This window comes from Pygocentrus nattereri, chromosome 15 (genome assembly GCF_015220715.1).
Source record: "Pygocentrus nattereri isolate fPygNat1 chromosome 15, fPygNat1.pri, whole genome shotgun sequence".
Lineage (NCBI taxonomy): Eukaryota > Metazoa > Chordata > Actinopteri > Characiformes > Serrasalmidae > Pygocentrus > Pygocentrus nattereri.
Window position 1 is genome coordinate 26,794,077 of NC_051225.1, and position 261,681 is coordinate 27,055,757.

Sequence of the window (261,681 nt, forward strand, 5' to 3'; positions counted from 1 at the left end):
CAGATGGCTTTTGAAATCCATCCATTTTCTAAGCCGCTTCTCCGTCAGGGTTGCGGGGGGATGCTGGAGCCTATCCCAGCAGTCTTCGGGCGGAAGGCAGGATACACCCTGGACAGGTCACCAGTCCATCGCAGGGCAGACAGACAGACACAGACAGTCACTCACACACTCACACCCAGGGGCAATTTAGCATGTCCAATTGGCCTGACTTCATGTCTTTGGACTGTGGGAGGAAACCGACACAGGCACGGGGAGAACATGCAAACTCCACACAGAGAGGACCCCGGTCGCCCGGCCAGGGAATCGAACCCAGGCCCTCCTTGCTGTGAGGCGACAGCGCTACCCACCACGACACCATGCCGTGGCTTTTGAAATATGTGATTAATTTAGGAGTTTTATCTATTAATTCATTGCTCCAATCTTGTTTTTCTTGCTGTTGTTTTCACTTATGGGCCTTTCAAATTACCTATACAGTCTTATTATTTAATACATTGCTCTGGCTAATCTGATGAAATGCTATTTAAGAAATCTAGCTTAATACTAAACAAACTTGTTTTGATAGCGCACCACTTCTACATCTCGCAAGATGACATGAACACAGGTCACACGATTGGCCATGTAGCTATGTAAATTGTTGTCATACTAAAAACTCTGCCCTAAGCTGAAGCCTGCACAGCTCATTTGTTTAATCGGGCCAGGAGAGTGACATGCCTTGAAATGACTAGTTCTACCGTGTAATGTGCAGAAAAATAGCCAACTAACCTCAGGCTCACTTTGGAGAATTCTATGTTGCCCTTTTTCCCCTGCCATAAACAGCTATAAACTCACTATCCTCAGGAAAAATATGACGATATTATGTTAAGGGCTTTATTTTTAGATGAATGACCCCACATTCTGGTAAAAGAAGAACAGAAGGGTCATGTGGAATGCCAACATTTTCTTGCATCTTAGACTTTGAAAATCTTTAATGTATAATTTGACAGATAACTGCTGTTGCACAGGCAGCCACAGGTTTTGGACAAGATCCCAGTTGCAGCCTTTTGTGCAGTGCAACATTCAATAATTGTAGGGGAAGGTTTTACGAAAGGTTTTACATAGACTCAGCACTTGGAACTGACTTGGTTTACAGATCTGATAAAAAGATCTGGTGCAAAGAAATGCGCTTGACTTAGGTACTTTCCTGTGATTTCGAATGGAAAAATGATTGACGAAAAGCTGCAAATTCACCTCTCAAAGCATCCGGCAAAATTGGAGCAAGCAATCAATGTTGACCTGCGGTCGTCTGCCCACTCAGATATCGAGTTTGGCTAGAATGCCGCGGCTTCGGCGCATCTGTATAAGAGGTGAAGAGCACTCTAACCGCCCGACATCAGGCCGAAAACAAATGAGCTCCCCCGCCTCACACCCAAGAGGCATCATTACCAAACCATTTAGACAAATGAACCCACCATCATTTCCTGTCTGGGAACTTTATAATTCAATTAGCCTCACTTATCGATCACAGACGAGCATTTAATGCCTCTCAGAGAGGGCATGGAGAAATATTTATACACAGGAGTTCAGCAGGGCCATTAATCTTAAAAGAATATAGTTAATGACAGATGCAGAGGTAAATGATGGAACAAATCATAAAGCAGAGTCTCTCTCTGAGTAGGACATGCTCTAAAACACTGTCCCAGCACAGAAACAGCTAAATGCTATTAGCTGATGAAACCCATTTGAGGGCCCTCGAATGGAAACTCGAGCATCAGGGCCATTATTTTGGGTCAAAATCAGTACCGCATCCGCTGGAGCACTAGTGGGTGATTGGAGCAGGAAACTAAATCAATCCCTGCCTGGTCCTTGTAGAGAACGCTTTGGGAGAAAAAAAAAGAGAGGTGGGGAATCTGTATGGAGGGCATGTAGTCAAATGATTACTCCAAATTGTAGGCATTTTTAATGCCAGTGGAATGAAGAGCAGGATTATAAATGGGTTTCAAAGAGCTTGTTTCCTGGACTTGCATTAGACCCAGTCTTGGACCAAATTGCATTTTCAGTGCTGGTTGAAATTTCCTTTTAGTGTAGGCTTTGGCTTAATCTAGGTCTGGGACTGTGTCCCAATGTGTTGTTCAAATTGAGAGCAATTACAATCCACAAAAAGGTCGTCTGCCCACTGGGTGCCAACTCAACCACCAAGAGCATGATTTTAAAGTTCAGTTTATGCCATAAACCTAATTTGGGTAGGCAAACCATTAATAGCACGTCACCGAATGAGGGCCATATTGACACGCGAAAACTGTCACATTTATGACAGTTTAGAGGGCCAAACATTTTTCTTCTATTTTATTTTCCCCCCTGAGGTTCCTTTATAACATTTGGGCAGTTTCATACAGTCAGTTCGGGCAACCTGGCCAAATGACTTGTTTTGTAATGTGTTGATTTTCTGAGTGAGAATATGCTCATATAACACATCCTCTACATGATTTTTATTAGCAGAAAAATGTCATATTTCTGTTGGTCTCCTATAGAGGATGTATAAACTGTTTTTCAGTTCACACATCCACTATTGGTCCAGTCATCATGAAAGTCACACAATGTTTAGAGTTTGGTGGCATGTCAGAGGAACACTGCCCAGACAAAAAGGGCATAACTTGAAAAATAACTTTTATTTTAGGTCAAAGTATTTTGCATTGAACTATTCTTTTAATATAATAGTTTAACTTTTTTTCAATAAAAATGCACGTTTGTTTTCTTGTGCTCCCTGGTTTTATGGGCAAATTCACAAATATAGGGTGTATAAATATATACTGAATGACATTTTATTAGCCATGCTGAATCTTAGACTTAGACATGGACACAGACAGACTTTACTGTCATTCAAATTTACACCGTACAGTGCGCATTACAATGAAATGATGTTGCATTGGCTCAGAGTAGATCGGGGAGAAAAGAAAAAAATAAATCTGGGGATATACTGTATAACACAATGGTTCAACCGCATGCAATGGTGGAAGTGCGTCAGTGTAGATCTTAAAGGGTTAAAGAAATTTTAAAACAGATAGACATGCAAGATACAACAAACAACAAAGCATATCACCAAAATGTCTAAAAATGTACATTAATACATGAATTCAAATCCATTGCTTTTTAATGAGTCTCTAATTTACTATACTATCATATATGACTGCAATGATGAGATCACAATTTCATGTAACACATCCATTATTATTAGATCTATTATTAGATATTATTAGATCTGTGAATCTGCAAATGTGATTATAACAACAAAAATCCCATTATACTTCTTTATAGTAGGATATTCATGTATTAATAAGTTCCATGCTAGAGCTGTAAAATATGAACTGCACATGTGAATAAGATTTAGGCAACCAAATAAAACCCAACCATTTTTGTTGATTATTTTTCTACATCATTTGAACTGCAGCTGCACTTTACGTTATATTCACATTTCATGCAAAGTAGACCAACAGAAATGCTTTTCCTCATCTTTGCACATCTCCGTTTTCTGACTTTAACTTAGTTTTGTCATCATAACTGTGCAGAAGTTGTGCCTGTGATGCATAAATTCTGATGAAGGTGCTGCGGTGTTGGTTGTGTTTATGTGAATCCAGCTTTCTGGCTGATTGCTATTGTCTTGTATCACCACAGCAGCTGTTAGGAATAGCCTATAGCCTGATATAATGACATTACTGGACATTAGTGCATTTTGAAATATCGCCTTTTGAAATTGTAATTTACAGAGGCCTACACACTGTGTGCGTAGAATTTGGGGTGGGTTGGTCTGCATCATGTAACTCCTGGTTTGAAAACAAGCCCCATTCTGGCTCTGGGTCTACTTCTGCTTGATTGGAAGGACCTGCAGCCAACACTGGCCCTTTGTGGACCAGAAAGGATTAAATTAGACCAGATTATACCCCTTGTCACAGTGTCTAGGCTTCAATGTTTAGATATGAAAACATAACAATACGTATAAAACAACATCCTGGTCATCGTGGTCATCTTCAGAATGAAATCAGCACTATAATAAGCCCCTGGCTGTAATTGGGACAAACTCATTTCCCTACTGATAGATTGCAGGCAGTGATGACCACAGGGGCCCATGGTAGCACTGTCATCCACATAATCATGCCATTCGGACCATGTAATAACAGCTTAGCCAGCGATGCGGGAACATTAAAGATTTATAGTGTGATAAATACACTGTGCAGACTGTGGTGTACACACACACACACACACACACACACACACACTTGTATATTCCTAACTGTCACTCGCAAATACCAGACAGGCCTTCCTATGTGAGTTGGTTGGCTTCCAAGCAGATGTCAGACATGTGGGCCAGAATAGGGCAAAATCCTGTACAACTACACATCAATGTTGTCGGAAGAAAACCTTTTATCTGTAAAATGTAATTTTACAGGAGAAGGAAAACTTTACTTTTAATGTAAGTCAATAGAACCAGACACTGTACCAAGTCATTCTGGGGCATTTCTTTTGGTCCATTCTTCATGAAACTTACACGCAATGCAAAGAGCAACAGTTATTTTCAAATTATGCCAAAAACTGAAAAACAACAAAAATGGAGATAAGACAACAGCGATATGGTTTTGCCTCATGTCTGTATTTGTGGACCAACAATGTAATTGAACCAGATTTGAGCAAGATCTGGTCCAAGGACCCAGCCACAAGTGGGCCAGACAGATTTAGATTTTACACCCAAACAAATGTAATCCAGTCTCTATGGGTATTTTCATTACCTTGCCTTACTATTGTTTAAGATATTTTTATTATTACCATTGTTGATAATAATAATAACATAAATAAACAGGGCACAAGTCCAACAGGACAAAATAACCTCTGAATTAGGTGCACTGTATAGCTAACCCTATGGAAAGAGTTAATAGTAATAATTTGATTCTTAGCTTTTAAAAACTTTTGTGATGCACAAACATGGATAACACATTCCCAACATTTAATAATAAAGCAATTGGTAAAACAATAATGCAGGATACATGTAGAAAAAGAAAAGTGAAATAAACCAACTGAAGCAAAGTTATATAAGAAATCTTAGAGACAGTGAAATGTTTCACTATAGGTCAAATCAGAGAGTATTATTAAACTGCCTGAAATGAAAAGATTAGTTTAGATTAGTAGGATTAGTTAATACCACATGAAAAGATGGCATATAACGGCAGTAAGCTAGAGTTTTCACTGAATTCGATTTTAGAGGGTTCACAGGGTCTCAAGACTTGCCACTATGCCATTTAATGGAAAAGGAAAGAGAGAAGAGCTTTTCATATTTATGCTTTGATGGTCTGTGGGTTGGGACTGGGAGACCTGGCCACTAGCATTTGTCACTGAATGTTTTTCCCTGGGAATCACAGATGAAAACCAGCACAACAGTTGAAGATCAAGAAATCTGCATGCATTGTATCTTCTTTTAAGAAGTTCTGGTTGAGTTCAGAGTGGGATCAATTAGAGAGTTTGAGCTAGAAGCAACAACTTGGAAGCTCCCACTGTGCTTGTCCTGTGATAGGAATTTTATATCATGTCCAAATCATACAACTAATGTGTCACAGAGCCTTGAAAATCATCCCACAGTTTCAGGCATGATTTTACATCTAATTTTATCTAATGAAACATGGTATTATGGAGAATTACATATCCATACAGCATGGTACCTTCACTTAAAAAAATATATGTCACATGATGTTATAATGTTCTGTGATATTCCCATTTTGTTGTTAATGAAAAATTCTTCTCGTGAAATTGGGACACTCACATTTCTGTCACTGATAGCTGCGTGTGGATTTGACATATTCCACTGTACATCTTACAATAGTCCGGGGGGGATGGTTCACACACTCTGGGAGGGTCTTTTGTAAGTGGTGGGGCAGAAACAAAGAAGATAGAGGTAAACAGAGCACTTTTAGAATGCTTTTAGCGAGAAGTCGGCACAGGATCATTACAGTAGTAAACCTTGCGGGGGGAAGCGCACTCTCTGAATATGATCTGAGTAAGCCCAGTCACTGTGGGTACCAGAGCCAGTGAGCTGTGCCCAGATATTTTATATCTGTCCTCCCTACAAGATGCTTTCTTTAAAATGGAAATTCATCAAAGCAGCATCAGAATGCAAGTTTTATTAGGTAAACAAGGCCAAAAGCGACTCTCTGGTCTTGTTTACTTTTCCTATTAAAAGCAATGATTTTTGGTAGAGAAAAATAAAAGTATCAGATGTCCCCATATCAAAATGGTTGTTTTCGCATCATTGTGGGGCCTTTCTGTCCCCAAAAAGAAGCATACAAACACACACACACACACACACACACACACACACACACACAAACACACACTTATTTTTGTTGTTTGTTTCTCAAATAAATGCACACACACCCACACTTGGGCTCAGAACATGCTCCAGCTATGGCACACAGCACTTGCCCAGATCAATTCCAGCCTACTGACAGAGCCTGGTGCTCCTTTTTATTTGTCAGACAGAGGATGTAAAATGTCATCCCTGCATATATTTGAATAATGCATTCAGAATTACTGAGGCACCTTCAACCTGCATTAACTTCTCACCGATGTTGCTTCCAGTGATGGGCCGCACAGACCCTTCTCACAGAATTACGCTGCAAAATGAGGCCGAATTTACTGACACAAACCCTGAGGTACCAGGTTCAAGATTACAGCAATGAAAATTGGGGAATAAATAATTACAGTTGTCATGGGAAATGAAATTTCTTTCCTTTATTCAAATCAAAAAGTTATACTATGTAAGTACTTCAATAGTAATTGCTGTGTATGGTGAATAGGTTGTGGCAGTAGGATAGCATAGTGGATAAATCACATTCGCTAGCCATTTAGGAACACCACACCAGTACCAAAAAGAGTCCTTGGTCATGACTTATAATACTACAATCACCTTCTGTTACAAGTGCCTCTGGATAAATGTCTGCTAAATATGTAAATGCATTTAAGGGCATTCATGGCAGCTACTGGTAACAGCAGGAGAAACATCTAATACAGACAGGAATAGTATGCAGACAGGGATTCTGACTGAAGGCGACACATATTACGAGCTTCAGCAAATAATTAAACAATATCTACTGTAAAAATATATAAACAATATTCAGCCTTTATTACCATTTATACTCACTATTCACCCATATACCCATTAAAATCTAATCACGTAAATATACAGCTGCATAGCTCTATACCAGTTTAGATCAGATCAACAGTTGGTCTGCAAAGACCCCCAGAAAACACAAGCAACTTCCAATGATATGAGTGGCTGAATCAGATCCAACTCCACCTCTCAGGTGTTGGGTATTCAGCCAGATGCAGTGTTAACCATGTTTGCCTGTAGCGCTAAGTTGGCAGATTGGAGCCTCCAGTGAGTCGAGTTTCCACACTATACCTGTCTTTGCCCAGATTTCCTCCAGGCATTCCAATTTCCACCCATGACATGAAAACAAGGATAAATGTATGGGTTAGAGGTTTGTATACTAAATTGTCCCAGCGTGCCACTAAACTAACTAGAATAAGCAACAGTGGAAAGCAATCCATGGAAACAAACCAATCAGATGCTTGAAAGGAAACGACTGCAGTCCATCAGTCAAAGGATTGGGACATTCAATAAGCCCTCAGATAGCAGGAAGGAAAATTCATCCAACCAATCAGACTACAGGATTCAACAAGTCAGTTAGATTGCAGGATGCTAGTAGTGAAGCACAGAATTTTGACCAGCCAATCAGAGTGTAGGACTCCAGTAGCCCATCAGATAGCAGGCTTCCAGTAGCCAAACAAAGCAGAGAATTCACTCAGCTAATCAGATTGCAGAATTCAACCAGCCAATCAGAGCTGAGAATGCAACAATTTCAGCCTACAGAGCAGCCAATCAGAACAGAGATCATTTACATTACAAGGAAGAAATACAGCCTGGGATAAAAAAGAGGTTGGGAAATTGAAAAAAACTCATGTAACAAAGAATTTTGGCCATTTCCATGCAAGTCACACAAAACACTTAAGTGCACAAAAATTATGAAATATATAGACGATGGCCCCTTTAATAAATAATTTGCCTTTAAAATAAAAATGAACTCTAGCTCTGTCTCCCTGTTGCTCATCCCACAAAGAGAAATATATATGATGAGAGGAAAACTGCAGCTCATCTAAGGTTAGCTCCAGCTGCGTGTTGAGTCAGGCTGGGAAGGAGCTGCCATGCGGGGGTGGGGGTGGCGCATGCACTCCTACTGAAGGGTCCCTCTGTTTGCTTCCCATGATTCATGTATGCTGCTGTGTGTTTTTCAAAGACACCCTGGGTTCAGTTATGCAACAGCTGAATCCCAGCTCGCTCACTCCTCCCTTTTCAAAGCTCCAGCTTTAAAAGTGCAGATTTAAAAATTCCCTTAGATCAGTTTCTTAGGCCTGCTCCTGGACTCTCTCTGGTTTAGTGTTTATCTGCTCAAACACACCTGATTAAACTCATCAGCTAATTATCCTTCCTTTCATGAGGTTAACATCTGTGTTACAGGTGAAACACTAAAATGTAAAGTACAAGATGAGTTCAGGACTACTGGCTAAAACTAGATATTAACCCATGAGCTCATATCTCGATTAATGTACGCTAAACCCAGCTGACACATGCATGCAACAACAGCTTACCAAGGTGTGAAAACTGTAGCTTGGGGTGAGAAAGTGCAAGAGATTTATTTCAGCCAGAAAGCAAGCTAGCAGCTAGAAGCAGGGCCTAAAGGACCCATAAAATCATAATTTAAATTAAAAAAGAATCCACGTTGAATAAAAGTATGTTAAATATTTTATGTATTATTGTTATTCCCAAGAAACTACTAAAAATGCCATAGGAGCATTCTCCAAACCTTCATTAAGAATGCAAAGATTTTAGAACGCTCACGTTTATGCAAATGACCCATTGCCTCTTCATTTCTACAGACTGAACAGATGAGATAAGAGCAAAAACAAAGCTTGCACTGTAACATGAATCATCAAAAAGAGTCTTTCTGACACTACTGATTCCACTAACTCAGATTTGAGTCTTTATCCTCTACACTTGCCTCAGTGCAGCCTCAGTGAGCTGGAATCAGTGGTGGTTTAGCCAGAGAACTAGTATAGAGGAGAATTTCCACTCTGCAATGTCTCACAATTTTCTGAAACACTAGAGGGCACTTCCAAACGAGTCCAAAATAAATGGGTTTATATGGAACATTTGAGCAACATCATAGTTTATAAATGCTTAAACATTTTTAATGTAAAAGAATGCAATAATTTCCTAAACAAAGAACAGCATAAAACATTTTAACACCGATGTCATATTTTTAACAGCTTTTAAACTCAAGCTGTAAGAGTTTAAAACAGTGCCTCACATATGTCCATGATGTCAGTGAGCGCGATCAGCCAATGAGCTGCTCCGCTCGCCAATCAATCATCACACTTCAGCAGTAATGCCCACCTTCTGCAGCCCAAAACCTGTAGTTTTGTTAAACCTGTTTCCTGTAGAAAGGAAATATATAGGTGTGTTTTCTTTGTTTTTTTAGTGAAATACATCCTTCTACTTTCTAAAGTTAAAGGAAATTTCTGGGCGAGCGATTAGAAACTATTTTAATAGGAAATGTACCTTCACAGTACCTTGAATTCTAACAGTGTATGAAGAATATAAATTTGACACTGTTGTCATTTAAAGTACTATTTACTAACAGCTTACCGCACAGTCCAAAACTTTCAAACTAGTAAGCTACGTTAGCGCAGGCACGTTCTGTAGCTGCGAGCAAGTTTCCTGACAGCACATCACACACACACACACACACACACACACACACACACACACACACACACACACACACACACACACACATTTTCACATTATAATAAATAGCATATTTCAGTATATCTGGGATGGAAATAGTTCAAGCTCATCCATGATTTACAAAACTCACAACGTGCTTTTTCTGGAAGTACTGAGTGCCAAGTGTCTCTAAATAGGTGTTAATTAAAACACACACACACACACACACACACACAATCACACACACACACACACACACTCTCAATGTAAGCCGTCTATCCTCCTGGGTCGCGGAGGATGCTGGAGCGTATCCCAGTGCTCACTGGGCATAAGGTAGGAAACACCCTGGACAGGCCACCAGTCCTTTACAGGGAAGACACACAGACATATATGTTCACACAGTAATTAAAATAATAAATATAAAATAATAAATAAAGTTCATAAAAAAGGAACGTCCAGTCTTACTGCAAATGTAGTCAATCAGTCTAGACATTTGGTGTGAAGTGATGGATACATGTACCACAGCTACCACTGTGCACAATGCAGTACACATTTGCCATAAACCACAACAAGTGATCTCAAAGACTGTATGACATACTGTTGTGTATTAAAATGTCTGAGTGTACAGAAGAAAAGTTGGGCTTAAAGCCTTTTGTTTTTAGCTACAGCTATATATGGACTATTCTGATGATTTAGTTCAAACTGCAGTCCCAGAGTAAGAAACTGTTTAAAAAAACAATTATATATTCAGACCTCAGATGTTTACAACGACTATGTTATAATTTATTTAAACTCAAGAAAATGAATAGGGATAGTAAAAATACTAAATTTATAGGGTTCTTCATAGGGTTCATCCTAGTGGGAGTTGTCTACCACAAACCCCAGCCCCTGATAAAAAAAAAAAAAAAAAAAAAAAAAAAAAAAAAAAATATATATATATATATATATATATATATATATATATATACACACCAAATTTGTTTTTTTTAATCTTTCTGATTTCTTTTAAAGTCCAAAAAAATTATAACATTTAATGTTTAAATTAATAACTGCATAAAAATACTGTCTTTGAGGCAGGAAGTGTGACGGCATCCCTGTCCATCTTGACCACAAGATGATCGGGTAGACCCCATTGATTTGAAGTGAAGGTGTCTCAAAGTGGCGGCACGGTCGCCTCACAGCAAGTAGGGTCTGGGTTCAATTCTCTCTGTGTGGAGTTTGCATGCTCTCCCCGTGTCTGCGTGGGTTTCCTCCCACAGATTGGACATGCTAAATTGTCCCTGGGTGTGAGTGTGTAAGTGACTGTCTGTCTGCCCTGAGATGGACTGGTGACCTGTCCAGGGTGTATCCTGGCTTCTGCCCAATGAGCGCTGGGATAGGCTCCAGCACCCCCTGCGACCCTGAGGGAGAAGCGGCTTAGAAAATGGATGGATGGTGTCTCAAAGTTTGAAAATATGTGTGTAAATTTCTGCAAATAATAAATTCTGTTGGGTTTGAATTCAATCAAAAAATATTATGATTTTAGGTTAATTCAGCTGTTCAAAGCTGTGTTTGTTAGTCACATTCTGGCTAGAATTTTTAAGTTATGCTCCAAATTTGCTAATATTGGCACTACTGAAACATTTGGTAAAGTTTCAGTGTTATGATTGTTTTGGTAGTGACCATGGAATGGAATGTTTCATCATTTAATAAAACAAACATATGCAAGGTGTCCCTCAAAGCAAAAGGATTTAGTCTAGTCCAAATCAGTTAAATGTCCAGTATGGGTTTTCAACTCAGGGTTTGAACCAGTTCAGTAGAATGATCCAAATATTGTCATGTCTAAAGAAAAGTATATATCTGAATTCTTTTTTTTTCCTTCTACACTATTTGAGCACTGCATCCGCCCTTTCATGATGATTGGACCAACAGAAATGGTCCAAAATTGACTAGAATAAAATCTCTTCACATTAATATAGCACAACAAAGTTATTGCCTCCAATAAAGTGCCATTTTAGAAATATTTATCTTTCTTCGGACAGTGATGATATGCTACATACCAAAAATATGCCATAACGTGTCTGAAAACTTAATTCAAATACATATAAAAGGTCTAATATTCACCAAGTGCCTGTGGTGGGATGTCATCCATATTCAATGCTGGCGCTAGCTAAAGGCAGAATAGGCAGTTGCCTAGGGCCACTGCCTTGCCGGGAGCCTCCACATCTCCACTAGGCTGCTCTACACTGGCCTAATAAGATGATGCAAGGCATATATGATTTAACATACCACCAGTCTACCTACAGATTTACAACTCACAAAGGTACTCTGTACTAATCTTACATTTATACATTATATTCTAAAAGTATTTCCAAATCATTGAATTCAGGTGTTCCAGTCACTTCCATGGCCACAGGTGAATAAAACCAAGCACCTAGGCCTGCAGACTGCTTCTACAACCATTAGTGAAAGAATGGGTCGCTCTCAGGAGCTCAGTGAATTCCAGCGTGGTACAATGATAGGACGCCACCTGTACAACAAGTCCAGTCGTGAAATTTCCTCGCTACTAAATATTCCACAGTCAACTGTCAGTGGCATTATAACAAAGTGGACACGATTAGGAACAACAGCAACTCAGCCACGAAGTGGTCGGCCACATAAAATGACAAAGTGGGGTCAGTGGATGCTGAGGCAGATGCGCAGATGGTGCAGTGCGCAGATGGCACCAACTTTCTGAAGAGTCAATTGCTACAGATCTCCAAACTTCACGTGGCCTTCAGATTAGCTCAAGAACAGCGTAGCGAGCTTCATGCAATGAGTTCCCAAGGCCAAACGGCTGCATCCAAGCCTTACATCACCAAGCAAAGCATTGAATGAAGTGGTGTAAAGCACCGCCACTGGACTCTAGAGCAGTGGAGATGTGTTCTCTGGAGAGGTGAATCATGCTTCTCCGTTTGGCAATCCGATGGACGAGTCTGGGTTTGGTGGTTGCCAGGAGAATGGTGCTTGTCTGACTGCATTGTGCCAAGTGTGAAGTTTGGTGGAGGGGGGATTATGGTGTGGGGTTGTTTTTCAGGAGTTGCGCTCAGCCCCTTAGTTCCAGTGAAAGGAACTCTTAATGCTTCAGCAGACCAAGAGATTTTGGACAATTTCATGGTCCCAACTTTGTGGGAACAGTTTGAGGACGGCCCCTTCTTGTTCCAACATGACTGCGCACCAGTGCACAAAGCAAGGTCCATAAAGACATGGATGAGCGAGTTTGGTGTGGAAGAACTTGACTGGCCTGCACAGAGTCCTGAACTCAACCCGACAGAACACCTTTGGGATGAATTAGAGCAGGAGAAGCCAGGCCTTCTTGTCCAGCATCAGCGTCTGACCTCACAAATGCCCTTCTGGAAGAATGGTTAAAATTTCCCATAAACACACTCCTAAACCCTGTGGAAAGCCTTCCCAGAAGAGTTGAAGATGTTATAGCTGCAAAGGGTGGGCCGACATCATATTAAACCCTATGGATTAAGAACGGGATGTCACTCAAATTTCATATGCGTGTGAAGGCAGACGACCAAATACTTTTGGCAATATAGTGTATTTTCATACACAGTTCTATGCAAAAGTTTGGACACCCATGACAAAACGACATTTTTCTGACATTGAAGTGAAAAGAAGTAAATAGCCAAATATTTAAAAACACATTTGCTGCGATTGTTAACGCACAATTATTTTCTGATTAGCCCAAAAATATTAAAAAAATAGTACTCATATATGTACAATGGTTTAGCAACCCCAGTTCTCAGACATCCTAATTAGTTCTTGGTAATAGCCCTCTGGCAGATAAGACAGCTTGCAAACTTGCAAACAGCTTGTTTGTAGCCAGCTAGGAATCGTTACACTCTTATTTTGGGAATTTTCACTCTTCTTTTTAAAACACAGCTAGTTCTGCGATATTCTTTGGGTGTCTTATATGAACAGCACAAACTTTAATGATGTTCAAGTCAGCCTTTTGCCTGATATGAGCATGCAGTTGCTTTAGGGCTGGGCAATATTTATAGTTCACATCACAATATGCTTTTCTGAGCGTATGGAGGATTTCATCAATACATAAAGAGCAGTGAACAACTGCATGTTTCATTACAAAGAGAGAATAAATCGTGTATGATTGTAACATATAATGCTTTGATTCTTTTCTGTATAACCATCTGTCTTTTTACACTGAACCCTCCTTGAGTGTTTGTTACCAGAGCTCTATTTTTTTCCTCATCTGACCATCCAATCTGGTTCCAGTTAAGTTCCAGTAGCGTCTAGCAAACTCGAACTCTTGGACTTTATCTTCCAGGCAGATTCTCTACAGGTCCAGTTGTTTTAAACTTCTTCACTGTTGCCTTGACATTGGAACAGTGCACTTAAAAAAGCAAAAATATAAATAGGAACATGCTTCAGTTAGATTTTCTTCCTAAGAATTTTTAGGCCGGCCAATTAATGAGAAATACAGTTTCATCATTTTTTTCATTCGTTTTTGTTTTCTTAGTCTAAATTTACTTCAATTCAAGTTTTTTTTATATATCATATTTCAATGTGCGACTGAGATTGTAGATATTTCTTCTTCAGGTTAGTTGATTTTCTAAGTGAACACATCCTCTACTGGGAACACAAATTACTTAAATATGTCATTTTTCTGCACAATTTCTACTTGTTGAATTTAACACATTCGGAAAAATATAAAATAAATAATATCAAATGCTCCAAAACTTTTACACAGGCCGCATTTTATGTATTATTTTTTCCCAATATGTGAAATTCAGCAAATAAACAGAAACTGTGCATTAAACTGTGCAGAGTTGTGTTCTCTGTATGATGTGGACTTCACATGGAAAGTTCACAGAACATGTCATTGGACAGAGGTGCTTAAGCATCTGCATATGATAGTTGCCTTCTAATATCTGATTAAGTAACCTTTCAGATGCTAAGATGAGTTGGTTCACATAAGGGCCTCTGAAAGTCTAGAACTGGCCTGACCGTATTGTTCATATCCAACAAAAGCTCAGCACAGACAAGCCGTTCCTTTATTTGGTCTACTGCAGCGGCCTGCACCAGCATAATACCTTCGCTCTAATATATTCCCCTCTCTTTTGACCTTCCAATTCTCTGCAGTAGCCCTCGGGGGCTGGCAGATGCCAGGGGAAGCTGCTGTGAGCTACAGCACCCGTGTAAATAGAGCTCACCCTGTGTGCACCCTGAACCCACAACCTACCACATCATTCACCGACTGTTCCATCTACAGCCCCCTGAAGATCCTGCTGCACCTGGAGCATTCAGTTCGGGTTTTCTTCGAGGTGATGGTTTAAAACGTCTGTGGAGGTGAAGATAATATAGCAGGTTTAGATTAATTTATATAGTAGTATTTTATTTACCACCCAGCAAAAGTTTGAGAACTCTAGGCTTTTTTTATTTCTTAAACATTTTAATACAACTGAATATGTTACCTCTGTCGGCTTAAAATTACACTTAAAATAACATGTTAGGGTTACAATTTATTTATATTTTAAAGTAAATCAACAAGTTACTTAAACAATTACACCTCCCTAATTCATCAATTTAGCAATATTGTTTTTTAAATTCAATCAAAGAACCACAGAGTTCTCGTCCTCACAGTCATGTGTAGAGGGTGAGGCCACACTTTGAAGGAAAAAAAAACACGTTTTTCTGCTATTTTAACTTCAATACTCCATACATGACTATGACATATATGAATACAATGACAAAGAAAAAAAATGCCAAACAAATATTATAAAATTTATAATGAAAGTTGTGGTCCACAGGAGTCATGTCACTGGTGTGACCTACTTTGTTCTCATTCAGAAAAAAAATTTCACTGTTGTTACTTTTCTTATGTGCAATACCAAAGAGGGTTGGAAACACCAGTGACACCTAGTAGATGTTTCTGTAGAATGATCCAAATATATATATATGTGTGTGTGTGTGTGTGTGTGTGTGTGTGTGTGCGGGTGTGTGCATATATATGTATATACACACACACACACACACGCACACACACACTAGTCACAGTAACAAAAAACAGCCTGTTGAAGAGATTTAAAGAGAGGTTATAAATGGTCATGCAAAAATGAATGAGTATTTTTACTATATAAATATGGGCAAATGGTGCAAATGAACTAAGTGAAAGAAATAAAATGTATGAAAAATTCAGTGAATTGATCTTTTTTTGTTACATATATTTACACAAATGTCATAAGTAGACCTGAGACAAAACAATAAAATTCAAGAAAAAAAAACATAATGGACCCATTTCATTAAGAAGTACAACATTTGAAGTTCAAAGAAAGCAAACAACCGCCGAACTTTCAGTAGGGCAGTATGTAATGGAGGACTGCTTAAAAAAGATGCTGTGCTGGACCCCAGCGGTTTTCATACTGTGAGCCTGACTGTCCATTCGTAACTGATTCAAAGTCTGTAATCACACTTGCATTAGCTCTGTGAACGAGCCTTCACAGCCCCGGCTGCTCTCATCAGTCAGATGACCAGAAAAACAGCCACTAGAACCAGTGAACCCACTAAATGACAGAATGACCCTGTGATGCACTAATAGGCCACCAAATAAACATTCCTCGTCACATCATCATTTCCACGCTATTGCGCCTGGGAAGGGCATTTCCTCCCCGCTGTTTCTCCATCAGAGCCACATCAGCTCTGATTCACGCTCAGCCCCTCGCAGGCTGCTACGAAGGTTGATCACATTAGGTGGCTGACATTTTGCCTGTAGCTAATGGGGCTATTAAAAGAACACAAGCCGTCTCGCTGGCTCGCCGTCAAACTGCAAAATGAGGATGAAAGAGAGGGGGGAAAAAGGAAGCAAAAAGATAAACAGCTGCATTGACACCCCCCTCCTCTGCCGGAGATGGGGAAGGGGAAGAAAAAAAAAAAAGACACAGTCTTCTTTCTCCTGTCTCTCTCTCTAAACAGATGTTCTGCCATAAGGCACAGTCTGGCAGACACTGCACTTGCTACTGCAGTTCAAACCCTATCAAGATCAAACACATAGCAATCACTCAACACTACACTCTGCTCTATTCTTAAAGACACCGTGTCCTACATTTTTCTTATATATGTTTTTTTCATGAAGCCCACTTACAATGTTTGTGCAACTTTCTATGGAAGAAATCGTCATAATTCATTTTTACATCGTCGTTTCCAACTTCTCTTTGTCCCTTAGAATTAAACAGACTGTTTCAGACACTGTGCCTTTAAGACTGTTATATGTACATGACCACTGCACGGACTGGCTGTTCTGTATTGTGCCTCACTCAAAGTAAGCCCAGGCGCAAACACTGCCTATAACTTCACTACGAAAGGGTGGAGCTGGTCTGCTCTAGATGGACATACACCGATCAGGCATAACATTACAACCACCTCCTTGTTTCTACGCTCATTGTCCATTTTATCAGCTCCACTTACTACATAGGTGCACTTTGTAGTTCTACAATTACAGACTGTAGTCCATCTGTTTCTCTGATACTTTCTTACCTTGTTCTTCAGTGGTTAGGACCCCACGGACCCTCACAGAGCAGGTACTATGTGGGTGATGGACCATTCTCAGCACTGCAGTAACACTGATGTGGTAGTGTGTGTTGTGCTTCTCTGAGTGGATCAGACACTGAGTGGATTTAAATACCTTAGTATCAGTGCTGGATTGAGAATAGTCCACCAACCAAAAATATCCAGCCAACAGCATCCATTGGGCAGCGTTCTGTGACAACCGGTGAAGGACTAGAGGATGAGCAACACATACTGTGCAGCAGCAGATGAGCCATCATCTCTGACTTTACATCTACAAGGTGGACTGACAAGGTAGGAGTGTCTAATAGAGTGGACAGTGAGTGGACACAGTATTTAAAATCTCCAGCAGCACTGCTGTGTCTGATCCACTCATACCAGCACAACACACACTAACACACCACCACCAAGTCAGTATTGCTGCAGCGCTGAGAATGATCCACCACCCAAATAGTACCTGCTCCATGGGGGTCCTGACCACTGAAGAACAGGGTGAAAGGGGGCTATCAAAGTATGCAGAGAAACAGACTACAGTCTGTATTTGTAGAACTACAAAGTGCACCTATGTAGTAAGTGGGGCTGATAAAATGGCCAATGAGCGTAGAAAGAAAGTGGTGGTCATAATGTAATGCCTGATCGGTGTATGTCATTGTGTTGATTTTTACTTCAAATCAGCGTCTTCAAGTAGAACATATGAACTGGAGAGTGAATGGTATGTTTTGAAACTTCATCTATACTTTATCTACACAATCATACTTAATTTTATGTGACAATTTTCCAACCTTTATTTCTTAATAAACAGGCTGTTTTTGTTACTGTGCCTTTACGACTGATATAACTTAACAATCTGTGTTCTGACTGGCCATGCTGTATTCTGCCTTATTCAAAAAGCAGTCCATCTTGAAACACTCCTTCAGTGAGAACCAGTGGGTCTGAACTGCTGTAGGCCAAATGGGTGATATAGGTGTTCATTTTTGTGACATCACAAAAACAGGGAATTCAAACCTGGTTGTTTTTTCAACATGTGCTTTCAATATGTGGATGGCACAGTACATTTCGAAACCTTCACAATGTTCAAATACTGCATCAACCTCATATTCCCAATTACTCAGATTTTACATGATATGGTCACTTTAAGAATGGTTAAGCTACATACTAGCTACATATCTGTGGTTTAAAAAATCGACATTTAAAATGTAGCTTTCCATCAAAATTATGCTACTAATTTTGATATTTTTAGTATCTGAAGGATACTGGAGATCTGGTTATCCGCAGGGAAGGCAAAAACAAAGACAAAAAGGAGAAAACAAGAGGGGAATGGACTCCAAATTTGAAGCTATAAAGCTGCAGCTGGGCTTTTGTGTGGGAATAGTTAGCTAACGTTAACGTTAGGAGCTAAAGCGCTAACACTACGGCTCACCGGTCACTGGATGTTGTATGATCACCCGTCATCTTCTACACGACGTATTTTGTCCTTCGTGTATGGTGAGCCAATATTTGTTTGTCAGAGTAACAGACTGTCACTGTTTCTGCACCCAGGTAAAGTAACTAGTTAGCCTGGCTAGCTAGCAAAAAACTGCGCTAGAGTCAGCCGAGTTTCTTAACGGTCAACTGAGCCAACGGTCAGCTCGTGCACACAACATTAAAATATCCATTAAAATTTGGATATTTTAATGTACTGGTACCGTGGACGTCGCTAGGCCAGGTTTAAGGGGGTTTTATCCTCCTCGTCCCAAATTAATACACAATACTAGTTCAAATCAACTACATGTCATTCTCACTCACAGTACAGTCTACTGTAAACTCTAGCTCTAGCTCGACCAATCATATCAGACCTCGATAGTTGTAAGCCAATCATATCAGACCTGGGGGCGGAGCTCTGGTTTTACTCTGCAAAGTAAACCTTATTCTAAATGCGTAATATACAGAGTGCAACAGTACAACAGTGAATATAACCACACACATATGTATTTGTTGCAAATTATGGCCAGTATAGCAGGCTGGTCTGGTTTTTACTGTTAGAAAGCTAACTTTGGGTTTACATGAGGCAAAGAAAATGGTTTAGGCTAATACTAAAATTAGTCAAGTGTCAAATAAGAGTTTAACCCACAGATTGTCTATGATTTAACCTCCAGTATTTGCCATATATTGTTATTTACAGCAGGTTAATGTCTGTGAAAAATAATGTGTTGCTCACAACGCTATTTTATATTCTCAGACCGATATGCATTTTAGCAGACGTTCTTATCCAGAGCAACTTACAGTTTGATCAGTTTACACAGGTAGGCAAAGGTCGTGTTAGGAGTCTTGCCCAAGGACACTTATGGGTATAGTGTAAGGTGTTTACCCAGGTGGAGATTGAACCGCAGTCTACAGCATAGAAGGCAGAGGTATTACCCACTACACTAATCAATCACCAACTCTATTCTCCAAATCCAAACTGTAGATGGTAATGAAGAGGCTGTGGCTCCGTCCACGAGCAGTCAGATAAGAACAATTTTACCAGTACAAAAAATTAGAATTGTTCAGTTCACACAGGAAAGAAAGAAGCTGAAGGAGCAGATCTGGTGCAGGTTGGTAATCAAGAGGGAAGCTAGGGAGAGTTAAGATTTCAGTTAAAATTAATACTAATTGAACTTACCAAAAAATATAATATTTGTAACAATTTGTAACTGTGTATTTGAATAATACATTTATGACCTTGCAGTCTAAGTGGGAGGAGATAGCATTGCTTGACTTGGGTACCCTTGCTTGATCTGTGTCTGTTAGTGGATGGATACAGTATTTAATCATACTACCTGTGCTCGATGACTACAGAGACAGTGTACTACTGTGTGCCATTGACCACACAGCCATTTTTTTCATACCTTTTCTTGCTGTTCCTGCTGTGAACGTTCATGAGGAACAGACATTTTGGGGGCATTAAAGAAAAATGTTCTGCTGGTGGACCATGCCCCCAGACCCTCGCCTCACTACCAGTGAATCTAGTGACGCCCCAGACTGGTGTTCAGGGCTGTTGTGCAAGACGAGTATCAAATGGACAAAGGCATCAACAAAACCTGGTGTATGTGAAAACACAGATTCAATAAACGTGCATGCATGTATTTAAGTAGGTGAAACACTGAAGGCAGTTGCAGTGACCTACTCTGACATCTTCACACAAGCACTTTCTGTTTCAAGTCATTTATAACGTCTTACTCGACACCACAGCTCCACCTTATGGCAGGAAAGTTTTTTCATTATTGAACTGAGCAACATTAACATGCAGCCATTGCTGACACAGTTGTCCAGTTGCATATTCTCTATATTTCCAAGGAAAGTATTGCCAAAAGAATGGAATGCTCTGGAGCAGCCGCATAAGGTCACCACATTTACTGCCAAGCATTGGCTATAGGAATATAAAGCCCCCCAGTACTAGGCGCTGCAGAGCAGAGGAACTGTGTTAATGTGATGGAGCTCCTGGAGCTCCTTCCCAGGAGTGCACAGCCTGTTACTACAGCAACAGGTGAACAAACTCCCGAACAATACCTCTGATTTCAGAATAAACAATGACAGAACAGGAGCCTTCAAACTTATGGACATGTCAATGCACATGTAAAAGGAGATGCAAGACAGAAAGAGACAAGTTTATGAAGTTTAAACTTAATTTAATATGCACATAAAAAAAATCAAAATAAATCATCCAAATATTTGTATCTCTGTATTGTACACAGCATCTACTGCACATCAACTCGGTGAGAAAATAACTGATAAAACTGTACCCCAAAAAACCCCTCACACAAAAGATTGTTTCTGAAACTCAACTATTTGAATTTAACACCACAATTAGTTTTTTTCCTTTTTTCCCCCCCTTTCTATTCTGCAGTAAACAGTGACCACGTAGGTCGTGTAAACAAACAAAGAAGAAAATAAAACAAAAACTCTTAATTTCTAAACTGAGGTGCTCCAAAAAAGGAAAGACAAGGAGAAGGATAAAAAGAAAGAAAGCCAGAAGCTCAGTCATCTCTTTCTGGGCTTTTACTCCCGCCACGACTTCGAGAAGGGGAGTGACTGAAATAGAGAGGGGGAAAAAGAAAAAAGTGAATCACTCTCCTAGCTGATCTCAGTTTTTACAATGCAGTAACTACACAAAACAATCCATCCCAACACAAGCAACCCATTTGAAAACCATTGCAACCTCAAGTGATGAAAAAACCTACCTTTGTTTTTGAGGAGAGGCTCTAGATTTGGAACGGCTAAGATTAAAACAAAAAGTTCCTTCAGTTTACTGAGACATAACTCATTAGTTTTCTTGTTTATTTATTCCTCCCCTCCCATAGCAAACATCAGGATGCTGTCACATGTAAGAAAGCATGTTGGGCATGCATTTCATGATGAAGAGGTGGTGTGAGATGTTATCAGATCCTGATCTAAAGTTGATAAGTAGCTGCTGATTAAGGAGAAAAGGAACACTACAGATACACTATATTTCCAAAAGTATTCACTCACCATCCAAATCACTGAATTCAGGTGTTCCAATCACTTCCATGGCCACAGGTGAATAAAACCAAACACCTAGGCCTGCAGACTGCTTCTACAAACATTTGTGAAAGAATGGGTTGCTCTCAGGAGCTCAGTGAATTCCAGCGTGGTATCGTGAAAGGACACCACCTGTGCAACAAGTCCAGTCGTGAAATTTCCTCGCTACTAAATATTCCACAGTCATCTGTCAGTGGTATTATAACAAAGTGGACACGATCATACAATGGCACATAGTGCACTGAGGTGGCCACCTTTCTGCAGTCAATCACTACAGACCTCCAAACTTCATGTGGTCTTCAGATTAGCTGAAGAACAGCGTACAGAGCTTCAAGGAATGGGTTTCCGTGGCCGAGCAGCTGCATTCAAGCCTTACATTGCCAAGCATAATGCAAAGTATTGAATGAAGTGGTGTAAAGCACCACCACTGGACTCTAGAGCAGTGGAGACGTGTTCTCTGGAGTGACGAATCACGGTTCTCCGTCTGACAATCCGATGGAGGAGTCTGGGATAGGCAGTTGCCAGGAGGACAGTACTTTTCTGAATGCACTGTGCCAAGTGTAAAGTTTGGTGGAGGGGGGATTATGGTGTGGGGTTGTTTTTCAGGATTTGGGCTTGGCCCCTTAGTTCCAGTGAAAGGAACCCTTAATGCTTCAGCAGACCAAGAGATTTTGGACAATTCTGTGCTTCCATCTTTGTCAAAAATTCCCATAAACATACTCCTAAACCTTGAGGAAAGCCTTCCCAGAAGAGTCGAAGCTGTTAGAGCTGCAAAGTGTGGGCCGACATCATTCATATTAAACCATATGGATTAAGAATGGGATCTCACTCAATTTCATATGAGTGTGAACGTAGATGAGCGAATACTTTTGGCAATATAGTGTATACTGCTGTTAACAGAACACTGGACTTGGCAAAACAACCTTTGGTTTTTAGATTTTATATTCTACTAATCCTGAAACCTCCTTTTATAATTTAACACTAAAATGTAAGCTGTATAGCCAATTACTGCATTTCAACTACAAAAAAAGGGAATAAACAGATCTTCACATATTTTACCAAGTAGGACATTTAAGGTCAAGATTTCTTCTAAAGCAAAAGAAAATGTCCCAGCAGCTTCCGTGATTTATTCCCCAGAGTGTAATTAGCTAAAAACAGACAGTCTTTTCACATTTTTCCAGTCACCCACAGTGAAGACTTTGTGTACATTGCATGCATGTGTTTTTTTTATAAAACAGTGATTACACACTCACACCCCATCCAGAAACAAAGGCTCACGACACCACTAATGAGGTGACAGTAAGACAGTGTATGTGTGTGCGTCTGTACCTCCGAGCTGCAGAACCAGACCTAGATCTCCCAACTGAGCCTGACCTAAAAACAAACAGAATTTCATAACTTGGATAACACAACTTAATGATACATATAAGTAAGTCATAATACCTTGTGTAAAAAGTAAAAGCAAAAAGACAATATTTTGATGGTATGATGGTATATTTTACCTGCTCCTTGGCCGTGAGGCAGAGCGAGAGTGTGACCTGGATCTAGACCTAGACCTTAAGATGCAAGAGGAGAAAACTACATTATTGGAGGAGATCAGCTTAAATTCACATTAATGCTCCAGTCAGAAACTTAGGTGCAAAAATCATTTTATTGAGTGTGGCCTTGGCTTGCAGAAATTTTTAGCCCCAACTCTGTTCTCTCTCTTTCACTGCTGATCTTAAAATACTGTGTTGTACAAAACTATACTACTAAAGAGGGAAAGCTAGAGTTGGGCAATATGGACAAAAATAACAGTGCAATATGCTTTTCCACATCCAAAACATACTGACATTGAATAATTTGGCCTATATGTTAAAATACGAGCACAATGTCTAGGGGAAGCTGGGCTACTGTGCCAAAATGTTACTGATTTTTAATAGATGTTGAGTCTTCATAAGGCTTCTGAGGCTAGCTAACTCTCCTAATTGCTGGTTTGCACTGCGAGTGAACGGTTAGACGTCTCTCTCCTTATTTGGAGAGTAAAAGGTGGTATTTTCATTTATCAAAAACACTTCAAACATGCTTTATCAATATTAGCAAATGTTTCATTTGAAAATTATTGTTATCAGTTGTTCAAGCCCAGAAAAAGAAACCACAATTCAAATACTTGAAAATCCTATGCTGGGACCCACCTAGACCTCCTAGGTGTACCAGACCTGGACCTCCAAGGAGAGCCGGAGCGAGAGCGCCGAGGAGAAAAGGACCTCGACCTGAAAGAGACAACCACATGCACTTAGTACAGCCTACTAAAATAGAACTATTGATTAAGCAGAAAACAGACATACAATTTGCATAAACTATGACAACGTCACAGCATGAGGACAGCATGTATTAGTTTTAAATGCACTCACCTCCTGCCCCTGCTTCGGCTGCGTGAGCGAGAATACCTCCTCCCGCGAGAGCGTGACCGAGAGCGAGACCTGCCAGAAGAGATGGAAGCATGGATGGAAGGAGGGGAAGGAAAGAAAAATGTCTTTAGTGCAAGATCTGCAGTCACTAGTAACTAAGACTTTAACATTGGTTCTGCATTATTTCTGAAACTGTCCCTGCACCTCCTAATAATTCAGCTTACAATTTGTTTCTCTGCCTCAGCAGTAAATGAACGACAAAAACAGTACAGTATTTCACTTTAGCATTACATTAGTTTCAACAATTAAATCTCTACAGGATCTCTCTGCATAAAGCAGGTATTTCTTAAGCTTAACCAAAACAAGAAGGCTAAAGACTATGCTACATTACTCCTTACGTTCTTTGACTGATTTTAGGTAAAGAAAATGAAAATAAAAAAGACACATTAATTGGTACTTAAAATAAACCTTGCAAGTTTGCAGGTCGACCCTCTTTGGAACCAAGGTCTAGCAGATCTAGGCGGTCTAGAAGTATCTATCATCAGCCGACCTCTGCATCTAGTCGTTTTCTTCACTTTCTAACGATGATCGCACTGACAGCCAAATCGCTTGATTGAGACTTGATAGAAGTGTGCTTTTTCTAGACGGAACCGTGGTCTGGACGAGGTCTCGATGCTCTCATTACCAAAAGCGTGGGCCCAAATTGATAGCCAAATTGACTCAGATAGGCAATCCCCCCTTTTTGGGTGGGGAAGGTGGACACACGCTTATATGCCCCTGTATGAAACATTTAGTTGCAGGTAGAAGTGGCAGGAGCCTTAGAGGGGTCTGGTTGCTCACGCCCTGGTCAAAGCAGGTGACCGTAAGTGTGGAATTTTGCTAGATGCCTCATGAAATCGTAAAGGGTCGTGACACTCTGAATCAAACGATGAAACCTGAAAGGTTTTGACCAGGTGAATCATTAAATAAAATCGCAAACAACATTTTAGCAATATATATATATATATATATATAAAAATATTGAAAATAAAAATAAAGGACATAGGAGTCAAACAGGGAGAGAAAAAACAGAGAGAGCAGCAATAAAGAAACATGTAGACAGTCCCGCTCCACTCAACAGAAATACTGTTCTGACAGGCTTTGAACAATACAATATCTAGTCTAATCAGATTCTCTGACATTGTACAAAGCATAAAACACTAACTACAGGCATAAATTACCGGTGCTGGTTCTTCTGGCTGCTCTTACCTGCTCCGTCGGCGTCGGCTGTAGCGGTGACAGTCATATGCATAGTGACCCTTCTCACCGCACTCATAGCAACGGTCGTTTGGGTCAAAGGGACGGCGGGTGGGAGGCCGGTCGTAACGGGAGCGGCGCGGCATTCCTGTAGATAATTCCACACGTACACGGGTTCCACAGATCACTCTGAAAGTAACAAAATACAGAGAAAGGAGACAAACAGTAAGGATAACTGCTGTGTAAGACTGCAGAAATGGAAAACAACTTGCTCAGGGTAGAACAAAACAATACCACTCAAAAACTCACTGCCACAAAAATTTGGAATCATTCATCTTCTTTGTCTTATTTTACCCAGTAATACTGAGTAAAATAAGTATAGGTATTCAATGAATAGGTATACAAATTAATAGGTATTATTGTGTTTTTCGGGGAAATATGCTGTATTATTTATGTGTAACAGTTTTTTCAAAATTTGGTCACTACTTGAGTTATTCATGAGATTAATAGTAGATTAATGATGGATTTATGATTGAATAGTTTTAGAGTAACATAAGTTTCTTACGCGTTTTAGAATAATCTATAGCTCTGCTCACCATTCTGGGTACATCTTACTACTTTTATACAGCTTCCTACTGTTTGAAACCTATGATGTTCCACTTATGTTGTATCTGCAACCAAACGATTTTTATATTAATAAAAACGGTAATTCCAAACTTTTGAGTAGTTTTGCGAAATCATCCACCCCAAACACATGCATGTAATATGAAACCTTGGCTTAAATCTGTGCTAAACATCTTGCTAATTTAGGGAAATTACAGATTTTTTTTTGTCTAATAAGCCCGACTGCTCTCACAACATAGTGAGCTCAGATCCAACCGTTTCAGTATTTCCAAAGAGCAAATTACCAACACTGATTGTTTGCAAACGTAAATGAGGAATCCTCTGACCACTTTCAGCTTTTGAATGATATGTGATGTAGAAGACTCCTCTGCCGTCATAGCAACAGTGGAGGAGATGGAATGATGGCGTGTCCACACACTTACTTGCCATCGAGGCCACGGACGGCATCCTCAGCGTCTCTGGGATCTTCAAACTCCACAAAGGCGAACCCTGGAGGGTTTCTAGCAATCCACACAGTTCTCAACGGCCCGTAATAACCAAATGCCCGCTCTAACTCGCCTTTCCCTGCACCAGTGCCCAGGTTACCCACATAAACTTTAGTCTCTGTAAAAAGAGAGGAACAAATATGGCACTGTGGTTCAGTTACTTCTATACTGACCGTTAATCACTAATCGCGATACTGGCTTTTGAAATACTGCAATATGTAAAAGAGAACTCTCAAACCACAGTTTCGTTTTTGTGGATGCTGAGATTATTTAACGCAATATAATTTGACAGAATTACTTTGGTAAAAATGATGCAGGCTGATCGTAAGCCCAATTACAGACTTCATCTAAGTGTACATCAATTAACAAGTTCCACGTTCACTTATAAACAGGACTGTAGGCTAAACTCAGCCCAAGACAATACCTGAATCTGCCTAGGCAACTGTCCCTTGTGTGTTCTCAGCTAACAAAGAGGACGTCTTTCGTGCTCCTAACTGTATAAGTAAAAACTGTCATAAGTAAAAATTATGCTCCAGGGCAGACACTAAGTTTTGTATTGCTGTTCTGGCTAAAAAGATGCCATGTTCAGACGTTTTCTAACAGCTCTGATCATTTGTGGTTCAACATGAACACATTCAGCACAGCACTACACTGGACTCTTTGTCAGTTATCAAATACCTTCTTTATTCCTCTTTCCTTTTTCCATGAAGAAAACTGGTTCCACTAGTGAAACTGGTTTAATACAACATTTGTATCGCCTACTTTGTTTACAAACGTACATTTTTCTTTACATCAACTAAGTTAGGCGGGAATAATGTGTTATTTTAATTTGAAGTGCAGCAAGCAGCACTTTACACTCCACACTCACTAAGCGGGTATTCAGCCTTATTACAAGTCACAAGCAGACATAAGATATAAAAACAAAACATGACTTTGAAGACAAAATAACATTAAAGATGTTTCTCTCCCAGAAGGACCACAAGAAACAACACTGCTGATGAGTCCAAGTGCATGAAATACAATGACATTCACTGATAAACGAAGGGTAGCTAATTTTAAAAGAATTGCTTTCATTGTCGTCAATGACACAAATTACAAGCTATTGTTTAGGGTGGAATAAATGCCCTCACCTGTTTGGCCAGTGTGCCTGTATGTAACCATGTAACAACATTACTACAGACACAAACACGACCTGGTATTGTGCTGTTATAGGTGCTCAGGTATGAGCCAAGTGTTACAGCTGAATGACCGTCTCCAAATATAAGTCTTAAAAAGAACCTGACAACATAAATACCTCAAACCATGAGTTAAATATCGCCGCTGTCGGAAGAAAACCTCGTATCTCCCAAACGAGAACTTTACAGGAGAAGGGAAAAACCTACTTTACTTTTCATGTAAGTCAATAGAACCAGACTTTCTTCCAAGTCATTTTAGGTCATTTGCTTTAGTCCACTTGTCATAAAATGTACATACCACGTAAAGGTCAACAGTTTTCAAATTCGGTCAAAAACTGAACAACGTCAAAAATGGAGATACGAGGTTTCCTTCCGAAAACAGCAATATTTTACATATTAAGCATCATGTTCAACGTATGATATTGACTAGGACGTTTCAAAAGGCTCAAAGGGTCTGTGCGTTTGCAGCAGGTGTAACTTTAAAAGAATCACACCAGTAATTTGCTCTTTGAATAATCCACATACTCTTGCTGCTTTCAAGTCCACCTCGGACGTTCCTACTCACATGAGAGCTTGTAAGCACGACTCCGCCATTGTTGTTTTTCTGCCATTAAAGTCCGTTTATTTTGCATTACTGCAACAAAGTGAAGAGCAGAGCATGCCTATATGTTGAGTAATGATTTTATAAAATTAGAAGCATCATGGAACTTATAACCTTAGCTATATTTGTATATAGCTGCTATGTAGCTGCCGTCACTGTTTTTGCTGACAATCCCCAGGACTCGGAAACTCAGTTCCCCACTAATCAGTAAATACGACCTTGTGGTGGCTCTAATCTCGTAAATATGATATATCCGACATGACTTGAAGGCAGCATGTGACCATCCTAAACTGAAGTGAACTGATTCTGCAGTTAAACCCAGCAACCAAACGCTGTCACTCCAGTTTACTAGCCAGCGCTTAATGCTCGTTAACCTAAGCTGGCTAGCTAACCTACCTGTCAGGTAAGTGTATCTCCGACAAAACGGCTGAAACGTAACTTAGTTAGCCTTTTTAATTTGTCGTCGTGATTTTATAAACCTAGACAATTACACTGGGACACATTTTTATAAGTTACTCCGTTCAGAAATGTAAGTTAACCTAGTTAAGCTAGCTAAGCTACCCAGCTAACGTCGACGTTACTTCAGCGTTAGCTAGCTAGCGTTAGCCAGGTTGCTCAGCTAACCGGTTCACACACTCGATAAACTATCTGCTTTCTACGCCATGTACTAATTCTTCATATTTCATTTTGTTTGTGTTTACTTTTTTATTACAAACACGTACACAAAACGCGCTCATTTTTTCACGCGAACCAAAACAAACGGAGCTCGCTTTAGCTTAGCGTATCTTAGCAACCCCAGAACAGATCCGCGCTGCTGCCGTCGCCATTGCATCGCCATTAGAGCAGGAGTCGCTTGTTCGGCAGTGAGACCGCAGCAAGATTAACCACCAAGTACAGGATTCCCCCCTTAAATACACTTAGACTTACAGTCTTCGGCTGTTTATGAGTGACTCACCTCCTCCGTGCCGACTGTATCTTGACATCGCACACTCGGCTGCGTTCACTAAGCCTAAACGAGACGTCACGGACTGGCTCGTCAAAGCGGAACCATAAGCGCTACGACTACCTGATGTGAACCGGAAACTACAGTACGGAGTTCTGGTTAAAGCACTTGTAGTTTTTGCATGCGGGACTACCGTTGGCCATAGAGCACTGTAAAACTACAAATCCCATGATACCTTTCGTGAGCGTTGGGATGTTCAAGCTTACAAAGCGGTGCTAGCGGAAAGGATTCGAAGTTTGGTGCTGTTCTCCAGCTTGGCTTTGGCGTAATTTCAAGTCGATTTCTGGTATTCTTAAAGGTTTATGTTATGGCCTGATACGGAAAACCTAGCTGCTTTGTTCATATAAGCCTGCTCTTTTTTTTGTGTGCGTCGACTATGAGTGACTGGTGGTGCAGCATGATGCCGCAGGAGTGGCGCAAGTTTGTAAACCACGAGGTGAAAGTGACAGCGCACGATAATCAGCAGCATGAAGGCTGGGTGTTCACTGTTGATCCTGTGTCTGCAAGGTATGCGCACTGAAATACACTGACCAACATCGCACAGCACACCCTTGTTAAGCAGCACTACACATGTTGTAGGAGTTGTACGAAGATGTATTGCTTCACAGTCATACAGGTCTGGCAGGCTGCAGCTTCCTTTGGGTTTGTGTTGGTTGCACAGCTGTGGCCACTCACGTGTCAGGAGCAACGTCTGATGGTATAAACAAACTCTATTAAAGTAACTGTTATCTGGGGCAGTCATGGGCTGGAGGTTAGGGAACCGGCCCTGTGACCGGAAGGTTGTTGGTTCGATCCCCAGTACCGACAGTCCATGACTGAAGCAAGACACCTAACCCCCAATTGCTCCCCAGGCGCCGTGGATAGGCCTGCCCACCAAGTGTGCTCACTGCCCCCTAGTGTGTGTGTGCTCACTATTGTGTATGTGGTGTTTCACTTCACAGATGGGTTCAGTGTGGAGGTGGAATTTCCCCAGTTGTGGGATTAAAAAAGTATCACAACTTATTTCAGTGAAATATTGACTCAAGTTGAAGTAAAAGAAGTTACTCAAACACCTTGAGTGAAAACAGAACCATCATAGAAACTGAAGTTTTATATTGTTTTGAATCATTTTGATACAACACAAAATGCTAAGACTCAAAGGTGACAGTCTGCGTGTTGAACCAACAGAACAGATTGAAATAAAACCCAAAAAAGAATTAGAATTACAGAATTTGCCAACATTGGCTGCCCTTACAATATGTTGACCTATTATGATGAATGGACCAACAGAAATGGTTCAGAAATGTAGTGAAAAGGATCATTTAGAGATGACGAGGCTCTATGATGAAAGCAATGAGCCTCAAAAAGGTTGTAAACGCTCTTTATAACTTCAGCATGAATGAGCAGCTTTACTGTTGACTGACAGATATGCAAACACTATTATTTGTGACCTCACAAAATAATTCAAAATGGATATTTTTACCGTTTAATTTGCATGTCTGACATATTGTAACACTATAACAATGTTTGCATCCTACATAAATAATTTTTTGTTAATTTTGTAAATTCCATTTTCCATTATATAGACCGTTTAAGTATTCTTGGGATAGAGCTGGGCGGTATGGCCAAAAATGTTATCACGATAAACAAAGTTCATATCGGTCGATATCAGTACATATTGCGATAAATGTCAGATCATTGTTTAAAGTTTGAAGGCTGATTTTTGCTCCTGGGTGGATAATCACTGTTTTAAACTGTCCTTTATGGTCGGAACACGACAAACACTCGACAAACAGTGGAACATTTCACAAATCTGTCACGAGAGAGCAGGAGAGTGTGTCTGGTGAGCTGTTATTTACAAGCTGGAATAGCATAGCCTCAGTTTTTGTAAGAGTCATAATTTAAGAAAGAAAACATTTTCAGCTGTCTGGTGACGAGCGCTTGGCTTTCCCGTTACAAATGCTAAACAATTGGCCAAAAACGGTGCTAAACGGTTGAGTTTCTCCACAACATCAACTTAGTACAAGCAGCAAACATTAACTGGCTCAGTACGTTAGTGATGGACCACACCACCTTACTGGGATCAGTCCCACCACGTCCATGTCAGAGCATATTACAGTACTCAAACACCAGCTAGCAGACATCTGGATTTCTCTATAGTAGTTTGAGGGCTGAACCGAAATATATGTAACACCAGACAAACAGAGTCCTCCTTTCAGGTGTGTTTAAACTGCTTTTGTGTCGTGTTTGATCTACAGTATCATCACTTCGCTGTGTTGTGCGAGTTATGGAGCACTGCTTCAAGTTAGCCAGCTGCTAAAATCTGCCAGCCTGCAAAGATAGCGTTCTCCCACTCTCCAATGCCTCACAGCTTCCTCAGTTAACTTTCGTTTAAATCAGGGCCGTAACTCACTGAACTCACTCCTTTCTTTCACTTTCATTGCTTGGGAATGCACTAATACTTAAATATGACTTTTTGAGTGCTGTAACAGCACTTTAGTTGTGAGGATTGTGATTTAACGCTGCTAAAGCTTGTTAGGATATACAGAAAGAGGTGAGTTCACCGTAGGTCAGCACAGCTATGCCATTTATCTCGTCACTCATACTTGGTTACAGAAGAACAGGTCGTCGGTCAATCCACTCAAACAGGGAATGTATAACTCCATGTTTCAGGCATTGCTAAAGTATATTTGGTAACCCTCTTTTACTCATCGCTCCCTCCGTCTCTAATCATGTCAGAAAAACTCTGAAGTGCACCCTCTCCTGGCACGAGCAGAGTAGTGTTGCTTTCCTTGCAGTAGAAAACACCACCAATGCATTTGCTGAACGTGGAAGTGGAAGAATTGTGTATTATATCGAACATTTATCAAACCTTTATGACTCTATCGAGGAAAGTTAAATCGCGATAATTATCGTTATAGTTTTATCATCCATCTATCTTGGGCCCGATCCCATTTCACCTCTCGCCCCTACCACTTAGCCCTTAGCCCTCTGTTTTGCGCGTTCACGTCTAGGGTGTCCCAATTCTTGTTGAGATAGAGTAGGGCAAAGTGTTAGGGATACATGGCCAAATGGAGGTTTTTCATACTTTTTTTTGACACTTGAAAACAAGGGGTAGGGGCAAAAAGAAGAAATGGGATTGCGCCGTGGACACTGGACCAGACAAGGTCCTGTTGAAGTCCTACAGAATGCAAGCTCTCAATTTTCATGCTTACTGACCATTCAATGATTTTCTTGTCCACAGTGTTGTCCTCGTGGCCTTCCAAGAGAAAGGAGGAGCCTGTGTGAAGGTGGTGTTGGGCCATGCTGTGAGGGAGGTGCAGGTCCTCAGGGAAGGAGATGAGGAAATGGAGAAAAAGCTGAAGTCTCTCTTCACACCCGCTGGCAGCCAGTCTTTTAGTGCAAAGGAGCTGAAAGAGCGCAAGGAGAGTCTGCGTTCATGGCTGGAGAAAAACCTCATTCCTGTTACAGATGAGGGAGATGTTCTGCGGGTGGCTAACGTACTGACCATCAGCGCCCCCTATGGAGCGGAGCAGTGCATCAGCAGCAATGAAATCATTCTGGCCAGAGTGCAGAGTCTCGTGGACAGCAACCCAGGACAAAAGGACCAAAAGTAGGACTTGGATTCCAAGCAAATCATATTGTTCCCTCTCTGTGAGAGCAGTTCAGAAGGAATGTAAGCCTCTAAAGGAGTGCTGGATCTAACATCTACTGGACTTTGCTTATTTCCATTTAGCAAACTTGCAGAAAGTTAGCCGCTGAAGTGTTTTGCTTCCGAACATTTAATATGCATCATCTTTCCCTAATATGCAAGAGTACAGTATAGCCTTTTCAGTAGATGACTGGATGCTGATACAGTACTGTACAAAAGAGCCCACGCTTCATTTCACTGCTGTCGGAACAAAACCTCATGTTTCAGTTTTTGACAAGTTTTTGAAAGTGCTTGTTGTCCTTTATATTGTGCATAAATTTCATGATGAATGGACCAGAAAGAAATGGCCCAAAATGACTTGAAAAAAAGTCTGGGTACTTTGACTTACATTAAAAATAAAGCATGTTTTTTCCTTCTCCTGTAAAGTTACCATTTTGGACATACAAGGTTTTGTTCCGACAACAGCGATTTCATTTTCAGTCCAAACAGCTTTAAAGAAAAAAAGATACATTTTTCAAGAGAAAGTCAAAGGAACAAATGTAAAAAAACAGGAGCTTCCACCACTGGAGATCAAGAGCCCAGATCTCAACATTATTGAATGAGTCTAGAATTACTTGTATTGGGAGAATCAGAAAATGCAACCAACCACTATGACTGAACTTTGTAGGTGTGGGGGAAAAATCCCTGCAGATTTCTTTGAAAGCAAGTATCTTTTAAAAGAATGTAAGCCAGAATAACGGCGGTGTTGGTATTGTATTTAGCTGTTGAGGGTCGTGTGTAATGTTCTCTAAATACAGGTTTTCTGCTTTTTTCCTGATGTTGAAAAATGAATAACTTGTACTTAATGGCCATTTTGACTTGAAGTTAAATAAATGAACGGTGGTCTATGACTTTGACAGCAGTGTAGGTTGTCTGATTGCACACATTGATCAGACAAATACAATCGTCTACCTACTTTACTCTGAATGTGACCTGTAATTGTCTTCCCAGAGGAACTGTCCACTGTTTTAGACACTCAGGACAAGAAAAATGATTGTTTTCAGCTTGTTCTGCTTGGCTGTTCACATGAGCAACAATAGCAGCTATACGATGTTGCCTTACAGTTAAAGTTCAACTATATTTTAAGTTGGAAGGTTAAAACTGATGTTAAACTTAAGTTTTCAAAATAAGTACTATTTATGTATGTTTGTTTCACCAATTTATAATAAATATTTGCACCACTATTAATGTTATTTGTCAGTTTGAGTATAATAGTAAATAGGTGTAGAAATAGTTCAGTGAAAGATGAAGTGAGATACAGGCTGGTTTGGACAGCGATAACCTTCCATTACTTGTAGGCCACAATTAGCTTCGTATCTCCAGAGTGAAACTTTGGACAGATTAATAAGTTGTACCATTTTGAATGAGGGGTGGCCTGTAACTTTGGCACCGTACTGTAGGTTGTCTGATGGTATACAGTGATCAGGCAAATAAATTTAAGATGATTTGAGCTTTACTACCTACTGTACGCAGAGAGCAGGTTTTGCATCCTTGACTGTTAAATAAAATCACATTTTCGTCTCCACTGCAAGCAAAGCTCAATCCCCAATTACAAGCCTCATCATATTACATTAGAATAAAATGAAAGGCAAAATATTGCATCCCCATTGGCCAGAAAGTTAGACCAATTATGTTTGTTCTTCTTACTTTTATATTTAGGATGACTTAACATTAAAATGCAATAATCAGTAAATAATTCAGAAGCGCTATCCAGATACTTTCAGCCCTGACTCTAAATTTAACCATAATGGAAATTTGTAAATAGAGGAATATTTTAGACATTTTAGACACATTAGACATTGAGGGCCTTGGGGGGCAGCGTGGCAGTGTGCTGTTATTCAGTACTACATTGCCTCTGTCCCTCCAATTTTAATTGCACTGTAGCTCACACACATTCTTTTCATTTCACACACATATTGAGTGTGTGGGGGGGGGGGTGGGCAGGTCCTCTCACACCGGTTTGGTGCACCCTGCCTGGTGGGGAGACCGGCCGGTCATTCGGGGCCGGGGTGGCTGCCTCCCTGGGTTACCGCTGACCCGTGCTGGTGTCCGCCCGCCGATACTGTGAGTCCATGTATGTTCCGTGTGTATGCATGAGTGGGTGACTGGTGTGTGCGAGTGTGGGTGTGGGTGTGTGTGGGTGCATGTGAACATGTGTGTGTGGACAGCTGGGCCTGGGTCTATGACTTGCTGAGCCTGGACATCTGTGGTACATGGTGGTGGGCAGGAGTTACCCCTCCCCACCGCTCCCCGCTGCTTGCCGACTCCGCCCCACACCCGGGGTATGGGTGCCCTGTGGGTCCCTGGGTGCATGACTGGACATCGTGGCGTGGTCCCTGCCCTGCTCCCTTGGCGGTTGTGTCCTGAGGGTGGTTTGGGCCTTTCTGGCATGGGGGGGGGGGGTCCTGCCGGGGGTCGGCCGGTCTCGGGCGCCTGGGCCCTCGGGGGCCGCATGCTCGGCTCATGCTGGGGATGTTGGCCTGCCGGGGGGGGTGGGCTGCTCATTGCCTCTGGCTCTCCGGTCACTTGCCCTTTGTCTGTGGGCGCTCTGTCTGGGGCCTCCATTCTTCGTCCTCTGGGGCGTGCACGCGGTGGCCGTCGGAGCGTGTGGCCTCAGGTCTCCTGAGTTCCTAATGGGCTGTGGATGGTCCGGGTCCCCCGGGTCCTTCCCTATCTGTCTCTGGACCACGGGGGCATGGTTGCGGCTTCTTGCCCTCATTGCTGAGCACATTCCATGACACATGACACGTGAACGCATATACACACATATACACATTGCTGCAAACAGTAGAATTGTGTGTGGTGGGTGGGTGTATATGTATAGAGGCATATGTATAGATATGTAAACATGTGTATGTATGTAGCAGCAAATAGTAGAATTATGTCTGGGTGTATATATGTATATGTATATGTGAATATGTATATGTATGTATATCTGTATAATTGTTTTTTTCCCCTCCCCTTTTTTTTTTTTTTTTTTTTTAAACTTACTTATTTATCTATTTATTTTTATTTAGTTGTCTGTTTATTTACTTATTTTATTTGTTTTTTCTCTCTTTTTTATTATTATTATTATTTTTTTTTTTCTATTTATTTATTTACTTACTTAATTATCATTATTATGATTTATTATTATTATTATTATTATTATTATTTTTTTTTTTTTCTCTCTCCTCCCTTCTTCTCTTTCTTTCCTGTCCTCTTTTTTATTGCCTGTCAGGCCTGGCCAAACAAATAAAATAAAAACTTTAACAAGAATAGGCTTTAGTAACCTATAGAGCTTTTTCTTGTGAAAACAAATATGTTTGGTACATCAGTACATTCGGATTACCATTCCGATTGCAAAAATGGCAGACATGACAGGTTAAAAAAAAAAAAAAAAAAAAAAAAAATAGAGGAATATTTGTATAAATTGTTCTCTACCATAAGGTCGGGTACAAACTATTAAAGAGGGGAATTCTACTGATTTTTCAAAACATTAATAGTGATGTAAACAAAGGCAGAGAGGTTTGTTGTGAAATACTCTTATAGAGAAACTTAGCAAGTAAGAATGGTTCACAGTGGTGATGGATGAAGAGTGAAAGTTGATAAAGTGATAAAGTCACAGATATGTTGCCTGATGCTGGAGACATCTTTTTACAATGGCTCTGAGAGGCTTTTAGACTAACATGTTCTTTCAATCCATTCATGACAGAGAGATATGCTGGGTGTTGTAATGCAAAACAGCCCCCCCCCCCTCAAAAAACAACAAAAAATTAATCACTAGTTTACCATTATTACATATAAAAACTTAAGTCTACACATGAACGTTCACTGGTCATTTTGGATCATAAATAAAATGGCTATATTTGTGCTGTAGATATCACAACCCCTTGAGCCTAATTATAAAAATTAATATATTTATGTGAAAATTCAACGGAGGCTGACTTTCACATCAAATTCCATCCATCCATCCATTATCTAAGTCGCTTCTCCGTCATGGTCGCGGGGGGTGCTGGAGCCTATCCCAGCAGTCTTCGGGCGGAAGGCAGGATACACCCTGGACAGGTCGCCAGTCCATCGCAGGGCAGACAGACAGACAGTCACACTCACACCTAGGGGTAATTTAGCATGTCCAATTGGCCTAACTGCATGTCTTTGGACTGTGGGAGGAAACCGGAGAACCCGGAGGAAACCCACGCAGACACAGGGAGAACATGCAAACTCCACACAGAGAGGACCGCCTGGCTGGGGAATCGAACCCAGGCCCTCCTTGCTGTGAGGCGACAGCGCTACCCACCACACCACCGTGCAGTCACATCAAATTCACTTTTTATAAATATATGCAGATGAATACCTGATGTACGAGCCGCTGTTTGTGTGCTTTCAGGGATTAGGATACACAATCTGTGAACTTTGTATATGACTAATTTATAAAAAAAACTCATTCTGAGAACTTCTTTGAAGAATAAATCAGGCCTAAAGTTCCCATCTCCACCACTGTAAACAAACCTGAGTCAGTATGTTTCACCAGAAAGCAGAATTTCACATCAAACTGTTCTGAAATTCTTTATATCTCAATGATTAAATTATACAGATGGTTTCAAAAATTCTCCTTTAACGTTTCACCCCAACAACACATGATCTATAGACTCATGAAACTGCATAGTTGACTGCAGTGCCAGTGCAGTTAAATATATCCCAGTTTCCAAAGTTTGCACACCATACAGTGGTATAAACACTTTTATTCCCTTGTTTTAAGAAGGCAATCGTTTTTCTTTTTTTCTTCTTTACATACTTATTGGCAAAACAGAAATGATTCAGAAAATAAACGTTCTAACACATAAAGGACAATCACTTTTTTGTGTTTCATGAATGCTTGAAAGTACCTCTTTGGTGTGGGAGGGTACCTTTGACTCGTGGTACTCTTGAGACTACTGGCACACAAACCACTCGCCTTCAGTTTAGCACGAAGCTAAAAACAAAAGCCCATAACACAGTTCATGTCTGCATCACTCTCAGTCCCTTTTTCTTTAAACATAATGAGGTGCGGTGAACCCAAAGGCTGACGAAGGAGTCCTATTGGTTGTCCAGCACTGTGCTGGACTCCATAGTCCACTCCCATTGGCAGGCACAGGAGTACAGTCTTTACAATCCCACTTAGCGCCGAATCACTTCTTCCTTGCAGAGAAGAACGTGCCGTGTTGTTTCTTTTTTCCCCCCACAGTTGTTTTCGGAGCTGGTTCAAACCGGTCGACAGTCTTTTCGTTATCCAGCATGTTTCTTTTTGTTACGTGATTTGTGAGTTTCTTTTTTTTTTTTTCTCTTTAAATCTGGTCCTGGCTTAAACTGTGCAGGAGGGGAGGGAAGGCCAAGTACTGCTCACAGACAAGTACTGCTGAAAAGAAGCGACATAAAAACAAACAACGAAACTAAATGAAAAACAAACATCAGACAATGACACAGCACACAGCAACAGCTACATGAAAGACAGGAAAAAAAATACAGACGCCCCCTGAAAGGGCTACGTAATCTCAACAGAGTTTGCACTTTATGAAAACACAATCATCTCTGAATGTTTTAAGGGCACATTTTGTTTTTTTGTTGTCGTTTTTTCTTCTTCTTTTTTTGTCTTTAAGATCCAACACTGGCATCTCTCACAACAGTCTTTCGTTATTTGTCATCATCTCACAGTCCTTCTGCAGTCTTTAGTGTTACCTCTCCCAGCCCCCTGCCCGTGCACCTTTAGGAAGGGTTTGCGTTCTCCAGAAGTGGTGGGCCATCCCGGTGCATGGAGGGGTGCGCCGGCTCCCTTTTGTAGGTTTTAGGGGGCAGTTTGGGGATGGCCGTTTGCGAGGTGCTCTGCCGGGGTGGTAGAGGGGGGCCTGCCGCCCCCTGCAGCAGCTCGCAGTCCAGGGGCAGCAGGGGTGGCGAGGGCAGGTGCTTGCGGGGCCCCAGCGGAGAGGGCGTTTGAGGGGGCAAAGGCGGGGGGAAAGGTGAGGTGGGGAAGAAGTGGCTCTGCTCGCTGCGGCGGCCCTGTGGTGGAGGCTGCAGCAGCAGTGGGGAGCTGGCAAAAACTTCAGGCGTTCGAACAGGTTCCCGTGGGGGCAGTGTGGGCGGGCTGTCCGGAGGCTCCGATACTGAAGTGCGGTCGGTGAGAGAATAGCGTGGAGAGTAGACCTTGCCAGTGGGCTGCCTGGGGGGGATGGCCGGAGGGCTGTCCAAGTGCTTTGACATCATCTAAAGACAGAACGATGAAAGAAACTCTTTAGAAAGAATGTGAAAATGGTATTTCATCTTCAGCGATTTGCAATGTCAGAAATCATTATGATCAGTTAGGCAAAAGTACAGTACTGTGCAAAAGTTTTAGACACCTGAGAAAATGACAAACACACTGTCAGTGTTTATTTGCTTAGAAAACCACAAATTTTATAATAAATATAGGCAACATCACAACAATAAGTAGTGATATACGATTGTATATGCCAATGTAAAAAACCTACCCTGTAAAGTGCTAAAGACAAAAAACAGAAATAAGAAAAGAAAAATTAATTCAGCACTCATTTAATTGCTAAAATATTTCTTAAAATCAAAGATTAAATCACAGATGCGTTTCAGCACACGGCCTTCCTCAGTGGGCTAATGGTATTCTAGCCAAAAACCCTTTAAATAATACTACCAATTATATGAACCACTCGCTAATGATGATCACAAGTACCAAACAAGACCAATCATCAACCAATTCCAGAATAAAGCAATAAAAAAAATCCCTCAACAAATCTGGATCAAACTATAAACGTTCATTCATGCCATTTTCCGTAACTCTATTTAGAGTGAAGACCCATTTGTTTCACGTATGTCAGTGCGCTTGTTTAACCATTTCCAAACCTCTTCTCTTCATAGAAGTCCAGTATTATTTGTAATTACCATTCAATACCTGGTTTGACTTAACAGTACTTAATTATGTTAAATCAAGTGCACTAATGATACAATTTGACTAATCCAGGACAGGGGAGATCTGTTTTATGTTCATTTGCATTTAAACTAATGATATATGGGTGATATTAGAAGGGAAAAAGAAACAACACCACATTTTCTAGATAAATGGTTTTAAACAAAGTGCTTAGGTTCCTAAAAATTTTGCACAGTGTTACTGTTTCTCTTCCAGTACTGTAAACACAGTTTCTCTAGTCACATTTATTTAACACACACAACGCTTGACTGCTTGGCTATCTGAAATGGATGGCCCAAGGGACTGCACTGTCAACTAATGTCCACTAGTCAGTTCCGCCCACAGCTGTTGACCAGGGGTGTACACCTTATTTTGAATATAAAATACAGCAGAAGCAATCAGTTTTCTTGCTAAATATGAGGCCATATGTACTGTATTTTGGAAGTTTGGAAATACTCCATAAAAATATAACCAGTGCCTGGGCCTAGTTTAGAAATATAAAATCATAAAATATTATTAAAATGTAGGATCAAACATCAAAAAATAGCTCAAAACACAACTAAGATAGACTGAAATACAACAAGCATTCTACTTTTGCTGCACTCAACTGATTAAAATGAAGCATCTGGTGCCAATTGTTAGTAAGAATACAAAACTTAGAAGTTAATCCTTTTATAAATTTAAAACCGATGCTAAACTTGACCATGTCACTGATGACCCAAGTATGTTGTTGTTATAATTTTTTTTTTTTTTTTTAAGCTCAAGATTTATTTAGGCTACAGTTTTACCTTTGAGGGTGAGGACTCAGCCGGGGCGGATTCAGGGCGGCGACGGGGCGGGACAGGGGGAGGAACAGGGGCGTCCTCTGTACTTCTGTGGAAACTCACCATTGAGGACACTGATGACGACCCTGACAGTGCAAAAAAGAAAGAAGAGAGGACACAGAGTTGTTACAATATGAAAACCATTTGATTACAACTGACCAACCATCAGAGCATGAAACACAAATGGACACACCACCTAACACGTGATCCTTAAATAAAGACCACCCACTCTGCCTTTCTTTAACACAATGCTACACTTGCACATCTGGTAACATTCATTCAGTGGATCCCAACAAGCTGCCGTCAGCAACTGTTCGACTAAGCAGCACAGTGGACAGAGGAGAAGAGTAAGAGTGGGAGAACGGCACGGACACACACACCAGCGTGCAGACTGGACATTGTGGCTTGGGCATGCACTGTGGGTGGAGGTCAGAGCCCTTAGCTTGCAAATAAATATAGGAAGCTAAAGACACTGTACCACTGAATGATGTTACTGACAGAAAATGTGTCCAACAGTTTGTCATACAGTGTCAGAAATCATATAAGCAAGTCTAACAAATGTCATTTACCAAAGCATTTTGCTAACTTCCAGTACTTGTTAGCTACATTAGCCTCTTGGCTCCAGCGCACAATTATAGAAGTAAACTTCAGACACCAAATGTTTTACCTGATCGACTACCTCAGTGATAAAGGGAAAACTGTGTATATTTGACTTATCCCCAAACAACCATCTTAACCGGATTACAATCTAAACTTTATGGCTCTGACGAGAGCGGGGACGTTAACCGATGATGATGGAAGTGAGAAAGAGGGTGAGAATGAAAGACAAAAAGAGGAGAAATAGGGCTTATACTAACGTGGGCCGTGAGGCAGAGAAACCGGGGCAAAAATGGTGTCGCTGTCTGGCAGTAAAAAGAGAAGAAAAGAGAGATACCCTGAGAGCGGGCCAAAGAAAACGAAGTCTTAGAAGCACCCATCTGAAGCAAAGCAACCCTGGGATACGACAACCTCAAAAGGAAAAGCGACTAAAACAAAAAAAGCAGACATATGCTTGCATATATATATATATATATATATATATATATATATATATATATATATATATATATATATATATATATATATATATATATAAAATATATACACACACACACACACACACACACACACTGCTTATTAATTCAACCATCCATCATTCCACCAATCAGAAGCTTGGTATACTGGTAGTTAATATGCTGGTTAAATGTTGGAGAACATGTAAAATGGGTTAGTTGATGTTAGTATAATTATACCATCATAGGAGCAGCATCCCATTCTGTTATCTCTCACAGGTAGGAAAGGTACAGATGATTCACAGCCAGACAAGAACGCCGTTTTAGGGCGTTTTCACACTTGTCGCAAATAGCTCCACACCTAGAACTGATTCTAGATTTGTTTTGGTGAAATGTTTTTTTTGTGGGTGAAAGTTCCTCTGAATTGTCCATCTATTGTTCCATACCATGCGTCAACTTTTTTCAAGATACTGCATAATTCAAATGTTGATATGTAAACAAATTCATTAATAGTAGTTTGTTATGTAATGGTTAATTCTAGGGAAAATTATAGACTTTGATTTCTTCAATTTTTTGTTTACTGGTGATGAGGGGAACCAAATATAGAATATATTTTGTATATACCAAAAATACAAATATAGCCATTTTATGGTATCTAAAATAAGGTAGATGCAATTCATTGGCAGGTACTATCAGCAATTTCACAGAAATATACTAAATGCTGTTAATTACCAGTTCATTCCAGCATTTTTTGGCACTTAACTCAAGCACTTAGTTACAATGCAAAGTGCTGTAAAACTGTGGAAATCCACCGCATTGTGAGCGAAAGAGGGTTCGGGTCAGGTGTCAAATTTAGTGTACTAGTGAGGCTTGCTTAAAGTCTTGGATACTGGTTGGGCTGAGGCTTCAACTTCATACCTACACAAACCTTCAGTCCTCATGCAGGAGTTTGAATGAGGGAGTAATGTGATCAACTGGACCAATCACATTACACAATGAACACAACTGGGACTGGATAGCTTTTACAGTGCAGACATCACCAAGACTTGTTCAAAGACCCCTGACCCCTATTTTATGAGGACCAGGGATTGGTTCCTTGTACTCTACCTGGGTTCCAAAATGTCTTTCACACTCGGCCAAACATACCAAACCTTTAGGGCAAATGACTCTGGGTCCAGAAAAAAGCTGTTAAACCCTTTACCAATTACCACACTGTGCCCACCAGTATCAGCATGTGGCCACTAAATGCTCTTAAAGATGCTGATAAAGGGAATGTAATCCTCATATTGTTCTATTTTTAATAGTGTTTAACATGTGCATGCATGTATCTATAGTGTGTGCTGATGCGCATATACGTACTAGAGTGGAAGGGGCTTGAAGGGCCTTGTGGAGAATCAAAGACGCTGCAGATATCAGTGGAGCTGGAGGCTGCGGATGCAGGTGGGGGCGTGAGGGGTGTGCGGGGTGAATTTGGGGCCGATGCTGCGCTGCTCTCGGTCTCGCTGTCGGGAATTCGACTATAGCTGATCTTCCGGGGTTCGTTCTGCAGCGGTGTTGGGTGGCGCATGGTGCCTGGGCGACTGGAGGATGGACGGACACCCGGAGACTTCAGCGGGCAGCTGTACTTCTTAGGCTAGGTGGGGGCAGATGTGAGAGAGAAGGCTTAAATAATGATGCTGCCAAAATTATGCAAGAAGAGTATTTTGGACATCAGACAATTTTTTCAGTAGTAGCTGCTACTAGAGAGCTGCAGATGCTTCACTTTGAGGTGGTGTTGTGTATTTTAGCTAATTTAATTTTAGCAAGAGATTACCATTATTACCATTTTTGAATTTTCATTTGGTTTTCTTTTAATTAGTTTAGTTTTATGTAAATTTTTGGAATGCACTAATAATTTTAGCTTCCTTAAAATAAAAGGTTTAGGTTTTTTTTTTTTTTTTTTTTTTTTACAGTTGTTATTTTAGCAATGCTAAATTAGCACAACAGTAGCCCACGCTATGCCTATACAAGCTTTACTCAAAGGCATTTCTGTATATTGGGTATTTTATGTTTAACATCGAAGGAATGCACTTCTAGGCTATTCTTAATGCATTGAAAACACAAATACTAAAGCATTTTAGTAACTATTGGGCAATACTGTTTTGATTGAAGTTTTATATTTTGGAAACTTGTCATTATTTTATTAGCGTTAAAAGTTTATCATCACCACATTGTAATTGATGAAATTTCCCATTTCATTACTGAAATTCATCATTCAGCACCAACTAGTGGAAATATTTTTCAATCAGACAGGTACTCTACACAGCCCCTCAACTGAAGAGAGCACATCTTGCCACAGCACTTACAAATCGAGGAAGCGAGCGTGCATTGCGAGGCTCGATCTCCAGAGACTTGTTGAAGAGATAGTCTGCAAACTCCTTCTCCATCATGTCCTCCATCGGGTTAAGGTTCTCAAAGAATTTCTGCATCATTACAATCATGGTGATGAAAAAAAGAGACAAGCAGACAGAAAAGAACTGATGTTAGTCGTGGCTTTGATTCCTATTTAAATCATTATCATTAATGAAGTAGTGCATTTACCAGTAACATTGAAATTGATCAAAAATATTTGTTAATAATAATTAATAAATATATAAATTAATTAAAAGGTCCCCAAAAAACAATGTCTGTGCATGAAACGATGCATGAGGCTATATTTTCATATCTGTATAGAAGAGCTACATTAAATAAGATTTTCATTAAATGCAACTGGAAACTGCGACTGACCCGTATGTCATTCTCCACCCGTAAGCAGTACGGCTGGTTCTGGTACTGCTGGATCTCTCCGGTGATCTCTGCTACTTTCCGCCGCTTACTGAAGTTGATCAGCTCTTTACCATGCCTCTTAAGGAAGTCTGGATTGCCTTCCTCCGTTTTCAGAATATTTGTTAAATATATTCCTACACACAAATAAATCATAAAATACATTCAGTGAAAACAAGAATGATAACTTTTCTAATCAGTTTCATAAATGAAACAATTCACATTTCTATGAAGTCACATGTTTGGCCAAGTGAAACTTAATTCAACTAAAATACAGAACTTACCAAAGAAGGGTACACATGGGGGGTTAATGGACCTGAGTTTGGCTAAATACTTCTTATAATGGTCCTCACTGAGTTCATGTGCCTCTTCTAAGATCTTCTTCTGTCTGCTTGGTATTTGCTGGAATAAAACAAATAAAGGGAGAAAAAAAAAAAAAAAAATCAATGCACACTAAAAGGCATTAAAAGGGCTTCAGTTCTTCAGTTCAGTCTCAAATCCTCAAAAGACACAGGGGAGAGGTTTAGATTTGAATTCTAACTGTGTCATTTGCCATCTACACAATGCTTACCTCAAATGTGTGGTCAAGTCGGTAGACAGGTGAAGAGTTCATGGCGCTGACCACCTCCAACACTCCATTAAAGTTATTAAGCTCCTGAAAGACCTGCAGGATCTCGATTATGCGTGATACCACGGCTACCCTTTCCTCCAGGTTCTCCGTCTCCACGATACACCTGAGAAGGACACAGTCATTCCATCATTAACTGCTGTAACTTCTTTATGCATAAGAGACCACAATGAACTTTTGCAAAGGACCAGTAGGCAAAAATATCAAAAGCATCTCTCATATAGCACATAAGCAGTTTACATGTTAGTTCTAGGGATGCTCATGTTTACTGAAATCTGTATATATCTGTAGTAAAGAGTATTCACTCATTTAATTGGATATTCGAATAAAGCATATGCAGTTTGTGTTACTTAAACACAATTTACACAATTTTAAATGTTCATTATACTGCCAAAAGTATTCACTTGTTTGCCTTCACACGCATATGAACATATGAGCATATGAGTGACATCCCATTCTTAATCCACAGGGTTCAAGATGATGTCAGCCCACCCTTTGCAGCTATAACAGCTTCAACTCAGCTGTGTAGCTTCACTTTTCACCTCCTCTACTATTGGTTTATACATTGCTAGCAGTTCATGTAGTCTAAACATTTGTAAAAGCCCTTTCTTTACACAAAAAAGGACTTCTATATCTATATCCCAACAAACATTGTCAGAGAGTAATGTTGTAAAAGTAGGTGGTTCTCTTTCTCTAGTCACAAAATCCAATCACTGGAGACATGTTCTAGACGCATGAAATGCCGCTGTCCACGTACGATTAGATCACTTGAGATGATGTTAATATTAAGTGTGAAAAAGGCTTTTTCACATACTAGCTGTATAAAAAACGTGGATATTCCAAAAGTAAACTGGCTCAAATATCCACCCCGCTCAACCACCCTGAAGTGAAGTTTGCCAGGTCTGACCCATGGTCATCAAAAACCAGCTGGTTTAAAACATGCTCAGTGTAGCAGTGTCTTACTTCTCGAACCACAGCGTGAGGTTGGTGGTGTGACGAATCATGCGCAGCAGGTTGGGAGAGTTCAATTCTTTGTCCTCCTTCGTCCACACGCTGCCCACCAGCTCTGACGGCTGAACTGCCCTGAAGGAGAAAGATTTTATTAAAAAAAAATAAATAATAAGGTTAAAGTTCAACAATGTGACCAGTTTCTTTAGGACAAGCAGAGTTTGAGGACTTTGACAACAACAACAACAACCTCCACACTCAGAGCTGGATGCCCCTTCTCTCGTCTTCCCCCCCTACTGGGAAGAAAAGTGACTTGAGCATAACAGTGAGAAACTTCAGTATTGGAAGCAATTTGAGGTCATTAGAGGCAGCAGAGAGAGTTTTAGAACCCGCTGTTTTAGAGTAGTGCTTTACAGTGTGATGAAAGGCTCTAAATGTGCCATAGTGTGGCATTAAAATGATTCATTTGGTAATTATTTTACTTCTTAATGATACCTGTCAAATGGTTTGTGTAAGCACTAAAAAACTAAGGCTGCCAAATACTGACCTTGTAAAAACCTATATCAGGGCTGCCCAAACTGTGGTTTGATTTGGCCTGCCAGAAAGATACCCCAACCCTTCCCCCTTAACGTCATGAGAGAAAACATATTTTTACACAATACATTTTACTTATTAATTTCTTCTTTTCCTTTTAAAGTGAAAATATTTTGGTTTAAAATATAGCATACAGTTATACAAAGGTCAGGTTTGTCTGTTCATATGTATACATGTATGTATGTATGCATGTAATAATGTCACATTAAGAGCTCACCAATATGTTTTTAGTACACTGCAATTGCAATACATATCTATATAGTTGCAGTGTGGTATTCTGTCCATGGTATGCAGCTCCAATAAATGCTAAAAACATCAGAGTTACAGCCTAATGCCATGACACACAGTGTACAGTGGCACTATTAGTTTAAACAATGCTTTAACATTGTGTTAAGTACAATGTTTAACTTTGGCTTTCATCTAGCAATCCTCTGAAGACATTGACTCCCAGCCTACAGAGCTTGGTGCTAGTGGCTGCTCCCATTCAAAGCCTGGGAGTATAATATGAGGCATGGTTATGGAGAGGGGCTACGGTCTCAAGGGAAAAGGAGTACCTTGGGTAAGACGGTCATAGAGTGTTCCCACAGGCCAACAGAGGTAAAGGGAAGTGTGTCCCTACAACCCTGTGTGTGTGTGTGTGTGTGTGTGGATACACAATGTGGATACACACTGTAGATACAATAAGTTGTACTCCCATGTCCTCCATTGTATTAAAGTGCCCCATTTTCTTGGCTGATAGTTGGCAGGTGATCAGAAAACAAAAATACAAACAGGAAGCGGCCATGCCTTTCCCTCATGTTCAATACACCGATTAAAACACTGCATGTAAATCATATCACTTTACCAAAGTCAACTTTGCCAAGGAACCTTTCAGAAAGAAGTGTGTGTGTGTGTGTGTGTGTGTGTGTGTGTGTGTTTACCTGTAGAAGTCTGACTCCAGGAGCGTGAGCTGGCGAGCGATTTCAATGGGGTGAAGGGTCATAAGGTCGAACTGCTCCATCTGGCCAGGTTTGCTGATGTGCCACTCAATAGGCGGAGGTAAACTCTCAAAGGTGATGTTGTGGCTTGGGCCGTTAGCCTGCGCTTGCTTTTTCCTCTGGATGATCTTGGTGATGGACTCGACCCATTTCCTCATGGCTTTACCTGCAGAGAGGAGCAGGACACAAAGCCCTTCAAAACCAATTCAGCACCTGCTCGACATCTCTTGAAACATACTGACTGATTTCTCTGAGTTTTCTTTATATCTGGTGTGTTTCAGATTTTTTTTTTATTTCAAAAACTAAACTGAAAAAATGTAAATAAGAAAAAGCCTGAAATAAGTCAGCAGCCCAAGGTCTGAAAGTTTAAAGCAGGGGTGTTATACGGTGGTCCTGGAGGGCAAGACTGCTGCATAATTTGGGGATTCTCCAGCTCTTAAATGGGTCATTCCAATGAAACGTAACCATCACGACATCATTTGTAAATAGGCTTCCTCGCCTTATACATCTGTGCTGCAGTCGTCTTCAGATTGGGTTTCTTCAAGACTAGGAAAATCCCCTTTTGATGATGTATCTCGAAGGTGGGAGGAGCTTTTTAAAACAACTGCTTTCAGGGGGAAATTTGTGGGTTGGCTGTTTGAACCCCCCCCCCCCCCCCCCCCCCCATTATCATTTTGGACAGAATTAATTATTTTAAGACCAAATAAAGATGGATAGGAAGAAGTTATATAAGGAATTAGAGGACAATTCACTGTACTGTCAAAACAGATATTAAAAGTATGTAGCATGTTTAACACAATCTGTGCTACAGTTAAGAACCCCACATTACGTTACTTGTAACATTACCATGTTCTCTTATTTAACACGGGAACTGGGCTCATTATTTTATTTATTTTTGTTTACAGAGAATTACACTTTTATCATTATTATTGCGCTCTGACGCTGACAATGTGTTAAAACAGTGATATAAAAAGTGTGATGTAAAATTAACACAACGTAAGTGAGAGAGTGAAGAGAAAGAGAAAGTACCTCGGACCATGCCGATGAACTCCTCTAGCCGGCGCAGCAGCTGGGCATCTCTCTCAAAATCATAGAAGTGGTGCTCTACCCAGTGCCGGCACACATTCAGCACCCTGCAGGGACACAAACATTTTCCAACATATTAACACTCAAAAGAGGAAAAATATTCCAACAATCATCCCAACTCCAATAATTTCCTATTAATTAATACTTCTGTGCTGCAACAATGCATTCAGAACTTTAGGGGAGCCACAACTTGTGTGTATATATATGTGCACCTGAGTTGAACAGGCTGGACGAACTCTTTACGGAAGCGTTTGAGCTCAGCACTGAGTGGCTGGTCTCCGTTCTCCATGGCCATCTGATCTGCCTCTGTGGGTTTGGGCTCCGGAATGTCAAACCTAGAGATCACATGTGGACACAAGCATACAACGTGAATGTTTTGTTTTCAAAGCTGCTGTATCAGTGCAATACTAGGATGAAATCAAGTAACTTGGGGACTATTTTGTCTCCCAAAGCCAAGCATGTAGCTCTCTGTCATGAATGGGTTTAAAAAAAATTTGAAACCCATTAAATATTAACTTCAAGACACTGCTAAAAAAGGATGATTTTTTAAAAACACGATTACTGTTAAAATACTGTTGTATTTTAATGTTACTCCAGTTCACTAGCTTATATATAGTATTATTCAGTTGTTTTGATCCAAATCCATTTCTACATCATTCACACACACCAATTTTTAAGCATAATTTCTCATTATATTTTCAACTAAATATCAAATAAAACTCTTTGTTGCAAATTATTATTTTGGCTCAATTGACCTAAATACATCTTACCAGATTACTGTGTGGAAGTATTAGAGACAGACCTGACACTTATAATAATCACATAACTTAAAAATATATTCATTCAAATGTACTCTCAATGTAGAATACAGCATCTGTCCAAATGATAAGACTCACAAAAGAAAATCATGCTTTACGTTATATGCTTTATAGTTATTGTTAATTGAGTTTAAAGGATTTGCTAAACAGTGGCCTGATTTTCCTGAGCTCACCCACACCTACAGGTAGGGATGAAATTGTAAACAAAGAAAAAAAAATATTTACATTAAGAATTTCCATTTTGGTGCATCACCAAACTTAACTACTTAAAAACAGGCTTAAAGTTTGCAAGAAAATCATTTCCAAGACTGTAACATTTGTGGTCCGTTTGACTGCAAACAGGTTTTGTTCATTTGATCATTTTTGTGAGTGACCATAATTAAGCTCTGTAAGTTGTTGCTGTTATGAATGTTAAAGCATTAAAATCCTTTTAAGAACTGTTTATATTTATATTTGGTTTAAAATTCAAGATTTTCATGCTTTCACTTAAAAAAAATATGAACAATATGTCTCTTAGACTCCAATTCTACTTGAGTCCAGGACTTCAGTGTCTGACTGTAATGCTCTTCTCACCTCTCCATGAGAAGGTCCAGCAGCTCCTGTGGTTTACAGAATGACCTGTAGGTGGTGAGGAACGTTCGCACAAAATTGGGATCTGCAAAGAGAAACCAAAGAGCCGTTAACGTTCATTCCTTTTTTAAAAACACTCCATTGTTCTCATTTGAATGTTGAGTCTGCAGTCTTTTGTTTTGTCCTGTTTTGCCTCATATTGTGTTGGTCAGTGGTTGGCCTCCTGCTGTGGCCTTGAGCTGCACCTGTTTGCATTGCTACTTGACGAAATGTATGAAAAAAATAAATAATAAGAACAAGTAAAAAGATTGCTCTTGAACAACTGACAGGGTCTACTTATCTGGACTGTTAAATGATGAACTGAGTGAATTATAAGTAAAGAAACAAAGCGTATGGTTGTTTTCCAGACGCTGAAACTGATTACGTATTCATTGAAATTTCCCTTCTTGTATTTGCAACACCTCGGTTAAGAAGGTGCCTAAGCCAGCACACTGAGGATGCAATAGTTGGCTGCACCAAACAAAACAACAGAACACTGAGTGAAATGGCGGGCAAAGCTCAAAGCCCAGCCAAAGAACCCTTCTAAGAACCCTGAGAAACAAGTCCTGGCAAACTCCTGCTACAGAAACTGCTGGGACAAGCACAGAGACACCACACAAGTTCAGTATAAACCTGTGCAGGGCTTCTATTAACAATTATTCATTAATTGAGTAATCAATTAAACAAAAAAGCTAAAGTAAAGCTATAATATAAAGTCCATATTGTTCTTTCCTTGACACCAATTATCTAACACATAGAGCCATGCTAAAGCCTTCCTGAGCTCCTTCTACACATGCAAGACCTGGTAGACACCAAAACCGTCACCAACAGATAAACAATCCTTTCAGACAGAGGACAAAAATCTTCATTTCATTCTCAGATCTGAAAACATCCACAGGTGTCTGTCCATCCTTCCACTGTGAGAAGGAGGGACAGAAACAGAACTCAGTGCTATGGGTCTGAAAGGATGTGTAGCAGTCAAGAAGCTGTTACTGGGAAAACCTGCTGACCAAATAGGGAAGCTGCTGGTGTTCTCAAAACAATGGACTGACCATGCCAGAGTCCAGATTTACTTGGATTGTGAGAACCTAAAACTGCAATCAACTTCTGAGATTGAACCTGAGGCATGGACAAATCTAACAAATCTATAAGCAAGTCTCCTGAAAGGAATGACAACTGCAATAAAGGCGAATGATGAACACGTTAAATGCTGAAGACTGTGTTGTGCCTCATTTTCTGTTAAATATGTTTTCTCCTTCTTTCCTGATGCTGAAAAATTAATAACTGAAGGATGGCTTCTGACATTTCACATTTTACCAAATCACGGCAAGAACATCGATGGCTTAAAAGGTTCTGACCAGAACCATGAACATGTTCATTTTCTCCAGATGGCTTTTTTGTTTTGATACAATATTTCCTGCCCTGCTGAAATGGATTAATGGACAAAGGTGCTGCAAATATCAATTGAGAAGACCCTTATTTTGAAGTTAGGGGTTTAGGAGCAGCATCCCAGTCAATATTCACAGCTCATTTGTCTATGCATGCTTGAAATCTCAAAAAAAGACAGTGCTGGTGGTGATATTCAAGTCAACTTATTTTTAAAAGTTACCATATATATGCAAAGTCTAGGGTTATGGTAATGATCATTCATAAAAATCCAAAAGCAGCATTCAGAAAGCATTATGGCTACATTAGGGTTTTGTAGGGTTTTTGTTGGGTTTCTTAGGCACAATCTCATTTCACCCCTCACCCCTACCACTTAGCCCTTAGCCCTCTGTTTTGTGTATTCACGTCTAGGAGTAGGGTGTCTCAACTGTTGTTGAGATGGAGCGGTAGTGCAAAGTGTTAGGGCTACATGGCCCTCCCAACAGAGGTTTTTCCAAATGGAGTATTATGAGAAAAAAAACAAAAAAAAACAAAAAAAAAACATCAAGATGGCTGCACGAGTGACCAAAGAAACCCAGACGTGAGAATTTTCACTGTTAACAATTACAATAACCACTCTTTTATCTTAGGTCAATGTATTATGGTCCTTTTCTTCATAACAAGCATAAAATTAGTATGCTAATAGTATGTTAATGTCTCGTTAGCTAGCTAGCTAACTTTCCCGTCCCACCTTAAATAGTCCAGCAGTTCTGATGCCTGAAGCACCACAATGTAACTGCTGTACCATTTAAGGTAGAACAGGAAAATTTGAAAGAAAAGCTGGTGAATAGTGATATGAAGCTGAAGTCAGCTAAAGAATTAGGGGTGGGAGATAATAAATAATTGTCCCTCCTCTTTAAAAGCATATGATGCCCTAAATGTAACTAAAGCCCAGCAGTGAGGAACTGAACTTTACCCTCCTCTGCCATCACTGCAGACTGGCAAGGTCGCCTACAGAGCAGCGCTAGTAGCTGTTAATAAAATAATGCCCTTTTTTAGTTGAGAGTCCCATTGGAGGAAAAGGTTTCGACCACTACTCTTTGTAAATCAGTTCCAAAGGGCAAGAAGACACTCAAAAACAAAGGACAGAGGTAAAAATAAGAAAGACAGACACAGGGCTCAAAAACAGCAGATGCAAAATGACTACAGACACCGTTAAGGCTACACAGGGACTGGAGATGGGTGATATGGCCAAAATTATTTAAAAAAAAAAAAGAAATATACCATTGTGGTCCACCACATTCATAAGGATACTGTGTTTTGCTGAGGGTTACAAACACGTTAGACCGACCACAACACACCACCAAAACAGCTGTGCCACATTTTAAAAAAGGAAATCATTGAAAAAGTATTGATGAGACCCGCAATGCAATTTGAAAAAGTTTAACCACCTCAACTGGGGACTTTACAGAGGCCACAGCTGTTGTAAAAGGGACTGTGAGAAAATTCATTAGCCTCAGAATAATGTATCAAGTTTGTGAACAAAACTAGACATGATAAACATTTATAAAATCTGACTGTGCCACAAAACGTCAATGCTGGGAAAAGTGCTATCTGGCTTTCATTTACAAAATCACACAGTCTGACAAAATCACACAGTCTGACAAAATCACACAGTCCGATATTTTTCATCATTTGTGGGGGATTCAGGAAAATGATTTTCAGAAGATAATCAGAAAAACCATTTACAACATTACTTTTTTTTTCTTCAATTCACTCAGAAAGACAGAAGTAAATAGCCTTCCCAGGGAAGCAAACCTTTTCATTGTTAAACAAATGAGCAACATAGTTACTTGATTAATCACACAGCCTCCCAGACTCCCGACAGCAGGCGCTTTAATCACTTCAGTACAGAGTCAACAAATGGTTCAGCTGCAAAGGTTTAAATGCATTAAATTACTGCAATTAAGCATTCGCGCTTTGGGGGTTTATGTTTGTCTTGCATTTATCTTGGGAGTTTTTAACATCCCTATTGTGAATGCATCAATGTGTATACATGCGCACACACACGCGTGTGTGTGTGTGTTTGTTCGTATGATGGATCTGCTGAGTTTCTGGGCTACTCTGAGAGGCCAGTGTGAAACAATAGCAGCCCCAGTATGCGTTTACAAACAATCGGCCTGGAATTATTCTGGCCAGGAAACAGACGCGGGTCTGACGCACAAGGTTGCCCCACAACACACACACACACACACACACGCGCACTTAAAATAGATGCAAACTCTGCACCATCAGATCTTGGAGTCTTGGTCACAAACTGACTGACCAAATGAACCCAGAAAAACAAACCAAAGAGTATGAAGTTACAGGGCTGGATATCGTTACATTTGTTAAGCTTTGACACAAACACAGACACTTTCATTCTGATCATGATTTCTAAATGGCATCTTTCAAATTCACACAATCTACACTCCTCGTCCATTTTCTCAAGTCCACTAACCATATAGGTGCCCTTCGTAGTTCAACAGTGACCTGTGGCCAGAAGCTGATCATCGATTAAGGACTAGAGGATGCACAGCAACAAATGAACTACCTTTTCTAACTTTACAGATACAAGGCGGACCACCATGCTAGGAGTGTTTAATTGCATGGACAGTAAGCGGACCGCTCTATTAAACAGCAGAACCGCTGTACATACAGAACGACAAGACAAAGATGTTTTGGTGCCCCTGGTCAAATTACATATTTAGTTGACTTTCTAAGTAAACAGAACTTAACATATCCTCTACAGAGAGCACAGCTCTGCACATGTTCATACACAATTACTGTTTATTGGCTGAATTTACCATCCTGTGAAAAAGAAACAAAACGTGACCTGAGCAAATGTTATTGGACTTTCCAATATGATAAATTCTGCACACAGAAATTGTGCATTTACATTCACAGAAAAATTCCATATTTAAGCTCCAAGTTTCACTAAACAGATCACAAAAGTCACAGTACTACAAGCTGATTTACAGACTGTTGCTAATGTAATTTGGGCAGCCAATTAGCAGTCCAGATTTTGAAACAAGTATGGCTTTATGGCTCACATACTATGAGTGAAAACTGAAATTTGGCACTGAATGATAGTCTGAATAATAATGACACTTCACATGAAAACACTGAATTTTGACCCCATGTCTGGTGCATGTGCTTTTTCCATACCTTTTTAGAACACAAACATCCTGAATTTGAAGAAATTGAAAAAATAAAACTACACCAAGTGCACTGTGGTGAAGTGCTTTTTCTGAAGTCTTCATTACATTTAATTTTTTTTTAAATGAAAGCGCAAAATCCTTTTATTTTTGGTTACTGAGGTTAAACTTAGGGCCAGGTTGAGAGTAAGACCTCTTATTACATGTAGGTATTTACATATTGCTGATGTTGGAACAAAACCTTGTATCTCTATTTTTGTTTTAATATAATATTTCTTTGTTTAAATATTTTGGAAGCATTTTGTGTAAATTTCATGAAAAACAGACCAAAAGAACCAGCCCAAAATGACGTGGAAAAATGTCTGGTTCCATTGTCTTACATTAAAAGTAAAGTAGGTTTTCATATTTCTCCTGTAAAGTTACCATTTTGGAGATACAAGGTTTTGATCCAACAGCAGCGATATGTTCAAAACACGATATGATACATATTTACCAATCCATGGGTCTGTGTGTGCGCGCGAGTGTGTGCGCATGAGGACCAGCTCATTGGAGTTTTATGAACATCAGGAAAATAGAATCCATCAATCATCCCACCCAACTGGGTGGAATAGTGGGGTCCAGCCATAAGGGGAATTGGACAGGAAGCACCTTTTTCCCCCTAACGAATGCCAACAGACCATCAAACAACACACACAAAACACATTATGTTCCTCAAAAGTCCTGTTTTCCTCAGCTTGTTAGAAATCACTAAGGATTACAAGCCAGTAAAGTCTCTGGAGGAACACTGGGACCTATACTTACCCCACACACTCTCAGACAGGAAGTTTATTTAGGGGTGTGAACAGCCTGGACCACCCATTATAGGAATCCTCTCTGACACACTGCAGCTCACACTCAGTCAATAGGGATCCACACACAATAGCCAGATGAGTTAACCCCTGCTCAAACAGTGCAGGTTGGGGAGGTTTACAAATAGGAAACTGTGAGGAGTATAAATGATCTTAGTTTTCACAAACTGATTTGATCATTTTTAATTAAAAATTATTGTAAAAAAGAATCAAATTAAATAAAACTGGAGAAACTATTTACACAGTAGGACACAAACAAGGACACAAAGTGTCACTGATGAGAAGCACCACCATGTGGCACCCCACAGTCACACACATCTTGTGTGTCGTGTGTATCCAGAAATTCTATTGTGGCACATGGATACTTAACTTAATATCTTAACCGTCAGATATCGATTGGAATCGATTCTAAAAATTCCAAAAATTGATGCAGTGGAATCCCTACGACACATCAAAACATCCTCTAGATCTCATAGAAATATTTCACAACCTAAAAAAACAACTGCAGCTAAAAATCCTGCGCCCGCACATAAAAGAGAGACTAATCATACTGTGAGTTGCATCATTCTTGTTTCTATTTACAAAGTGTAAGTACAAATGAAAGTTTTGTACTTTACTCATGTCTTGTTAGACCTATAAATAGATGTATGATTTATTGGGGCTTAATGGCCCCGTCACAAGCTTGTGTTTGATTAGGTAAAAGCCGCCCACAGAACTGTGAGGATTTGGGTCGAGTTATTTAGGCCCTTGTTCTAATGGATTTACCCTCAGCTGCTCAACACACACACACACACACACACACACACACACACACACACACACACACACACACACACACACCTTCACTACTTCAGAGAGGAAATTAAGCGAAGAAAAGGTCCAATAACGCTGACAGAAAGTGGGTTTGAACTTGTGCTGAATAATAGTCGTCAATGTCATTTTCTATTTTTCCCCTCTAGCCTCTTATCAGCTTTTAAAAACGCTATCAGTGCCACAATGACACTAAAACAAAGCAGGTCGGCACACTGTGTTTCTATGACGTACGAAGTGTCCAAATATTTAGTGAGTGTGAGAAAACAGCCTGAAATAGGAACAAGATGACGAATGGTGGAACTGAACAAGGAGACCTTTGAGCCTCTCGTTTTTCACACTTTAAGTTGGAGTCGTCAGGGCTGGGCATTGTGAAACTGGGGGGTAATGCGCTTTAATGCTGGATGGCAAACAGACAGTGGTGTTAGGTAAGTGGTGCACCAAGCCTTGGAAAACCCTACAAACACTGAACCAACCATAGAGAGCTTTCAGGGAAAAATAATTAAGCTTTCATGTTATCAAACTGCTGGTATAATGGCACTGCATGCATGGAAATACTTGCAATGCAATTACGACAAAATTATCAAGTAAATCATAAAAAACGATGGTCACTTTAAATGATGGTGGCAGCAGAAGAACTGATCTAATAACAGTTAGCCAATTAATCAATAATAAGTTGCCAGGATATTTACCATTAGTTGCAGCTCTAGTTGCCTGTTATGTTAAAAATCACCATATGCCACCCAGCCTTGTATACAGGCTTCAGTCTGGTATCAGTGCTGCTCAGCCACAGGCTCTTTCAAAGCTAATGGATCGGTCAGAGCTGATTCTCTACTGATTTCTACAACTAGTCTGCTACTTACTGTCCTTATTACTGCCATTACCAGAGGCATAGCCAATGAGTGGGCAGGGATGGACAGCGCTACCTTAACCACCCCGTTTACACAGAGCGAGAAACTCATCATTAGTGAGCCATCATTAATAAAGCATCAATTATGCTTTATGGTGAAAATCTGCCACCAGGACAGTTATGAGAGTCTGATGATGCAACAATTAATAATTAGCATGTCCCAGGCAAGTGAACATGAACTGCATCCCTTCAGCAATGTTGCTCTGTGAGCTACATTATGAAATAGCCTATTCAATAATAAGTCCTTCAGTTTACTTTTGGCAATAATTGCACCGATGGAATATTTTTTCATGGGGCAAGGGACAGATTTTGTTAAGTACAGAGATAAACCAACACAGTAGTGTATTTTAAAACAGCGACTTTACTTTTTCTTCACAGTGTGCCACCCCGATAAAAACTTACCTGGCCACCCCTTTTTAAAAGTTCTAGCTACGTCCCTGGTCATAACCACTGGAACATCAGAAGATGCTGACTGATCAGGCAGCAGAAGAAAGGGGTGCCGATTCTCATGCTTTAAAAAAAGGACATGCTTAGTAGCTGTCAAAATAAAATTTGACCTTTGATTATTCAAATTGAATATCCAATAAGAAAATGCACTTTTAAATGAAGAATGTGCTTTTGAAAGCTACCACTGCTGTGGCTCCTAGTATCAGACGGCTACCAAACGAGGGGAAGAACATGCCACTGTTTACTCTTAACAGAATAAACAGCTTTTTAGCGACTTAGTCATTCTGAACTAAGCAACATGTTCACAGCAGTCAGTTGTGGTGCACGCTGCAGTTTTAAAAGGCATCATCTGAATGACCCCTTAAGAAACAGCACCACAACATCGGACGATTTGGAAGAACCCCATGGTTCCCAATAGTCCTGAAGTACAGCTGTCCTGCACACTGCTGTAATACAATCACATTGCCCCCAGAAGGGATTTGTTATTTAGCACACTAACTGAATCAGATATAATATAGACCTAATAAGTGGCTGCAATTTAAGATCATTAGCCCAACAACAGCAAAACATTAAGACTACTAACTTACTGAACAAGAAGGTTTATTATGGATTATTGAAGGTTAAATGTTAGCAGCAGTATGTGTAGTAGCCAGCAGTAACTAACTGTAACAAATGTAAAATAAAAATAAATAAAAAAACTACAGCAAATTGTGGATAAATACATCCGACACAAGACATCTGGACTGTTATATACACTAACTGAAATTCTAAATATGTATAATTAAATGTGTGTAATTAAAAGTGAAAAATAGTCCTTCAGAGTAGTTTGATTTGAAACGCTTCATTCTAGCGAAGTGTTCACCGTCATGGTGATAGGAACCAGACGTCTCCCTCTAAAAGTGCGATAACAGAAGACTACCATATGAAATGATTAAGAATATGCTGCCTGATGGCAGACATTGTTTGCCATAATTTATTCAGCTTCTTACCTAAATACACTCATGGCGGAGGTACATGCAGGGCATTGTAAATTGGACAGTAAATAAAAACGGCTGCGTTTTCGTTGTAGATATTGTGACCGCTGGTTCTTATTGCCGTCACTGTAATAAAATCCGAGTCGGTTTCTCTACAATGAAACATTTCATATTTCAACCACTCTGAACGACTCCGTTCACATCTCAAAGACTGACTCATGAAGACATACTAATTAAAAAAAAAAAAAAAAAAAAAAAAAAAAAAAAAAAAAGGCCTTGGGGGAGAAAATATAAAAGACAAGACTTTAAGGCCTTAAATTAATTCTGATTAATTTAACAACCAAGACATTTTAGGAACCTGCAGTTACCCTGAAAACATGCAAGGCAGAGGTACTCAAGAAGGAGAACCATAAACCACTGCAGTAATCTATAAGCATGTAAATTGAGGGAGGAACACCGCTTGCCCTTACCTGCATACATGTGGAAGGTGAGCCTCTCGATGAGCTTAAGCACCGTGCCAGCCTTAATGATGGGGATACCAGACTTGGACTGTACATTCTCCTCAAACACCACATTCTCCTCTGAATCAGGCTCAGCAAAGCGGTAAATCTCAGCCCCCGGCAGCCTCATCTGCTCCTCCTTCTCCTCCTGCAACATGGCAGTGTCCAGCATGCGCTCCAGTGTGGAGCGGTACTGCAGCGAAATCAGCGCCGCCATCCAGCCGTTCTTCTCCTCCGCAGACTTTGCAGCAAACACCACGCTGTTGCCATCCTTCAGGATGATCTCGAAGGCGTGCCGATACTCACCCTCCTTGTCGTCTTTGTCGTTTATCTGGACCTGGTGGAAGGAGAGAAGGCTGGTCAGGGCTTTGTCTTTTGGGGTTTAATGTAAAGTGTCCAAAAGTTTAGAGGACACCTCCTGCTTCTGAAATAAAGGGAGTTGGCCCCATTTTTTGCTGCAGTAACAGCTTCTGCTCTTCAGGAAAGGCTTTACCCAAGATGTTGGAACATTGCCATTAGGTTTTGATTGCATCCTGCCACAAGTGCATTAGTGAGGTAAGGTACTGATGGATGATTAGGTCTGCATAGCAAACATATTAGATGATGCACAATCACTCCACAGAATAAAATGCCAAGCTTCATATCCCTCTAGCTGGGATAGGGTATGGTGATCTGGCTCATGTGTTACTTCTCCAGAGTATCCCAATTCTATTGGCAGTGCTTTTCTGCGGAGATTACATAAGCCACGTTTGTGCAACTGAGCCATTGTGTCAGCAATGGTGCACCTTAAAGTAGCTGAGTGATTAGTAACTAGAAGAAGTGTCTGGATAATCTTGAACATAACTTTTTTCCTTCTTTGGTAATAATGAATCCATTTATTCATCTACATCCAAATGACCCAAAGCTATAGGCATTAAAAGCAACTCGCAAATCTGTCTTACATCCCTACATTGACATTGATGTTAACACCAGTCTAAAATGAAGTGTTCAGCCAAAAGACCAAACAATCAATCGTCCCCTCTCAAAAAGTAGTCGATCAGCCAAGACATGTCTCCATGTCTATCCATCACATCTTCATTTATCTACCCATTCATTTTTTTTACCATCAACATGGTCTGTTAGGCCTAGGATATATCTAAAACTAATCAGCACAATATTTTCTTGGTAAAAATACATAAAAATATATAATAATATTAAAATAATGATATACATTCTCCTTTACATCTTAGGTCCGGGGCAGAGAAAAACACATTAACAAAGCCTAAAGGCTCATCAATACTCTCCTGTAATAATCCACTGTTGTAAAGAAAAATTAAATAATACATATGAACATTACATAATATTACTTCGCAATATTAATAAAATGAAATCAGCTCTCATGTTCTGTCAGTTCTCTTCCCCAAAATGCCAACCAGTATGGTCAGTGGCTTACTTGTCAATCCACTGGCAATATCCAATTACATCAGCCTACTGCCCAGACCTTCCATCCATGCAACCATTCATCTCTTCCATTCATCCACCCTTGCTCACCTTGCGCATGAAGAACTTTTCCTTCAGCCTGTATTCGGCGGCACTGGCTCCAGGCAGGCGCGGCTGCCCGTGGTTGGACTTGCAACAGATCATCAGCCCGTCGAAGAGGAAGATGTGGCGCTCGTGCTTGGCGCCCACCCGCGTCAGCGTGCCCTCCATGATGAACTCGTTGCAGCACTGGCCAATGTCTTTGCCCTCCCAGCCATCTATATTCCTCTGGATCTCGTTCATCTTCTTGATGGCCAGGTGCTTGCCCTTCATCTGCTGACTGTAGAAGCGGCAGGCCGACTCGCTAGAAGGTAGAAGGGGAGCAAGAGAGAGAAAGGGGGAAAAAAAATAAATAAATAAAAATTAGTGGTGGAAAGACAAAATGGAAGGAGGGCAAACAGAAGGAGGGGGTGCAATGCATTGGTTTTTGTCGTTCACACAATACCTCTACATACTAACATTGTTTTAAAGCACTGAAAATAGAATCCTTCTGAGATTGAAAGGAAAACCGGCTTTGTCTACAGTCACAGTGACTTCAGCCAAGTCCTGGAGGTTTCTCAGCAACTTAGGCCTGTGTTAAGTCTATCTAGTGTGAACTGAGCCAAAACAAACATATAAAGCAGCCCCTCCAGAACCTGAAAAACACATCCAAACAATCGATCAGTTCAACAGACCAAGCTTACTTAAAAGACTACTCAAGAAAACCAATTGACTCATAATACACTTGAGACTGAAGTTGGCATCCGCCCACTTGCTCCTATTCTAGTCGTGTTTTGAATCAATGGGTTTTCTTTTTTCCAAATACAGGTAAGTTCAATTCTATGACTATTTCTGCTAATCGGCTGCATGTTACAGATGTGGCAGGGAGAGATTAGGTTGACAAATTGCAGAGGATGTCAAACGGATTGAGTGAATCACCTATTTAGAGCTGAACTGCATTATTCCGCTTCAAGGTTTGATTACAAGTTTTTTTTTTCTTTCTTCTCTTTGAGGTTACGATTTTCTGGTATTATAAAAATCAAATCAGTGGAGGAAGGGAGGGAAGGAAAAAAAAAAAAAAAAAATCAGGAGGGGATTTACTGTAGCTAGTGGTAGAATGGCCGTCTGCATGGGACTAGCTATAAACAAGTAAGGGGGGAAAAAGCTTACTGTTGTGTTCTGGGATGCTCAAGCGCAGACGGCTGCCTCTCTCCTCATACCAGCACCTCAAAGTAGAGCGGCAGCCTCACTCGCCCTGCCACCTTCACACAGCGGCGCTGCAGGCAGGGCACAGCTACACTATAACCTCTCAATATTCAACACAAATAACGCAAAACATCGAGTGGCAAAAAAGCTACAGCTCGACAGTCACCTGCGGTACTAGCCTTGATAAGAGTTACTATCTACTGGCATATATTTCTAATAAAAATCTGTAAAAATAACAAAAATAAAGGAGTAAACTGCAAAACAAAGACCCCTTAACCTGTACTCTCATTCTTCTTACAAGTAAGTTTAACAGTAGATACTGAAAAAAAATAAATAAATAAAATCACAGCAGTGAGTCTTTAATAAACCTGCTTAGCTTACACTGTTAATGCCATAGTAGTAGTACAATTCTAAACTTTTAAACTTTTGTCTTTCGCTTAGTGGTGCGACAGAGCTTGCAACACAGGTTGGCTCTTTGTTCTAACTCACACACAAAGAAACCAAAGGGGACGGGAAGGCAACTACCAGCTACTGATCCACCAACATACAACATCATGTGCCATTCTGACCGTGTATGGAAATAATTTAAAAAGCACGTACCGTAAGGTAAGCCATCCTTTCCCCATAAAAAACACTAAAGTCACCAAAAAAAGACCAAAAAAAAAAAAAAAGTGGGAGCGGGAGATCTCAACGTTAAATCCCCATTGTTGATGCCACTACATTCCTCAACAGTAACGATCAAGATGCAGACGGCTTTGGAAAAGAAAAAACAGCGGCGAGAAGAACTGAACAAAAAGCAGTCTCCAGAAAAGAGATGCTGAGGTCTGCTTCACAAAGGTGGTCTGAATTTCTCTCTCTCTCTCTCTCTCTCTCTCTCTCTCTCTCTCTCTCTCTCTCGGTCTTTTTTCCCTCCCTAACCTGAGAACAATAACAGCCGGGCAGGACAGCCCAAACCCTGATGCAACATCCCTGGGACAACACCGTGCAGGCTGACCCCAGTGCTCCCCCCCGTGTGCTGCGGCTATTTTAGGGGCAGGGGGGAAACTCAGGACTGAGGCTGGGTGGAGTGTTGAGGATGGGAGGGGTACAGGAAAAGAGTTGTGTGTGCGCACGCTCTCGTGTGTGTGTGTGTGTGTGTGTGTGTGTGTGTGTGTGTGTGTGTGTGTGTGTGTATATATAATCTCACTTAAGTTACATGTCCAAACACTTTATAGGCTGAAAGGTGTTTGATGTGTGTCGCAGTTGAGAAACTGCTCCAGTCTTTGTAAGACTGAGACAGAACATAAATCTGAGCATGTATGTTTATGTATACACTGGAACATAGTCTCTCCATTGAAGTGCGATCTGCATATAATAACATCCATCTAATCTGTCTAATAAAATATTCTCCCGAAGTACTCAAACTTGAATGTAAATAAAATGCTGTGCCTACACGCACCCTTACTCTTTCACCAATGCACAAGAGACCTCCCTGGACTGCCTCTGTTTGAAGAGGCAGAGGTGCTTGCAATTTCAGTTATTGATAGTTCAAGTTTAATAGCCTACTGCACACAGAACCATATAGTCGTACTCTACACCATGCTTTGGAGCAATTCAGGTTTGCCATTTATTACGCACCAGTCCAGCTTAAAACTGGCTTCAGCACTGCTGGAGGAGATGGTTAAAGCTTGTATGCATCTTAAACTGCTGAGAATCTTTAGATAGATGCCTTTAAGTCGACACCGGCCACAAAACATCTTTTCACAATACGCTACAGGCATGTGATAATGTAAATGCTTCTGTACAGCATTAACATCCATACATTAACCTAACTTTACCCATTAGTATGGAATCAGTCTCATGACCCACACCAAAATGTCCTTGCAGTAATGTGTGTGCATCTGCATGCAAGTACCTGAGCCTCCTCTTGGCCAGGCTTTTGGAGCAGATCCTCTCCATGCTGCTCTGCAAGTTGAGGAGCGCAGTGATGGCCTGCTTCAGACACTCTTTATCCTCCTCATCCTCACTCTTCTCCTCCAGTTGCTGTAAGTCACAGAACAGAGGGTGTGAAATAAGGAAAGGAAACCAAAGAAAAATGAAAAGAAGGGAAAGAAATGGAAAAGAGAGAAAAAAGACACATTAAAGAAAAAAGAAAAGCAAGAAAGTCGGAAATAATTTTATTCAAGGAAAAAAATTTATTAATTTGTGAAAAAAGAGGGGTATAAATGAAATAGTGTGGTGTACTGGTGAGCTGGGTGTGTGTAGGTGGGGGAGGGGGTCACTACAGGATAAAGATGCTGTAAGGCCTTCCTCATGAGCCAGATTAGGCCAGAACAGAACAAGCTTACTCCTTCTCTCTCTTTCGCTCACATTCGTCCTCACTACCGTTGCCTTATTAGAGGCCCAAGCAAAGTACATCCAGATCAAACAATACAGCAGCAAAGGACCTAAAATATGCAGCACTGTCAACATTTCAAGGAAGGCAAAAAGAAAGAAAAAAAAATTCAAAACATTAAAAAAAAAAAAAAAAAAAAATCTCCAAGTGGACATTAAAGCTTTAACCAACATACCAGCTCCACCCCTAAGCCGCCAAAACCTTCTCTATTCAGCAGCGTAAGCTGGGTACAGCGCATCCCAGTAGAATCCACCCGTATACACTATTCTGAGGCCAGTGTTAGCATTTTGTACACAATGGTTAGGATTTTGGTTTGGGCAGGCGACACTGGTCCCAAATCAGCAGAGCGGGGACTTTAGAAGAAGGGATTCAGAGAGGCATTTCAGAGAGAGATTTACATTCCTCTATGCCCTCCTGAAAAGAGGCTTACTGCCGCCGATCGAGCGCAAGGAATACTTCGCCAAAACAACGCTCTTTAAGGCACGTGGTGTGGCCCTCGTGACTCCTAGCAGAACTACTGAACCATATAGAAGATATGTAAAGGAATGCAGCAGCGTGCGGGGCAGGCAGGGTTAAGCTGGGCTTCATTCCTGCAAACACAGATTTACCTTACAGAGACCTTCTACCTACTGATCCCATTCCTCCTATAACCACCCTGCTAGCAGACTGTGCTGTGCTTATGGCCAGCAGTGGTTGTATTGTACAGAATCATTCAAAAGAAGCCAGAGGATGGATAAAGTCCATCTTATTTAATACTGGAAAACAAATACTGAATGGTTTGTTTTAAAATTTAGTTTACATCATTTTTCACTTATCTGAGATGTAGCAAATCAGCAAAGACACGTCAGCTGTCCAAACTTTGCTTCTTTAGCTTTAAACTGAAGCTATGTGATATGAACAGACGCCAGACCCAAATCTTTTTCATAAAAATCCATTCCCCTTCTCTGCTGCTTAAAACCACATCCAGGTCTTCATTAAAAGTAATGCACACTTGTTGATGTGGATTAGAAGACAATATCACAAAAAATAAACAAAACTAAACCACATAGCTGAGCACTGTGGGCTGTAGGTTTGAGCGACTACTGTAGTCTAGTGTGGGTTTGGAATGCTAGTGTCTTAGTTCCGATGCTATATTACAGAAGCTAAATTTGGACATTAAACGCATCTTTGCTGACTCACTATATCTGAGGTGAGTAGAAAATGGATTTTTCACCCAACAATTCTTTTAAGAGTTGACTGCAAGACCAAAACCAGTATTACACACACACACACACACACACACACACACACACACACACACACACACACATCAGTGCAGATGCACTATATATTGTGACTATATATTATTACTCAATAAATGCAATTAGGGATGCACAGTGCTAAAAGAATCAAACCAGTATGGGCAGATAATTGCATTAAAAAAAAACAAAACAAAAAAAAAAAAAACTGGTCAATAAAATCAATATTGATGGTGGGCTACTCATCCAGGCAACAATGTCCTCACTACACCAATGAGAGCACTTAAGCAAGATCAACATCTTGTCTGATTTAGCTAAGTAAAATAAATCAGCAGTCAGTGTTCAGAGTTTTTTTTCTATTTCTTTTTTTTTTTTCCAAATTTCCCCCCCAATTTAGTTGTCTCCAATTCCCCGCGCTAGTTAGGACTCCCCCAATCACACGTTACTATCAACAGTACTACAAAGGCTAACACAGGCTTCCTCCGGGACCTGCGAAACCAGCTTCCTTTCGAACTGCCGCTCACACAGCATCATTGGACAGCTGAGTGCACTCAGAGGAAAGCGCCAATCGCCAGTTCTGTTACATCAGCTAACAAGACGCCTGCGTTGACTAGCATCGTGCTGAGTGATGGAGGGAGAAGGGGGGCCCATCCTACCCACCCAGAGAGAGCGAGGCTAATTGCGCCCTCTTGGACTCCAGGCTACAGATGACTGTAGCATTACCAGGGATCGAACTCGCGATCTCCTGGTGATAGGGCCAACGCTTAGACGGTTGCCCCACTCGGGAGCCCCGTGTTCAGAGTTTTAACTCATTTTCCGACCAATGCATGCTGAATTCTAGTTTTAAACGCAAAAAGTAAAATACATTATTTGTATCCATCAACCACAACATGACATTATTTACTGGTTACTGCTATCAGACTAAAAATTCTATTCCTATGCATCTGTACTTATACTGAGAAGAGAGAGACTCACCTTTAAGATTTCAAAGTGATGGAGGCAGTGGTAGACTGGGGTTAGGAGTAGCCGTGGTAACACATACTGCACTGCCTCTTTGAATCCTTCACATATAGACTAGACAGAGAAAGAAACAGAGAAAGGCAGTGAGAGGTTGTTTGAGTTTCTGTTTTTTGAGAGATGTGGGGATTTTAGTGTGCAGTCTGCAGTCAGTGTACTACTGTGTGCAGATAACCTGCACTGAAAACCTGAAACTTACTGTAACACCCAAAAAAAACAAGAACACACTGTTCTACACACACATCTCACATCTCAAGCCACTACATTTGTCTGAGGCAAATGCATGCTAATATAAGGCACACAGTTTACATGATGCTAATTTGTGGAGTATTCAAGCTTCCACTGCTCGTCAACTACAACTCCATTTCCAAAAAGGTTGGGATGCTGTGTGTAAATAAAAACAAAATCAATGATGTGCAAACCATTTAAGCCTTTGTACTAAAACAGTACAAAGATGTTGAAATATTGAAGCTGAAAAATGTAGTTTTTTTTTAAAATACATGCCCATTTTGAATTTAATGCCAACAATACGTTTCAAAAAAGTTGAGATGGGGAGCAACAAAAGGCTAGTGAAGTTGTGTAATTCTGTGTAATGGTTGTCTGAGAACAGGTCAGTAAGGTGACTAGGTAGAAAAAAAAAAAAAAGCATCCTTGTGAATCTGAGTCTTTCAGAAGTAAAGATGAGGAGGGGTTCACCACTCTGTGAAAGACTGCACCATCAAATAGTGCAACAATTCAAGAATAACCTTCCTAAACATAAAACATAAAAGAACGTTTGCTTTTCATCGTCTACAGTACATAATAACATTAAAAGATTCAGAGAATCTAGAAAAAATTTCTGTATGCAATGGACAAGGCCAAAATTCTATATTTGCTGGCCATGATTTTTGGGCCCTCAATAGGGACTGTATTAAAAACAGACATGATTCTGTAGTGGAAGTCACTGCACGGGCTCAGAAACACTTCTGTGAAAACAGTTCGTCTCTACATCCACAAATGCAAGTTAAAACTCAAAAACACAGAGAAAAAAAGTGTCCTGAGGTCCGACGATTCAACATTTGAAATTCTTTTTGTAAATTATGGACACGGTGTCCTCCGGGCCAAAGATACAGAGGTGCATTAGTGCACATGGTATGGGTGACTTGCACATCTGTGAAGGCACCATTAATGCTGAACAATAAATACATGTTTTGGCAACATATACTGCCATCCAGAGGAAGGCCTTGTTTATTTCAGCAAGACAATGTAAAACCACATTCTACACATACTACAACAGCATTGCTCTATATTAAAAGAATCCAGGTGTTAAACTGACCTGCCTGTAGTCCAGACCTGTCAGCCATCAAAACATTTGGCACACCATGAAATGACAAATATGGCAAAGGAGACCCTGAACTGTTAAACTGCTAAAATCCTTTATCATACAACACTGGGAAAACATTTCACTTTCAAAACTACATCTATTGGTCTCCTCAGTTCCCAAACGCTTAGATAGTGTTGTTAAAAGTTGATGCAGCACAGTGGTAAACATTGCCCATATGGAACATGTTGTTGGCATCAAATTCAATGGGCATATATTTTTCAAAAAGCAATAACATTTCTCAGTTTCAACATTTGATATGTTGTCTTTATACTACTTTCAACTTTTTTGGAAATAGGGTTGTGATATCAACCTCAGCTTCAACACAAAATCAAACGAAAAAGAATGTCTCAGCTCATCTGGGACAAAGGAAAATTGTGTTAATTTGCTTTTCACCAATCCTTTGCTTGAATTTACTTATATTCAGCTCCATACTGGATCGCACATTGTTAATTGGGAGTAAAATGCAGTGACTCCACTGTGATACGAACAACCATGAAAAGGAGGGCCCTAACACAAGGCAGTCCTTTGTAAATAAGTAGCTGCATGTTCATATGTACATGTTTGCGTGACTGTGTGTAAGACAACTCATGATCCCTGACCTGTAGATAGAAGGCTGCTCCAGGCTTGGACAGCTGACTGAGGAAGTGGTCATGGAAGCCTGTTCGCAGGATGTCCTGAGCGTACGTCTCGTAAGGGTCAAAGGCCAGCTCCTGAAAATGACCCCCCGACTTGAAAGTTAACAATGCACCCGCCTCACACCCTGCCATGACCCTGAGCTAATGACAGACCTAATAACTAATAACTCAAAGCAAAAACACGTTAATATCTCTTCCCCTGCACAATGCACTATAAGCAGCGTAGCTACACATATTTTCCTCAACTAAGTGTAATCAAGCACAAACGGACTCAAATTCAAATTGAATTCAAATCAGACCTCAGCCAAGTCCTCAAAGCAGCTGCCCACTAGCGGGTGAGGGCTCCCCTCATCTGTCATTTCCACTGTGTCCTCAATCAGCCCCAGGAGCTTCAGGGTCACTTCATGGATGTCTACTATACGACTGAAGATGTTCTCCACATCCTGTAGAGGGCAGCAAATGAAAGCAAGAGACAGAGACAAACATAGACAGAGAGACAGAGCAAGAGAGCGAGAGAGAGAGTGAGAGAGAAAGAAATTTTACCACAGAACTATAAGTGCACAGCACTGAACAAAAGTCCTTTACATTTCAGTCACTGAAGATTTTCACACAAAAAACAAAAGTTGCACTTTTGACCATTTACAGCCAAAATGTTAAAAAGAAAAACAGGCACACAAACAAGCTTTTACCCCCAAAAAACTCAATAGGTCTACAACAAAGAGTAAAAATCTAACAAAGACTGAACATTTCACAGACAATATTACCGTTAAACTTACAAAGAGTAAGTGAAAATACTGTTTCCTCTGCTCTCCTGCACTGCCCAGCGCAAACACATTTCGCAACTTGAGCAAAATTTTATTTACTGTTGGTTTGGTGGTATTGTACACTGTCATTTAATAGTAAGTGTGTGCTTTTCCCCAATAATTTGTGTTTTTTCAAGTTTCTTTTAAAAAATACAAATTAAAAACATAATTTTTTCCCATATGTGTTCTATATTTCTTGTCACCCATTGCCAAAAAGGTATATGAAATCAAGACACTGGTAGTATGATGGCTCATACTGAAGGGCTCATTGACTTTAAACATGCCACTGTCATAAGATGACACCTTTGCCACCATCCATCCATCCATCCATCCATCCATCCATCCATCCATTTTCTAAGCCGCTTCTCCGTCAGGGTCGCGGGTGCCACCAGCCAGTCTGTGAAATTTCTACCCTGCTAGATCTGCTCCAATCAACTACGAGGGCTATGAATGTGAAGTGGAAGTGTCTAGGAGCAGCAATTGCTCAGCCACAAAGCGGTAGACACAGAGAGGAGCCGCAGAGTGCTAAAACACTTAGCTTGTAAAAATCATCTGCTGCATCAGTCACTAAAAACTTCCAAAGTGCTTCTGAAAGCCAACATCAGCACAAAACTGGGCGAGTGGAGTTGAAACACACTCCAAGAATAAAGGAGGCTGTTGAGGCTGTTGAGGCTGTTATGGCCTAAGCGCTGGGGGGGATCAATTCCATATTAAAGCACTTGGTTTAAGAATGGGATGTCCAACATATATGTGTGCTGGTCAGGTGTCCACATGCTTTTGGACATATAGTGTATGCTAGTGTTTTTCCAATTGCTTGCACCCCCCAAATAAACAGCTTAAAATATAATTTCCTCAGGTGTTAAGACATCTGTACAATATGGTGTCTACGCACAAAATACTCATGTAGGCGAATGAATAACAGCATCCCGTTTGTGTGCTCACTCTCCTGACTATGACAAAGTGAGTGTGATGCGAAATGCCAGACTCACGTGGTGAGAGAACAGCATGGTGTTGGTGGCGAAGGGCTCGCGAAAAACTTTGATGATGAGATTGAGGTCTCTCAGGTACTGCCGCACCTCCGCCATGAAAGCCTTGACCAAGTCGTAGTAAGTCTGCTCTTCGGACGCTGAGGGCTCCTCGTCCATTAAGGGAAACCCACTGATGTCCTCCTCGTCCTGGTGGAACATGTCCATCAAGACCTGTAACCATAGAAACAAAGAAGAGTGATAAAACTGAGAGGCACAAAGGCATCTACAGCACTGAAAGCTGTATTTACTCAGAAAGGAGCGAGGTATTTACTCCAACAATCACACTACATGGTCCAAACGTAGCCAAAGCGATTTGTCCGTTACCTTATCGGCGCACATGGCCACGCTGATGTCCTGCTGCGAGATTTCATAGTGCCGTATGTTTCGTACATAATTTCCAGCCAACTTTAAGATGTCCGCTGAAATGTATTCTAACACTGCCACGATGTACACGGACACCTGATGGTCAATTTTATAGCCTAGTACCTCCTGTCACACAGAACAAAAACAACACAGAGGTCAGTGAGAGTGCAGGGTAAAAACAGATTCATTATCTCAAAAGAACGAGATGACGTGATTAGATGTGAAACCTCTCACACTGTATTTCATAAGTGATATTATGTTGAAAAACAACATGATCAAAAACAGATCAGCTGGGGCAAAAGCAATCCCCTCCACGCAGCCACATTCTTTCCCTGACGTGTACTTGGCAACAAGAAATGAAAAAGGTTTCAAAATACCAGCTTACAGGATTTGTGCTTAGTCACCAGGATATTACAGTTCAGACACAGCCCCCTCTTGTGGCAAACTAGTGTAGTGCTGGGAAAGTCCCAAACCAACAGTTAAAGGTCAGTTTTGTTACAGAGGTCAAGCACGAAGAATGTAGAGCTATCTCCTGTTAGCTGATAAAGAACTGAGTGGAAGGGAAGAGAAAAGCAAGTAACATGTAAGTAAAAGTTACTGTGAAATTTCCTCTTTAAATTCTATCACAAAATATATATATATATATATATATATATATATATATATATATATATATATATATATATATATATATATAAAAATACACACAAAATATAAAAATGGGATACTAGTATTGCTACATATCGAAAGTGTTTGATATGGCATAGTTAAGCACTAGCATGCATTATTTTTCAGTTATTTACATTCATCGTAATTGGCAGCATTCATTAAATCGTTTTTTGGAGCGATTAGAGGGCTCATTTGCATATTGCTATAGTACTGTGCAAACGTCACAGCAACCACCATTTCATGTCCAGTCAAAATGGCCTTTATGTACTTTTTTTTTTTAGCATTAGGGGGAAAAAAAAGCAGTAAACATCAACAGAACATTATGCAAAAGCCTCAACAACTGTCATATCAAATTCTTCAGTATTTTCTGTGTCTTATTTTCGAAGAAATATGCAGGGATGATCTATCCTGAAACTCTGGAACTTATGTGATGTGTACTGTTAACTATGCATTTCTTCCTGTAGTGTAGTAGAACGTTCACTGACAGTTGACTGCAATATTAATAATGTAATTAACGGTGTCTTTTTGTTCACTGCATGCAAATATTACAGTACTAAAGTGAACAAATTGGCTGACATTCTTGCTTCCTAGCTGTTGATGCTTACAATATCTTCACTGACACAGATCAAGCTCAGATAAATAAACATTACTCACTTCTGCCCTCTACAGCTACGTTCACATTACCAGGTTGAAGTGGCACAAATCCGATTTTTTGCCCTGACGTGATTCAGATCTGATGTTTTCAGGACTGTGTGCACACGCAAATCTGATCTTTTCAAATCCGACCTAAGCCACTTGCATACAGTATGTGGACCTAGATTGGATACGTATCTGATTTGTGGCCATGCAACCGTGATATGCTTCTCAGATCGGAATTTATGTGCTTTTTTACCCACTGCGCATGTGCCATCATTCAGCGTTGCCATGGCAACAGCACCGAACAGAAGTTAAAGCCTGTAACGGTGGAAGAAACATAATAATGAAGCTGAGAGTGTTCAGAGTTAATTATTTTCTCAGCAAAGCTCGTTCTGTGCATCAGTTTGTTTGTTGATGATGCAAGTGATTCTTTCATGTGACGTTACTGAGTAGGATGTGCACGTGCAGGTCATTTCAGGATGCTGGTTGGCTCACACCAATGACGGATTTGAACGAGAGTGAACCATCATGTCAGAGAGATTGGATTTGAGCGAAAAATCAGATTTGAGCAATGAGGCTTGTAATGTGAATGTAGCATAAAGGTATTAACAGAATCAAATAAACAAACATTAAGCACTGCCTCCCTCTAAAGGTGTTGTAGCACCAGTGAGACAACTTCTGTTCTCATAAGTCCCATGACATATATCTCTAACAACTGTGCAAAGTAACTGTGATCAGCTCAAATAGTGAGGCGATGACCTAACAATTGTGACAAGCGTACATCTGATTGGCATGATGATTCTTTCATTACTGCGTTTGACCAATTAGGGTTCTGCATTATTTCAGGCTCTAACCACACGTTAGAGTGTGGCTCAGCACGATTGGTACCCTAGCGAGAAGGGTAACCAAACTTAGCACAGGTACGCAGGAATAGTATGTTTTACTTGGCAGTGGATATATGGCAACAAAATGCATTATGAAGGGTTCACATCAGAACTGTGCAATAGTGCATTTCCCAGTGGAAAAACACCTCTACTCTAGCAAAGTAAAGGTGACAATGAATGTGGAGATCTAATGTTTTGAGTTTTAGTATGATGAATACAAAGCCATGAGTGGCAGCACCTTGAGAAGTGGGTGAATTTTATCCACAGGCAAAGCTAAAGGGTTCCGTCTCTTCCTCTTCTCAATGGCCGCCTGGGCGTCCGCAATGGCCCACTTATCGATGGGGTGAGGAAAACTCTTCTGTACGCGCTCCTGGGGAGACCAGAGAGAGAAAGTGAGGCAGGTGGAGAGAGGAAAAGAGAGATTTATTCATTTTCGCATCTTCTGAAATATTACAGTGGCTGAACAGTCATGCTGTATAACTGCAATCCTAACTGCTGTATAACTCTCAATTAAAAGTCACAAATTTACTTGAACCTTTATCTACACCTGAAGAAACCTACTGTGCAGACTCAAAAGCTTGAGTTAATCTTCCTTGGTTTGATTGTACCAATCCATCTACACAAAGAGGCATACTCATACGCATTCCAACTGATGTGCACAATAACAGATGAATGAAATTCACTATGAGAGAGAGATGTGAGAGAAAGAGAACAGGGAAGAGAAAAACTAGAGAGGTGAACAAGGGGGTGGATACAGGATACAAGTTGCTCGGGGCATATGGGAGGTGTAAATGAGCTATAAAATCAAAACACAGTTACAAAAAAAAAAATTGTGGCAGTGTTACCATGTGACATCACCACAAATAAAGCACCTTTCAATCTCACACGAGCCATCTGTGTGCAAAAAATGAAATCAGAAAACATACAAAAGCAAAAAGAGTTGAAAATGGGTTAGTGAGAAACAGTCGCATAAACAAACCAGTGCTGTGAACTGACAGGAGTCGTCGTGATAGAAAAAAAAAAAACAATCTGTATCGTAGGTATGGAACGGTGTATGAAACCTTAATAAAACTTGTAATCCACATAAAATAATTATCTATTACAACTTATTTATTTTCAACTGATTCCTATAAATAACCAAAGGAGAGCAGAATCCAAAGGAGACTGGCCAGCTAGAAAGCTACTTTCATCCAGTCTTATCTTAAGATGACCTGACCTGACCTGACATGACATTTCTAGCTCTCATGTCAGCAAATTATCTTCTGCTTTTTCCATTTTCTGGGGAAATCTGTAGTGACTTTGTGAGTACCTGACTCATTAGCCACAATGAAATTGGTAGGCCTAGGTGATAAAACTATCACTAATTATTAAATTAGTCTTTTAAAATAAAGATAACTAGAGTAAAGGAGCAGGAGAGAAAAGTCTAGCCATTCTAGCCATTTTTAAATTTGAACCTGTGGAAAGTAAAAAAAGACGATGAGTTTGAGGAAAAAAAGGCCAAATATCTACAATCACAGAAGCCAATTTACTTCCTGAAAGGGGAATATCACTGATTTTTAAAAATTCAAAACTTATTCAGATCATTTTAAATACAATTAACAGCTAAAATAAAATGATGAATGCTTGGATGCACGCAGTTGACATGATATCTGAGGTGGCATCATGGCTGTCAGATAGGCTACGAGCATTGCTGTGAAAATGTTATGGAAACAGAGTTTGGTTGTCACAGACTGTGTGTGTTGCTCAACAGTTGTCACGGAGACAGCGTGGGGATTGGGGAGTCAGTGCTTACCGCCACATCCTGCACAGTGCGGGGCTGGGCCTGGCAGAGCATGCTCAGTAGCAGCAGAATCAGCTCCTCAATGTACTGCAGAGCCTCCTCCTGAGACGCAAGGTTAGGGTGTACCTGGTTTAGCACCTGCAAAGACACACACACACACACACACACACACACACACACACACACACAGAGAGAGATAATTAAAACCACACAAGCACCACTACAATGCTCAAAAATATCACAGTAGTTCTTCTTTGCTACACTCTTTCACTCACTGAGGTTCAGAGGTTGACATGCATTGGGAACATCATACAAGTGTCTGGTCCTATGGCATATGACTGTGCTGGTTATACTGCCTGGACTAATTTGAATGCATGCACCTCAAGCAATTAACCAAGTACTAGAGTACCAGTTCACATCTTTTGTGTATAAGGAGAGCAAGAAAGAAAACAGCAGTTTTCCTTATCAATTTCCTGGCTGTTACCGAGTGCATTTTCAAGTACTCAATAATCCGATCATAATCAGATTTCTGCAGTCATCTGATTATTCAATGGTCATGGAAACACCACACTCTGATCTAGAAATTCGATATAGAGAGCTGGATTTTAGCTCAGTAATCAGATTTCTCAGAGCATATAAACTCTTACTCAGATTTCTTTCAGATTTCTCAGTCCGCACATGCTTGACAAATATTCAAATATTCCTTATTTTCTAGATGATGCATGTCCATATTTTCAGGTAAAGTGGCAGGATGTGTGTGTGTTTTTTTTAAAGCCACAGCATGTTTGATTTTGAGTTTACGTTATGTTTGTCACATCTTCTATGAGTTTATTGGCTGGCTGTAAAGCAGAAATCTGATTACTGTCTGAGTCATGTAGACGTGGAGTTTCTCCATTATCTTATTACTCAAGTGCATATAAACATGTTGCTCAGATAATTGCAGAAAATCTGACTTTTTCAGTAATCAGACTATTAAGTGCCTGTAAATGCACTCATTGATAATTATCAAAAACTCAGTGCCAGTCCTAACAAACCATTTAGCAAAACGCAGCAGGTAAACAATGAAGAACTCAATAATTAACTTTGTTAACTAATTAACAGGTTTACCCATTTGTATGTGGTGACAAGAACATAGAATAAACCTTTGCATGCAAAAGTTTGTGAAGTTCATGCAAACACATCTGGAGTCACCAGCTTTCTAAAGTGAGAAGTGTTTCTCCTGGGTCTGTTATTGCTTGAAAAGCTGTACCGAAAACCTCCTGCCCCTACAGGTCAAACAACGGGTGGATAGCATGTCAGTCAAATTGCCCTTTCCTATCAAAGTAGGCAATTCTACGCCACATTAAGGGATAAAACACACCAGACTCTCTAATTAGGCTTGAACCAACTGACAACAGTATCTGGAATCGGCCACAGACTGCAAAGCCTCTTAAGCTGGACATTTTAAATGCCAGAAAAATGCACCATCTGTGGCTTTAATCTGCACACAAAAGAAATCAAGTATGTTCTAATCCATTTCTTTTAACATGCAGTCCATGACATCGTCATATATTGGTCCTGATTCACTGCCTTGCTTTAGAACATTCTATAGCAGCGTGAGGCAGGCCTGCATGCTAAAGCCATGCTGCAACCTTCCACACACAATCTTTTTCCTCATGTTGGCTTAACCAACGGCATGGCTCCATCAAAGCTGCTAAACAGCAAAATACAATTATATTTATCCTAGCCCTATAACAGTAACAGTAGCCTACAGGGAAACAGTATTATTTAAGCAGTGATTTGAAGGCTTTTTATGTGTGATTTTACCAAACCAGATTAGAACAAAGTTAGCTTAGCAAGTTTCTACCAAGAAACACAAGCATATCTATACTCTCATTTAGGCAGGCCTCTCTGTGGCTGGAGAAAGGTGCTGCGAAAGGTGCTGCAGCACCTTTCTTCTAAGTACTCCGGAAACAAACAAACAAACAAATAAATAAATAACACACTGTCCTTTCCTTGTTTGGAAAGCAGCTCTTGCTTGCTTGCAACCATGTGCCCCCCACGTCACTATCCTCAACGTGCGATGGCTATGGGGCATGATCGGACGATGGTATTCTGCACATGATCTCACAAGCCCATCTCCAACAATATGCAGAAGTCTGGCTTGGGAGACTGAGATTATGCAGAAGTTGGTGTGATGTAATAATGTGTAGAGAGTCAGATGACACCACAGCTCATATGTATGTGGCATGATGAAATTTTAGTTTCACATCTTTAACTGCCCATGTTCTCAGGGTCAGATGAGAAGCTTTGAGAAGCACTCTTTGCTTTGGGAACTTGTGTTGAAAGCGTTGAACTCGTCTCCACCCCGACGCTGCTGCTGCCCTCAGCTCAGCCTTCATCACGCAAAGTAAAGCTTCATGTGCAGCATCTCACCACCTCTCTCTCTCTCTCTCAATTTGCCAAGGCCTCCTGTCACAGCATGACTAAGCAAGCTTCCAGTGTCTCTATCCTCCTTCTCTCTTTTCAACATATCACTCTTTCTCCGCTCACCTTGGCTTGCCTGCAGACAGTGCAACATTAAAGATGGAAGGAGTGTGAGAGATGGATCAAGAGAGAGAACGTGGACATAAATTAATGTTGATTTTCATTGCAATAGTTTTCCTTGATAATGACGATAAGCTCCAGACTAATGCCCTCCTATCGTCCCAGGGACAATAACAAAGAAATGTTTAAACCATTTTTGAACACTTCAGAAATCAACTTGTGTGCAAATACTAAATATTAAATGTCTGAAAAACCCATGCCCACCATAAATACAGTAAATGTTTAATCATAAAGTGTTTTATTTCGCTATTAAAGTGCCATTTTCCATCAAATTTCTTCTGCAAGCTAATGCCAATCTCCATTAGTCTGAAGATGTGAATTTCTATGTAATATTAGCTTCAAGCCGTTGACATTTTTAGGCATCCTCAATCATAAACAATCAAAGCACAAAAAAAGACATTTTAAGTAAAAAATTTCTTTTACAGTTACAGTTTTACAGTCTTATAATCTTTGAGTACAGTACTACAGACTAGTCAGGTGCTTGGTGTGTTCAGCGATGTTAGCCAATGTTGTCTGATCGAGCCTAATCGTTTAACCCTTTCAGATCCAAATTATTTTCCAGGAGACAACGATCCTGCTTATTTTATTCTAGAGGCTACAGCTAATTATGACAAATCAAATATTAATTATAATAGTTTATAATTACTGTTTACTACCTGTTTATGATGCCCATTGCAATGGGCACTGGTTCTGAAGAGCAGCGACACTCCAGTATTACTATATATTAATTTATAAGGGCATTAATTAGAGAGTATTAAAGAGTTATTATAGATTTGCTTTGCATTTCAAGAATGCTGTTCATTACAAGGAACAAAGTGATCCTTTACTATAAAACATCACATATTTAGTTACAGAGCTTTTGCTGAAGAAAATATGTAAACAAAGATCGCAATTTTCTTGGCTCTGGTCCTCTCTTTATTAATGCTGGACAGTAAACAAGCCAGACAGGAATAATAATAGGAAAACAACAGGAAATATGGATCCTTGGCCAAATCAAGCCTAACCCCTTTTTCTGGTGCAACCTGTTTAGATTTAATCATTCTTAAGCCTGAACTTAGTAAACACTTACGTTACAACTAGCCTTCGTCTGAACTTACGTCCAGCTGGGGCAACTGGACGCTGGCTTCAGGTAGACTAAACTGCTCGAGGTCTCGGCAATGGTCATGTCTCAGCTCAGCTTGCCTGCATCCATATACTGAAAAGCCAAGCTTTGTTCATGATGTGCACCTTTTCAACACTGTCAGCGACTCATAGTTCACATTAGTTTTATATAAACATCGCATAAATATACGTGTATAATTTTAAGTTTTTGAGCCCCTTTTCGTGAGCTCCATTTTTCAATGCCATTAACTATTAAACATCACTGAAAGTATTTATTTATGTTTAATCTGTTTACTATCTTAAAGACAACTAAAATGTGTAAGTTACTATTTTATAGCATATATTGTTTTATGTACATTGTGAGTACGAGTTGCATTCTTGTAAATGTTCACACTACAATTCCTAATTTTTATGGTAAATGAATATCAGCCCCAAATATCAGTTATCTTTATCTCTGAATACTAAAAATCACCATCAGCCCTGAAGAAAAAAAAAAAAAAAAAAAAAAAAAAACACACAACAACTCCTACTGGACATCAAATTGGTGCACATACCTGTAACACAAAACACGAATTGCCTGACCGACTATGTTTGGGTTAGCCTCTTGTTCTCCAGGGTATATTTTGGTTTGTATAAGGCAAATTATTCAGCATCTGCATGAAATAAATGTACATTTTTATTTTATTTATTTCTTATTTTAAAACCTCACCTCATATCAATAGACATTGTGTTTCATGATCTACACATATTGCTATATGCTTACAATTTACTGCTGAAAGCCAAAAATTTTACAGAGTTTATCACTGAAGAGACGCCATTTGTTTATAATTTGTAGCCCAGATTTGTGATATAATGGGTCGACTTTCAGTAGACAAAAAAAAATAATTTATATTATATATAAATAACTAATTATATATAATTTATTACTTTTATTACAAGGGTTTAAATTTACATTTGGGGCAGTCATGGGCTGGAGGTTAGGGAACCAGCCTCGTGACCGGAAGGTTGCCGGTTTGATCCAGAACCAACAGCACATGACTGAGGTGTCCTTGAGCAAGACACCTAACCCCCAACTGCTCCACAGGCGCTGCGGATTGGGCTGCCCACCACTCCGGGCAAGTGTGCTCACTACCCCCAAGTGTGTGTGCTCACTAGAGTGTATGTGGTGTTTCACTTCATGGATGGGTTAAATGTGGAGGTGAAATTTCCCCATTGTGGGACTAATAAGGGTCACTTAAGTTTAATGTTACATCACCCATCTATCTGACTAGAAAGAAGACAGTTACAGCTCTCATACCACACCCACCTTTTGAATGTAGCTTATGAAATATGAAAGTTATGAAGAATATGATGAAAAGCATTTTGGAACCACCGGTGGTCTCAAGGAGTTCAAGTGGGAAATCTAAACTATAACTTCAATTGGAGCAATAATACAGTCATCAGCGTTTCTACCCAAGCTTCAACGCACAGCCCGTCACAGTACGACTACAAGGCCACTACCGTGGGAGTTTCTCACACTGGAACACACTCAACAAATGGTTTTGTGTCTACGGTTTTCAGAGAAGGTCACCTATCGCCATCATCAGCCCACTTCTTCTATTCATCCTCCCATTGGGATTCAAGCCTGCTGCAACTGAGTGAGTTTGAGTTGGTGTGCATGAGAGACAGCTAGTGTGAAAGCAGTGGGGGTGTGCAGATGTGGGGGGGGGGGGGGGTGAGATGACATTAGCCTGCCTCTATTTAATAAGGCACAAAAACAGATATTTATATGAAGGGGGAAAAAAAAAAAAAAAAAAAAAAAAAAAAAAAAAAAAAAAAAAAAAAAAAAAAATCACTGCATGCAAGGCTACAGACACACAAGGAGGCATTTCAGCATCAGCTGCCTAACACACAGCCTGCAAGACACGTCACATGCTCTCAAAGTTCAAACTTAACTCTCAGTGCATGTTAAACCGCCATGACTACCGAAAAGACCCAGTTATTTGATTAAAGCAACTCTTCAATGAATCATGCAATGATTAGCTGGCAGTTTGCATGGTGATGTATATTTTAATTTCTTCAGCTACTGAGGGACACCCACTTACTCGCAGTATTTTTTTTTTTTTTTTTTTAAACACAATGCATTTTCCTAGTTTGACTCTTCAAGCTATTTGTAGTAACCCAGGGTGAAGCCCAGCTGCTTGCATGATAGGCCTGTATGGCAAATCATATTTTTTCATTATCAAATTACCTCATAACGCATGCACAGGTCAGGAAAATCACTCCATCCACTTAATTCCTAGCCTGTAAAAACGCATCGAACATTAGAATTGTTCTCAAATCCATTAGTGTTGTAAGTGTGCAAGGCAGTGATAAGATTGTTTGAATTCATTTTTGTGAATAATATATATTTCATTTGCATGGCCTTTACAGGAAAAGCTTAAGACTCTCAGCATTTCAGCACACACAAAAAAAGTTAGTACTTGTACAGTAGTTTTGCATTAAATTGTGCAAAAGTGCATTCACTTATACATAATTTGACCAGAGGCACCCAAACCTTTGCACACAACTCTATACATGGTACATGATATATACACTCAATGGGTGGAACATGCAGCCACTGCTGCTCTCGCTGCTTACATAGCTATAAAAAAAAAAAACACATTCCAAAAAGAAAATATATTTCTATTTTTCTTTTCTTTCTTTCAAATTTGAGCAAACAAGACTAATATGATTATAATTAACTACATAAAACAATGCGATTCATCCCACGTCATGGGAGGAAAAATAAAAAATAAATCACAATATCTCCATACAACAAGGTATAAATGCTTAATAACTTAAGGGTAGAAGGATAAAACAGAAAACAAAATGTTACTCTGATTGCTCAATTAATCCTTAAAACAGTTAAAGTTCCAGTGGACAGTGTTACTGTCAGTTGCCAGCTGTGTTTACCAGCATGTCCGTCACTCACTCTAAGTAAGAATTCCCGCTTACTTGGCCATTGGGTAACTGTTGCTGGGGAAGTCCCCCACAGAATCATCTGACAGAAAGCAATCAAGACAAATGTTATTTCACCTATGAGGCCACATAGTCTCACTTAACAAGCTGAATGAAGTAGGCCTACATAATCATGTAACAGCACACTGGCCCAGGGATTCTGGCTTCTGCAATTAGCCAACGGGAAAAAGGCAGGAATCCACGCAGCAATAAAAATAACACCTCAGAGTCGAGCGCTCTTCTGCAGCTTTTATTGAAGAGTACTACGACCAAACCTTAAATCTTTTCATATTATATTTTTTCTGATTTGATTCATTGCAGCCCCCCCAACACACTGGTACAGCAATATTATTTACAAAGAGTAAATGGTATTTCCCCTAATGGGGAATAGCATTTTTTCTATATTTCTGTATAATTTATTGAAGTGTCAGCAAAGTCACAAACTGCTTTAATATGAAAAGGATTTCCTTACAATGGTGGTAATAAGAATCTGAGATCACAATATCTCCAACACAAATACAAGCACTTCATATACTATACTATGCAAAAGAACCAGCGAACCTATAAACCCCAAGTCCAAAAAGGCTGGGACAGAAGGTAAAATTCAAATTTATTTTACACATATTTAAAGTAGTTAAAAACAGCACAAAGTAGAGATATTTACCATTTTACCTTATTAGCTTTACTGTTTTTTGTAAATATACACTCATTTCAAATGTAATGAATGCAACACATTCCAAAAAAGTTAGGATGGGGCAATGTAAGACTGGAAAATTTGTGAAATTATCAAAAACACTTGGTTTGGAGGGTTCATGAAAGGCTCATTTGCAACTTTGCCTATGTGAGCAAACAGACCAACAGTTTATAAACAATATTTCTGAACACATGATCGCCATAAACATAGAGATTTCACCGTCTATAGTCCATACCACTGGCAAAACATTCAGAGAATCCAGGGAGAAATCTGTGTGCATGAAGCGCTAGGCTGAAAAAACAATACCAAATGCCCATGATCTCTGGCCCCTCAGCATTAAAAACAGACATGCTTCTGTAATGAATAAAACCACATCAGCTCGGAAATACTTTGGACATCCCTTGTCAGTAAACACAGTTCATTGCTGCATCTACAAATGCAACTTAAAATTGTACTATGCATAGTGAAAGTCATATATCAACAACATCCATAAACACTGCTGACTTCTCTGGGCTAAAGCTCATCTGAGAATCATCTGACAGAAACTCAAAGTGGATATGTGTGCTGTGGTCTGACCTTTCAAATTCTTTTTGGAAATCATCAATGCTGTGTTCTTAATGCCAAACAAGAAAAGGACCAATTTGACTATCACTAATCATTTGTCATGGCATGGGGGTGTGTTGGTGCTAATGGCATAGGTAAATCTGTGAAGACACCATTAATGCTGAAGGGTACATATGCAATTTGGAGCAAGATATGCTGCCATCTAGATGACATCTTTTTCAGGGATATCCCTAATTGTTTAAGCAAGATCATGTCGAGGCACATTCTGCACTTTTTGTAAAAGCATGGCTTTGTAGCAAGAAACTACAGGTGCTAGACTGGCCTACCTACTGCCCAGGCCTGTCTGCCTTTGAAAATGTGTGGTATGTTATGTAGCACAACATACAACATTGAAGACTCTGGACTGTTGAGCAGCTGAAGTGCTATATTAAGCAAAAATAGCAATAAATTCCACTTTCACAACTACAGCAATTGTTTTCCTCAGTTCCCAAATGAATACTGAAAGAAAAGATGATAACACAGTGGTAAATATGTTCCTATCCAACTCTTGGAACATGTTAAATTTAGAAGAAAAGCACATATACATAAAACACTAAAGTTATTACTTATTAGTCACAACATTGTTTTTTTTAATATATATTTTTCATCTGTAATGTTGATAGTAAAGTAGTGGTGAGTCTGAAAAAATGCATTTTCTTTGGGGACTAACAACAACTAACACCCTGTGTGTACCTCTAAGTTATGAATGTACTTACATACATCCATTATAGGTTAAAATTTGCCTAAAACATTGTCATTAGGCAATATACATAACTTTCATGCAATAACTCTCTGTGAGGTAGCCTTGAGAAGCATTAAACACTGTGGACGTGTGGTTCCTATCACCACCACTGTAAACAACTCTGACTCAGCCAGTTCCTCTAGAACAGAGCATTTGACATCAAACCACTCTGAATGACCATCCACATCTTGATGATTTAAATATGGGGAAATTATAAAAAAATCAGAGGAATCCCCCTTTAATTAAACTAGTGTGCATGAACATGAGATGATTAAAAACAGGCTTACACCACATGTAAATGAGCTAAAGCAGTGATGCGTATCTATATATAGCACCTCTAGGACGGGTGGGGGGGAAACCAAGCAAAACTTGGTTTCTGAGGTCTGGTGTAGAACAACAATTCTCAACTCCTTGCACCTCAAATATGGCTCAAAATAGTTTGCGGCTTTCAATACTCTGTAAACAATTGCCACACTTGCAGAGTAACGCAGCTGTGAGTCAATAGTTACTAAAAAAAATATATTGCTGTTGTTGGACGAAACACTCGTATCTCCAAAATGACAACTTTAAAAGTAAAAATATGCCAAAAACTGAAAAATGTCAAAATTTGAGATAGAAGGTTTTCTTCCGACAACAGCAATATATTTATCAATTTCAGTTAGTGTTATTTTAATTTATGACAATTATACAGTATTAAGATGAAATATTTGGAAATCAAAACTCTGACAGTATGTTACGACTTTGACATGTAGATGCCACCTGGGGGGGGAGGGGGGGGGGGGGGGGGGGGGAGTATGAAATTGTTAGCTACATTAGCTTTGCAGCTCCAAATTTTATCTGTTTATTTACTTACTTAACTATACAACACTGCCCAATTTACAGTCAGGAAACATCTGTCAAAAGATAAGGGCATCCAGCAAAGTTTCCTCTATAATGTCAATGAGCTGGCTAAAGTTTGTCAATGTCAGAGGTCTTCAATCCTGGACCCTGAATCCAGTTTCCAGCCCTGGATTTTGTAATCACTGGTAGGTGTGGAACTAGGTGACAGCAGTTCAATTAACTACAAACAATTACAAAATCCAGGATTGGAGCTTTGATTGAGCGTCCAGTTCTGATGACATCTGCATGATGCTTAAAAACCTCTCTAGTCTGAGCGTGATACGAGGCCTGTCTTTCGTGGCAGTGGTGTCAGCCTCTCTAACCGCTGCAAGTGGGCGTGGTGGCAAGGCGCTGGGTTCCTGCATGCTAGGATAACCCGAAACTATGTGAGGAATTCCATTCTCAGGAACCACAGCCAACGTTGGCCTGCATGCAGCTACATGCTAGCACAACACAGCGCTGAAGGCAGCATGAGGCAGATAGCTTAGCATGACGCTGCTCTAATGCAGGCTACACCTACTGAAGTCATCAGCGCTGAGGCGAGTGAGAGTAGTGTAGGTTAGTAGGACAAGTGGCAGAAGGACAGATATGTAGTGGGTGCGACTGGAGTGGATTATAGAGGAGAAATACTGATTGCTCAATCATTTTGTGATCCTTTACAGCACTAAAGCAGGAAAGTTGCTGCACTGCTGGTTCAGTTAAGTGAAAATGTACATTATGGGCAAACAGAATGAAGGTTCTGCCCCCTGTTATGTATCCACAAGACTTCCACACACACACCATGAGACAGCAACTGTTACTAGATACTGAATTACTACATAATAATACCTAAATAAAGAGATAAAGATTCACAGACATTATGCACAACATTGATCTAGGCATTATTACAAGATACCCAAGAGACCACAACAGAAAAACGAGTAACTTGAACACAAACTTCTTAAAAGAAAAGAAAAAGCTAAATTAACTAACCACACAAAATGGGCAAAGTTTTGGCAGCATTCACAACGCCACAAAAAATCCCAAGTATTTCAACGGGTGTCTAAAGTAAACAAGACTGAAAGCCTGCTGTGGTTGTGCCGCATAGCAGGAGTAAAGGGAGGACTGCCAGGCGAGTGTTGCAACCCTGACAGCACGGTGCCTTTTAGAGCATGTGGGCTTTCTCCAGCTCCCCATGCCAGCACATTCCCAGCCAGTGGAGCAGTGTTTGAAACATGCAAGTCAACGCCAAAATCGACAGGCTGAAATGAGGGTGTATCCCTGAGTTTTGCTTATTTGGAGCACGGTGGGGTAAGAAAGAGACAGCGTCTCCATCTGAAGTCTTCCATAACCCGCGTGTGTTGACATGACCAAGGACATATTTCACAAAACAGGATTTCTCACTTAGCCAAATACTTAGCCCAGATAAAATGAGGTCTGCCTAAAAAGAGAGCAAAGAGAGGTTTCTGAATGTGACAATTCCAATACAGAAAAAAAAAATATTTATTTGGATTGCCCAAGAAAGAAGAAAAAAAATAAAATAAATAATGTGTTGCTGATACACTCCTCGGACTCTTCTGAGAGTCTCTCGTTCAGTACTTTTTTCCGCTTCCAGCACTGATACCCATACCTGATCATTAAGTATCGCCCAATACCAATACCTAAACTTACTGGCTTATAAGTCCTGATATTTATAGAATTCCACTTTTTTAATATTTCAGTTTTTCTTGGTCTTCCTACTGAGCCTCAGTTTCATGTGATTAACACAGTAAATAACTGGCATCACATCAAACCTGAAAAAGTGCACTGTTACACCCCCTAGACGTTCCTACTCAACAGTCCTAACCCTTGGAGTAATCCTGCTGTGAAAGACTCGACCGATCTAAGAAAGCTTCAGACATTCAAGCTCACTTGGGAGAGAGAAGGACTTTTCGAAAAGTGATTGTGAAGGTTGTTTCTTTCAGCTGTTATGTGAGAAACAGAAAAGAAAAAAAAAAAAAAAAAAAAAAACAGTCTGAAGAGCAAAATAAAAACAGCAAGATTGAGACTGACTTCTTCCAACTGCACCCAACATCTGGTTTTACCCCTTTTTCTTTGCCATTTCCCAGTTGCACCATTTCTGATCTCCATAAACTGGCCAGATGAGGTGGAGATGGCTTAGACCCCATGTCTACCACTTCATTCCTGGCATTCCTGTGGCACCTCAGTACTTGCAGGACTCCACAATAATGCAGAGCAGGAGCCTGACTGGGTGTGATTTCACACTCCACTACAACACCATCATTCCTCCAAGTCTTACAGACCGTTTCAAAATGATGGATTAACAGGGTCCATAGTCCTAAAGTAAACTACATGCACTGTGTGCTGTGTCTTCTGCCTGGTGTATAGAATACTTACTTAGCCCAATTTCAAAAGAGAAATTTGATTTTGATTAGGCCTCTTTTTCATAACAGGCAACAAACAATAAGGCAACATTCACATTACAAGCTTCAATACTCAATGCTGTTTGATTCCCTCCTTTAGACCTGATCTTTCTAGCTGAATGTTAAGTTAGTTAAGTGACTCTTATTAATCCCACAATGGGGAACTTTTGACCCATCCATGCAGTGAAACACCACATGCATACTATTGAATGCACACACTCGGGGGGGGGGGGGGGGGGGGGGGGGGAAGCAGTGGGCAGCCCTATCCATGGTACACAGGGTAGGTGCCTCGCTCAAGGGCACTTCAGTCATGTCGGCTCAGGGGATAGTCACAAAGCTGGTTCCCCAACTTCCAGCCCATGACTGACTCATTATTACAAGTGACTCAAGTCTGTCGTTAATGTAAATGAACCTGTGTCCAGAAATGACCCGCACATGATGATCTATAACAAACAAACTAACCAGCAGATCAAGCCTTTGGCACGAATACATTTGACTCTGATCAGCTTTCAGCTATTCATTGCTACAGGAAGATGGAGGTAAAAAAAAAAGGGCCATATGCTTTTGCATCATTTACTGGCACTAACTTCAGGTTAGGTCTAGCTAAACCATGGCACACATTCACAGAGAAAAATAACATGAATTCCTATCTGAACGTTCTCATGAAGGCTACACAGCCACGAATCAAATATGTATCAGATCTAGCATCTAGCTGAACAACAAGCTAGGAGGGCGAAGGCAAACAGGTTTAGTCCGAGACCTGTGAATCTCCACCACATCTTTTCGAACTGCCGCTCATGCAACGTCATTCAACAGCTGAAAGCGCCAATCGCCAGACCTGTTACGTCAGCTAACAGACGCCTGCACTGAGTGGCATCATGCTAAGTGATGGGGAAAGAAGGGGATGGGGGGGCCATCCTACCCACCCAGAGAGAGCGAGGCCAATTGTGCTCTCTTGGACTCCGGGCCACGGACAGCGGTAGCGTCACCAGGGGTCAAATGCCTGATCTCCCGATGAAGTAATTTATAAAAAAAAAAAAAAAAAAAAAAAAAACTTTAAAATAAAATTCATAGCCATAAAACGCAAAATTCTGAGGCCTAACTGAAACGCCTCCAAAACAGACTGAAATTGCGTTTTATGCCTACTGTGAAAAGAGGTTAAGCTAAATATTTCCTTAATCGTTCAGTGTAAAACTGAGCTTACATCAACATATACATCTTACAAGCTTAAAATACCAAAACTGTCATTAAGTGATGTTAAACATTATTTAATAACAGGGTCACATCTTCACGAGCTTGGCACAGAAATGGAACTCAATATGCTAATTATCATAGCAAACATTTCCATGAAACAGTACTGTTTAATAAAATGTTCATGGTCACGTGACAAAACATAAAACATGAATAAAAATCTCATTCTCAGGAACTAACTATAATATTCCAAGCTTTATGTTAGTACAAGTTCTGTTAGAAGGTTGTGGAAATGACCCCAAGCCAAAAAGCCCCATGGCTGCTATGGAAGACTGGTGCTTCACATGATATAATGCAGTTTCTCACAGTCACTGATGAATACTGACAGTTAAAAATAATAATAATAATAATAATAATAATAATAATAATAATAATAATCATAAATCATAAACTATTATAATATTTTATTATGCTGTAATGTAGTTAGTCATTAGTTTTTTTTTTGTCAACGGCAAAAAATAATTACAGCAGCCTTTTACTGTCTCATAAAATCACAGCACAGCTTGGCTGAAACAATCTAAATAAACTGGCCGATTGCCATGTTAGGAGCGAAAAGTGCATGATTCTGATTCTGGCTGATCACAACTGAGCATCCCAACAGAACAGTACACTGCAACTAGAACACATTACATTATTACACATGCAATTAAGACACAATGATATATTTTTTTCCTATAAAACAACAAAGAACAATTTTTTAAATTTAAATTACAATTGTTGGATCACCCAAATATCTTGATTCACCACCCACAGAACACTTATCTAGAACACCTGGAATTGTGGATTCTGACAGTACACCACACATTAGATCCATATTGAACGTTGCTACAGCGAGCAACAACCAATGAACCGTCCAGCCCCAGAAGGAACTCAATAAAAGTGCAGAGAAATTCAAAAGTTAGTGGACAGGTACCAGTCAAAAATTGGTCCACAGCCTCCTCATCCAAACACACACACCACAGCATAGAACAGCACAACCAGGCCTACGAGTTTATATAAGCAGCGTTTCTTTAACTGCACTTTGTGGCTGAAAGCGTGATCTTGGGCTTTCTCAGAATCACACCCTGTATTCATCTCTTACTGTGTGTACCTCGCTCACTTCTCTGAGCAGGGCCACGGCTTCCGAGCAAAGCCTTGTTTTGCAGCATCTTGCCTGATAGAGAGAGCCCGGCCTATACCACATGCCAACATTATGGTCTCACATAGCCAGTGGCGTAACCACAAACAGCCTCAGAGACGGCAGAAACAACAGGGCAGAGAGGGCCCTCCAGACAGCCAGGACGAAGCAACGCCCATCCCAATTGCTGTTGTTTTAATGTTTTAGTTCTAAGACTCTCAGCTCCACAGCAGCACATGTCTGCTGACAGAGTATCAAAGGCATCTGTTTTAAAAACCAGGGCTGCAACTGATCACTTGGTGGATTAATCTCTTCACTACTACTTGCTTAATCGACTAATTTAACCACTAACCTTTCGGCTGTTTCCCCTTTCTTTGCTCCCATCACTGTGCAGTCACTGTTAAACGTTTAAATAATTTCTTCGTGGTTCACTACAACAATAGAAGCCGTACTGCCCCCTATGCTTCCTGCGCTGTATTGCAGTATGATAAGATGACCGCATATAATATGAACATTTTAAAGCACTTTCATTTTAAACAAACCCGTTTTAATCAATCCTACACCTGCAATTTCGTCCACTGAGACGACCTCGCTCTGGACCGAGAACGAAACCTGTCAGCGCCATTTAACAAACAGCATCCAGAAGCTACTCAAAGAAGCATAATCGTGAATATTCGTGATTGTAGTTAGGCAAAATATTTTGAATGATAAAAATCAAACACTGCATGATTAACCTGACATTATAATTACGATGTTACTTGTGATGCAATGAAGAAAAAAAAAAAATCACTATTAAACATTTCATATACATGAAATAACTTCAGGCAAAAACTGGAAAAGAGCCAACACTTGTAATACATCAGACCCTTCAGAGGAGATTAATGTGAGCTGTGCACGCTCTCTGCGTAGACCAATATGAATGGGTATAAGAATAACTTGAATTATTAGAATAATAGAACAAGCCAATCTCATACTGCACAGACAAATATTATGATTATAGTTAGTGTACCTTGTCTTACAGTCCCCAGGCTTCAATGCTGTACAAGCTGGCACGACTTGACTTAAGTCAGAGCCAATCCACAGTTCAATGGCTGTATAACTCAGCCTAATTGTTTACAGTAGCCCAAACTTGTTTGACTATCATTCAAACTTGGGATTAATCTGTAATTTATTGTGTTACTATAAGGCACTTCATCACACCTGAAATGTACACCAACTTCAAGGGAACCACAAAGTAAATCAGCCCCATAGTTAGCAAGCAGAGACCAAAGACTGCTGATGGTTGGCTCCCTAGAAGATGCAACACTATAAGACAAGCAGCTACTACAAAGTTAGAACCGTCTCACAATATAAAAAGGAGTGCAGCATCAAGTTGATCACGGAATGGAGAGCAGTGTTTGTAAACTCCCTTCTACAGCGAATGTGACATTTACGAAAGCCACCCTGTGCGCAGCTGCAACAACACCGGTGCCAAAAGCACACAGGCTGGACATTTTCCACCCAAAGCCAACCCCATAAGCTAGGAAATGCTATGCAAGATGGTGATACATGTTATCAGTGACCAAAATTATTATGGGGTTTGATATAACTGCATTATTCAGTATTAAAACATAATGAATACTAGTCCTGTGCTGACAACAGGCCTCTGCATCATGTCACTGCATGGTTGGCATCATATTGGGAACTCCAGGTCTAAGCTGCTTTTCTCCATTATTTTATAACATTAACAACCTCAGAAGACTGCCAGTCTCACTAAAATAACACACATAAATCAGTATGGATGATCAAACATGACAAGTGAACTAGTTTAGTATTAGTATCCTAAAGTTTAAATGGATGCTGTTATACAATAGGGCTGAAGTACAGTGGTAGACGTACTTTCACGCAACGTCATTTCAATGCGAAAGATTCTCAGGCTGCTCTAGTAGCACGGAAGTAGCCCTATTTATGTTTCAATGCTTTAACAATCTCATAATTCAGAAGACCCAAAAACAACTGGGGTGAAATGTATATGGGACAAAATGTATCAGATTTGGAACATTTGTGTTTACGACAGGGTGTGTTCGTGGTAAATTCTTGAAAATTACATTCATTTTTTCCCCTACAGAGAAAATGGCTTACACTTTGAGTTCCTAATATGGGCATGACCTTGACCATGTGAAGGCACATGACTTCAGAGGACTATTAATATTATAGAACACCATGATAATTTAGCATCAATATCAGCAAAAATGTTTTTTAAAATTGTTGCATCACTTTTGTCCAAACTAAAAATACTTTTCAAAAAATCTATGTTTTCACACCCAGCCTAACTAGCTACCAAGCCCATATTGTATATTGTGTACTGACATGTGCTTTGCAGTAAACTATTTGATTACACTGTATTTTTTAAAGACAATAACATACATGGTTATCAATTTTTACAATATGAAACAGTATGACTATATGTGGGTTTTACTCAATGGTGTAATAACACCAGTTGCTGTCTGATCTGTATGACAAGCCTAACCAGAAGAAGAATTTGTGGAAGCACACAAATTAAGTAAAAGCAAGCTGTTATGCTGCTCTTCAGCTTAAGAGTGGCCGTTGTGAATCGTCTGGTCCTGCCGTTGCTATGGATTCAAAGTGACAGAAGATGGAGCAGAAAGAGCCAGTTTTTGGCCAAGAAACATTCTGTGAGTGTGACCGTGTCCTCCTCCACAGAGGACCAGAAGCTGCAGTCACACAGAAGATAACACCCCAGTGTCCCACAGTGCAGCTCCCGCTGCCATTTCAGCTCAACTACAAGAAAAAAAACAAGTGTGCACCTAACACTAGAGAAACTGGCAGATATCATGATTGAGCCCTTTTCTTATTGATATTCACAGATATTCTCAACTGCCCATCAGCTGCATATTATCTTCAAAACCACTAGAGATGCACTGATTGTCAGTGCCAACAATATGTTTCATGTACATATCTGCTTATCACGATACATGAATTGTTCAAACTGGGATAAAATTTGCATAATTAGAACAAAAAAAAACACTAATTATCTCAGTTGTATTGATAAGAACCATGATCTCTAGGCAAGTATAAGGCATCATTTCAGCTGGGAATTCAGTCGCCAGAGTTACACAAGAGCTTGATATTCCCCTCATTTCCACAAAGCAGCAAAGTTCAGGCATGTTTCATATTCCTCCTCACAGGTGCCACAACACTTGGAGCTTAGCAGTAGCTCCGTGCTCACTAGGCACCTGGCGCATGGAGAAAGCCACTAGCTTGCTCAGTTACATCTCACAGACTGATCACTGTAACCTGAAGCGATCTAGAAGAACAAGCTAGAGAGAGAAAAACATAATGCTCTGAAACCAAATTTAATCCAAAGCATGATTTATCCAAAGTGTGTTCACATTTCTATAAAAGGAGCAGTGCATGTTCAGAAAAAGGGAACTGCTATAATATATTTTTATACGAGCGTTCACGCTTTCCTTTCGCCCCATAAGCTCACCTTGTTCAGCGACGGTACCAGCAGACCCCTCCATTTCGGTGCGTTCTCCTCGCTGAAGAAATCGTACTGGAACTGGGCCGCTTGCATGACTTCGATGGAGCCGCCGCCGGCCCTCGTTCCGTCTTGCTAAAGCCCTCGCCCGGCGAGCCGTGTGTCACACCAAAAAGGCAGAAGCAGGGCCATACACAGGCCCGGGGCCGGGAAGGAGCCTGGGCGAGCGGACCGAGAGGGCAAAGCAGCGACCTAATGCGACCATCGCATCGCTGGCGGAGAGCTGAGAGGGAACGAACTCTCGCTGAGTGAGGACGTCAAAGCTTCTGCGGAGAGGAGACGAGGTGTGAGGTAAAAAAAACAAAAACAAGACGAAACTCGCCTTATTGGCTCCAAAAAATGGCCACAGACGTGTAGTCTGAAGCTGAAAAATCAACTGCAGCAAAAACAAACAGCAAGGTGTAACGTTACAGCTGTCTAAGCCTGCATCGACCCCACTTCCAGAACTCCAAAACGGGATGACGCTAGCTCGGCTAAGCTAACAATAATAATAATAAACGGTTCGGCTCGCTATGCTAAGCTAAGCGGCGATTTGGCTACACATGATATTATTTCAAAGTGAAATGCGGCACCACAGTGAAAGTCGGAATGTACTGTTCCTCTTCTACAGACCGACTGCTACCAGTTTAGGACAAAAGAGGCTCCAGCGCACATTCGTCCATTTTAGCCGGATCTTCTGGAGGGTGGCTAACCATGAATTTAGCCACGGTGCGTTAGCTTAGAGACAGCATTATTATCTCCTGACAGCGTTGGCAGACGCTGAAGAATGCGTTTAAATCCAGAGCACAGGGCGCAGTTACCAAATTGGAGTTTTTTGCTGCTTAGAAACGAGCAGGTTGGTTTATTTTGGGCGGTTGTTGTGGCTCGGCTGCAGCTGTAGTGGATCATGCGCAGTGGAGAGCAGAGCGGAGGCAGCACTGCCCGACACTCAGTCCGCTAGGCTGGGTGGATAAAAACTGAGCTGTTTTGCGCGCTGGACATCGCTCGTACCGATTGATACAGTGCCGAAAACCGTAAACGATTTCAGAACCGCCCCCGAACTTGTGAACGTAGTTCGCTCTCGCTGCTCTCCAGCTAATAAACCCAAAGAGATCGCTACGCCAAAGAGGTCGCAGGCGCAACCAATTGATAGTCGAAAAGGGAAGGCACTACGGAGCGTGATTGCCGAGAAAGAGAGCGAGTCAGCCGTCAGCAGGAGGCTGCAGGGCTTTTGTTTGTTTGTTTTAAAGCTGTAAGTACATTTAATGTATATTTACATGTACACATGAAATAGTGGAGCTTTCAGTCATGCATATTATAGAAAAGTTAGTGTCTGAGAAAGATGATACACAAGGCAGATGACCACTCGCAGATCTTTTTACCACGTGAATTGTTTTTATTCCTTTATTTTCAACTGTTTTCTCAATTCTTTTTAATTTCACAAACCATTTTAGTCTTAGCATATAAGTATATTGTCAAAGTACGATTTTTCTCCTAGTAAACCACACATCATAAGTATTGATTCACAAACAACAGGCATTTTACAATGGGGTTTTTACAAATTAATTTTTTTTTTTCAAAGCACATTTTTGTTTTCTATTTAACTTTACAATGTACCGTTTAACAACTTGTTTGCTTGAAACAAATAGTATTTAAACCATAGTTTCTGAACTTCTGTAGCAGTGCACCGATGACCAGCAGGTTCTCTCAACACTCAGACTCTGTTTACACTCAACAGCTCCATTTAGTCATGTTTCTGACTGGTAAACTCCCAAAAGCCTTGGATAAAAACTGCTTTTTTTTTTTTTTTTTTTTTTTACTTCTGCTTCTTCTTTTTTTTTACTTCTACTACTGCTTCTGGCAGCAATATTGATTTAGTATGTTTTAAAAATATATATTTTAAAATACTGACTTGGCATTTTTAAATAGTTACTCATTTTTTCAAAATACTGGTTTACTTCTCGAAACACGTGTAATACTGAAAAGCGCCGCGGGATTGGCAGCCTGCTGCATCAGCTCCGGCTCACTTTCAGCGTTTTTCTTATTTTCTAGAATTTTCTCCATTTATTTTTTCTTCTGAAGAATAGGGTTATATTTTTTATCTTATTTTTCATGTTTAGTTTTAGTATACATTGTAACATACTGTAAAAAACCTCGTTAAGTCATTAAAGTTAATTACTCGCTTTATTCTCCTCGTTTTTTCTGCTTTTCTTCCTGAGCGCCTAGCGGTCCCTTTGCTGCTGTGACGTGGTTTCCCCGCTGTGGGACTAATGAAGGATTATTTTATCTTATAATACGACGGCGTTTTAGGGCCGCTGTTAATAAAAATAAAGATAGCAGACTTCGAGAATGAAGTCGAAATATTTCGAGACTGTAGGGGGCTGCCATGACGCCTTGGGGTCTCGGTTGCTTTAGAACCGAGTCCCTCTGGTTCGCTGCGCGCCTCCAAATGAAATCGCCATAAACGCTTAAACCGTCAGAGAGACCCGTCGCCGCCGGTGACGTCGTCGTGTTGTCGTCATTCGCGCGCCTGGCGGGAAACTGGCGCTGTTTCGGAGTAAAACAGCTGTAAAGCTGCGGCTAACGGGTGAGAGCGGCTCATATTTCTGCAAGTGACGCTCGCTAAATGAGTTTTAGTTAAAAGTGCGGCTTGTACTGTCAACAGTTTTTACGGAAATGTTCAGTTAGACGCTGAACCTGACTGAGGTTCGTGTCGTTGCTGAGGAGCAGCGCTGGTTCGAGCGGCTAACAGTACGAACTCCCCTGTTTCAGAAAGTATCTCACACGCTTGTGTCACTAACGTACTGCTTGTCGTTTTAAAGCCGCTAGTCCTGTCGAGAGGGAATCATGCAGGCGTTTCTGAAAGGATCTACACAGAGCGTTAAGCCGCAGAGGGATAAGGCTGCAGCTGGCAGCGGTGGAGAGAAGCGACAGAAAGCCGTGCCGTGGGTGGAGAAGTAGTAAGTAACTCGCATGCATGTTTTGGATAATGTACCATAGCATACTGTAGACACTCAGAAGTGTACGGAAAATCGTAATTTCTGTGATGGGATATACCTCAGAAACCACGAAGAGAAGGCCTCACACTAAATTTCAGAAGTCAAATGCATCATGGAATTTAATAAGAAATAAAAAAAGGATGGTTAAAAATGAAGAAAAGTAGTTTTAACCTGTTCACGCAAACACACGTAACCTCACATGCAAAGGCTTAAATAAGAAAAGCAAGAGAGTCAGCAGACTAAAAGAGTGAGTGGTGAGAGCACCTGCCCATCTAATGCAGACTCGTCACAGCAATTAATTTATGCTAATTATATGTAAATTAGCCAAGCTACTTATTCAATTTCTGAGTCATCATTACAACTCAAAATTATTATAACGCACACTTGGATGGGCTTAGAAACAAAACTGAACGCAGTGTCATCAGAGACGTTCAGTCAACAAAGATCGTGTCACTCATGCCCATCTTAATAACCTCAGCGAGAGTCGTTCTCAGTCAGGCTTGAGGCCTTGAAGGTTCCCAAATGGTCACCTTTCACCCAGTTACACAAAAATCCAAATACCCAGTTCTAACTCCTGAACTGTCAGCCGTCGCCATGTCTGGTATGATAGGTTTTAGATGGGCATAAAACAGTCCTTATCTCCTGTCTCAGTGTCCTTTTCAAGGAACATGTCACAGGCCTCACGGAGACACAAAGAACTAATATACCTTGCTGGAAGAAAAATGTTCTTAAGCTAAATCTTTATAATATAAAAGGTTCAAATTTGATTACAGGAGATGATCTATATCCCTTCAGTGTATGGCTAGACGCTGATAGAATCAGAATCAATCCTTTATTGATCCCGTAGGGAAATTGCAGTTGTTACAGTTGCAACCATTTATGTAAAAGTGTAAACACTTTAATAATTTAAAACAAAGATATAGAGAAATTTGCAACATGTACACAAGCTTTAAGGTCTTATGAATACAGTAAAGTGGTGATGACTGTGATAATAAGTATTAAACATCTTGTATAAAGCAGTTCTAAATTATTGTACCTCTGAGTTATTGCACACACTTATTATTACACATATGAACAGTACTGTTAGGTATTGAGTTTTGCACAGATGAACCATACTATTACACACTGAGGGAGGAGTTACAGAGTTTGATGGCCACAGGTAAAGAGTGACTTCCTGTGGTGCATTTTGGTAGAATGAGTCTTGCACTGAAGGAGCTCCTGTGTCTCATCACCGTGTCGTATGATATATGATAACTTGATATGATGGAGGTTTTAGCAGCATTAGAGTCAACATAAATTAATTTCTTACTTTTTTCCTCTAGTGAGTTCATACCCCTGGCCATACTAAGCACAATTCATTTAAGCACAAACATCTTGTTTTTCTGTAGTCAATTTACAGTACTGTACAAAATTGTGTGCACTTGAGAAGATTATATTGTTATGATCTAGCCAGTAGGGTATTTCTCCTAAAGTAAAAACACATATTACATTAAATGCAAATAATACAGTACAGATTTTATGCATATTGTTTTGTTCATATAAGCATTTTCAAATCTCTCCTTGTGGCAGCCCAGTATTGCATACCTCTAAACCATCTTCAATTCTGACTCAGCGGTGTTCTCTACAGTGGCCTGTTTCATATCAAACCACTCTGAGGGACTTGGTTTAATGATTGTCTTGATGAAGTTATTCAGAGAAGTTGAATAATTAATTGAAGTTCCCTTAAATACTGTTATTCTAGACAGGAGCTTATGTGAACCAGACTTGTACACCTTTGCGATATTTGCAGTGTATTTTAATACTGAGAACTTACTGTTCTGTGTACATTTTAATGGAGTGTTATGCTGTGGTCTGGTCCGAGATCACTAGCCGAGAGTTAGACCAGTCGTGCCTGTGCTAACTCCCACATATTTATGGCATTACTACTTTTGAAACCAAGTCTTCAGCTTTGGTCTTCACTTTGAGGCTTTATGACAGATATTTCCTTTGCATGTCTGCAATAACTGACACATATCTTTTTTTTTTTCTTTAAACAGCAGACCGAAGTGTGTGGATGAAGTTGCTTTTCAAGAGGAAGTAGTAGCAGTGTTGAAGAAATCACTAGAGGGCGCTGATGTGAGTGTATTTGTAATTTATGGTCCGATTCACAACATGGTATTCTAGTATAATCTATTGTGCAAAAGGCGGAGAATACACATCATGTATTTAATTTCCAGTTAAAGTGGCAATAATCACAGGATGATGCATGGACTCTAGGGTGGTCAATCCATTGTTCTGAGAATACCAGCAGCTTCCTTGTTTGATTTGCAAATCATATTATTTCTTTAATATTTTACCACTGATTTATTAATGGTAAAACTTTGCTGAGGTGAAAATGAATGCCATGATGAATTCTACTAAATGCCAGGAGATATTAGCCAAAATCCATCTCCCTGGACCGGAAGGCCAAAGTTTGGTCATGGGTGGACCTTTCAGCAATATAGTGGTGTAATGGTTGCATAAACACAAAATCAGTCTTTTGCAATGGCCCTCTGAGTCTTTAGACTTTAAGTATATAAGATTTTTTGTATTGAAACAAAAGTCAAGAATATCAAGAACTGGAAATGTGGTCCAGAATCCCTCAACAAGTGTTCTCCACCCTTGTTAAGCATCACAGAAAGTGGCGCCAGCAGAGGCTTTACCACGTTTTCCCCAAAAAAAAAAGTTTCTTTAATTTTTTAAATATGTTCTAAAACACAGTATACAAATACAAATATGTAGCTTATGAATTTGTGTAAGCCTGAAGTATCGCTTTTTGCATGTGTGGTTAATGTAGTATATTGATTTTAGCTTGTTTTCATGAAAGTTAACTGTATGTATAAATGTAATTTGTGCAGACTCCCTTTCTTTTTCTGTAGCTTCCTAATCTGCTGTTTTATGGACCACCTGGAACAGGAAAGACCTCCACTATTCTTGCTGCAGCAAGAGAGCTTTATGGGTAAAAATACGAACCATTCTCTTTGTTATTCATCAAGCTAGAAGACTATGCTTCTGTCTATATATGAAGTTCTGCTGAAGTCTAGGTACTAGTTAATTGGGTATAGTTATAAACACTTGGGGCCAGTTGGCCAGGTTCCAGACCCAGAATACAATTAAACCTGGACTGAACATAATGTCCAATGGTGATTCACTATTGACATTTCAGTGTAGTCCAATACTAGGCTTAATTTATGTCTGGGAAATCGATTCTTATTGCTGACTATTGCATTTAGAGAAAGAGAACGCTGCATTCCACCTCTGAAAAAGTATTAAATTGTAAGTCAATCTAGATAAGAGGACATGCAGAACTGTAAATGTTGTGTTGAAATTGACCAAACCCTGCTTTGTCTGCAGCCCGGAGCTCTACCGGCAGAGAGTGTTGGAGCTGAATGCATCTGATGAGAGAGGGATTCAGGTGGTCCGGGAAAAGGTGAAGAATTTTGCTCAGTTGACAGTGGCTGGTACACGACCCGAGTAAGTTTTGGTGAAATGTCTGAACTGGTCTGTTTGATTTAATATTCTTCAGTATTATTTGCGTCATGTGTTTTTTGGTGTAATGTTTTCCTGTTATTACTCCAGTGGGAAGGCTTGCCCTCCATTTAAAATCATAATACTGGATGAGGCAGACTCAATGACCAGTGCTGCCCAGGCTGCTCTCAGGCGCACCATGGAGAAAGAGTCACGCACCACACGCTTCTGCCTTATCTGCAACTACGTCAGCAGGTCTGAAAAGCTTTACACCTCCCTTTACCTTATCTCTTTGCTTTTTATAAAGACGTAATTGATAACATGGGTTTTTCTTGTTCCAGAATCATTGAGCCTTTGACTTCCCGGTGCTCCAAGTTCCGCTTTAAACCTCTTGCCAATGACATCCAACAGGAGCGACTCATAGAAATCTGTGAGAAAGAGAGCCTCAAATACAGCAAAGAGGTACATGATGATCTGTGCATTTGTCATTATCAACAAAAATATCACTTTTTATTAGCAACTCTTTGGATTGCTGGGATTTAAACACACGGTCTCTTGAAGCACTTGGAAGCCCAGTGTGTCCCCTCTTCTTTAAATACATCATAGTGGCTGTGCCAGTAAATCTGAACACAAAACATGGTTAAAGAAAACCCAAAAAACTTTAGTGTGAGAATTATGTTATAATATAACAATATGTTATAACAAAAAAACAAAACCTTTTTTATTTTAGAGAACTTATGGAAAAACAAAAAAAAGGATGTTAAAAAATTAAAAGAAACCAAAGCGGCCTGCAAAAAGAAGCTCCAGTTTCAGTGCTAGATTATTTCTTACTTAATGTTTGAAATTTTGTTTTTTTGAAGAATGGAGAAAAGGCAGTTGTATCAGGTAGTAAAGCACCATTAAGTAAAACTTTTGGAGTCTAACATCTTAAATCTGAAATGTTACCTCCTTAAAATTGAAAACTGGCCACAAATGTTTAGTAGTTATTTAAGTGATATCCTCTTCTTGCTATGGGTCATTGATAATGAAAATAAGCAACAATCAAATAAGATCTGTCATAACAATAACACACCCTTTTCCCAGGAAAGTTCAGACATTTCATAAAATGCAGTGAAAACAAGAATCTGTTCTTGACCCTTTTAACTGACAAAAGCACAGAGAAATGATTTTCACTGTTTACCACTATTTGGCTGTACAACTTGATTGTATTGGGTAAATATTAATAAATTTTGAATTTGATGCATGCAATGCACACAAAAGTTGAAATGAGAAAAAAACTCAAAATGAGAGCTTACAATGTTTTGAAACATTCCATAACAAGCAGGTGAATTGGTCACAAGCGAGGGCTTCATGATTGGGTGAAAAAAAACAAGCGTCCAGCAAAGGCAGCCTTTGTAAGCAAAGATTGTCGCTCACCATTTTGTCTCAACAAGCTATGTGAGAGAATTGTCAAACTGTTTAAACATAACATTTCTTAACACAAGATTGCAAAGAATTTAGTTCTTTCTCCATCTACCATATATAATATTGTGAAAAAATCCAGAGAAATCTCTGTGTAGGGCAAAACCAGAAACTGCTGTTTAATGTGTGTGACCTTTGAGCCTTTAGATGACATTAAATGAGAAACGGTCATGGTACTGTATTTAAATATAGCCACATGGGCTCACATACTCTAGAAAACCATTGACAGATAGTTGGCCTCTGCATCAAGAAATGCAACTTGAATCAAATTGATATGATGGTATGAGTGGATCAGACACAGCAGTTGGAGTTTGTAAATGTTGTCCACTCACTGTCAACTCTATTAGACACACCTACCTTGTCAGTCTACCTTGTAGATATAAAGTCAGAAACGATAGCTCATCTGCTGCTGCACAGTTTGTGTTGATCATCCTCTAGTCCTTGATCAGTGGTCACAGGATGCTGTTGGCTGGACATTTTCGGCTGGTGGACTATTCTCTGTCCAGCAGTGACAATGAGGTGTTTAAAAACTCCAGCAGCACTGCTGTGTCTGATCCACTCAGACCAGTGCAACACACACCACCACCTCGTCAGTGTTACTGCAGTGCTGAGAATGATCCACCTGCTCTGTGAGGGTCCAGGAGGTCTTGACCACTGAAGAACAGGGTAAAAGGGGGCTAACAAAGTATTAGAGAAACAGATGGACTACAGTCTGTAACTGTAGAACTACAAGGTGCTCCTATAAAGTAACTGGAACTGCTGAAATGGACAACGAGCATAGAAACAAGGAGGTGGTCATAATGCAAGATATCTTGGACTGCATGTGAAGTAGGCCATGCTGTTTGATGAAAAACAGTTGTACTTAGTCGTTCTGTATATTCTTTTACAGGGAATTGAAGCGCTGGTGAAGGTGTCAGAGGGTGATCTGCGGAAAGCAATAACGCTTCTCCAGAGTGCAGCCAGGCTCAGTACAGAGAAAGAAATCACAGAAAGCGTCATCATAGAGATCGCAGGGGTGAGCCGTCATACGATAACATAGCAGCTTTATAATGCTGATTTAGCAGAATCTCAGAATTTGGAATTTCAGACTTGTTTGAACACGTGAATGTGTTCTGGTTTTAGGTGGTTCCGCCTAAAGTGATCGAAAATCTGCTTCAAACCTGTTACAAAGGCACCTTTGAAAAACTAGAGGTCGCTGTGAAGGTATGTGCTGGAGTACTATGTACAGTTCACTGATATGACTTATCTTTGTTTTTATGTTAAAATTCTGATTATGATTATGATTGAAACTTGGCTACATTCAGATAGCTGGTACACACTGCTTTTTATTTAGTTTAGCCGTTAGATTCTCTGCTTATAATATAACTCCTTTTTCATTGACAATGTAATTAACATCATAACTTTTTTTTGTTGAACATCGATCATCTATGCTTGTGCAAAATTTGTGGATACATTGACCAAATTAAGCCTTGTCTGAAAAAACTCTGCTTTGTTGTTCTTTGTCCACTGCTGACAGACTATGATAGATGAAGGCTATGCTGGAACACAGATCCTCAACCAGCTCCATGACATCATCATAGAGGAAAGCTTGAGTGACAAACAGAAGTCTGTTATCACAGAGAAGATGGCAGTAAGTGTTGGGGAAATAATGTAATTGTTTAATTTGTGTGTTCCATGTGTTAAGTGGATTCTGCCTTCTAATATGGTTGGAATTGGACTGTATGAAAAGTTTGACAAGAAATTACCTCGGTTTTCGGTATCATTGTGATGTGAAAACATACATTCTGATCGTTTCACTACAGTTATTGTATTGAAATACGTTATTTAACCTCTTTGGCACAAAAATCTACCAATTTAAGTAAACAAAATGATCACCAAAACCACTGTATACTGTTCAGATTTTAACTGTATAAATCTTGGTGCATGTTTTGCAGGGAGACAGCAGTAAGCTATTAACTTCCCAAATAACCTTCTTTACCTCAATACTTTAAAAAAAGTAATCCGTTCAGATTCCACTGTATCAATGGCCGCAGTCTAGAACCTGACATCATTCACCGCGTTAGGCTCCAGGACTCGTCATTCATAAGAAACCTCTAAAAGCGTTTTGGCTGTATAGTTGCCCAACTTTTAAAATCTGAAAGGAAGTGGAAACAGTTGCGGGACACCCTTTTCCGTATACTAGCAGAACGCCTCTCTGACATAATAGCAAACTCAATAAGCAAGCTATTTTTATTTGAAGTTTGGTCTAACCAAGTCTTACATACCCTGAATAATATTTTTAATAAACAGGGTCTGAAATCATTTCAGGATCTTGGAGAAAAGTTAATTTTGCCAGGGTTCCTTTTTTATATTTAATATTGAGCTCTGCTTTAAAATTTTAGTGTGCCATGGTCTAATCAAATAATTCTGTACCCTTTACAGAAACGCATAGACTCTACTGTTGTATCAAGAGGCATGATATCTACAGTGTACACATTACTCCTTAAACATATTTTAATTCTTTAGTGTCTTTTTTTTGGGAAAGGGAATTTGCTGTTAAACCTAGTTGGGTCACAGAGTGGAAGAATAATTTTATTACTTCAAAGAATCATCATACTTCAGTTCATCAAATGATTCATTCTGAGTTCATATTAAAGGCACATGCTACACCCACTTTACTGTACAGACTTAAAGTTAGGAAGCCCTTGTGGTCAATTCTGTAACTCAACAGCTGTTGGAATGTATATACATATATTTTAGGAGTGTTCTATTGTGGATATGTTCTGGTCCCATGTTCAAGATGGTCTCTCTCTAATATTTTGGGGAAATTTTACCCCAGATTTGTGGACTTTCCTTTGACTTGATGACTGCAGAGTTTTTTCAACTTACCAAGAAAGGCTTTTTGGCCGGCCTTACAGCAGCCAAAAAAGACAATCTTGAAAACCCTCCATTGTTGTGCATCTAATTTGGCTTACTTATTTTGGGGCCATTTCTCCTCTGAGAGGTATCGCAGCCAGGATAAATAAGGCCAAAACAAGAACAACTGTATCAAGGTCAAATACTGAGAAAGATCTGTTAAAAATAATGAGAGCTTAATGACTTTTATTAACTGATGTGAGTGTGGAAACTCTCACTGATCATCACTACTATCGCCATTAGCATTACTGGAATCAAATAGTAACTATTAACTCTATATCTATCATGAGGAATCCTGTGTGCATATCTTGGACTTTGTCAATACAGTTCTTGTGATTCATATGTTTGCTTATTCACCAGGGTATATTTTGGTTTTACCCTCTGAATTTACATGACCAAACCTTAAGGCAAATTATTAAGTAATTGCAAGAAATAAGTTGTTTTTATTTATTAAGTTCCCTCAAATTAACAAAAAATGTTTTATGATATATACATACACGTATTGAGATGCTTACAATTTACTGCTGAATGCCAAAAATCTTAGACACTCTTTGTATTATTTTATAGAAATAATTTTTCCAGAGCAGATCACTGAAGAGATGCCATCTGTTTATAGTTTATAGCCCAGATTTGTGGAAAAATGGATCGGCTTTCAGTAGACAAAAATATATAAATGATAAATGTTTTTTTTCATGTTTTGTCATTAGGTGGTTGATAAATGCTTGGTAGACGGTGCTGATGAATACTTGCAGCTGTTGGGCCTCTCCTCCGTCATCATGCAGCAGGCCACACAGAACAGCTGAGTGCACCATGGACTACAGTAGAGACCCTCCATTCATTTTGAATCTTTTGTACTTAAAAAAAAAAAAAAAAAGATGTAATTAAACTTTACTTTTCTCAAATCTTCATTGTCTGTACTGTTCTCATTGACCATTTGGTAGATGCATTGATTACATGAAATAAGTGGTGGTAACTAAAAGTATACTTATTTCAGAGCCCAAGGGAGGAGTAGTCACCAAACCGGCCTAGGCAAGACCAAAAAGGGCGCCTCCTGTAAAATCGCTGCATAATAGCAGAATTGTGTGTAATAGAAGCCACTACTGATTGTCTGTTTTCATTAGTAACTGAAAGCAGCTTAGTCTATGTCCAGTCTATTGGATGTACCTCCAAATTGAGCATCTCTGTTTAATAGCAGGTTGTCAAGCACTGGTTACTCTCTTCCATGTGTTCTGGACAGTGTTGTGCGGCTGGGGCGACTTGCCCTCAAGGAGACATGTTCTAACCATAGCCCTCTTAGGACTGTTTACGGTGCTGTAGAACTTCAGAGAGACTTGCTATAGTGTTTAAGTAAGACTCAGTTGAGATGAAACAAATATTAAATGTGGCTGTTTATTTTCCCTGCAGTCACCACAAGCAAACATTCTGACAGCATGAGACTCAGAATAGCTAACTTGCTGGTGGTGATTATTTTGGAAAGTTCAGCATGACTATTTTTGATGAACACCAAACTTGTTTTTAGCTTGTGAGCAAGCTAAAAAGCACTTTAAACATCCATTTAAATGTGCATTAAAAAGGGGGGTGTAACATTTGCAACAAGTCTTTTTACAGGTTATACTGTTTGTGCCGGAACTCACGACATATATACTTCCATACAGTAATGTACTGAATTAAACTTTGTATTGAAGAAAGCTTTCTGAGCATTTGCTTCCATGATAAGTGGGGATGGTGGAAGTAGAAGGTGAATCCTACTGGATGATGGAAACAAAGTGTAAATGTTTTCAAGGTTGGGAAAGGCCACTGCCTTTGGATCAAGGATTATAGAGGTTTTAAAAAGGGCCAATTTTAGTCAGGCTGGTCCAAAAAAAAAGTTTTCCTGTTTTGCTCCCTCCCTGATTTCAGATGTAAAGATACTGTGTCAATTATGTCAACCAGTTGGATCGCTGATGAGTCTGAAAAATCATAAATGTGTATATTTTAAAATTTATTTTCAAAACAGAAAAGTACTTTTCATGGTTTGTGCTATGTACAGTGTAGTGGCCCAGAGCAGTGTCTGATGTCAAGGTTATTTATGATTAAACAGCTTTAATACAAATATGAAATTAATTAAAAAGTGCTTACATAATTCAGAAAGGCCAGGAAATCTGACTGCTCTACAATAACTATGTTAGTTTCCCATAGTTGGCAGATTTGAAACAGCACTTATACTTGTTAGTCCAGAAGTAAATGGTTAAACAACAGAGAACATCTAACATGTATCTTTATTGGTCTAGGGAAAAAAAATTCTGAAAGAATAATTGTAACGAGCCCATGTGTCCCACAACAGCAGTCTACTTGTACTGCACCTACAACAATCCTCATTACAGCTAGCGATCAAAAGTCACTTCAGTTAGCAAAACCGGACTTTATAAATGTCCTTCAGCATTGAGACCAAAAGACTCAAATAGCGTTTTCAATAAAATAAGGACAATGCCGCTGTTTATAGTGCAACAGTGAGCACCACATCAAACGCAACCATCCAAGGATTTAAATCAGATCAGCCACATTCATAGGCTCCTCCTCAACAGTAGTGCACTTGTAAAATTACATAATAAACGTTATGCTCACTTAAACCATTTGCAATTTACTGCATTGTTCTGTAATGATTTACAAGTTAAATAAATCGTTTTGAAATCAGATAAATCTCACCTTCTTGGAAGATCCCTGAATTAGATTAAACGATTCGAGCTCAACTAGAGGAGCCAATACAAACTGAAGAGATCTTGGGTTCGATTGCTGAAATGCAAAGCAGCAAGACCCCGGGGCCTGACGGCTATCCAATTGGGTTCTATAAAAAATTTGCTTACAAGTTAGCCCCACTTCTTCTTCAAATGTAGAATTATGCCTTAAAATCTGGCTGTTTACCCAAGACTTTAACCGAAGCCTCCATTCCACTCCGTTTAAAACCAGGTAAAGATCCAGTGGAATGTAGCTCATATAGACCCATTTCATCACTGAATGTAGACGTCAAGATCTTGGCTAAACTTATTTCTGTTAAATTGGGAAAGGTTATACTTAGTTTAATTTCTCCTGATCAGACTGGATTTATGCAAGGACGTTCTTCATTTGTGAATATACGTAAACTGCTCAGTGTTGTATATAGCACCCCACATTCTGAATTACCGGAGGCTATCATTTTGCTCGATGCTGACAAAGCATTCGATAGAGTGGAGTGGGCATACGTTTGCTGTATTAAAATGCTTTGGATTTGGTCCAAAATTCATTTCCTGGATACAGTTGTTATATACCTCCCCTACAGTCTGTGTAACTACCAATGGATTCAATTCTGATTATTTCCCCCTTTCTAGAGCTACTAGGCAAGGGTGTCCCTTGAGCCCGAGTTTGTTTGCACTAGTTATTGAACACTTATCAATCTCTCTCAAGACAACAGCTAACTTTCAAGGCATATACAGAAGGGAAATAGAATACAAGGTATCTCTGTATGCAGACAATTTAATATTATACATATCAGACCCATCATTTCGTATACCCCAAATTATTAAAATGTTAGACCAGTTTGGTAGTTTCTCTGGTTATAAAGTAAATTATTCGAGGAGTATATGTTTCCCTTTAAACTGAACAAACATGTTTAACCCATACTCTGTCTTACTGCTTTGTACATCATTAACAGGATTCAAACACCTGGGAGTATATATATCACTCGCTCATTTAAAGAACTTCACTCCAAAAACTTTACACCTCTTCTGGATAAACTCAAACAAGATCTTCAGAAATGGGATGCTTTGCGTCTATCTTTAGTAGGCTGAATAAACTGTATTAAAATGATGACTTTTCCAAGGTTTATATATTTATTTCAAAGTCTTCCTGTTTTTTTAACAAAAGCCTTTTTCTATTCCCTAGATGAACAGTTATTATCACTTGTCTGGGAAGGTAAGACCCCTAGAATACATAGGATTCTTCTTCAGCAACAAAGAAGTATAGGAGGCCTTGCTTTACCTAATTTTTTACACTATTACTGGGCAGCCAATGCACAAAAGATAGTTCTATGGTATCAGTGCCCTCAGTTAGACTGGTGTATCTCAGAAGCAAATTCCTGTATTAATCCCTCACTGTTAGCTCCAGTTACTACTAATTTACCTTTACCCATCTCAAATTACACGTCATGTCCATTTGTTAGATCTACTTTATACAGTGGTATGCAAAAGTTTGGGCACCCCTAATAATTTTCATGATTTGCCTTTATAAATCATTGGTTGTTCGGATCAGCAATTTCAGTTAAATATATCATATAGCAGATGAACACAGTGATATTTGAGAAGTGAAAGTTAGTTTATAGGATTTACAGAAAGTGTGCAATAATTATTTAAACTAAATTAGACAGGTGCATAAGTTTGGGCACCCTTGTCGTTTTATTGATTTGAATATCTTTAGCACTAATTACTGGAACATAAAATTTGTTTTGTAATCTCAGTGACCTTTGACCTACATACACAGGTGAATCCAATTATGAGAAAGGGTTAAGGTGGCCAATTGCAAGTGTTTCTCCTCTTTGCATCTTCTCTGAAGAGTGGCAACGTGGGAGCCTCAAAACAACTCCCAAATGACCTGAAAACAAAGATTGTTCAACATCATGGTTTAGGGGAAGGATACAAAAAGCAATCTCAGAGATTTCAGCTGTCAGTTTCCACTGTGAGGAACATAGTGAGGAAATGGACGACCACAGGCACAGTTCTAGTTAAGGCCCGAAGTGGCAGGCCAAGAAAAATCTCAGATTGGCAGAGGCGAAGGATAGTGAGAACAGCCATAGTCAACTCTCAGTTAATAGCGATGCAATACAATTAGGTCTGCACCAGCATTTTTTACATTTTACTATGATTGATACAAGGTGGGACAACCCAGCTTCACCAAGATATAGTTACATACAGCTCTAGGTAACTGGGGCGTCTGCTCTAGGTGGCCAATGGTGGCTGCGAGAACCTGCTGGAAGGCAGGGCTCGAACACTGAGCATTGATGAACAAAGGTGAGGACAGTAGGAGGAGAGCCATGAATCGGTGGGTGATGGAGCGCAAAGCCCAAGCTCTGCCGATGAACGAGAGCTCGTTGCTCCACCTCCTCATCACCGCCTCATGCGACCGCAGCTCATTCAACTGGATCAAACGTGAGGTGGAGTGGAGTGGCCTCACTGCAGAGCTTGGGACTCGCTTCTTGTCTCCCACTGTCATTCACGTCACTCTCATCCACTTAAGAGCTGTGCAAAATGAGAAGAAACTTAAGGTTTTCTGACTATGCACCTACATGGCTATAAGAGAGCTGCTATGCTAGCCTGGTGCTGATTTTCCAAAGTCATCAGGGCACCAAGATCACCCTAAGGTAACTAATCTTAATGCTACACTGCTTCTGGAATTTGTACCTTGTATCGTAAAAAAGTAAAACAATAATACTTATTAAGGTAGTACTTACACAGAAACCTCCTGATTAACAAGTCAAAAACACATCCTGGGGTCCCAACCACTATGTGGTAAGCCTCAGCTTGGAGTTTCTGCATCTCATTTAGAACATTTGTGCCTTAGATGCAAGCATGGCAGGAGGCTCTTATGTAGTCGCCAAGTGCCAGGATAACTTTTTGGTTAAATCTGGTTAAAAACACAAATACATGTCAGTGTGAACATGTATTTACATGGCAGGTTACATGTGAATATTGTTTCAAAAACAGGTAAAAGACATTTATAACACCATTTCTGGTGCAGAAACTATAATATGGAGAAATGTTGAGTTTCACTATCTTACTGCAGGGTCTCAGAGACGGTGTACCTGTTTGGGCTAGCTCTCTTGTAGGACCCGGCACCAGAGCCTGGGCTTCTTTCTGCTCTACATCCAACTGCTGCAGGATGGAAATGGCAAATGTAGTCTTTCCAGTGCCTGACTGGGCTTGATCAATAACATCATAACTTTTTCAAAGTAGAAATCAACTATTATTTAATAAGTGTTTATACACAGTCAAGTGACATTATGATGACCACTTAATGTCCACAAGCTGGTGGTGGCAGTGTAATGGAATGTTTTCCTGGAAACTCTGGGCCCACTTATCCATGTGGAAGGCACTCTCAACCAACTTGGGTACGAATCTGTCCTTACACATCATGTACACCCATACATCCTGATTGTCTTGGGCGCATGGGATCTTCCAACAAGACAATTCGACGTCAAATGGCTAGAAATGTCCAACACTGGTTGGAAGAGCATGACCAAGACTTCCAAGTACTACCTTGGCCCCCTAACCCACTAGACTAGAACCCAATTGAGCATCTGTGGTACCACCTCGGATGTCTTGTTTACTCTATGGATCCTCTCCCACGCACCCTCAAGCAGCTGTGGGATGCATTGCAGTCAGCATGGCCCCAGATACCTGTCATAACCTACCAGAACCTTATTGAGTCACTCCCAGCCCATCTTGCTGCGCACAGAGGTCACTCTGGAAGTTAGCTGGTGGTCATAATAACGTGATTCGACTGTGTATAAGTGTGATCCACGAAACAACTACAGCAAATGTACTGAAACTAAAGTAAAAACTTTGAAAACCTGGCAAAAATAGTATGACAGTCAGTCCTTACCTTTAATGCAAGGAATGACTGCCCTCTGCTGAATGGCTGATGGTTTTTCAAAACCATAAGCATAGTTGCCTCGAAGGAGCATTCATATCATCAAAATGGTCTTTAATCTCGTTCCAGTTGCTCTGCAGAGAGGACAAAATGTCCAATTCAATTCAGTGTTGGGTTAAAGTCCACGCAACACTACATCACATTGCTGACTTATTGACTTACCTCAACGATACCATCAGGCTCCATTCCTTCAGGGCCCCATGGTCTCTGTCTTTAGAGCTGAGGTCAGTATCAACTAAATATCAGCATACAGTTACTTTGACATTGTCCTTCGTTAAGACATGATAACAAATGGCAACAGGGCGCAGCAGCCAAAGCAGAGTCACAAACAGCAAACCATATAACTATACTATAAATAGAATTCCTGGCATAAATTAAGGAATCACCACACTTGGGGGACAATCACCCATTTTTAGCAACATTTTTACTTTGTATGAAATAAAAAAAAAAGGTAAAAAACTTTTCTATTTTCAAGACATACTGCTTTGAGTTTTCTATCCTGACGCTATGAAGTCTTCTTTGGTCTAGCTGACTGTTTTTCCTTTTTCAACCTTCCCATTTTGTTTACGCCTGCATCCAATTTTACACACAGCTGACCGGGAACAACCGACATCTTGCCACACTCCACGTTGGATTTCCTTCTTGAAGTAGTTTAATAATCTTTCCCATTGTTTCTACTGACAAATCTCCTGCTGGACTGCTGGGTTTTCTTTGAATTTGCCAGGTGCAACAGCTTGTTAAGGTCTGAGCTCTCCCTTTTAACTGCACACTCAATTACATTTGTAGACTTTCGCCAGTATTTGTTTTAGAAATGCAACATACAAGGTAATTCCATATTTTGTCCTCAACATGCAGTGTTGATTTTTTATTTTTTTCATTTCTTTAGTGCCAGAATGTTCAGCTATTTAGCAAAGAAGTCAAAAAGCTGGATGAACATCCTCTAAATGTGGTGGTTCCATAATTGGTGTCAGGGATTGTACTTTATTAATGAATGTATTACTGTCAGGTATGTTCTGAACATATAGCCTTGCTCTCTGGCTCAGGAGTTGGCAATAAGTGGCTCTTTAACTGCCCTGCTGTGCCTCCATAGCATACTTGTACTTCAGTAATTAGGGATTTTCAGTATTCTTTACACCTTTGCAAACAAGTAACAGGGAGCTATCGGAGGCAAATCCTCTCAAAAAGGAAATGAAAATGAGAACAATAAAATGAAAATCCAAAATTAATAAATCAACAGCAAAGTTATCAGACCAAACGGCCTAAGAAAAGTTATCAGACCAAACGGCCTAAGAAAAGTTATCAGACCAAACGGCCTAAGAAAAGGTATCAGACCAAACAGCCTAAGAAAAGGTATCAGACCAAACGGCCTAAGAAAAGGTATCAGACCAAACGGCCTCAGAGAAAAGGTATCAGATCAAACGGCCTCTGAGAAAAGCGGCCTCAGAGAAAAGTTATGAGACCAAACGGCCTGAGAAAAGGTATCAGATCAAACAGCCTCAGAGAAAAGTTATCAGACCAAACGGCCTGAGAAAAGTTATCAGACCAAACAGCCTCAGAGAAAAGGTATCAGATCAAACAGCCTCAGAGAAAAGTTATCAGACCAAACGGCCTCAGAGAAAAGTTATCAGACCAAACGACCTCAGAGAAAAGTTATCAGACCAAACGGCCTCAGAGAAAAGGAATCAGAACGAACGTCTCAGAGAAAAGGTGTCAGACCAAACGGCCTCAGAGAAAAGGTATCAGACCAAACGACCTCAGAGAAAAGGTATCAGACCAAACAGCCTCAGAGAAAAGTTATCAGACCAAACGGCCTCAGAGAAAAGGAATCAGACCGAACATCTCAGAGAAAAGGAATCAGACCGAACATCTCAGAGAAAAGGTGTCAGACCAAACGACCTCAGAGAAAAGGAATCAGAACGAACGTCTCAGAGAAAAGGTATCAGATCAAATGGCCTCAGAGAAAAGGTATCAGACCAAACGGCCTCAGAGAAAAGTTATCAGACCAAACGGCCTCAGAGAAAAGTTATCAGACCAAACAGCCTCAGAGAAAAGTTATCAGACCAAACGGCCTCAGAGAAAAGGTATCAGACCAAACAGCCTCAGAGAAAAGTTATCAGACCAAACAGCCTCAGAGAAAAGTTATCAGACCAAACGGCCTCAGAGAAAAGGAATCAGACCGAACGTCTCAGAGAAAAGTTATCAGACCAAACAGCCTCAGAGAAAAGTTATCAGACCAAACGGCCTCAGAGAAAAGTCATCAGACCAAACAGCCTCAGAGAAAAGTTATCAGACCAAACAGCCTCAGAGAAAAGCTATCAGACCAAACGCCCTCAGAGAAAAGGAATCAGACCGAACAGCCTCAGAGAAAAGGTATCAGACCAAACGGCCTCAGAGAAAAGGAATCAGACCGAACGTCTCTGAGAAAAGGAATCGGACCGAACAGCCTCAGAGAAAAGGTGTCAGACCAAACGGCCGCAGAGAAAAGTTATCAGACCAAACACAAGCCTGGTCGAGCACAGACTGGTTTGTATGACTTAGAAAACTATTGTGTATCTCGATATAAATGCCAGTGTAACATTTTCAGTTTTTCTGAGGCCGTTTGGTATGATACCTTTTCTCAGGCCGTTTGGTCACCAGATCTGAGACATGACGTGTTTTGAAAAAATGTACCCCGTAGCGCCGCCTAGTGCTAATTAACATATATTTGCATGTTGGTCAGATAGAAAAAGAAAAGTGGAAAATGAAAAGTGAACCTCCAGCAGGTGGCGCTGATGTTCATTTTCATTTTCCTTTTCATTCTGACAGTTAAACGGAATCACGAACTGTCACTTTGCTGTTGATTTATTCATTTTGCATTTTCATTTTCATTTTGGCAGATTTGCAGCCGATCGCTATGAAAAAGAAATAAGAAAGTAAACTGCTTTGATTTTAGTTTTGACACGTATTTTGCGTTTCATGAAGAAAAGCCAAAGTGAAGTTTGTGTTTTCTTTTGTCTGCCAGCTTTTTGGCTGTGAAAAACCAGAATAACGACTAAAATGAAATGACAAATGGCGTTTTCAATTTTTTATTTTTGTCACAAATAAAGGCATTTCATTTTAAATTTTGGCAGGATATTTGCGCAGATGTTTGGAAAAAGAAATGGCAAAAAGAGGTTTGCATTTACATTTTATTATTCTCATTTTCATTTCCTTTTCGGCAGGATTTGCTTCCCATAGGGACCCAGCTATGGCTTTAATGAAAAATGGTTAGGGAGCCTTCCATCATGCTGGCAGTGCTGAAAATACAAGACTAGGTCCACAGACATCGCAAGAAAGTGCACTAAAAACTACAACTATACATTCAGATGCAACTGGTCCTTATATACCAGAGCATACAGCTCTATGACAACATGTGTCGTGTAATAACGCAGGTATTTCTTGCTGGCAAACTGAATAAACTCCTTGCAAACCACACGTCTCGCGTTAGCCGTTAACTGGCCTGGTCCTTAACTGGCCGTTAAGTCGTCTGATTAGCTGGTAACTGTCCTCATTACAGGGCACGTTAGATAACTGAATGCCATTCACGGCAAATGACTCAGCTCTCGTTTCAGGATTAAAGCGAACTTAAATATCAATATTTGTGTCATTTTCTTTGCCCAGCATAAACTATTTTATACCTGTCATAATCTGCAGAACCGCTGGGCACGACCCGACCGAAACTTCAGCGCTCCCTGCTTCAAGAGGCGTTGGAGCACCGCGTGCGTGTTGCGGCTCACTCGGCCAGGACGTGAGCATAAACAAAAGAAAAACTCCCCAGACCACAGAGAAGGTTTGTCACACTTTATTGTAAATATTCAACAGGGTTTGAACACGACCACAGGAGAAACCTTAAAGCGAGAGCGAGAGTGCTGTAAAATACCACACATGTATTTGCGGACTACTTCATGTGGCGGAAGGATTGTGCAGTAAAACCCATAAGCGGTCCAGGCGAGTACGGGGTTTCCCGAGGATGAACAAGGGACTTCGACGCAAAGCTTGCTGGGAATTGTAGTCATCAATCGTAGGGGAGGAAAGCGATTTTGTTCTCCAAAGTAGCATAAATATGCAATATAAATAAGTAAAGGTAAATATACTTATGTATGTGCAGATTCATAATTACATTTATGTCACTCCTCTGTTTTGATCACGTTTTTAAAAATGTAGTGTTGTCATCTCAGCATTTCCACTAGCTAATTGCACTTTTCAAAACCCACACATTTTTGCTTAAATGATGAGTGTTAAATTGTTTCAAGAAAGCAATAAAATAGATATGTTTAATATTACTACATAACCCATTTGTTTACATCTGAAGTGAAGAGCATGTGCCTAATACAGTGCCATAGCAAACAATCCATTTTACATTTTTGAACCTTTGGCTAATGGCTTAGTTTTACCAACCTGCATTCATTGTATAAGCCTGAAATCATTAGTAGAAGCTAACAGGCAGCACAAATGTAGTCATTCACCTCTCACAACAAACAAGAGTAAAGCCCTGTGTACTGGCCTGCATACATCTTTTAATGCTGTAAGATGTGTAAACTCTGAAGGTTAATCGAGGTCAGAAAGGCCTGTTCCTGGAGCGGGTGTTGATTAGTCCAAGCACAGAGAAGGCACTTGCTGCTGCAGTCACCAAACTTATTGCCCCAATAGCACGGCTTGCCTGAGAAGACAAAAGATGAGACGTGGTCAAAAACAGAATTGCTTTTTGAATACGCTCATGTTCACTTGTGTAATAAGGTGAAAACTAAAGAAGACTGAAAGACCTTGACTCTCTCTGTTTCTCCATAATAATAAATTATTTTCATTTTTCCTGTGATCTTGAATTATTTATGTAATTATCACAGTACAAAGCATTTGCTTTCTTTAGATCCCAGGATATTTATGCCATTATCACAACTCAATCAGTGTTATCTCAATATAACAATGTCCATTATGTTGCAGTACTGATAGAAGTAACTCAGGCTCTTGAGACAGTATCACAAGATCTTGAGAAAACAAATGAAAATGAAAAATAACATGCAGCTCCATGGCCCTTTAGGGCTTCCATAGAAGACCATTGCTTGTCTACATGAAATCAAAGACATCGATGCTAAAATGGACAGACCTGCTCGGATACGCCCTCCCCATATCTCAATAGGGTGACGAAGTGCTCGCAGTTACTGCCCAACAGGTCATACGACACCTCCTGACCAATCAGGAGTTGAGCTCGTTGAATGATCTCAGAGACAGGCAAAGGGGTGTGATTGTCGTCATATTTATTGTTGACACGAAACGTATCTCCCCCCACCACGTCCTTCAGGAGCTGCATCCGGACCACCGCCTTTCTGCTGAACACTGACTTCACACTGGACATAGCAGCAGCCTGACTCTCATCTGAGGGAAGACACAAATGAATCTGAATGTTGCATGATATACGTGTTGGATAAGTGAGTGAATACATTAAGTTGGCGCTTTATTAGGCATCCTGATAAACCCTGTGCCGTTTTTTATTATAAACACATTTACAGTCTTCTGTAAAAGTTTGCATATGATGAAATATGTTCTGACATTTTCTAAGTGAAAAAAAGTTAATACATACTCAGAGAGAACATGCTTGTGCACATTTTAATACACTATTACAGTTCGTTTTCTGAATTATCACACACACATTTTCTAAACCACTTATACTTCTGGGTCATGGGGGGAGCTGAAGCCTATCCCAGCTATCATTGGGTGGATACACCCAGGAAAGGTCGCCAGTTTATCACCGGATACACCTTATGCACATACTGTATACACAGATCAGGCATTACATTATGACCTTATGACCTTGTTTCTGCGCTCATTGTCCATTTTATCAGCTCCACTTACTATATAGGTGCACTTTGTACCACTCAGACCAGCGCAGCAGCACTGCTGTGTCTGATCCACCCATACCAGCACAACACACACCACCACACCACCACCACTGCAGTGCTGAGAATGATCCACCAACCAAACAGTATGTGTTCTGTGAGGGCCCATGGGGGTCCTGGCCACTGAAGAACAGGGTAAAAGGGGTTTAACAAAGTATGCAGAGAAACAGGTGGACTATAATCAGTAATTGTAGAACTACAAAGTGCACCTACTGTGGTATGAAAAAGTGTTTGCCCCCTTCCTGATCTCTTATTCTTTTGCATGTCTGTCACACTTAAATGTTCCAGATCACCAAACAAATGTAAATATTAGCCAAAGATAACACAAGTAAACACAAAATGCAGTTTATAAATGATGGTCTTTGTTATTAAGGGAAAAAGAAATCCAAACCCATAGGGCCCTATGTGAAAAAGTAATTGCCCCCCAACCCCCAAAACAATTTAAAACTGTGGTTTATCACATCTTTGGAATGCTGAGTTCAATTTCCCTAGCCACACCCAGGCCTGATTACTGCCACACCTGTTCTCAATCAAGAAATCACTTATATAGGACTTATATAAGAGAAGTAGACCAAAAGATCCTCAAAAGCAGCAGGATAACGATCCAAAACACACCAGCAAGTCCACTGAATGGCTTAAGAAAAACAAAATTAAGACTTTGGAGCGGCCTAGTCAAAGTCCTGAATCCGATTGAGATGCTGTGGCATGACCTTAAAAAGGCGGTTCGTGCCCTCCAATGTGGCTGAATTACAACAGTTCTGCAACGATGATTGGGCCGAATTCCTCCACAGAGCTGTAAAAGACTATTTTATTTACCAGTTATAGCAAACGCCTGTTGCTGCTAAGGGTGGCCCAACCAGTTGTTAGGTTTAGGGGGCAAACACTTTTTCACACAGGGCCCTGTAGGTTTGGATTTCTTTTTCCCTTAATAACAAAGACCTTCATTAATAAACTGCATTTTGTGTTTACTTGTGTTACCTTTGACTAATATTTAAATTTGTTAGGTGATCTGAAACATTTAAGTGTGACAAACATGCAAAAGAATAAGAGATCAGGAAGGGGGCAAACACTTTTTCACACCACTGTATATAGTAAGTGGAGCTGATAAAATGGACAACGAGCACAGAAACAAGGAGGTGGTCATAATGTTATGCCTGATCGGTGTATATGTTATGTTCAAAGTCCTCAAAAAAAGTTTTGCTATACAAAGTTTACATGGCTAGCTTATGAGCTTCCCCTTCTTTTGTGGGAGGCCGCGTCTGAGATGCACTTGTGTGATGCATCGAAGATGGCAAGGGCATGTTAACCTCTTAAATCCAAAGTTTTATTACACACTTCTATAACCTCAGAATAGCTCTGCTAGTTTGCACTGTAGTTTCTGAATTAATGAGCCTTAGTATGTAATAAGCCTAGGATTTTAGAGGGGTTAACAAAAACATTGAAATGAGGCAATAACTTTACATCTACAAGGTGGACCAACAAGTTAAAAGAGTGGACAATGAGTATACACAGTGCTTAAAAGGTCAAGCAATACCAGCGCAACACACACTTCTATGTTAGTATCACTGCTGTGCTGGGAATTTTTGGACAGCATTGGTCCTAAAGTGGTTCTTTTCTATTGATAGACAAGAGTAAAGGGGACTGATAAAAAGTACAGCAGCAGATGAACTCCGGTCAGCAATTGTTAACCTTTGCACCTGTATGGTAGGTGTTCCGACAAAATACCCAATGATTAGAGTTCCATAGCGGAAACAGCTAATAACTTGAACCAGCGTATATGTGAACAGGCCTGAAGCACTGACCAACTGGTGTAAGGTTGATGATGTAGCCATCCCCCAGATACAGAGCCCAGTGCTGATAAGCTGGTCTAAAGATCTCGATGAGGTCACCAGGTTGAGGTTCGTTATAAGGGTCAGGTTCACTAGTGGCCATCTGAAACGAGAAAAATATGCTGTTTATGAAACCTGAGGATAATCGCAAAGAGTACGCTGATTTAACCCTCAGTGCACTGATGAATACAGCATTAAGAGAAGGTCTGTCATAGACAATGTTTGTGAATCGCATTAGTAATAAACACAAATATTGAACATTGAACCTTTATGGTCAGTGAGCACAGAAACTGCACAACAACAACATTTTTAAATTATAGGTCAAGGTTATTTTGCAAGACATACATTCAAAAGGTTCTAGTGTAAAGTTTAACACACGAAAATGCAACACAAAGTCAAAGTCTTTTTCTCTTGAGAATCAGTCACACAATAAATCATGAAAGATTTCCTTTGTGTTTTCATAAAATAACACAAATAATTTAAAAAATGCTTTTCAAAATTACAGTATATTTTTGTGTAATACATGCATTTTCTTTTTATTAATAAACCACAAATACCAAAACGTATACCAGTCTGACAGACTGTGAAATGGAAATAATAAAAGAATGCAGCAATTTGTACATCTTGAACACGTTAACCTGCATTTAAATGAATATTTGTAGCACATTACAAAAAAAGTTGGCACAGGAGAAATTTAAGAAATCAGTGTTCAAAAACCATGAGTGATGCAATCATGTTGGGGTCTAAAGGGACCATCCAGGAAAGGCCTAGACCTTGGGTTGATGCTCACCACTTTGCCAAATAATGCATCAGCAAATAATCCAACGGTTTCAGAACAATATTCCTCAACAAGCCATTGTGAGAAATTTAGGTATTTCACCCTTTATACAGTGCATAATATCACCAAAAGGTTCAGGGAATCTAGAGAAACCTCTATGCATGAAGGAAAATACAACAAAGATGAACGCCTGTAATCTTGAGTTTCTCACACGGCACTGCATTGAAATTCAGCATGGTTTTATGATGAATATCTCTTCAAGGGCTCAGGAATACTTTAACAAATCATTGTCAATAAACATCGTTCACTGCAGCATCTCCAAATGAAATTTAAGATTGGACTATAAACCGTAGAAACACTGCTGACTTCTCTGGCCCGAACTCATTTGAAATACACTGATGCACAGCATCACACAACTGTACTGTGATCTGATTCCATATTGCTTATGGAAATATTTGATGTTGTGTTCTCTGGACCAAAGAATAAAATGACCCTCTTGATTGTTACCAACCTAAAGTTAGAAAGCCAGGGTCTGTCCTGGTATAGCGGTATCACCATGGCATGAGTTGCATGCACATCTGTGAAAGCACTAGTGCTGAAAGACATATACATATTTTGACTGGATGTCTTTTTCATGGACGTCTGCACAGATTACAACAATGTGGTTGTGTAATTAGAGAGTGTGGCCTGCCTGCAATCTGGACCGTCTCCTGAAAACATGCTAAATTTATAATAAGTGTTTATTTACAACAAAAACAAACAAAAACAACAATCAAGTTCATAAGGCAAAAGATAAAACATCATACTTTTGTACACAAGACATCATACGTAAAAATGGATATATTATCATACATTAATACATTTTGGACAAATGAAAATAAGTTGATTAGAATTGACTAATCAGTGCTTTCCGTTTTTATTATTTTTATATTGATTTTGCACATTTTGCAACTTTTTATTGCTTTTTTCAACAAAGAAAAGTGGGTAGGGGTCATGGCATTAACAATAAACAGTGTACGTGTGTAGACAAAACAAGCAGCGTAAAAATGAATATTACAAAATACAGGCAAAAACTGCACAGCACTCTCTGTAAGGAGTTCTTGGATGGAATAGTATAATTTCTCCCATTTATAATTGTTTACATTTATTAATTGGTGCTTTTGTGTCATGTTAATGTTCATATTTCCGCATTGGAAATGCTATGATGACGTTTTACGTGAGTTTATAAAACGTGTTTTTTTTCTGAGCCAAAGCTCAGTATGTGTAGTATATAATTAAAGCTCTATAGAATTAAGACATCTTAGAATCGAAAAATCGTACTGAACCTGAAACCAGGTGCATCATTACACTCCTAATCTTTTGTGTTTGTTCATTCAGTAAATTCATCCACTACAGCTCTAGCGCCACTTTGCATATATTGGCTTTACGATGCCAGATATTTAGTTCAGCATCTGTGATATATGACGCTCCCTGAAATTCACTGCACTTGACCTATAGTGAGGTTTGTAGTACATTCATTTAATTCATATTAATTTGTTAATTAGTTTAAAGGTTCTGTACTTACGTTATAGGTTGTCCTTGGTTGTTTATCCATCATCCCACAGCATATTCGCACTCATTCTATGAGAAAAACAAGTTATGATTATTTTGCATGATGTTTTCTAACCAAACTGTATATATCGCTGTTGTCATAACAATCATATGTTCAGTCAACAATCATAAACATAATTTTTGATGTTTTTCCATTTTTGACACAATTTGAAAGTATCTCTTACCCTTTACACTGTGTGTAAATTTCATGAAGAGTGGACTAAAATAAACGACCCAAAATGACTTGGAAAAAAAGTCTGGTTCCATTGACTTGCATTAAAAGTAAAGTCTTCTCCTTCTCCTGTAAAGTTACCATTTTGCAGATAACAGGGGTTTTGTTCCGACAACAGCGATATGTTTGATATTGGAGAAAGAACTTGAATAATACATATATTTTTTTTTATAGCTATCAGTTAATAAATGTCTTACAACATTCATATGTACACTTGTTGGTGCAGGTGAAGTGACTTCCTGTGTAAAAAAATGGCCAGAGAGTGCTGGAGTATTGAGAACAATGAGGAGTAATGATGTCACAGTCACACACACTTATACACACACACGCACGCACGCGCACACACGCACACACATACACACACATACCTGCACAAACATACACTCCCAATACAATACATAGGCTCACACAACACAGACACAATAGCATGAAAATAAAGGAGAAACATGTGGAAGACATGTAACATGAAATGTTTATAAAGTTTAAGGACATTTTAAAGCAATTCCAAGCAATTATAAACAACCTAAACAATTATAAACAACCAAAATAACAGTATGAAGCCGTATTTTTATCCTTTTTGTGTTGAATATTATGGCCGTGATAACAAATTTATCAGTAAAGTATAAATCATTGACTTTATTGCACTGTTTACATGGTGGGTCCTTGGCTTTTCAGTTCATATTCAACCTGCCGTACAAATCCACACAATGTAAGTTGATCTGACTGATTTTGCCACTGAATGCGTGGCTCAGTGGTCCGCTAACCCCCTGGGGGTGATCAGATTTTTTTTTAGCTCTTAGGTGTCTGTCATTGTATAAGGCTCAAACTGAATTATTGAAACATAGATCTACTAAGTGTGGCTCACTATAGTCAGTTAGTTAGTTGTAACAGTCGACTACACACAAGGCAACACCAGAGCATCTATAGAAAGGGCAGTACTCACTTAATACCAGAGATCATTCCCCACTAAAACTGTATTAACCCTCCATTAGAGTCACACCGTGTTCAGAAGAAACAAGCAGAATATTCTTCCTCCAATTAGTGAGACGACTCGTTGTCAGAACTGATAAAAGTCCAGCAGCTTATTTCCACTCTTCAGCGTGTGGAGAGAACTGTAGAGGCTCCAGCAGTGTCACTACTCTTCTGGGTGAACTGACCACGGTCTGAACCTGCTCTGGTGGTAGGCACAGTGTGTCATTCATAGGTCAATGCTTTCATTGTGTTGAAAACACCCCGTTGCCCTCCCACTGTGGGAGGGACATCAACTGGATGATGCTGCCTATAGTCTAGTCAAAAAAGTCTGTTGTTTTGGACCCCTATTGAAAGTGTCAAAATGAAAATGATTTCACTCAATGAGTGCATCACATTTAATAATCTGATAACGGCAGAAAAGCAGATTTCGTCCGCAATCTGATCAACACTTTTACATGCACTTGGGTAATCAGATAATGGGGAAACTCGGGTCTACACGAGTCAGGCCGTAATCGGATTTCTGCTTTGCAACCAGCCAATAAACTCACAGAAAAAGACGTGACGTAAACATAACGTAAATGCAAACTTCATGTGTGACTGAAAAAGAAAAAAAAAGAAAAAAAAACATTGCGTCACCTGAAAATATGAACATACATCATCCAGAACATGAAGAATATTTCAATGAATTAATTTGTCCACAATGATTAAACTCCACTGCCTGTGTTATGGTGCTGTGTTGCTGTACTTGTACTATCTAGCAAAATTAACCCTCCACGGCCACGTCTCTACCCACTTTTCTGCCTGTCAGAATGTATATAGTTGTTGGAATTTTATAATTTTATAAATTAGAGAGAGATAGACTAGACCCCATGTGTGAAACACAAGGCACACGGACCAGATCAGGCCCGCCACACAATCCTATTTGGCCTACAAATGTATTTTTTTTTATACTTTTTTTCTATTAATATTAGCTCATTTCACAGTGAACTGCATTAGTCCCCAGCATGCACTGCAGCGAAATGTGCTCTCTAACTCTACTACCCCAACAACAATCTTTGAGGCAGCGGTTACACCTCAATTCTACATAATTCCACACACTTTCACACCAGTCGTATCACCAAACACCTAACTGCAGTTCAGCCACTATAAACACATCAGCTCAGCAGCTCAGAAATTGAGATCAAGTCTAAATGAACTTGCAGAAAGGATGCCAGGGGTCTAGTTTAAGCAAATAGATTAGTTTAAAAGTCCCTCTCGTGGGGACATTTAAATTTTGAAAACTTTAAGTATTCTTGTAATATTTCAAGGTCTGCTATAAGTGCCCACATTTTACTGTTGACGTTTTTATGTATCTTGAATAAACAATGGTCAGTTCGGCATACTGCAAAATGTTATTTAAAAATGAAACAAAAACATAGCTGTGCTCTGGCCCACGGATTAGTTAATGTTTTTTTAATTTGGCACTTTTGGTGGTTGAGATTGAGACCCCTGGACTAGGCTGTAGCATAAGACATGGCCAGAATGTCAACAGTAAGTTCAAAAGTGAATGTCAGGAGTGACCCTTTGGATCAGGGGTGCCCAGAAATTTTGTGTTGGAGGAATGTGTGTACAAGGCCAAAACAGGGAAAACAGCTATTTAGCAATTTGTTAGCTTTACACCCACTTTGGCAGCCCTGCTTTGGACAATTTGTTAAGGGTGTAATAATTTCAATACAGTGTCAAACAAATCAGAAAGATTCCGTTTCAGATCAGTGTTTTCAACTTTATGACTGTATGCCCGACACACCGCTTGTCATTTGCCGTCTTTTATGGAATCCACAAAACATGAAATAAGTAAGATGATGACTTAGTTATAGTTAATGCTTAGTATCGGATTCATCAAATATTTTACACATATTTTAACTACGCTTTTGAGACATATTTAAGTTTTGGTGAGTTGAAAATGGAGACATTATACAACTTTTGTAAGAGTTCAGGTCTTGGAATTGTTTATAGTTCACTTGCCCTGTTTTATAAGATCACTATTTTGCAAAAGGACGTTTTTAACTGAAATTTGTATTTTTCTGAGCCAGGCCAGGCTGTGTACTATATTATTAAAGCTCTGTCGAGTCGAGATATTTTAACATATTTTCACATAAAATATTGAAAATCAAACTGAACTACAAGAATTGAATCATCACACTCTTAAGTTTTGTTTTCTTTACATTTTTACCCAATTTTCCCCAAATTTAGTCATCTCCAGTTCCCCCGCTAGTTAGGACTCCCCCAGTCACATGATACTATCAACACTAGGAGGGCGAAGGCTTATACAGGCTTCCTCCAAAACACTCTTAATTTTTTATCTTAAATTTTTTGTTCAACCACAAACTTAATCCATGCCATTCTTCCTCCATTTTGCAGATTTTGGGCTTCAGATGTCAAATTTTTAATAAAACAGGAAGCACCCTGAAATGTGAAGGAAATTTACTATTACCGAAAAAGCCAAGTGATTCATACCACACAGAGCACACTAGGTGGCAGCAGCTGATGGCTTCTGATAGTTCTAATGCCATTTGATCATTTCTAAATAACTGAACAAACAGCAGTTCAGCAGAGTTCCACACTGTTTGGTTCTAGTTTTAAATTCAGAAAATCTTTGAAAGCCTTTGCAGGGATTGGAGTGTGATGACTAGAGAGTGTGGAGTAGGGTGTTGAGAGTAGTTAGTGGGGTGTAGTGAGAATAGGGAGTGGGATGTAGGGAGTAGAGAGATTAGGGTGTAGTGAGTAGGGAGTAGATAGCAGTGGGATGTAGCGAGTAGGGAGCGGGGTGTAGTAAGTAGAGAGTAGTTAGTGGAGTGTAGTGAGAATAGGGAGTGTAGAGTAGGGAGTAGAGTGATTAGGGTCTAGTGAGTAGGGAGTAGATAGCAGTGGGATGTAGTGAGTAGGGAGCGGGGTGTAGTAAGTAGAGAGTAGTTAGTGGAGGGTAGTGAGAATAGGGAGTGTAGTGTAGGGAGTAGAGAGATTAGGGTGTAGTGAGTAGGGAGTAGATGGCAGTGGGATGTAGCGAGTAGGGAGTGGGGTGTAGTAAGTAAAGAGTAGTTAGTGGAGTGTAGTGAGAATAGGGAGTGGAGAGTTGGGAGTGGGATGTAGGGAGTAGAGAGATTAGGGTGTAGTGAGTAGGGAGTAGATAGCAGTGGGATGTAGTGAGTAGGGAGTGGGGTGTAGTAAGTAGAGAGTAGTTAGTGGAGTGTAGTGAGAATAGGGAGTGGAGAGTTGGGAGTGGGATGTAGGGAGTAGAGAGATTAGGGTGTAGTGAGTAGGGAGTAGACAGCAGTGGGATGTAGTGAGTAGGGAGCGGGGTGCAGTAAGTAGAGAGTAGTTAGGGGAGTGTAGTGAGAATAGGGAATGTAGAGTAGGGAGTAGAGAGATTAGGGTGTAATGAGTAGGGAGTAGATAGCAGTGGGACGTAGTGAGTAGGGAGCGGGGTGTAGTAAGTAGAGAGTAGTTAGTAGAGTGTAGTGAGAATAGGGAGTGTAGAGTAGGGAGTAGAGAGATTAGGGTGTAGTGAGTAGGGAGTAGACAGCAGTGGGATGTAGTGAGTAGGGAGTGGGGTGTAGTAAGTAAAGAGTAGTTAGTGGAGTATAGTGAGAATAGGGAATGGAGAGTTGGGAGTGGGATGTAGGGAGTAGAGAGATTAGGGTGTAGTGAGTAGGGAGTAGATTGCAGTGGGATGTAGTGAGTAGGGAGTGGGGTGTAGTAAGTAGAGAGTAGTTAGTGGAGTGTAGTGAGAATAGGGAATGTAGAGTAGGGTGTAGAGAGATTAGGGTCTAGTGAGTAGGGAGTAGATGGCAGTAGGATGTAGTGAGTAGGGAGTGGGGTGTAGTAAGAAGAGAGTAGTTAGTGGAGTGTAGTGAGAATAGGGAGTGGAGAGTTGGGAGAGGGTTGTAGGGAGTAGAGAGATTAGGGTGTAGTGAGTAGGGAGTAGATGGCAGTGGGATGTAGTGAGTAGGGAGTAGGGTGTAGTAAGTAGACAGTAGAGAGTAGTGAGTGTAGAGAGACAGTAGAGAGTAGTGAGTGTAGAGAGACAGCAGAGAGTAGTGAGTGTAGAGAGACAGTAGAATAGTGAGTGTAGAGAGACAGTAGAGTAGTGAGTGTAGAGAGACAGTAGAGAGTAGTGAGTGTAGAGAGACAGCAGAGAGTACTGAGTGTAGAGAGACAGTAGAATAGTGAGTGTAGAGAGACAGTAGAGAGTAGTGAGTGTAGAGAGACAGTAGAGTAGTGAGTGTAGAGAGACAGTAGAGAGTAGTGAGTGTAGAGAGACAGTAGTGAGTATAGAGAGACAGTAGAGAGTAGTGAGTGTAGAGACAGTAGAGTAGTGAGTGTAGAGAGACAGTAGAGAGTAGTGAGTGTAGAGAGACAGTAGAGAGTACTGAGTGTAGAGAGACAGTAGAGAGTAGTGAGTGTAGAGAGACAGTAGAGTAGTGAGTGTAGAGAGACAGTAGAAAGTAGTGAGTGTAGAGAGACAGTAGAGAGTAGTGAGTGTAGAGAGACAGTAGAGTAGTGAGTGTAGAGAGACAGTAGAGTAGTGAGTGTAGAGAGACAGTACAGAGTAGTGAGTGTAGAGAGACAGTAGAGAGTACTGAGTGTAGAGAGACAGTAGAGAGTACTGAGTGTAGAGAGACAGTAGAGAGTAGTGAGTGTAGAGAGACAGCAGAGTACTGAGTGTAGAGAGACAGTAGAGTAGTGAGTGTAGAGAGACAGTAGAGTAGTGAGTGTAGAGAGACAGTAGAGTAGTGAGTGTAGAGAGACAGTAGAGAGTAGTGAGTGTAGAGAGACAGTAGTGAGTATAGAGAGACAGTAGAGAGTAGTGAGTGTAGAGACAGTAGTGAGTGTAGAGAGACAGTAGTGAGTGTAGAGAGACAGTAGAGTAGTGAGTGTAGAGAGACAGTAGAGAGTAGTGAGTGTAGAGAGACAGTAGAGAGTAGTGAGTGTAGAGAGACAGTAGTGAGTGTAGAGAGACAGTAGAGTAGTGAGTGTAGAGAGACAGTAGTGAGTGTAGAGAGACAGTAGAGAGTAGTGAGTGTAGAGACAGTAGTGAGTGTAGAGAGACAGTAGTGAGTGTAGAGAGACAGTAGAGTAGTGAGTGTAGAGAGACAGTAGAGAGTAGTGAGTGTAGAGAGACAGTAGTGAGTGTAGAGAGACAGTAGAGTAGTGAGTGTAGAGAGACAGTAGAGAGTAGTGAGTGTAGAGAGACAGTAGTGAGTGTAGAGAGACAGTAGAGTAGTGAGTGTAGAGAGACAGTAGTGAGTGTAGAGAGACAGTAGAGAGTAGTGAGTGTAGAGAGACAGTAGAGAGTGGGATATAGGGAGTGGGGTGTAGCGCATATGAAGTAAGGATTAGAGAGCAGGAGTAGTAAAAGTCTGAGTGATTGTGCAGCAGAAGCAGTAGAGAGTAGAGAATGTAGCGTCGCGAGTGGATAATGGAGAGCAGGTCATGGGGAGCAAGGATAAGAGAGAAGGCTGTAAGAGAAGGGAGTAGAGAGAAAGGAGTGAGAATAATCACTTCCGAATGAATTGCTCCCTTACGGCCGTCCAGCTCGTTGCACACTCAAAATAACAGCACAGGGGGCGCTACAGCTCCAACTAGTTCTCGCGAGAGCACGAGCGGAAAACGGCAGATGGCTCTTCCTTGTCGGGTTTTAGCATGACAGCAGCGGCGGGAGCAGCGCGTCGGGAAACGCAATCGTAGGTCAGTCAGTGAGGTTAAGCGATGCCGTGCCGGGGTGTTTTTTGACGCGCGCCCAGCTCGGCTGTTTTCATGGTGTGCGAGCCGCCGCCGTTGTTGTTGTTGCTCCGTTGCGCGTCCATCCACCGGCGGCGTCGCCCCTCCGCGCTCTTCGGCCCGCCGCGCCCTTCGTTTCGCTCGGCAAAATGACCGGAGAGAAGATCCGCTCCCTCCGTAAGGACCACAAACCGGGCAAGGACGAGGAGGATCTGCTGGAACCGGACGAGGAGGCGGCCACGGGGACGTTCACGTCGTCCGCCCGGACTGGCGTCGGTGGCGGCGGCGGTGGTAAAAGCAGAACGAACCGGATCTTCAGCAACCACAAGCTGGTCAGATCACCGTCCCAGCAGCGGGAGTCCCAAATCAACGCTAACAACGCGCCCACCACGGCTCCACTGACCGTCGACGACAAAAACAAAAACCCGGTGGCGCGGAGCGGCGCGGACTTTCCCGTGCACGAATGTGTGTTTAAAGGAGACGTGCGGAGATTGTCGTCCCTTATTCGGACTCAGAACATCGCACAGAAAGACGTTCACGGTGAGTTTTATGGGACGAGCTGTTTAGCTGTCGCCGTTTGGCCTTCAGCTCTTGATGTTTACAACCGTAACTCCGTGGCTGCGAGGCTTGGAGGATAGCATGTTAAGGCATTGCTAACTGGCTAGCTAGGTTAGCTAGCTAACTTTTCTAACTTCGTTTCTGAGAGGTTTCGTCACGGTTGGTCGCAAAAGTGTTTCTAGCACCCAGAAAAACTTCATGTGAATGTTTTCATGCTTCAGTAAAATGATCTATTCTCTACAGTTCTCTATGAACACCTCTGTTTCACGGTGGTTTTAGAAATACGGTCACTCAGGCTCAAAAGGGAATTCCACCATGTTTTGCAGTCCGTTCAGAACATTTGGGTTGACGGCTGCCTGAAACTCTTATTATTGAGCTTTTTAGTGAAAATAGTTCTGAGATGTGCCATTTACGTTTTCTCTGCTGATTCTCTTAAGCAAATGCCAGTGTATGGCAGCAAAGATGGTCAGCCACATGTGAATTATGGCTTTCCACATCAAGCAAATGAACCCAAGAGTGTCTGTCTATGTACACTGACCCCATAAGCTTAGTAAGGGTTTTTACAGGTGGATATTCACAAGGTGTGGTTTTGGTGGGGTCATTTATACAGGGTTGTCTTCCTAAATGTGATTTCTTTCACACAAGCTTAAATTTTGATGTCTATTTTAGTTATTTTTAATTAGTGAACATCAGATGCCAAGTATGAAAGCTCTTTAGATGATAAATTTGTTTCCTAACACCCACTTGCCAGCCTGTTTCAAACCCTGGCCAACACAGGACATGCAATTTAGAGAACAGACTCGCTTCTGTTATGAATATTAGCTGAAGAAAAGCCTGGTTTATTCAGGCAAACACACATGGAAGATGTGCAATTTATGTTAAGGTGTTGGCCAATTTTCGCCATATCCACAGAGCAAATAAAGCCATTTATTTGCTATACGGACCAACGACTACATGTGTTTGTGTATGGTTGATGGTGGTAAAATAATACTTTTATATTTTAGGCCAAAATCTTTTCTCAAAACTGCTATGAAACAGGATGCTAGTCATCAGACAGTGGATTCTTAACCAATTCATGTAATGACTGTTTGTGAGGTTGCTTTAATCATTTTGCTCTTTTTAAGTGGTTAAAAGCCTTATTAGTCCCACAGTGGGGAAATTTCACCTCTGCAATCTAACCCATCCATGCAATAAAACACCACATACACAATAGTGAAGACACACACTAAAGGGCAGTGAGGCACACTTGCCTGGGGCGGTGGGCAGCCCTATCTGCAGCAGTTGGGGGTTGGGCGTCTTGCTCAAGGGCACCTCAGTCACGTACTGTCGGCTCAGGGGATCAAATAGGTGACCTTCCGGTTGCAAGACTGGTTAACCTCCAACCCATGATTTTTCATCACCATTGAGAACAAGTCTCGCTCTGAGTTTCGGTCGAACAGAATAATTGACATCAAACCAAGTGGAATTGTCCTATTTTCGTGTCTGAACACTCATGGCCTGCATTGGTCTAGGCCTTGCTACCCAGCTGGGTCATGGCAATTTTTTTGCTTTGAGCCACTTTGTAGACTTGCTGTAGTGTTGAATTATTTGTTTTCTCTCCTCATGTAGTATTTATCACAACAACTCCCAGCTGCCTCACTAAACATAAAAAGTGGCAAACGTGCATGAAGGGACAAAAAAACAAAGAGGCTTCTTCTGCATGGGTAGCGGAGCCTTCTTCAGAGTTTAGGCTGAATGCAGTCATCGTTGCGGGCCTGGCTGCTGTTGAAGTTATTTTTAAGTCCGGTGGACTTCATCCGTGTTCATCTCTAAAGAGTACTGATTCATGGAGCAGTTGTATGTGGGCTGAGTGCTTATTCATCCCTCTTCTGTTTTCTCTTCTGCAGGAAACACTCCTCTTCATCTGGCTGTAATGATGGGTCATAAAGGTAAGGAGGAACTGCTGTAATGTTGAAATACTTTAGGTGCTTTTTGTGACACTTTACTGTTTAGAAGGGCAAAGAAACATGACCAGTGAGAAAAGATCACAGAAAAGATTAAAAATCATGGATGAACAACAGCTTGGGGATAGAGGTTGTAGATTTCACATTTCATTTTGAAGCCATTAAAAAGGCAAAAAATCTTGTTTTCCCATAAGCTTCAATCAGAATGTAGTGACTTTTTCCTTTTGCTCGTAATTAATTCTGAAATCCTAAGTTATGGCTATTTCCCTGTGCACCAGCAGGCGGAATAAAATAGCAAATAGTAGTCATTTTTCACCCCCCCTCCGAACACCTTTCATCAGGTGGAAACATTGAGCTAGCTCAGAGACCCTTCCTCATGTGATAGGAGAATTTCCCATTTACACTGACTTTAAACAAGCGTTCCACTGAATTTTAGTCAATGTTTTTGCTTAATGGTTAAGATGTAAACAAGGTCACTCAGGGTGGTTTGAGGTGGTGATAAGAATCAGACGTTGGAAGAGCTTATTGTCTCTGAAAGCTGTGTCACAAAATTATTGCACAGACTAGATGTGATTACATTGATGGCTGACAATTGCTTTAAATTAGTAAAAGGATTTGGTTTTAAATGTTATTTTTTCATTACATTCATTGTGGTTAGGTACGCGAAGCGAGTTGTAATGCAATATAGTCTCCAAAGAGAACTTTTAACTAGGCAAACACAATGATGACGAAATGCTATTGGAGTCAGTGGTTAATTGTTTGAAAAAAAAAATGGTACAGATGTTTCAACTTGGCTTATATTGCAAACTGACATTTGATGACATTCTATTGGAGTAGTGGCTTGTTTAGGCAACACTGGGCTGCTGTGCTAACGTGTATTTGCATTTAATACTTTTTATGCAAATATATTTTACTTATATGGATATAATACTATACTAATGTGCTGATTTCTGAATTTTAAGAAGTGTCTGCTTCACCATCGCCAAATATGTGCAAGAAAAATATCGGATTTCAGTCCAGAATTCCTTTTACCATTATAAAGATAACATATATAAACTCTATATACACCGGCTATGTTCCCTGTAGGTATAATAAGTCCTAATTCCTGTCACTACCATTGTAAAGAGAACTGAAATAGAACAAGTTGAAGTTTTTCTAGAACGCAGCTTTTCACATCAAACATCAGACTTTGTTTACATCTTAACAACTGCAGAAACTTTGAAGAATTGGTAGAATTCCTCTTTAGAAATGTGTTTGAAGGAGCTATTTAAACAGTAGTAGAAAATACACAATGAAAACATAATTCCACTAACCTTCTTTCCTCTGATTATTTATTTTTGAAGGTAGTCCAAGAATTTTATTCTGCTTTGTTGAATGTTGATGATTATAACAAATTCTGATGCCCCAAAATCAGTGCAGTTGAAATACTACTAATAATATTGTGGCAGGCCGCTTGCTGGAGTTCAGAAACCAAACTTGATAAACTGAAACCAAACTTGATAAATTTCCAGCTCCTAATGACTTGCCTCTCCTAGTATTCCTGCTCTGTATTCCATGAGTGTGTGAGTTGTTTTCCAGTGCAGCCCGAATACTAAACAAGCCATTTGGTAAATTCTGCTCCGTATAATCTACCACAGTAAATAAAGCAGGATCCATGCAGTTTTATCTGTGATTCCTGTGACTGTGTTGCAACTCAACAAATCATTTGCAAACAGGTGCTTTAGAATGTGATGAAATCAATAGATCAGAACACGCATGTTTTGAGATATTAATGTATGCGTTTGTGAGTGTTACTGTAATCCAGCAATTTTCATGAAGATTTTGTGTTGGTAGGCGGTCAGCTCTGCGCTGTAGCGTTCATTGTGAGCACAAGACTTTTAAAAATATTAATGTGCAGGTGGGCCTGTGAGTAGATGGTTCTTTTTTCATTTCACTAATATACAGCAAGCTTTTTAATGATTCGAGTGATTTAAAAATAATATTTGAGTAAGAAGTGATGGAGGTAAAACATTATTTGTTGTTGTGTGTTTGGTGAATCATGAAATATAACCCAGATTCTTTTTTTGCGGACCCAGAACAGAGCTTGAAATATTTGTATGAATGCAATGGGCCTAAACTGCTTGGGTCTAATACAGTCTGTTCTCGGATATATGCTGGGCTTGGATGTTATCATACACAGTATACATTTCTGAGTGTGTTGTGGATAAAGTCAGTATTTATAATCCACTTCTCAACTGCGTGTTTGATTACAATTTTATTATTGAGTTGGATTTAGTGCAGCACAGTGTGTGAAATGTTGCATTGGCTTTGTAATTTTTCCATAGATGCTTTTTTTTTTTTTTTGGGTGTTGCTCTACGTTGTCTGTTCCAACTAATCAGGTGTCGGATAAAAGAAACATTGTTCCATGTAAATTGTATGTTAGGATGAACATTCTCATTTGTTGATAGTGGGCAGAGAAAGAAACTTTCCAGCTCAAGTGCTGAGACAAGTGCCCCATCTGCAGCCTGCACACGTCCATCCAGGGCTTCTGATTGGCCAGGATGATGAGGCCTCTGCTGTAGCGGTGACTAGGCAGCGGTCCAGCAGCTCTCTTTGTGTCCACTCAGCTGATGAAAGCCGAGCTAAGCAGAGCGAAGCAGAGCCGCACTGTCCCCGCTTTCTGTAATAACGGGATATGGCCAGAGTTTCAGCCTGGGTGGCCCGAGAGGGAGAAAAGAGCGTAAGGACAAGCGATTCGCTCAGCTGGTCTGCTCTTTGTTACATAAAGCATTTCTGCTAAATGCTGACATTATACAATCGAGGTAGGGGGTGGGGGTTTATAGGTCAAAGCAGGGAAATGAGAGGGCACGCTTAGATCATGCAGCAGGACTGGCTCTCTGTGGTGGCTGTCAGTAGCAGACTTTGTGCTTCCAGTCCAGCAGGCCAGATCACATCCCGTCCGAACTCGGGCTCGGAGATTTACGCCCACACTCGCTGCACAGGGGTGCTCCGTCAACTGTGGTGCTGCCAGAAAAATATTACTTTTCTGTTTTCTTGCTTCCATCAGTTGCCTCTTTCCAGAAAATGTCTGACCCTTTGCAACGTTTTTGCACTTTTACACAGTTGATGGATCAGATTTGCACAATTATCTCAGTTGACCAGCCAAGGCATGTTTGGTGTCCAGGATTTGTTCCTTTAGTTCTGTGTTGGAGCTGTAAAGCTAATGTAGCTAACAAGTAGATTAAATGCCACCAATTGGCATTGAATAAATTGCATTCCTAAATCCTCACACATTTGCCTCAAGCAGTCATGGGTGTTAAGTAATCTGCTGGAGGCTGTTTACACCTTGCATCAACATGCGATTCTGGTGATCGGATTATGTACGGATTTCACTTGACGGCATGAAAAGCCAGGTGTAAACGCAGCCAGCATGCATCGTAATTAGATTACGATCGAATCACTAGCACCACATTCAGAAGTGTTCAGGGAGGAGTCTGGACCACACGTATCACACTCGTACGCTCCTGTGTAAAACAAATGGAACACAATTTAATGGCTTTGACTAATGGTTTCGGTCTGTTTCGAATTTATTAGAGAATTTTTGGTCCTACGTTAAACATAAACTAGCTTGCCATTGTTTTTCAGCTGTTTGAAGCCGTCAATGCTGAGTGGAACAGTCATTCTGTAAACAGCAGTGTGCAGGTTTACATACTAGCCTTAACATTTAAAGAAATCAAAAGGGAAAAACTTGATCTGATTGATTAATGATTTATTTTTAATACAATTAAAAGCTTCATTCTTTTCCTTTTTTGGCGTGGTGCCTTGTGTTGGTTCATCTGCTTCATCTGTTTAACGTCTCTCTAGTGTCCAAAAAGTCCTCTGGACATTAGTACAGCTGACCAGAAATTGTAGCAGCTGCAAGACAAAGCTGTCTGTTTTATTCATTGTCTTTTTAATATTTGATGGAATTTTTCTGGGATTTAAATGGAAACTATGATTGGTGCTTAGGATATTCGTGGGAGATGTAGGGAATCTTGCCCAAGTATATCCAAATACAATCTGAACTTTAGACTAGATGTTAATCTAAGATATAAACAGGCTCAAATAAACTTTGATGAATGGATGACATTTCTATCTATTTTCACTGGATAATACTATGTATACTGGTTGGTGACTGGTTATTTTGCTGTTTTTAGTTATGCAGTATACTTTTTTGTCCATTTGTATAGATAATAGTGTATCATACAGTGTCTGAAACCATGTAGCAGGTCTGTTTGTGATCCATTATGTTGTCAGGTAGTTTGAGGCAGGTGTTAGTTTGCTCAATGCTGGAGATCATGGCCTTCTGTTACTTCTTAGCAATATTTAGTCTTATGGCTTCAGTGTAAAACTAAGGAATTTTGGACGCCAGTTGTGTCTTGGCTGATTGATTGCATTTGAGAGTAAGCTGTGTATATTGGACACTAAATATGACACTGTTCTCTGAAAAACAGCTGGTGTTTTGTGGCGGCATGATGAATTTTCTGTGTGGAAAGAGCAGATGATGTAAATAAGGGCTTAATTTCCTCAGTATTTGAATCAGGCCTTGGAAAACCTTGAGGTGTGATTTAGAAATGTGGAGGCTGACCTTTTTAAAGTGTGCTTACTAAGTAGTTACCTAAGAGGTTTTTTTTAACCTTTTCAGAAGTCTTGGTGTATGTTTACATTACAAGCTTCATTGCTCAAATCCATTTTTTTGCTTAAATCCGATCTCTCTGACACGATGGTTCACACTCGTTTAGGAAAGTGATTCAAATCTGTATTAATGTGAACGAACCCGGAGTCCTGAAGTGACCCACATGAGTGCATCCTACACAGTAACATCACGTGAATGAATCACATGCATCATCAGCACAAACTAACGAGCAGAACGAGCTTCACTGAGAAGATTAACTCCGATCAGCTCTCAACTTCAGTATTAGAGCGAGACAAAGGAGAAAAAGGAGAGATGAGCTGCTTTTCCACCGTTTATAGGCTTTAACTTCTGTTTGGCGCTGCTGCCATGGTAACGCTAAAAAAAACAAAACAAAAAAGCACATGAATTCTGATCTGAGTGCCACATCAAGGTTGCATGACCACGAATCAGATACATATCTGATATAGGACCCCATATGAATGTGGCTCAGATCTGATTTGAAAAGATCAGATTTGTGTGTCCACACAGTCCTGAAAGCATCAGATGTGCCACTTCAACCTGGTAATGTGAATGTAGCCTTAGAGACAAAGCAATGAAGGCAACACACACTGAACAAGACATAAGTTTCCAGAAAAGAAAACACACTGAGGTACTGAGAGAAGATTTGTGGACCATGAGGACAGTGCCAGCCTACTTTCAGGCCTTAGTGAGGACTGTGTCAGAAACACTCTGAGGTGGCAGTTATTTAATACTCCTCAAATTAGCCAACCACAGTGTTATTTTTTCAGTTATGAAATAGCCCTGCACTTAAGGCAGCAGAGCTGGAGTAACTGTTTCACTACGTCTTATTAAATTCTGCCTATCAGCATGTTAATCATACTCATCTATTATGCATATGGAGTTCCCAATTAAATAAACATGATATGTAGATTAGAGGAGTAGGATTTTCAGGCACATTTCTTTGCTACTTCTGCTCCCTTTTCAGGCCTCTGAGAATGTGAAGACATATTTTTAGTGTTTTACAGAGATCATGCATGCAATTGTAAACCAAAGGTTGGGGCACTCCAGGGCAGTTTACATGCTTTTGTTGTTTTTTCCTAAGCGAATAGAAGTTGATTCATCCTTTGCAGAGAACACACTTCTGCACATTTGCAGAATGTATCATATTGGGAAAATTTATATATAAAATATGGCAAAAGTTTTATATACATTTTATATTTTATTTTTTCCAATGTTACAATCAGCAAATGTCTTCTAATTTGATTGGGATGGTTGGTTTTTTTTTTTTTTTGAGACTGTTGTCATATCAAAACCTCCTTTTGTGACGTTTACACCACTTTATTTTTTTCCCCTGATTTTTTTTATTTTTTTTTATTAAATATTTCATTTTGTAGAGTCACAAACATATTACTTCTTTATCTACCCTAACCCTTCAACCGTAATGCCCCCACCCCCCTAGAACCCTTCTTCCCGTAAAGCTGCTCCTGGGTATCTGACAGATAAACAGAATATCTACCAAAGCAAGAGTGCTGATGGTCAAAATCAATATGTAATTAATAATAAATGTGAATAATAAACTGCAAATGTGTAAATAAAAATAAAACTGGAGGAAAAAAAAAACCTCTCAATTCACATATTTAGGCATCACTGTCATCTTTGAGTGAAAGTGTTGTTGATAAAATTAAGCATAGAATCCCAGGTCCTATGAAAAGACTTCGAGGAACCCTTAAGGAAAATTCTTAACTTTTCGAGCTCCATACATAATAGAACTTCCCAGATCCAACTATCCTGCGATGGAGGAGAGGCCGGTTTCCATTTAAGGCACGTCTGTTAGTGCCTTCAAGTTAGTGAAGGCAATAACACATTGTGAAGTAGCAGGTAGGCACAAATTAGGGATGATGCCAAATAGGGCTGTTAAGGGTTTAGGGCCTAAATTACAGTTAAGGACTTGATTAAGAGTGTCAAATATTACACCAAAAATTAGTCCAGAACATGTGCACATCTCTCACCATTTCTTTTTTTAACGGCAGCCGTCCTTAACATTGTGAAGAATGGACTAACTGAAATTGTCAGAAGTTTCATCTTGTGTTATTTGCATAGATTATGTAAACTGTGTTGATATGCATCACGTCTTTATTGTCTGATTTGGTGAAGATATTAAGCAAGGCCTTTGTTCCAGGTCAACTGAAATGTGTTCATTTAAAGGGGCCAAGCATCACTCAAACAAGGCCTGAGTGGGAGGAATAAAAAGGCATTGTTGTTATGGTGCACCTTTTGTTGAATAATTAGTGCAGTCAGTTGTAGCGAGTTGCAAAACAGTTGTTATTAATATCTGCTCTGCTGCCAGTTCCCTGTTTCTTTTTTTCTGTCTACAAATGAATCAGTGAGGCACTTGTTCAGCAGTTTCTGTTGGGTTTCGTATTTTTCTAACGAACCAGGTTTGTGGAACAAGGGCCATGGTAGCTAAAAGGGAAACAGTTTGCTGCTGCTGCTGCTTTTCCAAGGGAAGCGGAATATATGCTGTTCTTTGGAATAAAATGAACAAGTAGAAAGAAAACAATGTTATTTTTATGGTTTTGCCAAGAAAATAAGCATGTTATTGCCATTGCCACCCTCCTGTGCCGAGCACACAAGCCCTTTTTATCGCGGGAGTCATGTTTTACTTTGGTTACCAGGGAAGGGCTTCATTAGGTTTTCTAGAGCTGCTGGAGTTGGACATGTTCCCTGGGGAGGTGGAGACTTTAATACAAAATTAGAGCTGTTCCTTTGTGCCCGTAGCATCAGAAAGATGTTAAATTAAGCTTCCTAGGCCTCTTTTTGGGTTAAAGACAAGAGTGTGCAGTTTGAATGGGACAGAAATGCCTTAGTAATAGATACAGCCGTCCTATAACCCTGTATGTTGCGGATATTTATGGCTGTCCTGAGTGATCTAATCCAAAGCAGTTGGAACAGACAAAAAAAAGCAAAAAAATCCAAACAAGAAGTCCTTGTTTGTATATATGGGCTGTTTGAAACATTCCTGTTATCATGCATTTTATAACATGAACTATAACTGCATCTGATTTACAGAGTGTGTCATCTCGTGACCCCTGTTTAGGGGAAGAAAAAAAAAGAATATTAACATGCATATCATCACATCCCTAGAAAAGAGCAGCTAGGCCTTTGTCTTAGTGTTTTTCAAGTGTTGGTTACATTTGTTTGATTCCTGTGTAATTTCTGAATCTGAATCCAAAAACCTGGCAAACGTCTCTGACAAGCCTAAAGAATTGCAGAAATGCTGTTCCTGTGTTTATGTCTTTGCTCTTTTTAATGCATTTTCCTTCTTTTTCTCATCCTCAGAGTGTGCCCATCTCCTGCTAGCCCACAATGCACCAGTAAAGGTCAAAAATGCTCAGGGATGGAGTCCTCTAGCGGAGGCCATCAGCTATGGAGACAGACAGATGAGTAAGTTACTATCACTATATGAAGAATTCAGCAGCACACTTTTCTCAGACCTTATTGTAGCCCCTTTTGGGCCTCTCATTTTGTTTATGCTGCATCTCCTTGAAGGGAAATCAGTTCATGTAAGTGCAGAGGCACAGAGATTTGCATTCAACTCAGTGATGATACTGAAACTGACCTTAAATTAGTTGTTGCTGAAAATGAGTAGTGTATTTGGATTTGTTACCCAGTTCGTTTATTGCTTGAGGGAGAAATTCCTCTTGGTTATGAGATGAAAGTGTGTGTGTTTGAGTGTTTGGGTGAGTAAATAATTGTGAATGTGTGTTTGTGTCAGATGTGTCAGCGTACACTGGCTGCAGCCAGTCTGACTGCTTTGATCATACATATTAGCCCAGTTTTACAGGTTCCTGTTCCGCACATTGTCGCTAGCAGAATTAAAGGTTAAAGCGAAAAAATCTCAGCAGCTGCCATTTTTAGGGCTGTTGTTTTTGTAGCTGTCGTTGTCATCGTCTTTTTCAGGGTAGGACGAATGTCAAAATGAGGTCAAAAGAAGGCACTCTCAGTCATGCAGTGCAATGAATTTGCAACGGTTCCTTTATGCAAAAAGCTCTAATAGATTTTCATGTTTTCATATTTACTTCCTGATTTTGAAACAAGGCCGTCTGTTAGATTTGTTCCCCACTAGCTGGGTGAGTTATTTTGAATATTTAGGGGGTTAAAGCATGTGAAGGCTCAAAAACAATCCTTATCTCAGAAGAGGCCAGGTTGGCAGTTAGACAGGAACTGTTTTCACATCGGCATGCCCTTTTGAATTTGTTGTAGTATATTAGTTTTTTCGTAGTGCAGTGTAGTTGGTTATGTGCACATTTAAATGTAGTGTCCATCCCTCCAGTGCGTTGATACTGCTAGAAATTTAATTGAAATTTAAGTTAAGTTAAATACAGTCAGTGACCATGCAAAAGTTTAGAATCACCGGTCATAAATAATAATTTTTTGTTAATCCTCCGAGGGCCACAAATGTGCCGGCATGTCCGATTTAATGTTTCTATATACATTGCTCTATTTTTGCGATAATACGACAGTGAAATATGGTTCAGACGTTTGCTGAGTCTGTAGAATCTGTCCTTTACATTTCATCTTCTGACTCATCAGTTATTAGGCTATGAAGAGGGGATGAGATGATATGCATCTCCATCTTACTGTGTGTAACTGGCAGGTTCGTGTGTCTGTCTATATTTTGTGTGAAACTGACAAATGGACACTCAGGAAATCAGTAAGGACTTCATTCTTTAGTCGATGTTCAGTTGACATCAGACACACGTGTGGAGAGTTAAGACAGTAAAGGTAATGCAGCATTTTAGTAGAAAACACATGGGTATCCTGTTATATGCAAGTACCGTTAAAGGCAAATTTAAGAAGACTTGCAAAAATTGAGAAAATGCCCTTAGACCACATAGAGTTAAGATCAACATACACAGTCTAGCTTTAGGTGATACTAGGCGGGGCCCCATAAGGTGGTGTTAGATGTTTTACATAAGGGATATATCCCCTTCCTGGATTGGGGCCTTGTCGTGGCGGAAGGGCTTGTGTGGTCTAGGGATCTTCAGAGCTAAGTGATTAGGAAGAATGGCCTTTCTGATCTAAACTCGAATGGTGAATTGTTATTGGACTTATTGTCAATGATCAACTTTGTTGTCGTTTCATCTGACTTGGGACCATATGTTCGAACACTTCGGTGAAGAGAGGTGCTGAGCTGTCAACTGATCACCATCTGGTGGTGAGTTGGATCAGATGGTAGGGAAGACTGATGGTCAGGCCCGGTAGGCACAAGTGAATAGTGAAGGTGTGCTGGGAACGACTGACCGAGTCCCCTGTTTGGAATGATTTTAACTCCCACCTCCGGGAGGGCTTTTCTCATGTCACGGAGGAGGTAGGGGACATGGAGTCTGAATGGACCCTGTTCAAAACCTCCATTGTGGAAGCTGCCAGGCATATCTGTGGCCAAAAGCTTGTTGGGGCGGTAACCCAAGAAACCCCGGTGGACACCAGTGGTGAGGGAGGCCATCAAGCTGAAGAAAGAGGTCTTTCGGGACTGGATGGCTTGAAGGACTCCCGACAGGCAAAAAAGGTGGCAGCCACAATGATGGTAGAAGCAAAATCCAGGGTGTGGGAGGAGTTTGGTGAGGCCATGGAAAAAGACTTTAGGTCAGTTTCAAGGAGGTTCTGGACAACTGTTCGGCGACTCAGGAATGGTCGTGGTGGCTGCGCCCTAGCTGTATTCGGCAGGGGTGGAAAAACTCTGACTGCAAGTGAGGATGTTGTCGGTTGGTGGAAGGAGCACTTTGAAGAACTCCTTAATCCGGGAGACATGCCTCCCTCACGGGAGTCAGGGCTGGAGGCTTCTGGCGTGTCAAGCTCAGTTTCCCTGGTGGAGGTCACTGAGGTAGTTGGCAAGCTCTTCACTGTCAAGGCACCGGGGATGGATGAGATTCATCTGGAGATGCTTAAGGCTCTGGGTATTGTGGGGCTGTCATGGCTGATGTGCCTCTGCAATATTGCATCCCTGGGAAAGTCTATGCCAAGGTGCTGTAAAGGAGACTTCGACCAATAGTTGAACGTCAGATTGAGGAGAAGCAATGCAGGTTCCAACCGTGGAACACCCTCTCACAGTTTCTTGAGGGGGCATGGGAGTTTGCCAACCCAGTCTACATGTGTTTTGTGGATTTGAAGAAGGCTTATGACCATGTTCCTTGAAATATGCTGTGGGAGGGTCTCTGGGAGTAGGGTGCCAGGGCTACTACTCCGGGCCATTTGGTCTCTATACTCCTGGAGTGAGAGCTGTGTTCATATACTCTGCATTAAGTCGGACCCTTTCCGTTTTAGCGTTGGACACTGGCAGGGTTGAACCCTGTCCCAACTCCTGTTCGTGATTGAGATGATGTTCTTTTGGCTTGATTACATGGATGCCTACAGCGCTCACTGGAGCGGTTTGCAGCAGAGTCCATGGTCTTAGCCCGGAAAAGGATGGCATGCCCACTCCAGGTAAGGGGAAAGGACTTGCCCCAAGTGGAGGAGTTTAAGTATCTCGGGGTCTTGTTCACGAGTGATGGGAAGAGGGATTGTGAGATCGACCACAGGCTGGGACGGGCGGCAGCAGTAATGCGGTCACTGTACTGGACTGTAGTGTTGAAGAAGAAGCTGAGCCATAAAGCGAAGCTCTCTATTTACCGGTCGGTCTACATTCAGACCCTCGTTTGTGGGTAATGACCAAAAGAATGAGATTGCAAATACAAGTGGCGAAAATTAGCTTTCTTTGCAGGGTGGCAGGCTACACCCTATTCGATAGGGTGAGGAGCTCGGCCATCCGTGAGAATCTTGGAGTAGAGCTGCTACTCCTCCGCATTGAGAGGAGCCAGCTGAAGTGGTTCGAGCATCTGATCCGGACACCCCCTGGACGCCTCCCAGTGGGGGTTTTACCAGGCACAGCCTACCGGGACAAAACCCCAGGGTTGGCCTGAGAGCAGCTTGGGGTCCCTGGGAATGGGCTGGAGGAAGTTGCAGGGGACAGGGTTGTATGGGATTCTCTGCTCTCCCAACTGCCTCCGCTACCCTATCTGGCCTAAGCGGTTAATGACGCCGATGATGATGAGAGATGCGGATCCATTTCTTTGTTTTACTTTCTGATCCATATCGGACCAATCTGATCTTTTCGTTTTCATAACTCAGTGCAGCCTCACAACTTGAGTAAGATGTTAGGCTGTCCATTACTGCTGTGTGTGTAATGTGAATCTGGACTGATATGTTTTGTTTTTTTGTAGTGATGCAATGATCTGACTTTTTCTCTCTTGATATTGACTTTGATACCTGAACTCTGAATATTGGCAGATACAGTGTAAAAATACAGTATTTAAAGTTTCTCAAACCTTGGACGATATCAAGCTGGGTGTCACACTACCGGCCGCAACTTATGCATGTTTCAGTTTTCCACTTAAAAAAAAGTTTCATCCTTAGACCACTTTGTTCACTTCAGGTTGTAGACTGAAAGTAAAGTTAAAAAAAAAGAAAGAAAAGAAACAAAGGATCATAATTAAGGCGGTATACTGTGTATGGAGATAAATGAAGAGTTCATCTGCTCTAACTTCAGTGGGGCGTGTAACTCTACACCCTGAAGTTTAAAGGAAGACATGTTCAATCTGTGTCCACATCTGCTCTCTCTAGCTCTAGCTTATTCTTTTGCATCCCAGGCTTGTTCCGTAGAGTAAAATGGTAAACGAGACTGTAAACGCAAATGCTTTGCCATTGCCTCCTGGTATTCCTCTGAGCTTCAAGCCTGCTGGCTGCATTTCAGTGGAGATCACAGCACCTCTCCCCCTTTTGACTCACTTTGATGTTTTGCTCTACATAAGACGGCAGATGTTTCATGCGATCCACCCACGTCTTCCCCAAGGCCACGCCGCACCGCAGGCAAGCACGAGATGTACTGTGGTTTCAGGCTGCGGTTAAAGAAATCGGACACAGTTGGGTCATGACCTTCGTGTGGATGCAAAACACATCTACATGGTAAAATGTCATGATGCTCAACGTTTTCTTGATTCGCATGAGATTTTGACAGACACAATACAGTAGTGCCACACTTTGAAATGCTAAAACTAGTCAGTGTTTCATGTGCTGTATGTCTCTACATACAATTTATCAAAAATTGTGTTTTACGCTGGTATGAGTGGATCAGACACAGTAGTGCTGCTGGAGTTTTGAACGCTGTCCGCTCTAATAGACATGCATCTTTCCGGTTTTTCTGGCTTGTTGTGGTTGTGAGAAATACGGAGTTGTTTCTTTGATTTTGATTGGTCTAACTCATCTACAAGCATTTCACAAGCTTGGATTTTCACACTTGTTGATAATGTAGACTATAATTAAAGTTGCAGCTCTTCCCATTTGAAAATTGCTCTCTTTGAAATTGCAGTTTCAGTATAAAAATGAATTATTAGGAGAATTAGGTGAGCTAGCAAAGTTTGCAGAAAAACAGATGTACTACAGTTCTTAACGAAAGTAATTAATGAATGTAAGTAATGTAAGGTGTTAATATTATCATGTATTAACAATAATGATTTTTGTCGTATCATCCTCAGGATGTGACACTCTCACCGACTTTGAGATTCAGATTTTGTAAGAATTAATGAACAGAGATTTGATTGACCTTGGGGAGTCAGTACTTTGCTCACTTCAGGTTAAACTGGTAGATTTTTATGTCTGATTTAAATAAAAAAAAAAAAAGCATGTGTAATAGATGCTGCCCGTTCAGATGAGCTAACACTTAACAGCAGTAGATCATAACTTTATAGATGATGAAACTACATTAAGTGCATTTCTTTTTCTCCTCTATGTACAGTGGCTGATGAGCCAAAATGTTAGTTTTTCTGAAAATCTCAGGGAATAGTAACAGTAGAATATTAAACCAGTAACAGTAGAATATTAATATGCTTCTATGATGCTAAACTTGAGTGATAAACAACTTGAATGAGAAATATGAGTGACAAGCGAGGCTTAAAAACTGCTGATTGGGCCGCATGGGCATTATCTGTAACTTAACTGATGGATGGATAAAGCGACACATGAATGAAGCAACAGATGAACTAATGTTTGTTTATGGACAAACTAATGGATGGGCAACAGGCAGCTACAGACAGGTGGTCCAGCTTTCTAGCTTTTGGTTATGCCGTGTTAGCTTTAGCTCGCCAAGTTTATCTGACTCAAACTTTTTTTTGTGGGTGGGGCAAGCGATACCAGCCCTGTGATTGATCAGCAGAATGCTTACAGAACGTTACCTAAATTTGGCACCGCCCAGTTTATATCGAGAGGAGGAAATATGGTGAAATATATCGGTCATTTATTGGTTATTGGAACATTATTCATAAAGTATACTTAGTACATGTTTACTGTTTACGTGCAAAAACAAGATGAACCTAAATGGAAAGAGAGCGCGGATTTAGGTTCACTGGGTTTTCAGCAGAGAAGTGTCTTTTCATTGATTGTTTCTGGTTCTAGCTAATCTCAGATTGGGAACACGGTTGCAGCGGAACTCTGACTTCCAATTCATAGCCTTAACATGTCCTTAAGAACACGTTCATGTTTTGTAGTAGCAAGGTGGAGTTTACTTGCTTAATCGTAAATACTAGCAAAACTTTCTCTGTGAAGCAGCATAACTAGTGTTGGAATAGTGGTTTCATCATTGAACCTGAAATGGTTAACCAAGTATTTGTGTGCCAAGATGTTGGAATGTGTTCATTTCCCGTCTTTCTCTACTTCTGTATCTTTCTCTTGTTCCCTCTGGCCATCTGCACTCCCTTCTCTGGATTTCAAACGATGTTAGGAAGTACAGTGATGCTGTTTTGATGCTTTTTGCTGTTTCTCTGATTGCTGACTCAGACTGCAATACAGTTATATATTTCTTCCATTTCAGAAAGTCACCTTGACTGAGCAGTATAACAGAATTCAGTGCGTCATCATACTGGTGATCTATTTGGGACAAATAATAAATGGTTATTTTAACTGGACACAGTTGCATGCAAAAGTTTGGCTGTTGTCTGTTGGTTTGATGCAAATAACATCCTCTACAGAGAGCACACAGTTTAAAACCCGGTTACTGGTTGTTTGCTGAGTTTAACATGGATAAAACAATAAGCAAAAAGATATAATTTGGTGTTCCCCCAGCATGTTAAACTCATCAGATTAATAGAAATTGTGCACTAAAACTAGCACAGAAATGCCATATTTAAATGTTTTTAGTAGAAGATGTATTTATTACCCTTGGAATATCAGGAATGTCATTTGACCCAGGGTGTTCAGACTTTTGCATATGACTGTATATGCCAGCATGGATACGGCGTTACTATTTTGTATCTTTCCTGCTTATAATTATGGCCAACGATGCACCAAATTGTTATAATCAGTGATGAACACCTGAAACTGAATGTGACCCAAATTGTACATCAAGGTGTAAATCAGTATTTGTTTTAACCTCTTATTCCCCAGGGTATATTTTGTTTTTTCTATATGAATGTACATGACTAAATCGTAAGGCAAATTATTCAGTAACCGCATAAAATAAATGTAAATTTTATTTATTTCTAACATAAGTTAACAAATGAACAGAAAATGTGTTTTATGATCACACACATTGCTATATGTTTAGTTTCCTGCTGAAAGCCAAAAATCTTAGACGCACTTTGTATTATTTTATAAAAATAAGTTTTACAGAGTTTATCACTGAAGAGATGGCATCTGTTTATAGTTTATAGCCCAGAGTTCAGCTTCTTTTAATATAAGGGTTTAAAATTACATCACCCATCTATTAGACTGGAAAGAAGACTGTTACAGCCGTCATATGACACCCATCTTTTGAATGTAGCTTATGAAAGTTATGAAGAATATGACACAGGAACCACCGGTAGTCTCAAGGAGTTGAAGAGGTTAAAGGCCCGTCACCGATATACTACCTTCCTGATGACACAGTGTGCAGCTTTTATGCATTTTTGTTTTAGTAGCTTTAAAATATTGACTGTGAACCACAGTATTTTAGTCCCAAATGTCAGCTTATCACCAAACAATGTAGTACAAGTTAGTAATACATTTAAAGTAAAATATAAATTTTCTGTATGTTAAAATTTGCCAAGTGTGCCATTATCCTGCCCTCTACTCAGCTTCAGTAAAGAGTGACTCACAGTTTGAAAGGGAGGATATCACTGGACTGGAAAGCGTCCTCTGCTTGTTTGAGACAAACGGCGACGTTCTTGTTTGTTATAATGAGGATATTGGAATGACTAATATGACCTAACTGCAAATTGCTTTTCATCTCATCAGTGTTCAGAAGGACTGGGCCTTCTAATGAGCGTGCGTACATGGACCGAACGTCATAGATCCTTGAAAACCTACAGGACCGGCAAAGCTACAAAGTAGTGGCTAACCACTGATGGAGCTACATCACAATCCTGTCACAAGAAATTACGCACACTGATCCAATTCCCCACACTTGCTTTCAGCTGCTTGTTTTCACTTGATGTGTTTTGTGGTGTGCTTTCAAAATGCTTACTAATCAAAAGCATACGGCTGACTTGCTTGAGAAAATCCATGTGATATAAAGTTGCCGGGTTTAGGATTTGCAAACTAATAAAAGGCTTCTTGCTCTGCTGATGACTTTAAGAAGAATGTGAAGAGGAGCCATCAGCTCAGACAGTCACCAGTCCTCACATGCTTCCTGGTGCACTGGTTTGCAGGTGATGGCATTAATTTTGTTCTTTTAAAGGAGATTGCGGACCATTAGTATGTGTTTTTGACCAAAATAACATCCTTTAGTTCGGACTAAAACCTAAAAAATGAAGAAAAGAAACCTAAACTAAAGTTTTTTTTTCCTTGAATCAGGTCTTGTACAGAGTATAGCTCAAAGTATTTATTTTTTTAATCATAAAAGTACCTTGACTGACCTTGTTTCGATCTAGGCTGTTTGAAGTAATTTGGGGAAATTACACACATCCTTTATCATGTATGAATCAGCCAGTCAAATCACGTACACGGTACATTACCAGACCTTCTCTGGTAAAACTAATCCAGCTCGAATAGGGCTTAACTCTGAGAATTACTGGGTTAACCAAGCAAAATCCAAGTTGATTGTTAAACAAGTGAACAAATAAATGTTCTTGCATAGTGTTTGCTGTGGTTAGGACTGCACCAAATATTCGATATTTCATAAGTTTAAAATATTAAAATATTTGGAAAAAGGAAAGTCATTAGAACAACCAACAGATTGCCAGGTGCCTCCGTGGAGAAACAATCTTTTATTAGTAGAAAGCAGCTGCCAGTTCTGAACACTGGATAAAGCGTAGACTTCTTGTGATTTGGAACGGTTTGGAAGGCTCAAGCAATTCTTGCAATATCAGTATTTAACTCCAGTTGCAGTCTAAACAGCTGTCCTACTGCTTCAGTTGCTAGCTAACTAGCAAACTCTCAGTTGTATTTATTGCTGAGAATCAATGAGAGTGGGCCGGCTAGCTGGATGTCCAGAGCTGTCGCAAAATTACTCAGACTTTACTGGCAATTAAAGCTGAGTGAGACAAACTCCTAAAAAGAAAGTCAGTCTACTTAGCGACAATCTTGACAAGATTTATTTAATTCAAGTCATATAAGTCCAGGCTCTTGTCTTTGAATGGGGAGACACCTAAAAACTCTCACCTGAAACCCAAATTATCGTTTCCAACACACATTTAAAATCATTGGTAAAGTCTGACCTGTTAATAGTTTGTAGCATTGAGCTCAGATATTGCACAACAATGTTTTTTGGGGTTGTTCTGGCTGCTGCATTTGCTCAGATCTCCACAACGGAGGGAGGCTCTTTGACCATAAACAGACGTCATGTTGAGCTTTGAGCTTCTCATTCATTCTTCAACAGAAACCTGTGTCCCCTTTCATAAAGTCTCAGATTTAGCGTGTGCTCCGGTATAAAGTGGCTTTGGGTGGCTTGAAAGCACCCTTCATACCCCTGTTCACTGAAGAGTTCACAAAAAGTCATTTCTAAGACGCTGGTTGAAAAGACATTGTTGCTACACCCTGTCACGGCTCACTGCTGTTCAGAGTCAGATCAGGTTTGCTAGATTGTGTTGGATCAGCAACTCCCTATGAAATAATTGTTAAACAGCAGGTTTCTTTTCATTGCCTTGTATTTCAGTTAAGTTTTATTTAAAAAGCGAAATAAATGCAATTTATACAATAAATAAGGCAAAAACAGGACCAACCTTTTTTTCAGCAATTAAAGACAGAAGTCTTTTCTTTTCATTACAAACTATTTGATTGAGAGATTTGCAGCTGGAGTATAGTTTTGGGCCTTTTTCATGTAACTTCCGATTTGGGAATGCATGTATTCTTGCATGCTTTAATAAGATTCTTCATTTTTATCTCCTCCAAGCCAGGCTGTGCCAAGATATCCTACTTTATAATATGTCTGACAGTATGAGTTTATTTTGCAGTAAAGGAGATGTGGAAATATATCAGATTATCATGGTTTATGAGTTGGTGTCTTTCAAGGATGAATGGCTTTTTCTCCACACTTTTTTTTTTTTTTTTTTAAAGTTAGATGTACATGTTTCCAAGCAAAGACCCCTTCTGGATTCTGTATTGTAAAGATTATACCCACCAAACAGTGACCCCTGCTATGAGGAGATTTTGTAATATACTGAACAACTTCCAGGCGTCAATGTCTCCTCCTTTGGGTCACAGTGTGCTGTAGAGTTCACCCCTGTTCTGTGAACCCGCTCCACTCTGTTGAGGAAAGCTGGTCTTAGATGGAGGTGATTTTGCTGAATTGTTGTTGAGCTTTAGCCCCAGCAGAAGTGGAGCACCGCGTCTGGCTGTGGGCTTAGCAGCAGCTCAGCTCAGCTTTAATATAGCCAATCATTAATCGGCTGTGCGCCAGATTCGGCTCTCTGGGTGCTGCGATGTCAATTTGTTTTTTACCTTTATAATGTTTGGGACGCATTGCCTCTGTTTCTGTTTTACTTTGGTGTTTTGTAGCGAGAGCCACTGGACCTTGCCCTGTTTACAGTCTGTTGACTCATGTCAGTACGCAGATGCCGGGAGACATTTTTAGGTTTGCTTACCCAGAATTCAAGCATTCCAACGTCAGTAAGCTGGTTTGTAGGCGGGTGTGTGTGGAAGGCAGTGAAGGCTGTTTTTCTTTGTGTATCTGAGTCAGTATCTGATTTTTTAAAAAAATGGAACTTGTCTCTGCTTTATCACTTTCATATACACTATATTTCCAAAAGTATTCAGTCACCCATCCAAATCTTTGAATTTAGGTGTTCCAATCACTTCCATGGGCACATGTGTATAAATCCAAGCACCTAGGCATTCAGACTGCTTCTACAAACATTTATGAAAGAATGGGTTGCATGATAGGATGCCACCTGTGCAACAAGTCCATTAGTAGTCCTTACTACTAATCATCATGAACAAAATTCATATGGGTCGATATTGATGCATAACACGATAAATGTCAAATCATTATTGTTTAAAGTTTGAAGGCTGATTTTTGCTTCTGGGTGGTTAATTGCTGGTTTAAATGGTCCTTTATTGACAAACAGTATTGACAAACTAAAAGCAGTGCTTTTGTGTCGTGTTAGATCTACAGTATCATCAATTTGCCGTGTTGTGCAAGTGATGGAGTGCTGCTTCAAGTTAGCCCATTGCTAAAAACGACTAGCCTGGAAAGATATCGTCCTACCATTCTCCAATGCCTCACAGTGTCCTTAGTTTACTTTCGTTTAAATCAGGGCTGTAACTCACATGAACTCACTTCTTTCTTTCACTTTTGTTGCTTAGGAATGCACTAATACTTAAATATGACTTTTTGAGTGCTGTAACAGCACCTTTAGTTGTGAGGATTGTGATTTAACGCTGCTAAAGCTTGTTAGGATATACAGAAAGAGGTGAGTTCACTGTAGGTCAGCACAGCTACGCGATAATTACCATTATATCGCACAGCCCTACTATTAAATATTCCACAGTTAGCTGGCAGTGGTATGAAGTGTTAGGCCATGAAAAATGGCAGAGCGGGGTCCGCGGAGGCTGAGGCGCATAGTGTGCCAACTTTCTGCAGAGTCAATCGCTATAGACCTCCAAAATTTGTGGCCTTCGGATTAGCTCATGAACAGTGGGTTTCCGTGGCTGAGCAGCTGTATCCAAGCCGTACATCACCAAGCATAAGGAAAGTCTTGAATGCAGTGGTGTAAAGCGCCGCCACTGGACTCTAGAGCAGTGGAGACGTGTTCTCTGGAGTGATGAATCACGCTTATCTGTCTGGCAATCTGATGGACGAGTCTGGGTTTGGTGGTTGCAAGGAGAACAATACTTGTCTGACTGCATTGTGCCAAGTGTAAAGTTTGGTGGAGGGGGGATTATGGTATGGGGTTGTTTTTCAGGAGTTGGGCTTGGCCCCTTAGTTCCAATAAAAGGAACTCGATGTTTCAGCAGACCAAGAGATTTTGGACAATTTCATGCTCTCAACTTTGTGGAAACGGTTTGAGGATGGCCCCTTCCTGTTCCAACATGACTGTGCATCAGTGCACAAAGCAAAGTCTATAAAGAGTCCTGACCTCAACCCGATAGAACACCTTTGGGATGAATTAGAGCGGAGACTGCGAGCCAGGCCTTCTCACCCAACATCAGTGTCTGACCTCACAAATGTAGAGAACGTGAGCAGCCCCAGACTACTTTGAAGAGTTTCCCACTGTTTTGCATGGCTAATCTCAGTTGGTGGGGGAAGCGGTCTGTGTAATAAAATGAGAGCTGTTTTGAGCGTCTTGTTCGCTGTTGTGGTTTTCTTTTCATTTGCTGCATTAAAAACATGTTTTTCCTCTTTTGATTGTTCCAGAAGGCCAGTGGCAAGAGCTCAAAACCTCTTACGTAATGTTTTGTTTTTGGTTGAAGTGTGAAGCCTACAGTAAGCAGTGTTTTTGTGCTGTGATGTGAACAAACTACATTCTTTAAACCCATCTAACAGGCCGTTATGCTTTTGTTGACGCCAAATGACGTAACTCGTCAACTCCATGATGTCCGTGTACCTCAGTGTCCATTTTGTCATTTTTCACGTACAACTGTGAATGACTGTTTGCATTAAATAATGCTTATTTAAAAGTAAGGTAGCATGTTGGCATCTCCATAGGTTTCCAGGTGCTACTGCTACATACTTTGCCAAAGTGGGTGGGCAATATGTTGGTATGTTATTGTGATAATTTATTTTATAGTATGTTTTGCTGTATATCAGACATTCTGAAGAACTGCATGTATCATAAAAAGATAGTTTTAGATCTATTATAGAGAGCATGTAAACAGCAACAGCTAGTGCATAGTAACTGCATAGTAAAAAGTTGACGATTAGACCAGCCCATCAGACCCTTATTTTGGTAATATATTCATGCTCATACTGAAATTTCTACAGCTGTTTTTAGAGCTCTGTTGAGGACAGAATTGTAATTGATCAACTGGTTTTGTAGCAGCATCTGATCTTATTGCTGTATGGTACTTTTTTTGTAAGTTTGACTTACTTTAATGAAACCATTAATGTTTATTTTGTTTAACTGATAAAACTAGTAAAATGGGCTGATACGTCAGCATATCCTAATCACTGGATGCTGTATATGTTTTGAAAAGCTCTGATTGCCTCCCAGTTCCAAACTTTCAATTTTCCTGTTAAAAATTAAATTTCCTATTAAATTGTATTAAAAGTACAATATGACACTGGCCCTCACATGACACATAAAAGGGGTTGGAATTAAGCACATTAAATAGTACATTCCATTCTTAATCCATAGGGTTTAATTTGATGTCAGCCCACCCTTTGCAGCTATAACAGGTTCAGCTCTTCTGGGAAGGCTTTCCACAAGGTTTAGGAGTATGTTCATGGGAATTCTTGACCATTCTTCGAGATGTGCATTTGTGAGGTCAGACACTGATGTTGAACGAGCGAGCCTGGCTCACAGTCTCCGCTCTAATTCATCCCAAAGGTGTTCTGTCAGGTTGAGGTCAGGACTCTGTGCGGGCCAGTCAAGTTCTTCCACTTCCTCATCCATGTCTTTATGGACCTTGCTTTGCGCACTGGTGCGCTGTCATGTTTGGTCCCCAAACTGTTCCCACAAAGTTGGGAGCATGAAATTGTCCAAAATCTCTTGGTCTGCTGAAGCATTAAGCATTAAGCATCCTTTCACTGGAACTAGGGCTCAGCCCAACTCCTGAAAAACAATCCCACACCATAATCCCCCCTCCACCAAACTTTACACTTGACACAATGCAGTCAAACAAATACCGTTCTGACAACCGCCAAACCCAGACTTGTCCATCGGATTGCCAGACGGAGAAGCGTGATTAGTCACTCCAGAGAACACGTCTCCACTGCTCTAGAGTCCAGTGGTGGTGCGTTACACCGTTGCATTCGACGCTTTGCATTGCGTCTGTAGTGATTGACTCTACAGAATGTTGGCAACCTCTGCGCCTCAGCATACGCTGACCCCGCTCTGTCATTTTACGTGGCCGGCCACTTTTTGGCTGAGTTGCTGTCGTTCCTACTCGCTTCTGTTTTGTTACAATACCACTGACAGTTGACTGTGGAATATTTAGTAGTGAGGAAATTTCACGACTGGACTTGTTGCACAGGTGGCATCCAATCACAGTGCCATGCTGGAATTCACTGAGCTCCTTAGAGCAATCCATTATTTCACAAATGTTTGTAGAAGCAGTCTGCAGGCCTGGGTGCTTGGTTTTATACACCTGGCCATGGAAGTGATCGGAACACCTGAATTCAAATATTTGGATGTGTGAGATTTTCTTAAACTGCAATTTTTGCCTGAAAGAGAAAAAAGGCCTCAAGTTCTTAACTGAAACAGAAAACAAAGATTAAAAATGACCTACAACAGATTCTTTTACTCAAAATTTCTGTGGTAAGGAAAATGGGAATCGGCGATTAATAATGCTGTTTCCTTTACTCTTGTGCTGTGGTCAGCACAAACGTGTTCAAACAGATTGAGTAGCAGAGGATCTACAGTTTAAAAAATGTCAGCTCTGTGGCACTCAATCTAAGGCGATTTACTGCAGTCATTTAAGTATGTTTGTTGTATGTAAACTGATTTTTGGCTTGGTTTTTGGCAAGCATTTTGGTGCATCACTGTTTATTTTTCTGTCTGTTGTGTTGGATCATGAACATAAACAACATTGCAGCATTAAATACTGTGCCATTATTTTGTTTGCAAAACCTCAGAAAACCTACATATGATGCATATTTTTATTGTGAAGTAATGTTTTTGTCACATCACCTCACCTCTGAATGTCATGTGAAGTCTTTGAATGTGTATTAGGTAGAGTTAAAGTAGGCTTGGAATGGCTCTCTACTGAACATTGTAGCTGGTTTTGTGAAAAGGCCCCAGTTTAAACACAGTGGTGTGGGCTGCACCACAAAGCAACAAGCCTGTCTGTCCTGCTTCTTATTGATTAATTCACACTGCAACTCCCCTCATTTGATGTCCTGTTTGAGTGGAACAGGCTCAAGCTGCTTCTGAGTGATTGATGCCCCCTATGCATTAAAGGTGTTCATTGTACTTGCATGGGCATTGATCCACCTGCAGTTGTTAACCAAAGGGCTTTGGGTTGTCAAGCTAGTATCCCTAGGGTTTATTTTTCAACGTCTGCTCTTGGGCACATGTTTTCACATGACTTCAGTAGGTCAGTGATTGAGGACCTTACTTTCTTCTTTGATACCTTCTACTAAAAAAATATGCTTTAACAGTGATTGTTTATAGAGGACCCTATGCTCTGTACATTTCAATGTTGTCTTTGATTATAGCATCACTTCAAAATGAGGTCTGGTTAAAGGCTTTTTAATCCCTTTTACTGTTAAACTGAAGGATTATTTTCTCTTTCAGCCAAAAAACTGAAAGTGCTGCTTTCAGTTATATTCAGCCAAAGACTTTGATGGCAGAAATTATGGAGCATCCTGATCTTAAACGGTCTGTTATAAAATTAAGGCCTGCCTGAAGTGCAGGTTGCAGTGAGGGTGGGCAGTATAGCAATATGACCTCTGTCATGATAAATTTATTACAATAAGCTTTAGAGCATCCATTCTGGGTATTGCTAGCATTTAAAGGTCACTGACCAACTGCATGTTGCACTAAAACAGATTCAGAAGGATCTCTGAACTGGCGTTGCTGTTTAAGGTTTCACCCAGTTCCTGGAATCTAACACAGAATAATATCGGTGTGGACAGATGTTGCTTTTTAAATCATATATGTTGGCATCAAACAGATATTCAGATTTGACCTATATTTTAAAACCATTTTTGACATCACATTTGTTGTACTGTAGAAAAGCAGAGTGCTCATGTGACGTTGCACTAAAATATCTGCTAACCTGATCTTTAATTCCATTTAATTATGACACTTCTCATATCAGTCCATTCCTTATGTAAATTTCAAGTGTAAAGATTTGACATTTTTTTTTGCCATGTTGCTCACCCTGTGCTGTGGGATCGCAGATTAAGTGTACTTTTAGAGCAAAATCCCCACTGGCAGTGTGAATTGGTCCCACCCTGAGGCCTAATCAGTTTGTGGGAAAGCCTGTGAGCTGTGCAGAGGATGTCTCACTCGAGTGCTCGTCTTTGTGTTTGCAGTCACAGCGCTGTTGCGGAAGCTGAAGCAGCAGTCCAGAGAGAGCGTGGAGGACAAGAGGCCTCGCCTGCTCAAAGCCCTTAAAGAGGTAAAGCCCAGCAAGCTTCATGCTGAAGCAATTTTGAAAAGTTCTCTGTTGGATATACAGTGCACTGCACAGGGCCTCAGGTTTATAATGCCTGTAGTTTAGCAGAGGCAGAGGTTGGTAGTGAGTAAAGCTGCATGATATAAACAAAATATTTCATTTTTATTGCTGTATATTGCAATTGTGGTATACTTTGTGAAACCTCAAAGCACACTGTTCACTTGACGTCTCCTGGCTAAAGACAGGCCTGCATGTATGTATGTATGTATGTATGTATGTATGTATTTATTTATTTATTTATTTATGAATGATCTGTTTCATGGATCTTGTCATTTAAACGAAGTAATTCAAAGTGGTTTGATGTTAAATGATCCATTCTAGGAAAAACATGGTCAGTTTATACTTGTAGTTTAATTCCTTTGAGCCGAACCACAGCAGAAAAAGAGTCGGACTAACAGAGCAATCGCAGTTCATTTTAATCAAACCAATCCTGCTAAGTCTGAAAGCATCCTTACTGAGTCAGGATTGTTCAGTGGTGGTGATGGGAGCCATCTGAAGAGTTGAATGCCTGTAAAAGCTCCATCACAGACAGTCATTAGGTGAAATGGTAACAAATACAATGCCTGATGCTTGAAACATGTTTTACCTTATTTATGAGAAATTTTTAGATAAAAATGCGTGAGAGAGGTTTACACATGAAAGTAAAATCATCCCGAAGAACATTTTCTTTCCAGATATACTGCAATTTCACCTTTATCAGCATTGCATAGAAACTTTTGTTGGTTTACTGGTTGTTGAGGACTGTAAAATGGTAATATTTATGTAAAATGGTAATATTTATGCTGTACATATTGCAACCCCTGGTTTCTGTCATCACCATTAAAAATAAAACACTTAAGTCACAAAGTTTCTTTATCAAACTCTGAATGACTTTACTCATCAATGATTGAATTATTTGAAACAGTTTAAGGACTCATTCTGCAATAATTAGTATTATGAATATTGTGATATTTATTGTGCAGCCTTAGTAGCGAGTGATTTTGTCAGAGAACTTCTCAAGCCCAGTGCAGAACATGTTGGCCTGTCTGAAAGCTTCAGTTTACTCCTCTGTAGTTGTGGATCCACTCAAGATCCCTCCAAGTAATCTTTGGTTTGATGTGTCACACAGACAACACAAACCCTCTGCCTCTGCTGTGCTCGGTTACCTTATCTCTCTCTCTCTCTCTCTCTCTCTCTCTCTCTCTCTCTCTCTCTCTCTCTCTCTCTCTCTCTCTCTCTCTCTCTCTCTCTCTCTCTCTCTCTCTCTCTCTCTCTCTCTCTCTCTCTCATCCACATACTCACTAGGATGATTCTCTGTTCAGTAATTATGGTCAGCTGAAAGCTGGCACGACGGAAGCCTCTCATCATGCAGTGAGCTCAGAGTTTTCTCGCTCACTTGGCGACACCGGGAAGTGACTCACACAAGTGTCAACTGAATACTTTGTTTTAGTAGAGTGGGACGTGTTTTGTGTGCTCAGTAAATACCATCTCCCACTGTACAAGACCAGGGATAATGTTTCTGTTCCTCCTGCTAATCAAAGATATCGATCAGCCAAGTCTTGTTTAGCATCTGAAGTTTGCTTCTTATTTCTGGAGCTTCAAGGCTAATGTAACTGACAAACACTAGAAGTCAGTAGTCACCTGAATCATTTCTGTAAGCACATCCCCTAAAACCGCATCCAGGTCTTTATTAAGGTCACACATGCCTGTCCGTGTTGTTTAGGACGCAGTATGGTTTGCTGTGGGCTAGGAAAACAAACAAAACTTTACAGTGTAGCTGAATGCAGTATTTTTTATTTTAGAAAACGGGTGCCAGATTTTGGATCCTCTTCACATGGATGCACATCATGTATTGTTTTTATATATTGTACATTCTGAGTTTTTAATATGATAATATAGTTATAAATAGAGACAACAGAAAGTGTTAATGTAATCTAGAGACCATATGTCTGCATGATGCCTGAGGGGAGTCAGGTTACTGTTGACTAAAACTGTGTCTTGGGCTACAGCCATATGTCTGTCGCCTCACTGAAGACCTGGATGCAGTTTGAGCAGGTTGATGGAAGTTCAGTCCTAGAAGTTGGTTGCACTGTCCTAAATGCATTCAGTAGAGGGCTGGACTCTGATTTAAGTCAGTTGTACATGATCAGCAAATCTTCACATTGAGCTACACATACTTTCAGACTCATTGTTGTCTTTTTCCAGTGGAAGGATGGACAAACACTAGTGGAATTTTTTTTTTGATCTGAAGCAAGCGTGGAGCTTTTCCTCTCAAAGATGAAAGCTATAAATACTGTTTATCTGATGGGGACAGTTTTGGTGGTCTGCCAGGATTTAGACGGTTATTGGGAGAAGAGTTTTGAGGATGTATTTATGGAAAAGATTTCTGTGACTGACTTCTAAGGTTTCTTAGCAGTGTTGGCCTCATAGCTCCAGTGCTAAAGAAGTAAAATATGGACAGCAGACACGTCTTGGCTCATTGACTGCATTTCAAGCTGTAGGAAAATTGTGTAAACTTTGTTTTTGGCTGAGCCGCCGCAGTAAGTGCTGGTATTCAACCTCAAGGAAGTACGAGGCAAATTGCAGGCTGGTCCTGTTGCATCTGCTGTCTGGGTGCCACAGTGAGATGGGTCATTTGAAGGCCAGCTATGTTTTTATCAGCCAGATAGTGTGTTGGTTTTTATGAGGGATGAAAATCATATCCATCTCCTCCCTGAGGATTATTTATACAGCATTCAAACGGATGAAATATTTCTTCAAACTCTGGATACTTTTGTCCTACGCAAACAAACAAGGACAAGGCCTGATTTACAGATAGGTTTAGCCGTTTGAATGGCAAAGGATGGGTGGGGGAGTGATGGCCTTTCTGAATGAACATGCTTACAATTTTAAGAGCTAAAAGTAGAAACAGCTGATGTAGACAATTGATTTTAGACCTTCATCTCATGTAGCAGTTCGTGGTGAATCTCTTTTGTTTTTCAGCTCGGGGACTTCTACTTGGAGCTTCACTGGGATTTTCAAAGCTGGGGTAAGTTCACATTTATTTATGCAGTCCTGGAGCTTAGACCTTGGCCCTGGTAAAAAGAAAGCCACATAATAACTGCAGTGTATATATAGCTTTACGACATAATAACATGCTCTGACTTTTAGCACAGACGGCAGCAGTAGCTTAGCAGAGGTTTTGGCAGGGCAGCAGTTAGCTGTATTAGTTGATGAGCAAAATGCAGCATCAGAGAGCAGGATTACATCAGCACGGCCCGCAGTGGCCAGCTGGACTCGAAAAGGGGCAGAGAGAGGGATGGGTGGGAAAGAGGAGTGACCATTTAAAACGCTGAGTTAACCACTCTGAGGGAGTGGCCTCTGTGAGGCAGCAGAACCTCCCTCCCCCTGTTGGTTAACCAGCGTCACTGCAGCTGTAGAGGAGAGCTTTACTCCTGTTATTTTTCATGCATATTTTATTAGTTTAGATTTGTCTGTTTTTAGTTAGTTTTTTACATTAATATTTATAATTAATTTTTTCATTTAATGCAATCAGATCAGTGAATAGATGCATGTGCAGTACAGTGTAAAAGTCAGAGACTCCCCTTTTTAAATGTAATTCCCAGTCAGAATGGCCATTTAGTACAGGTTATTCATCTTTCAGCATGAGTGTAAAAAAAACAACAAAAACATTTAATATTATTTTTTTTTAATTTTCAGAATTTAGTCCAGCCTTTTTTTGTTATTACAGCGGTTATTCTTTTCGGAAGACTTGTTTGTTTCACATATGTAAAGTTCAGTCTTATAGGTTGGTTGCATTTTCTGCTTCTCACTATCTAAGTGCCAAGTCCCAAAAGTTCAGTGATGTTGACACTCCGTTGTTCTCAGCCTCACATGCTTTCAGGCTCTGTGTTGAGTTTATCTTCTTGCAATGGAAGGATGCACAGAAAGAGATCTGAAGCCTTTAAGCATTTTTGAGGCCTTTATGTGACTGGTGCTGATGTGATTTCCAGATTTTCTCCAAAGTTCAGTCTTGCTAGTTATTACTATATGTAACTAAATTTAGAGAGAGCTGATAAAGCTTTGCATTGTTTCTGCTCTCTGTAATTTTATTTTCTCTCAACAGTGCCTTTACTATCTAGAATTTTGCCGTCTGACGCTTGCAAGATCTACAAGCAGGGAATCAACATCAGGTAAGTTCTATGTGATGGAGAAATGTTGTTTGATTTTATAAAGGGATGTAAAGAAGACTTGTTAAGAGTTCTGAATTTGTTTACCTCCTTTTAAAAATATTGTAGTGTAAAATTGCACACAGTGCTGCTCCAGCTGAAAAACGGTGCTGACTTGGTAAAGCAGAATCTGTTTTCGTCTAGTTTTTTTTTTTTTGTTTTATTAAGTAGCAGTCAGCTGTTGAGCTTGCACCTCTGTACTGCGGTGCAATTCACTGCCACTGCCTCCTTTAGATAAGGGTAATCAGATCTCATGAAACGCCCTGCTGTTGGCATTCATCAGCATTTGGAAATATGGGTCATGGAATCACTGGCAGAGGCTGTTAGGATCTGTAGAGTAGCCTGTATTTGGCCTGATAAACAGCCCAGCGCCAGCCTGACTAATGACAAGTGCTGTTAACTAGAGTGTGAAATCACTGTTTGCGCTGAAGTGGGCGGAAGTGGAAAATTACTCAGCATGCTCATCTTTTCCCCATGACGCCCCTCTGCAAATGATGACGCCATAATCAGGTGGACTGGGGCTTCCTCTGTTTGTGGGTCCAAGAAGGAAAAAAAACAAACAAACAAGCAAACGAAAAAAAGAGCTGGTTAAATGGAGGTCCTTGTGTGGCATTTGTGTGGTTTCTGTACCAAAAAATTAGCTTCAACCTCTTATTTATCTATTAGAATTAAACTGGCTGTTGTTGTTGTTGTTGTCGTTGTCGTCGTCGTCGTCGTCGTTGTCGTCCTGTGAAGATTCCTTCAAAAAACAGTGCAGGCTGTATCATACCTTATAACTGGCACAGGTGATGGATGGAGCCAAACTACTGTAGGCTGAATAGGAGGATGTATGTGATTGTCTTGGTTTTCTTGACATTACAAAAACAGAAGAGTTCCAAACAGCTTGTTTTTGTAGATTAGTTTTTTTTTTTATATGTGGAGTGAGTTCTTAAATACTATGTTAATATCAGAATTGTATATTGTATTAGTATAAGTGTATAACTTAAAAAAAGAAGTGTCCTTAGAGCAATGCTGAGGTTTGAGAGAGAATAAAAACAGAAGAGTTTAGCCACAGCACGAATGGGACCCCTGATGAGAGAAAATCCAAAAAAGGGCACTTTCTGCCAGAATTATATGGGCCATATCTAGCAAACAGGTGTAAGTACACACAGTCTCTTATCAGTGTGTAATTTTGTTACACTCGCTGAAGAATTTTCTCTACATTAGTGGTCTGCACAGGTGTGAAAATGAAGCCTGAACACAACCCATACCTGACCAGGCTCTACTTTCACTGCCAACTCCAAATCTGACCCAAACCCACTCAATGGCTGTATGTCAGTATAGGACTTTAAACTTACATGCACTAAGGGGAAAGAATACCCTTGACTCGTTGAAGTAATGACAGAACAGAAGGGCTGTATTTTGACAGATGTAAGAAATGCGTCTCATTGAAATGGAAGACTGTCTGTTCTGCCAAACATGACCACAAAAAACACTTCAAATATTATTTCTTTCAAGGTTGTTTTTTAAAGCATTTGAAGCCTGTAAAATGCAGTTTGGGGCAGCCCTAATTTGCACTGACCACCCTAACAGATCTGTGAATCATTTAGAGCCTTTATTTGCTATTTAATGAGGACAGTTTGGCACTTTGATGGATTCTTTTTGTCTTGACAGCTCCAGGATGTCAAATCTCAGTTGAATACATTCTAGAGATGCAAAAACGGATTATGCCAAGCTGGAATGTTACTGTGGTAATGATTTCATGTTGGAGAAACTGGTGTTGGTTTTGTGTGTCAGACGAAACCTGGTCTCTTTCTTTTTGGTTTCTTTTGTGGTGCAGCAATTTGTGCTCCTGCTTAGAAGAATGTTTTTTTTTATTCAGAAGGCAGACACCTAGATTTCAGGGATACCTTTTGATTGTCTTTTCTCACCTTTTTTTTGCAGAACACTTTCATATGGTCTAGAGATAAATAAAAAAAAAAAATCACCCAGTATATCATATGTGTAGTTTGATCTCTCTCTCTCTCTCTCTCTCTCTCTCTCTCTCTCTCTCTCTCTCTCTCTCTCTCAGGTTGGACACTACTCTCATCGATTTCACAGACATGAAATGCCAGAGAGGAGATCTGAGCTTCATCTTTAATGGTGATGCTGTCCCCTCTGAGTCCTTTGTGGTGCTGGACAATGAGCAAAAAGTGTACCAGCGAATACACCACGAGGTCAGCGAGTGCTGTTGCTTTACACTGACCAATCAGCAGCAGTGTTATGATCCTCAATCCAGGTTTGTGGTGTAGTGTTGCAGTTCTTATTTCAATTGTGGTTTTTTTTTTTTTTTTTTTTTGCGCTTTAGGAGTCTGAGATGGAGACGGAGGAAGAAGTGGACATTTTGATGAGCAGTGACATTTACTCTGCCACTCTCTCAACTAAATCCATCACCTTCTCCCGGGCACAGACTGGCTGGCTCTTCCGCGAGGACAAAACGGTGACAAAACTTTTTTATGAAGTAGGGAGAAATGGGTCATCTTATTAAACTAGTTGATTTTGGAGCATATTGCTTTTTGGTCATTTATGAAAGGAAATTAACCCCCTGCAGGAACGAGTTGGGAATTTTCTAGCTGACTTCTACTTGGTCAATGGCCTCGTTCTGGAGTCCAGGAAACGGCGGGAGCACTTGAGCGAGGAAGATATTTTGAGGAACAAGGCCATCATGGAGAGCCTCAGCAAAGGAGGGAACCTCATTGAACAGAACTTTGAGGTGAGAGACGTAGCGGTTTGAAACTAGGAATGGAATGATTAATAGACAAACTTTATTATTTGTTGTTTTTATCGATTTGAAAATCTATGTATCTGCATCAGGCTCATATCAGGAGAAAATGCTGGATTTAATGTTGGAGGAGAAAAGAATACTTGAATATCACAAATCTAGTTTCAAATAGGACAGAATTGCATATAGTGCTGGTCATGATGATGTCATGTGATAGCAGTAAAAGTTAAGTAGCAATGTGTTTCAATAGTTTGAATGTGATATGTAAACAATATAAACAAATAAATACTTCAACATATAATGTTGACTTTAAAGCTTAGTTGGTTTTAGAGAAAAATCAGATCAGTAATGGCTGATAATGCAAGGTTTTAGTATCAGTATTGGCACTGAAAAAGAAAGTGGATCGTTAACGCAAACAACTCGACTCCACACACGAGCACAGCCGTTGGCTCACAAGCTGCTGAAAGTCACGCACTGAAGCTGTTTCAGCATTTACACTCATCTCTGCTGGCATTTCTGCAATTTCATTCTATTTATTTATTTATCTATCTATCAGTCATACATACCTTTAAAGGATATTGTGTAACTTCTTGTTTCATGAACGGATGCTAACTTCAGGGTTTAATTGAAAACGCAAAAAGTAATATTATGAAGATATGAAAGCCGATCTCTGGCACAGCGTGTTAAACTTGGGCTACCTCAATTTTATTCTTGATTTAATAACCAAAAATGTTTCTTATGCATAAAGGTGTGCCATGTCCTAAAAATGCTGCTTATAATTATAAACAATATCTACAGTCATTGGTTGCACATGTTTATTCGAGCAGTGGTTTTGGGGAGCAGTCTTCTAACAACGGTTCTTTCAATGAAGCTTAGCAATGTAGTTGGACAGCTAAGCTTTTGGGAAGTGTGCCCCAGATTGTGTGGTTAGAACTAACAGTTATGCTGTTTTAGCATATTGTTCATTTAAAATATCAATGAGTCCTAATTAGACCATTAATCACATAATATTTGATTGTCAGGTTTGAGAGAATCACTAGCTGTAGCCCTAGTTTCAGTGCAAAATGCCTTGGTCCTGTGGTTTCATAGCTTAAAGCAGCACCATGGAAACTGTGTGTGATTTCCACCTCCCTGTCTAATGCCTCTTTCACACAGAGGTCCCTGCCAATCACTGTACTGATCCAGTGCTAATGATGCGTCAGTGGCAAAGAGGAGAGAAAATGAACAGTTGCCTTCAAAGAACACTCAACACATAGAGAACAGGCTGAAACACCAGCTCTCCTGTAGACTTTAGTACCTTCCTGTACATGCACATAGACTGACCTCCTGTAAGTTTTATTAGGCGTGTTAAAAAGTTTACAGTGTGCTGCCAAACAGACCTAAAACAGACTTTCTGCAGAGAAAAGCCTGGATTTACCTGCAATTATTACAGTGGTTTGCATTGGAGCTTGTGCAATACTGACATCATTGGTCATGTTTTACTCCTTTACTTGATCCTTGCATTCCGGTAAAAGGTTTTTGTGGTTTTTTAAGATAAGATAATCCTTTATTAGTCCCACAGCGGGGAAATTCACAATTTTATCTGTTCTCTTGTATCTGAGGAGACTTTTCCTCTTTTGGTCCTGCTTTGGGCTTTTTAGTGTTGTGTAACTGAAGCGCTTGGTCAGCTTTGAGCAGGGTCAGACTGGTCAAGTGCCAGACCAGTGGCTATTTCTTGAAGCAAGATAGTGCTGTTGGCCAGATAAGGCAAAAATCACAACTCTGACAGGAGAAGTAGTGTATATTTTCATTTCTTTTGGATTTATCTGAATGTGTTTGAACGGTATTTATTGTTTTCATTTTTTTTATGAAAATATGCTTTAAAATTTAGCTTACTTTTAGTCATGTGGATTAATTTGAACCTGACTAAAAACGATTGCCAGTGCAAATATCTGGAGGTTGTTGGAGGTTTACATCAGGCATGTGCATAGAGACCCCATAGAGCCATAATTGGGGTGTGTGTGTGTGTGTGTGTGTGTGTGTGTATATATGTGTGTGTATATATATATATATATATATATATAAGGCACAGAAAAAAGAACTAGTGGCTTGAACTAGTGGCTTGCTGTTCAAAGGGATACTGGTCAGGGTTTGTGCTGGACCTCTCAAGTCCAGGGAAGGGTAATGTTAATACTACAGCATACATTTTAGACAATTATATGCTTCCAACTGTGTAGCAACAGGTGGAGGAAGGCCCTTTCCTGTTCCAGCATGACTGTGTTTCTCTGTGCGCAAAGCAAGGTCAATAAAGACATATGACAAGTTTGCTGTGGAGGAACTCCAGTGGCCTGCACTGAGCCCTGGCCTCAACCCCACTGAACACCTGAATGAATGGGATCTTCTGTTCTGAACCAGGCCTTCTCATCCAGCATCAGCGCTTGACCTCACAAATGCTCTTTAGCCTGAAAGGGCACAGATTCCCAAAGACACACTCCAAAATCGTATGAAAAGTCTTCCTTTATAGAGCCTCATATTGGGCTAATTCTGTATCAACACCCATGATTTGGAAGTGTTCCAGCCTGCTAATATAGATATGATGGTCAGGTGTCCACATACTCTTGGCCATATATAGCATAGTGTTATACCCAGTGTGGGAAGGTGATCAGACAACACTGCTGGTTTGGTGCTTAATAAGCATTATAAAATGGATAGTTCCGGTCCTAAAATCCTGAAGTACTGACTATCATACTGCTGTTTTTACAGAGAATCAAAGTCTAAAAGTGTCACTTTAAATGGATTCCACGCTTCAAACACCCCAAATGGCTCCATACTCCCTAAATAGTGTGCTCGCTATGAAGGTTTACAAATTCTCACCTCAACAGCCAAATAGGGCATCATTTACTGAGTGTGGATGTGTCTGAGTCCCAAATGACTATTTCCTAGCTGTATTTTGCACGGTTGGCGCACAGGATCCAGTATTTAATCTTCTACATATTGCACTATGTAGGGAGTAGGGTGACATTTGAGATTCAGCCCCAGCATTAGAAGAAGGGTGCCACTGGATTGGTGCAAAATAAGACTCATGGTGGTAATTTGGGGAGCAACTAGTACTTAGAAAGCTAAAGCATTTGCGTTAAACAGTGCTGTTATCATACGTCTTATTGCTTTATAATTTTTGTGACATCCTGTTGATCTCTCTGTTCATGAAACCAAGTAACAAAAAGGGTCTCAGTCACTGCTGGTTCAACATCTGATTTGGCTTGTACATGCACTACATTGCCAAAAGTAATCAGTCGCCCATCCAAATCATTGAAGCAACTGGGGACAGCAGCATCTCGGGCACAAAGTGGTATGCCATGTAAAATGACAGCGCGGGGTCAGCGGATGCTGAGGTGCATAGTGCACAGAGGTGCACCAACTTTCTGCAGAGACAGTCGCCACACACCTCCAAACTTCGTGTGGCCTTCAGATTAGCTCAAGAACAGCGTAGAGAGCTTCATTGAATGGGTTTTCATGGCTGAGCAGCTGTATCCAAGCCTTACATCACCAGGCGCGATGCAGTGTCAAATGCAGTGGTGTAAAGCGCCACCACTGGACTCTAGAGCAGTGGAGACATGTTCTCTAGTGACCAATCACGCTTCTCCAAACAGATGAATGACTTTGGGTTTGGCAGTTGAGAACGGTGCTTGTCTGACTGCATTGTGCCAAGTGTAAAGTTTGGCGGAGTGGGGATTATGGTGTAGGGTTGTTTTTCAGGAGTTGGGCTCGGCCCCTTAGTTCCAGTGAAAAGTACTCAATGCTTCAGCAGACCAAGAGATTTTGGACAATTTCATGCTCCCAACTTTGTGGGAACAGCTTGGGGACGGCCCCTTCCTGTTCCAACATGACTGCACACCAGTGCACAAAGCAAGGTCCATAAAGACATGGCTGAGCGAGTTTGGTATAGAAGAACTTGACTGGCCTGCACAGAGTCCTGACCTCAACCCGACAGAACATCTTTGGGATGAATTAAAGCGGAGACTGCGAGCCAGGCCTTCTCTTCCAACATCAGTGTTACAAATGCACTTCTGGAAGAATGGTCAAGAATTCCCATAATCACACTCCTAAACCAAATAGAAAGCCTTCCCAAAAGAGTTGAACCTGTTATAGTTGCAAAGGGTGGGCCGACATCATATTAAACCCTATGGATTAAGAATGGGATGTCACTCAAGTTCATATGTGGGTGAAGGCAGATGAGTGAATACTTCTGGAAATAGTGTTTTAATAAGCACTGAGGCATTGTGAAAACTGGACTTGACTGACTGAAATTTTCTTCCTTGAACTTCAGGCTGTTGCTGAGCCACATGGACACTGATATTTACACTGAACAACCCTTAGAGCTTTACATAAACCAGGCAGCTGCAAGCCAACCTAAAACTACAGCTTAGCCTTTAGAGTAAAACTGTAACTACAGAGAGAGCTGGAGGGATGATGATGATCATGCAGCCAGTGATGAGTGTTTAGTCTTCATGAAGAATCCACACTCTGCTTCCATTTTCATCAGCAGCATGTGATGAGGTCTGCAGGGTCCACAGTCTCACCAGAGGGGAGCCAGGAGCAGCAGACTCATTCAATTGCATTCACATCGCTGCAGCTGAACTTTCCAAAAATACAGAACAAGCTCAAAAGGTGACAAGAGCAGCGCTGAGCCGTGCCAATCCCCATCGCTGCCAATATTAAACCAGATTCAGGCCACAGAGAACATTCAGCTCCTCACGTTCTATAAAGAACAAAAACAGAACCACTGAAAGCCGTTAAGCTTATACTTTTTTTTTCTTTTTCTTTTTAGAATCTGCCTCAGAAATGTATGTGCACAACTGGCAATAATTCACTTTCTGTATGATTATATAAATATTTATAACTGCCTGTTATAAACCCAGCATGGCAGCTGCTATTACAGTCATAGCAGGTTAACATAGCTTCTTGTTATTAATGATGGTTCTCTCTGTCTCTCTCTCTGTCTCTCTCTGTCTGTCTGTCTCTGTGTCTCTCTCTCTGTCTGTGTCTGTCTCTCACACTTTTCTTTTTCTTCAACTCCCTTCCCTCCCTTTCTTTTTTGCTCTTTCTCTTTCCTGTTTTTGTCTCTCAACCTCTCTTCTTTTCTTCTGTTCGTTTCTTTTTTTTTCCTCTGTTTTTGGTCTTCACTCTTTCCCCCACGTCCATATCTTTTTGCTTTTTCTTTCTCTCATTCCATCTCATCTCATCTCTCTTGTTCTTTCCTCTGTTTCTCTTCCTTTCATTCTCCCCTCTCTCCCTCTGACTGCTGTAGCCGGTGAGACGCCAGTCCCTGACCGCTCCCACTCCGAACACTATTTCCTGGGAGGAATACATCACAGCGGAGACGGGGAAGTACGTGTGATGCAGCTTTTTAGCTTTGAATCATCTCTGAAATAATCAGCGTTATATTGATTGAACTGGTAGCAGTAATGGAGTCAGAGAGTGCTGAAGTGTTGAAATATGGCCTTTTCAGAAACTACTTTTTCGTTCATGCCTCATCTCTTACATCTCATTTATAGGAATAGCCATTTATGTCTTTAATAACCAAATGTAAGCTTGACATTATCCAGTTTTCCTAATTGCCACTGATGGCTGACAGACTGAGGATCCTCTTAATCTGTACCACTTTTCCTCAGTAACCCATTTCAGTGCAGCAGGTTATGCGGTAACACCACTGCGTAAACCAGAGAAAAAGAACATGCTTTCTGGTCAGGAACTTAGTTTGGTAGTTTGGTTTGGTGGCCACTGACGGCTCTTTCTTTCAGGGCACCTCATCTTGGCAGAGAGCTGGTTTGCAAAGAGAGCAAGAAAAACTTCAAAGCAACTGTAGCCATGAGTCAAGACTTCCCTCTGGGCATTGAGTCGTAAGTAGCCTTATTTTTTTTATGTCAATGCTTGTTAAAGAGAAGCTTTTCAGAAAAGAAAACTTGATTTTTCTCCCAATGTATCCGCTCACGTGACAGCTTTTAAGTCAAGGGTTCGCACTCAAGTGCTGTTTGTTTGAGTGTCTGGTTTGTCAGTACAGTTTCTTTCTGGGTGACTTGATTGATTTGGGTTGCTCTGTCTGTTCATAGGTTATTAAATGTTTTGGAAGTGATTGCACCCTTCAAGCACTTTAACAAACTGCGAGAATTTGTTCAGATGAAGCTCCCGCCAGGCTTTCCTGTGAAACTAGGTAAGCGGAGACAGCATTTAGTTGGGGTTATGAGTAGGACTGATTAATTAAAATTATTGACTTTGTTCATGTGTTTGTGAACTTAAAGCCTTAGCACTACAATTTCCAATTTTTGTTAATACCCACAGACCTTAATCTGTATATGCCTTACGTCACTTTAGTGTTAATTTCAGGACCTTCTTATATTTATATTATTTTATTGTTCTATTTTTCTACAGTTAATGTTTATTTTTACGATTAGTGTTTTAGTGGTTTTTTTTGTGTCTATTTAAATTCACACTTTTCCTGTTTACCTTCTATTTAATGTTATTGCTACACTATGGGGTCTGAGAGTAATACAATTTCAGTACATCGTGTGTCCTGTTCATATTGTAGTATTGACAATAAAGCAGACTTGACTTTATGAAAAATAAAAGGAATCCTGCTGTAAGTGCTAGAGCAAGAGAGTACAATCATGGAAAACCATTGAGTGAACTTTTCCCCCCTTTTTTCTCTTCTAACTCTCGCTCTTTCATTTTTCCATTTCAGCTGTGCAGAAGTAAAAAAAAAAAAGAGAGAAAAATTTTTTTCCGCCTCTAATCTTTTTCAGACATCCCTGTGTTTCCCACCATCACGGCGACTGTGACGTTTCAGGAGTTTCGCTATGATGAATTTGAGGAGTCCATTTTCACCATCCCCAATGACTACAAAGAGGATCCCAGTCGCTTCCCAGACCTCTGATCTATCTCATTCTCTCTCTTCGCTTCTCTCCCTCTCCCTTTCTCTCTCCTTTTTTTCTTTCCCACCATCATGCCAGATCCAACTCTCCCTCTAAGGGGAATGACAGCTGTCTCACTTGGCTGAGCTTTGATACAAGAAGCTTCCCCAGGAGTAGAAGAGTCACGCTGGGTTTTGTAAGTGCAGACAAAACAACATTGCGACAGTACTGTACGTGTGGTATTGGTATAAAGGGATCGTGCTGAACTGACATAGTAACACTCTGAACAAAGCTGTCTATGGAACCTCTACATGTTGACTAAAGGCATTGTCGAAGCTAATAGAGTAGCTTGGAGCCGGAAGGAGCTGGCCAGAGCACCATCCTAATGCACTACATCACGAAGCACTGTGTGGCGTTCTAACAACAGTGGAGGCTCCAGTGTAGCTCTTTGTACTTACAGACATTGATGCTGCGTCTGAAACACAACGCCGTGAAGATGAAAATCCTCCGGGAAACGTGGCATTACGAGTTCTGTATTTATGTTAGCCTTGTTTTCGTATAACTTTATAAAAAACAAACTTGTACTCTTCACATAAAGGAAAATGAATAGAGGTGCGGGTGAACATCTGGGGCGAAATATTATAAGTTACTTGTATATGATTTGCGTTGTATGAAACGTGTCACAAAATACAATTGGCATGTTCTTTCTGGAGAAAAGCCTTTCTTTGTGTGAGATTGTAAATACTGCTAATTTAAGTTCTTTTGGTATATTGACCTTCTGTGCTTGGCCCATAAATGCATTCCTTTCAGACAGCATTGCTAGGTTGGACAAGCTTGACAGGACACTGTGAACAATCCAATTCAACCACAATTTCAACGTGTGGAAATTTAGCGCAGTTGATCAGATTATATTTATTTTGCATACATGTAAAAGGTACCACCACAATGGTACGATTGCTGGGAATGCACCATCACTGGACAGCTGACTGGGCAGTCTGTTACATGATATTGCTTTGAGTGATGGGGCTAGGGGAGGACCATCCTACCCACCCAGTTATACTCTGTTGAGCCCAGAACCAAATGGAGCACTTGCAGTCCTGCAGTCCACAATTGCAGGTGCACACGAGGCCACGGTAAAGAGGTGTCCAGTCCTGGACCTGGAGATCTGCCTCCCTGTAGAGTTTAGCTCCATCCCTAATCTAACACACCTGATCTAGGTAATGAATTCCTTTTATCTCCATCTGAATACTAGAGCCAGGTGTTTTTAAAATCCGTTTATGGTGGAGAGGTACGTGAAGGAAAGAGAGTACAGAAATTACAGCATTACAAGTGCAAACTATTTAAAATGGCTGGATTTGTGTTGGAGACATGGCGACACCCGATTCCCTAGTAGCTACAGTTTTATGGTTAAATAGGATTTTGCTAAAACTTTGGCAACCATATTTTATAAATAGTTTTAACCATAAAACTGTAGCTACTTGGAAACAATAACAATTGCCACTGTGCTAAAATTGCTTCACAGTGGTGTTGGCGGGAATCGGAACGTCTACAACACAAATATAGCCACTTTATAAAGCTTGTCCTGCCTTGCAGCTGTTGCTATGAGAGAACCCGTTTGTGGGCGGAGCATGGACAGGTCAGTTGTCCTTCTAGACTGGGCTGTTCTGGCAACAAATATTTTCTCCCATCATGCAAATGCACCGTTCCTGCGTTTTGGGTCTTCTCACATCAGTTATTTCTGTTTTACGGTTTTGATCTCCACTGCGTGGAACCACCCGAGTTCCCTGAAGAGCACAGGCCTATTTTACAATCCGTCATTTGGTCAGCAACTTTTGAAGACTCTCTTGGTACCCCTCTTGTTGTGTATTTGGCCCTGACGTGGGCGCTCCTTTGTAAATGTCATGTACAGTTTGAGATGGACTCGAGTTTTGTTTAGAACTTGCATTGGCTGGACACCAGTCTGTGGATGCACATACTATTTCTCAATGATTTATTTTGTTTATTACCACCTTGATAGATGGATGTGTGTGTGTGTGTGTGTGTGTGTGTGTGTGTGTGTGTGTGTGTGTGTGTGTGTGTGTGTGTGTGTGTGTGTGTGTGTATGTATATATATATATATATATATATATATATATATATATATATATATATATATATATATATATAATCACTTTCCAGTTTAGAATAAATGACATGTATACTGACGGACATATGTTAAGATAGTAAAGTGTGAATAGCTCAAATGATCCCGACAGGAATTCCTAACTTGGAATTAACGTTTTGTATGGATTCTTTTGTTGTGGGCAGCAGAAGACGAAGTAAAAGCAACTGGTCAAATTTGCACCAGCAAACATCACGTTTGAATGGCTCAGAATAGAAATATTTTATTTATGTAACCCTCGCTCTTTCCTCTCTGTGTGGTTTTATGTTTTTAAATCTACACTGGATTTTGGCCTCCAAGCGGTCGAAGGTTTTAATATGCTTCCAAGCTGCACTACTGGTTAGTGCAGCGAACAGGTGTACGCTTCGTTTTTCCTTTTTGTAACCAACCAGCTTCAGGTCTTTTCATTTTGTGTTTTCTCTAGTTTTTAGTTTTGCGCCTTGAACTCTGGGCCTGGTTTTCACCTGAACACACAGATAAACCAGTTGTACAGCAAGAACCTTGTATGCCACAATTTTTTCATGAGGAATTGTACTTAATAAAATGTCAGCGTACCAACATGCCGTGCTTTTGATTGGGTTTCCAGCTGCAAAGTGTCTTGAAGTGTCAGTTTTCTTTTAAATGACTGGCCGTCAAAGAATTCCAGCTTTTACAGTTCCTGTGTAATTCAATCATTGAGATCATCAAACTATTTGGGTTTTAGGTTTTCTTTGGGTTCTATTTTTTCCCTTAGAATGAACTAATTTTATGCCTTAAATGGATTTAAAAACATGTAGGTCAAAAACTTATAATAAAACTCTAAAAACTACCAACTTCGAGTAATAACTTTCTATAAGGTAACTTTTAGAGGCATTAAAAAGCAATTTCTTCTGTTTTGGCTAATTCGTTACAATGAAATGTTTCCATTCATCCAAGTAATTTTCATACAAGATAATATATCGTATAAGATGGACATGAGTAAATGCAAAATGCAGCTTTTAAAAGATCATTCCATTCATCAGCGTTTTAAGATTTATTCAAAACCCGTCATTCCTGTGAGAAAGTAACTGCAACTGCAAACATTAGTAATAACTTGCGATTAGTCTTTTACATCATTGTGCAGGAATTTTGTCCCAGTCTGTTTTGCAGAATTGATTTAATTCAGCTACATAGGAGGGTTTTTGAGGATGAACTGCTCGTTTAACATCTTGCCACAGCATCTAAATGGGATACAAGTCAGGATTTTGACTTGGCCACTGCAAAATCTTCAACTGCGCTTGAGCTTTAGGTCACAGTCTGATGGGCAGACCATTTCTGTTTTTATATTTTCTGATGGAGAGCAGAATTCTTTGTTCCATCAGTTATGACAAGTCGTCCAGGTCCTGCAGAAGCAAAGCAGGCCTAGACCATCACACTACGGCCACGTTTGACTGTCGGTATGATGTTCTTATGGTGGAATGCAGTGTTGGCTTTACACCAGATGTAATGGCACACATGTCTTCCAAAAACTTCCACCTTTGCATGTATATTTGATTCCCTTTTGAACGTGGTATCATGCGCTGCTGTTTGAGACCACTTAACCTGCTTCACTGCCAGGCAGGTTCTATGTAAGTGATATGTAGTTTCAACAGGCCTGGCAGTAATCATGCCTGGGTGTGGCCAGTGAAATCAAATCCAGGGGTCGACTGAATTTGTTTAACTTGATTTAGTAGCTCAGGGTACAATTACTTTTTCACAGGGCCAGGTAGGGCTGAACAGCATTTGTGCTTCAGTAAATGAAATCATTTAAAAACTTTTTTTTTTTTTTTTACACATTTTGTGTTGACTTGGGTTTCTTTGTCTAATGTTAAAAGTACTAGATTACTACTAGTCTGGTTCCATTGACTTTCATTAAAAGTATGTTTTTTGTTTTTTTTCTCCAGTAAAGTTTCCATTCTGGAGATACCAGGTTTTGTTCCAACTGCAGTGATGTGCAAAAATGAAAGAACCTTGGAAAGGGGCTAATACTCTTTGACAGCAATGCAGCGTAATGTAGTCTTAATCTCTGGAAACAGTTCCATCAGATTTGGGCCAAAACCTGAACTCTTTAGAAGAGCAGAACTCCAGGAGTAGATTCAGGTGACTCTAACGCTCAATCGTGAAGTAAAATTTTGAAACGGAGTTGTTTTAGTAGCTAGTTACTTAAAATGTCACATTTCTACCAAAAGGTACTTCACAAAGCTCATGATTATCGTATGATGCATATTAAGAGTTAACATTTTATTTTCAATTTATATCATATTGCAAACACATAACCATTCTCCAAATAATCTACAATCTATGAGGATGAGAACAATGGATGTACAAACTTGAGTGAACAGCAACAAACTAAAGAAAACTTGTTCAACATCACTGTTGCCCAGTAGCATTATTACCAATTTTGATTTTGAAATGAAATCACACAAAGGCTATGCTGATGCTATGATACTCCATACCACCTCCGCACACATTCTCAGACTTAAAACGACAAAAAAAGTCGTTTTAATCAGGAGGCCTGGTTTTTATTTATAAAAAGTTGACTTTAAACACAACCTGACTTCTTTGCGCATTTTTATATGAAGCATTAGAGTTTCTTCTTGCAAATAACCAGAAATCTCACAAATGATTCAGTGACGCCTTTAGTGTGGAAAAAAAGTCATATCTAACTAATGAAGAACACCATTCCAAATCAGACAGGAGAAAAGACTCTAAAATGTTGAAATGTACATAATTAAGACTAAGTTTCACCGGTGAGTACAGTAGTTTGGAGAGAGATGTAGAGGGGAGTAAGGAGAGGAACGCTCTGGACATTCTGGTGAAAGATGCCTTTGACCTTGTCTACCACTCTAAGAGCATTCACTCAAACCCAAACTCTGACCAGAAACATTGAAAGAGAAAATGTGGAACTGATTTCTGCTTGGTTAATAATGGCCACTGTTCCTATGCTGGGGTCAGTCGCTCATGTCCATATCCTCGTCTTGCTGCTCGTCGCTCGGGCCGTCCGACTCTCCTCTCCCTGCGTCGTCGGCACTGTCGGCCTGCAGTCCAGCCGCCTGTGGGGGCGAAGCCACGTCTGAACTCCTCTCCCGGTCTTCCTCTCGCTCGCTGTCATAGCCCTGCTCCTCTTCGTCATAATCCCTAGTCACCTGCAGGGAAGACCCCAGTTTTAATACCCAAGTGTTACCAGCAAGGACTTCAACAACTGCTACTGCAGGACACTACGTGGCAGTGGGCATCTTGTACTTGCTACCAGCACTAACCAAAGCCACCTTCAGACTGCAGGTAAAAATGGCACGGATCTGAACCTACTGCCCAAATCTGATTGTATTGATGTCAACAATCAAAGATATTTAAGCTCTGGCCAGTGGGGGGTTGGAGCAGTGCACCTCATGCTCTACTCCAAATTCCAGCTGTCAGAACAACCACTGAATACTGGAACATCTGCATAAATTAGGACATGCTTTGTGTAAATCACACATAAGAGTAAATTTGGGTGTGTCAATTGCAAATGATATGCAAATAAGGTGCTTGTGTGAGTGCCTGTTTCCATGCACTGAAGCCGATTCAGCCGCTCAAACAAAAAACAAACTAACAATCTCTCACATATGAAGAAAAAGTTCACATTCAGGCCAGATTTAAAACAAAGAGTAAGATTTTGTCTGAGATCACTGAGGTTATGATCAGATGCAATAATCTTAAAATAACACTGCCCAACATTAAATATCTGTGGCCAATAGATAGCTTCGATTTCACCTATGGAGCTTTAAATATACATTATATAGGTAAAAGTATGCAAAGACCTGACCATCACTTGTTGGGACATCACATTCCAAAATCATAAGCATTAATATGGAGCTGCCTATAACAGTCTCCAATCTTCCTCGAGTGTGTTTGTTGGATTTTGTGCCCATTCAGTCAGAAAAAAGCATTTATGAGGTCAGGTACTGATGCTGGATGAGAAAGCCTGGCTCAGAATAGACTCTCCAATTTAATTCCAGTGGGGTTGAGGTCAGGGCTCGGTGCAGGTCACTGGAGTTCCTCCACAACAGACTTGTCAAACCGTGTCTTTGTGGAGCTTGCTTTGTACACAGGGGCTCAGTCATGCTGGAACAGAACAGGCCCTTCCTCTGTTGCTACAAAGTTGGAAGCACATCACTGCTCTTAGAAGAAAACCTCATATCGCCAAAAATAACTTTACAGGAGAAGGAAAAACATACTTTACTTTTAATGCAAGTTATTGTAACCAGACTTTCTTTCCCAAGTAGCTTCAAAAACAGTTCTTGTGTTGCTTAGGTAGTTTGGAAGTCAGTGGTAAGTGAAGCAAGAGGATAGGCGATTTCTACGTCTTCAGCACTGTAGCCCCACTCTCTGAATTTATGCAGCCTACTGCTACGTAGCTGAGCTGTTGTTGCACCTAGATGGTTTCATTTAATAATAGTAGCACTTACAGTTAACTGAGGCAGATCTAGTTGGGCTGAAATTGAACTAACTCACTTGAGGCAAAGACTGCATCCTATGAGCGTGCCATATTTAAAGTCACCGAGCTCTTCAGTATGACCCACACTGCCAGTGTTAGTTATTTATATTACTACATTAGCTAGCTTATCATAATTCTCATAGAAAAACTCAAGAATTTTGTTATAAAATCATCTATTTTTTCAATATCTAATTTCTTTCGTGATTGAGTTAAGGAGGCTGTGATAATGGAGAGGATGGAGAACGCTGTGTGAAGTCTCCATACCTTAACATCACTCTTCTCGCCATCTGACTTCCTGTCTCGATCCTTCTCCTTGTCTTTGCTCTTCTTGCTGGTGGAACGTTCTCTCTTGTCTCGGTTTCGGTCACGATCGTCTCTCCTGTCCCGCTCACGATCTCTATCACGCTCCTTATCCTTCTTCTTTTCCTTCTTATGCCTGGAAGAGATGATGCATGTTAGGATGGCAAAGAGTCAAAATGCCTTGTGAAGAAACGACAGTCTGCAGGACCAGTAGTGCTGAGCTGTACCTCCTTGGAGAAGGAGTTCTAGAGAGCCTCCTCTTAGGAGATCTGGACTTCTTAGGTGAGCGAGACATGCTGCGGCTCCTCCTGTGTCGTCTGCTGAGAAAAGGGGGGTGGCAGAACACTGATCTTAAACTGAGAACAGAAACTAGACACAGATTATCCCATGTATCTGAAGAGTGGATGTATGGTTGTAGAGCAGTGCTTTTTTCCCCAAATGGAATATTTTACAATAAGCAAAATATCGTCCAGTGAGCCAGTGCTTTTTTGGCATTAAGTCTTCTTCTTTCGGCTGCTCCCTTTAGGGGTTGCCACAGCGGATCATCTGCCTCCAACTTGCCCTATCCACTGCCTCCTCTACTTTTACACCAACCATCTCCATGTCCACCTTAACTACATCCATAAACCTTCTCTGAGGTCTACCTCTTCTCCTTCTGCCCGGCAGCTCCATCTCCAACATTCTTTGACCAATATATCCACTATTCCTCCTCAACACATGTCCAAACCATCTCAACCTGGCCTCTCTGGCTTTATCTCCAAACTGCTCCACCTTCACTTCACTTTTATGAGCATCAATACTGATTTTATTTGAGAAAATTAAAAGTGTAAATGGCCCAATGACCAGCTGATTTTATTTGGTTTCCTAGTTCCATCAACTTTTAACTATTATCACAATAACATAACTACACTCTTTAAAAAGACGGTTATTTAAGGATTAAAGAGAAAAGTTAGAATCAAGACTGATTGGTAAAACCGTTTCAAGAAGCCATGTAAAACATTCTCCATCCATTGGAAGAACCATTTCACCACACAAAGAACTTTAAAGTACGCAAATGGCTGTTTGAGTGTTTATGGTTCTATATAGAACCAGTGTCCTTACTAAAGATCCCTTGAAGAACCATCTTTTTAAAATAAATTTTAAAAAAGGCAACAGCTTTAGCTTTGAGGCGCTCTGTTAATTTGTCACTGCAAATTCTATTCACCTCCATTTAGTTTTACTTCAATTGTTATCTTAATATTTATTCAATCATTATATCACAATGAGCACATGTTGAAAGCACCAAAATGCATGCATGCTTTTGCAGACCACTGTTATAGAACAAAACAAATATTAATAGAAATGTAAAATGGGTGAAAAAAGCATGGACAGTTACACTTCACGCAGTGCCTGAGATGTTATGTTATGAAATACTGCCGTGAACCTACCGGCTGGTGCTGCGGGAGCGTCTGGCACTGCTGTAGCTTTTCGGCGGAGTTTTGGAACGCTTCCTCCCCTTGTCTTCTTTCCTTCGGTCCCTATACAAAACAACAAATACAAAAAGTTTTAAAAATCAGTAGGTAATTTCCTTACAATGTCCCAGATGAAGAAGCCCTGTAATATTTAGTTTCCTAAGGACAGAACAGGACTTTTGTCCTGACTCTTTTGACTGGGCTTAGAATTGTTCTTTTTTTCAAGGAAGGAGCTCTTAATCAAGTTTCTATTATTATTTTTCTTTTATTGCCCAATAAATCTTGCAGACATTGACCTCCATTGCTGCTCTACCTACCTTGACCTAGAACGTCTGCTCCTGTCCTTGGAGTGAGATCTCCTCCTTCTAGGGCTCTTTGACCTCCTCTTACTCCTGGAGCGTGACCTCCGCCGGGATCGGCTCTTGGAGCGCCTGCAACAGGGGACATTTTGTGGAAATAACAATTAAAAGCCTCAGAGCATCGCAAGTGGTAGCACTCAAGTCACACCGTCTTTCTAAAGGTTTTTTTCCAAACCTGTATTTGGAGCGGGACCTTGATCTCCTCCTTCGTGACCTTGACCTTGATCTTGAATGCTTCCTTTTGTCATCTTTCTTATCTGAAAGGGATATTCATATCAATGTCACATGCAATACAGTCACGTCCATATAAAAAAAAAAAGCTTGACCTGCTGAATGGTATGCTTTGGCACTGCACTACTACAAAGCCTGATTTCCTCATAAATATGGACGTTAAAACTCACTTCCAGGCTCGATGGCAGCAGAGATGAGTGACTGGGCCTCTCTCACCCTCTTCATGGCCTCCTCAATCTCCTTGTTTGAGGCATCTGCTTTCAGTCCAGGGTTGAGGTTTAAACCAGCAGCCATAGGGTTCAACCTGCAAAAGGAGCATCCCAGTGAAGTAGGTTACTGTACTCTGTGATTTGAGTGAAGACTACAAAACAAAATGCTTCTAAAATAAAACTGCATTAACTCAGACAATAATCAAATGCATACTTGGGATCCATTGAGGCCATAATCTTCATCAGCTGTTCTGCTGACAAAGACTGAAGAGAAAAGAATCAAGACGGTGGTTTGACCTAGTGAGTATAACCTAAACACAAGGTGCGGCTGTTGTTATTTTAAAGAGCTCTGAGGAGAATGGAAGTGTCAAACCTGAGGGTTCATGTTGGGTCCAGGCATGCCCAAAGCAGCCATTGCATCTATGGCAGGCCCTCCGAGACCGCCAAGAGGAACACCGCCAATCTGTAGACCACAAGAAACAAAAAGTTGAGTACAATACATGAACCCTTGTTCTAGAGCAGTGATTCTTAATCCTGTACTCAGGTCCCAATTAACTCCCAACCCCCTAGTACTCCTAGCAGCACAATCCAACTCCTAGAGATCTACTGTCATAGAGAATTTAGTTCTTATACTAGGCTACACAAAATGGACAAAATACTTGCATTAGGTCTATAATGCAACATATTGTGACTGCAAAACACCTTGCAATACATTAAAATCGTGAATGAGTATTTAGGGGCGATTACTAGAATAAATTCTGTCAATATGCATTTCTGAATGTGTCATGGGTCACTGAAAAATTACATTTATCATTAAAAAAAACTGATTTAGACCAATTACATAGAACCTGCCAACAATTACAACCATTGTATTGTAACTGCATATACAGTACATGGTAACAGTACATAGTAACAAGCAGCTGATTGGATGTTGGGTCACTATGCCACTATCTTGGCTTATTTTTTTCCCCATTCTGTTCCATAGCCATTTTAGAAGTGACATTGTCTGTTGTGATATGCATCGTGTATTGCGAAAATGTCTTCAAGTATTGTGACATTTAATTTTTGCAGTATCACTCACCTCTTTCAGTGATGAGATGTTAAATATTTGGCTACTTTATTTCAACTGAAGAACATTGCATGAAAACCTTGAAACGCTGACAATAACATTAGAAATGTGGTTGTTCAAAGGGCTGTTTACAGCCATCTGAGATCTCAGCATTGCAAAGCATATCTAAAATTGTGATAAGATTAAGGAACAATACATTGTGCAGCCCTATTCCAACAGCCTTATTTTGGTGCATCATAGACATATGGTAAAAAATGGTTAAAAAAAAGTGCAAAAATTTGTGAAAAACAAAGTTTTTCCAATTTGGTTCGCCTGTATGTATCTCTACCATGGCTAAATAAAAAAAAAGAAGAAAGGATTTCATTCTAAAATATTCTCTCAAAGATATCAAAGGCAATGTCACTATTTCATATGATAACTTTCAGTGAGGAAGCTTTTAGACACATTAAACTCTTCAGATGTCTGGTTTCAATCACCTTCACTATGAATAATTCTGTTTCTGCAGAACTCTCTGGAATGTTATATTTTACATCAGACCACTCTGAATAACTTGCATCTTAACGAATGAATTATATATAAAATTTGTGGAATTTAAACTGGATCAACTGTGTTAGATTATGGTTGGCACTAAACTGTATGTGTATAGTAGATCTCAAAGACTGCAGTTGGGCATCCTGGCCTATGCTATATTATCCTCTTACAAAATAATCTCTCAAGGGTTCTTCAGTAAAGATAATGGTCTTATATAGAGCCATGAACACTAAAACTACTGATACACCCACACCCACACCCACACACACACACACACACACACAGATCAGGCATAACATTATAACCACCTCCTTGTTTTTATGCTCATTGTCCATTTTATCAACTCCACTTTGTAGTTCTACAATTACAGACTGTAGTCCATCTGTTCCTCTGCATACTTTATTAGCCCCCTTTTACCCTGTTCTTCAGTGGTCAAGACCCCCATGGACCCTCAACAGAGCAACTACTATTTGGGTGGTGGGTCATTCTTACCGCAGAGAAACAGATGGACTACAGTTTGTAATTGTAGATGTGCGCGCACGCACACACACACACACACACACACACACACACACAACTATACTATTGTCAAAGAATCTACACAGAATTTGTGTCAGGTTTTGAGCAATACTTACAGATGGCACTGGATTGGGTGTGGGGAGAAGCCCGCCCCCTGGCAGTAATCCTGCAACAGCATTGGCTGGAGCAAGCAGTGACAGAGCTTTAGACTCATCAGGAATAACTCCTGCAGGGTAGGGGTGAAAAAAAGAAAGATAAAGAAATGAAAACGAGACCTTTGGAACATTCACAACACAAACAGACCCACAAAGTCAAGACAGTATAGTTTTTCCAAGTCTAAATTTGACATCAAAACTCGATTTTCAGATGTATCTATGAGATGAGGTCCCTTTACAGAAACAAAATTGCATGATACTACAAAGAGAAAAATACAGTCACTAGACACACTGCCAAGATGTTATCACCTGAACTTGTTTTTTTAAGTCATGAACCAAATGTAAGCAAGCACAGCCGGCTGTCCAGTGGGATGTGCTCTGTTTCATTAGCTGTTTTATGAACAAGCGACTCACGTCGGCTGCTTCGCTACAAAGCACACAGAAACATCAAGATAGACAAAACACAGTTTATGATTCGGGGGTCAACATCACATGACAGTTCATTACTAATGGGTTGACTTACTCTAACTACACAAAATCAAATCTAGCAACTATTCATTGTTTTCAAAGGGCTTTTGCTGGTGTCCATAAATGTGCTCAGATAACTTCCTATAGGCCCTTTAAAGTACAGATAAAAGCAACTTATAGTGCTGTGCAAAAGCCCACCCCTCATTTATTTATTTTCCAGTGAAAACAGCCATTAAGCACAACTGATTATTTTTTCCCAGAAATATTGCTGAGGGGATCAGATGCAAGATAATCTACCTGCACAAGGCAGATTAAATAAATAAGCGGAACTGGAGTTCAAAAAGTGATTAGAAGATACACAGAAAACTAACAACCACCTGAAAGACCTGACAGACCACCCAAACTGTCCTCACCAGATAAACAGTACTTAATCTTGCTTCAGGTTGTTGCAGATTGCTTCAGATCTGAAAAAAATCCACAGGTGTAGCCGTCAAGAGGCCCTTACTGAGAAAAGCAAATAGACGAAGAATACCATTTTTTTAAATAAAAAAAAAAAGCTGCTGGTGTTCTCAGAGCAATGGACTGTCCACCCCAAAGTCCAGACCTCAACACCACTGAATGTGTTTGGGATCACTTGGAAGCAAAAAAATGCAACCTTATAAGCTTCTAAGATTGAACTTTCATGGTGTGGAACAATATCCCCGCAGATTTCTTTAAAGTCTACTGAAATGAACTGAAGCTGTACTGAAGGCAAAGAGTGGATACATTAAATGCTGAAATTTTATTATATTTAATTCAGTCTTTTGTGTATATTTCTGCAACATATGCTTTACTATTTTCCTCCTGAACTACAAATAATTTGTATTTAATGGGCATTTTAGCTGGAAATGAAATAAATGAGACAGGGGTGTCCTCTGACATCTGCACAGTACTGTATGTGCTGAAAAAACAGGATTGAATGAGAGGGTCCTGCCAGCAAAAGGACACTTTACCTCCACTATAGAGTTTAGAGTTTGCCAAATGCTGAAGAGGAAAATGAAAAGACTGTTAAATAATGGCATTTTTGTGATGCATGGAATCCATGGTGCGATGAAGCAGATCTGCAATTAACGTTTAACTGCACACAAATTGATTATCTGTGCTGAATTGCAGAAGCGAGAGAGAGAGAGAGAGAGAGAGAGAGAGAGAGAGAGAGAGAGAGAGAGAGAGAGAGAGAGAGAGAGAGAGAGAGAGAGAGAGAGAGAGAGAGAGAGAGAAACACTTGAGAAACAGGACAAGCTGTAGGACAAAACTGCTGGGTGGCTTTTTCTGCTGGGTCTGGTTTATAGGACTGGCAGAACCAGGGAAAAGAACTGGAAAACACAAAAAAAAACAAAAACAGCAAAAAAACAGAAAACCACGGTTAAAAAAGGTTTTCAACCTTTTCTTTTTAGTTATGTGAAGAGAATCAACAGGACATTCAAGACCATCACACTGACCGTAATGACTGAACTGTGTCAGATGGAGAATAATGCATGTAAACGGAGAAAAAGCCCACAGTGAGAATAAGTGGGAAAAGTGCCTTAAATTGCAGTGCAAATGTGCATTTACCAGCTTAGAGTCCCACAATTGCATGCAAAACCTTTAGACTTAAAGGAAAACTCTGGCATTTTTCAACCCACCCACTACTGGCGGTTATCCACTGGGCAGTACACTACAGCACAGTATGGTTACAAATCTGAACCCAGAACTATTCGTACCCCCATCGAGCAGCCGTGTCTGTTTCCCACTGTGTAACAGGATTGTGACTGTAGGAGGAGCTCTGTCTAGGAGTTTCAAGCTCTAATTTCTCTTTTACTGTCTTTTTTTTTTATTTTTTATAAACATGTCATTGTCCATTTTTACTGGACTCCAGTGACACCGACTGATGATTCTGCAAATGGTTTACACCTTTACCACCTTCACCTCCAGCTCTGGCTTGACATGCTTGGTACCCCATAAACAAGCATAAGTGAATTCATCATGTGCCCAGTGGAAAAACGCCATATGAAAAATGTCTACACTGCACGACTGTTTACTACAGACAGCAGCTTTCTATAGAACTCTCTATACTCTTAGGGCAAGGCAATATGGCAAGGCAATATGGCAAAAGCATATAATCACGATACTTCGTAATTTTCACAATACACTGCCAGTTTACACCTCACATTAACATGTTTTTGGTGATCAGATCACGTTCAGCTTTAACTTGATCGCATGAAAAGCCAGATGTAAACACTTCCAGTAGGCACTGTGAGCGGATTATAAATCAGATCACTCAAACCACATTTGGAGGTGGTCAGAAACGGATCTTGACCCTGTTTAGCAAGTGTAAACGGAAGTTTTCAATCTAATTATGTGAGCGGAAATGTGTCTGATGAGAGCTGATTAGCAGCTGAGAGAACAAAAGAATGAAACGAAAGATGGCGGAAAAACAAGGCCAAAATTAGGCTGAGATCAAGAGCCTTCGTGCACTCCGGGCCAGTAAAAGTGTCCAGGCCAAGTTTGTCCTTGTGTCCTAAACCGAGAAACAAAAGTAAAACAAAAACAACCATGTGCTTTTTATACAGAAAAAGTTAAATCGGACCTCATCTGGTCAAACTGAAGATCCACCTTAACAAAAAGTGTAAATAGAATCCGGCTTAAGTTTATCCAGAAAACACATGTTAATGCAAGGCGTAAACAGGCTCTACATGAATCACAGTATTTAATTTTTCTGAAGCTTCGTAAGTTGAAACCAAAAATCATCAGTAGTTTCACATTTAAAAGGTTTTAAAAATAAACTATTAATATAATGATTTTATACAAACAATATTTAGCCTTTCACATACTGTGCGATGCTAAATCTAATTAAACAAGAACTAATTTTGCTTTCTTTGTAATGATACCAGCAGCTGCTCAAGTAGCGACTATATACACAGTATACTGAGAAGTGTGATGCAATTTATGACAATAACAATAAATACCACATTGCCCATCCCTAAATACTCCCTACATAAAGAACAGAAAACCTGTATATACACTATAAAAGAAGCCAATACGCAGTTGCTGAATTATGTGGATAAACATCTGAAATGTGATAATATAATGATCACTTTAAATTGTTACACTGACAATACAGGACAGGATCAGACAGAATACAAAAGCTACCATTACCAAGTTTTATCCAACTTTCCAGTTAATAGTTTCCTCACTTTCCCAAATGTTTTTAGGCATCAATCACACGGAGCATCTGAAGAAAAGCCATATATTCTCATCTCTGACTGAATCACAGACACAATTTACAAATATTTCAATACAGATCTTGTTGACTGAAGAATATATGGACGTGTTCTACCATTATACATTTCGCATAAATGTTTATTGAGTAAATTCAGCAACTGCCCAATGCCATCGGTTATAAACATGTATTGAGTTAAGAGGTTTTTCTGTTCTGTTTTTCTTATTATATACAAAACTAATGTTCAAGGTAACTGACAGCATGATGCAGATCAAAAAAAGTGCTGAAGTACTCCTTTAAAATTCATTCAATATGCAAACTATATAACTTAATGCATCCAAACTCATTTTAAATCCTCAGTTAGACATAAAAGAGACACATATGTAACAAAGCAAGTTAATTTTGCAGCAGGACAGCTTGTGGGCTCAACACTTGATGGCCTTTATTTTTTTTTCTACAGTTCCATGTTGACAGTCGACAGGACCTGTCAGTCACCAGCCGGCTCTGCAATTGCCTTGACCACTACAAAAATCACACACACAAATCACAGAGAGAGAAGTTTACCAAAAAACGGAAGTAAAAACGCCGTGAGCAAACGTGAGCTGGGAACTGATCTGTTCACTCAGACCAATCTTCAGCTCACGCAACATCTGTGTGTTTAATAAGCATATGCATTAATGTGTTGAATTGTGGCCACTGAAGTTACTCTCAATATCCAAGACTGTAGGGGTCTAAAGGGTTGGATCATGTGTCAATGTCAAAAGATCACATACAACTGAGCAGCCTGCTGGTGTAAAGATGGGCACAAACCTTCAGCAAAGGGGACGACGATCAAGGCTCTGTCCACGAAGACCGTGTTCGTCAGATGCTGGGAAACTCCAACTGATTCAGATTCGAGGAACTTTACAAAACAGACACGTGAAGTCACAGGCAAGGGAGAATCACTGGAAGAAAATATAAAGGCTTTTGCAAGATGTACATACAGCCCTAACATTTAGACACACCTTCTCCAATCAAACCCGCTTAAACATTTTACACTGCCTAAACAAATTCGGTGTAGTTTATCTGAGACGCTCCATCTCAGCTCTCTAAATGAACGCCATGGTAAGTCCTACCTGAACTGCAGTTATGACGTGGAGTTATGACCTGATGTTTTTGGACAGATGAAAAATAACAAAAAGCAGAATACAAGTTAGCTACTAGGGACAGTACACTACCAATGTTTAAAAAACTCTTCTACTCAATAATACACTACATGACCAAAAGTATATGGACACCTGACTATCAAACCTATATAAGCTTGTTGGACATCCCATTCCAAAATCATAGGCATTAGTATTGAGTTGCCGCTCTTTGCAGCTGTAACAGCGTCTGATCTTCGCCGAAGGTTTTCCACAAGACTTTTAAGCGTGTCTGTGGGAATTTGTATCCAGTCAGTCAAAAGACCATTTGTCAGAGGTCAGAGGGCTGAAGCACATTGGACTACTGTGACTAATAGCACTGATTTTCTTCAACAACTGTCTAAAAAAAGTTAAATAAAAGCTCAAATGAACATGCCAGTCTAGTCTTTTCACATGGTTGAGGCACCAACATGGTTAACAAGGTTTACTGTTGCCTTACATGGATGAACTTTCCACTACACTGAGGTCAGTTTACGGCAGTTGGTAAACCATATATGAACACAGAAATCACATTATGATTAGGAGTATAGATTCCCTAGTGGAAGACCCCCCCACTTTTGGTTAACAATGTTTTTAGTACTTCAAGCTTAGTTTGAGACTTAAAGAGCTCATATAATTGAGAACATATTTTTTCCCTCACTGTTTTGAAAGAATTTGATGCGGAAACTATAGTTTTGCAAAGCGCATCACTCCTCAGTCCATACATGGAAACTAGGCTGCAAAAACAACCTGTTTTGAGCTCACTGTTTCAGTGATGTCACAAAAGATGAAGACACTTCTGCTAAGCAGCCTACAGTTCGCCAATTCACACTGAGGTTATAAGGCTGGACTGCTTTTTGAATGAGGCATAACAGCTACAAGACAGCCAATCAGAACACTGATCATTCGCATATGGTAGTCATGAAGGAACAGTAAAACAGCAAGACATTCTAAAGGATAAAGAGAGAACATGTAAAAACACATACATAATACCACATGGGAAAAGAAAAAACTAGAAAATGCAGCATATGGGCCCTTTAAGCAACTAGATCTATTGCCTCTACAGCAACGCGATTTAACCTTATTTTGCAACTTGTATAGCCAGGCAGGAGAAATAATTAGTAGCTTTAATACTAATGGAAGAAGAGTTTACTTGAGCTTAGCAAGGTGTCCGAGATGTTACCTGAAACCGACTCACTAACGTTAGCATGAAAAGAACCATGAATTACTTAAGCATAAAGAAGCTGCCTGACCACCTGGCGAACTAAGTAAAAGCTCAGCGTTAGGAACTATTACGGCTGCGTTCGGGTTCACAGCGCTGCAGGGATGACAAGCAGCAAGCTAGGACGTTAAACCAACGCTGGCTGACTGCATGTTGTAGCTACTCACTCAGGTGGGAACAGTTTAAGCTCTTCAATACTCCCCAGGAAGCCGAAAAGTGTCCTCATCTGCTCCGAGGTGGCGGTTGGAGAAACATTGGTCACCTGAACCACATTCGTGTTGGTGTTCATTCTCAGGCCCCGCTGTTTACTAACGTTAGCTGGCTGATTAGCGTTAGCTCGTCAGAGCCTCAAATTTCAAGTGCTAAACCGCGCTGCAGTCGGTCAGGTCATAAGAGTTTAAATGTGTTCTGAGCACAGTGTCATATGATAGGGTCCAAATTCAGCAGGTTTGTTCGTTTTTCTCTAACAGAAGGCTTTTAAAGCGTCGCAAATCTCCGCCGTTTTGCATCCAAATCGCAGCAGCAGAAAACAGACTTTAGTGAATGGTTTTCAAAATAAAGGTTTCAATGGAGAAAAAAACGTAGAATGTAAAAAGCAAAAACATATAACAGAAATGCGTTTCCAAAAGAAAAAGCTTTTTTTTTGCTGCCGATGTCAGCATATTCGGAGTGTACTCGGATGAAAATTTATGACGCTGAGCTCCCATACTTCTGATATATTGGGCTCTATATACATTGACTTTATATGCACCGATACCAATATGATTCCAACATTATTGTGCATCCTTACAATATACCATTTAGTTATTTCTTACATTAATTATTTTGTTAAATCTTCTGTTGGCTGAAGTCTCATTATAAATAGTAAAAAAAAAATTAACTCATTAACAAAGAACGACTATTTGTATTATTATTATTATTATTTTTATTATTATTACAGTCTCACATCCAATTTGAAATGTTAAGTGGTGGTAAATCAAAACGCTGTTTTGAACTTTTGTTTTGAAATGTAAGGTCCGTTCTGTCTTGGAGCAGGAAGACGAGCCTCACAAAAATGGAGACCCAAACAGAGAGCGCTGTGCTTTCTCGAGCAGAGAGAAAAGCGCAGGAAAAAGCTAAACTTATTCAGAAAGAGACTCAGAGAAAGACAGTTAAACTGGTGAGTACACAGACAGTACATGAACATTTTTATTTACTTCCAGGAATATATAGGCCGCATGTACAAGGCATGTCAGTCAGTAGTCTTACCGGCATTATAGCCTTAACCTGCCTGCAGACGCTCCACCTTCAAACATAACAGCTGGATTTTCTTAAATAGTGTTAAAACATATATGATTAAATTGAGTCTTTCTATGGTATTTAGAATGTGCAGTGTTTACAGCCTATATAAGAGAGAGCCGTTAATGTAAGTGCGAAACAATGAATGAAGAGTTTCCCCTGAAGCCCTTCTGGTAAATCACATTCATCTGGGTCAGTTTTCTAGACATTGATGAAACTTGGTCTCGGGCTAAGTTGCTACGCTAATGGTGAATTATCACAGTAAATTCTTTTTAGTCTAGGCTTAGGCTTTATCTAGATCTGGGAAAGCAGTTTAGTCTAAGACTAGACTTAATCTGTCTGTCTGGGAAACCGGCATTTTTCACATGTGCAGCAGTACTACACTCTGCTGGTCAATCTGGTTTTGTACAGGTGGCCAGAATACTGAAGAAATCTGAATGTGAGCGAACTGAAGAGGAGTGTGCTCTGCTTCAGGGTCATCAGGACACTGTTCAAGAGCTGGACAAGCGACAGATCCGGAGAAACATCCTGAAAAGGAAGCAAGAAGAGGTGGGTTTGGCATTGTTTCATTTCTAAGGTTGTGCTTAAAAGGCCCATAGCTTTTATTTTTCTTGCATTTTATTATCGTCCTTGAGGTCCAGTTATAATTCATTTCTGTATGACCATTTCCCAACCTCTTTTTATCCTTTAGAATTAAAGTCTTTTTTTGTTACTGTGCCTTTAAGACCACCGAATGTTAAGCTCTGTTGCCATTGGCTACTCTGTATTTTACCCTCTTTAAAAAGCAGTCTGGGTTGAAACACACTAATTGCAGGCTGAATGGGTGGAGCTATGTAAATGCTATGTTTTTTGTGACATCACAAAAGCTGGGAATTGTCTCTAAGTATTGTCTCTTTAACCATTATTTTTAAATTCTGTCATTAAACATTTTGGAATTTTTACTACTTTGATCGTCATTCTGCCTCTTTGTTGTTGTGCTGTGCTGGATTCAGCTGTTTGACGATGCTGATGATGTGAGAACTAAAGTGAAACAGCTGGTTGAAGCGATAAGACAAGCCCAACATGCTGTTATCTACACAGGAGCCGGTATCAGCACGGTACTGTCAGCATCGGTCACAGTGATTTTGCTTTCGTATACCGCACACTTCTTGAAAGTTTATAATGCCTTTTAATGATTGCCAGGCTGCGTCCATCCCCGATTACCGCGGCCCAAACGGAGTATGGACACAGCTTCAGAAAGGACGGAATGTTGCGTGAGTGTTCCAGCATACATCTTCAGTTTTCCATGAGATACAGGACCTTTAGAAACCCTTTAAAAATGATGCCTCTGTTCCACAGGGCTTCTGATCTCAGTGATGCAGAACCAACTTTGACTCACATGTGCATCCAGATGTTACATAAAGCCAGAATAGTAAGTACGCTTGTTGGAATTTGTCTGTGATTTCAGTTCTTAGCTAAAACTGGTCATTCGGCTGCCCAGCCACTCGCCCCTCAGAATTCAACTGCCCATTGTATTGATGCAAAATTCATGGCTCAGTAATGATATGTGATAACTAACACGTAGTCATGGTCAATAAAGATGACCAATAATTTTATGCACAGGAATAAGGATAAGACAGGATAAAATTCTAAAGATGTATAATTGATTTACATTGCCAAGACATGGTTGCTTTCAGAAGTTTAGTTTTAACACTTTGAGCTTCGAGACTAATGTAGCTAACAACTTATACAAAGCTTATAAGATCATAACCATAAGACATTTGCCTCAAACCATGTTGAGATGTTAAATAATCTCAAACAGACCTGTTTCTGATGACTATGACACTGTCATCTACAAAAATGCACAAAGTTATTGACAAAATGTAGTTATTCAGAGCTGGCCACAAAGCATCAATATGAAATTTATGGGTTATAAATTCTAACTGTTAATGAAAACATAGTTGTGGCCAATTCAAATGACCAGTAATTATTTTTTTTCAATGCAGTGAAGATAAGGCCAGAGAAAATTCTTAGGAAGGATAATGGATTTACATTACACTACCAAACCAGTTATTGTAAACATTCAAACAATTAGCGGATGCTCTTATCTAGATATACATAGAATGGTAAATGAACAGAACTTTAGGAGTCTTGCCCAAGGACTCTTGTTAGTATTACTTTGGCTTTCCTGCTTAAACTCAATGATGAGCAGGATGTGTAGATGTTACTGGGTTACTGTGCATTTAATTCATTTTACCGCATTTGTAGTCCTGCAGAAATAAATGTTATATTTATTTTCAATGCTAGCCCTTATTTCTACATTTTATAAATGTTTTTTTTTGGCATTAGCAGATATATATATATATATATATATATATATATATATATATATATATATATATATATATATATATATATATATATATATATATATGGAAAATACCAGATATTGGCCCATGGTTACTGTATTGGTCATCCCTTAAAAATATCACAATTTTAAAAGTAGAAAATATGCATCACTCAATCTACTTTTTGTGTGTCTTGGTAAGTTAAAACTAGAAAATAAAACCAGCAGTGCCATGTTTCAAAAAGAATTACTAAAATATTGAGTGTTTTACATACTGTGCATTCATTGTATTGAAACATGTCGTTGGTCACTGTTCTTTATTCACTAGATGACATCCACCATATACTCAGAAAAACATATTGTGGCATAATTTCACGCTATAATAATGAATATTGCTGTAGTGCCCACCCCTAATTCCAATTTTGGACAAATAGGAGCAAGTAAAGTTTCCTATTTATAGCACTGACCTGGTGCACCTCTACTACTTAGGTATTTAATGTGCTTGTTACCCTCTTAATTGGCAGGTTCAGCATGTGGTGTCCCAGAACTGTGATGGTCTCCACCTGCGCAGTGGCCTTCCCAGACACGCCCTCTCTGAGCTACATGGGAATATGTTCATAGAGGTGACCCTCACTTCTTTATAGATGTCACTTACTGACCAAATCATTAGTTATCAATTAAGAACCCAAGATTTACTTGCCTGTCCAGTTTCTTACACATCACGGGGTTTTCCCCTTACCCCAAATGTAGCTGACTAGCCAAGACTTTATTGGTGTTACACGTGATTGGTGTGAAGAACTTTACTTGTTTAGTTTTAGCACTGGAGATAAGAAGTAATGCAAAGCCTATAAAATCATAAACATCAGAAATTTGTCTCAAACCATGTTGAGATATTAAATAATCTGGAACAGATTTGCTTTTGTGGTTTCTAATACTGTGACTTTCTGTTATCTATAAACATGGACAAAAGTACTGACAAAATTTTGGCTTCACAATGACTTAGTACTGTTTTTAGCTATGCAACAAACTTTTAACAGTAAATATTATGTATAGTGTCAGCCAACATATGTAAGTGTATTTAAGATTAAATAATCATTTGAGAGCAGTATTTTAGCTGATGTGTTCTGGACTAAGGGCAAATTTGTGTATGTTATATTAGTTTTTTTTTTTACCTTCTTTTTCATTGTGTATACTCTTATTGTTTCTGCTTAAACATGCCCTTTCATTCCGAACAGGTGTGCCTCTCGTGCTCTCCGGCACGGGAAGTGATCCGACTGTTTGATGTAACGGAGCGCACTGCGATGCACAGGCATGGGACAGGTCGGAAGTGTCCGCACTGCGGTGGGGAGCTGAGGGACACTATCGTGCATTTCGGCGAGCGGGGCACACTAGAGCAGCCTCTGAACTGGAAAGGAGCTGCTGAGGCAGCACAGCAGGCAGACCTCATCCTCTGCCTCGGCTCCAGTTTGAAGGTGGGGCAGCGACTTTCACGTTCCGTTTCTACACGTTCCTGTTCTGACCTTTGGTAATGTCTCTGACTTTGCATGTGGTCCTCGGGCAGGTCCTGAAGAAGTATGCTTGCTTGTGGTGCATGAAAAGGCCAGCAGCTAAAAGACCAAAGCTATACATCGTCAACTTACAGGTACTACTGCCTTCACCTTGTTTGGGTCCTGATGTCAGTGCATAGAGAAAAGACTAAAAGGTGTTGAGTCTTAATTGACTGATAGTTGATTTAAAGATAAATAAATACACTCTTTCTTTCTTAGTGGACACCAAAAGATGAACTGGCCACTCTGAAAATTCATGGAAAATGTGACGACATAATGAGGCTTCTAATGGAACAGTTGGATATTAAAATACCAAACTATAACAGGCAAGTAATCCTCTCGGTGTCGTTTTGGTCACCTTTTACACTGTGTACCATAGTGTTTACTATTAGGGATGCAGTGGAGCTTAAATGTGGTTTACATACCTTTTTTTTGGTGGCATTTATTTACCTTTTGAATCACCCATCTTTTACTGTTTACAAGTTAACTCACTTATTGAGATTTCTTTAAAAATCCACACCAACATTTGTCTTTACTGAATATGGCTGCAGACATTTCCTTTCTGTTTGAACATCCAAGGTTGCAAAATGTTCTTCTGCAATTACATATTTCCACCAGAGAGGTCTCTAAATCCCCAAGTCTTACATAGTGTTTCTTTAATTAAACTTTGTGTAACTTTTTGTAAGAACTAGCATAGCATCGCTGACAGAACAAAACATTTTGTCTTCATTTTTTGTAGAATTGGAAAATGGCAGTTGTTGTTCCTTACACTGTGTTAAAATATGATGAACAGAACATTAGAATGCCTTAAAAATCAATCTTGTTCCATCAACTTCCATTCAAAGTTAAGACATTTGTTTTTCAGTCTCTTGTTAGAATTTCAGTAAGTTAGTATTTTGGAGATACTACAGAGCATCTAACATGAAATAATAACACTATATAATGATTTGCTTGATTTATGTATGTAGTTGTCCAATGTTCCAAGTTTAGGGATTACCTTAAAAAAGTTTAAGCATACTTTTTATTAACCAGTGTGTATTTCAATAACAGAACAGAGGACCCCATCTTCAGTTTAGCAACACCCCTCAGACCAGATGAAGAGCACAGTCACACTCGTAAAATGCTAGTGCCCCCTGCTGCTTTGGTGGATTCTGTGCCAAATTCAAGCAGTAAAGCTGAAGAGAATGTGATAAAGGGTGGGTGGTTTGGACGAGGCTACACCAAAGCAAGGAAGAAAAGAAAAGCAACATAGTGTACTGGTGTTTTTGCTTAAATAAAATAATACATTAGTTATGTAACTAATGCTTGGTCTAATGAGACAAATAGACTTCATAACAACACTTGATTGCAAAAAAAGTGGAATGTTCCTATGAGGGAATAAATCATGGGTATAATCATGGGTTTGAGTGGTAAGTGGTTTCAGTGTTAGCTGTTTGCACCTTGCTTTTGTCTTCTCAGGTAGTCAACCCAAGCAATACATGGCAGTTTTTCAAGACTGTAGTGAACATGCATGTAGACTTGGTTGGGGTAATGAGATTAAGTTAAATTCAACCCAGTTTTAAAAATTTCTGCATAAAAACATTATGATAACCACTGTCAATGACTGTTTATTGGTTTGAAATGCTCCTTTCTAGAGAAACTTAAGTCAGAATTCTTCAGTGGTGGTGATAGGAACCAGATGTCTATCAGTTTAATTCCTCTGAAAGCTACCTCACAGAGATAAGGTTTTGGCCTAAAATTGATTTTTAATACATTAATCATAGGGTGTTGAGACAAAGTAGTACCCAAAATATTTTTTTCTGGATTTACCACTATATTGCTAATATTACATATAAAAGCTGTTTACATCAACAATTGATTAATGCAGAAATTTTGGAAAAATTGTTGGATGAAATGAACAGAATTAACTATTAATCTTATTACAAGATTTATAGAAAACCTGATGTGTTCCATTATTATCAACAGTGTTGATTAGTTAAAACTAACTTTGTTTTACTGACTCCTGCAGTGTATAGTTTCATAATCTGAGCTCCTGCACATCCGTTTGTTCCACTAAAGCTACTTTTGTGAAGCTACTTCATTAATAATATACAGCTTTGACTGTAACAGTGCCTTTTTTGGAAAGGATGCTGTGTGACTGCTCAATTAAAAAGAAGGCTAAAGTTGCCTCTGAATCTTCTAGCTAATCTAATGGCAGATTTAACTTAATAACTCCAGCACTGCTTACAGTATTGATGTTTACATGAGCTCAGTTTGCAGGAAGGATGAAAATGATGTATTATGTTACTGACCACACCTGTGGAAGAATTTCACTGATCCTCAAAGAAATGAGAATTGTATTAAATCTGTCTTCCCATGTTCACTTTAACATAGCTTACTAAGATTAATATTTGAATAGTGTACAAAAAGATGTTTAACCCAGAGAGGGTTTTGCTTTAACCTACCTCCTGCAGTCTGTTTCACATTTAAAACAGAAGACTGAAGTAGGACTGACCTACACATTTATTCTAATAGTTTCTGGTGAGTTTGTAGGTCTTTATGTTGCGCTTCTTGTTGGTTTATTGTAAATGTTTAAATGGATATTTTGTAAGTCTTGAATTTCTATTGTAAAACCTGTCACTTAAAAGTTGGTGTCAGTTTGTTCAGTGTGAATAAATAAAAAAAAAGTTTTTAAAACAGTCTTACAGTCTGCAATGTACTTATTTCACCATGGTTTACAATAACAGGACACCATGTGCTATAATTCAAAGTTTTTTATTTTGACCCACAGAGAAGAATACAAATCCCACAATGCAATTAATATTTAATTTTTTTTCTAGTATTCTCAAGCTGCCAAAATCATTTTGTGAACATCGCAAATTCATATGGAATTAGTTTTTGTATTATTTATCTACTTATTTCTTTATTTGAAATGGGTCCATTCATCCAGATCACTTTTTCATCATTTTTTTCTTAACTGTGGATAACCTTGAAATAAGATCTAGTCTGACAGTACTAAGTTGAAGGTCCACTCAGTTACATTTTTCATTAAGACTCAAAGAAATGTAAATAAAAATGAATAAAACTGTGGTATTTGCTTTCCATCATAACATTATAATTAGAAGTAAAAAAATAAAGCCTCTTGATGAGATTTACTGTGATGTGAGCGCAGTGGTAACACATTTTGAAAAGATGAATGTTTTTTATTATAACAGTATATATAGTAATTTTCCCCCCATAAGAAGCCGATGTGAATTGAATATTTATGTTTACAAACATGTTGGGCCACAAACGCAAAGTAAACAATGAAGGTGTTTGACACATTTCCATCTCTAATTTCATGTATGTCACAACTTGTTTACCAATGGCTTCCCTGTTTTCCCCATAACCTACTGATACAGTAGTTTTTTTATTATCACCATTATCCTGCATCGGAACTGTTATGTGAAAGAAGACGTATCTCTGCCATGTAGAGCTGTTTGAGCACGTTCCATGTATTAAGGCCGTAGGCTTTTTTTGGACATCTGTCTCTGTAAGAACTGAAACCCTTGTCTCAGAGCAGAGCCACCATTTCACCATGCTGTTAGTGTTTGTGTGTTGTAAGAGGAATATGAAGGAAGTTGTCACTTGACACTAAATATACAGGTGTTCTTTTTTTCTAATGTAGGTTTTTGTGACATTTCAGGTCTCAACAAACACTTCTTTTGCTAATTATGAACAGAAAAAGCTTTGTTGTTAAAATATTACTGCCATGTTCTATTTCCAGTGTTGGCATCACCAAACTTTTCAAAGCATCAAAACGATTTTCATAAAAACCTCTTTGGATGGAAACTTAAGACGCTGACAGCAGTTTCCATGAACAACAAAAAATTAGACATATCCAGAAGAAAGTGTGGGGCGTATTGGTAAGACTGATGCACTGTATCAAACTTTAAATTATTTACTTTTTTTATTCTTGGGTACTGTTTTATGAAACTGTTTCATGCTTACCATTACTGCTGTTGGGATTGCAGCCCCTGTGGCATACTCAGCCAGCTTTTGTCAGTTTCCTCACAGAGTCAATGAGCTCTGGGAAATGCGTATTCTGAAAATGTCCACGGTCTGTGTATTTGTGAAGCTCTGCCTTCAGTCCGTCTGCTACCTCCTGCTGCTCCTCCCAAGGTAGGAAGGGGTCATCTGTGGATCCGAACTGAACAATGTGCTTCACATTTGCTCTGATCTTGTCCCATTCCCATGGCCGGCTAAAATATCCTGAGAGAGAGAGGTCAGGATGGAATTCTTTTAGGCTTGGAATGTTAGGCAACAGCAGAAAATGTGTATATATGGCTGGAGCCTATCCCAGCGGTCATCTGGCAGAAGGCAGGATACACCCTGGACAGGTCGCCTCTCCATCGCAGGGCAGACAGACAGACAGACATACAGTCATACATACACTCACACCTAGCATGTCCAATTGGCCTGACTGCATGTCTTTGGACTGTTGGAAGAAACCGGAGTACCCAGAGGAAACCCACACAGACACGGAGAGAACATGCAAACTCCACACAGGGACCAATAGCAGTGGTATAAAATTACTTGGAATAAAACCTCTTTATATAAACGTCCTTTCAGTGTAAAGATAATATTTTGGAGAGGCAGGATTTTGGTGTGACAGTGACAATATGGAAAATAAAAGACATACAAGCTTTAATACACAGATTTCAGACAAAGTTCTAAAATAAAGCCTCAAAAAAAACAACAACAAATAAACACACTTTTCTTGATTTCTTGTAGAAAATGACTCACCGCTCTCCCTCTCATTCTCATCTCCCAGGTCTGAGGTGTAGGCGCCCACCAGGATGATGCCAAATACCTTGTGGGTCTCAGCATATCTAAAGTTCAGGTAGAGAAGAATAGAGGAATCACAGATGTCTTGGAGAAACCTGTCTATGACCCGCTAAGCCAAGGTTGCACAACTCTAGTCCTGGAGGGCCCAGCACAGTTTAGAGGTTTTCCTACTCAAACACCCCTACTAAACCTGCCAATTAACAGAGGAGTATAATCAGGTGTGGTGAGCAGGTAAATCACCAAACAGTGCTGGACACCAGCCCTCCAGAACCGGAGTTGTGCACCCCTGCGCTAAGCTCAACCTGACTCTGCAGGATAGTTACTGCACAAAAAAAACCCCAGATGTGACGTTCAGCTTCCTAGCAGCAATGTTAGCTGTCTGGTCTCTGCATTTGCCAGCTAGTGGAGGAAAAAATATCAAAACAGCACTCCCATAAAATCCACCTCAAAGCGCTAGTGTTCCAAAACATCTTCCTACCTTCAAGATAATTCATCAAATGAGGTTTTTCCTAGTTTTTAGACCAGTAAATCTTTCCCTAGAGTCTACTCTGGCACTGCTGTAGGAGGCGAGTGGGCATATTTACAACAGATGTAGCAATGGTGGCATTTTTCAATTTGGTTGGAGTGTCCCTCTACATTCTTCTGTTTGGAGAAAGCTTGATGCTGATTCATTCAAACCTTTCCCTAGTAAAAGCAACACTAAGCAAAAGTACAACATGAAAAAACGCACAGCTCAAGATCTAGCTGTCCATTCGGTACCTCATAGCAGCAGCTGCTCCAGAGCTGTGGCCAATGATCACCGTCTCTTCATCGCACAGCAGGTCCTTCTCCATGAAGGGCAGCCATATGCTCTCCCTGGCAGTCACTGTTAAATGAGTCAAAAATGAGTTAAAGAAACAAATACCTTCTAAATTAGATCCACATATTGTGGAAGGTCTCACTCAGCATCCGTGAACTCGTCTACCTACCTGGATCTGGCATGTTTTTTAACTGGCAGGACAAACCTGGAATCTGAAAGGTGGAGCAGAGCAAGTCAAGTTACACAGTAGATACCATTATAATGTGCTGGAGCAAGTCTTCTGGAACAAATCACAGGTTCCCATCCCTGGTCCTGCATATTTGAGTGTTTACCTGCTTGAACAGTCATTTCAGCTCGGGAAGGACCTGTTAGTTAGCTGATTAGTGGGATAAGATGTCAGGAGTAGGGAAACACTACAATGTGCAGGGCAGGTGGATCTCCAGGACCAGGGTCATGAAACACGGGACTAAAACAGGAGCACCAGCAGTAATTGACAATTAAAAAGCTTAAATGAACTCAGGCCAAAATGACATTTAATCGTTGCCACGTCTATCGTAAACACGCATACTCTCACACGGTAAACTTTTCCAGTTTAAAGACTAGGAAAACCTCTTTCTGATAACGTATCTTGAAGGTGGGACGTCTCGCAAATCTACACCTACCTTGAGGTTGATTTTTCAGGGTGGACTGTTTGATTTTTTTTAACGGATAAACCAACAAAATGACCGGTCAGTTGAGGACAAGAAGCTAAAAGTTAGCAGGGTTACCCAGCAACCTGGCTATCTTGTTTTCTATTCAACATATTAAACTCTAGTTTTTGGCCAGAGGGGTCCTTTTATTCATGTCTAACAACGTTAGCAAAGCAGGTTTCACACAGTTCTGCCCCACCAACTGAAAATGTTGGCTCCTAACCCCAAACACCGCAGCTGTGCACCACCTCCGTACCTTATTTGTTTGTTTGTGGACCCAACCATACCAGTTACAGTGCTCCACATCTCCTGCACCGTTGCCTGGGACAATCACGACTTTCTTCAGAGGCATGACTCGTGTCCCCAGCTCGGAGTCAGACACTGCAGCTCCACAGCATCCAGTGGAAGTTGGTGGATCTCCAGGCGTCGAACAGAAACAAGCTAACCGCTCCAGCTCCCTCTACGGGCCTGGCGTTAATCCTGCCTTTCTCTCACAGCACCTACTAGGTTTTTAGAGTTTTCCCAAAAAAGACGTATCTGGCAACGTGTCTTTTATGGGTTGTACTGTTTTAGTTTATCGTTTAATTAGTAAGAACATGTAGTGTAATATGAAATTATCCAAGCACTGAAGCTACCGGTACTGACATTAGCATTAGCATTATGTGCTGCTGACCCTGGGCAGCACTCTGAACTAAATAATAAATACATACATAAATTAACTTTGGGAGTGAAGCGACAAACGTTCTGCTTTTCTCAGTATTTCTGCGTTTCTCTGCTACAGTCTGGCCGCTGTTGTGTCTTCAGGTAACAGTCCACTGTACCCGTGGCTGAGGGACGGGCTGCACTGACATTACTGGACATAAGCGCACGTACCGCACGGCCCAATCCCATTTCACCCCTTGCCCCTAACACTTAGCCCTAGGGGTAGGGTTGTCCCGATTGGTGTTGAGATGGAGGGGTAGGGTGAAGTGTTAGGCCTTCATGGACCTTTAAACGGAGATTTTTATGAGAGTGTTATGAGAAAATTCCCAGAACGCTATGCCAATCGTCGGGAAGATGGCTGCACAAGCGGCCAAAGAGACACATCCATGTAAGTATTTCTCTGTTCAAAAGCCGCTGTAGTGTAAGAACCATCGCAATAGCGTTTTATGGTCATTTCCTTCATAACGGATAAAAATCGCTAGTAGTACGCTGATGTCTTGGTCGCTACCGGGCGAATTTTCCCGTTCCAGCTTAAATGGTGCAGCAGTTATGTTGTGGTACCTGAGGTTGCCTCACCCTTCGGGGAATCGATCATGAAGCTGGCGATTAGGAAGCTAAGTTCAGCTTCATATCACCGAAGAATTCTTGGTGGTGATAATAAATAACTGCCCCCATTTTTGAAGGCGGATGACGCCATAAATGTATTTAAGCAGTGAGGAGCTGAACTCCCCCCTCCTCTGTTGTCACTGCAGGCCGGCAGGGTGGCCTGCAGAGCAGCGCTAGTAGCTGTAAATGAAGTGATGTCGTTTTTTATTTGCGCTCTTTTTTTTAATTTGGTGGCTCGTTTGATTGATTGACGTGTAAAACTGAAACTGTGAATGAATCGTGAGTTCCACGCTTTTCAGTCTCCTTCGGATAAAAGGCAAATGTCAGTGTGATTATACCACTATTGCTATAGTATGGATATAAAATAGGAAAACACGTCCTGGTTGTTTTATTCAGGCTTATTAGAATATGATTCACCTGTCCTGTCATGTGACACACAAGTGAGATCACCACAGCTGGAGGCGGCGTGTTGGAAATGGCCGGAAAACCTCGTCTCGTCTGTTTACATAAAAGGCGCTGAGGAGAACTGATGACGTATCTAGTTCTTGAAGGGTCGTCCCATTTCAGAGGGGGAAGATTTCAACCACTACCCCTTCTAACTCAGTTTCAAAGGGGAGGGTTAAAATGGAAAAAACAATGGGTAGGGATAAAAATAAGAAATGGGATTGGGCCTACATCTAACCTGTATTTTCATGGGGGCCCCTTGGCTCATTGGGCCCTACGTGGCTGCCGCATTTGCCTAGTGGAAAGACCACCCCGAGTAGAGGTGGGTAATCCAGGATTTTCCCCAGGATTTTCTTCCTTTTTTTTTTTTGCCTGTCTTGTCTGGCAGATTTGCAATCAGAATTATGGTCAGACTGCATTACTGTGCCAAACAAATTTACTTTTCCAAAATGAGCACTATAGATTATAGGCTCATCTTGTCCGTGTTTCTTTCTTTCTTTCTTTCTTTCTTTTTTAATTATTTAATTTCATTTTGTTTATACATTTGATATTTTAATGAAATGTGTTAACATCATGCCAGACTTGACAGGCCAGGGGAATCTGTAAAGAAGGGAGAGGAGAGATAAAGGGGGGGGGGGGGGGGGGAGTAAAAAAGGGAAATAACAAAAGGGCAGAAAAAACACGATGGTTCACCAACTGCTGCTCCTGAGAAAAGAGAAGAAAGTGTACCTGAGACGTACAGCACTTGGAAATACTGCACAAATGACTGTGATGTATGTGGGTGAGGGTGTGGGTGTGTGTGTTTGTCAGTACAGTACAGTATAAATTTGTCACAAGATGCACTCAATAGCGAGGGCAGAAAGCTGCGACATCTCCCCAGAGGCCAGAGGAAGGCAGAGAAAGACCAGGGAAAGACCCTTGGCCGCATCTCCCAGTGACCCCTGCATGCCCACCCCAGCGGAAGGGAGAGGGGGACTCCGGACAGCACCCCCCCCAACCCGCCCCCCCGCCATGGAGCACAGGTCCAGGGGAACCAGAGGAACCAGAGCCGCCCCCAGGATGCCCCCCCCATCACGAGGCAGCAGCAAAGACCCAGCGCCTCATACGCCCGCGAGGTACCCACCACCCAGCAGGGCCCCATCCCCGCCGAGGGGCCCTGACCCACCCCGGAACCCAACCACCCAGGGGAGCGGGCCAACCGTCACGCCGGAGCACCAGGCCAGGCCCTGAAACCCCAAGGCGCCCCCCATCCGGGGGGGAAGTAGCAACCACAGGGGAGCACCCGGGAGAGGACCGGGGACAGCAATCCCCCGACCCAGAACCAGCTGTCCTCACACACACTCAACCTCATATATACATCCTCGCCCATATATACACCTACAGTCATGGCCAAAAGTTTTGAGAATGATACAAATATTAATTTTTACAAAGTCTACTGCTTCAGTTTTTATAATGGCAATTTGCATATACTCCAGAATGTTATAAAGAGTGATCAGCTTAACAGCAATTAATTGCAAAGTCAATATTTGCCTAGAAAATGAACTTTATCCCCCAAAACACATTTCAACTTCATTGCAGCCCTGCCTTAAAAGGACCAGCTAACATCGTTTCAGTGATTGCTCCATTAACACAGGTGTGGGTGTTGATGAGGACAAGATCAATCTGTCATGATTAAGTAAGAATGACACCACTGGACACTTAAAAAGGAGGCTGGTGCTTGGCATCATTGTTTCTCTTCTGTTAACCATGGCTATCTCTAAAGAAACACGTGCAGTCATCATTGCACTGCACAAAAATGGTCTAACAGGGAAGAGTATCGCAGCTAGAAAGACTGCACCTCAGTCAACAATCTATCGCATCATCAAGAACTTCAAGGAGAGAGGTTCCATTGTTGCCAAAAAGGCTCCAGGACGCCCAAGAAAGACCAGCAAGCGCCAGGACCATCTCTTAAAAGTGTTTCAGCTACGGGATCGGGCTACCAGCAGTGCAGAGCTTGCTCAGGAATGGCAGCAGGCAGGTGTGAGTGCATCTGCACGCACTGTGAGGCGGAGACTCTTGGAGCAAGGCCTGGTCTCAAGGAGGGCAGCAAAGAAGCCGCTTCTCTCCAGAAAAACATCAGGGACAGACTGATATTCTGCAAAAGGTACAGGGAGTGGCTTGCTGAGGACTGGGGTAAAGTCATTTTCTCTGATGAATCCCTTTTCCGATTGTTTGGGACATCTGGAAAACAGCTTGTTCAGAGAAGACGAGGTGAGCGCTACCACCAGTCTTGTCTCGTGCCAACTGTAAAGCATCCTGAAACCATTCATGTGTGGGGTTGCTTCTCAGCCAAGGGAATCGGCTCTCGCGCAGTCTTGCCTAAAAACACAGCCATGAATAAAGAATGGTACCAGAATGTCCTCCGAGAGCAACTTCTCCCAACCGTCCAAGAGCAGTTTGGTGATCAACAATGCCTTTTCCAGCATGATGGAGCACCTTGCCATAAAGCAAAGGTGATAACTAAATGGCTCAGGGAACAAAACATAGAGATTTTGGGTCCATGGCCTGGAAACTCCCCAGATCTTAGTCCCATTGAGAACTTGTGGTCAATCATCAAGAAACGGGTGGACAAACAAAAACCTACAAATTCTGACAAAATGCAAGCATTGATTGTGCAAGAATGGACTATTATCGGTCAGGATTTGATCCAGAAGTTGATTGAGAGCATGCCAGGGAGAATTGCAGAGGTCCTGAATAAGAAGGGTCAACACTGCAAATATTGACTTGCTGCATTAACTCATTCTAACTGTCAATAAAAGCTTTTGTTACTCATAACATGATTGCAATTATATTTCTGTATGTGATAAAAACATCCGACAAACGCACATAAAAACCAGAGGGCAGCAGATCATGTGAAAATATAATGTGTCATTCTCAAAACTTTTGGCCATGACTGTACTCACGCATACATCCACACCTATAGACACTCCTACATACATACATACATACACACACAGGATTTTCTTCCAACTGCTACACTTCTCTAAATTTCTCAAACCAGCAGCAAAGATGTTCAGGCAGTTGGAACAAAATCCTGGGGAGGATTTTTACTTTTGGACCTGGATTACCCACCTCTAGTCCCGAGTAATTTACCTTGAGTTAACAGAGAACAGAGTTTCCCCAGCTCAAGCTTCTTTAGTTAAAACTTCTTAGTCAAACAATCGCCTAACTGTGATGTTTCAGCTCTGCACCCTCAGTTAGGTAAACAATATTGAATGTATGTAGCTGGAACCACACATGCAGTCGTATGCAGAAGTTTGAGCACCCCTGGTAAAATTCCATGTTTTTTTTTCTTCTTCTAAGTTAAAACAAATGAATGCACAACTACTGTATCTTTCCTGCACTGAACATGTTTGAAAACAAATACAAAGTGTGGAAACACTGCAAGAGGATGTGTTCACTTATTTTCCCTTAGAAAATCAACATGGAAACTGGAAACTGACCAGGGGTGCACAAACTTTGCATATAACTGTATGCACTGTATTGTATTACCTGCATTCTCTATGCTTTGTATCCAACTAATGTAGGTAGTTGCTATTTAACTGACAAGCTGAATCAGGTGTGATAAAAGAGTTCTACAGGGCTATTGTCCAGGAGAACTGGACTCTAGAAAATATAGAACATCTAGTCTAGATCAACATTTAAAGACTTTGTCTGGTACATAAGTGGAAATATACTTTTGTTTACTAAAGACTTCATAGAATGCACAGATTTAATGTATTTAACAGCTTTTATTATTATTATTATTGTTGTTGTGATACAGTACATCCCTTACACGCCTTATTCTTCCTCTACTTGCCTAGAGGTGAGGAGAAGCTCTACCACAGCTCTGGCTGCTCTTCTGGTGAATTATTAGCCAATCGCAGCGCAGGGGGGCGGGTGGTGCCTGCTGCCTTCTCGTGGCCACCGTGCGACATGACAGGACAGTTCAAATAGCATAGCTTTCATTTGTTATCACTGCTGCAACAAATGAGGTAAAATGAACGCAATAAACCCAAATATGCGCTTTAAAATGAGATTTAGAAGTGTCTTACTTGAATGAACTTGATGTTGCCAACCAAAATGGTGGCGTCAAAGAAATAACATCAATGACAGAAACATATGGCATCCCTCCTGATCGATCCTCTACTGATTTATTACTGTTTGAAGATGTGATTATCAGTGACGTTGGAGCCCCCCGCCACGCCCCGCCCCTGGTGACGTAACAATGATGAACGCTCGTGAGGCTGCAGTGGGCAGCTGTCACGTAACAATGAGAGAAGTGAACCGGCTTTTTTCTAAGACGATAGTTTTGTTGGAGCGCGTGATGACGTCATCAAACCGAGGATATAAATAGGGGTGCCACGTCCGGCGATCTGTAACGGCAGATACCACCGTAGTAACGATCGCAATGCCTCGCAGACGCATGCGCAGAGCCATTCGCCCCGTGCCCAAGAGGAGGAGGGCTGGAGCCGTGCGCAGGCGGAGAAGGGCTGTGGTACGCAGGCGTCGTTAGGCGTCTGTACACCGCCGCCATCTCCGCCCCCAATACCATCCCGCCGGCACCCCCAACCTCTTAAAAGCACTCTGCGAAGGCAACGGCACGAAGCTAATGTGTTAATCAACACCAGAAGACGGACTCTACCGAGATCAGATCTGATCTGACTTCCACTGCTGGCTGTGTTGGTAATATGGGTAAGGTGTAGTAAGTGCGTGTTGAATTCCTGGTTTCTGTGTCAGAAATCTGGAAAGAGTTAGGATGAGTGTTTCTTTTGAGTATTGTTTACTGTATGAAGAGGCCTTGCACTGATTATTCATAGATTGATAATGAAGTCAGAACAACAGACATGAAGATGAGGACAATACACGATAACGATGGACTCAGGACCACGTCCATGAAGATGGTGGACTCAGTACAATACGAATGGTAAGGAAACGGACTAAGGGGGAGTTAGGATGAGTGGTGTGGAAAACGGACTAAGGGGGAGTTAGGATGAGTGGTGCTTTTGTATTAATCAAAAGGCCTTGCTTTGATTTATTCATAGATTGATAATGGATTGAGGACAACAGACAGGAAGATGAGGACAACACACATGATAATGATGGACCTAGGACCACGTTCATGAAGATGGTGGACTCAGTACAATACGAATGGTAAGGAAACGGACTAAGGGGGAGTTAGGATGAGTGGTGCGGAAAACGGACTAAGGGGGAGTTAGGATGAGTGGTGCTTTTGTATTAAACAAAAGGCCTTGCATTGCTTTATTCATAGATGGATAATGGATTGAGGACAACAGACATGAAGAAGGAGATGGACCCGGGACAACACACATGAAGATGGTGGACTCAGTACAATACGAATGGTAAGGAAACGGACTAAGGGGGAGTTAGGATGAGTGGTGCGGAAAACGGACTAAGGGGGAGTTAGAATGAGTGGTGCTTTTGTATTAAACAAAAGGCCTTGCATTGATTTATTCATAGATGGATAATGGATTGAGGACAACAGACATGAAGAAGGAGATGGACCCGGGACAACACACATGGAGATGAAGCATCGATCGGCGCCTATTACCCCCCCCCCCCATTCTTATGCATGAATAAAAGCAAAAGCTACTGTACAACCATGTTGTATTAGTTAACACTGCACACTGAACTAAATATGAAGATGGACTCTGCCAAAATCTGTTCTGACTTCCACTGCTGAGTCACTCATTCTGTTATGACTTCCATTGCTGAGTGACTGATTCAGGACCGCACACACAATGATGCAGAACTCAGGACAACACACATGATGGTGGACTCTACCAAGATCTGGTCTGACTTCTGCTGCTCCCTGAGTTGGTAATAGGGGTAAGGTCTCCAAAGCTTCCTGTGTCAGAAACATGATGTTCAAAATGACCAGTGAAGTCTACATGAATTCTTTGCCGTGGCTCGTTTAAAAATTCCCATGGGTGTAGCGGTGCTATTGTGGCATGTTTCTGTGTTTCTGACAAGATGAACAAGCCTTGGCTTTCTCCTCGATAGCTGCATCTAACCCTGGCCACCAGAAGTAACTATGGGCAATCTCCTTCATTCTTACAACGCCGCTCTTCTGAAATCTAGTCTAGATCAACATTTAAAGACTTTGTCTGGTACATAAGTGGAAATATACTTTTGTTTACTAAAGACTTCATAGAATGCACAGATTTAATGTATTTAACAGCTTTTATTATTATTATTGTTGTTGTTGTGATACAGTACATCCCTTACACGCCTTATTCTTCCTCTACTTGCCTAGAGGTGAGGAGAAGCTCTACCACAGCTCTGGCTGCTCTTCTGGTGAATTATTAGCCAATCGCAGCGCAGGGGGGCGGGTTTTTTCATAATATGGTGCCTGCTGCCATCTCGTGGCCACCGTGCGACATGACAGGACAGTTCAAATAGCATAGCTTTCATTTGTTATCACTGCTGCAACAAATGAGGTAAAATGAACGCAATAAACCCAAATATGCGCTTTAAAATGAGATTTAGAAGTGTCTTACTTGAATGAACTTGATGTTGCCAACCAAAATGGTGGCGTCAAAGAAATAACATCAATGACAGAAACATATGGCATCCCTCCTGATCGATCCTCTACGGATTTATTACTGTTTGAAGATGTGATTATCTCAGTGACGTTGGAGCCCCCCCCGCCCCGCCCCGCCACGCCCCGCCCCGCCCCGCCCCTGGTGACGTAACAATGATGAACGCTCGTGAGGCTGCAGTGGGCAGCTGTTACATAACAATGAGAGAAGTGAACCGGCTTTTTTCTAAGACGGTAGTTTTGTTGGAGCGCGTGATGACGTCATCAAACCGAGGATATAAATAGGGGTGCCACGTCCCGCGATCTGTAACAGCAGATACCACCGTAGTAACGATCGGAATGCCTCGCAGACGCATGCGCAGAGCCATTCGCCCCGTGCCCAAGAGGAGGAGGGCTGGAGCCGTGCGCAGGCGGAGAAGGGCTGTGGTAAGCAGGCGTCGTTAGGCGTCTGTACACCGCCGCCAACTCCGCCCCCAATACCTTCCCGCCGGTGTTCTATCGATTTGTCCTACTTCGTCGAGACGTCCTACCGTAGCGTATATTTATAGATCGTATCTATCGATATGTGCTACCGTGTCGAAAAATAATACCGCGACTATTTTGTGATATTAGGGGTAGCACATATCGATAGGCTAAAAATAGTGTCAGATCCTCCTACCTGTATTATATTATGGGTAGCACATATCGATAGGCTAAAAATAGTGTCAGATCCTCCTACCTGTATTATATTATGGGTAGCACATATCGATAGGCTAAAAATAGTGTCAGATCCTCCTACCTGTATTATATTATGGGTAGCACATATCGATAGGCTAAAATACTGTAATGACCCCCCACTTTTTTATGTGGTGTCCCTAAAGGAATACCTATAATTCCCTTTGGGAACCACTAGAGGGCTTTCAGCCACTGGACCAATATTATACGCTGCCACCACCTTTAAATACCCGGTCTGGTCCGGGTGAGCCCGATAACACACCTGCACACACAGCAAGTATAAATTGTCTCCATATAACAGTCTTTATTAACAATCAAATGTGTTAAAACATACAAGGGCTAACATTTAGTCCCTCAACAGTCCAGCATGTAAATTTCACTGCAACACGTGCCACTCTTTCCAAAATGTAAATATCTCACAGCAAACTAACACTGCACGCACACACGCTTGTGATAAAACACTTCGATATACCCTGTACTGTGATTGACGAGGTCGATAGCCCTGAGCAGTTAAATGACAATACACTACATACAACACACACACACACACACACACACACACAATTTAATAAAAATATTCCAGACTTCCCTCGCCGGGTGGCCGTCGAGACCCCCCCGTGGAATGCCGAAGTCCGTCGTCGTCCAGATAATATTTGCCCTCCTCCGGTCAGCGTCTCGCTCGGTTTTTATTAGTTAAATAGTCACCCAAAATAATAGCTTAGTTCATCGCACAAAGTTCACAAAAGTCTTTCAACCGCGTTCCAGCTGCCCCATTCTACCACGAGTCCTCAAACTCTTTGACGAAACGCCACCGCAACAAAGCCCCGCACCTAGCTCCAGCCAACGCCATCATGCTCTCCCCCCCTTTTCAAACCACCCCCCCTCCTTTCTACTTACACACCTGATCCTCATCAGCTCACATCGCTGTCCCACAACCCCTCCCCTTCATGCCCATCACACATATCTAACAATCTGCACAATTCACCAAACAGATGGGATTCAAAATTTCTCCCCTGGTCAGTATGTATACTGCGAGCAGCACCATACCTCTGAAGAAAATCCATCCCCAACAAAATCCCCAAAGGTATGTCATCGACCAAAAACTCTACTACCAGGGCAAGGGCTCCAAACTGGCATACGGTCTGCCACTTCCCCAAAATCTCCATCTCACCACCATTAGCTACAGCCACTCGACCCTCATAATTTTGGAGATCAGATCTACCCCCTGTAATTTCTAACCAATTTTTTTTTAGAAATAATGGACACCTGAGCTCCTGTATCTATTAAAAGGTGTCCATCATGACCCCCAACCTGGGCGGACACATATACCCCCAGCCCATAATCCCCTGGAGGCGACACTAAAAAGAGGCCCTGACCTGGTAAAACAGGGAGCTGGCATTAGGCCTGCTGAACCAGCTCCCTCTAGTTTCCCTTCAATTACGGACAATCCCTCTTAATATGACGTTTACATCCACATTCCCAACAGACCCCCCTTTCAGGAGCTCTCTCCCCCACAATCCTCCCTTGGTTCTGCCCCTCATACATTTTAGAACTCTCAAAACTCTCACCAATTCTCGACTGAAGATTTTTGACAGTATTCTGAAGGGTTTTTACATCCTGTCCACTACATACAACACACACACACACACACACACACACACACATTCACACCTACAAAATTTGATAAAAATATTCCAGACTTCCCTCGCTGGGTGGCCGTCGAGCCCCCCCCGTGGAATGCCGAAGTCCGTCGTCGTCCAGATAATATTTGCCCTCCTCCGGTCAGCATCTCCCTCGGTTTTTATTAGTTAAATAGTCACCCAAAATAATAGCTTAGTTCATCGCACAAAGTTCACAAAAGTCTTTCAACCGCGTTCCAGCTGCCCCATTCTACCACGAGTCCTCAAACTCTTTGACGAAATGCCACCACAACAAAGCCCCGCACCCAGCTCCAGCCGACGCCATCATGCTCTCCCCCCCTTTTCAAACCATCCCCCCTCCTTTCTACTTACACACCTGATCCTCATCAGCTCACATCGCTGTCCCACAACCCCTCCCCTTCATGCCCATCACACATATCTAACAATCTGCACAATTCACCAAACAGATGGGATTCAAAATTTCTCCCCTGGTCAGTATGTATACTGCGAGCAGCACCATACCTCTGAAGAAAATCCATCCCCAACAAAATCCCCAAAGGTATGTCATCGACCAAAAACTCTACTACCAGGGCAAGGGCTCCAAACTGGCATACGGTCTGCCACTTCCCCAAAATCTCCATCTCACCACCATTAGCTACAGCCACTCGACCCTCATAATTTTGGAGATCAGATCTACCCCCTGTAATTTCTAACCAATTTTTTTTAGAAATAATGGACACCTGAGCTCCTGTATCTATTAAAAGGTGTCCATCATGACCCCCAACCTGGGCGGACACATATACCCCCAGCCCATAATCCCCTGGAGGCGTCACTAATAATAGGCCCTGACCTGGTAAAACAGGGAGCTGGCATTAGGCCTGCTGAACCAGCTCCCTCTAGTTTCCCTTCAAATACAGACAATCCCTCTTAATATGACGATTACATCCACATTCCCAACAGACCCCCCTTTCAGGAGCTCTCTCCCCCACAATCCTCCCTTGGTTCTGCCCCTCATACGTTTTAGAACTCTCAAAACTCTCACCAATTCTCGACCGAAGATTTTTGACAGTATTCTGAAGGGTTTTTACATCCTGTCTAAGGCCCTCTACTACTCCCAAAAATGTATGCATTTGGGAGTCTAAGACGGTAGCTGTATTAACCAATACTTGGGTTGGCTGTTTAGATGGAGACTGCTCCAACCCACGTATAAGTTCCAATTCAGAAGCTACATTAATAGCTTACTCCAATGTTTCCAACTTGGCAGTACGTATCTGAACAAACAGATGGGATTCAAAATCCGACCTGTATTATATTATGGGTAGCACATATCGATAGGCTAAAAATAGTGTCAGATCCTCCTACCTGAATTATATTATGGGTAGCACATATCGATTTTATTACGCTTTGTCACCGTACACGCTAACCCTAACGATTTCAACAGTAAAACTTGTGCCATACTTTTCTAACATTTCTGCGGCGTTAACAAATGTCTAAAATGCAAATTACTTTTGCGTTTACAGTAAATATACAGTAGTAATAGTGTAAAGTATTAAATTAATTAAAAGCAATAAACACTCACCATTAATTACACACTTTCTAACCAAGGTAGCAAGAATTGATGAGCCTTCCTACAAATTAGCTTAGAAAGCGATGTACGCATGCGCAGTAAATCGAAGTAGGACAGCTCGATGAGTAGCACAGGTCGACAGAACACCGGCACCCCCAACCTCTTAAAAGCACTCTGTGAAGGCAACGGCACGACCCTAATGTGTTAATTAACACCGGAAGACGGACTCTACCGAGATCTGATCTGACTTCCACTGCTGGCTGTGTTGGTAATAAGGGTAAGGTGTAGTAAGTGCGTGTTGAATTCCTGGTTTCTGTGTCAGAAATCTGGAAAGAGTTAGGATGAGTGGTGCTTTTGAGTATTACTTAATACAGTAAGTATTACTTACTGTATTAAGAGGCCTTGCACTGATTATTCATAGATTGATAATGAAGTCAGAACAACAGACATGAAGATGAGGACAACACACATGATAACGATGGACTCAGGACGACGTCCATGAAGATGGTGGACTCAGTACAATGCAAATGATGACAATGATGGACTCAGGAAAACACAAATGGTGAGGAAAACGGACTAAGGGGGAGTTAGGATGAGTGGTGCTTTTGTATTAAACAAAAGGCCTTGCATTGATTTATTCAGATTGATAATGGATTGAGGACAACAGACATGAAGATGAGGATAACATACACAATGATGCAGAACTCAGGATAACGCACATGATGAAGATGGTGCACTCAGGACAATGCACATGATGACAATGATGAACTCAGGACAACACAAATGGTGAGGAAAACGGACTAAGGGGGAGTTAGGATGAGTGGTGCTTTTGTATTAAACAAAAGGCCTTGCATTGATTTATTCATAGATTGATAATGGATTGAGGACAACACACATGATAACGATGGACTCAGGACCACGTCCATGAAGATGGTGGACTCAGTACAATACGAATGGTGAAGAAAACAGACTAAAGGGGAGTTAGGATGAGTGGTGCTTTTGTATTAAACAAAAGGCCTTGCATTGATTTATTCATAGATTGATAATGGATTGAGGACAACACACATGATAACGATGGACTCAGGACCACGTCCATGAAGATGGTGGACTCAGTACAATACGAATGGTGAGGAAAACGGACCAAGGGGGAGTTAGGATGAGTGGTGCTTTTGTATTAAACAAAAGACCTTGCATTGATTTATTCATAGATTGATAATGGATTGAGGACAACAGACAGGAAGATGAGGACAACACACATGATAATGATGGACCTAGGACCACGTCCATGAAGATGGTGGACTCAGTACAATACGAATGGTGAGGAAAACGGACCAAGGGGGGAGTTAGGATGAGTGGTGCTTTTGTATTAAACAAAAAGCCTTGCATTGATTTATTCATAGATTGATAATGGATTGAGGACAACACACATGATAACGATGGACTCAGGACCACGTCCATGAAGATGGTGGACTCAGTACAATACGAATGGTGAGGAAAACGGACTAAGGGGGAGTTAGGATGAGTGGTGCTTTTGTATTAAACAAAAGGCCTTGCATTGATTTATTCATAGATTGATAATGGATTGAGGACAACAGACAGGAAGATGAGGACAACACACATGATAATGATAGACCTAGGACCACGTCCATGAAGATGGTGGACTCAGTACAATATGAATGGTGAGGAAAACGGACCAAGGGGGGAGTTAGGATGAGTGGTGCTTTTGTATTAAACAAAAGGCCTTGCATTGATTTATTCATAGATTGATAATGGATTGAGGACAACACACATGATAACGATGGACTCAGGACCACGTCCATGAAGATGGTGGACTCAGTACAATACGAATGGTGAGGAAAACGGACTAAGGGGGAGTTAGGATGAGTGGTGCTTTTGTATTAAACAAAAGGCCTTGCACTGATTTATTCATAGATTGATAATGGATTGAGGACAACAGACAGGAAGATGAGGACAACACACATGATAATGATGGACCTAGGACCACGTCCATGAAGATGGTGGACTCAGTACAATACGAATGGTGAGGAAAATGGACCAAGGGGGAGTTAGGATGAGTGGTGCTTTTGTATTAAACAAAAGGCCTTGCATTGATTTATTCATAGATTGATAATGGATTGAGGACAACAGACATGAAGAAGGAGATGGACCCGGGACAACACACATGATGAAGAAGCATCTTTCGGCACCTTACCCCCCCCCCCCCCCCCCAACTCTTATGCATGAATAAAAGCAAAAGCAACTGTACAACCATGTTGTATTAGTTAACACTGCACACTGAACTAAATATGAAGATGGACTCTGCCAAAATCTGTTCTGACTTCCACTGCTGAGTCACTCATTCTGTTCTGACTTCCACTGCTGAGTCACTCATTCTATTCTGACTTCCATTGCTGAGTGACTGATTCAGGACCGCACACACAATGATGCAGAACTCAGGACAACACACATGATGATGGTGGACTCTACCAAGATCTGGTCTGACTTCTGCTGCTCCCTGAGTTGGTAATAGGGGTAAGGTCTCCAAAGCTTCCTGTGTCAGAAACATGATCTTCAAAATGACCAGTGAAGTCTATTTGAATTTTTTGCCGTGGCTCGTTTAAAAATTCCCATGGGTGTAGCGGTGCTACTTGTGGTATGTTTCTGTGTTTCTGACAAGATGAACAAGCCTTGGCTTTCTCCTCGATAGCTGCATCTAACCCTGGCCACCAGAAGTAACTATGGGCAATCTCCTTCATTCTTACAACGCCGCTATGCCCTGAATGTTGCTCTTCTAAAATCTAGTCTAGATCAACATTTAAAGACTTTGTCTGGTACATAAGTGGAAATATACTTTTGTTTACTAAAGACTTCATAGAATGCACAGATTTAATGTATTTAACAGCTTTTATTATTATTATTGTTGTTGTTGTGATACAGTACATCCCTACACGCCTTATTCTTCCTCTACTTGCCTAGAGGTGAGGAGAAGCTCTACCACAGCTCTGGCTGCTCTTCTGGTGAATTATTAGCCAATCGCAGCGCAGGGGGGCGGGTTTTTTCATAATATGGTGCCTGCTGCCATCTCGTGGCCACCGTGCGACATGACAGGACAGTTCAAATAGCATAGCTTTCATTTGTTATCACTGCTGCAACAAATGAGGTAAAATGAACGCAATAAACCCAAATATGCGCTTTAAAATGAGATTTAGAAGTGTCTTACTTGAATGAACTTGATGTTGCCAACCAAAATGGTGGCGTCAAAGAAATAACATCAATGACAGAAACATATGGCATCCCTCCTGATCGATCCTCTACGGATTTATTACTGTTTGAAGATGTGATTATCTCAGTGACGTTGGAGCCCCCCGCCCCGCCCCGCCCCGCCCCTGGTGACGTAACAATGATGAACGCTCGTGAGGCTGCAGTGGGCAGCTGTTACGTAACAATGAGAGAAGTGAACCGGCTTTTTTCTAAGACGGTAGTTTTGTTGGAGCGCGTGATGAGGTCATCAAACCGAGGACATAAATAGGGGTGCCACGTCCGGCGATCTGTAACGGCAGATACCACTGTAGTAACGATCGCAATGCCTCGCAGACGCATGCGCAGAGCCATTCGCCCCGTGCCCAAGAGGAGGAGGGCTGGAGCCGTGCACAGGCGCAAAAGGTATTGGGGAGGTGCAAGGATAGATGATTCGTTTAGGTGTTAGCGTCATCCAACATGGGGCATCGGTCAGAATGCCAGGTACAGGAATGATGAGGAGACAATGGGCTTGGTTATCGAATTGTATTCTTAGAGGTAATTCAAACAGGTAGCATTAATATTCAAATTCTCAGGAAAGCGGGATGGGTTGACATTTCTCACAGTCTGAGAGGGTAGAGGAAACAAGAAATAGAAATAAGGCACTATAAAATACAAATAACAATCTGTAATTACATTAACAGTTAAGTGCCTGTAATGCACTAACAATACAAACATGAATCGATTTCCAGTAGTAAACACAGCCTAGTCACGGAGCAGACATTATACAGTCTCATGAGCCATCTAGAGGTCAAAGGAGGTAATGCAAATGTGACATTCATCTCCCGAGGACAGGAGAACTCCCCTGAAACATTCTCAAATGGTATCGCAGGTAGCGCTAAGCGCTAATAATAGGCAACTTAGAAACATATGGATTTACAGCCAAGTAAACGAAACGGAGATACCCGCGAAACAACAACATGACTTACTTCTCGTCATTGACTGTGAGGAAACGCCACCACCATTACCCAAGAACCAAAGGGAACTTCGCTTGAAGGTAAGATTTAAACTATAAATCGGAGCGTGCCCAACAAATACAGCTCCGTTGCTAATACAGGCTGATGAAACAGGAAACTCTAAACACGAAGTCAGGAGATTCTACAATAAAAGTCCCGGCCTTCTGTACAGCCGCCCCCAAACGTGCAGTGCACGTTTGTTAACAATAAAGGAACAATCAGTCAGGGACATCAGCGGACCTGATGTAGCCGTCGTCGCTGCGGTGAACCTAGGTCACACGACCACTGAGCCATGAGGCCCGAGGAAGCTGCGGGTCCACCATCATGACCACAGCATTATCCAGGAGCTCGGGAGGAGAGGAGTGCCATTTCTGTCTGGTCTGCAGGCTGGGGAGGTAGTCTCTGATGAATCAGGACCAGAAGTGGTCCGCCAGGATCTGCGAGTGCCGCCATCTCCGACGACTCAGGATCTCGGACTCGGGGTAGACCACTTGGGGAAGTGACCCATCAGGCCGGCCCATGAGGAGGCTGTTTGGAGTTACCGGATCGACATCTGCAATGTCGGCTGACACGTAGCCCAGTGGCTTGGCGTTGAGGATGGCCTCAACCTCCAGGAGTACGGTGAGGAGCACCTCTTTAGGAACGGGTTGAGACCCTACACAGGTATAAAGTGCAGACTTGACTGAACGCACCTCGCTTTCCCACACACCCCCAAAGTGTGGGGCAGCAGGGGGGTTAAAGTGGAACTTGATCCTCTGGCGAGCTAGTTGCCTTTGCAAGGTGGGTGCCATGCTGGCGAAAGCTTCCTTAAGCTCCCTTTCACCTCCTTTGAAATTAGACCCTTGGTCGGACCACAGCTCAGCTGGAGTGCCTCTCCACGCAATAAAGCGTCGTAAAGCCATGAGATAGGCATCAGCGTCCATAGTGTTCAAGAGATCCAGGTATACCGCTCTGGTAGTTAAACACTTAAAGATTATCCCCAGCGTTTCTCGTGGCGCCTACCCACCTTCACAGTCATGGGGCCGAAGCAATCCACGCCCGAAGAATGAAACGCTGGCTTGTGTAGTCGTAAACGGGCGGCGGGGAGATCAGCCATTCTTGGGACTGCCGGCTGAGCTCTCCAGCGTTGACACTCCACACAGGTACGCTGGTGTCTTCGGATCGCCTCTCTTCCATGTATCACCCAATACGACCGCCGCAGCTCTGCGAAGACGCGTTCGGGACCAGGATGATGTAGGTCTTCATCGTACTTCTGGATGAGCAGGCGTGAAACTGGGTGAGAGGCGTCCAGGACAACGGGGTGCAGGGTCGTGTCGCTTTGCCCTTCCAGTCTCCTGAGACGTCCACCAACCCTAATGAGGGCTGTGGACTTGTCCATCTCAGGAGCCAGGGTGATGAGGCGGCTACCAGACAGGACAGGTTTCCCGGCTGAGAGTAGTCAGTACTCCGTTAGCTCTTGAATTTCAGCTACTCTTGTCCCTACGAAGACTTTATAGCGACAAGATTCGGAGTGTAGCCAGGTTAGTACTGTAGTGGAGTCAGACCATAATACAGTACGGGGCACTTGCAAGGTGAGCTCTCGCTCGAAGACGCGAGCTAGCTGGGCTGCAACCAGAGCAGCACACAGCTCCAGGCGAGGGGTGGACTGCATGCGCTTCGGCGCTACTCGAGAGCGGGCAAGGAGGAAGGACAGGTCTACATGGCCATCAGCATTCTCAGTCCTCATGTAGGCCACCGCACCATAGGCTTGCTCTGAAGCGTCTGCAAAGATGTGCAGTTCTCGTGCAGCACCCTCTAGGTTGGCTTTGGCAGGCGCATAAGGGCGAGGAAACGCGATGTGGGGTAGGTACTTGAGTTCACTTTCCCAGGTGGACCAGGATTGCAGGAGGTCAGTTGGCAGGTTGGGGTCGTCCCAGCCACGCTGTTTGTCCCACAGCTGACGGATGATGAGCTTTGCCCAGGTAGAGTAGGGCAGCAGGTAGCCCAGGGGATCGTACTGTGTGGCGACAACCCTGTATATGTTGCGCTGCGTTGGGGCATCATATACAACTGGTCTGTGTTTGTAGCCGAAGGTATCTGTCCGCCAGTTCCAGCTGAGGCCAAGGGTGGACTCCAGCGGGTTGGACTTATCCTCGGCTTGCCACAGGTCGAGGCTTTCTGATCTGGCTTCTTGAGGTAGGTGGCTCAGGACGCTGGGGTCATTGCAGGCCCACTGCCGCAGTTGGAAGCCTGCAGAGGCCAGCAGTTCCTGGAGTCGGTCCACCAGCAGCTTGGCTTCACCTGTTGAGCGTACGCTCTGCAGGCAGTTGTCCACGTAGAAAAAGTTCTCCACGGAGAACCTCAGGCTGTCATCAGGCTTGGTGTGATTGACTATGTGGCGTTGGAGTGCGTACGTTGCGCAGCAGGGGCTGCAGGTAGTACCGAATGGTAGGACTTGCCACTCAAAGGTTTTAGGAGGCTCACTGACCTTCAGGTCATGCCACAGGAATCTTAGGAGGTGACAATCCTCAGGGAGGAGGCAGACCTGATGAAACATCCCCTTGATGTCTCCGCTGACCGCCACAGGGTGTTCAAGGAACCTCACAAGGACGCCTAGAAGGGAGGCGCCAAGGGAGCCGTTGTGGCTCACAAGGTGATGAGGGATATACCAGCTTTCCTTTGAGGAACTCTCCTCGCTAACTTCCTTCACCACACCAGCTTCCATGAGCTTGTTCATTTCAATCTTGTACGCATCTGCTTGCTGGGGGTCTCTGAGGAGGCGCCTCTCCGTGCTACGCAGCAAGGGCATCACTGACTCTTTAGGTGAACACAGTGGTGGCATACTTGCATGGCGCAGCAGGGGAGTAGCATACCGGTGGACTCCTTCCACTTTGACGCGGACCGTCTTAGCTTCGAGCAGAGCGACTGCCTGCTTGTCCTGCTTTGACCTGGTCACTTCCTTCTCTCGCTGGTGAGGTACCGTGTCCACTTGCCAGAGCTGTTGGACGTGCTTGAAGAGCTCTTCTGGCGGTGGGGTGGCAGAGATAAAACAGACACTCTGGAGTGTGATGGCCGCCCCATGAGTCGGACAGGGCCTTGAAGAGTCCATCCCAGGCGAGTATGGAGTTGTTTGGAGCAGCTTAGCGTTCTCCTCTTGCATGGCTCTCAACTCTGCTGAGGAGTGGGGGGATAGGTGTGAGCATTGCAGGTGGTGGTATTTGGGTAGGAAGTCATCACTGATCAGATCTCTCCTCTGGAGGCAGCTGATGGCTAGCTGAGGAATCTCAGTGTAAGCAGCATCACTCTGGCGGCTAACAGGACGAGTCCGTGGGGTTAGGGGTCTTGAATGACCTGAATGCATCCCCGTTGCGGGCGTTGATGAGCCCATGTGAGGGTCCATATCATAGTCATCAAGCCAGGGAGGTCGACGTATTTGCCGTTTGGGACGCACGTCAGGCATGGCCTCTTCACCAAACTCCATCTTGAATACGCTATCCGGCTCGAAGGACCAATATTGGGGAGGTGCAAGGATAGATGATTCGTTTAGGTGTTAGCGTCATCCAACATGGGGCATCGGTCAGAATGCCAGGTACAGGAATGATGAGGAGACAATGGGCTTGGTTATCGAATTGTATTCTTAGAGGTAATTCAAACAGGTAGCATTAATATTCAAATTCTCAGGAAAGCGGGATGGGTTGACATTTCTCACAGTCTGAGAGGGTAGAGGAAACAAGAAATAGAAATAAGGCACTATAAAATACAAATAACAATCTGTAATTACATTAACAGTTAAGTGCCTGTAATGCACTAACAATACAAACATGAATCGCTGGCGATTTCCAGTAGTAAACACAGCCTAGTCACGGAGCAGACATTATACAGTCTCATGAGCCATCTAGAGGTCAAAGGAGGTAATGCAAATGTGACATTCATCTCCCGAGGACAGGAGAACTCCCCTGAAACATTCTCAAATGGTATCGCAGGTAGCGCTAAGCGCTAATAATAGGCAACTTAGAAACATATGGATTTACAGCCAAGTAAACGAAACGGAGATACCCGCGAAACAACAACATGACTTACTTCTCGTCATTGACTGTGAGGAAACGCCACAACCATTACCCAAGAACCAAAGGGAACTTCGATTGAAGGTAAGATTTAAACTATAAATCGGAGCGTGCCCAACAAATACAGCTCCGTTGCTAATACAGGCTGATGAAACAGGAAACTCTAAACACGAAGTCAGGAGATTCTACAATAAAAGTCCCGGCCTTCTGTACAAAAGGGCCGTGGTAAGCAGGCGTCGTTAGGCGTCTGTACACCGCCGCCAACTCCGCCCCCAATACCATCCCGCCGGTGTTCTATCGATTTGTCCTACTTCGTCGAGACGTCCTACCGTAGCGTATATTTATAAATCGTATCTATCGATATGTGCTACCGTGTCGAAAAATACCGTGACTATTTTGTGATATATGAGGTAGCACATATCGATAGGCTAAAAATAGTGTCAGATCCTTCTACCTGTATTATATTAGGGGTAGCACATATCGATAGGCTAAAATACTGTAATGACCCCCCACTTTTTTATGTGGTGTCCCTAAAGGAATACCTATAATTCCCTTTGGGAACCACTAGAGGGCTTTCAGCCACTGGACCAATATTATACGCTGCCACCACCTTTAAATACCCGGTCTGGTCCGGGTGAGCCCGATAACACACCTGCACACACAGCAAGTATAAATTGTCTCCATATAACAGTCTTTATTAACAGTCAAATGTGTTAAAACATACAAGGGCTAACATTTAGTCCCTCAACAGTCCAGCATGTAAATTTCACTGCAACACGTGCCACTCTTTCCAAAATGTAAATATCTCACAGCAAACTAACACTGCACGCACACACGCTTGTGATAAAACACTTCGATATACCCTGTACTGTGATTGACGAGGTCGATAGCCCTGAGCAGTTAAATGACAATACACTACATACAACACACACACACACACCTACAAAATTTAATAAAAATATTCCAGACTTCCCTCGCCGGGTGGCCGCCGAGACCCCCCCCCCCGTGGAATGCCGAAGTCCGTCGTCGTCCAGATAATATTTGCCCTCCTCCGGTCAGCGTCTCGCTCGGTTTTTATTAGTTAAATAGTCACCCAAAATAATAGCTTAGTTCATCGCACAAAGTTCACAAAAGTCTTTCAACCGCGTTCCAGCTGCCCCATTCTACCACGAGTCCTCAAACTCTTTGACGAAACGCCACCACAACAAAGCCCCGCACCCAGCTCCAGCCAACGCCATCATGCTCCCCCCCCCCCTGTTCAAACCACCCCCCCTCCTTTCTACTTACACACCTGATCCTCATCAGCTCACATCGCTGTCCCACAACCCCTCCCCTTCATGCACATCACACTATTCCCCCCTCTTCGAAAGGACTCGTCCCCGAGTCATTCAAACAAAGTCATTCCCCCATCTAGGCCGCCTTCGTATTCTTTGAGGCCGAGAGTCCCAGTCCCTCTCCACAGTCAATGGGCCCAATGATGTTACAACGTTCAGAGGCCGGGGCGGGAGCTGGGGCGCCAGAGGCCGGGGCGGGAGCTGGGGCGCCAGAGGCCGGGGCGGGAGCTGGGGCAGGGCCTTTTCTTTTGAAGGTCCAGACTTTCCCATAACCATTCATCGATGGCACACTAATTTCTCCCAGTTGCCGCGAAGATCGACCGGCCGTTGGGGGAGGTCTCTCCAAACCACCATCCTGAGAGTCAGCCGCACCTATGAAGGATGGCATAACATAAGGCTTCAAGCGATTGAAATGCACCACCATCTCAGAACCCGATTCCTCATGCTGGACTCTATACAAAACCTCTGACAACCTTTCCAGAATTCTATAAGGGCCTCGATACCGTCTCTGCAACTTAGGGCATACCCCATGTTTCCTAGCCTCATTTCTCACCCAAACTAATTCCCCTTCCGAATAATACTGAAAATTGACCTTAATGTCAAAATTTTCTTTCTGCCCATTGAGGCCTTAGCCTGGTGCTTCCTGACTGCATCACAAACAGTGGATAAAATTCCCGCCATACTAGAGACATACTCATCTGCAGACTGAAATTTTTCCTGCGAACCAGCCTTCAAAAGAACATCAACTGGAAGCACAATCTCATTCTGGAGTGAATCCAGTACTCGCATGCACACTACTTCGATAGGCCATCATTACAAAGGGCAAAAGCGCATCCCAATTTTGCTGGTTAGCATCCACATACAAAGACAACATAGATAGGAGAGTGCGGTCAAAACGTTTAATCAACCCATCAGATTGAGGATGGTATGGAGATGTACGTGATTTGTGCATAGCTAACAATCTGCACAATTCACCAAACAGATGGGATTCAAAATTTCTCCCCTGGTCAGTATGTATACTGCAAGCAGCACCATACCTCTGAAGAAAATCCATCCCCAACAAAATCCCCAAAGGTATGTCAGCGACCAAAAACTCTACTACCAGGGCAAGGGCTCCAAACTGGCATACGGTCTGCCACTTCCCCAAAATCTCCATCTCACCACCATTAGCTACAGCCACTCGACCCTCATAATTTTGGAGATCAGATCTACCCCCTGTAATTTCTAACCAATTTTTTTTAGAAATAATGGACACCTGAGCTCCTGTATCTATTAAAAGGTGTCCATCATGACCCCCAACCTGGGCGGACACATATACCCCCAGCCCATAATCCCCTTTAGGCATCACTAATAATAAGCCCTGACCTGGTAAAACAGGGAGCTGGCATTAGGCCTGCTGAACCAGCTCCCTCTAGTTTCCCTTCAAATACAGACAATCCCTCTTAATATGACGATTACATCCACATTCCCAACAGACCCCCCTTTCAGGAGCTCTCTCCCCCACAATCCTCCCTTGGTTCTGCCCCTCAGACGTTTTAGAACTCTCAAAACTCTCACCAATTCTCGACTGAAGATTTTTGACAGTATTCTGAAGGGTTTTTACATCCTGTCTAAGGCCCTCTACTACTCCCAAAAGTGTATGCATTTGGGAGTCTAAGACGGTAGCTGTATTAACCAATACTTGGGTTGGCTGTTTAGATGGAGACTGCTCCAACCCACGTATAAGTTCCAATTCAGAAGCTACATTAATAGCTTCCTCTAATGTTTCCAACTTGGCAGTACGTAACTGAATACGCAATTCAGCTGACCCAACATTAGCAATAAAATGATCTTTAGCCAGAAGGTCTTGAGTTGGAGCACCAACCGTCGGATAAGCTTTAATAACTAAAACGCCTTAGGGAATTACCATATTCCCTAGCTGATTCTTGAGGGAGCCTTTTCCTACCTATAAAATTCACCCGGTTCCACTCAGCACTATCACATGGTTGAAAACATTTTGTTAAGGCAGCTTTCAAATTTGGATAACTGCTCTTTTCCTCTATCGCAAGCCCACTATATATGTCTCGAGACATCAATTTAAGCGTAAACGCATCATTCCAACCATTTACTTCAGCTGCCATTTCAAATTGTTCGGACCAGTCATACCAGTCACGCCCTGAACCTGTAAAGGACTCTGGCATAAATACTGGACGCTGAACTTGGCTGATTTGAGAGTGCTGAGACTGGGGGACATGACTAGAACCACCAACTGTATCTGCAGGTTGATCTGGCTCATGCATTTTGGCACCCTATATGTTCACACACACAAAAAAAAAGCAAGACTGATCCCACTGCTGCCACCAGTGTAATGACCCCCCACTTTTTTTATGTGGTGTCCCTAAAGGAATACCTATAATTCCCTTTGGAAACCACTAGAGGGCTTTCAGCCACTGGACCAATAGTATACGCTGCCACCACCTTTAAATACCCGGTCTGGTCTGGGTGAGCCCGATAACACACCTGCACACACAGCAAGTATAAATTGTCTCCATATAACAGTCTTTATTAACAATCAAATGTGTTAAAACATACAAGGGCTAACATTTAGTCCCTCAACAGTCCAGGATGTAAATTTCACTGCAACACGTGCCACTCTTTCCAAAATGTAAATATCTCACAGCAAACTAACACTGCACGCACACACGCTTGTGATAAAACACTTCGATATACCCTGTACTGTGATTGACGAGGTCGATAGCCCTGAGCAGTTAAATGACAATACACTACATACAACACACACACACACACACACACACACACACCTACAAAATTTAATAAAAATATTCCAGACTTCCCTCGCCGGGTGGCCGTCGAGACCCCCCCGTGGAATGCCGAAGTCCGTCGTCGTCCAGATAATATTTGCCCTCCTCCGGTCAGCGTCTCGCTCGGTTTTTATTAGTTAAATAGTCACCCAAAATAATAGCTTAGTTCATCGCACAAAGTTCACAAAAGTCTTTCAACCGCGTTCCAGCTGCCCCATTCTACCACGAGTCCTCGAACTCTTTGACGAAACGCCACCACAACAAAGCCCTGCACCTAGCTCCAGCCAACGCCATCATGCTCTCCCCCCCTTTTCAAGCCACCCCCCCTCCTTTCTACTTACACACCTGATCCTCATCAGCTCACATCGCTGTCCCACAACCCCTCCCCTTCATGCCCATCAAAATACAGTGTCAGATCCTCCTACCTGTATTATATTAGGGGTAGCACATATCGATTTTATTACGCTTTGTCACCGTACACGCTAACCCTAACGATTTCAACAGTAAAACTTGTGCCATACTTTTCTAACATTTCTGCGGCGTTAACAAATGTCTAAAATGCTAATTACTTTTGCGTTTACAGTAAATATACAGTAGTAATAGTGTAAAGTATTAAATTAATTAAAAGCAATAAACACTCACCATTAATTACACACTTTCTAACCAAGGTAGCAAGAATTGATGAGCCTTCCTACAAATTAGCTTAGAAAGCGATGTACGCATGCGCAGTAAATCGAAGTAGGACAGCTCGATGAGTAGCACAGGTGGACAGAACACCGGCACCCCCAACCTCTTAAAAGCACTCTGTGAAGGCAACGGCACGACCCTAATGTGTTAATTAACACCGGAAGACGGACTCTACCGAGATCTGATCTGACTTCCACTGCTGGCTGTGTTGGTAATAAGGGTAAGGTGTAGTAAGTGCGTGTTGAATTCCTGGTTTCTGTGTCAGAAATCTGGAAAGAGTTAGGATGAGTGGTGCTTTTGAGTATTACTTAATACAGTAAGTATTACTTACTGTATTAAGAGGCCTTGCACTGATTATTCATAGATTGATAATGAAGTCAGAACAACAGACATGAAGATGAGGACAACACACATGATAACGATGGACTCAGGACCACGTCCATGAAGATGGTGGACTCAGTACAATGCAAATGATGACAATTATGGACTCAGGAAAACACAAATGGTGAGGAAAACGGACTAAGGGGGAGTTAGGATGAGTGGTGCTTTTGTATTAAACAAAAGGCCTTGCATTGATTTATTCAGATTGATAATGGATTGAGGACAACAGACATGAAGATGAGGATAACATACACAATGATGCAGAACTCAGGATAACGCACATGATGAAGATGGTGCACTCAGGACAATGCACATGATGACAATGATGAACTCAGGACAACACAAATGGTGAGGAAAACGGACTAAAGGGGAGTTAGGATGAGTGGTGCTTCTGTATTAAACAAAAGGCCTTGCATTGATTTATTCATAGATTGATAATGGATTGAGGACAACAGACATGAAGATGAGGACAATACGCATGATAACGATGGACTCAGGACCACGTCCATGAAGATGGTGGACTCAGTATAATACGAATGGTGAGGAAAACGGACTAAAGGGGAGTTAGGATGAGTGGTGCTTTTGTATTAAAGAAAAGGCCTTGCATTGATTTATTCATAGATGGATAATGGATTGAGGACAACAGACATGAAGAAGGAGATGGACCCGGGACCTCGGCGCCTATTACTACTACCCCCCCCCCCCCCCCCCCCCCCAAATTCTTATGCATGAATAAAAGCAAAAGCAACTGTACAACCATGTTGTATTAGTTAACACTGCACACTGAACTAAATATGAAGATGGACTCTGCCAAAATCTGTTCTGACTTCCACTGCTGAGTCACTCATTCTATTCTGACTTCCACTGCTGAGTGACTGATTCAGGACCGCACACAAAATGATGCAGAACTCAGGACAACACACATGATGATAGTGGACTCTACCAAGATCTGGTCCGACTTCTGCTGCTCCCTGAGTTGGTAATAGGGGTAAGGTCTCCAAAGCTTCCTGTGTCAGAAACATGATCTTCAAAATGACCAGTGAAGTCTATTTGAATTTTTTGCCGTGGCTCGTTTAAAAATTCCCATGGGTGTAGCGGTGCTACTTGTGGTATGTTTCTGTGTTTCTGACAAGATGAACAAGCCTTGGCTTTCTCCTCGATAGCTGCATCTAACCCTGGCCACCAGAAGTAACTATGGGCGATCTCCTTCATTCTTACAACGCCGCTATGCCCTGAATGTTGCTCTTCTAAAATCTAGTCTAGATCAACATTTAAAGACTTTGTCTGGTACATAAGTGGAAATATACTTTTGTTTACTAAAGACTTCATAGAATGCACAGATTTAATGTATTTAACAGCTTTTATTATTATTATTGTTGTTGTTGTGATACAGTACATCCCTTACACGCCTTATTCTTCCTCTACTTGCCTAGAGGTGAGGAGAAGCTCTACCACAGCTCTGGCTGCTCTTCTGGTGAATTATTAGCCAATCGCAGCGCAGGGGGGCGGGTTTTTTCATAATATGGTGCCTGCTGCCATCTCGTGGCCACCGTGCGACATGACAGGACAGTTCAAATAGCATAGCTTTCATTTGTTATCACTGCTGCAACAAATGAGGTAAAATGAACGCAATAAACCCAAATATGCGCTTTAAAATGAGATTTAGAAGTGTCTTACTTGAATGAACTTGATGTTGCCAACCAAAATGGTGGCGTCAAAGAAATAACATCAATGACAGAAACATATGGCATCCCTCCTGATCGATCCTCTACGGATTTATTACTGTTTGAAGATGTGATTATCTCAGTGACGTTGGAGCCCCCCCGCCCCGCCCCGCCCCTGGTGACGTAACAATGATGAACGCTCGTGAGGCTGCAGTGGGCAGCTGTTACATAACAATGAGAGAAGTGAACCGGCTTTTTTCTAAGACGGTAGTTTTGTTGGAGCGCGTGATGACGTCATCAAACCGAGGATATAAATAGGGGTGCCACGTCCGGCGATCTGTAACAGCAGATACCACCGTAGTAACGATCGGAATGCCTCGCAGACGCATGCGCAGAGCCATTCGCCCCGTGCCCAAGAGGAGGAGGGCTGGAGCCGTGCGCAGGCGGAGAAGGGCTGTGGTAAGCAGGCGTCGTTAGGCGTCTGTACACCGCCGCCAACTCCGCCCCCAATACCTTCCCGCCGGTGTTCTATCGATTTGTCCTACTTCGTCGAGACGTCCTACCGTAGCGTATATTTATAGATCGTATCTATCGATATGTGCTACCGTGTCGAAAAATAATACCGCGACTATTTTGTGATATTAGGGGTAGCACATATCGATAGGCTAAAAATAGTGTCAGATCCTCCTACCTGTATTATATTATGGGTAGCACATATCGATAGGCTAAAAATAGTGTCAGATCCTCCTACCTGTATTATATTATGGGTAGCACATATCGATAGGCTAAAAATAGTGTCAGATCCTCCTACCTGTATTATATTATGGGTAGCACATATCGATAGGCTAAAAATAGTGTCAGATCCTCCTACCTGTATTATATTATGGGTAGCACATATCGATAGGCTAAAAATAGTGTCAGATCCTCCTACCTGTATTATATTATGGGTAGCACATATCGATAGGCTAAAATACTGTAATGACCCCCCACTTTTTTATGTGGTGTCCCTAAAGGAATACCTATAATTCCCTTTGGGAACCACTAGAGGGCTTTCAGCCACTGGACCAATATTATACGCTGCCACCACCTTTAAATACCCAGTCTGGTCCGGGTGAGCCCGATAACACACCTGCACACACAGCAAGTATAAATTGTCTCCATATAACAGTCTTTATTAACAATCAAATGTGTTAAAACATACAAGGGCTAACATTTAGTCCCTCAACAGTCCAGCATGTAAATTTCACTGCAACACGTGCCACTCTTTCCAAAATGTAAATATCTCACAGCAAACTAACACTGCACGCACACACGCTTGTGATAAAACACTTCGATATACCCTGTACTGTGATTGACGAGGTCGATAGCCCTGAGCAGTTAAATGACAATACACTACATACAACACACACACACACACACACACACACAATTTAATAAAAATATTCCAGACTTCCCTCGCCGGGTGGCCGTCGAGACCCCCCCGTGGAATGCCGAAGTCCGTCGTCGTCCAGATAATATTTGCCCTCCTCCGGTCAGCGTCTCGCTCGGTTTTTATTAGTTAAATAGTCACCCAAAATAATAGCTTAGTTCATCGCACAAAGTTCACAAAAGTCTTTCAACCGCGTTCCAGCTGCCCCATTCTACCACGAGTCCTCAAACTCTTTGACGAAACGCCACCGCAACAAAGCCCCGCACCCAGCTCCAGCCGACGCCATCATGCTCTCCCCCCCTTTTCAAACCATCCCCCCTCCTTTCTACTTACACACCTGATCCTCATCAGCTCACATCGCTGTCCCACAACCCCTCCCCTTCATGCCCATCACACATATCTAACAATCTGCACAATTCACCAAACAGATGGGATTCAAAATTTCTCCCCTGGTCAGTATGTATACTGCGAGCAGCACCATACCTCTGAAGAAAATCCATCCCCAACAAAATCCCCAAAGGTATGTCATCGACCAAAAACTCTACTACCAGGGCAAGGGCTCCAAACTGGCATACGGTCTGCCACTTCCCCAAAATCTCAATCTCACCACCATTAGCTACAGCCACTCGACCCTCATAATTTTGGAGATCAGATCTACCCCCTGTAATTTCTAACCAATTTTTTTTTAGAAATAATGGACACCTGAGCTCCTGTATCTATTAAAAGGTGTCCATCATGACCCCCAACCTGGGCGGACACATATACCCCCAGCCCATAATCCCCTGGAGGCGTCACTAAAAATAGGCCCTGACCTGGTAAAACAGGGAGCTGGCATTAGGCCTGCTGAACCAGCTCCCTCTAGTTTCCCTTCAATTACGGACAATCCCTCTTAATATGACGTTTACATCCACATTCCCAACAGACCCCCCTTTCAGGAGCTCTCTCCCCCACAATCCTCCCTTGGTTCTGCCCCTCATACATTTTAGAACTCTCAAAACTCTCACCAATTCTCGACCGAAGATTTTTGACAGTATTCTGAAGGGTTTTTACATCCTGTCTAAGGCCCTCTACTACTCCCAAAAATGTATGCATTTGGGAGTCTAAGACGGTAGCTGTATTAACCAATACTTGGGTTGGCTGTTTAGATGGAGACTGCTCCAACCCACGTATAAGTTCCAATTCAGAAGCTACATTAATAGCTTACTCCAATGTTTCCAACTTGGCAGTACGTATCTGAACAAACAGATGGGATTCAAAATCCGACCTGTATTATATTATGGGTAGCACATATCGATAGGCTAAAAATAGTGTCAGATCCTCCTACCTGTATTATATTATGGGTAGCACATATCGATAGGCTAAAAATAGTGTCAGATCCTCCTACCTAAATTATATTATGGGTAGCACATATCGATTTTATTACGCTTTGTCACCGTACGCACTAACCCTAACGATTTCAACAGTAAAACTTGTGCCATACTTTTCTAACATTTCTGCGGCGTTAACAAATGTCTAAAATGCAAATTACTTTTGCGTTTACAGTAAATATACAGTAGTAATAGTGTAAAGTATTAAATTAATTAAAAGCAATAAACACTCACCATTAATTACACACTTTCTAACCAAGGTAGCAAGAATTGATGAGCCTTCCTACAAATTAGCTTAGAAAGCGATGTACGCATGCGCAGTAAATCGAAGTAGGACAGCTCGATGAGTAGCACAGGTCAACAGAACACCGGCACCCCCAACCTCTTAAAAGCACTCTGTGAAGGCAACGGCACGACCCTAATGTGTTAATTAACACCGGAAGACGGACTCTACCGAGATCTGATCTGACTTCCACTGCTGGCTGTGTTGGTAATAAGGGTAAGGTGTAGTAAGTGCGTGTTGAATTCCTGGTTTCTGTGTCAGAAATCTGGAAAGAGTTAGGATGAGTGGTGCTTTTGAGTATTACTTAATACAGTAAGTATTACTTACTGTATTAAGAGGCCTTGCACTGATTATTCATAGATTGATAATGAAGTCAGAACAACAGACATGAAGATGAGGACAACACACATGATAACGATGGACTCAGGACCACGTCCATGAAGATGGTGGACTCAGTACAATGCAAATGATGACAATGATGGACTCAGGAAAACACAAATGGTGAGGAAAACGGACTAAGGGGGAGTTAGGATGAGTGGTGCTTTTGTATTAAACAAAAGGCCTTGCATTGATTTATTCAGATTGATAATGGATTGAGGACAACAGACATGAAGATGAGGATAACATACACAATGATGCAGAACTCAGGATAACGCACATGATGAAGATGGTGCACTCAGGACAATGCACATGATGACAATGATGAACTCAGGACAACACAAATGGTGAGGAAAACGGACTAAGGGGGAGTTAGGATGAGTGGTGCTTTTGTATTAAACAAAAGGCCTTGCATTGATTTATTCATAGATTGATAATGGATTGAGGACAACACACATGATAACGATGGACTCAGGATCACGTCCATGAAGATGGTGGACTCAGTACAATACGAATGGTGAAGAAAACAGACTAAAGGGGAGTTAGGATGAGTGGTGCTTTTGTATTAAACAAAAGGCCTTGCATTGATTTATTCATAGATTGATAATGGATTGAGGACAACACACATGATAACGATGGACTCAGGACCACGTCCATGAAGATGGTGGACTCAGTACAATACGAATGGTGAGGAAAACGGACCAAGGGGGAGTTAGGATGAGTGGTGCTTTTGTATTAAACAAAAGACCTTGCATTGATTTATTCATAGATTGATAATGGATTGAGGACAACAGACAGGAAGATGAGGACAACACACATGATAATGATGGACCTAGGACCACGTCCATGAAGATGGTGGACTCAGTACAATACGAATGGTGAGGAAAACGGACCAAGGGGGGAGTTAGGATGAGTGGTGCTTTTGTATTAAACAAAAAGCCTTGCATTGATTTATTCATAGATTGATAATGGATTGAGGACAACACACATGATAATGATAGACCTAGGACCACGTCCATGAAGATGGTGGACTCAGTACAATATGAATGGTGAGGAAAACGGACCAAGGGGGGAGTTAGGATGAGTGGTGCTTTTGTATTAAACAAAAGGCCTTGCATTGATTTATTCATAGATTGATAATGGATTGAGGACAACACACATGATAACGATGGACTCAGGACCACGTCCATGAAGATGGTGGACTCAGTACAATACGAATGGTGAGGAAAACGGACTAAGGGGGAGTTAGGATGAGTGGTGCTTTTGTATTAAACAAAAGGCCTTGCACTGATTTATTCATAGATTGATAATGGATTGAGGACAACAGACAGGAAGATGAGGACAACACACATGATAATGATGGACCTAGGACCACGTCCATGAAGATGGTGGACTCAGTACAATACGAATGGTGAGGAAAATGGACCAAGGGGGAGTTAGGATGAGTGGTGCTTTTGTATTAAACAAAAGGCCTTGCATTGATTTATTCATAGATTGATAATGGATTGAGGACAACAGACATGAAGAAGGAGATGGACCCGGGACAACACACATGATGAAGAAGCATCTTTCGGCACCTTACCCCCCCCCCCCCCCCAACTCTTATGCATGAATAAAAGCAAAAGCAACTGTACAACCATGTTGTATTAGTTAACACTGCACACTGAACTAAATATGAAGATGGACTCTGCCAAAATCTGTTCTGACTTCCACTGCTGAGTCACTCATTCTGTTCTGACTTCCACTGCTGAGTCACTCATTCTATTCTGACTTCCATTGCTGAGTGACTGATTCAGGACCGCACACACAATGATGCAGAACTCAGGACAACACACATGATGATGGTGGACTCTACCAAGATCTGGTCTGACTTCTGCTGCTCCCTGAGTTGGTAATAGGGGTAAGGTCTCCAAAGCTTCCTGTGTCAGAAACATGATCTTCAAAATGACCAGTGAAGTCTATTTGAATTTTTTGCCGTGGCCTCGTTTAAAAATTCCCATGGGTGTAGCGGTGCTACTTGTGGTATGTTTCTGTGTTTCTGACAAGATGAACAAGCCTTGGCTTTCTCCTCGATAGCTGCATCTAACCCTGGCCACCAGAAGTAACTATGGGCAATCTCCTTCATTCTTACAACGCCGCTATGCCCTGAATGTTGCTCTTCTAAAATCTAGTCTAGATCAACATTTAAAGACTTTGTCTGGTACATAAGTGGAAATATACTTTTGTTTACTAAAGACTTCATAGAATGCACAGATTTAATGTATTTAACAGCTTTTATTATTATTATTGTTGTTGTTGTGATACAGTACATCCCTTACACGCCTTATTCTTCCTCTACTTGCCTAGAGGTGAGGAGAAGCTCTACCACAGCTCTGGCTGCTCTTCTGGTGAATTATTAGCCAATCGCAGCGCAGGGGGGCGGGTTTTTTCATAATATGGTGCCTGCTGCCATCTCGTGGCCACCGTGCGACATGACAGGACAGTTCAAATAGCATAGCTTTCATTTGTTATCACTGCTGCAACAAATGAGGTAAAATGAACGCAATAAACCCAAATATGCGCTTTAAAATGAGATTTAGAAGTGTCTTACTTGAATGAACTTGATGTTGCCAACCAAAATGGTGGCGTCAAAGAAATAACATCAATGACAAACATATGGCATCCCTCCTGATCGATCCTCTACGGATTTATTACTGTTTGAAGATGTGATTATCTCAGTGACGTTGGAGCCCCCCCGCCCCGCCCCGCCCCGCCCCTGGTGACGTAACAATGATGAACGCTCGTGAGGCTGCAGTGGGCAGCTGTTACGTAACAATGAGAGAAGTGAACCGGCTTTTTTCTAAGACGGTAGTTTTGTTGGAGCGCGTGATGAGGTCATCAAACCGAGGACATAAATAGGGGTGCCACGTTCCGGCGATCTGTAACGGCAGATACCACTGTAGTAACGATCGCAATGCCTCGCAGACGCATGCGCAGAGCCATTCGCCCCGTGCCCAAGAGGAGGAGGGCTGGAGCCGTGCACAGGCACAAAAGGTATTGGGGAGGTGCAAGGATAGATGATTCGTTTAGGTGTTAGCGTCATCCAACATGGGGCATCGGTCAGAATGCCAGGTACAGGAATGATGAGGAGACAATGGGCTTGGTTATCGATTTGTATTCTTAGAGGTATTCAAACAGGTAGCATTAATATTCAAATTCTCAGGAAAGCGGGATGGTTGACATTCTCACAGTCTGAGAGGGTAGAGGAAACAAGAAATAGAAATAAGGCACTATAAAATACAAATAACAATCTGTAATTACATTAACAGTTAAGTGCCTGTAATGCACTAACAATACAAACATGAATCGATTTCCAGTAGTAAACACAGCCTAGTCACGGAGCAGACATTATACAGTCTCATGAGCCATCTAGAGGTCAAAGGAGGTAATGCAAATGTGACATTCAATCTCCCGAGGACAGGAGAACTCCCCTGAAACATTCTCAAATGGTATCGCAGGTAGCGCTAAGCGCTAATAATAGGCAACTTAGAAACATATGGATTTACAGCCAAGGTAAACGAAACGGAGATACCCGCGAAACAACAACATGACTTACTTCTCGTCATTGACTGTGAGGAAACGCCACCACCATTACCAAGAACCAAAGGGAACTTCGCTTGAAGGTAAGATTTAAACTATAAATCGGAGCGTGCCCAACAAATACAGCTCCGTTGCTAATACAGGCTGATGAAACAGGAAACTCTAAACACGAAGTCAGGAGATTTTACAATAAAAGTCCCGGCCTTCTGTACAGCCGCCCCCAAACGTGCAGTGCACGTTTGTTAACAATAAAGGAACAATCAGTCAGGGACATCAGCGGACCTGATGTAGCCGTCGTCGCTGCGGTGAACCTAGGTCACACGACCACTGAGCCATGAGGCCCGAGGAAGCTGCGGGTCCACCAACATGACCACAGCATTATCCAGGAGCTCGGGAGGAGAGGAGTGCCATTTCTGTCTGGTCTGCAGGCTGGGGAGGTAGTCTCTGATGAATCAGGACCAGAAGTGGTCCGCCAGGATCTGCGAGTGCCGCCATCTCCGACGACTCAGGATCTCGGACTCGGGGTAGACCACTTGGGGAAGTGACCCATCAGGCGGCCCATGAGGAGGCTGTTTGGAGTTACCGGATCGACATCTGCAATGTCGGCTGACACGTAGCCCAGTGGCTTGGCGTTGAGGATGGCCTCAACCTCCAGGAGTACGGTGAGGAGCACCTCTTTAGGAACGGGCTGAGACCCTACACAGGTATAAAGTGCAGACTTGACTGAACGCACCTCGCTTTCCCACACACCCCCAAAGTGTGGGGCAGCAGGGGGGTTAAAGTGGAACTTGATCCTCTGGCGAGCTAGTTGCCTTTGCAAGGTGGGTGCCATGCTGGCGAAAGCTTCCTTAAGCTCCCTTCACCTCCTTTGAAATTAGACCCTGGTCGGACCACAGCTCAGCTGGAGTGCCTCTCCGCGCAATAAAGCGCCGTAAAGCCATGAGATAGGCATCAGCGTCCATAGTGTTCAAGAGATCCAGGTATACCGCTCTGGTAGTTAAACACTTAAAGATTATCCCCCAGCGTTTCTCGTGGCGCCTACCCACCTTCACAGTCATGGGGCCGAAGCAATCCACGCCCGAAGAATGAAACGCTGGCTTGTGTAGTCGTAAACGGGCGGCGGGGAGATCAGCCATTCTTGGGACTGCCGGCTGAGCTCTCCAGCGTTTGACACTCCACACAGGTACGCTGGTGTCTTTCGGATCGCCTCTCTTCCATGTATCACCCAATACGACCGCCGCAGCTCTGCGAAGACGCGTTCGGGACCAGGATGATGTAGGTCTTCATCGTACTTCTGGATGAGCAGGCGTGAAACTGGGTGAGAGGCGTCCAGGACAACGGGGTGCAGGGTCGTGTCGCTTTGCCCTTCCAGGTCTCCTGAGACGTCCACCAACCCTAATGAGGGCTGTGGACTTGTCCATCTCAGGAGCCAGGGTGATGAGGCGGCTACCAGACAGGACAGGTTTCCCGGCTGAGAGTAGTCAGTACTCCGTTAGCTCTTGAATTTCAGCTACTCTTGTCCCTACGAAGACTTTATAGCGACAAGATTCGGAGTGTAGCCAGGTTAGTACTGTAGTGGAGTCAGACCATAATACAGTACGGGGCACTTGCAAGGTGAGCTCTCGCTCGAAGACGCGAGCTAGCTGGGCTGCAACCAGAGCAGCACACAGCTCCAGGCGAGGGGTGGACTGCATGCGCTTCGGCGCTACTCGAGAGCGGGCAAGGAGGAAGGACAGGTCTACATGGCCATCAGCATTCTCAGTCCTCATGTAGGCCACCGCACCATAGGCTTGCTCTGAAGCGTCTGCAAAGATGTGCAGTTCTCGTGCAGCACCCTCTAGGTTGGCTTTGGCAGGCGCATAAGGGCGAGGAAACGCGATGTGGGGTAGGTACTTGAGTTCACTTTCCCAGGTGGACCAGGATTGCAGGAGGTCAGTTGGCAGGTTGGGGTCGTCCCAGCCACGCTGTTTGTCCCACAGCTGACGGATGATGAGCTTTGCCCAGGTAGAGTAGGGCAGCAGGTAGCCCAGGGGATCGTACTGTGTGGCGACAACCCTGTATATGTTGCGCTGCGTTGGGGCATCATATACAACTGGTCTGTGTTTGTAGCCGAAGGTATCTGTCCGCCAGTTCCAGCTGAGGCCAAGGGTGGACTCCAGCGGGTTGGACTTATCCTCGGCTTGCCACAGGTCGAGGCTTTCTGATCTGGCTTCTTGAGGTAGGTGGCTCAGGACGCTGGGGTCATTGCAGGCCCACTGCCGCAGTTGGAAGCCTGCAGAGGCCAGCAGTTCCTGGAGTCGGTCCACCAGCAGCTTGGCTTCACCTGTTGAGCGTACGCTCTGCAGGCAGTTGTCCACGTAGAAAAAGTTCTCCACGGAGAACCTCAGGCTGTCATCAGGCTTGGTGTGATTGACTATGGCGTTGGAGTGCGTACGTTGCGCAGCAGGGGCTGCAGGTAGTACCGAATGGTAGGACTTGCCACTCAAAGGTTTTAGGAGGCTCACTGACCTTCAGGTCATGCCACAGGAATCTTAGGAGGTGACAATCCTCAGGGAGGAGGCAGACCTGATGAAACATCCCCTTGATGTCTCCGCTGACCGCCACAGGGTGTTCAAGGAACCTCACAAGGACGCCTAGAAGGGAGGCGCCAAGGGAGCCGTTGTGGCTCACAAGGTGATGAGGGATATACCAGCTTTCCTTTGAGGAACTCTCCTCGCTAACTTCCTTCACCACACCAGCTTCCATGAGCTTGTTCATTTCAATCTTGTACGCATCTGCTTGCTGGGGGTCTCTGAGGAGGCGCCTCTCCGTGCTACGCAGCAAGGGCATCACTGACTCTTTAGGTGAACACAGTGGTGGCATACTTGCATGGCGCAGCAGGGGAGTAGCATACCGGTGGACTCCTTCCACTTTGACGCGGACCGTCTTAGCTTCGAGCAGAGCGACTGCCTGCTTGTCCTGCTTTGACCTGGTCACTTCCTTCTCTCGCTGGTGAGGTACCGTGTCCACTTGCCAGAGCTGTTGGACGTGCTTGAAGTGCTCTTCTGGCGGTGGGGTGGCAGAGATAAAACAGACACTCTGGAGTGTGATGGCCGCCCCATGAGTCGGACAGGGCCTTGAAGAGTCCATCCCAGGCGAGTATGGACAGCTGCCGGGCTGCCAGGCGGGCCGAGTCGTACAGGTTCGACAGGGGTTATTAGGTGAGGCTAGTCAGAGCCGATCAGGAGGCATGGCTTGACTCCTTGGAATGCAGGTAGGGGGATGCCACGCAGGTGTCTGAATTTGCGCTGAAGTTGCTCAATAGGGTAGGTGTATTGAGCTAAGGTGAGACGGCTTGCTGTGAAGGCACCATCTATCCTGTAGCTGACCTGCGGTGTGGCAGCAGGAGAGACGCGAAACGAAACCGTGTGTCCGTGGAGTACCTGGATATCTTGACGGACTGTGCGTAGTGGTAGGGCTTCAGGAGTTCCCTGTATGGCGAGGGGCTTAGCTGCGGAGGGCAACAGCATTGTCCTCTCAGACCCGTCGTCGAGGATCGCGAAGGTGTCGAAGGTCCTTCCACCACAGTGCACGAGCACAGGCACGACCTTCAGCAGGGCACGGTTGCTTGCTCCGGGTCTGTCGAGGTAGAGCATGTCAGAGGCAGGGCTGTTTACGGCGCTATCTCTGTGAGCCTTGTCCGTCCTCATGTTTATCTCGTGGAGGGCGAGGAAATGCTTTCCTTGACAGAGGTTGCAAGGTTTCTTGAGCGTGCACTGTGCTGCCTGGTGTGCTCGGGCGTAGCGCCAACAGCGCTTATTGACTTGGATCCACTCTCTTAGCTGATCTTTGGAGAGCTTGGCAACATCAGTGCACTGACTGAGGTAGTGCTCAGTGCTCTCACAGTAGGCACAGTAGGCCTTGTTCTTTGGTTTCTTCTTCGCAGGTGGCTGGGAGGTGGACTGTAGGACCTCACCTGCACCATGCAGGACTGACACTGTTTTCTTTGCCTGACGGCTATCACTCTTTGTGTTCTGCTTCTCTTTGCTGCATTTCTCAGGGGCTAGCTCGTCGGTGCCTTGACACCATGATTCATGGCGGAGCCACTCTGACAGGTTGTACAACGTGTGGGTGGCTCTGGAGTGCTTTACCTGATATCGGGGCAAGTTGGCTCGTAGTTCAGGAGGGAGCTTGCTGAGAAGGTTGGCTACATGTGAGCCGCAGTGGAGTTCAATCTCCCCTTCGGGTCCTACGTTCTGCAATAGGCCCACGAGTGATTGGATCTGGAGTGAGAACGCCTCGAAGGTGGGTATGTCCCCGCGCTTGACTTCCGGGGCTCCCAGAACACTCCGTATCCTTCTAAGGGCAAGCTGATGGGGTTGGACGAATTTATCATGTAAAGCAGCCATTGTGTCAGAGTAAGGCGTTGGTGAGTTTAGGTAGGCATCAGCAATGAGCTTAGCTTCATCTAGCTTCAGGTGGTCTATAAGTATTTGGTACTTAAAGAGTTCTGTAGCATTAGATGGGAGCAGGTTCCCCAGAGCTATATGCAGCCGAGCAAAGTCACTAGGATCTGGGGGCGCGCCAGCTTGGGGATAGTGGGTTTTGGAGTCCTATAATGTTCTTCAGGCACTGAGGAATGCAGAGGTAGGTGGGGTGTAGGCGCCACGGGTCCCACTCTGTAGGATAATGCTGGAGGGTAGGCTGAGCTAGGCGCTGCAGTCCATGGCCTGGCATAGGCTGGAGCAGGATGAGCGATTGGCTGTGAGTGTGATACGGGGGGGGTTGAGGTAGCTGCTGGGGGTACTCTGCATGCGCGTAGTAGGCTGGTACCCTTCTACGAGGCACAGCCATGGGAGGTGAAGCGTGAGACCGCATTGGAGGTGGACGCTTGTAAGGCGTGTACGCAGGTTCTAATGAGGCATAGGAGGGTTGGCTGTAGCCTTGCTTTGGTGCCTCAAGCTTTAGGTTGTATATGCCTTTGTGCAGTTCCTCCTCGGGCTTGCACCACACTGGAGGGTCGGGCCACTCTTCCTCTTCCTTAGGCTCTACCGCGTGGGAATGATATGAATCTGCAGTGCTGCGTGGAGGCGGTTGGTGCGTGGGGTCGTACGACGCGGGGGCACTGGACTGCCCAATGCCTGTTCTCAGTGAGCGTGCCTCATCTATTAGCTGTTTGATCTGGCTTCGTGCCTTGTTGAGCTCCGCTATGCCTGACTCAAAGTAATGCCTTGTTTGGAGCAGCTTAGCGTTCTCCTCTTGCATGGCTCTCAACTCTGCTGAGGAGTGGGGGGATAGGTGTGAGCATTGCAGGTGGTGGTATTTGGGTAGGAAGTCATCACTGATCAGATCTCTCCTCTGGAGGCAGCTGATGGCTAGCTGAGGAATCTCAGTGTAAGCAGCATCACTCTGGCGGCTAACAGGACGAGTCCGTGGGGTTAGGGGTCTTGAATGACCTGAATGCATCCCCGTTGCGGGCGTTGATGAGCCCATGTGAGGGTCCATATCATAGTCATCAAGCCAGGGAGGTCGACGTATTTGCCGTTTGGGACGCACGTCAGGCATGGCCTCTTCACCAAACTCCATCTTGAATACGCTATCCGGCTCGAAGGACCAATATTGGGGAGGTGCAAGGATAGATGATTCGTTTAGGTGTTAGCGTCATCCAACATGGGGCATCGGTCAGAATGCCAGGTACAGGAATGATGAGGAGACAATGGGCTTGGTTATCGAATTGTATTCTTAGAGGTAATTCAAACAGGTAGCATTAATATTCAAATTCTCAGGAAAGCGGGATGGGTTGACATTTCTCACAGTCTGAGAGGGTAGAGGAAACAAGAAATAGAAATAAGGCACTATAAAATACAAATAACAATCTGTAATTACATTAACAGTTAAGTGCCTGTAATGCACTAACAATACAAACATGAATCGCTGGCGATTTCCAGTAGTAAACACAGCCTAGTCACGGAGCAGACATTATACAGTCTCATGAGCCATCTAGAGGTCAAAGGAGGTAATGCAAATGTGACATTCATCTCCCGAGGACAGGAGAACTCCCCTGAAACATTCTCAAATGGTATCGCAGGTAGCGCTAAGCGCTAATAATAGGCAACTTAGAAACATATGGATTTACAGCCAAGTAAACGAAACGGAGATACCCGCGAAACAACAACATGACTTACTTCTCGTCATTGACTGTGAGGAAACGCCACCACCATTACCCAAGAACCAAAGGGAACTTCGCTTGAAGGTAAGATTTAAACTATAAATCGGAGCGTGCCCAACAAATACAGCTCCGTTGCTAATACAGGCTGATGAAACAGGAAACTCTAAACACGAAGTCAGGAGATTCTACAATAAAAGTCCCGGCCTTCTGTACAAAAGGGCCGTGGTAAGCAGGCGTCGTTAGGCGTCTGTACACCGCCGCCAACTCCGCCCCCAATACCATCCCGCCGGTGTTCTATCGATTTGTCCTACTTCGTCGAGACGTCCTACCGTAGCGTATATTTATAATCGTATCTATCGATATGTGCTACCGTGTCGAAAAATACCGTGACTATTTTGTGATATATGAGGTAGCACATATCGATAGGCTAAAAATAGTGTCAGATCCTCCTACCTGTATTATATTAGGGGTAGCACATATCGATAGGCTAAAATACTGTAATGACCCCCCACTTTTTTATGTGGTGTCCCTAAAGGAATACCTATAATTCCCTTTGGGAACCACTAGAGGGCTTTCAGCCACTGGACCAATATTATACGCTGCCACCACCTTTAAATACCCGGTCTGGTCCGGGTGAGCCCGATAACACACCTGCACACACAGCAAGTATAAATTGTCTCCATATAACAGTCTTTATTAACAGTCAAATGTGTTAAAACATACAAGGGCTAACATTTAGTCCCTCAACAGTCCAGCATGTAAATTTCACTGCAACACGTGCCACTCTTTCCAAAATGTAAATATCTCACAGCAAACTAACACTGCACGCACACACGCTTGTGATAAAACACTTCGATACACCCTGTACTGTGATTGACGAGGTCGATAGCCCTGAGCAGTTAAATGACAATACACTACATACAACACACACACACACACCTACAAAATTTAATAAAAATATTCCAGACTTCCCTCGCCGGGTGGCCGCCGAGACCCCCCCCCCGTGGAATGCCGAAGTCCGTCTCGTCCAGATAATATTTGCCCTCCTCCGGTCAGGCGTCTCGCTCGGTGTTTATTAGTTAAATAGTCAGCCCAAAATAATAGCTTAGTTCATCGCACAAAGTTCACAAAAGGTCTTTCAACCGCGTTCCAGCTGCCCCATTCTACCACGAGTCCTCAAACTCTTTGACGAAACGCCACCACAACAAAGCCCCGCACCCAGCTCCAGCCAACGCCATCATGCTCCCCCCCCCCCTGTTCAAACCACCCCCCCCTCTTTCTACTTTCACACCTGATCCTCATCAGCTCACATCGCTGTCCCACAACCCCTCCCTTCATGCACATCACACTATTCCCCCCTCTTCGGAAAGGACTCGTCCCCGATTCATTCAAACAAAGTCATTCCCCCATCTATGCCGCCTTCGTATTCTTTGAGGCCGAGAGTCCAGTCCCTCTCCACAGTCAATGGCCCAATGATGTTACAACGTTCAGAGGCCGGGGCGGGAGCTGGGGCGCCAGAGGCCGGGGCGGGAGCTGGGGCGCCAGAGGCCGGGGCGGGAGCTGGGCAGGGCCTTTTCTTTTGAAGGTCCAGACTTTCCCATAACCATTCATCGATGGCACACTAATTTCTCCCAGTTGCCGCGAAGATCGACCGGGCCGTTGGGGGAGGTCTCTCCAAACCACCATCCTGAGAGTCAGCCGCACCTATGAAGGATGGCATAACATAAGGCTTCAAGCGATTGAAATGCACACACCATCTCAGAACCCGATTCCTCATGCTGGACTCTATACAAAACCTCTGACAACCTTTCCAGAATTCTATAAGGGCCTCGATACCGTCTCTGCACTTAGGGCATACCCCATGTTTTCCTAGCCTCATTTCTCACCCAAACTAATTCCCCTTCCGAATAATACTGAAAATTGACCTTAATGTCAAAATTTTCTTTCTGCCCCATTGAGGCCTTAGCCTGGTGCTTCCTGACTGCATCACAAACAGTGGATAAAATTCCCGCCATACTAGAGACATACTCATCTGCAGACTGAAATTTTTCCTGCGAACCAGCCTTCAAAAGAACATCAACTGGAAAGCACAATCTCATTCTGGAGTGAATCCAGTACTCGCATGCACACTACTTCGATAGGCCATCATTACAAAGGGCAAAAGGCGCATCCCAATTTTGCTGGTTAGCATCCACATACAAAGACAACATAGATAGGAGAGTGCGGTCAAACGTTTAATCAACCCATCAGATTGAGGATGGTATGGAGATGTACGTGATTTGTGCATAGCTAACAATCTGCACAATTCACCAAACAGATGGGATTCAAAATTTCTCCCCTGGTCAGTATGTATACTGCAAGCAGCACCATACCTCTGAAGAAAATCCATCCCCAACAAAATCCCCAAAGGTATGTCAGCGACCAAAAACTCTACTACCAGGGCAAGGGCTCCAAACTGGCATACGGTCTGCCACTTCCCCAAAATCTCCATCTCACCACCATTAGCTACAGCCACTCGACCCTCATAATTTTGGAGATCAGATCTACCCCCTGTAATTTCTAACCAATTTTTTTAGAAATAATGGACACCTGAGCTCCTGTATCTATTAAAAGGTGTCCATCATGACCCCTAACCTGGGCGGACACATATACCCCCAGCCCATAATCCCCTTTAGGCATCACTAATAATAAGCCCTGACCTGGTAAAACAGGGAGCTGGCATTAGGCCTGCTGAACCAGCTCCCTCTAGTTTCCCTTCAAATACAGACAATCCCTCTTAATATGACGATTACATCCACATTCCCAACAGACCCCCCTTTCAGGAGCTCTCTCCCCCACAATCCTCCCTTGGTTCTGCCCCTCAGACGTTTTAGAACTCTCAAAACTCTCACCAATTCTCGACTGAAGATTTTTGACAGTATTCTGAAGGGTTTTTACAATCCTGTCTAAGGCCCTCTACTACTCCCAAAAGTGTATGCATTTGGGAGTCTAAGACGGTAGCTGTATTAACCAATACTTGGGTTGGCTGTTTAGATGGAGACTGCTCCAACCCACGTATAAGTTCCAATTCAGAAGCTACATTAATAGCTTCCTCTAATGTTTCCAACTTGGCAGTACGTAACTGAATACGCAATTCAGCTGACCCAACATTAGCAATAAAATGATCTTTAGCCAGAAGGTCTTGAGTTGGAGCACCAACCGTCGGATAAGCTTTAATAACTAAAACGCCTTAGGGAATTACCATATTCCCTAGCTGATTCTTGAGGGAGCCTTTTCCTACCTATAAAATTCACGCCGGTTCCACTCAGCACTATCACATGGTTGAAAACATTTTGTTAAGGCAGCTTTCAAATTTGGATAACTGCTCTTTTCCTCTATCGCAAGCCCACTATATATGTCTCGAGACATCAATTTAGTGTAAACGCATCATTCCAACCATTTACTTCAGCTGCCATTTCAAATTGTTCGGACCAGTCATACCAGTCACGCCCTGAACCTGTAAAGGACTCTGGCATAAATACTGGACGCTGAACTTGGCTGATTTGAGAGTGCTGAGACTGGGGGACATGACTAGAACCACCAACTGTATCTGCAGGTTGATCTGGCTCATGCATTTTGGCACCCTATATGTTCACACACACAAAAAAAAAAGCAAGACTGATCCCACCCGCTGCCACCAGTGTAATGACCCCCCACTTTTTTATGTGGTGTCCCTAAAGGAATACCTATAATTCCCTTTGGAAACCACTAGAGGGCTTTCAGCCACTGGACCAATAGTATAACGCTGCCACCACCTTTAAATACCCGGTCTGGTCTGGGTGAGCCCGATAACACACCTGCACACACAGCAAGTATAAATTGTCTCCATATAACAGTCTTTATTAACAATCAAATGTGTTAAAACATACAAGGGCTAACATTTAGTCCCTCAACAGTCCAGCATGTAAATTTCACTGCAACGCGTGCCACTCTTTCCAAAATGTAAATATCTCACAGCAAACTAACACTGCACGCACACACGCTTGTGATAAAACACTTCGATATACCCTGTACTGTGATTGACGAGGTCGATAGCCCTGAGCAGTTAAATGACAATACACTACATACAACACACACACACACACACACACACACACATACACACACACCTACAAAATTTAATAAAAATATTCCAGACTTCCCTCGCCGGGTGGCCGTCGAGACCCCCCCGTGGAATGCCGAAGTCCGTCGTCGTCCAGATAATATTTGCCCTCCTCCGGTCAGCGTCTCGCTCGGTTTTTATTAGTTAAATAGTCACCCAAAATAATAGCTTAGTTCATCGCACAAAGTTCACAAAAGTCTTTCAACCGCGTTCCAGCTGCCCCATTCTACACGAGTCCTCGAACTCTTTGACGAAACGCCACCACAACAAAGCCCTGCACCTAGCTCCACGCCAACGCCATCATGCTCTCCCCCCCTTTTCAAACCACCCCCCCTCCTTTCTACTTACACACCTGATCCTCAATCAGCTCACATCGCTGTCCCACAACCCCTCCCCTTCATGCCCATCAAAATACAGTGTCAGATCCTCCTACCTGTATTATATTAGGGGTAGCACATATCGATTTTATTACGCTTTGTCACCGTACGCACTAACCCTAACGATTTCAACAGTAAAACTTGTGCCATACTTTTCTAACATTTCTGCGGCGTTAACAAATGTCTAAAATGCTAATTACTTTTGCGTTTACAGTAAATATACAGTAGTAATAGTGTAAAGTATTAAATTAATTAAAAGCAATAAACACTCACCATTAATTACACACTTTCTAACCAAGGTAGCAAGAATTGATGAGCCTTCCTACAAATTAGCTTAGAAAGCGATGTACGCATGCGCAGTAAATCGAAGTAGGACAGCTCGATGAGTAGCACAGGTGGACAGAACACTGGCACCCCCAACCTCTTAAAAGCACTCTGTGAAGGCAACGGCACGACCCTAATGTGTTAACACCGGAAGACGGACTCTACCGAGATCTGATCTGACTTCCACTGCTGGCTGTGTTGGTAATAAGGGTAAGGTGTAGTAAGTGCATGTTGAATTCCTGGTTTCTGTGTCAGAAATCTGGAAAGAGTTAGGATGAGTGGTGCTTTTGAGTATTACTTAATACAGTAAGTATTACTTACTGTATTAAGAGGCCTTGCACTGATTATTCATAGATTGATAATGAAGTCAGAACAACAGACATGAAGATGAGGACAACACACATGATAACGATGGACTCAGGACCACGTCCATGAAGATGGTGGACTCAGTACAATGCAAATGATGACAATGATGGACTCAGGAAAACACAAATGGTGAGGAAAACGGACTAAGGGGGAGTTAGGATGAGTGGTGCTTTTGTATTAAACAAAAGGCCTTGCATTGATTTATTCAGATTGATAATGGATTGAGGACAACAGACATGAAGATGAGGATAACATACACAACGATGCAGAACTCAGGATAACGCACATGATGAAGATGGTGCACTCAGGACAATGCACATGATGACAATGATGAACTCAGGACAACACAAATGGTGAGGAAAACGGACTAAAGGGGAGTTAGGATGAGTGGTGCTTCTGTATTAAACAATAGGCCTTGCATTGATTTATTCATAGATTGATAATGGATTGAGGACAACAGACATGAAGATGAGGACAATACGCATGATAACGATGGACTCAGGACCACGTCCATGAAGATGGTGGACTCAGTATAATACGAATGGTGAGGAAAATGGACTAAAGGGGAGTTAGGATGAGTGGTGCTTTTGTATTAAAGAAAAGGCCTTGCATTGATTTATTCATAGATGGATAATGGATTGAGGACAACAGACATGAAGAAGGAGATGGACCCGGGACCTCGGCGCCTATTACTACTACCCCCCCCCCCCCCCCCCCAACTCTTATGCATGAATAAAAGCAAAAGCAACTGTACAACCATGTTGTATTAGTTAACACTGCACACTGAACTAAATATGAAGATGGACTCTGCCAAAATCTGTTCTGACTTCCACTGCTGAGTCACTCATTCTATTCTGACTTCCACTGCTGAGTGACTGATTCAGGACCGCACACACAATGATGCAGAACTCAGGACAACACACATGATGATAGTGGACTCTACCAAGATCTGGTCTGACTTCTGCTGCTCCCTGAGTTGGTAATAGGGGTAAGGTCTCCAAAGCTTCCTGTGTCAGAAACATGATCTTCAAAATGACCAGTGAAGTCTATTTGAATTTTTGCCGTGGCTCGTTAAAAATTCCCATGGGTGTAGCGGTGCTACTTGTGGTATGTTTCTGTGTTTCTGACAAGATGAACAAGCCTTGGCTTTCTCCTCGATAGCTGCATCTAACCCTGGCCACCAGAAGTAACTATGGGCAATCTCCTTCATTCTTACAACGCCGCTATGCCCTGAATGTTGCTCTTCTAAAATCTAGTCTAGATCAACATTTAAAGACTTTGTCTGGTACATAAGTGGAAATATACTTTTGTTTACTAAAGACTTCATAGAATGCACAGATTTAATGTATTTAACAGCTTTTATTATTATTATTGTTGTTGTTGTGATACAGTACATCCCTTACACGCCTTATTCTTCCTCTACTTGCCTAGAGGTGAGGAGAAGCTCTACCACAGCTCTGGCTGCTCTTCTGGTGAATTATTAGCCAATCGCAGCGCAGGGGGGCGGGTTTTTCATAATATGGTGCCTGCTGCCATCTCGTGGCCACCGTGCGACATGACAGGACAGTTCAAATAGCATAGCTTTCATTTGTTATCACTGCTGCAACAAATGAGGTAAAATGAACGCAATAAACCCAAATATGCGCTTTAAAATGAGATTTAGAAGTGTCTTACTTGAATGAACTTGATGTTGCCAACCAAAATGGTGGCGTCAAAGAAATAACATCAATGACAGAAACATATGGCATCCCTCCTGATCGATCCTCTACGGATTTATTACTGTTAGAAGATGTGATTATCTCAGTGACGTTGGAGCCCCCCGCCCCGCCCCGCCCCTGGTGACGTAACAATGATGAACGCTCGTGAGGCTGCAGTGGGCAGCTGTTACATAACAATGAGAGAAGTGAACCGGCTTTTTTCTAAGACGGTAGTTTTGTTGGAGCGCGTGATGACGTCATCAAACCGAGGATATAAATAGGGGTGCCACGTCCCGCGATCTGTAACAGCAGATACCACCGTAGTAACGATCGCAATGCCTCGCAGACGCATGCGCAGAGCCATTCGCCCCGTGCCCAAGAGGAGGAGGGCTGGAGCCGTGCGCAGGCGGAGAAGGGCTGTGGTAAGCAGGCGTCGTTAGGCGTCTGTACACCGCCGCCAACTCCGCCCCCAATACCTTCCCGCCGGTGTTCCATCGATTTGTCCTACTTCGTCGAGACGTCCTACCGTAGCGTATATTTATAGATCGTATCTATCGATATGTGCTACCGTGTCGGAAAATAATACCGCGACTATTTTGTGATATTAGGGGTAGCACATATCGATAGGCTAAAAATAGTGTCAGATCCTCCTACCTGTATTATATTATGGGTAGCACATATCGACAGGCTAAAAATAGTGTCAGATCCTCCTACCTGTATTATATTATGGGTAGCACATATCGACAGGCTAAAAATAGTGTCAGATCCTCCTACCTGTATTATATTATGGGTAGCACATATCGACAGGCTAAAAATAGTGTCAGATCCTCCTACCTGTATTATATTATGGGTAGCACATATCGACAGGCTAAAAATAGTGTCAGATCCTCCTACCTGTATTATATTATGGGTAGCACATATCGACAGGCTAAAAATAGTGTCAGATCCTCCTACCTGTATTATATTATGGGTAGCACATATCGACAGGCTAAAAATAGTGTCAGATCCTCCTACCTGTATTATATTATGGGTAGCACATATCGACAGGCTAAAAATAGTGTCAGATCCTCCTACCTGTATTATATTATGGGTAGCACATATCGACAGGCTAAAAATAGTGTCAGATCCTCCTACCTGTATTATATTATGGGTAGCACATATCGACAGGCTAAAAATAGTGTCAGATCCTCCTACCTGTATTATATTATGGGTAGCACATATCGACAGGCTAAAAATAGTGTCAGATCCTCCTACCTGTATTATATTATGGGTAGCACATATCGACAGGCTAAAAATAGTGTCAGATCCTCCTACCTGTATTATATTATGGGTAGCACATATCGACAGGCTAAAAATAGTGTCAGATCCTCCTACCTGTATTATATTATGGGTAGCACATATCGACAGGCTAAAAATAGTGTCAGATCCTCCTACCTGTATTATATTATGGGTAGCACATATCGACAGGCTAAAAATAGTGTCAGATCCTCCTACCTGTATTATATTATGGGTAGCACATATCGACAGGCTAAAAATAGTGTCAGATCCTCCTACCTGTATTATATTATGGGTAGCACATATCGACAGGCTAAAAATAGTGTCAGATCCTCCTACCTGTATTATATTATGGGTAGCACATATCGACAGGCTAAAAATAGTGTCAGATCCTCCTACCTGTATTATATTATGGGTAGCACATATCGACAGGCTAAAAATAGTGTCAGATCCTCCTACCTGTATTATATTATGGGTAGCACATATCGACAGGCTAAAAATAGTGTCAGATCCTCCTACCTGTATTATATTATGGGTAGCACATATCGATAGGCTAAAATACTGTAATGACCCCCCACTTTTTTATGTGGTGTCCCTAAAGGAATACCTATAATTCCCTTTGGGAACCACTAGAGGGCTTTCAGCCACTGGACCAATATTATACGCTGCCACCACCTTTAAATACCCGGTCTGGTCCGGGTGAGCCCGATAACACACCTGCACACACAGCAAGTATAAATTGTCTCCATATAACAGTCTTTATTAACAATCAAATGTGTTAAAACATACAAGGGCTAACATTTAGTCCCTCAACAGTCCAGCATGTAAATTTCACTGCAACACGTGCCACTCTTTCCAAAATGTAAATATCTCACAGCAAACTAACACTGCACGCACACACGCTTGTGATAAAACACTTCGATATACCCTGTACTGTGATTGACGAGGTCGATAGCCCTGAGCAGTTAAATGACAATACACTACATACAACACACACACACACACACACACACACACACACACACACACAATTTAATAAAAATATTCCAGACTTCCCTCGCCGGGTGGCCGTCGAGACCCCCCCGTGGAATGCCGAAGTCCGTCGTCGTCCAGATAATATTTGCCCTCCTCCGGTCAGCGTCTCGCTCGGTTTTTATTAGTTAAATAGTCACCCAAAATAATAGCTTAGTTCATCGCACAAAGTTCACAAAAGTCTTTCAACCGCGTTCCAGCTGCCCCATTCTACCACGAGTCCTCAAACTCTTTGACGAAATGCCACCACAACAAAGCCCCGCACCTAGCTCCAGCCAACGCCATCATGCTCTCCCCCCCTTTTCAAACCACCCCCCCTCCTTTCTACTTACACACCTGATCCTCATCAGCTCACATCGCTGTCCCACAACCCCTCCCCTTCATGCCCATCACACATATCTAACAATCTGCACAATTCACCAAACAGATGGGATTCAAAATTTCTCCCCTGGTCAGTATGTATACTGCGAGCAGCACCATACCTCTGAAGAAAATCCATCCCAACAAAATCCCCAAAGGTATGTCATCGACCAAAAACTCTACTACCAGGGCAAGGGCTCCAAACTGGCATACGGTCTGCCACTTCCCCAAAATCTCCATCTCACCACCATTAGCTACAGCCACTCGACCCTCATAATTTTGGAGATCAGATCTACCCCCTGTAATTTCTAACCAATTTTTTTTTAGAAATAATGGACACCTGAGCTCCTGTATCTATTAAAAGGTGTCCATCATGACCCCCAACCTGGGCGGACACATATACCCCCAGCCCATAATCCCCTGGAGGCGTCACTAAAAATAGGCCCTGACCTGGTAAAACAGGGAGCTGGCATTAGGCCTGCTGAACCAGCTCCCTCTAGTTTCCCTTCAATTACGGACAATCCCTCTTAATATGACGTTTACATCCACATTCCCAACAGACCCCCTTTCAGGAGCTCTCTCCCCCACAATCCTCCCTTGGTTCTGCCCCTCATACATTTTAGAACTCTCAAAACTCTCACCAATTCTCGACCGAAGATTTTTGACAGTATTCTGAAGGGTTTTTACATCCTGTCTAAGGCCCTCTACTACTCCCAAAAATGTATGCATTTGGGAGTCTAAGACGGTAGCTGTATTAACCAATACTTGGGTTGGCTGTTTAGATGGAGACTGCTCCAACCCACGTATAAGTTCCAATTCAGAAGCTACATTAATAGCTTACTCTAATGTTTCCAACTTGGCAGTACGTATCTGAACAAACAGATGGGATTCAAAATCCGACCTGTATTATATTATGGGTAGCACATATCGATAGGCTAAAAATAGTGTCAGATCCTCCTACCTGTATTATATTATGGGTAGCACATATCGATAGGCTAAAAATAGTGTCAGATCCTCCTACCTGAATTATATTAGGGGTAGCACATATCGATTTTATTACGCTTTGTCACCGTACGCGCTAACCCTAACGATTTCAACAGTAAAACTTGTGCCATACTTTTCTAACATTTCTGCGGCGTTAACAAATGTCTAAAATGCAAATTACTTTTGCGTTTACAGTAAATATACAGTAGTAATAGTGTAAAGTATTAAATTAATTAAAAGCAATAAACACTCACCATTAATTACACACTTTCTAACCAAGGTAGCAAGAATTGATGAGCCTTCCTACAAATTAGCTTAGAAAGCGATGTACGCATGCGCAGTAAATCGAAGTAGGACAGCTCGATGAGTAGCACAGGTCGACAGAACACCGGCACCCCCAACCTCTTAAAAGCACTCTGTGAAGGCAACGGCACGACCCTAATGTGTTAATTAACACCGGAAGACGGACTCTATCGAGATCTGATCTGACTTCCACTGCTGGCTGTGTTGGTAATAAGGGTAAGGTGTAGTAAGTGCGTGTTGAATTCCTGGTTTCTGTGTCAGAAATCTGGAAAGAGTTAGGATGAGTGGTGCTTTTGAGTATTACTTAATACAGTAAGTATTACTTACTGTATTAAGAGGCCTTGCACTGATTATTCATAGATTGATAATGAAGTCAGAACAACAGACATGAAGATGAGGACAACACACATGATAACGATGGACTCAGGACCACGTCCATGAAGATGGTGGACTCAGTACAATGCAAATGATGACAATGATGGACTCAGGAAAACACAAATGGTGAGGAAAACGGACTAAGGGGGAGTTAGGATGAGTGGTGCTTTTGTATTAAACAAAAGGCCTTGCATTGATTTATTCAGATTGATAATGGATTGAGGACAACAGACATGAAGATGAGGATAACATACACAATGATGCAGAACTCAGGATAACGTACATGATGAAGATGGTGCACTTAGGACAATGCACATGATGACAATGATGAACTCAGTTCAACACAAATGGTGAGGAAAACGGACTAAGGGGGAGTTAGGATGAGTGGTGCTTTTGTATTAAACAAAAGGCCTTGCATTGATTTATTCATAGATTGATAATGGATTGAGGACAACAGACATGAAGATGAGGACAATACACATGATAAAGATGGACTCAGGACCACGTCCATGAAGATGGTGGACTCAGTACAATACGAATGGTGAGGAAAACGGACTAAAGGGGAGTTAGGATGAGTGGTGCTTTTGTATTAAACAAAAGGCCTTGCATTGATTTATTCATAGATGGGTAATGGACTGAGGACAACAGACAGGAAGATGAGGACAACACACATGATAATGATGGACCTAGGACCACGTCCATGAAGATGGTGGACTCAGTACAATACGAATGGTGAGGAAAACGGACCAAGGGGGGAGTTAGGATGAGTGGTGCTTTTGTATTAAACAAAAGGCCTTGCATTGATTTATTCATAGATTGAAAAATGGATTGAGGACAACAGACATGAAGATGAGGACAATACACATGATAACGATGGACTCAGGACCACGTCCATGAAGATGTTGGACTCAGTACAATACGAATGGTGAGGAAAACGGACTAAAGGGGAGTTAGGATGAGTGGTGCTTTTGTATTAAACAAAAGGCCTTGCATTGATTTATTCATAGATGGATAATGGATTGAGGACAACAGACATGAAGAAGGAGATGGACCCGGGACCTCGGCGCCTATTACTACTACCCCCCCCCCCCCCCCAACTCTTATGCATGAATAAAAGCAAAAGCAACTGTACAACCATGTTGTATTAGTTAACACTGCACACTGAACTAAATATGAAGATGGACTCTGCCAAAATCTGTTCTGACTTCCACTGCTGAGTCACTCATTCTATTCTGACTTCCATTGCTGAGTGACTGATTCAGGACCGCACACACAATGATGCAGAACTCAGGACAACACACATGATGATGGTGGACTCTACCAAGATCTGGTCTGACTTCTGCTGCTTCCTGAGTTGGTAATAGGGGTAAGCTCTCCAAAGCTTCCTGTGTCAGAAACATGATCTTCAAAATGACCAGTGAAGTCTATTTGAATTTTTTGCCGTGGCTCGTTTAAAAATTCCCATGGGTGTAGCGGTGCTACTTGTGGTATGTTTCTGTGTTTCTGACAAGATGAACAAGCCTTGGCTTTCTCCTCGATAGCTGCATCTAACCCTGGCCACCAGAAGTAACTATGGGCAATCTCCTTCATTCTTACAATGCCGCTCTTCTCAAATCTAGTCTAGATCAACATTTAAAGACTTTGTCTGGTACATAAGTGGAAATATACTTTTGTTTACTAAAGACATCATAGAATGCACAGATTTAATGTATTTAACAGCTTTTATTATTATTATTGTTGTTGTGATACAGTACATCCCTTACACGCCTTATTCTTTTTCTACTTGCCTCGAGGTTGAGGAGAAGCTCTATCACAGCTCTGGCTGCTCTTCTGGTGAATTATTAGCCAATCGCAGCGCAGGGGGGCAGGTTTTTTCATAATATGGTGCCTGCTGCCATCTCGTGGCCACCGTGCGACATGACAGGACAGTTCAAATAGCATAGCTTTCATTTGTTATCACTGCTGCAACAAATGAGGTAAAATGAACGCAATAAACCCAAATATGCGCTTTAAAATGAGATTTAGAAGTGTCTTACTTGAATGAACTTGATGTTGCCAACCAAAATGGTGGCGTCAAAGAAATAACATCAATGACAGAAACATATGGCATCCCTCCTGATCGATCCGCTACGGATTTATTACTGTTTGAAGATGTGATTATCTCAGTGACGTTGGAGCCCCCCGCCCCGCCCCGCCCCGCCCCTGGTGACGTAACAATGATGAACGCTCGTGAGGCTGCAGTGGGCAGCTGTTACGTAACAATGAGAGAAGTGAACCGGCTTTTTTCTAAGACGGTAGTTTTGTTGGAGCGCGTGATGAGGTCATCAAACCGAGGACATAAATAGGGGTGCCACGTCCGGCGATGTGTAACGGCAGATACCACTGTAGTAACGATCGCAATGCCTCGCAGACGCATGCGCAGAGCCATTCGCCCCGTGCCCAAGAGGAGGAGGGCTGGAGCCGTGCGCAGGCGCAAAAGGTATTGGGGAGGTGCAAGGATAGATGATTCGTTTAACAATCTGTAATTACATTAACAGTTAAGTGCCTGTAATGCACTAACAATACAAACATGAATCGCTGGCGATTTCCAGTAGTAAACACAGCCTAGTCACGGAGCAGACATTATACAGTCTCATGAGCCATCTAGAGGTCAAAGGAGGTAATGCAAATGTGACATTCATCTCCCGAGGACAGGAGAACTCCCCTGAAACATTCTCAAATGGTATCGCAGGTAGCGCTAAGCGCTAATAATAGGCAACTTAGAAACATATGGATTTACAGCCAAGTAAACGAAACGGAGATACCCGCGAAACAACAACATGACTTACTTCTCGTCATTGACTGTGAGGAAACGCCACCACCATTACCCAAGAACCAAAGGGAACTTCGCTTGAAGGTAAGATTTAAACTATAAATCGGAGCGTGCCCAACAAATACAGCTCCGTTGCTAATACAGGCTGATGAAACAGGAAACTCTAAACATGAAGTCAGGAGATTCTACAATAAAAGTCCCGGCCTTCTGTACAGCCGCCCCCCAAACGTGCAGAGCACGTTTGTTAACAATAAAGGAACAATCAGTCAGGGACATCAGCGGACCTGATGTAGCCGTCATCGCTGCGGTGAACCTGGGTCACACGACCAATGAGCCATGAGGCCCGAGGAAGCTGCGGGTCCACCATCATGACCACAGCATTATCCAGGAGCTCGGGAGGAGAGGTGTGCCATTTCTGTCTGGTCTGCAGGCTGGGGAGGTAGTCTCTGATGAATCGGGACCAGAAGTGGTCCGCCAGGATCTGCGAGTGCCGCCATCTCCGATGACTCAGGATCTCGGACTCGGGGTAGACCACTTGGGGAAGTGACCCAACTGGTTGAGCGTCTGTCCCTGGTATTGGTGTGAACAGTTGAAGACCAGGCGGTTCTTCCCGTTGTGGCTCACAAGGTGATGAGGGATATACCAGCTTTCCTTTGAGGAACTCTCCTCGCTAACTTCCTTCACCACACCGGCTTCCATGAGCTTGTTCATTTCAATCTTGTACGCATCTGCTTGCTGGGGGTCTCTGAGGAGGCGCCTCTCCGTGCTACGCAGCAAGGGCATCACTGACTCATTAGGTGAACACAGTGGCGGCATACTTGCATGGCGCAGCAGGGGAGTAGCATACCGGTGGACTCCTTCCACTTTGACGCGGACCGTCTTAGCTTCGAGCAGAGCGACTGCCTGCTTGTCCTGCTTTGACCTGGTCACTTCCTTCTCTCGCTGGTGAGGTACCGTGTCCACTTGCCAGAGCTGTTGGACGTGCTTGAAGAGCTCTTCTGGCGGTGGGGTGGCAGAGATGAACAGACACTCTGTGGAGTGGGATGGCCGCCCCATGAGTTGGACAGGGCCTTGAAGAGTCCATCCCAGGCGAGTATGGACAGCTGCCGGGCTGCCAGGCGGGCCGAGTCGTACAGGTTCGACAGGGGTTATTAGGTGAGGCTGGTCAGAGCCGATCAGGAGGCATGGCTTGACTCCTTGGAATGCAGGTAGGGGGATGCCACGCAGGTGTCTGAATTTGCACTGAAGTTGCTCAATAGGGTAGGTGTATTGAGCTAAGGTGAGACGGCTTGCTGTGAAGGCACCATCTATCCTGTAGCTGACCTGCGGTGTGGCAGCAGGAGAGACGCGGAATGAAACCGTGTGTCCGTGGAGTACCTGGATATCTTGACGGACTGTGCGTAGTGGTAGGGCTTCAGGAGTTCCCTGTATGGCGAGGGGCTTAGCTGCGGAGGGCAACAGCATTGTCCTCTCAGACCCGTCGTCGAGGATCGCGAAGGTGTCGAAGGTCCTTCCACCACAGTGCACGAGCACAGGCACGACCTTCAGCAGGGCACGGTTGCTTGCTCCGGGTCTGTCGAGGTAGAGCGTGTCAGAGGCAGGGCTGTTTTCGGCGCTATCTCTGTGAGCCTTGTCCGTCCTCATGTTTATCTCGTGGAGGGCGAGGAAATGCTTTCCTTGACAGAGGTTGCAGGGTTTCTTGAGCGTGCACTGTGCTGCCTGGTGTGCTCGGGCGCAGCGCCAACAGCGCTTATTGACTTGGATCCACTCTCTTAGCTGATATTTGGAGAGCTTGGCAACATCAGTGCACTGACTGAGGTACTGCTCAGTGCTCTCACAGTAGGCGCAGTAGGCCTTGTTTTTTGGTTTCTTCTTCGCAGGTGGCTGGGAGGTGGACTGTAGGACCTCACCTGCACCATGCAGGACTGACGCTGTTTTCTTTGCCTGATGGCTATCACTCTTTGTGTTCTGCTTCTCTTTGCTGCATTTCTCAGGGGCTAGCTCGTCGGTGCCTTGACCCCATGATTCATGGCGGAGCCACTCTGACAGGTTGTACAACGTGTGGGTGGCTCTGGAGTGCTTTAACTGATATCGGCAAAAGTTGGCTTGTAGTTCAGGAGGGAGCTTGCTGAGAAGGTTGGCTACATGTGAGCCGCAGTGGAGTTCAATCTCCCCTTCGGGTCCTACGTTCTGCAATAGGCCCACGAGTGATTGGATCTGGAGTGAGAACGCCTCGAAGGCGGGTATGTCCCCGCGCTTGACTTCCGGGGCTCCCAGAACACTCCGTATCCTTCTAAGGGCAAGCTGATGGGGTTGGACGAATTTATCATGTAAAGCAGCCATTGTGTCAGAGTAAGGTGTTGGTGAGTTTAGGTAGGCATCAGCAATGAGCTTAGCTTCATCTAGCTTCAGGTGGTCTATAAGTATTTGGTACTTAAAGAGTTCTGTAGCATTAGATGGGAGCAGGTTCCCCAGAGCTATATGCAGCCGAGCAAAGTCACTAGGATCTGGGCGGGCCAGCTTGGGGATAGTGGGTTTTGGACCCCTATAATGTTCTTCAGGCACTGAGGAATGCAGAGGTAGGTGGGGTGTAGGCGCCACGGGTCCCACTCTGTAGGATAATGCTGGAGGGTAGGCTGAGCTAGGCGCTGCAGTCCATGGCCTGGCATAGGCTGGAGCAGGATGAGCGATTGGCTGTGAGTGTGATACGGGGGGGTTGAGGTAGCTGCTGGGGGTACTCTGCATGCGCGTAGTAGGCTGGTACCCTTCTACGAGGCACAGACATGGGAGGTGAAGCGTGAGACCGCATTGGAGGTGGACGCTTGTAAGGCGTGTACGCAGGTTCTAATGAGGCATAGGAGGTTGGCTGTAGCCTTGCTTTGGTGCCTCAAGCTTTAGGTTGTATATGCCTTCGTGCAGTTCCTCCTCGGGCTTGCACCACACTGGAGGGTCGGGCCACTCTTCCTCTTCCTTAGGCTCTACCGCGTGGGAATGATATGGATCTGCAGTGCTGCGTGGAGGCGGTTGGTGCGTGGGGTCGTACGACGCGGGGGCACTGGACTGCCCAATGTCTGTTCTCAGTGAGCGTGCCTCATCTATTAGCTGTTTGATCTCGCTTTGTGCCTTGTTGAGCTCCGCTATGCCTGACTCAAAGTAATGCCTTGTTTGGAGCAGCTTAGCGTTCTCCTCTTGCATGGCTCTCAACTCTGCTGAGGAGTGAGGGGATAGGTGTGAGCATTGCAGGTGGTGGTATTTGGGTAGGAAGTCATCACTGATCAGATCTCTCCTCTGGAGGCAGCTGATGGCTAGCTGAGGAATCTCAGTGTAAGCAGCATCACTCTGGCGGCTAACAGGACGAGTCCGTGGGGTTAGGGGACTTGAATGACCTGAATGCATCCCCGTTGCGGGAGTTGATGAGCCCATGTGAGGGTCCACATCATAGTCATCAAGCCAGGGAGGTCGACGTATTTGCCGTTTGGGACGCACGTCAGGCATGGCCTCTTCACCAAACTCCATCTTGAATACGCTATCCGGCTCGAAGGACCAATATTGGGGAGGTGCAAGGATAGATGATTCGTTTAGGTGTTAGCGTCATCCAACATGGGGCATCGGTCAGAATGCCAGGTACAGGAATGATGAGGAGACAATGGGCTTGGTTATCGAATTGTATTCTTAGAGGTAATTCAAACAGGTAGCATTAATATTCAAATTCTCAGGAAAGCGGGATGGGTTGACATTTCTCACAGTCTGAGAGGGTAGAGGAAACAAGAAATAGAAATAAGGCACTATAAAATACAAATAACAATCTGTAATTACATTAACAGTTAAGTGCCTGTAATGCACTAACAATACAAACATGAATCGCTGGCGATTTCCAGTAGTAAACACAGCCTAGTCACGGAGCAGACATTATACAGTCTCATGAGCCATCTAGAGGTCAAAGGAGGTAATGCAAATGTGACATTCATCTCCCGAGGACAGGAGAACTCCCCTGAAACATTCTCAAATGGTATCGCAGGTAGCGCTAAGCGCTAATAATAGGCAACTTAGAAACATATGGATTTACAGCCAAGTAAACGAAACGGAGATACCCGCGAAACAACAACATGACTTACTTCTCGTCATTGACTGTGAGGAAACGCCACCACCATTACCCAAGAACCAAAGGGAACTTCGCTTGAAGGTAAGATTTAAACTATAAATCGGAGCGTGCCCAACAAATACAGCTCCGATGCTAATACAGGCTGATGAAACAGGAAACTCTAAACATGAAGTCAGGAGATTCTACAATAAAAGTCCCGGCCTTCTGTACAAAAGGGCCGTGGTAAGCAGGCGTCGTTAGGCGTCTGTACACCGCCACCAACTCCGCCCCCAATACCATCCCGCCGGTGTTCTATCGATTTGTCCTACTTCGTCGAGACGTCCTACCGTAGCGTATATTTATAGATCGTATCTATCGATATGTGCTACTGTGTCGAAAAATACCGTGACTATTTTGTGATATGAGGTAGCACATATCGATAGGCTAAAAATAGTGTCAGATCCTCCTACCTGTATTATATTAGGGGTAGCACATATCGATAGGCTAAAATACTGTAATGACCCCCCACTTTTTTATGTGGTGTCCCTAAAGGAATACCTATAATTCCCTTTGGGAACCACTAGAGGGCTTTCAGCCACTGGACCAATATTATACGCTGCCACCACCTTTAAATACCCGGTCTGGTCCGGGTGAGCCCGATAACACACCTGCACACACAGCAAGTATAAATTGTCTCCATATAACAGTCTTTATTAACAGTCAAATGTGTTAAAACATACAAGGGCTAACATTTAGTCCCTCAACAGTCCAGGATGTAAATTTCACTGCAACACGTGCCACTCTTTCCAAAATGTAAATATCTCACAGCAAACTAACACTGCACGCACACACGCTTGTGATAAAACATTTCGATATACACCCTGTACTGTGACTGACGAGGTCGATAGCCCTGAGCAGTTAAATGACAATACACTACATACAACACACACACACACACACACACAAAATTTAATAAAAATATTCCAGACTTCCCTCGCCGGGTGGCCGTCGAGACCCCCCCCCCCGTGGAATGCCGAAGTCCGTCGTCGTCCAGATAATATTTGCCCTCCTCCGGTCAGCGTCTCGCTCGGTTTTTATTAGTTAAATAGTCACCCAAAATAATAGCTTAGTTCATCGCACAAAGTTCACAAAAGTCTTTCAACCGCGTTCCAGCTGCCCCATTCTACCACGAGTCCTCAAACTCTTTGACGAAACGCCACCACAACAAAGCCCCGCACCCAGCTCCAGCCAACGCCATCATGCTCTCCCCCCCCTTTTCAAACCACCCCCCCTCCTTTCTACTTACACACCTGATCCTCATCAGCTCACATCGCTGTCCCACGACCCCTCCCCTTCATGCACATCACACTATTCCCCCCTCTTCGAAAGGACTCGTCCCCGAGTCATTCAAACAAAGTCATTCCCCCATCTAGGCCGCCTTCGTATTCTTTGAGGCCGAGAGTCCCAGTCCCTCTCCACAGTCAATGGGCCCAAGATGTTACAACGTTCAGAGGCCGGGGCGGGAGCTGGGGCGCCAGAGGCCGGGGCGGGAGCTGGGGCGCCAGAGGCCGGGGCGGGAGCTGGGGCGCCAGAGGCCGGGGCGGGAGCTGGGGCGCCAGAGGCCGGGGCGGGAGCTGGGGCGCCAGAGGCCGGGGCGGGAGCTGGGGCGCCAGAGGCCGGGGCGGGAGCTGGGGCGCCAGAGGCCGGGGCGGGAGCTGGGGCAGGGCCTTTTCTTTTGAAGGTCCAGACTTTCCCATAACCATTCATCGATGGCACACTAATTTCTCCCAGTTGCCGCGAAGATCGACCGGCCGTTGGGGGAGGTCTCTCCAAACCACTATCCTGAGAGTCAGCCGCACCTATGAAGGATGGCATAACATAAGGCTTCAAGCGATTGAAATGCACCACCATCTCAGAACCCGATTCCTCATGCTGGACTCTATACAAAACCTCTGACAACCTTTCCAGAATTCTATAAGGGCCTCGATACCGTCTCTGCAACTTAGGGCATACCCCATGTTTCCTAGCCTCATTTCTCACCCAAACTAATTCCCCTTCCGAATAATACTGAAAATTGACCTTAATGTCAAAATTTTCTTTCTGCCCCATTGAGGCCTTAGCCTGGTGCTTCCTGACTGCATCACAAACAGTGGATAAAATTCCCGCCATACTAGAGACATACTCATCTGCAGACTGAAATTTTTCCTGCGAACCAGCCTTCAAAAGAACATCAACTGGAAGCACAATCTCATTCTGGAGTGAATCCAGTACTCGCATGCACACTACTTCGATAGGCCATCATTACAAAGGGCAAAAGCGCATCCCAATTTTGCTGGTTAGCATCCACATACAAAGACAACATAGATAGGAGAGTGCGGTTAAAACGTTTAATCAACCCATCAGATTGAGGATGGTATGGAGATGTACGTGATTTGTGCATATCTAACAATCTGCACAATTCACCAAACAGATGGGATTCAAAATTTCTCCCCTGGTCAGTATGTATACTGCGAGCAGCACCATACCTCTGAAGAAAATCCATCCCCAACAAAATCCCCAAAGGTATGTCAGCGACCAAAAACTCTACTACCAGGGCAAGGGCTCCAAACTGGCATACGGTCTGCCACTTCCCCAAAATCTCCATCTCACCACCATTAGCTACAGCCACTCGACCCTCATAATTTTGGAGATCAGATCTACCCCCTGTAATTTCTAACCAATTTTTTTTAGAAATAACGGACACCTGAGCTCCTGTATCTATTAAAAGGTGTCCATCATGACCCCCAACCTGGGCGGACACATATACCCCCAGCCCATAATCCCCTTTAGGCATCACTAATAATAGGCCCTGACCTGGTAAAACAGGGAGCTGGCATTAGGCCTGCTGAACCAGCTCCCTCTAGTTTCCCTTCAAATACAGACAATCCCTCTTAATATGACGATTACATCCACATTCCCAACAGACCCCCCTTTCAGGAGCTCTCTCCCCCACAATCCTCCCTTGGTTCTGCCCCTCAGACTTTTTAGAACTCTCAAAACTCTCACCAATTCTCGACTGAAGATTTTTGACAGTATTCTGAAGGGTTTTTACATCCTGTCTAAGGCCCTCTACTACTCCCAAAAGTGTATGCATTTGGGAGTCTAAGACGGTAGCTGTATTAACCAATACTTGGGTTGGCTGTTTAGATGGAGACTGCTCCAACCCACGTATAAGTTCCAATTCAGAAGCTACATTAATAGCTTCCTCTAATGTTTCCAACTTGGCAGTACGTAACTGAATACGCAATTCAGCTGACCCAACATTAGCAATAAAATGATCTTTAGCCAGAAGGTCTTGAGTTGGAGCACCAACCGTCGGATAAGCTTTAATAACTAAAACGCCTTAGGGAATTACCATATTCCCTAGCTGATTCTTGAGGGAGCCTTTTCCTACCTATAAAATTCACCCGGTTCCACTCAGCACTATCACATGGTTGAAAACATTTTGTTAAGGCAGCTTTCAAATTTGGATAACTGCTCTTTTCCTCTATCGCAAGCCCACTATATATGTCTCGAGACATCAATTTAAGCGTAAACGCATCATTCCAACCATTTACTTCAGCTGCCATTTCAAATTGTTCGGACCAGTCATACCAGTCACGCCCTGAACCTGTAAAGGACTCTGGCATAAATACTGGATGCTGAACTTGGCTGATTTGAGAGTGCTGAGACTGGGGGACATGACTAGAACCACCAACTGTATCTGCAGGTTGATCTGGCTCATGCATTTTGGCACCCTATATGTTCACACACACAAAAAAAAAAGCAAGACTGATCCCACCGCTGCCACCAGTGTAATGACCCCCCACTTTTTTTATGTGGTGTCCCTAAAGGAATACCTATAATTCCCTTTGGGAACCACTAGAGGGCTTTCAGCCACTGGACCAATATTATACGCTGCCACCACCTTTAAATACCCGGTCTGGTCCGGGTGAGCCCGATAACACACCTGCACACACAGCAAGTATAAATTGTCTCCATATAACAGTCTTTATTAACAATCAAATGTGTTAAAACATACAAGGGCTAACATTTAGTCCCTCTACAGTCCAGCATGTAAATTTCACTGCAACACGTGCCACTCTTTCCAAAATGTAAATATCTCACAGCAAACTAACACTGCACGCACACACGCTTGTGATAAAACACTTCGATATACCCTGTACTGTGATTGACGAGGTCGATAGCCCTGAGCAGTTAAATGACAATACACTACATACAACACACACACACACACACACACACACACACACACCTACGAAATTTAATAAAAATATTCCAGACTTCCCTCGCCGGGTGGCCGTCGAGACCCCCCCGTGGAATGCCGAAGTCCGTCGTCGTCCAGATAATATTTGCCGTCCTCCGGTCAGCGTCTCGCTCGGTTTTTATTAGTTAAATAGTCACCCAAAATAATAGCTTAGTTCATCGCACAAAGTTCACAAAAGTCTTTCAACCGCGTTCCAGCTGCCCCATTCTACCACGAGTCCTCGAACTCTTTGACGAAACGCCACCACAACAAAGCCCCGCACCTAGCTCCAGCCAACGCCATCATGCTCTCCCCCCCTTTTCAAACCACCCCCCCTCCTTTCTACTTACACACCTGATCCTCATCAGCTCACATCGCTGTCCCACAACCCCTCCCCTTCATGCCCATCAAAATACAGTGTCAGATCCTCCTACCTGTATTATATTATGGGTAGCACATATCGATAGGCTAAAAATAGTGTCAGATCCTCCTACCTGTATTATATTAGGGGTAGCACATATCGATAGGCTAAAAATAGTGTCAGATCCTCCTACCTGTATTATATTAGGGGTAGCACATATCGATAGGCTAAAAATAGTGTCAGATCCTCCTACCTGAATTATATTATGGGTAGCACATATCGATTTTATTATGCTTTCTGTCACCGTACGCGCTAACCCTAACGATTTCAACAGTAAAACTTGTGCCATACTTTTCTAACATTTCTGCGGCGTTAACAAATGTCTAAAATGCAAATTACTTTTGCGTTTACAGTAAATATACAGTAGTAATAGTGTAAAGTATTAAATTAATTAAAAGCAATAAACACTCACCATTAATTACACACTTTCTAACCAAGGTAGCAAGAATTGATGAGCCTTCCTACAAATTAGCTTAGAAAGCGATGTACGCATGCGCAGTAAATCGAAGTAGGAAAGCTCGATGAGTAGCACAGGTCGACAGAACACCGGCACCCCCAACCTCTTAAAAGCACTCTGTGAAGGCAACGGCACGACCCTAATGTGTTAATTAACACCGGAAGACGGACTCTACCGAGATCTGATCTGACTTCCACTGCTGGCTGTGTTGGTAATAAGGGTAAGGTGTAGTAAGTGCGTGTTGAATTCCTGGTTTCTGTGTCAGAAATCTGGAAAGAGTTAGGATGAGTGGTGCTTTTGAGTATTACTTAATACAGTAAGTATTACTTACTGTATTAAGAGGCCTTGCACTGATTATTCATAGATTGATAATGAAGTCAGAACAACAGACATGAAGATGAGGACAACACACATGATAACGATGGACTCAGGACCACGTCCATGAAGATGGTGGACTCAGTACAATGCAAATGATGACAATGATGGACTCAGGAAAACACAAATGGTGAGGAAAACGGACTAAGGGGGAGTTAGGATGAGTGGTGCTTTTGTATTAAACAAAAGGCCTTGCATTGATTTATTCAGATTGATAATGGATTGAGGACAACAGACATGAAGATGAAGATAACATACACAATGATGCAGAACTCAGGATAACGCACATGATGAAGATGGTGCACTCAGGACAATGCACATGATGACAATGATGAACTCAGGACAACACAAATGGT

General features: G+C 41.7%; 9 protein-coding genes and 5 long non-coding RNA genes across 30 annotated transcripts; 8 read left to right on the forward strand and 6 right to left on the reverse strand.

Moving 5' to 3' along the window:
- Positions 1–20,983: 20,983 nt before the first annotated feature.
- On the reverse strand, positions 20,984–29,455 carry LOC108435903 (serine/arginine-rich splicing factor 7). Of its 2 annotated transcripts, XM_017712037.2 has the most exons (9): positions 29,338–29,455; positions 26,544–26,724; positions 25,510–25,686; positions 24,265–24,333; positions 24,046–24,123; positions 23,374–23,427; positions 23,201–23,245; positions 21,553–21,588; positions 20,984–21,403 (listed from the first exon to the last, which is right to left on the reverse strand). In XM_017712037.2, the coding sequence occupies exons 1-9, from the start codon at positions 29,363–29,365 to the stop codon at positions 21,349–21,351; spliced, it is 723 nt and encodes a 240-aa protein (XP_017567526.1). In that variant the 5' UTR covers positions 29,366–29,455; the 3' UTR covers positions 20,984–21,348. The 2 variants fall into 2 exon arrangements, with proteins under 2 accessions (XP_017567526.1, XP_037401319.1); XM_037545422.1 differs by lacking the exon at positions 21,553–21,588.
- On the forward strand, positions 28,600–33,334 carry gemin6 (gem (nuclear organelle) associated protein 6). The gene is made up of 3 exons (XM_017712038.2): positions 28,600–28,785; positions 29,782–29,892; positions 32,609–33,334. The coding sequence occupies exons 1-3, from the start codon at positions 28,745–28,747 to the stop codon at positions 32,979–32,981; spliced, it is 525 nt and encodes a 174-aa protein (XP_017567527.1). The 5' UTR covers positions 28,600–28,744; the 3' UTR covers positions 32,982–33,334.
- Positions 33,335–37,761: 4,427 nt separating this feature from the next.
- Positions 37,762–92,849, reverse strand: sos1 (son of sevenless homolog 1 (Drosophila)). Of its 2 annotated transcripts, XM_017712032.2 has the most exons (24): positions 92,713–92,849; positions 74,881–75,006; positions 73,327–73,458; positions 70,861–71,025; positions 70,498–70,707; positions 69,005–69,148; positions 68,670–68,780; positions 66,666–66,764; positions 63,973–64,100; positions 60,906–61,197; positions 59,346–59,712; positions 50,289–50,370; positions 49,110–49,232; positions 48,841–48,944; positions 47,755–47,977; positions 46,256–46,375; positions 45,236–45,398; positions 44,949–45,066; positions 44,629–44,801; positions 44,208–44,324; positions 43,222–43,495; positions 41,668–41,712; positions 40,775–40,896; positions 37,762–39,274 (listed from the first exon to the last, which is right to left on the reverse strand). In XM_017712032.2, exons 1-24 carry the CDS (start codon positions 92,797–92,799, stop codon positions 38,780–38,782), a joined length of 4,020 nt encoding a protein of 1,339 aa, XP_017567521.1. In that variant the 5' UTR covers positions 92,800–92,849; the 3' UTR covers positions 37,762–38,779. The 2 variants fall into 2 exon arrangements, with proteins under 2 accessions (XP_017567521.1, XP_017567522.1); XM_017712033.2 differs by lacking the exon at positions 41,668–41,712 and having other exon boundaries at positions 38,780–39,274.
- Positions 92,850–92,920: 71 nt separating this feature from the next.
- Positions 92,921–104,485, forward strand: rfc4 (replication factor C (activator 1) 4). 3 transcript variants are annotated; one of them, XM_017712036.2, is made up of 11 exons: positions 92,921–93,054; positions 95,565–95,702; positions 97,778–97,856; positions 98,639–98,718; positions 99,114–99,233; positions 99,339–99,482; positions 99,569–99,689; positions 101,578–101,703; positions 101,811–101,891; positions 102,205–102,318; positions 104,291–104,386. In XM_017712036.2, exons 2-11 carry the CDS (start codon positions 95,590–95,592, stop codon positions 104,384–104,386), a joined length of 1,074 nt encoding a protein of 357 aa, XP_017567525.1. In that variant the 5' UTR covers positions 92,921–93,054; positions 95,565–95,589. The 3 variants fall into 3 exon arrangements, with proteins under 3 accessions (XP_017567525.1, XP_037401204.1, XP_017567523.1); XM_037545307.1 differs by lacking the exon at positions 92,921–93,054 and adding an exon at positions 93,870–93,994; XM_017712034.2 differs by lacking the exon at positions 92,921–93,054 and adding an exon at positions 95,181–95,329 and having other exon boundaries at positions 104,291–104,485.
- A 4,291-nt stretch (positions 104,486–108,776) lies between these two features.
- Positions 108,777–110,477, reverse strand: LOC119265289. Its single transcript, XR_005131565.1, has 5 exons — positions 110,403–110,477; positions 110,193–110,314; positions 109,393–109,462; positions 109,042–109,214; positions 108,777–108,829 (listed from the first exon to the last, which is right to left on the reverse strand). It is a non-coding gene; the product is annotated as an uncharacterized LOC119265289 (long non-coding RNA).
- A 3,568-nt stretch (positions 110,478–114,045) lies between these two features.
- On the reverse strand, positions 114,046–127,500 carry plaat1 (phospholipase A and acyltransferase 1). Of its 4 annotated transcripts, none has more exons than XM_017712030.2 (5): positions 127,118–127,500; positions 120,324–120,379; positions 117,955–118,084; positions 115,363–115,631; positions 114,046–114,918 (listed from the first exon to the last, which is right to left on the reverse strand). In XM_017712030.2, the coding sequence occupies exons 2-5, from the start codon at positions 120,354–120,356 to the stop codon at positions 114,817–114,819; spliced, it is 534 nt and encodes a 177-aa protein (XP_017567519.1). In that variant the 5' UTR covers positions 120,357–120,379; positions 127,118–127,500; the 3' UTR covers positions 114,046–114,816. The 4 variants fall into 4 exon arrangements, with proteins under 4 accessions (XP_017567519.1, XP_017567518.1, XP_037401213.1 ...); XM_017712029.2 differs by having other exon boundaries at positions 127,095–127,500; XM_037545316.1 differs by lacking the exon at positions 127,118–127,500 and adding an exon at positions 121,582–122,165.
- Positions 127,463–170,789, forward strand: ankrd13c (ankyrin repeat domain 13C). The gene is made up of 13 exons (XM_017712027.2): positions 127,463–127,853; positions 129,758–129,799; positions 137,809–137,913; positions 154,112–154,197; positions 157,216–157,261; positions 158,339–158,405; positions 160,492–160,636; positions 160,768–160,899; positions 161,011–161,172; positions 166,469–166,548; positions 166,962–167,060; positions 167,271–167,371; positions 167,961–170,789. Exons 1-13 carry the CDS (start codon positions 127,463–127,465, stop codon positions 168,089–168,091), a joined length of 1,587 nt encoding a protein of 528 aa, XP_017567516.1. The 3' UTR covers positions 168,092–170,789.
- A 1,654-nt stretch (positions 170,790–172,443) lies between these two features.
- srsf11 (serine and arginine rich splicing factor 11) lies at positions 172,444–186,159 on the reverse strand. Of its 4 annotated transcripts, none has more exons than XM_017712021.2 (12): positions 185,783–186,159; positions 184,044–184,177; positions 179,489–179,598; positions 177,627–177,716; positions 177,468–177,517; positions 177,215–177,348; positions 176,989–177,070; positions 176,772–176,885; positions 176,431–176,520; positions 175,231–175,320; positions 174,968–175,139; positions 172,444–173,372 (listed from the first exon to the last, which is right to left on the reverse strand). In XM_017712021.2, the coding sequence occupies exons 1-12, from the start codon at positions 185,902–185,904 to the stop codon at positions 173,178–173,180; spliced, it is 1,383 nt and encodes a 460-aa protein (XP_017567510.1). In that variant the 5' UTR covers positions 185,905–186,159; the 3' UTR covers positions 172,444–173,177. The 4 variants fall into 4 exon arrangements, with proteins under 4 accessions (XP_017567510.1, XP_017567509.1, XP_017567511.1 ...); XM_017712020.2 differs by having other exon boundaries at positions 175,231–175,323; XM_017712022.2 differs by having other exon boundaries at positions 175,231–175,323; positions 184,044–184,379; positions 185,783–185,920.
- A 403-nt stretch (positions 186,160–186,562) lies between these two features.
- Positions 186,563–193,447, forward strand: sirt7 (sirtuin 7). Of its 2 annotated transcripts, none has more exons than XM_037545296.1 (10): positions 186,563–186,774; positions 187,368–187,442; positions 187,886–187,990; positions 188,076–188,146; positions 188,232–188,304; positions 189,744–189,842; positions 190,455–190,691; positions 190,781–190,861; positions 190,986–191,092; positions 191,817–193,447. In XM_037545296.1, the coding sequence occupies exons 1-10, from the start codon at positions 186,670–186,672 to the stop codon at positions 192,016–192,018; spliced, it is 1,155 nt and encodes a 384-aa protein (XP_037401193.1). In that variant the 5' UTR covers positions 186,563–186,669; the 3' UTR covers positions 192,019–193,447. The 2 variants fall into 2 exon arrangements, with proteins under 2 accessions (XP_037401193.1, XP_017567512.2); XM_017712023.2 differs by having other exon boundaries at positions 186,565–186,774; positions 187,305–187,442.
- rbbp9 (retinoblastoma binding protein 9) lies at positions 186,767–197,670 on the reverse strand. 2 transcript variants are annotated; one of them, XM_017712025.2, is made up of 6 exons: positions 197,317–197,670; positions 196,541–196,583; positions 196,332–196,437; positions 195,531–195,616; positions 194,736–194,996; positions 186,767–187,421 (listed from the first exon to the last, which is right to left on the reverse strand). In XM_017712025.2, exons 1-5 carry the CDS (start codon positions 197,410–197,412, stop codon positions 194,773–194,775), a joined length of 555 nt encoding a protein of 184 aa, XP_017567514.1. In that variant the 5' UTR covers positions 197,413–197,670; the 3' UTR covers positions 186,767–187,421; positions 194,736–194,772. The 2 variants fall into 2 exon arrangements, with proteins under 2 accessions (XP_017567514.1, XP_017567513.1); XM_017712024.2 differs by lacking the exon at positions 186,767–187,421 and having other exon boundaries at positions 194,562–194,996.
- Positions 197,671–197,868: 198 nt separating this feature from the next.
- On the forward strand, positions 197,869–205,365 carry LOC108435898. 3 transcript variants are annotated; one of them, XR_001858483.2, is made up of 5 exons: positions 197,869–198,150; positions 203,651–203,757; positions 203,876–203,984; positions 204,103–204,193; positions 204,312–205,365. It is a non-coding gene; the product is annotated as an uncharacterized LOC108435898 (long non-coding RNA). The 3 variants fall into 3 exon arrangements; XR_005131512.1 differs by lacking the exon at positions 197,869–198,150 and adding an exon at positions 202,314–203,535; XR_001858484.2 differs by lacking the exon at positions 197,869–198,150 and adding an exon at positions 202,324–203,525.
- A 4,960-nt stretch (positions 205,366–210,325) lies between these two features.
- LOC119265240 lies at positions 210,326–210,989 on the forward strand. Its single transcript, XR_005131515.1, has 3 exons — positions 210,326–210,439; positions 210,522–210,630; positions 210,884–210,989. It is a non-coding gene; the product is annotated as an uncharacterized LOC119265240 (long non-coding RNA).
- A 58-nt stretch (positions 210,990–211,047) lies between these two features.
- On the forward strand, positions 211,048–223,485 carry LOC119265242. Its single transcript, XR_005131519.1, has 3 exons — positions 211,048–211,163; positions 211,246–211,354; positions 223,434–223,485. It is a non-coding gene; the product is annotated as an uncharacterized LOC119265242 (long non-coding RNA).
- Positions 223,486–228,487: 5,002 nt separating this feature from the next.
- On the forward strand, positions 228,488–243,551 carry LOC119265241. 3 transcript variants are annotated; one of them, XR_005131516.1, is made up of 4 exons: positions 228,488–228,620; positions 228,703–228,811; positions 229,236–229,344; positions 243,495–243,546. It is a non-coding gene; the product is annotated as an uncharacterized LOC119265241 (long non-coding RNA). The 3 variants fall into 3 exon arrangements; XR_005131518.1 differs by lacking the exon at positions 229,236–229,344 and having other exon boundaries at positions 228,505–228,620; positions 243,495–243,551; XR_005131517.1 differs by lacking the exons at positions 228,488–228,620; positions 228,703–228,811 and adding an exon at positions 229,039–229,153.
- Positions 243,552–261,681: the final 18,130 nt, after the last annotated feature.

Bases quoted from the DNA above. Each gene is read 5' to 3' on its own strand.
- LOC108435903 (XM_017712037.2), bottom strand. From the start codon at position 29,365: ATGTCAAGATACAGTCGGCACGGAGGAG. The intron at 26,725-29,337 runs GTGAGTCACTCA...CTCTTTTTACAG, and splicing joins ATACAGTCGGCACGGAGGAG to AGACTAAAGTTTATGTGGGT. The intron at 24,334-25,509 runs GTAAGAGCAGCC...CTCTTCTGGCAG, and splicing joins AGCCGACGCCGACGGAGCAG to GTCTCGCTCTCGGTCACGCT.
- ankrd13c (XM_017712027.2), top strand. From the start codon at position 127,463: ATGACCGGAGAGAAGATCCGCTCCCTCCGTAAGGACCACAAACCGGGC. The intron at 154,198-157,215 runs GTAAAGCCCAGC...TTTGTTTTTCAG, and splicing joins TGCTCAAAGCCCTTAAAGAG to CTCGGGGACTTCTACTTGGA. The intron at 160,900-161,010 runs GTGACAAAACTT...AACCCCCTGCAG, and splicing joins TCTTCCGCGAGGACAAAACG to GAACGAGTTGGGAATTTTCT.
- sos1 (XM_017712032.2), bottom strand. From the start codon at position 92,799: ATGCAAGCGGCCCAGTTCCAGTACGATTTCTTCAGCGAGGAGAACGCA. The intron at 71,026-73,326 runs GTGCTGCCACTC...TCTGTGTGACAG, and splicing joins AAATTCACCCACTTCTCAAG to GAGGTACTAGGCTATAAAAT. The intron at 61,198-63,972 runs GTACTTGCATGC...TCTACCTTCTAG, and splicing joins CTGGCCAAGAGGAGGCTCAG to CGAGTCGGCCTGCCGCTTCT.
- rfc4 (XM_017712036.2), top strand. From the start codon at position 95,590: ATGCAGGCGTTTCTGAAAGGATCTACACAGAGCGTTAAGCCGCAGAGG. The intron at 95,703-97,777 runs GTAAGTAACTCG...TTCTTTAAACAG, and splicing joins GTGCCGTGGGTGGAGAAGTA to CAGACCGAAGTGTGTGGATG. The intron at 97,857-98,638 runs GTGAGTGTATTT...CTTTTTCTGTAG, and splicing joins AATCACTAGAGGGCGCTGAT to CTTCCTAATCTGCTGTTTTA.
- srsf11 (XM_017712020.2), bottom strand. From the start codon at position 185,904: ATGAACACCAACACGAATGTGGTTCAGGTGACCAATGTTTCTCCAACC. The intron at 177,071-177,214 runs GTGAGTTTTAAC...TATCCCTTTCAG, and splicing joins TGCTGCCATCGAGCCTGGAA to ATAAGAAAGATGACAAAAGG. The intron at 175,324-176,430 runs GTAGGTTCACGG...CCCTTTTCTCAG, and splicing joins CGCTCCCGCAGCACCAGCCG to CAGACGACACAGGAGGAGCC.
- sirt7 (XM_017712023.2), top strand. From the start codon at position 186,670: ATGGAGACCCAAACAGAGAGCGCTGTGCTTTCTCGAGCAGAGAGAAAA. The intron at 186,775-187,304 runs GTGAGTACACAG...GGTTTTGTACAG, and splicing joins AGAGAAAGACAGTTAAACTG to GTGGCCAGAATACTGAAGAA. The intron at 191,093-191,816 runs GCAAGTAATCCT...TTTCAATAACAG, and splicing joins AAAATACCAAACTATAACAG to AACAGAGGACCCCATCTTCA.
- rbbp9 (XM_017712025.2), bottom strand. From the start codon at position 197,412: ATGCCTCTGAAGAAAGTCGTGATTGTCCCAGGCAACGGTGCAGGAGAT. The intron at 196,584-197,316 runs GTACGGAGGTGG...TCCACCTTTCAG, and splicing joins TCCACAAACAAACAAATAAG to ATTCCAGGTTTGTCCTGCCA. The intron at 194,997-195,530 runs GTGAGTCATTTT...TCTCTCTCTCAG, and splicing joins TGAGAATGAGAGGGAGAGCG to GATATTTTAGCCGGCCATGG.
- gemin6 (XM_017712038.2), top strand. From the start codon at position 28,745: ATGCTCGTTAACCTAAGCTGGCTAGCTAACCTACCTGTCAG. The intron at 28,786-29,781 runs GTAAGTGTATCT...CTGGTGGTGCAG, and splicing joins CTAGCTAACCTACCTGTCAG to CATGATGCCGCAGGAGTGGC. The intron at 29,893-32,608 runs GTATGCGCACTG...TCTTGTCCACAG, and splicing joins GTTGATCCTGTGTCTGCAAG to TGTTGTCCTCGTGGCCTTCC.
- plaat1 (XM_017712030.2), bottom strand. From the start codon at position 120,356: ATGATGGATAAACAACCAAGGACAACCTATAAC. The intron at 118,085-120,323 runs GTAAGTACAGAA...TTCTCGTTTCAG, and splicing joins AACCAAGGACAACCTATAAC to ATGGCCACTAGTGAACCTGA. The intron at 114,919-115,362 runs GTCTGTCCATTT...TTGTCTTCTCAG, and splicing joins GGGAGGGCGTATCCGAGCAG to GCAAGCCGTGCTATTGGGGC.